Source organism: Magnolia sinica, chromosome 3 (assembly GCF_029962835.1).
Source record: "Magnolia sinica isolate HGM2019 chromosome 3, MsV1, whole genome shotgun sequence".
In the NCBI taxonomy this organism is placed as follows: domain Eukaryota; kingdom Viridiplantae; phylum Streptophyta; class Magnoliopsida; order Magnoliales; family Magnoliaceae; genus Magnolia; species Magnolia sinica.
In genome coordinates, this window is record NC_080575.1 from 43,839,676 (window position 1) to 44,128,033 (window position 288,358).

The 288,358-nt window shown below is 40.0% G+C and overlaps 3 protein-coding genes across 11 annotated transcripts; all 3 read right to left on the reverse strand.

The window, feature by feature from the left end:
- Positions 1–3,259: 3,259 nt before the first annotated feature.
- On the reverse strand, positions 3,260–3,691 carry LOC131238872 (secreted RxLR effector protein 161-like). The gene has a single exon (XM_058236463.1). The coding sequence runs from the start codon at positions 3,689–3,691 to the stop codon at positions 3,260–3,262; it is 432 nt and encodes a 143-aa protein (XP_058092446.1).
- Positions 3,692–12,285: 8,594 nt separating this feature from the next.
- On the reverse strand, positions 12,286–189,599 carry LOC131239862 (ABC transporter B family member 26, chloroplastic). Of its 9 annotated transcripts, none has more exons than XR_009168458.1 (20): positions 188,945–189,599; positions 178,736–178,863; positions 162,166–162,208; positions 161,978–162,022; positions 161,709–161,831; positions 161,517–161,620; positions 127,020–127,074; positions 126,854–126,924; positions 110,023–110,125; positions 105,980–106,190; positions 50,241–50,314; positions 26,019–26,075; positions 25,873–25,947; positions 19,498–19,572; positions 19,134–19,415; positions 18,956–19,020; positions 18,778–18,838; positions 17,457–17,566; positions 16,629–16,806; positions 12,286–12,562 (listed from the first exon to the last, which is right to left on the reverse strand). XR_009168458.1 is itself a non-coding variant. In XM_058237757.1 (19 exons), the coding sequence occupies exons 1-18, from the start codon at positions 189,413–189,415 to the stop codon at positions 17,483–17,485; spliced, it is 2,127 nt and encodes a 708-aa protein (XP_058093740.1). In that variant the 5' UTR covers positions 189,416–189,599; the 3' UTR covers positions 12,286–12,562; positions 17,457–17,482. The 9 variants fall into 9 exon arrangements, 7 of the variants coding, with proteins under 7 accessions (XP_058093740.1, XP_058093741.1, XP_058093738.1 ...); XR_009168457.1 differs by lacking the exon at positions 12,286–12,562 and adding an exon at positions 15,708–15,909; XM_058237757.1 differs by lacking the exon at positions 16,629–16,806.
- LOC131239863 (uncharacterized) lies at positions 156,369–158,745 on the reverse strand. Its single transcript, XM_058237763.1, has 2 exons — positions 157,246–158,745; positions 156,369–157,168 (listed from the first exon to the last, which is right to left on the reverse strand). Exons 1-2 carry the CDS (start codon positions 157,670–157,672, stop codon positions 157,119–157,121), a joined length of 477 nt encoding a protein of 158 aa, XP_058093746.1. The 5' UTR covers positions 157,673–158,745; the 3' UTR covers positions 156,369–157,118.
- Positions 189,600–288,358: the final 98,759 nt, after the last annotated feature.

Genomic DNA, 288,358 nt, shown 5'->3' on the forward strand with positions numbered 1-288,358 from the left:
GAACCTAATCAAGTTTGTTGATAGCAAACTCTTAGCCTCAATCCTACACGAGGATAGATACTAAACTGTGAACTCTTAACAATGACACTTATTTGGAGGATTGAGTCCTTTTTTGTAACTCGTCTTGGGTTGCTTGATCTTTGCGCTCTTGTGCTTGAATCAGCTTCCCGGTCCATCCCCGATTGCGTAGCTTGGATTTTCCTGTTGGTTCAGCTTCACGATCATGAACCTTGCATAAGATATATCTATAAAGGTGACCATGGTAATGAGAGTTGGTTTAATCTCCTATCTAGGATAATGAGTGGATTTCCCAAGGGATTCAACCTATGGATGCTTTAGAGTATAAAAAAGACAAGATTTTCCTATTAGTTTGGTCTTTGTACTCTAGAGAAGGTACGAGTTCAAGTTCTTCATTAATAGGAGCTTTGAATACTCATAGAAGTGAAAGATCACAATAAAGAGAGCATGAAGCTTGTATGGATAGAGTTTAGGTAGGTTAAGATAAGCTTGGGATACACTAAAGACTCTAAGATGCCTTAATCCACTATTTTTGTAAGTTTCTATGAGCTGCTTTTATAGAAAAAGAGTTCCAACGGATAGAAAATGGCTAGTTTACGGTGTTACCGAAGCTAACTTCGGTATCACCGAACTTGCTTCGGTGGTACCGAACTAAATCCTCAAGTTACTAAAAGAAAAAGATCCCTTTTGGTGACACTAAACTTTGTTCGTCGGTGGTAGTCGGTGTTACCGAAATATCCAGTTAGTGGTATCGAAATACCTGTAAAATGTTGCTGGACTGTTTTGAGCACTTACGCTGGCACATTTTCCTACCAAATGTGTATAGATTTTCCTATTTGTCCATTTAATCATTCATCAACTTGGGACTTGCTAAAGCCAATACTAAAGGATAGAAAATAAGAACTCGGAATTGGCTTGAATAGATGACCTAAATAGGTTTTACAAGGGAAAAAGTAATTTCTGCAGAAAACAAACATTATTTTGGTGGGTAGGTTTCTTCTCCCCTTTTTGTCAGTTATTGGCAAAGGATTTACTAAGAAATAATCCAATAACATAGAGATGATAATCGAGAGGGTAAAAGAATAGAACAGATAAACCAAATAATGATATAAGCATAAAAACCATCATCCAAACAATGAAATATATCATCATAAGCAGTCAAATCATATGTTAGATAGAAAAGATAACCATAAAAGGAATATCTAATATGAGCAGAATAGATATCATAATAAATTCATCAAAATGACTATATACAGCCTAAATGAGCAACAACATATCAAGCTGTAAGGGTTAAGTGCGAAACATGCCATGAAGATATCCATTTATACAAACTAGTCTTTATTACACAAACACGAAGTCAGGAAATCAAGGAGGACTGGGCTCCAGAGCTTCTGCGCAATCATCCTGGCGACATGACAGATGGGCTGCAATGCATTGTACTGTTCTTCAGATAGAATGAACTATTCTTTCCAGTCGGGACTGGCGTTCGATGAGCTTCTTCTACTGCTCTCTGAGATGGGTGAGAGTGGCATCTAATGAGGCCAAGGAGGTAGGATGTGCAGCTGCAACATCTTCTGGAGGCACATGAACTTCTTTTAGAGCTTCTTCCTTGCCAGCGTGAGTACTCGTTCCTTGTCCAGATGTAAGTTGCATCCGGATAAGGCTAATAGCTGTGAATCGGGGGGCTTTATGGATTACAGCCAGCTCTCCCTTTATGCCAAATAGATTTGCTGACTGACATATCAGCCTACTGAATGGTATCGCACTAGAATTGGACTCAAAGGCGGACACGAGTTGATCATAGATCATGGTAGGGAGACACATTGGCTCACCCGTTCCGAGTTTGTATAACATTTCAACCATAAATGGGGGAAGCTCAGTGGTGTTACCTCCTTGAGGATATACATTTGCAAGAAATATAACATGGAGGATGTAGTAATCATGAGACATTTTAGTTGCTTGGAGGGCATTTCCCTTGTGACACTCTACATTTCGATTGTTGTAAAGAAACTCGGTCCAAACTATTCATTTTTCCCCAGCAGTCATATCTAGTTCCGATGCTTGGTCATTGCAAAGAGAGATTTTGATGAGAGAGGCTATCCTGACAGGAGTAACATGGTAGGTTCTCCCTCGATAGTTAACATCAAAAGCCAGGGAGTCATGGTCATCCGGTTGTGTACAATGAGACATGAAGGCCTTGACTAGGTTGACATCAACGTCCCATCCAAAAGACAAATCGGGTCCCACCCACGGTTGTGAAGGATATCGTAGACATTGTAAGCTTTAAGGCATGAAATGTAGATATTCCATTCACAAATAATCTTTCTAGCAACAAATCGGGCCGTGATGGGACTTGGTGGAGGAGAGGGTTCTTCGAAAGGTCAAGTATTTTGATGAATACTTTGACCTCTCTTTAAAGCACATTGCTTTATTCTCGGTGTAGAGGTCTACCCCGATCATGCTTCTTTTTAGTATGACCTTCTCTTGAAAGTGTATAATCTTGGTCATCCATTGAAGAGAAGGGAAGACCAAAAAGTGGAAGACAACTACTAAGAAATGTGAGGAATGAAAAGAAGTACCTAGGAAATACCGTTGAAACGGTCAAGTTCGGTAGCGAATCCTCTAGCTGATGTCCAGGGAGAGTAAGGGAAAAGTTAGGGCAAAAATGAACTGTTTAGAGTCTGATCGTTATAAGCAGCCCCGCTCAATTTCGGTACCACCAATAGTTAGTTCGGTGTTACCAAAGGTCCCTCAGAAAGCATTTCTCGATAAATTCTAAAAGATGTACATGTATATACTTCTCATTTGAATTTGGACATTTAAAAGACATCAAAATGGATAACATATATGTCCAAAATGTGAATATAACTTCAAGGATCAAAATTCAATATACATATATGTTCAAATTTTTTTTGAGGCAATAATTCCTCAGATCTGACAGTTAATGCAAATGGGCTACTTGGTTATGTTTATATTGCACGTATCCCAACATATTTTTTGAGATTTCCAAATCTGGCATATAGTGGTTTTGTTAATATATCGGTGAGTTGTTGCTTGGTAGGCACATGTTCTAGTACAATGATGTTCTCTTCGACAAGTTCATGAATGAAGTGATGTCGGATGTCTATGTGCTTTGTGCAACAATGTTATACTAGATTTTTCGAAATATTGATGGCACTTATATTGTCCCAAAATAGTGTCATTGTAGATTGTGTAATACCATAATCTAGCAACATTTGCTTCATCCATAGAAGCTGTTCTCAACAACTACTTCTGTAATGTATTTGGCTTTAGCAGTGGATAGTGAGATCGAATTTTGCTTTTTGCTATGCCATGATACAAGACAATTACTGATATAAAAACAACCTTCACTGGTTGACTTGCGATCATCAATGTTCCCAGCCCCTAAATACCCAACAATAATGGTAGATGTGTCAAAGGGGTACCATAAGCCGTAGTCAGTAGTCCCGGCCACAAACCGTATAATCCTTTTCACCACGGATAGATGTGATTCTTTAAGATCGGCCTGAAATCTAGCGCATGCACCAACACTAAATGAGATGTCTGGCCGACTCACAGTTAAGTAAAGTAAGCTGCCAATCATATTGTGATACAAGTACTGATCTACACTCTTCCCATTGATATCTTTAGAAAGTTTAAGAGTGGTGCCCATGGGAGTATTATGAGTGTGGCTAGAGTCAAGTCCAAATCTCTTTATTAGATCTTTTACATACTTGGACTGACATATGAATATTCCAGTAGCTATTTTTTTCACTTGTAATCCCAAAAAGAATTCAGCTCACCAACCATGCTCATCTTAAATTCAGATTTCATCAATTTAGTGAATTCATGAGTTGCATCTTCGCAAGTGGATCCAAAAACAATATCATCCACATAAATCTGGGCAATGAGCAAGATAATCCTAGTCTTTTGCGTAAATAGTGTCTTATTAACACTCCCCCTATAAAAATTATGGCCGAGCGAAAATTGCATTAAGCGCTCATACCATGCTCAGGGTGCTTACTTCAGACCATAAAGCGCTTTACTCAATTTGCCTACGTGTTGAGGGTAGTTAGGATCCAGAAATCCTTTTGGTTGTTCTACGTACACTTCTTCCTTAAGTACACCATTGAGAAAGGTGCTCTTAACATCCATTTGGAATACTTTGAATTTTAATGCACATGTAATAGACAAGAGAATTCGTATGGACTCGAGGTAAGCTACAGAAGCAAACGTCTCATCAAAATCGATGCCCTCAATTTGTGAGTAGCCTTGTGCCACGAGTCTAGCCTTGTTCCTTACTATATTACTAGATTCATTGGATTTGTTCTTGAAAACCCATTTGGTTCCGATGATATTTGTATCATGTGGCCTGGGAACTAGATGCCACACCTCATTCCTTTCAAATTATTGGAGCTCTTCTTGCATTCCTTTCAAATGCTGACATTCTTAGGCTCGATTTCCAAGGTGAAGCACAGATGACTAACAATGCCCTCAAGTCGGCGTCGAGTTTTCACACCATCATTAAGATTTTCGATGATTTGATTGATGGGATGATCCTTAATGAAAGGTAGATTGTTCGATGGTTGAGGTTTAGGAGATGAGGTGGATTCGTTATCTTTGAGGACTATTTTCATCATGTGGTTGGTCATCAACAACCACATTGACGGATTCTTGAATGGCTAGTGTCCTCAAATTGTATACTATATAAGCACGACTGTTAGTAGAATATCCTAGAAAAATACATTCATTGCTTTTAGAGTCAAACTTGCCTAGTTGTTCTCTGTCTTTAAGAATATAGCATTTACTACCAAAGATATGAAAATATTTTACACTAGGCTGTTTTCCACTCCATAGTTCATATGGAGTCTTATTCAATCCTGCTCTAAGATATACCTTATTAATTATATAGCAGGCGGTATTGACAGCTTCGGCCCAGAAACTTTTAGCCATGTTTTTACTATTGAGCATAACTTAGCCCATTTCCTGCAATACCCGATTTTTTCTTTCCACCACTCCATTCTGTTGAGGTGTTTTTGGAACTGAGAATTCATGTATGATTCCATATTTGTCACAATACATTTCAAATTGATCATTCTCAAACTCCCTACCATGATCACTCCTAATATGACTTATACAATATCCCTTTTCATTTTGAAGTCGTTTTGCCATCTTCTAGAATTCATCAAAAGCATCGGATTTTTCTCGAAGAAAAGCTATCCAAGTAAATTTGGTATAATCATCCACTACTACAAAAAAATATCTTTTTTTCCCATGACTCTCAACTTTGGTAGGTCCCACTAGATCCATGTGCAATAGGTCAAGTGGTTTAGAAGTTGCTACAGTGGTTGTCTTTTTGTGTCCAACCTTTATCTGTTTGCCTTTAAGACAATCACCACACACAATCTTCTCCTTCTTTCTGATCTTAGGGAGACCTCTCACCAAATTTCTTGAGCTTAACGTCGCTAAATTTTGGTAGTGGACATGCCCAAGTCTTTGATGCCACAGCTTGGATTCATTGTTTAAGGCCATGTGGCACTTTGTGGATGGGGCACTTTCTCCACTGCTCTCAATTACATAGCAGTTGTCACTTGTGCAAAGACCTTTCATAACAAGTTTACCTATACGATCTGAGATATTGCACACATTTTTAGAGAAGTTACAGAATGTTCTTTGTCAAAAATTTGAGAAATGCTTAGGAGATTGTGTTTCAGTCCCTTTACGCAAAGAACATCTTTAATCTTGGGCAAGCCAGGCCTAACTATTGTCCCTCGTCTAACAATCTTGGCTGAGCTCCCATCACCAAAAGTGACTGACCCACCATCAAATTCTACATACTCACAAAAATGGGTCCAATCACCTGTCATATGTCTAGAGCATCCACTATCAACATACCACTTAAAACTACTGCCTGCCTTAAGTGCAGTGTGAATTACAAGGCAGTTGTTCTTGTTCTTTACAACCCACTTGGTGACAGTTTTCTTGAGAGATGTCACTTTATCTTCATTTTGGAGTTGTTTGGATTTTTCAAGCATTTGTACCAGATTTCCTTGTTTCATCAATTCCCTGATTTTTCGATTCAGATAATCCACTTAATTTATCAACTCCACCATCCTTTCGGTCATTTTGGGTGGAGTAGGGTATTTTCTACCTTCATTTGATGTATGTTTTGAAGGGCTTTTAGTTTTTTGAACTAATTTTCCTGCTGGTTTAGATTTTCCTATATAGTTCAGCCTGGAAGTGAAGTGAGACCTACTGGATACAAGACACTCAAACTTGTAGTGTCCCAAGTCTTCACAGGAGTGACAAATTGAAGTGTTTTTTGTGTTGCTACCAGATGCAATAGTTTCCTTAATCATAGGTGGTGTAAAGATAGGGCTTGACTTTCTAGATTCATAGCCTAACCCTCTTTTGTCTTTATGACTTCTTCCCATCCCTAGTAGTTTATCCAATTTTTGACTACTTTGTGAAAATATGTAACTAAGTTCAACAGACCGTTTTGACTTTTCTAAATCAAATCTTTGTTTGTGGTTTTCATTTTTGAGTCCTTTATTTTCTGATTTTAAGAGTTTAATCTGTTTATTTAGTTTTTGATTTTTAGACTCAAGTGATATTGAAGTTCTTTCAAGCTCATCATTTTCAATATGATATTGCTGAAGATCATTTATCATTTGTGTATTTATTTCTAATGTTTCATCTAGATCTTTTTGTAATCATTTATTTTTATTTTCTGAAATGGCAAGTTTTCTAAGAATACTAACGCTATATATGTAGAGTTGATCATAGGCATCATGTGTACTCTCTTTTTCTTCTTCATCTTTTTCCTCATTGATTTGATGTTTAATTATTTCTTCAGTATCCATAACTTCTAATTTTGTCAAGATCTCCCTTTAGGTTGTTAAACCCTTTAAGAGGAACCTTGCTCTTATACCAATTGAAATTGCGGTTTATACTGCTGATACTGAAGAATGAATATGAGACAAGGTCCCGGCAATTGATTATGCCAATTAAAAACTTTTATTTTCTACCTTAAATGATTTACAAATAAACTCAGCAAGGTAATGTAACTCTAACAACTTCCAAGCCAGTTAGAGGGTTCAATCACATAGGCAGCTTAAGATATATCAATAATGCAACTAGCCTATATCATAGTGTACTTATGTGTGAAAAGTGCTTCCTATCAATCAATAACATTCATCTAATCATGTATAATAATTTAAACATTCAAGCATATATAAGCATGATTAAACATATGCGCAAATAACAATTTCAAACATAAGCATATATAGTGGTTCGGTTATGTGCCTACTCCACTCCTGGTATCCACACTCAATCCTAGAGTGCACCGGATTTCACTATTAATGGTTTTAAAATAGGTTCACCAATAACCTTTACAGTCCTACACTAAGGACTTCAATTTATGCTCTTTATAAGAGCAAAGTTCCTACACTAAGAACCCACGTTTAGGCCCACCGACCAAGGTCCCACAGTAGGCACATCCGTTTAGGCCCACTGACCAAGGTCCCACACAATGAACCTACGTTTAGGCACATCGGCCAAGGTCCCACATAAGGAACCTAAGTTTAGGCACACCGGCCGAGGTCCCACACTAGGAACCTAATTGAGTTTGTTGATAGCAAATTCTTAGGCTCAATCCTACATGAGGATAGATACTAAACTGTGAACTCTTAATAATGACACTTACTTGTCGGATTGAGTCCTTTTTTGTAGCTTGTCTTGGGTGGCTTGATCTTTGCGCTCTCATGCTTAAATCAGCTTCCCAGTGCTCTCCCGATCATGTAACTTGAATTTTCTTGTTGGTTTAGTTTCACGATAAAAAACCTTACATAAGATATACCTATAAAGGTGACCAAGGTAGTGAGAGTTGGTTGAATCTCCTCTATAGGATAATGAGTAGATTTCCTAAGGGATTCAACCTATGGATGCTCTAGAGTATAAAAAAGATAAAGAATTTTTCTATTGGTTTGATCTTTGTACTCTAGAGAAGGCACGAGTTCATGTTCTTTATTAATAGGAGCTTTGAATGCTTATAGAAGTGAAAGATCAAAATGAAGAAAGCATGAAACTCGTATGGATAGATTCTAGGTAGGCTAGGATAAGTTTGAGATACACTAGTGACTCTAAGATGCCTTAATCCACTATATTTGCAAGTTTTTACAAGCTGTTTTTATAGAGAAAGAGTTCCAATGGATAAAAAATGACTAGTTTATAGTGCTACAGAAGCTAACTTCGGTATCACCGAACTTGATTTAGTGGTACCGAATTAAATCCTCAAGTTGCTGAAAGAAAAAGATCCCTTTCGGTGACACCGAACTTTGTTCGTCGGGGGCAGTCGGTGTTATCGAAATGTCCAGTTGGTGGTACCAAAATACCCTTAAAATGTTGCTGGACTGTTTTGAGCGCTTTCAGTAACATCAAAGGTATCTTCGGTAATATTGAAAGTCCTATTCGGTGGCACCTTTTCCTACCGAATGTGGACAAAATTTTCTATTTATCCATTTAATCATTCATCAACTTGGGACTTATTAAAGCCAAGACCAAAGGATAAAAAATATAAACTTGAAATTGGCTTTGAATAGATGACCTAAGTAGGTTTTCCTATTTGGGTTGGGATCATCTATATGCAAGGTTAAGATCATAGAAGTGGTTCTTTGTCTTCAATGTGGCTTTGGTGCTTCTGATCCAGTTGCGTCGCCGGTCTTCATTTGCCAAGAACTAATCCGACTACTTGACACAACTAGTCACATGATTGACAAACAAGTGTGTAAAGGTGGGTGCACTTGCAGACGCCCTATAGCAAGATCAGATAGATCTTTTCAAAAGGGCTTAAGAAAATCTTTAAAAATTGCAATAAAATCCCCAAGGAGTGTAGCTCCTCATGCGGGATAGTTTTCAAAACAATTTTTTTTTTCAAAAAATAGTGCTCGGTATGCAAAGCACTAGGAGGTCTCCTATCCTTCTTAGAGGCGTCCAGCGCAAACAGTAAAATAAGATTCGACCTCTTTCGGTTTCCCCCAGGAGTTATTGAATCCATATGTGATACAAGTATGATCGGCTTGGATCTCGATATCAGGACGGTCGTACAAAACAATGAAGTCAAGTGATGACGAGCTCGATACAGATCTGGTCAAAGTAATCATTTTAAAAGTGGAGAAAATCAGTTGTAACCAACATATCAAAATTAGAAAACTGCATAGAAAAAAAGTCACCCGCACATACCTAGTCCGCAATGCTTGAAAAGTATGATTAAGTCCAAGTCGGTGTAGTGAGTTCCCCATAAGGTCGCAGAACGTGCAGGGCAGCTAACTGCTTTGATGATCAAATGGAACAAGTACTCCTATGGTGATTGTGTAGCAAAGGAACACCAAAGATCCAAATAGTACAGGAATTCTCGTAAAGACGCAAAGCGCTGGGGCCCTACTTTTTAGATTTACCCTCCGATGTGATTACCAATCCGATGTGAAAAGGTTGTGATTCGTGGCCTGTAATGTTGCAGAAAGCGTAAGCACAATCACAATGTTTTCCTCAAATCCTCGTGATATGTGCAAGTTATCTCCTTTCCAAATGGTAGACTAACTATGATACTATGACAGGCGACAGATCTAAACTACAATCTTTTCTGACTAAAGGGTGGGGTATCCATTCACTTTGGCATTCGTTTGCACACAACCTTTGCCAAAGAGGAGCATCTGTAGACACCCCACTTATGCTAACAATTTGATAAGGCATGGATGATCCTTAAGAATTGAACTTGAACCCCACACCCTACCTAAAACCGCAACCATTTCCCAAAACCTGATTCAAACCCAAGCCAAACCTGAGCCATCCCATTAGTTGAAACCATAACTTAACTCAGGCCATCACCCAAGCATGCCCAAAATCTACCCATCTTTCGAGCTATCTTCAAGCCATTTTCAAACCATAATTGAGCTCTAATAGAGCCATTTTCGAGCAAAAAATCCAAAACGGACTTTGGGCCACACCCAGGGTCCAAGTAGAGCCCACCAGCTGAATTTCGGGAACAGTTGTGAAGGGGCGGTAATCGGATTACTGTCAGCGATAATCTGATTACCGCCCCACCTCGATAGATGTGCCCCCAAAATTCATAGCTGGTGCTCTCCTCCAAAGTCAACTATCTTGATTTGTTTGACCTAAAAATTCACCCTATTATTTACCATTCTATCAAGCTTATGAACTTATAAGGAAGCACCATGTGGCATTACCCTTTCCTCCACCAACCCTAAGCTGCCACATCATCATTTACCCTTCAAAGTTCCTAGAATTACATCATCATTTCTCCTCATTTCACACCAACAACAATCACCAATAATTACCAACCAACAAAGAGAAGGAGAGTGAGAGAAGGAGAAAGAGTAAGCAAGTGAGAGTGAGGAGTGCTTGAATAATCAACCTCCAATCCTTCTAGCCTCCTCAGCCATCACTTAGCCTCCAGCATCAACCATTTCCATCCATGGTGCACCTAAACATCCAAACTTTCTCAAGTGAAAGCCAAGGATCATGCATTCATCATTAGTATTCAAATCACATCATTACCTTCCTTCTCAACCCTCCTGCTCCTCTAGGTTGCCATTAAATGTATGCTTCGTGACTTACTGGAACTCTGGATCCTTTCACATCAGAAACTAATGGTAGCCTACTCCTCTTCAAAGAGTATTTTAGCATCATCACATCTATCCTTAAATTCCTTTAGACATTATCTGAACGTATGCTCTGTGGCTTGTCGGAATTTTGGACCTTTCCACATCAGAAATTCAAGTCTGCCTAATCCTATTTTAATCTCATTATCTTATCCCTTAAGACCATCATACCACACGAAGTAGAGACCGTACACCCATACGGGCAGAGAGGGTGCCTAACACCTTTCCTCTTCATAACTGAGGTCCCTTACTTAGAATCTCAGGTCACAAATTAGGAGTCAACTTAAAGCAAGGGAGTCTTCGGATTCTCTAGCCTTACATATTCTGCAGGTTCTAGTTGACAGCGGGATTTTGAGTTAAATGGTTAGTGATGACTCCAAGTCTACTACATCATCAATCCAAATCAACCCACACAACCCTAAAACAAACATAAATCAGCATGGGCGTCGATTTCCAGCGTTCACAAGTGCTCGGCCGTCTTTGGTCGATTGTTCGGTTGCCCCTGCTTGCCTGTCTGACCAACCTTGCTCACTTGTTCAGCGGACCCTGCCCTGCTCGATCGCCCTGCAGCCCTGCTCGCATGTCCAGCAAACCCTGCTCACCTCACCCCTTGCAGCCTTGCTCGCTTGTCCGCCGGACCCACCTGACTAAGCGACTACCCTCTTTCCAGCCTAAACCTTACAACGTCCGACTGCACAACCCTCTTTCAGGTACTCTCCTCCAGTTGTTGTGATCTAGTGGCCCACCAGGCCACTATATATATATATATAAATATATATTTATATATGTATATTATACAAAATATATAATAAATTTGTACAAATTTAGATATATTAATATTATGAACACATAATTATGCTTGTACAACATTTAAATGCTTGCATACCAAGTGCCATACTCTAGCATATTGATATTATTAAATAACTTAACATTATACTAAATATATTGATGGATGGATGTATGGGATGGTTGGGTAAAGTAGATAAATGGATAGATGTATCATATATGGATGATTTGTTTGAGTGGTTGGATGATTGAATAGATGTAATTGTTAGTTTGTTAAACTGATTTTATTTGTTAGATTGTTTTAAATTTGTTAGATTGTTAATTTTTTAAATAGTTAGATTGTTAATTTGTTAAATTGTTAAGTTTTTTATTTTATTTTATTTGTTATTGTTAGATTGTTATTTATAAAAATGGTTTTGTTGTATTTTTTGAAATAAATTGTAAGGAATAAGGATAGATAAACACACACACACACACACACACACACAGACATATATATATATATATATATATATATATATATATATATATATATATATATATATATATATATATATATATAATGTGTTCCTGAAGACAGAAATTCTCAAATTGTTCCATTTTTGAACAGTTTAAAGTTATATTGTAATGTCTTCATTTATTCCAATTTAAAAGTATATGCTTGTTTTGGTTTCGTCTCTCCTTTTTCTATCTGGATATATTTCCAGCAATTATTTCCGTCGTCAAATGTTCACACTTTGTGTTGATGCTTGACATGAGAATCAAATACAGGAAGAATATATTCTCGAGAGATAAGGGGAGATGCTACTGAAATTTTGATATGGCATTTAAATTGAAAAATGAAGGCATTACAATCTATCCAACTTTGAATGAGTGACTGATTTAGACAATTAGGTAAGTATGCCCGTTTAGGTATAGGTAAGCATTACATCCTGCAATTCTATAGAGCAGTGTAGTGAAGATTTTAACATATCAAGAACTTTGTTTTATAGATGGCTAGTGAAGAGGAAGCCCCAAATACCCTTGTGTGGGTGCATCAGCCATATCTCCTCTTCTCGTAGAGGGAGACACTTCTTCAACTGTAGGCAAATGAAAGAAAAAAATCAGCAGTGTGAAATGACTTTGAAGAAGTCACGGTTAATGGTGTGTTGAAGATCAAGTGTATTCATTGCAAGTCACTATACAGTAAGAATTCAAGGGGATCAACAACATATTTAAAGAAACATAAGCAAAACTGTTTTAAGAGACCAAGACTCCTACTTCCAGGTCAACAGTTGCTGTCATTTACAAAGTCAGAAGGGGACGACTCCCAAAGCGTAATTGAAATTGCAGTAGAATTGCTACTGTTGAAGTATGGAAATTTTTTTAACTGTCCTAGAGGGGAGTGAATAGGAAGGACTTTTCAATAATATTTACTTGTTTAAAACATACAATGCCTTAAATTAGTTTATTAATTAAGCTAAGTAGGGCAAAGTAGCTTTAAGGCTTCCAAGCCAATAAAAGGCCTATTCACATAGCTACACATGATTTGTATGTAAAGCAACTAGCCTATAGAGATAGTGTATGTGAGTGTGTGGGATGTGATTCCCATCCATGCTAGGACATTCATTTCATCATGTGTCATAAACAATCATTTAAGAAACATACGCATGACTAGATCAATGCTCAAATAACAATCCCAAACACAATCATATATAGTGGTTCGGCTATATACCTACTCCACTCCCGGTTGACGCACTCCACCCTAGAGTGTACCAGATTTAACTATTAATGATTTTAAATCAGGTTAACCATAAACCTTTATAACCTACACAAAGTTAACTAAGGAGCCAATACAAGACAACCTTAGATGCCTACGCAAGGCAAGAAGTCCTATACAAGGACACAACTAGGAGCCTACTCAAGGCAATGAGTCCTACAGAAGGACAACACGTCCTACACAAGGACACGAGACCTACACAAGGAGAACACAACGTATTCTCCCGTTGGAGGCCTATGGAAGGTCTTAGTGAATTTGTTAACTTAAACTCTAAATCTTAATCCTACATAAGGAAAGGGCTTCAGACTCAACGGACTTTGTATACTTATAAATAAGTGAGTGATCCCCATTTTAGTATATGTTGATGAAGATCTTCCTATTGATGAAGAGTCTTCAGCTCCCTTGAACCGTAACCATCCGTTTGATGCTTCAATCAATGATCCAGAGTTGTTGGTTTAGGGTTTGGTCTGATCTTCTCTAATAAGTGATTTTTCTTTAGAGTTTAGAGAAGATTCCCATGAGCTAAGCATTCAAGAGTTCCAGTACAAAGATTTACCATTAAAAAGTGCTACTGGAAACTCAATAAATGCCCGAGTTCATAACTCAATCCAAGCAATGAGGATGTCAATAAATGCTTGTGCTATGGATTGAATGATGAACTCTTATGGAAAAGAAGGCTTGAGGATAAGGGTATTAACTACTATAATAACTCCCTTGAGCCCTCTTTAATTCTAGCTACTTTCCTAAGAACCAACCCAAAAGTATATATAAAGTTGAATCCCAACGGTCAAAAAATGGGCAAAAATCTGACGTTATTAATGCCATCGAAATTCAAATTTCGATGTTATCGAACCTTCTCCGATTGTATCGACTACTTGCACCAAGATATTCAGTTAGATGTAGGACAAATTGTCTCTGATCTCATTGATCAACCTTCGATGCTATCAATGTGCACTTCGATAGCATCGGAGGATGTTTCGATGCCATCGGGATCCCTTTGGAAAATATACTTTGGTTGCTGGACAGATTTGTCCCCTTTTCGATGCCATCGATCAAAACTTTGATGTTATCGAAAATTGAATTTCGTTAGTGAATTTTTGAAAAAAACCTTCTTACGTAGGTATTAATTTGAATCTATGCTCATATGCTGGATTCAGTTTGAGTATCAAGCAAAATTCTCCATCTAGAGAGACGTTCTGCAGTTGTTCTTTACTGCCAACTATAAGAATTTCTTTTTTGTTTTATTTATACTAAAGAGGAAAAAAAATCCTTTCATACGGACAACATAAGTGTAACCCATTTTTAAAGGACAAACTCCACTATCTAATAATCAACTGATCAACGTTGTGCAAGTGGCTAAATAGGTGACCAATTTTATTCAATCTTGATCATATATGGTCGATTTCCAATATATCTACCTATCTTAGCGCTTTGGATTAATTGTTTGGTTTGAATCAAGCTGTACAATCAATTTTGGCATGCTTGCACTAATCATGTGACTGAGATTGGAATAACAGCAACAGTTACTACAATAGCAGATCTATTTATTTGGTTCAGTGATCCAAATCTTTCACAATGGGTGGGCCTCAGCACAATAGAAAAAGAAGAGAAAATTCCAGATTTAAGGATTCTTGCTCTTGAGTGGTGGCAGAAAAGAAAGGGGTAAGAAAGATAATACAGAGCGGGTTCAGGTTCAATGGAAAAATCCAACGGCCTGCTCTTCTCCACTACCGCTAACCTCTAATCGCTGAGACTGAAGTAAGAGTAATGTAATACACTCCTCGCAGGCTTTGCCGAGTATAACTTGCGTCCATTCCAAATACTAATACTCTAATGCTGCTGCTACTAATAATAATCACTTTTAAAGCACCAAACAGATGATCGTATTACTAAGTGAAGCACATAAAGGGGTAATGTGGGCTTGGAGCACACTCAACTGTGAATGAATCTGTCTGGCCCTGAAGCAGACCGCATGCCATGAGAAAATCCAGCTCGCACTCCTCATTTGCAACTTATCATTATTATTATTATTACTTTTATCCCTTCCTCGTCTGTGCGTGTGTATAATAATGCTTTAGCTATGATTATTTGTTGCAGAAATTAAAGGGTGATTGGCATGAAGGGACCTAAAAGGTAAGTCAGCAGCCATGACCCAGTGACACAGGTGGATCCAAGGCACTCGCAAAGCAGGACTACTGAGAACATGCCCTGAGCTTAGCTGAAAACCATGCAGGTCCACTCATCATGTGGGCAATACATGAAAGTGGAAAAAGGATGGTTAGGAAGAGGAGTAATGGCCTTTTATATCCAACATACACTCATGCTCTCTTTTGATAAGTGGGCCATAATTTTTGTTTCAAGGGATGTTATGCAAGCAGAGCAATGAATTGCCTGAGTCATCTCAGCACTCTGTTCTGTTCTCTGATGGGCTTTCCACTGTAAAAATAATGACAAAAGAGACTACATATTCAAAATGAATTTAATTATATTCATATGTACAAATGATAATAATAATACATCAAATCTGGAGCATAGTAAGTAGATTCTGCACATTTGGAACGAGCATCAAACCATGATGCAAGAAGATGTAGTCTTGAGGCTGCCACCATGAAACAAAAAGCGCAGAGACAGTTTTGCTTGCCATCTGATGTTGATACCGTCCTTATTCTATGTATAAAATTGAAACAAGAACACGATTAGTTTAACTCCACTCAACGTCATTTTCAAGACACCAACCAAAATGGCGATTGGTTATTGACTTGTAAATAAATGAAAAACAAAATTTTAGGAGCAGTGATCCCTTTCGACTGACTATACTTGTCTCAAACATTTCAACAAATAAGATGATGCAAAATTTGGGGTGCCATTGGCAAGAGAGATGGTGTGGCCCAGTTAAAAGTGGGTCACGAGAGCTCCACATGTGGGCATGCCTGTATTTAAATGCAGTCTTTGCCCAATCAGATTAATTAGTGGGCCCTAACAGTCTAAACAGCAACTTCTCCATGACTAGTAAGTAAACAACCCATGCATCAGCCATGGAGGGTCGGGCCTCGAGGTTGGATGACCTTTCCATCCAATTGTCTACCCAATGAAGGCTGTAAGTAGGAGGTGGTGGAGAAAGGCCCGAGATAATGACAAAGACACTGGAGAGATTTCTAAAACTTGGACACCCATTCCCCTTCATTTATCTTCATGTGTGAATGGCATTCGACTTTTTACTCTGTGTCCACGATCAAAGATTTAGTGGCAGAGCTTTGCTTGGTGCAGCTTCTCTTTTGGTATATCCAAGTCAATTAATGAAGTCAATGCCATGAAATGAGGATGTAGAGAGGGAGGGATGGGGAGCGAGAGAAGGGGAGGGAGAGAGGGTGGGAGAGAGAGAGTACCTCCAAATAGAATGGTATGTAATATGGATCTAGGGCCCATTCTTCATTCTCATATTTGTAGAGAAAACCTGATTTTAAAAAAATGAAACTCTTTTGTAAATTTCATTGTAAATTGGGCATGTTCATCACTTGAAACTGCTTCAATTACACTCAAGAGGGCTAGACCGCGAAGAAAGATCTGCAATAGTAGTGAAAATGAAACCTGTCAGATGTGTCCTTGCTGGTGCTGCCATGAAGAACCGGACTCTATATCAACTAGACATGAACAATACATTCCTTCACAGATGAAGAATAGAAAGAAGATGAAGAATATAGACATGGATTTCATAGATAAGGAGAAAGCATAGGATAAAATGCCTGGGGAGATTATGCCACAGTTGTTGAAAAAGAGATCCTGAAAGAGACTAATGAGTTCCCTGTAATGACAGACCATCAAGAGTTTGCATTAAGATTTTACAAATTTGCAACCACTATAAATTAACCAACCCCAAAGCACTAGTACTAAGAAAAATATTCTTCAGGGTATGCTGTTTATTGATGCGGGTTGGTCGTCATGATTGGTGGGGGGCAGGGAGGCTAAATTGGAGATTTGGTCCATTTGGAAGAGGGTTCTAGCGTCTTCAAGTGAGGCATGCTGCAAAATAGTTAAAATATCAGAGAGAGAGAGAGAGGGAGAGAGATCTTCAAGTCATTCAGCACTCAAACTACCCAATCCATTCTTTGTTTGCTCCCATCATGCAAAATGGCCCCCCACACATTTTGATATTACAAAACTAAGAATCAAATGAGTGTTTCTAATACAAAATGGAATAAAAAAATGCCCCTCACCAGTTTGACCTATCAATCCACTCAATTCAAGATAACAATCCATCTGTTTGTCTTTTTGTCAATTGTGCATACAGACCATCCTTGCTTAGAAGCTCCTTGTGATCGCCCATCTGTTTTTGGTGCATAGAAATTATTATCATTGTCAGATTTCTTTTTGAGAAGATTATCATTCACATTCTCAAGATAAAAATATGATCGTTGGACCCAACTACCTGAACTTCCTCTATAAATGTCAAGAATCAATAACTCAACCAGATATGCATACATATCTACTGGAAAATATCCCTAGGTGAGTTTGCATACACTAGTGAATTGAATTCAATTACTCATCTAATAAGGGCATGTTTGGATACATGAAATCCATGTGGAAATGGAAATTGTTTTCCACTGACATGACAGATGGGTTGTTTGTATATGTGGATTCCACACAGTAATCATTACTCTTATACACAATTATCTGGCACAAGAAACGTAACTGTTTTTCAATGAATTTGAGGGCTACACTTGCAATTCAAACAGACTCAATTTTTAGAAGCATACTTTCCATGCTATGGAAATATAAATGGGAATCATTACATTATCCATGGAATCTAAAAGGAATCCACATATCCAAACACTTGGTGACATGGAAATAAACTAAATTGTAGCTCCTTAGCTCTCATATTGATAGATTGAGCTCCAAATAGCGATTAGATTACTTTCAATTTGGAACAGAGAAAAACTTAACTGCAATCCGAGGATTATGTTTCATTAGTTCTAATGATTTCCTTTTGATTAAACTGACTGCTCACAATTCAATCCACTTGTGCATCCAAATGGATCCAAATGATTATAACAAACCCAAATTTCAAAAGATATACAACAACAATTCCTTAAAATGACAGAATCACTTATTTATGAAATTCAGATTGACCAAAATAAAAGATCGATAACATTTTCTAGAACTGAAGGGGGATGTCCATTGTGGTCATTTTGAATTCTACAGGTTTCGATAATTCCTTTTTTGAGTGACAGTGCTCCCAAAATGCTTGCAGGTCAATTTTGTACACACAATAGTCGTCAACATGTCTTCTTTAAGAACCACAACTTACTGAATTGCCGGTTTATTAATTCATGTCTGAGCAATTTTGCTAATAATTTACAGAAGAGAATGATAAATGAGGCTCAAAAGAGTGCACTGCTCAATATATGTGCATTCAGGAATGCTTGTCTCCTACTCTTATGAAAGTTGTGGATGGGAATTCTTCTGTGAGTATAGGCATAGATCTGCATGCAAGCGTAAATGAAGAGCATGCTATTATCTGTGCAACATCTGACCTACCTGAACAATTCTACCACTGTCCATTACAACAATTCTGTCAGCAGCTTGTATTGTGGATAGCCTGCAACAATGGTTCATGCAGTGAGACTCTGACACTTAGGTAATTAAAAATAAATAAAGGAGATGTTGTACACTTAAGTAATTAAAAATAAATAAAGGCGATGGTGTAAGAAATCACCTATGTGCAATGACTATTACAGTCCTCTTTTCCTTAGACCCATGCCTAACTGAATGAAGAACTTGCTGTACAGAGGCAGTAAAGCATCAGATGCAATGTTTGGACTAGCCATTGCTCATTCCAAAAGAAGAAGAAGAAGAAGTGTTCATGTGTTGATAACAGTTTCTAGTGAAATTACCTTCACATAATGTTCGCTATCGGCATCTAGTGCACTGGTGGCTTCATCAAAAATCAAAATAGCAGGGTCCCTAAGAATAGCTCTGGCAATGGCAATACGCTGCTTTTGTCCCCCGCTAAGCAGGTCATTGTCAACCAATGTTTCATAACCATTGGGAAGAGATAAAATAAAATCATGAGCATATGCCTGCTTAGCAGCCCATTCCACATCTTCTTGACTGATTTCCCTGGTGCATCCATATCTTATATTTGAGCTAACATCCATCCGGAAAAGACGAGGTTCCTGCTCAAAATTGGAAAAGGCACCAAAATTCATCAATTATTATTCACCTAACATCATGTTAGGATATAGTTTACAAGATAACCTGTCCCACGAATCCGATATTCTCTCTCAGCCACTTAATGTCCAACTCTTCAAGAGGGGAACCATCAATAAAGATCTGCACTGAAACACATTTTTATGTAAGGTCCAACTACAAAACATGGTAGATTACCATAAGCAGATCCATTTATCAGGCATGGCTTATACTATGATTACAAGGTATTGAGTAAGCTCCCATGCAGAACAACAAATATTATTTGCATTCTCACCGAAAAAGAAAAGGGTTGAGGTAGGCACAGTAGGAACTTATCTCATTTTTTATACATCCCTTCCCCTATGGTAGATGCAGTGTGTTTTGTTGTTCTATTTGGTATCTTGTGAAAAACGATGCTCTGCTTTGACCCTCATGATCAGGAACACTTAAATTCAAAATTGTGGTGCACCACATAAGAAGCATTGGTCAAATCTTGTGCAGAATTTATAGATACCCACAGTGATGATGCTACGCTAATCCAAATGATCCATATGAATGATAACAGTTTGAAACAAAATAATGAAAGCTGAGGCTGGGAATAGAAAAATTTACTGGGAGAAGCATTGACCACACTATCAACACCTACCATGTTGAACTGAAGCCCAGTAATATGGGTTTACAAGATCAATTTATTGTTCTAGAGAGAATCAAAGAAATGGAAAAAAGCTGATTTGCTGACATGGAACGGGCAAAAACGTTTGTAGGTATTTCTGAAATGTTTAATGGAGTAAGCAATTTTCCAAAATCATCACTACATCGATTGCTTCGCCTCCTCTATTGCTTATGATATTGGAATATCACTGATTGACTCCCCATTGGTCAGTTTTGCACTCATTGCCAGATACTATCATGGATGATGGATAATTTCTTTGCTTATAGAGTTTTCTTTTAAATAAAATATTATGCTTACATATTTACATTCATGCTTGACTTTTTAACTTTTCTGGACATGTTTCTTTTGATGTGCATTGGAGTAAATTGAAGGGTAACAAAATGGGAAAAGATGGCTGCAATTGAAGAAATAGAGTTTGTAATTGTCTTGCCTCTCCGAGTTACCGAACAAAACAATGTAAATATGTGGGCAGTCCATTAATTAGACTGCTGACAAGTGATCGTTTTTGTAAATCTTTTGGTTTCCTTCAGTAAAATGATACAGGTGTCTTTTCAGTGTATGCATGAATCCTTTTTGTCAAGCTATAACATGAGGATTTTGTTTGACTTGTTCTTGTTGAATTTTTTCTCCAATAATCCTTGAGAGGTTGCATTTGGGTGGGCTTGTTGGCTAGGACAAGGTTCATATGGTAAACTATCTCAGAAGTAGACATGGTAATCATGAATGAATCTATCCTGTGCTTGAGAAAGAGAGAAACTGTGCACTACTTGTTTATACATTGCGCCATTGAAATGGAGATATGGTGTTAAGATCTTTGTGTGATTGACATTAAAGATGATTAACACTTCCTCGAATCTTGGAATTGGTGGTCACATGGTAAAAGGAGGCCAGACTTGTGGAAGTTGTCCATGCTGGAGGAATTATAGGCGATCTAGATGGAATGGAGGAATAGGACATTTACTACTAAGGCTGAGACCTCAGAAGTGGATTTCCATAGAATATGGAGCAAGGTGGTCACATGGGCCATTTGTTTAATGGACTTTTATGGGTGTTGTAAAGAAGACTTTTGAGGTAATGTGGAGTGTAGAGTGTACACTTCTAGACAAGAGACGATTACTCATCATCCTATCCTTGAGATGCAATTTGGACTGTGTTGTTCTCCTTTCCACTTTTAAGTGGTATGTTTGATTCCCAAGTGATCTCCACTTCATCTCGCAAGGGTCATCCTAGATCTTGCTCTTGATGATTGTAGAAGTCGAAAAGTATAATGGTTGCACCAAGGAATCCATCTTTGGTGCTGGTGTCAATCTTAGAACCCATCTCAAGCCAACATCATTATCTATGTGTTCTAGCAAACCCATCTTATCCATCAGGATGCAACCGATGATCATCCTTTGCCTCTCTTCTGGTGCTCCTCTCCCATGCCATCTGCTCACAGTAGCATTGTCACTCGCTGCTCAGAGCCCCTTCTCTGAGCACATCGCCAAACCTGATTCCATCCCTAGAACCCATCCACAATCATCTTCATGACCAAAGAGTATTTCCCTGCACAGGTTATCACCTGCTAGACCCGATGACCCCTATGCTGAAACCCATCACCTTCCTCCTCTCCTGATCCAAAGATGTCCCCTGCATGCATCTTTTGCTCGACTCTAACCACCACCATCATCATCATTCATCTCCAATAGCCCCTTCACAGCTGCACCCACCATTTCCGCCCGGATCAACTATTTTCGCAAGATCGCCAATCAGCCCCATCCATAACCCATCATTGACCAAACCTGATTCACTATAACTGATGACCATTGTTCAAAGTATCCCTGATATTATTAATAATATACTTGATATTATCCATATCTCTAGCTCGGAGATACCGATAACACTGGTAGTATAAATTTCAGGTATCAACAATATATGACCAAGTATTGCCAATGTATTGCCAATATTTTCGACTGTGTAAATTCCAGGAGTCCCTTGTATTGATAATATATCGATATTGCCAATGTAAAGCCAATATTTTCGACTGTGCAAATTCCAAGTGCCGCTTGTATTGCCAATGTATTGGCGATATTTTGATAATACTACCAATTTATTGCCCATGTATTGATATCGCCAAAAATTTGTTCAGTAAAAAAATATTTCCATTTCAATTTTTTTTTATTTTATGGATGCATGGTTGTATGATGAAATGCATGTTTGTATGTGTATATGTATGCATGAATGGATGGATGGATGGATGAATCATGGATGGATGTATGCATGCATGCATGGATGGTTGGCCGGTTGTTTGGATGGATGGATGGATCATGCATGTGTGTTTGTATGTATGTATGTATGTGCATGCATGGATGGATGGTTGAATGGATGGATACATCCATTTTCCCCATGTTTCACCAATGTTTCCTTGAGTCAACGATACATACTTTTAAACCCCATTAAAAGAAAACTTATTATTTGATTCCTAAATATGCAAATATGTGTCCTTTTCACTATTATTTGATTCTTAAATATGCAAATGTGTGTATTTTATCATCTCCTGAAGTATCATTAAAAAATTCCACCATTTTCCCCATGTTTCTGTACTGTTTCCCTGAGATAGCGTTCCATAGGTTTAGACCCCCATTAAAGAGAAACTTATTATGTATGTGTCTTCTTTGCAATTATGTGATTCCTAAATATGCAAATATATGTATTTTAGCATCTCCTGAGGTTTTATTGAGAAATTCCACCATTTCCACCCATTTCCCCAATGTTTCCCTTAGTCAGCGGTACATTTCAAGGTATTAACGATAATAGTAGTCATATCAATACATGTTTCCATATCCCTAGCCAGTGATACATGTAATGATACCGATACTATGAACACTGCCGATGACAACCACCGTTATTTCCGGCAGCCTGATCTCTCTAACCCGGCACATTCTCCAGCCAGAACTTGTCATCATCTGCCACATTGAAAAACACCTACAAACCCATCTCTATGCTGTGTAAAAACCCATATGCAGTGTCACCACACAGAACTCGATCCTCCGGATCCATCACTTGCTGCAGTTGGATATAAACCCGAATCCTGCATTTGTCCAATCATTGAAATCCATATAGTTCCTAGATTTGCACTCTCTTCTAGCACCAGTTCCTGAAACCAAGTCTCTGCTGCTTCCTTCATTGCTGAAATCCATCTCTAATAGGCAAGAAGAAGAGGCATGAGTGCCCTTTTAAGTTACCTTTTCACTCTCTACTCCTTGTGTACACATAACTCTATGCACTTTCAGCGTGTTTTTAGGCGGTATATGAAGCATTCTCTGTCACGGACCTCTTAATAGCAATGTCATTTGATGTAGTCTACAATATCAACTTTGTGATTGCTGGATCAACAGCCTTCGCTAGTCATCTTATTAGTACATACTCTCGGTGCATCTGCTTTGATGATGCATCTTTTCTTTGTTATGTTGTACCCTTTGTACCAAACTCGTTCTCCAATGCACTTTTTTGGGACCAATGCCATCACTTGTTTGTTATCCACAAATTCAAGAGCCATTGGAGGAACAATGGTTGAAATCTTAGCCACCAGAAGAGCAATGGTGGAAAGTGCCATAGATTGTTCGCTAGTCATTGGAAGTGTCAATGGGTAACATCTTAGAAGTTGTTGGAAGTCTATGCTCGCCTCATGCTACTTGTCGTTGATAAGATTTTGTCGCACTTCGCCCATTGAAGTTTTCTTTTGCACTTTTACTTTTGAATAAGTAAACTTCTTGCCTTACAAACTCAATTTGTTCTTTCAACCACCTTGAGTTTGAGAGGGGAGTGTTAGAGTAGATAAGCACAATCTTGGATATTTTGTATCTTGTAGACATGCATCCAAATCCACATATATTATGTATATATATGGTCCATAATAAAATACACAATACAATTTCCACAATGTAGTATCTTGTGGAATAATAGACTCGATTCATTCAAATTGTTACATTGAATTGTTGTATTCTTCACTACAAGAACCTTCCACCATGTTGTCACTATTGATGAGAATTTGCACTTCCAACATGCACTTTTGCTCCTACCATGAACTAGCAGTGCCTCCAACATGCACTACCTCTTCTACTTCAAACTTGCACTTACAACTCATGCACCCACTTATACTTCCTAGACTTTTATAATTGGTAACATATTGATACTAAATGCTTCCCCATTCTTGAAACTGAACTCTCTCTAGTTCCCCTCACATTTTGTGCAACTAAGGCTAAGTTACTAAATTTGTTCAGAGTGTATTGAATTAATAATATCAAAGTCGAGCACACTTCCCAATAGTCAAAGCTGGTACTTGTAGAGAGACATTTTTTAAGCAGTAATGAGAACTAACATTTCATTTCTTTATTTAACATATCATGTTTAACTCTGTATTCATGTGCATAACTATATTGGACTCCACTTATCATTAATAAAAAGAGTATTTGTCCAGCAAGACAAGTACAAGTTTATGCCCTAATCTTTCCTCGTCTCTTCTTCTCTTTTTCCTTCCTCTCCTTTTTCAACATGAAGCCTCCAATCCCTTCTGTTCGTCGTATTCAACTTGCTATCAAGCACACCCGAAGGCATGGATTGAAGATGTATTTCATGGGGGCCACTGCTAACATCATCAGGTTGTACGAATGATGTTAATCTTGCATAGCTGGTGGTCTCCTTGAAGGGGAAAACATAACATCTTCTAATAAATCCTGAATTTTAGAAGAATTATGAGTTTTTAAGATTTTCTTTATTGCCTTTGATACTGTTTTTCAAGATTCAAGGAATTTTTTGAAGAAAAAATTGGGCATAGATTGACAGCTTGAGGGGATTGTAGAGACATGGTCATGTATTCACGTGGAGTACCATTTCATTTGCTTATTTCACGTATCATGTTCAATTGTGAAATCATGCAGACTACCATATTGGACACCACTCATGAATATTATTAATAAATGGAGGATTAGGCATGTAAGAGTAATACAAGTTTATGCACTAATCCTTCTTCTCTTCTTCTATTTTTCCTTACACTCCTTTTTCTATCTACACTTGGCCTCTCAATCCCTTGTGTTCCTCCTATTCAACTGCAATTCTCCCCATAGTCTAGGTCGTCATTACATGTCTTCTTAGGTTTGACTTAAACGGTAAATTTCCAAATTTGAAACTGAATTTACTCAATTATTCACAATTTGGATTCACTAAATTCGTGAAGTGGGAATTCTTTTCGTAGTGATTTGCAAATGAACAAGATTTATTATGTTCAAAGCACATAGACAAGTCCAATGAACTCAGAAATGATGATTTTGTGAGAGGTCATTGTGTGTGTTGGAAATAGAATTCCAAAATAAATAAGAATAAAAATCTAGAAGCAAATGGCGTGAGATAATATGGTGAAATCTTCTGATAAAGCCACGGTCCCATCAGCGATGGCCTACCATACAGGTTACTTTGAAATGCACGAAACCATTAGAAGGCCATACCGATTATTCCCCTACAAACTCATGGCATGTGCTTCACAAATTCATGTAAATGACTACCTTTTTAGTGTGGGAAAAGCTTTCACCAAAAATTCTTAAAGTATTACAAGAAACTTCCTTCAATAAATTACCATTCACATATCTTTAGATTGTACGGGACAATTTTGCTTCAGATTTCAACAAATTTGCTTTATGATGGAGCTTAATTCTATCATTTATTTCCTTTGATGTCTGCATTTTCATTACAGTGGCAAATAGCTAGAGTCATTCACCAGGCTAGATGAAGCTTACCTGACCAGATGTTGGTTCATACAGACGAAGAAGAAGATGAACTAGTGTGCTTTTCCCACTGCCATTACTGCCAACCTACGAACAAGAAAATGTGTTCATTCTTCAAAATCATAGCTGTTAAAAAGTAGTATAGAAAGTTTGCTTACAATGGCAACAACTTCCTTCGGATGCAAAGATATGTTTAAATGTTGTAGAACAGGTACCTGTTTAAATGTCATAGGATGGTCAACACGATGATCGTGATCTCAAAAATGATGTATTAGTATAAATGTATAATCCAACAAAAATAGTACGAAAACTACTCGAAATAACATCATCAGTCTTCGGAATTATATAGTTCAAACAAACAATTGAAGCAACATAAGAGAGGTTTAAGAATGGATTAAGAGATGTCTTTTGTGTTTGAGAGATTAAGAGGTCAATATTTAATTTTTTGAAAGGAAAATGATCAACATAAGAACTGTGACAATCAGAGTTTATGGTGCTTACAAGGTCCGACAATTTTTCAGAAGTTTAAAATGGATTACATCAAATAAGGTAGCTTTAGTCACTTTCTATGAAATGAATGTGAGGTTTTCCATAATTCAAGAGTACATTCTACCATTGGCTCCTTGCCACATCATTTTTCCTTGGAAACAAGAAATATGGTAGAGAGAAAAGAAGATGAGATCCTTTTAATGCATACCCCATTCTCCACAAATACAGTAGGACAAGGAGATCCAGGAGACGAATGACCGGCCTCATCAATAGGGATACCAATAATTTAGCACATTCTATAGCAAAATTAAGAGCTCATAGGGAAGAGCTCCTGTCGGGAAGTATTCACACTCTTCACGATCATTATTATTTCTCCTTTTCTAGATTACTATCCCCTTACTGCTCTGTACAAACTGTGAATGGGTCTACCTACATCCAGTGAGTTAAATTATCAATAGTTTCAACCAATATTTGGCCGATATTATCGGTGTTGCATGGGTCGATATGATAATACAGGAGTTATTGAATTCCCTTGTATCTCACAAAATATAGCAAAGTATCATCGATATATCTACAAATTGTGATATTTTGCTAAAATCACTTTACAGTTTATAGAAGTCCCACATAGCTGAACATGCAATATGTATCAATGACATGAGCCTCTTAGAAATAAAATAAAAAATAAAAAATAAAAATCGCATAGAAACCCCACAAAACACCATATTTTTCTGATTTTTTTTTTTTGGCAATAAGTTTCTAAGTGGATTTAGACAACGCCTTTCGAGTTCTTTTAAGAGAAGAAAATTTGGGCAGAGAAATCCAAATAGGAGAGCGGAAAATGGCTGAAACACATTCAGTGAGATTTGTTTAATTTCAAGTGTTTCTACTTGTTTCTTTTGTTTAGTTCTAATAAAATTAAGTTAGTAATCCATGATGTTTTTGCATGAACACCGTGGAATTTTTGCTCCATTTTTTTTTTTTGCGGAAAATCCGAAAATCTTCCATTTTTGCCCATTTAAATTGCAAGTAGTGTCAAAAATCATATGACACTACTTGTAGGCCAATCTATAGACTGACGGTAGTTTCTTGATATATATATATATATAGATATATATATATAGATATATATATATATATATATATATATATATATATATATAATGAAAAACAAATATAAGAATGCCAATAAGTGCTCAGATATGCCCTATCAACTTGCAATAAATGCTTGCCACCGCGAAGTGCAGCAAAAGTGGGTCCTTCACTTTAGTGAACTTTTGAGGATGGGCTTTCGGGAGCTAAGAGTACGTTGCTACTATCCAGGAGGGCATTCATGTGCGTTGGAAGAAGAGTTTCTGTAAGGCAGAGGTGTAAGTGATCCTGGTGTGCCCTGACACCATTTATCATCAGCAAACAATATGAAGGCTTGTTCACTTACCGAGAATAGAACCTTCAATAGGAATGATTGACAAAAAAAGATTCGTAAGGCTAAGTTGAAATAACATGGACAAGTTATGGTGATAGTGACATTGTGGTAATGGTGATGGTGAATGTAGTTATTTATAACAATAATGTACATTTCATATGTAAATTTCCATATCAATTTGTGTATGGTAGTGTCTTGAACAAACTTAGCCGTTTATACCTTGTACACATCCTACTGTGATTGTCTCCCCCTCGAGTGATGGAATAAATCAAAATAAAGCCAAGAATATAGGACCAGTAAGGTCTTGGGAGGCCCTCATCATTGTGGCCCATGGACCTCACAAAAGTGGGTCGCATCTTGAGGTTTTTAGCACTTTCTCATCAATGTTACAGCAACAGAAGCTCTGGTGGACTATAAATTAAATGCACCTACTGGAAGGGATTTCTCCCGCATTTCTTCACCGATTTGGATGATCTCGGACTTTATTGTGTAGTACTTCAAAAGACCTATGCAATGTAGACTGTAGTGATGACATCCCAATCAGAGCTGTAGATTTCAAATGGTGGGCCCCACAATCAAAACTATTAAACTGCATAATTCTGAATCTGCATTAGGGAAATTCTTCCCCAATTTGCATCAAATATGAGAATCAGTTGGTCCTAATTCTTGTACCATCGTGTAGTCTATCAAATTATCTTTCCAATGATATATAGATCTTGAGATTTGGCCTACTGAACATGGAGAACTGTGGTCTGCAATGATAAAAGGACCTGCTTAAATCAACAATCCCTATTTTTACAGTTCTTGGATAACTTCTTCAATTAGCTCAAGTTTCTCTGCAATCACTGGGATAAGAGCTCTAATTAAAACTCTCTAAGCATGGTTTAGGAAGGGCTTCAAGAGAAAAGCACTCACTTAAACCTATAAAATGGAGAGAAATTGCACATTCACCTGTGAAATGGTGAAATTTCCACAATGCCTTCTTCCATTAACTTCCAAGAAGATTCTCCTCTTTAATAAACCTTATCTTAATCCTAGCCAATTACAATCCTTACCTTCGATCCTAGGATTGAGAATTTTCTAGCAAATTTTTAACATACCCTTTCAATTACCCCCAAATTTCTATCATTTTGCAGGAATGCAATTGCCCAAGTCTATAAATAGGGGAGAATTCTACAATGTCCAGGCCAATCAATCAAATCTCATGTGCTGGGAGCCTGGGACTCCCATATTCAAGAAAGAAAAAGAGGGAAAAGAGTGAAAAAAAAAAAAAGGAAAAAAGAAGAGAAAGTTGCAGAGAAAATGGTGAATTGGAGAGAAGACCAAGAGGATTAAAGTAGGAAATTGTTTTAGCACAAGATTCTGCTTCGAACAAGCTAATCCCTCCTGAGGAAGCTGATGATTTGAAGCTAGGAACAAGGATCAAAGGCCCACCTATGATAGAGAATGCTTCTTCTTTCTTTTTTGATTTTCCTCTCTACATTTGTATTATTCTCCAGTTCACCTAATATTAGTTTGCATGCTATGAAAATGTTGTAATTCTCTCTTACAATCTATCTCAAGAGACTGAACCTTCAGGTGAAGGAAGGTGCCTAACCCCTTCTTCCTCCATAACTGGATCCCTTACCTTAGTTTAGTGGATTGGAGTCACTTTAAGATTGTTCTTGTGTAGTTCTAGCTCTCTACATAATACGCGCCTAAGAGCTAGTGGTGATTCCCTTTGCACTGCAACATTCGAGTGCTTTGAGCTGATCGCAACCGATAGCGCCACAGTCACAGTACCAGAGCAATTTGAATGATCCTACACAGCATATCACATATGATCCTACTTTAGAGAATGTAGCATAATGCAAACTCATTCTCATACCACATAGTGTGGCAGACAATGTGTTGAGTAACCTTGGTTTGGCCTAACCTAATCTTTAGGATATCGTAAATCTCAAATAAAAAATCTCTAATTCCAGAAGAAAAAGAGAAGAAACCGTGGCATTTAAAAAAAAATCAAGACAAGATTTGCAGTCCATTCGAACAATATGAAACAAAAGAAATAACCAAAATAACCTCAAGTGTGAGGTGCCTAAATGTCATTATAATAATAAAAAAAGAAAATTAGACATACATATTAAAAAATTACCCTTTTGTATCCACTACAAACCTAACACATGGACAAACAACACAGACAAAAGAAAGGTTACATACAATGGACAGATTTGAATTTGGATGTGCTTATATATAATAAATAGTTAAAATAGGAAACATTTTTTGTACTTGTATGCTTATCATCATTAATAACTGATGGAGGATGTTTGGTTGGGCAAAAAAGCATTGAAGTTTTTCAAGGCAAGCAAGAATTTCAATGGAGGCAAACGCAGTGGTGGTCTGATGTTTTTCATTTTCAAGCAATGAAGTGCTTTGGGCCCCTTCTTTTTGTAGGAATTTGTTAGATGAAGAGATGGAAGATTTGGTCAGGCTCTTGGAGCTGTTGTGCAATGTGAAGCCAACAGAGGGAGATAGGGACAAGATGGTGTGAACCAAAGAAAAGTTTGGGCGATTCTTTGTGAAGTCTTTGTATAGAGCACTCAATGGGTTTTCATTGGGGACTCAGCTTAGTCCTATAGCTTTGGTGTGGAGGTATGTAGCCCCTCCAAAGGTTGCAGCTTTGGCATGACTTGTGGGAAGGAAGTGCTTACGGTTGACAGTCTTTGCAAGAGAAGAATGGTACTTCCAAATGTTTGTGTAACGTGCATGCATAATGAGGAGACCGTTGATCATCTCTACATTTATTGCCCTTTTCCCAAAGGAATTTGGGATAGCTCCCTCAGTCTGTTTGGGGTGTCATGGGTTATGTTAGGTTCAATAGAGAGTTTTATATGGGCTTGGCATGAGGGAGGTGTGGGAAAGGTTGGCAAGGCAATTTAGAAATTGGCTATGTAAGATCCGTACCCTTGTGAGACCGACCATGTGCTTGGTTTCCGGTGCTGACATGCCATTGACGGACCAGATCGGCGAGCTTTGATCATGACCCTGTTTTAGTACCACAATGACTCGAGACTCGTACCCCAGCGACTGCGCGGGCGCCCTGTTTCGATACCTGTTTTGAGAGTTACATGTGTGCGTAAATCGAGGCAATCGCACATTTCAATGCGAGTAAACATGGAGAGTGGGGCTCACTTGCAAGGAATCTAGAGAGAATCTCTTAAAGATATATATATATATATATATATATATATTATAATACCTAAACTACCTACACACCCTTACCCATACCCTCACAACTACCCTGTGCCTAATGACCAAGAAGCCTCTACCAAAGTACCCTACACCCCTTGAAATTGCGGTAGAACCGCTGGTATTGAAGTATGAAGTATGACTAATTGTCTTCGAGGGGGGTGAATAGGACTTTTTCAAAATTTGTTATCTATTAACAACAACATATGCTTAACTTTTACAAACAGAGAAGTAAGGCAAAGTAACTCTATGGCTTCCAAGCCAGTAGAGGGTCCAATTCACATAGGCTTATGCAAAATATGTATGTAAAATTAAAGCCTATAAGGACAGTGTATATTGTGTGTGAGATGTGGCTTCTATCAATACTTATACATAAACTAAATCATGCATCAATATGAATATTTGATAAACGTAAGCATAATTAGGTAAATGTAATCAAAACAATCCCAAACACAATCATGTATAGTAGTTCGGCTACTTGCCTACTCCACTCCCGGTGGACGAACTCTCTCCTAGAATGTACTAGATTTCACTATCCAATGGTTTTAAATTAGGTTAACCATGAACCTTCACAACCTACACAAGGTTAAACTAGGACACCTACATAGATGCCTACACAAGGCGACACGTCCTACCTAAAGACTTAATGTTGGAAGCCTACACAAGGCAACCCAAGCCTACACAAGGCACAACCTACGTAAGGCTATACGTCCTATGCAAGGACATAACGTATTCTCCCGTCGGAGGCCTACAACTAGGCCATGGCGAGTTTGACACTCAAACTCTGAATCCCAGTCCTACACAAGGAAAGAGCTTCAGACACTTTAGACTCTAAGTACTAACAAAGTAAGTTGGTGAGTCCCGTTTTCGCAGTGTGAAGATCTTCGACAATGACGAAGAAACTTCAGGTCCCTTGAACCGCAACCTGCTGATGATGCTTTCATGAAGTCTCCGAGGTTATGAGGTTTAGGGATTTTGATATTCTCTATTTAAATGACGAGATTTAAATCAATAGAGAAGGTTCCCATGAGCTAGGCATTCAGAAGTTTCAAAGATAGTATGATTAGTTAGAAACTTCATGAATGTTAGAGTTCATAATTCAATCCAAGCATATGTGATATGAGTTGATGCTCAAGCAAGGGATTAAATGATGAACTCTAATGGGAAGGAGAAAGTGAGTAAGAGGGTAGATAGATCTTGGATTCTAGCTCATTTTATCAAGAGCAACACTTGTGTATTTATAGAGTAAAATCCCAACAGTAAAAAAACAAGCAGAATTTTGAAATCGTTGATGCCATCGAAGGGTTTTTGATGTTATCGAAATTTGAATTTTGATGCCATTGAAGTACCTTCAATTACATCGACTCTCTACTTAATATATTCATTTGAGAGTAGAATAGATTCTGACTATTTTTTTAACTGAGTATCTTTTGATTATATCGACGTGCACTTCGATTCATCGATGGACACTCGATTCCATCGAGATTTTCTTTTTAAAATACACAAAGGTTGTTGGACAGTTTTGTCTCATGTTCGATCCTATCGAGGATCCCTTCGATCTATCAAAGTTTGAATTTCGATGATATCGAATGGTCTTCGATGAACTCGAATAAAATAGTTTTTCTTTGAAAAACTAGCTGGACAAAACTGAGTAAGTTTCGATTTTATCGAATAGACTTCGATTTTATCGATAACTTACTCTCGATAACATTAAGGAGGCTTCGATGTCATCGAGGAGCACTTAGAGTATTTTCTGTTTCTTTGGAAGAAATTCAGGGTCCAAGTAACCGAGGGCCATTCAATGTTATTGAAGAATGGACTTCGATGATATCGAATAGCAGTCGATGCTATTGAGATCTACAACATATATTTCATTTTATTGCTAGACAAAATGGGTGATTGTTCGATGCTATCGAGTGATCTTCGATGGATCGAAGACTCCCTCGATTGCAGTTCGATGCACTCGACTAGGACTTGTGATTTTCTAGGTTTTGTTTCTTTCTTCCTTTTATACTCTTGGTGCTATATATACCAACTCTACCAGAGGATGTTTTAATTCATTTTAAGGGTAAGTTGGGATTATGTGGGGTCATATACCTGCTAAGGTTTGTTGTTGGATGATGAGGCTATGGTTGACAGGTTTGATCTTGAACATGGCCTTCATCTTTTGTTGAGGCTTGGTCTTGATATCTTCTTCTAAGAGTTCACTTGAACTGATTGACTCAACACTCACGTATATTGACAAACAAGGGCACTTTCACCCCCTACCCATACCCAAAATACTACTACTCACATCCCTCTCTCCTCATTAGTCAACACAACCCATCCCCCTCTCCCCTCAATGGCATGAGAGCCCATGCCCTTTCCCATGCTAAGCCACTGCCCTCTCTCTCTTCCCCTCTCCCCATTTTACCCTCCCTTCTTTTCTCTCTTCCCTCTCTATCATATTTTCTCTACAACAAAACCCCTCACACATCCTCATTCCCCTAGCAAGAACGATAGAAGAAAGAAAAGATTAGAGAAAGATTTAAGAAGATTAGAGAGAGAGAAATGAAGAAAGATTAGAGTAAGAGCGAGAGATTAGGGAGATTGTTTGAGAGAAAAGAGAGAGATTGAGAGAGAATTAGGGAGATTAAGAGCTTAGGGAGAAGTAGGGGATCTAGGTGGATCGTCGATCCAACCCGATCCAGTCGTTCAACCTTGGTGTGAGTGCAAGGTTGGAGAGACCCATCGTGGCGGGGGCCCATCCGATTGCCAGATCCCCTCTCTTCCTTTCCCTTTCCTTTTCTTGCTTTGTGGATTTTTATTGGGCCCACAAGTTGGCCACGCTATGAGACAGGTGCACGCTGTCACAACGTGGACCACTATGCATGGCCTACCGTGATGTTTATTTGCAATCCAACATGTTGATAAGTTCTCACGGATCTAGATGGAGGAAAAATGCAAATTTCAGCTTGATTTGAAGTTCCCCAAGCTCACCTTGAGTTGGCCGACATGATGGACTGAATGGATCTCTCATTTGGACTCCACCTTTTGGGAAAAGAAAAAGAAAAAAAAAAAACTATGGGTAATAGCTGTTGCTGTTGATGGAACAACGTCCAACGACCTGTTCCGTTAGCAGCAAGCGTTGCCCTCTACATGGGTAAGGAGGTGGCCCACCTCGTGGGACCCACCATGATGTATATTTTTTAAACCATGACATCCATCTAGTTTGCCATAAAATTTTATGGCTAGGCCCAAAATTGAGACAGATCCAGATCTCAGGTGGATCACAACACAGGAAACAGTAGGGACATAAACGTCCACTGTTAAAACCTTCCCGTGGCCCACCATGGGGTTTATTTCCCATCCAATCCTCTCCTAAGGTCACATGTGACCTAGATCTTGGGGAAACACAAATATCAGCTTGATACAAAACAGTCTAGGGTCGACACGAGTGGACCACATTGTAGGGCAACGTGCCTATGCACGCTGTCTAGCAAGGGCCCACTCTGTGGGACTCATCTTGTTGTATATGTTTAATTTACACCGTCCATCTATTTTGCCATATCATTATAGGGCTAGGGCCAAAAGATGAGACAGACCTAGATCTCAGGTGGACCACACCACAATAAGCAATGGGAACAATGATGTCCACCGTTAAAACCTTCTTAGGGCCCTACCTGGATTTTTTTTTTTTTTTCATCTAATCTCTTCAGAGGGCCACATGTGCCCTAGCTAAGGAAAAACACAAGTATCAGTTTGATTCAAAACTTCTGGAGCCGTTGGGGGTCCACACTGCAGACAATGTGCATGCGCACGCTGTCCAGTAGGAGGCCCACCTTGTGGGTCCCACCATGATGTATTTATTCTATCCACATCGTTCATCTACTTTCGTAAATCATTCTAGGCCATGGGGCCAAAAATGAGGCTGATCTGAAACTCAGATGGGCCGCACCCAAGCAATTAGTGGGTATTGAGTGCCTACCATTGAAACCTCCTTGGGCCCACTGAATATTTATTTTCCAACCAACCAGGGGATGTGGGACCCGTTGTGGAGTCCCACCATGACGTCCAAGTTTTTCCTCGGTGGCCCACCCAACCAGAATGGGCCACGGGCTTAGTGGGCCGAACTGAAAATGAAGCAAATCCAAGCTCAAGTGAGCTGCCCCATTTGGGCAGCTATGTAATAGGACTACCACAATGTTTGTTTGGCATCCAACCGGCATGTAGGGCCCACTGTGGGGTCCCACCTAGATGTATTTGTTTTATCCACGCTGGCCATCCATCTTGGCAACATTTGATTTGTGTGGGGTCTGGTCTTGGGTGGGCACCACCAAGAAAATAATGGTGATTGAATGTTTACCATAAAAAACTTCCTAAGGCTTACCACGTTGTTTATTTGCCATCCGACCCATCTGTGGGCTGTTGTGAACCCCACCACGTTTGTATGTGTATATCCGGGTCGTCCCTAATGGGGGCCACTATATCGTGTGTGCCTTAGCTACTCTATCCAACGAATGGGCCCGCCGTGGTGCACACCTTGATGCATGTATTACATTCATGCTGCCCATCTGTTTTTACCAGCTCACTTTAGAGCATGGACCCAAGTGAGGCAGATCCTTGGCCCACGTGGACCCCAAGCTAGACAGTGGGGCCTACCCATGCTGTCCAACGTGTGGGCCCCACTTTAGGGCACTCGTTATGGCCTCTCTATATATATCGGGACATTTAAGGCCGATTATCACATGATATGTTTGACAACATGCTAATGTACTGATCTTGATAGGTCGACATTGATAATATGCTTAGTGTAATAGATACCATGCCCATTCATATGATCATACACATCATCTGTATGCCTGTTATGGATGATGATTGATCATAGCATACGCCTTTCGGCTTGAGATACTTAAGGGACCCATATGAGATAGTGTCACCCCGAATGATCATGTGGTACAAACAAGTTTGGTGCCTGACTTGGATAATGTGATTCATGAATTGTGCATTATGTATGTCATGTTGTATCTACTGCCTAGCAACACCAGGGAAGTAAGTCCTGCACAGTGTTCGAGTTGTCGGTATCGCTATAAGTTTCGCTGGCCAGAGATAAAGATATAATATCGTTATCGCCGATAACCGAAAATGCAGGGAAAAATGGAGAAAATAGTGGAATTTTTCAGAGAAACTTCAGGACAAGCCTGAATACACATATTTACATATTTAGGAATAAAAAAAATTGCAAAAAGAATGCATTAAATAATAAGTTTCCATTTAATGGGGGCCAAAAGGCATGCGTTGTCGTAAGAAATCACTCAAATAGTAACCAAAATGAGTTTATATAATACAAATGCAAGCTTACAACAATTAAGACATGCAAAAGTAAATAAATTTAAAAAAATACATATTTTTGGCCATATTTCATTCCCACATAGAGTGACGAGGTGGCTCATAATCATTGTCCAGATCCCCCGGCAGTTGAGAGTAGTACTGTTGCCCAACATGTTGGCAGTACTGTTCCCAGGTCATCCTCTGCCCGTACTAATTAAGGAACTCTCTTATATACCTCTGATAGTCATCCTCCCCAAACTGTACGAGTACGCTTAGACGTGGGTATTGCGTGACATACATTGATGGCATTTACATATTCAGGAATGAACAAAATTGCAAAAAGAATGCATTAAATAATAAGTTTCCATTTAATGGGGGCCAAAAGGCATGTGTTGTCGTAAGAAATCACTCAAATAGTAACCAAAATGAGTTTATATAATACAAATGCAAACTTACAACAATTAAGACATGCAAAAGTAAATGAATTAAAAAAATACACATTTCTAGCCATATTTCATCCCCACATAGAGTGATGAGGTGGCTCGTAATCATTATCTGGATCCCGTGGCAGTTGAGAGTAGTACTGCTGCCCAACATGTTGGCAGTACTGTTCCCAGGTCATCCTCTGCTCGTACCAATTGAGGAACTCTCTTATGTACCTCTGATAGTCATCCTCCTCAAACCGTACGAGTACGCATAGACGTGGGTATTGCGTGACATACATCGATGGCATTTGCTGAGCAGGGTGCTGAGGGAACAGATCAAGTCCAACCCCGACTCCTTGATAGTATTGCTGCCAGTCAAACGGGTACCCTGAATATTCTTCTATCAAAGGGTTATGACTCGAAGAACTATCTTTCGGCTGCCTGTACCCATGGGTAGATGAGCATGACTAAATGTCAGAGTTGTCATGGCCATACCCGTGATATCCCCCATGAGCATAAGGTGGGACAGAGGTGGAGCTCCCCTGATTTGAACTTATGTCCATAGATGACAAGCTGCGTGTGAGAGCATCAGCTGCGGCGCGTCCGACTTTCTTCTTCGAAGGACGCTCGAACATATATTTGGGCTCTGATGCTCTCACCTTGGATGGTGGACGAGATCCATGGTCCTCGTTATGAGTGGCATGGTCAAAGCTCTGCTCAATGAACTGGCCAACGGATCGTTGGCTCTGAGCCGTTGTGTACCCCCCACCACTGCCACCCCCACCCCCACTAGTATCACCTATATTAGTGTCGATGCCTCTGTTCCCTCCCTCATCACCGTCGTCATCGTCATTGTCGTCCCCAGGACCAGTGTCGAGTGGGGGTTGAGTCTTATCATCATCATCACTCACTACGACTTGATGATGGAGAGGGGGCCGTGAAAGTGCTTCCTCATCCTCATTGGAATGTGCCGAACTCTTCACCAAAAGATCAAAAGAGTCTGTATCTACCTTCTGTTGGCTCACTACTTGATCGACATTGATACCCAGAGACGCTGCTCCCTCGGCTACCTGTGGAGCAGGGCCTCCCTCCGCATCATCTAAATCCGCTGATTTGACCCACTCATAAAGTGGGTCATCATTATCATCACCTATCTGTGCCATGGTACCTATAGACAACAGGTCCAGCGGGTCCAGATTTTCCTCCATGTCTCGGTCTACCAATAATTGCCTCTCTTAACTTCATATTGTAGTGGCAGTAAACGAGCTTCTGTAACTTCTCATATGCCAGCCTGTTCCTCTTACTGGTGTGTATGAATGACCATCTGCTCCAATTCCTCTTACACGGTGAAGAGGATACAGTCTGTGCGAGAACTCGAACTGCCAATAACTGCAGCGCAGGCGTGTCGACTCCGTACATCGCCTACCACTCACCTATATATCCATGAGGAGCTTATTTTAGTTTGAAGTTTAAACGAAAAATGCAATTACCTAATTATGTTACCATACTCACACGGCATCATCGTTTCAGTCGATGCTTTTGCTAGTGCGGATGAGAACATACCACTAGCATCCCTAAACCGCAACAACTGTAAACACAGATTCACGGGTCATTATTTTTAATCATCCATATTTCTAGAGGCTATAAGGAAGAAAGTTTATTGCATTACCTGGTTACCGAAATCTGCTTGCGCCATCGATTTTGGGAACAATCGTTCGAACACCTCGTGGACGGCTATCGTCAAATCATTATTCTCATGAGCTTACGTTTATAATGAAATTTGGGATTCAAGTAGTATGCTGAAACCCAAATATTAGTTACTCAGTTGTATTAACATGCAAATAGAAGTGATGCTTAAAGTGCAAGTGCAAGTGATAAAAAAGATAAGTAAACACAACATACTTACCAGCTTGGTGGAGTGGATGCTCGAGAGTCCCGGTCCATTGATGATCGATGATATTGATCACCCACTGATACGAATTGGGGATTGTAGTCATTATCCCCTCTCTCATAATTCTCATAAGCTCATACATTGACCCCATCGAAGGCCATATCTCATTATCTACGGCTCGTAGGAGTTGCAGATCGGATGCAGGAAGGAAACGACATTGTGAACTTTATCCCAGAAGGAATCGGAAAGCACTATCGTTGAAATGTTCTTTGCACCCTCAGTCTTTCTCTAATTCCACTCGAAGTATCTCTTAGATCTGAACAAATTTCTGAGACCCACGCAGTGCCTGTATAAGCTGTTGAGTGCAATGAAGTTCGTGGCAAATCGTGTCGTGCCTGGTCTAACGATGTCCCCTCCACAACACTCACGCATTGCAGCCAACAACCATGAGTGATTGTATATAAAGTTTGTCACCCTCCTCGCATCCTGGACGGTCCTGACAGAATCCCTCTGGCCTATGTCCTCGAGCATTAAATCAATGCAGTGTGTCGCACATGGGGTCTAATAGAGATTGTACTTCCTCATCAATTTCTTCTCCGCCTTAAAGAACGTACTGCCATTGTCTGTCACAACTTGGACAACATTCTGGGACCTAACATCTCTAATCACTCCTTCTAGGAGATCATATATGTATTCGTGATATTTTATTTTGGCTGATGCATCAATGGATTTGAGGAAAATGGGTTGTCCTCTACAGTACACCATGAAATTGATAATGTTTCACGCCGTATTGTTTCCAATTCTGCTTGAGTCCCGTCCACCGATTACACATGATTGTCACCCCGTACTGTTTCCAATTCTGCTTGACTCCATGTACCCAAGCTTGCATCTCCTCATGCTCCCAATCGAGGTAGATGCCAAGAATCACCTGTGGCGTGGGAGGCTTCACGCCGGGCTTGACACGTTGCACCTCCTCGATCATATTTTTAACGTGAGGACTGGCTGCTGTATTTGCTGGTACATGGCTCGAGATGAAGCACTTAGATATAACGCCCCCCACTTTCTGCCTGAGCCCCTTGCTCCACATATTTTTTAATCTCTTTTGATTAACGCCTACAATAGGTGCATCTGTGACATGAGCGCTTTGCGTGCATTATAGGCCATGCCCGCTGCCTCCCTCATATTGTCTGCTGCTCCCACCAGCTTCATGTCGGGACGTCCCAAACGACGGCCTACTCTCATCAAACCATTTTTTTTTGCTCTCCCTCCCACTCTAAAGCCCGAGACTCACGAATCACTTGTCTAAAGTCTCTCCTTTCTTGAGCCGTAACACAGTCATCGGGATACGCGATCCCCTCATCGTCGTTGTCATCATCTTGCTCGTCGATAGCACCTAGGCCCCGTCCAGTGCCTCGTAGCTCCTCCCTCAAATCCCTCTCCCAATCCTTCTGCTGCAACTTGTGTGACTTTGCTTCAGTCAACACTCTGCTTATCTCCTCTCTCACTAGCCTTGTTACACTTGGGCAGTCTTTCACATTCTTGTATCCCCTTGCCAAATGTTCCTTTAGCCTAGACACTCCCCCACTCCATATCACTTGGCCACAATAGTTGCATATGGCTCCATATTTATTCCCCTCCATTGGTCGTCTATGTTTCCACCCAATGTCCCTCGCTCCTCCTTTTCTCGATATGCTCCCTAGTAGTATACAAATTTGCAATAATCGACAAAAAAAAAAAAAGGTGCATCGACTCGTATTTAGTGTAATAAGCCCAAATCATTTCAAGGGCTAAGATGTTAGATCAAATCAAAATTTCATATAAGTTATAATTGAGGAAAGAGTCTGCAAATTGCTTACTGAGTAAACTTTATGGGGCCTATTGTGATTTATGTACTTTATCCACTCCTTCCATCATTTTAACATATAATTTAATGGCATATTGTAAAAAACGAAGCATATCCAAACCTTAAGGACCTGTTTGATTTTCCAATCACCTAGTAAATGCACTGCAAATAGGTAATAACACTTAAATGAGAACATCTGTCAAATAAATGTGGGGCTAGTGCGATGTATGTGGGTTATCCATGCCGTCCATCCATTTTCAGCTCATTTTAATGGCTGAACCGAAATTTGAAGCATGTCCAAAGATCAAGTGGACCACACCACAGGAAACCGTGGTAATAATGATTTCCACCGTTGAAACCTTGGTAGGGCCCATAGTGATGTTTATTTGTCATCCAACCCCTTCATATGATCACAAAGACATGGATCATGGATGAAGGAAAACACAAATAACAGATTGATCTAGAACTTCCATGGCCCCCATGGAATTTTAGACAGTATAATTTCAATTCACACTGTTTCCTGTGGTGAGGTCCACTTGAGATTTGGATATACTTAGTTTTTGGGCTAAAGCCCTCAAATTATTTGTTAAAATAGATAGACGGAGTGGATAAAATATGTAAATCACGGTGGACCCCACATAATTCACTCAGTATGCAATTCGCGTCCTCACACGACATACATTCACGGTGGTGGGCCCAACAGAGTTTGCTCGGTAGCATACTGGCGTGGATAAACCACATACATGCATATGGTTTATAACATCATTCCTACTGATATAACACATGCATCCATACCGTTAAAACATTTGTAGGGCCCACCTTAATGTTTAATTTCCATCCAATTTGTTCATAAGGTCACACAGACCTAGATTAAGAGAAAAAAGATATAATACTGATCCAAAATTTATGTGAACCCCAAAAGGGTTTTGGATCAAGACTTACGACGAGCTCACCAAGTGGAAGGACGGTTTGGATATAACTCATACCTCATGATGGGACCCACAAAACATGGTGACGTCAACACACTGATGTGTGGTACACCAGCCAATCCGCTTCTAGTGAGTCCGGGATCTCACCATATCCCCTACGACGTGCGGATTAAGGTGGAGGATCCGATGGCCACTGAGAGGCCACCGTGATGTATGAAATTTATCCACATCGTCCATTCATTTCTTCATATTATTTTAGAACATTATCTAAAAAATATATAAGATCTAAATCTCAAATGGGCCACATGGTGGTAATTAAATTACTACCATTGAAAAATTCTTAGGTACCACAGAAGTTTTAGATCAAGATCTTTTTTTCACTGCATCCAGGTGTATATGACCATATCGAGGGGTTGGATGTAAAATAAACAATACAGTGGGCCCTAGGAAGGTTTCAATGGTGGGCGTCCTTAGCATTGTTGCTTCCTATGGTGTGGTCCACTTGAGCCTTTGATATGCTTTATTTTTGGTCTAGTACTCTAGAATGATATGAAAAGATGGATGGACGGTGTGTACAAGATTCATACATCACAGTGGTCCCTCAGTGGCCCTTGGATCGTCCCCCTATACCGAGCTCCGAACAAGATGGGTAGTACCTAATCCATGCCCATCCGCTACGGAAACGGATTGGCTACTCCCCCTGCCATCGACCAATGGTTGGTGGTCGGTGCTCTATGGGCCCCACCACGATGTATGTGTTTCATCCATGCCGTCCATCTACTTTTATAGATAATTTTATGGTATGAGAAAAAAAATGAGATATATCCCAATCTCAATTGGACCACATTATAGGAAACAGTGTTGAATGAACTTCGACCATTAAAAACTTTTTGGGGCCATAAAAGTTTTGGATCAAGCTGATCTTTGTTTTTTCCCTTCAACTGGGTCTGTATCACCTAATTAATAGATTGGATGTCAAATAAACAATACAGTGGGCCTTAGGAGGATTTAAATGGTGGATATCCAATCACTATTATTTTCCTGTGGTGTGGTCCACCTGAGATTTGTATCCCTCTCGATTTTGGGATAAAGCCCTACAATGATTTGTAAAAATGGATGAACGGAATGGATAAAATACATACATCATGGTGGGGCCCACAGAGCACCGACCACCGGCCACAAGGTTGGTGGCAGGGGGAGTAGCCAATCTGTTTCCATCCGCTACACTCCAGCGGATTGCGCAGTGAGTAAACTCTGTGAGGTCCACCTTGATTTATGTATCTGATCCGTTCCTTCCATCAATTTTACCAGACAATTTTAGGGCTTGACCTTAAAAATGAAATATATAGAATGTTCAAATGGACCACATTGCAGGAAACAGTTGAATTGAACGTTTACTGTTGAAAAATTCTTGGGGGCCACAGAAGTTTTGGATTAAGCTTATATTTGTATTTTCCCTTCATCCATGTCTGTATGATCTTATGAACAAGTTGGATGACAAATAAACATCACTGTGGGGCCTAGAAAGGTTTCAACGGTTGAAATCTTTGGATATGCTTCAATTTTGGGCTCAACCCCTTAAATTAGATGGAAAAATAAATGGACGGCGTAGATAGACCAAATACATTCAAGGTGGGCCCAACTGAGTTTAGTCAGTACGATAAGAGCGTACTGAGTAACTCAGTGCGAAATCCGATTTCCCACAAAAACCAAAAAAAAGGGCAGTGCGAGAGGGATTTTTGCTCAAGGGGAAAAATTTAAAAAAACCCTAAAGAGGGGTTTTGTGGGAGATGGTGAGATAAGAGGGGTTTTGCAGGAGATTTGAAATCCCTAAATCATCCCAAATCAAGAGTAAATCTTGCTTAAATCTCTGAATTTTCGCCGAAATTGTGATATGGAGCTTTCAATTGAAACCGAAGAGAGAGATGGTGAGATTTTTCTTACCTTTGGCGTACGCGTACCAGCTCTGTCGATCGAGAAGCTCCCGTTCTGACTTCCGATTAACCAAGTATGAAAATCACTTTGAAATTTTTTTCTCCCAATTTTTACGTATTCACGCAATTTCAGCCCCGATATTCCGATTTTTCTTCTGATTTATTCACGCAATTTCAGCCCTAATATTTATCAGAGGTAAGAGGTAGTTAGCTACAGTTTTCTCATGATAGGTTATGTGGTTGGTGGCTACAGTCGATATTCCGATAATATTGCCCGTATTTCAATAATATCTCCCGATATTTCGTCGATAATCTAGTACGAAGTGAAATATTCTAATAATATTGCCCATATCAAAAAAATCATCGATATTTTGCAGACAACTGGCAAAGAAACAAAAAAAGGGGTTTTCGGTGTCGCAGCGCTGGCGGCGACACCGATATTATTGACTTTTCACCGATAACTTAAACACTGGTCCTACAACCTTGTTATGGCTGGTAGATGAATTTATAGACACTGAAAATCTATTGAGGTTATAGGGGGTCACAAGTGTCCTTCGGTGAAAGTCCCCAAACCCTATGGTACCAATAGGATGGGGATATGACCTTTCCAACCTGGGTGAAGAGGGCTATATGCTAGGTTGAGTCTGGCCAACTTGTGAAATGGGTTCTTTATCGGCAAGCTGGGTGAGTTTTGGCTTACCACTAACGAGGCGGATGGCGAGGTCTCTTCCACTCGCTTTGTCATGCACAGGATGGGCGGTAGCCAGCGACGGAGTGTACTAGACCCTAGTGATGTTCCAGATGGGAACTGTTCTGATATGTGGATTAGTTAAGGATTGGCATGTTTGTGCTGCATTTTCAACATATGACACTCGGCCATGTAGGCCTTGTATTGGATAGCCTTGATATAGCTGATAGCATTCATGGACTTGGCAGCTTAGCCCTATATGATTTTCTGCTTACTCTGATATTAATATACTTGTCATATATATTGCGCGCGCACACACACACACGCACTCTATTGAGCTTTATAGGAACCTTATGTGCGTTTGTTTATGCTGCAGGTTATGCCAGAGCGTATCAGCAGTGTTGAGGCTAGAGCACAAGCTTGATCTTTTGGACTTTGTTATATCTTGTATTTCCATTTCCAACATTGTACTCAAACACGTTATACAATAGATATGTGAGGATGTTTTTGGTTTTGGTACACTTGTTGTTATGCTCTTTTACAAAACAAAATAAAAAAACAAAAAAAAAAAAACCCTGAAGATCTTCCTTCTGGGGTCCTTGGATCAGAACTTGGCATACGGGAGTTAGGAGCCGAAATTAGGATATTAAGGAGGTTGTCACTGCTAGAGCTCGAGAATTCTGTGAGCCCGTTCATTGAATTTGGGACATGATAGGCTATGCAAGCTGAAATGTGATTCTAATGGAGGGTGTTGTTGATCTAGAAAAAAGAAAGAAAGAATGGAAGCAGAGGAGAGAGGGAAAAACGTGAGAAAGAGTAGAGAGCCTTAGAAGCTCCACATGACCCCCGCACTCCCCCTTTATTTTTTCATTAGGGCTTTCACATAGGAGTTGAAATTACAAGAATACCCTTATAGAAAGAAACACAAAGAAATACACTCCTAAAGACTCAAAGACTCATGTACAGTCAACCCAAATACATAAAAGACTGAACCCCAACAGGATGACCACGCGTATGGACATATCACATGTGTCCACATGTGTGATCACGTCACACGTGTGATGATTCTAACACTCCCCCTCAAGCTGGAGCATATATATAATAAATGGCTGGCTTGATAAAAAACTTGTATAAATGAGCTTGACTTAAAGCTGTTGTGAACATGTCAACAACTTGATCTTTAGATTTGATGAATAGTGTGTATATTTCCTTGTTTGCGACTCTCTCTAATAAAGTGGCAATCCACTTCAATATGCTTGGTCCTTTCATGATAAATTGGATTATTGATTATATGTGACGCAGTTTGAATATCACAATATAGATTCATGGGAGTATTACCTACAAAACCTAACTCACACATCAATGTCTTCAGCCACATGAGTTCACACGTGGTATGGGCCATGACCCTATACTCTACTTCTGCACTAGAATGGGTAACGACTTGTTACTTCTTGCTTCTCTAGGTAACACGATTACCTCCTACAAAGGTACAATAATCTGTGGTGGATCACCTATCTAAAGGAGATCCAACTCAGTCTGCATTAGAGAATCCTTCCACTCTAAGATGTCAATTTCGCTTGAAAAGAATTCCACGTCCTGGGGTGCCTTTCAATTATTTAAGTATGTGGACCACAACTTCCATATCAGATACACGATGGGCTTCCATTAACTGACTAACTAAACTGACTGGATAAGTAATATCCAATCGTGTAATAGTTAAATAGATCAACTTACCAACCACCTGGTGATATCTGCCTAGATCATCAAATAGGTCTCCTTCATCTGTACTTAGAGTTTGCATCCATGAGAGTTGTAACTGGCTTAGCCCCTAGTAAACTTGTCTCTTCTAACAAGTCCATAACATATTTCCTTTGCGACAAATTAATTCCCAACTTTGATCGAGCTACCTTAATACCTAAAAAGTATCAAAGATAGCCTAAATCCTTTGTACAAAAGTGTTGTTGCAAGAACTTCTTTAACTTAGATATGCCTTTACCATCATTTCCAGTAATGATGATGTTGCCTACATAAACAACAAGAACCAGATTGCTAGTCTCACTCTACCGAACAAATATTGAGTGATTAGCATAATTGTGTTTCATCCCAAACTGCATTATCACTTTACTAAATTTGTCAAACCACACACGTGGAGGCTGCTTTAACCCATAAATCAATTTTCTTAGCCGACGTACTTTATTAGACTTCCCTTGAGCAATAAAGTCAAATGGTTGCTCCATGTACACTTCTTCAAGTAAATCACCATGAATAAACGCGTGTTCTTTACATCCGGTTGATATAGGGGCCAATCCAAATTTGCATCAATAGAGATCACAACACGAATTGAATGAAGCTTGGCCACTGGGGAAAAGGTTTCAGAGTAGTCAACTCCAAAAGTTTGAGTATATCCTTTCACCAACAAACGGGCCTTTAAATGATCCAAGATGCCATCAGCCTAGTACTTCACAGTGTATACCCATTTGCATCCTATTGCAAGTTTTCCTACAAGCAACTTAGCCAAAGTCCAAGTTTGATTTTGATGAAGTGTAGTCATTTCTTCTTCCAAATCTCTTTTCCACCCATCAGAACATAGAGTCTCTTGAAACGATCAAGGACAACAAGGACAAAGCAAACTGCCAAAATGAAGGTAATAGACCATTCAAGGAAACAAAATTGGAAATAGGATGCAGAGTATAAGAACGTATATCCTTTTGAACAACAATAGGTTGTTCAACTTCATTCAGTAGGTCTGGAGGAGGCCCATTACTAGGCGGATCTTCAGACAGTGGTAGAACTAGCGGAGCGCACATTACTAGGCACTTTAGTACTTCTCTTGGAACGTCTAGAGTAGACCTGCAATGGTGGAGGATTTGAATGTGATTCCGTCACTTTCTATTCATGTAAATCTGTGTCTATCACTATAGGAAGGGTGGTAGAGTTTTTGGAATATTGCAAAGTCTTCCCATCATTTAAGAAATATATAGCTTAAAAAAAGGTGACATCCATTGACATGTATCATCTACGGGTGATAGGATTATAGCATTTCTAGCCATGTTGAGTATTTGAGTACCCTAGATATATACACTTTACAGCTTTGGGTTCAAACTTATTGGAGACATGATCAAATTGATGTACAAAACATATGCATCTAAAAATTTAAGAGGAAGAGAAAAGGAAGGACACTGAAGATACAAGACAGACAAAGGAGTTCGACCTCCTAAAACTGATGAGGGCGTCTGATTTATAAGATAATATGCAGCTAAAACAACATCACTTCAAAAACTCTTTGGAACCTTCATGTTTAATAATAATGCCCTAGCTACTTCAAGCAAATGACGATTTTTATGCTCAACAACTGCATTTTGTTGTGGTGTGTGTGCACAAGACGTTTGATGAATGATGCCATGAGATAAGAGATACGAGTGAAAAAGATTTGATCTGTACTCCTTAGCATTATCTGATCTCAAAACACATACTTTAACATCAAATTGAGTTTGGATTTGAGCATGAAATTCTTTAAAACACATAAACACCTCAGAATGATCTTTCATCAAATATAACAATGTCATTCTAGAGCAATCATCCACAAAAATGACAATATTTAAAGTCAGATAAGCCACAAATATGAACGGGTCCCCAAACATCTGAATGTATTAAATAAAATGGTTTATCACTAACTTTATCCTCATGGGAAAGAAATGACACTCCGTGATGCTTGCTTAACTCAGAAGCTTCACATTCTGACTTAGACACATAGGACAGACGGGACAAGACTCTTCAAATTAGCCAAGGATGGGTGCCCAAGCCTGGAATGCCATTGATGTGGAGAGATGTTAGCTTGCAATGTAGCTCAAGCTTCATTCGTTTCACTCTTGAGATAGTAGAGCCCATTAGATTCATGACCTCCAACCATCTTCCTCGTCTTTAGATCTTGAAACTCATAATAAGAGAAAAATTTTTGACAGAGCAATTTAGGACTTTGGTTAGTTTACTTACAAATAAATAGGCTCAATGAGAACTTTGGAATATACAAAACTAATGACAAGGAAAGATCTGAGGTAGGACATATAGTGCCTTCACCAAATACACTAGTTGAAGTGCCATCGGCAAGGTGACAGATGAAATGGATGAATACTAAACTAATTGGACAACAAACTATGCTTACCGATCATATGATTGGAAGCACATAAATCAATAATCTATGAAGTACACTCAGAAAATGTAAGACAAGATGTACCTGACTGAGCAAGGGTAGCAGTGGAGGAAGATGCATGAGTGGAATGATTTTTCAGAAGATGGTGTAATCCTCCTTGGACATAGTGATTGTGTCGCCTAAAGTACTCGGCTCAGTAGGAGCGACAGGAGTGGATACATAACCTTCTAAATTATCTTCCGGATAGTTGACTTGATTAGCCCAGGCAGACTTCCTATGTAGATCCTAGCATGAATCATGATTGTTGAGGCGACAATGGGTGCAATAATGATTATCGCGACCATGACCACTAATGCAACCACAACCACGACCACAGCCACCTCCAAATCTATCGCCTCGACCACGACCACCTTGACTTCCCCCATCACCTCTGCCCACTGTAGAGATAAAAGTTGACCGATCTGATGAAATGGAACTCTGAGTAGATATGCCAGTCATCCTCTGAACTCTAGCAAATGCTTCTGTCACTGAGGGAATTTCATTAACTCCAACAATCTAGGACCTCACAGGCTCGAACTCAGGTCTAAGGCCAAAGAGAAATTTAGCAACACGAAATTCCTCCATTTGCCTAAACATAACCTCAAAATCTATTGACAATGGTTGATATACATTCAACTCTTCCCACATGCCGCACAAGACATAATAATATTCTCTCATACTTTTATCTCCCTACTGGAATGTAGATATATTCTATAGGAGTTCATAAATATGGATTAAATTTTCCTCACCAAAATACATCTCTTTCAAGGTGTCAAGGAAAATTACAATGGCACTAATATATAGTTGCATACTATTTCACAATAATGCCATAATTTGGGCATCATCTGCCACCCAATCATCATAGTTTGTGGCAGTGATATTAGATTTGGGTGATGTCAAATATTTAACTTCTCTTTCCAGTCAGAAAAACTTTTACATGTGGCCCACTATAGATAGCTCTTGCCATTCAATTTCGTTAATGTTATTTGGCGAGGCACCAAATCCGATGAAGATAAAATACTGCTGTTGGGATCATTTTTAGAATCCATCTAAATAATAACAAAAATTTTTCTTGAACACAAATCCTCCAACAAACTTACTAAATACCTAATTCCGACCTTCAACTTGTCTCAATCAACACAATAGAGGAGGGGCTTCATGAACTTTTGAAATTTTGGCCTTCAAATTTGATTTCATGCTTCAAAAAACTGAACGTAAATTGCATACTGGATGAGCGATGACCCATCTTGTTCTATCACACAAGTATAATGCAAAACGGGGGCCTTACATATCTTCGTTAAACACGATTTCACCACCCATCGCATGGGGGTACAACAACTGGAACAAATTAGGTTAGATCAGCCCCAAACACGTTAGGGTTTCCTACTAGAGAATGAAAAGAAAATAAATAAAAAAGGAGGTAAGATAAAGAAGAGAGATTAGAAGCAAAACCAGATCAACGTGTCTTTGATACCATGTTGTTGATCTAGAAGAAAGAATGGAAGATGGAGAGGAGAGGGAAAAACGTGAGGGAAAGTAGAGAGCCTTAGAAGCTCCAAACACCCCCCTCTTTTCTTTTATTACTAGGGCTTTCACTTAGGAGTTGAAATTACTAGGATACCTTTATAGAAAGAAACACAAAGAAACACACTACTAAAGACTTGGAGACTCATGTACACTCAACCCAAATACATAAAGATTGAACCCCAACAGGATGACCACACGTGTGGACACGTGTGACCATTCTAATAGGGGGAGAGGAATAATTGTTATTTTAGGAACCGATGTAGGTATGTAGTGGTGAGAGTTCTTTGTTTCCTCGTTCATGGTATGATTTGTAAATGTCTTGTGCTTGTCGCTATAAACCTTAATTAAAAGTATATTTGTGTTCTTTGCATATGTGATTTGGCTTATTCTCATTCTTATGGAAGTAAACCTTCAGAAGAATATAAGATTCTACACAATTAATGAGAAAAATTTTAAAATAATCAACTTAGCCATCAATGTTTGTTCAAGGATTATAAAAAATACCGTTATCCTAGAAGGATAATGAAAAGAGACATTCACAAACTCAATATGCCCAATCACCGTCTGCAACTTGAGTCCTGCAATACAATGTCTATGATATAAGCAATCAACTAAAACATAGAAATGTGTAAACTAGAGAATGGAAAAAACTTTGAGGAAAAACTAGAGCAAAGTCACGTGCTATTAAGATCAATGCAAATTCTTTGACATAATACTCTGATTCGTCCATTTCCAAAAATAAAGCTATCTTAATGTTGCCAAGCAATGTGCACACAACACGACTTGAATATATATAGGTTTGCTAGGAATGTGTAACATTCACCCTCAAACAGTGATTCTTTACAACAGGCACGTGTGCATGCGACATCTGAAAAGGTGGTAGCACCAAGCAGATGGACAGTCTGATCATCATTGTCTTGTCTCAGTTGTTTGGGGTCAGTGTAGCAAATCATGTTTCACCGATCATTCCAATGCAGGGCCCTATCCCTTGGTAACTGAACAAGCCATCATATCCCTTCTTACAAGAAGAATACATCTCCTGCATACAGTGTGGAGCCTCATTAATAAATGTCTCTGCATGTGGCCTTGAGCCTTATTTATAAGCCAGCAGCTTTATTGGATTTAAATTCATCATAATATGTCTCCTTTGTATTGCTTGGAGCCTTATTTATAAGCTTTTTAGACAGTTTCCTTTTTTTACCCAAACACTTTGCTGGTTACAAGGAATCTAAATTTCCAAAAACAAATAAACTATTTGGAGAGTCTTAACTCTTGACTTTAATAAAAACATCATGCAACTGGAAATGCGGCTCTATGCACAACATATGGTTGAATAAATACAGCTGTATAGCTCTGTATATGCATTTTATACACCAAATGCATGGTGTATTTTCGGATATTTGCTGCACGTCACTCCACAAGCACGATATTCTTAGCATGAAGCTGATTTTTGGGAAGATATTCCACACATGGTCAAATGGAGCCAACTTTGGGGTCAACTCCTGTACACACAAGTGAGATGGGGTTTATTTGTATCAACATCCCCACCTTGGAAGAACTCGTATAATTCCGGGCTGATGTGTTTAAAGTCATCTGCTGGAAAGACAATCAACATGGTAGGAGAACGTTCAAGGCCAATGATGCTAACAGGAAAAGAAAAAATAAAATAAAATCTAGTAATGAGAGAAGAGGAGGATTAAAGCCTATTTTTAACAAACAACAAGAAGGAAATATTGTTTCAACATTTTCAAAGAAGGTTGGATGGTCGGGTAAGGAAGGAATATACTGAAAATTTCCACTTGTCCTCTCATAGTGATATCATCAAGCACAGTTTAACATCAGTTGATAGATCTTCCCATTTCCCATGTCAAAAGATCTTTATTGTTGCAAGTACTGTAGATGCTCATGCTGCTAACTAAGAATCTGAGAACTTCGAAAAAATATCTGAAGATCCATTAGATGAGGTGTTGAAGAGGACATCACAAACTAAGATGATAAACAACGCAATAAGGCTATGAAGAAATCGGTGACTGAAGGGAGAAGGCCAAGTGTCCTATTTATGGGAAGGTGATGGTGCAAGACTCTTACATTCATTGGCAAAGCCCCACCAAAATTTTACAAAGAGTGAGGCAAGAAATCTATATAAAAAACCTTAACTTGGTCAAATTGTGAGCGATGTTATGTCTTTAAACAATGATAGATTAGTAATAGCTAGCTACTATTAAATGGGAGGGACTACAATAGTTTAACAGAATATATATATTTTTTGAAACGATGATAATATTATAGGTAAAGGCCGAAGCTAGAATTTACAAATGTACAAGAGCCATGATATTATAACTCCCCCGAAATAACTGGAAAGGACTCTATCATCTTAGAAGATGAAGCCCATTCTATTACAAGAGATTTTGCCCTATTGAAGACCTAGGGAGGTGCCTGCCGCCATTATTCAAACAACAAGTGTTCCTTTCTTGTCATATGGTCCAAATGCCCGCAAGTAAGCATGGCCGCCATTTTTTTTTTTCCCCCATATTGTTTACCCCCCTCCGGGCCAAATCAGGAAGAAACTGTTGACAAAGGCTGGCGCTACCCAATCAACTCCAAAGCATAAGAGGAATTGGTTCCATAAGCTCTTTGCAAAAGGGCATTGCAGAAAGAGATGATCCACCAATTCCTCATTTCGTATGCACAACAAGCACACATTTAGTAGAACGAGACCCCGCTTGCGCATGTTATCTATCGTAAGGACCTTCTTCCTCCCCACTATCCAAACAAGCACCGTTACCTTTGGGGGGGCACCATACCTCCATATGAATGATGTCGCACAATCCTCATCTCCGCAGTTGGCCCCGCTTATGGACATGTAGAACGATCTAACTGAGAACCTATCAGAATTGTCTTTGAACCGTCTCATCGAATCTGCCTACGAAGCGAACGGAGTTATCTTTGGCAACAATTGGAGCAGAGAAATGAGTTCCATAAACTCTTCATCTTCTAAATACCACCTACAAGGAGCCTAGACAATATTCTCCCTAACCGGTGAGAATCACCTATCTAACCACAAGCCCTCTTCAACTGCTATCGCCACAACAAGCGAGAATCACTGCTTCTAAATACTGCCTAAAAGGAGGAGCCCAGACGATATTCTTCCCAACTAGTGAGAATCACCTATCTAACCACAAGCCCTCTTTGACTGCTATCGCCTACAAGGAGGAGCCCAGATGATATTCTCCCCAACTAGTGAGAATCACCTATCTAACCACAAGCCCTCTTCGACTGCTACCAATGAGAATCCATAAACTCTTCATCTTCTAAATACCACCTACAAGGAGGAGCCTAGACGATATTCTACCCAACCAGTGAGAATCACCTATCAACCACAAGCCCTCTTCGACTGCTATCGCCTCAAATCTAGGGAAAATATCTTTTAATTTTTTATTCCCACCCACCTGTCTTCCCAAAACCTAATGTTCTTCCCATTCCCCAACAAGAAACCAACCCCTTCCCAAACTCTATGACTTAGTGAAGCTATCGATTTCCAAACGTGTGAAGCCCTATATAAAGAAGACGACCCAGTCCACCAATCGGTGTCTTTAGTCCCATATTTCTTTAAGACCACTTCTCTACATTGAGATCCCTCCTCTACCCTAAATCTCCAGACCCACTTACCTAACAAAGCCAGATCAAGGTATTTTCTAACGGTAATAGTGGTCATAACGGCCACCACCTTTACCTTTACGATACAGGGTGTAATGGCCATTACGAGGGTCGTAATGGCAGTTATGGTCTATTTTCTTATTGAAAAAAATAAAATAAAATCCAAAAAACCAGTATGGGCCTAGTAACGGACCATTACGGGGGGCGTAACAAGCTGTCATGGTCATTTTTTCCGTAACAGCCGTTACGACCTTTACGACCCGGTAACGTGAAACGGTTTCCACCATTACCTTTACGTAACGGCCTTTATGACACCCCATGTGCTAGATTCATATCCTCCAATTTCCTAATGCTCACCCCACCCTTGTCTCGAGGTTCACACACCTCTTCCCACTTCATAAGATGAAATTTCTGATTCTCGTTTGATCCTTTCCACAAGAAGTCCCTCCTTAGCATATCCAACTTTAGCAGAACTGCTTTGGGATAATGTGAAGAAGAGATGAGAATATTGAGAGAGAAGGAGGAGGAGAGTTTGGGAGAGATGATATGTGTTAGGCTTGCATGCCCTAACACATAATATTTTATTATGAAAAAGCATATAGTACACTGCAGGGGAATAGGGAAGTGTGCACATGCACTTACACTAAAAGGACACACTATAAATATAATACACTAGCATTCTCTATACTCCCCCTCAAGTTGGAGCATAGATGTTGATCATGCCCAACTTGTCACGAACACGATGAAGAGCATCTCGACTCAAGGATTTTGTAAGAACATCAGCAAGTTGATCCCCAGATCGAACAAAAGGAGTGACAATTTCCTTAGAAGCAACTTTCTCCCAAATAAAGTGACAGTCAACCTCAATATGCTTGGTTCGCTCGTGGAAAACTGGGTTACGAGCAATATGGATAGCCGCTTGATTGTCACAGTGAAGAGGAATAGGATCCGAAGGAGGATAGCCAAGTTCTTCAAGAATGTTGCAAAGCCACACGAGTTCACATGTCGCATGAGCCATAGCACAATATTTTGCTTCAACCGAGGACCGGGCAATAACTGGCTGCTTTTTGCTCTTCCATGTTATAAGATTGCCGCCTAGGAAGGTACAAAAGCCTGATGTAGAGCAGCGATCAAAAGTACTTCTTGCACAATCAACATCGGAATAGCCAGAAAGATGAAGATGACCATGCAACTGAAAGCGGAGGCCAAGACTCAGGGGTAATTTTAAATACCGAAGTATGTGGTAGACAGCCGTGAGATGAGAAGTACAGGGAGCTTGCATGAATTGGCTAACAACCCCCACTGCAAATGAGAGATCTGGGCGAGTAATAGTCAGGTAAATAAGCCGGCCTACAAGTCGTCGATACATCTCGGGATCAGTAAGGAGAGGACCATCATTTGGTCGAAGCTTCTGTGAAGTATCCATGGGAGTGGTAGCAGGCTTGCACCCTAACATGCCGGTCTCCATGAGAAGATCGAGCGCATATTTTCGTTGTGACAAGACCAATTTGGATGATGAGCGAGCAACTTCAATTCCGAGGAAGTAACGAAGAGGACCAAGATCCTTGATTTCAAACTTGGTCTTCAAAAAATCTTTGACCTCCCTCATTCCAGCAAAATCACTACCAGACAAAACAATATCATCCACATAGACAATGAGAACCATGATGCCCGTCGATCGACGACATATAAAGAGAGAATGATCAGCATGACTACGAACAAAGCCAAACTCCAAGAGAGCCTGACTAAATTTTTCGAACCATGCACGTGGAGATTGTTTGAGTCCATAAAGAGCCTTCTTCAACCGACATACAAGTGCAGGGTTGTGAGAAGCAACAAAGCCAGGAGGTTGATGCATGTAAACTTCCTCTGCAAGATCCCCATGGAGAAATGCATTCTTAACATCAAGTTGAAACAAGGGCCATGATAAATTAACGGCCAAGGAGAGCACAATGCGAATTGAATTTAGCTTAGCCACCGGAGAGAATGTCTCGAAGTAATCCACACCATGAGCCTGTGTGTAACTTTTAGCAACAAGACGGGCTTTATAGCGATCAATTGAGCCATCTGGAAGAAACTTGATTGTATAAACCCATCGACAGCCAACAGGCTTATGGCCTACAGGAAGTGGCACAAGATCCCAAGTATGATTCTTCTCAAGAGCAGACATTTCTTCCATCATCGCCTTTGTCCAATTAGGACTCTGAAGAGCATGTGAGAGAGATCTAGGAATAGTCTGTGATGAAAGGGAAGCTGCAAACGACTGAAAAGACGGTGAAAGATGATCATATGAAACGAAATTACTAATGGGGTGTTGAGTACAAGATCGTGACCCTTTGCGCAAGGCAATGGGAAGATCTAAACTCGAGTTAGGAGAGTCACCTGAACCAACATCCAAGGTAAGCGGAAGGGTAGATGGCTGAGCTTGTGAAGATTTATCTCGACGCTGATACACCCGCAGAGGCTTAGGCTCAACCATATCACCAACAGGATGCTGAATAGAGGGGAGAGGAGTTTTCCCATGATCATTAGTGGAAAGAGGATAACAGTTATACTCCCCCTGACGCGCAAGAGGATCACAGAGGGATCTGCCTGGAGAGGAGAAAAAAGAAAGATCCTCAAAGAAGGTGACATCGGCAGAGACATATTTCTTGCGAGTCAATGGGTCAAAGCATTTATAACCTTTCTGACTCCGAGTATACCCTATAAAGACACATTTAATCGCCCTGGGACTATGTTTATCATTACTCCCATCCAAAATTTGAACAAAGCATGTACAACCAAAAACTTTAGGTGGTAGAGGGAATGGGTTATCATGAGGATACAAAATAGTAAATGAAGATTTATAAGACAGAATACGTGAGGGTATACGATTAATAAGAAAAGTAGCAGTTAAAAGAGCATCACCCCAAAAATGTTTGGGTAGATGCATACCAAGTAGAAGGGTGCGAGCAACGTCAAGAAGATGACGATTCTTTCGTTCTGCAATACCATTTTGTTGAGGAGTGCGAGCACATGACGTCCTAGATAAAATACCACGTTCCTGCAAGAAGGACAGAAAGGCAGTAGACATGTATTCTCCCCCATTATCAGAATGGAGGGATTTGATGGAACAATGAAATTGAGTGCACACTTCATGATAAAACACTTTAAATGCATCAAATACTTCACTTTTAGATTTCAAAAGATAAATCCAAGTCATGCGGGAATAATCATCAATAAAGGTAACAAAATATCTAAATCCAAAAGTCGAGGTAACCGGAGCTGGTCCCCAAACATCCGAGTGAACCAGAAGAAAAGGTTGAGATTTCCTCCCAGAAGAGCTAGGAGGAAACGTAGCACGATGATGTTTAGACAATTCACAAATATCACAACATAATGGTTTAGTGACAGGTAAGGAGGGAAATAAAAGTCTCAATCTAGCAATGGATAGGTGGCCTAAGCGGCAATGCCACCGAGTCATGGACTCTTGATCTAGAGAAAGGGTACTAGAAGCGGCAACAGGTGTATCATCGAGAAGATAAACGCCTCCTCGCTCATGCCCCCACCAATCACTCTCTTCGTCTGTAGGTCCTGAAACAAACAATAAGAAGGAAAGAAGGTGATGGAACAATTGAGTGATTTAGTAAGAGAGCTAACAGACAAAAAGTTTAATGGAAAACGAGGCATATGCAATACGGAGGACAAAGACAAGGAAGAAGAGAGAGGGATGGAACCAATCCCAGAGATGGGAGATTGGGTTCCATCTGCGACTGTGACATACTGAGTGGGAGAAGAAGAAGAAGAATAAGAAGAAAAGAATTGCAACTTACCAGTCATATGGGAGAAAGCTCCAGAGTCAATGACCCAGGAGGTAGGAGAGGATGACGCAAGAAGGGCGGTACCTGACTGGGCCGAAGCTGCGTGAGAAGGCTCAAGAATATCCCGAATGTGAAGCCGCATAAGGGCATCATATGCCGCCCGAGAAATAATAAGAGACTCCCCTGAAGTAGACTGCTCAGCTGTCGGGGTGGAAGACTGTGTCTCAGAAGCAACAGTGGAAGCAACAGAAGCAGCGGCATACGTAGGACGACCATGTAGCTGCCAGCAATAAGTGTGATTAGTTCCACCGCAATGTGAACAAATGCGGGAACCATCACGTCCACGTCCACCATGACCACGAAGACTACGGCCGCCGCGACTGCGATCTAGATCGCGGCCTCTACCACGACCACCAAAACCAGAAATGCGCCCTGAGCTCAAGGATGGTACCCTAAGACCAAGGGAGTACTGATCGCCAACAAGATGTGCCGAACGCTCGGGTGGCACAAATGAATGAGAAGGAAGAGTAGAGATCATAGCACGCTGACACATGGCATAGACTGTCGTCAATGGGGGAAGAGGATCCTGCATAACAACCTAATCGCGAACGTGAAGATAATCAGAACTCAACCCAGCGAGGAACTGCATGATACGAGTATCATCCCGTTGCTTATGAGCATGATCATGATCCTCTTTACATTTGGAAGGAAGAGGCTGATACATATCCAACTCATCCCACATACCCCGAAGCATCGAATAGTAGTCTTTTAAGGATCTGGAGTTTTGTTGAAACCGACCAATTTCTTGAATAAGCTGGAATACTCGTGAAAAATTCTGAGATTCCGAGAACATATCATGAAGCGTATCCCAAATGCCTTTAGCCGAGGATAAAAACATCACTGAGTGGCTAATCGAGGAATCCATGCTATTCAACAACCATGCAATAACTTGATAATTCTCCTTTGTCCAAGACTTGTAGGTAACATCTGTAGAGCTTGGGGAATCATCCAAAATATACGACAACTTGTCACGGGCTCCTAAAAATACTTTTACAGATTGTGCCCATTGAAGATAGTTGTCACCATTCAACTTAATGGAGGTATTCTGCGAGGGGTTAGATTCAAGAGACCCTATGCCAAGAGATGAGGGCCCTTTGCCAACCATAATAGAGTCCAAGAGAAATAAACCTATGCCAAGAGACCCCCTATGCCAAGAAAGATTGATTCAAACAACTCTATCTCACTCAATCCTTCAACATAACAAGAGATAAACCTCAAACAAATGTCAATCATCCAAAATACCATGAAACGCAGTCAAATAGGGCCTGACCGAGTGAAAAACGGCCCAGCCGCACGCCCATTTGAGGTTAAAGACCTCTCAAACATTGATCTTAAGTAAAAAATCCACCATGGATGGCTTGGGAGGAAGATTTCGGTCCATCTTGAGCAAAGAAACCGAAGAAAAGCTTACCGATTTGAGGTAGATCGAAGAAAAACGGAATCTGGAATCGATTTTCGAATTTCTCTATTTCGCCCAAAATACCATGAAATGAGGTCCAATAAATTCTGAAAAAATCATGACAAATCTTCTAAAATCAAGATCTATCAAACCCCTAAACTTTTAGCTCAAACAGAGCCCATGCGTCCGTACAACGCTGACGTCAGCAAGGTGACGTGTCGCCTCTCAACCTGTTGGATGCGGAATGCCTTGAACTTGCTCTGATACCAAGTAGAAAAAGATTTGATGAGGATAATGTGAAGAAGAGATGAGAATATTGAGAGAGAAGGAGGAGGAGAGTTTGGGAGAGATGATATGTGTTAGGCTTGCATGCCCTAACACATAATATTTTATTATGAAAAAGCATATAGTACACTGCAGGAGAATAGGGAAGTGTGCACATGCACTTACACTAAAAGGACACACTATAAATATAATACACTAGCATTCTCTATAGAAGTCCCTCCTTAGCATATCCAACTTTAGCAAAACTGCTTTGGGACACTTGAACAAAGACATGAAGTACACTGGAAGATTTGTCATAACCACCTTAATCATGGTAATTCTTCCCAACGAGAGTCGTCGATTCTTCCACTGTGATAACTTCGATTTGAACCTTTCAATAATTGTATCCCAAAGTTGCTTCATTGGTTTACCTGCATAGCAGAAGACCAAGGTATGAGTTTGGAAAAGCCCATTCCATACATCCCATCGCTTGGGGAAAGGGCTTTAACTCGTCTTTAGAAATCCCTACTCCCATAATCTCGCTTTTGTTAATATTAACTTTGAGGCCAGAAACCACCTCAAAACTAATAATGATTGAGCGAAGGTTTTCCACATGTGCAGGATTTGCCTAGCAAAATAACAGTGTCATCTGCATACAATAAATGTGTAACCTGAAATTCGACTTATCTATAGGAAAACCTTTTATCAATCCAAGTTGTGCTCCTCCTAACATTTGACCCAAAGCGTCCATAACCACCACAAAAAAAGGTATGGAGAGCGAGGATCCCCATGTCGCAATCCTCTAGAAGATGAGAGGAAGCCATTTGGAGATCCATTTACCAAAATTGAAAATTTTGCTGAGCACTTAGATCAATCCAGACCATCCAAATTCTGGTCCATCTTGTGAATTTGTGATGTTTGAATAAATGAAAAATAAGGTCACACATAGAGATGTCTGAAGGCAAAGAGACATAGACATTTTGCATGGAAATATGTGGTTGATCCAAATTCACTATCAAGAACTCATACAAATTATGCATTTTGTAAATTTTATCATAATTTTCTATTATTTTGATTAAAAAATAGTAAGTATCATGAAGCTCACACTATATGCTTATGCTACACGCTGCACGCTATAGAGGGCCAAACGCTACGCTATACACTAGTTAAAACATTGATTATCATGCCTTCTATTCCCCACCATTGTCCATCCTTCGTGATGGACGCCATCTACCAATACCGCTTTTCCTCTTTTTCCTCGGGCATGTTGGGATTGCAAATTTCAAATATTGAATTCCTTCACAACATGAAGAGGATATAGGTGGGAAATTTGAAGCTAAACAGTCACCTCAGATCTATGGCTTGAAAAGAAACCCCATAGCAAGCTTTTAGCGAGACTTGCTAATGCATGGTCAACGGAAAGTGTGGAAATCAAAACGGCAATTCATGCAATACGCACAAGAGAAATATTAAATGATTTGATTTCACCCAACAATCCTCAAAAATAAAGAAGCCCTAGCGATGGAGACATCAGAGGACCTACTCGGGTGTACTAAAGATGGAGACAACTACCCACATCAACGCAACTTTCTTTGTGGATAGGAGACGAGTTCCAGATGGGGCTTGCTGGGCCATTTTGAAGACCCCACATGCATTGGACGTGCATCAGGAAGACCTGAATTTGAGATGATGCATGCGGGCTGCTTGGGAGATCATTTTATTTATATGATTTCTATTTCGTGTCAATCCAACCATTGGATCTTGTCGATCAGGCCATCGGGCCACCAAATCTTTCAGATCTGAACCCCTTGGAATCTAAACTTGCTTTCCTTTTTTTTTAAAAAAAATAAAAAATAAAAATTATAGGATTTATTTCATGGTTAAGATTGATAATAAATACTTTAGTTTTCTTATTTTGGATGATGGACCACTTCACTTAAGTGAGTGGCATAGTTGTAATTATACTGAATTTTTAATTTTGAATTTTTAATAATAAAAGAACAAGGGGTGGAGACCCAACCCTATTGGATTTTGTGATTAAAAAAGAAACAAGAGAGAAAAGCTCTTGCTTTCTTCTTCCATCTTTATGCGATTTGAAGATGCTTCCAAACGATTTGGAAGGGAGATTGGTGCAGGGCTAATCTTCATCAACGGACGTGCGAGGTCTTCATCTATCCCCAAACCATCTTCTCTCTTCTCCTCCATCAAGGTATTTTCTTTGAATCCTCCGATTCTCCCATCCTAAGCTTTCATCTTTTCGTAAATCCATCTTTCCTTTGCCTATCCACAACCCCAAATCCTAACCGACCTAACCCGTCCATCCCACGCCGCAAGTGTGACCATACGACCACACGTGTGAATCCTTCGGGTTGGCTGTATGGCCACACCTTGCCCCTATTGATTTTCCATTGCCTTATATCAGAACCCCTTTCTTCCATCCACGAAGCCCTAACCCTAAATTTAGAAATCCCTAACTTTATTAGATTTTCCAAAATTCTCAATTCCCATGAATCCTGATTCTTTAAATTTCAGATTTTCCCATTCCTAACCCTAATCATAGAACCTACAAACCTATCCTTCTATCGAGCCTAATTTTAATTGATTTATGTGATTTCTTAGCATACGGGCATACGATTTAGGTTAAATCAGATTTTATTTCCTATTATTTACTCTTAGTTATTTGGTGGATTATCATCTTTTGTTAATTGAATTACTTTATGGACTTTCATAATCTCCATGTTGCATGTTAGCATTAAATCATGTGTCTTGCATCAAATTTGGTATCAGAGCATAGGTTTAGCATAGGATTTTTGTGTTGCATCTAGGGTTAGTAGAGTATGCATTGCATATAGGATCATATTGCTGAATTTTGTTGGAGCACCTTATTGCTGAATTTTTAGTTCGCGTCCCCACTTATACCATTGCTGAAATTTCAGCATAGTAATTTTAGGTTGCCATATTGCTGAATTTTCAGATTGTAATTTTCGAATTACACCCGTGCTGAATTTTCTGTTTGGCACCCTCGGATTACTATCTTGTTGAATTTTCAACATAAGATTTGAGGATAGCAACTTGCTAAATTTTTTGGTTAGTGTGTCTAGCGTGATCTCTAGGTTAGTACTATCATTATCATCTCCGGTGTTCGAGTTGTCGGTATCGCTGCAAGTTTCATTGGCTGGAGATAATGATATAATATCGTTATCGGCGATAATATCGCCAATAACTGGAAAAAGGGGGAAACATGGAGAAAATGGTGGAATTTTTCAATGAAACTTCAGGACATGCCAAAATACACATATTTACATATTTAGGAATGAAAAAATTGCAAAAAGAAAGCATTAAATAATAAGTTTCCATTTAATGGGGGCCAAAAGACATGCATTGTCGTAAGAAATCACTCAAATAGTAACCAAAATGAGTTTATATAATACAAATGCAAGCTTACAACAATTAACACATGCAAAAATAAATGAATTAAAAAAAATACACATTTCTGGCCATATTTCATGCCCACATAGAGTGACGATGTGGCTCGTAAGCATTGTCCGGATCCCGTGGCAGTTGAGAGTAGTACTGTTGCTCAACATGTTGGCAGTACTGTTCCCAGGTCATCCTCTGCTTGTACCAATTGAGGAACTCTCTTATGTACCTCTAATAGTCATCCTCCCCAAACTATACGAGTATGCCTAGACGTGGGTATTGCGTGACATACATCGACGGCATTTGCTGAGCAGGGTGGTAATGGAATAGATCAAGTCCAACCCCGACTCCTTGATAGTATTGCTACCAGTTAAACGGGTACCTCGAATATCCTCCTGTCAAAGGGTTATGATTCGAAGAACTATCGTCCGGCTGCATGTACCCATGGGTAGATGAGCGTGACTAAATGTCAGAGCTGTCATGGCCATACCCGTGATATCCCCCATGAGCATAAGGTGGGACAGAGGTGGAGCTCCCCTGATTTGAACTTATGTCCATAGATGACAAGCTGCGTGTGAGAGCATCAGCCGCAGCGCGTCCGGCTTTTGCAAATGAGCTTTTTCAACTTCTCATATGCCAGCATGTTCCTCTTGCTGGTGTCTATGAGTGACCATGTGCTCCAATTCCTCTCACATGGTGAAGAGGACACAGTTTGTGCGAGAACACGAACTGCCAATAACTGCAGTGCGCGCGTGTCGACTCTGTACATCGCCCACCACTCACCTATATATCCATGACGAGCTTGTTTTAGTTTAAAGTTTAAACGAAAAATGCAATTACCTAATTATGTTACCATACTCACACGGCATCATCGTTTCAGTCGATGCTTTTGCTACTGCGGATGAGAACGTACGCCTAGCATCCCTAAACCACAACAACTATAAATATGGATTCACAGTTCATTGTTTTTAATCACACATATTTCTAGAGGCTATAAGGAAGAAAATTTATTGCATTACCTGGTTACCGAAATCTGCTTGCACTGTCGATGTTGGGAACAATCGTTCAAACACCTCATGGACGGCCATCGTCAAATCATTATTGTAACACCCCAGATTTTTGTCAACTTGGAGATAGACATCCTTAGGCAATGGGTCGATCATAACATCTTATTAATTTCTCAAAACTCAATCTCAAAGTCTAAAATCACTTTTTTACCCATTTCCTTCAAAATCTCACATTTCACCACCTTATTCTTCAAAATTTTCCTAGTACTTTCATATTAGACATGAATCCTAAAGTTTAAGTGAGGAAGAACAATACTTAAACTAAAACTTACTATAAATAGTAAATAAATAAATAAAATGGGCTTTTGATCATTAACCTTTTGGAATCTCATGAAATAAATAGCTTATTTGGATAGATCAGCTTCTCCTACCCTAAAATCATAAATTGCACGTCGTGTAACTCATTCCGGATTGAAAAATACACCCATTTCAAATATCGGGTGGTGAAACCACCACCAGACAAGGCAGCGTGCGGGCGGTGCCCCTGCCGGCCTGTTTTCTGTCGTTTTCTGCAGTTTTTTTTGTCCAACTTCGAAAAGTCATATCTCCCTCGTTATAACTCCGATTTAGGTGATTCAAAAGCCAAATTGAAGCCTGATAAGTCTAGTTTCATATAAAAATAAGTGAAAAACATAATAAAAATTTTAATATAGTTAAACATAGGTCGTTGTGACAACTGTCCGAAAATTATTAGTTTGGACAGCTACTGCTTCTAGAATTTTTAGAATTTTTCTACGACACGAAATCTAATGAAATTTGGTAGAGATGAACTAGACTTGATGCCGAAATACTAGAAAAATAATTAAAATAATATACTAATTAAAAGTACCAGAAATGGGTGTAGAACTACCCTAGGACCATATTCTGTCATTATTAGGGCATAATTTAGTTAAGTACTAAACTGAATACTCAGTAGAATTAGCTTGAACCACTTTAAATACGAACCGCAGGACTCAAAACGAGTAGAACCGCTAACGCTATGTTACCTAAAAACTTAGGATCCATCTCTAAACCCAGTTGCTCTCAGGAGCACCTTGAAACTATCGGACCCGGACCGCGCGTCGAAAGTTCGATTGCTCAAAAACTATACGGTTATGACCGCAGTACTGGACTTGACAACCATCTCGGAAATCAAGTCCTAATAGTACCCAGAAACACACAACTTGAGCCTGGAGAGAAGTGTGTGAGAAACGCGAATATCTTTAGGAAATGAATTGAAACTTAAGTGAAATGAGTCGGTTCGCTTGCAGGCTAAATTTAAAGTTTCAGACCGTCAGAATCTGACCCAATTACTCCCTCGGATCTGGGAAAATTTCCAACACAGGTCAGTGTACTTGTGACCCTGATCGAGTACCAGTGACCGTTGAACTGAAACTGGTCCGCCACGGCCGATCTACTGATCCGATCGGGCCGAGATCTTAACCTGACCTAGATCCATGGTCAGAGAGCTTAAGTCCGACCGCATGCAGAAAATGGGACTCCAGAACAGCTCCGTTGGACCGAAACAGACCCCTTTTGGCCGCACCCTATGTATACCATGGCCCTGGGGCCATTCCCATCAGTTTTGGGCCTATATAAGGGCCTTAAACCCTCTCTCTCTCTCATTCCATACGAATTTGCAACCCTAGGAGAGAAGAAAAGAAAGAGAAGGAAAGAGAGAGTGTGTGAGAGAGAGTTGGGGTTTTCTCCTGGGATTCGATCCCTGTTACTCCACATGCTTAGCTACCACTTCCGCATCTCTATTTCGGCGATTCCGATTCCGAAATTGGGTAAGAAATCCTAACCCTAATATGTTTTAGGGTTTCAAATAGAGTAAAGGATGAGATAGCTAACCTATTTCATGTTATAGGTTGCCGTTGTGTCGTAGACGAAGAAGCAGTGTTCGAACTGAGTTCGTCACGAGTCTATCGGCGAAAGGTGCGGACTATAAATGTTTAGGTTATGGTTTCCAAGGCTTTCAATGTCAGTTAATGATTTATGACTGACTTTAATGATACCACATGCTTAGATGCGATGTTTCCCGCACTTTACACATATATATGAACTATGTCGAATATAGTGAAATCCATGTGTTTGTTGATATGTTTATATGAATATGGATTTATGATTCGTGCTTGCCATGATTATTGATTGTAAATGCATGATCGTTGTATACGTGACATCTCCTTGTGAAAGGATTTGCTATAACATATGTTTTAACTAAGTCATTACATGTATGTAATGTGTGTAGTCTTAGTGTTTGATAAAATGCCTCAATGAGGAAATACTTGTTGAAATGCATGTAATGAGGGTGTTGAGATAGGATTCTTAATTCCCGTAACCATGGTTATAGTTTTTATGTATCCTATACACTACTATGTGTTGTATGGTTGAAATGCCTATGTACGTTATTATGCACACTATGTGTTCGTTGAAATGCTCAAATGAGACTTATATTTAAGTTGGTTGCTACATGCTGTTTTGGACTAGCACATACGTATTCCTATTGTATTTGAAGTATGTTTGGGACTATGGTATAGTCCAGGCAATCGGTAACAAGTCCTGGTTTGGTGGTCGAGGTCGTTTCGCCACTCAGGACGTGTTCGATGAATCCAAGTCGTACCTCGGCTGTCGAGAGTGGGTAGGCCACACGGAGTGCTTACACACTTCATGTCGATCATCTCGATGTACGCTCGTACTAGTCAAGCTCGTCAAGTAACCCGATTGACCCGATGTATGTTCGCCATGTATGGACGCTACTGCTTGAACCTAAGGTACCAACTCACCAGTAGAAACCCCGTTAACCTTGGTACCTCGATCCGCTAAGACTCATGAGTCGGACATGGTGGTATGGGACACCGTGGTCGTGCTGTCGACTTACGCTGGGGTGATGAGCTTCCTCGTAGTGACCAGTGAGCAACCCAAACTCGTGAGCCAAATACGGTGGCATGGGACACTGTATTCGAGCTGTCGGCCTACACTGATCAGGTGACGAGCCCTTTGTAGTGACCTCGAGCACACTTGAGACTGTGTTGAGGCAACGAGCCTTTCCGTAGCAACTAGAGTATAAACTAGGCATACACTGATCAGGTGACGAGCCCTTTGTAGTGACTTAGAATCGCAACATCGTATGAGATTTACTAGGACTGGCGACCCTAGAATGGATCATTGTTTGGGAATTGATACGAGGGAGGTACCTTAGCTTCCCAATCCTGTTGTATGAATAAACCTAAGTAAGAACCTGGCTAATCACGTGCATGCACCGCATTACGTGTGCCTTTGGCATAGTAGGTCAATCACTGAGGAAGGGTTGCATGCCGCGATCGTGAGATGAAGTCGCTGAGGGAGCGCAGGCGAGGGCCTGCATCATTATTGCATATCATTCTTGCATTAATAAGAGTACTTAGGACCTGATTGTTGTATTGCGTTATTATTACTGCTTGACTGAATTGATAACATGTTAACCTTTGCTTTATTGTTCCACTGAGTTGATCACTCACTCCCACGTTACGGGACAGTGTTTTAAACACCAACCAGACCCTGTTTTAGTTTCAGATGATGGCGATGTTTGCGTAGCGGAGCCGGACTTTTATGATGATGAGGAGGGTTTCTCCTATATGCAGCTATCAGGCGGGTCTATGTAGATCATGTTCTGATCGACGGGGTTACAGGGATGCTGATTAGATGCCATTATACTTGTTATTTTGCACCTTTGGAACACCCATGTATCTTCATTTTGTTCATTTTTGGAGTATACATGTATATATTTAACCTGGAATCATGTTCACACTCTGGAGACTTACAACATTTTATATATTTATCAGAGTCTTCCGCTTGCGAAAGTTAACTCTCTGGAGTATGATATGCTGTTTTGGTATAATCTCACTCACGTTTAATGCACTAATATGAACAACATTCAATCATCATTATCTATGTTGTATAAGTGATGCGTTGGAACTCATGAGCTGAGCTTCTGCTCGACCCCCGATTTTCAGGGCGTTACAATTATTCTCATGGAGCCGACGTTTATAATGAAATTTGGGATTCAGGTAGTATGCTGAAACCCAAATAATAGTTATACGGTTGTATTAACATGCAAATAGAAGTGATGCTTAAAGTGCAAGTGCAAGTGATAAAAAAGTTAGGTAAACATAACAAACTTATCAGCTTGGTGGAGTGGATGCTCGAGAGTCCTGGTCCATCGATGATCGATGATATTGATCACCCACTGATACGAACTGGGGATTGCAGTCATTATCCCCTTTCTTATAATTCTCATAAGCTCATACATTGACCCCATCGAAGGCCACATCTCATTATCTACGGCTCGTAGGACCTTGTAGATCGGATGCAGGAAGGAAACGACGTTGTGAACTTTATCCTAGAAAGAATCGGAAAGCTCTATCTTCGAAACATTCTTTGCACCCTCAGTCTTCCTCTGATTCCACTCGAAGAATCTCTCAGATCTGAACAAATTTTTGAGACCCACAATCATCAGGATATGCGATCCCCTCCTCATCATCAACTTGTTCGTTGATGGCACTTAGGCACCATCCAGTGCCTCGCGGATCCTCCCGCAGATCCCTCTCCCAATCCTTTTGCTACAGCTTGTGCGACTTCGCTTCAGCCAACACTCTTCTCATCACCTCTCACACTGGTTTTGTCTCACTTGGACAGTCTTTCACATTCTTGTATCCCCCTGCCAAATATTCCTTTAGCCTAGACACTCCACCACTTCGTATTACTTGGCCACAATAGTTACATATAGCTCCATATTTATTCCCCTCCACTGGTCGTCCATGTTTCCACCTGATGTCCCTTGCTCCTCCTTTTCCCGATCCAGACGACATTTTGCTCTCTAGTAGTATACAAATTTGCAATAATTGACAAAAAAAGAGTATTGCCTCGTATTTAGTGTAATAGGCCCAAATGATTTCAAGGGCTAAGATATTAGATCAAATCAAAATTTCATATAAGTTACAATTGAGGAAAGAGTTTGCAGATTGCATACTGAGTAAACTTTGATTTATGTACTTTATCTACTCCGTCCATCATTTTAACATATAATTTAATGGCATATTGTAAAAAAGGAAGCATATCCAAAACTTAAGGGCCTGTTTGATTTTCCAATCACCTAGTAAATGTACTGCAAATAGGTAATAACACTAAAATGAGAACATCCGTCAAATAAACGTGAGGCCAGTGTGATGTATGTTCCCTATCCCTATCGTACATCCACTGAACCGAAATTTGAAGCATGTCCAAAGCTCAAGTGGACCACACCACAGGAAACAGTGGTAATAATGATTTCCACCATTGAAACCTTGGTAGGGCTCACAATGATGTTTATATGTCATCCAACCCGTTCATAAGATCACAAAGGCACGGATGAAGGAAAAACACAAATAACAAATTGATCTAGAATTTCTGTGGCCCCCATAGAATTTTAGACAGTATAATTTCAATTCACATTGTTTCCCGTGGGGTTTGGATATACTTAGTTTTTGGGCTAAAGCCCTCAAATTATCTGCTAAAATGGATGGATGGAGTGGATAAAATATGTAAATCACGGTGGACCCCACATAATTTACTCAATACACAATTGGAAGCGGATTGGCTGGTGTACCTCACACCAGTTATATAGCTGCTGTACTGATGTCAGCAAGTTCTGTGGGTCAGATCATAAGTTGTGTTATATCCAAACCGTCCATCCATTTGGCGAGCTCGTCTTAAGGCATGAGACGAAAAGTAAGACGGATCTAACTATCAAGTGGACCACACTGAAAAAACCAATGGGGGATTGAACGTCTACCATTGAAACCATTTTTGGGGTCACAGAAGTTTTGGATAAATATGAAATTTGTTTTTCCTCTTTATTCTGGTATTTTTGACCTTATGAACAGGTTGGATGTAAAATAAATGTTATGGTGGGCCCTACAAATTGTTTAACGATGAAAATTATTATCTCTGCTGCTATTTATGGGATGGTCCAGATAAACTTTGGATATGATTCATTTTCTGGATAATGCTCTAAAATGAACTCTAATAATAGATGAACGGTGTAGATATAATAAATACATCACTGTGGGTCCCATGTAACTTTGATTTCCTTCGAACCATTCATACAACTCGGAGCTCGAGGAGCGTCAGTGCTCGTCTTCGCACAACACATACCTACAGCAGCTATGTTGCTGGTGTGAGGTACACCAGCCAATCCGCTTCCTACGCAATTCGCGTCCTCACACGACACGTACGTACCCGCTTCCATAGGGACGCAGGTTAGCTATGACAGGTTGAGTAGCGAGACTTGCTACTGGAGTGACGTCAAGCGGTTCTGTGGGCCCCACCATGGTTTATGTTTTGTATCCACACCATCCAACCATTTTAATATATCATTTTAGTGCATGAGGTAAATAATGAGTCGGATCCAATTCTCTAATGGACCACACCACATGAAAACAGTACTGTTTATTGGACATCCAATCTGTTGATTAGGTCATACAGACCTAAATGAGAGGAAAAATCAAAGATTATCTTGATCCAAAACTTTTATGGCCCCAAAAAGTTTTTAATGGTCTACGTTCATTCAACACTGTTTCCTGTAATGTGGTCCACTTGAGATTGGGATATACCTCGTTTTTGGTCTCATACCCTAAAATGGTCTATAAAAATAGATGGACGGTGAGGATACAACACATACATCATGGTGGGGCCTACAGAACTTGGTGACGTCACCTCGGTAGCGAGTCACACTACTCAACCTGTCAGTAGCTAATCCGCGTCCAGACGGGGAGTTCTTTCATCCACTGGGATGCTGTGGGGCCCACCATGATGTTTATAAAAAAATCCACCCCGTCCATCCGTTTTTTAGATCATTTTAGGACATCAGACAAAAAATCATTCCGATCCAAAACTCAGAGTAGCTGCACGAGAGGAAATAGTGGAGATTTAGTGACCACCGTTTAAACATTTGTCTGGCCACAAAAGTTTAGTATAAAGCTATCGTTTTGTGTTTTCACTTCATCCCAGTCAAAATGAACTTATAAATAGTTTGGGTGGCATATAACATCAAGATGGTGCCTAGGGAGGTTTCAACGGTGGAAAAATCTCTCCAGTTTTCATTCTCGTATGGCCACATTGAGTTTTGGATCCACCTGATTTTTGGTCTCATCCCCTAAAATGATCTGAAAAAATGGATGAACGAGGTGGATTTTTAATCAACATCATGGTGGGCCCTATGTAGCAATAACTTCATGCGAAAGGCTTAATCGAGAATTCCAGATTGCGTACTGAGTTAGTCAGTAAGCCTCAGTACGCTCTTATCGTACTGAGTAGACTCATTTGGGCCCACCTTGAATGTATGTGATCTATGCACGCCGTCCATCTGTTTTTCCATCTAATTTAAGGGGTTGACCCCAAAATTGATGCATATGCAAAGATTAAGTAGATCATACCACTGTAAACAGTGGGGATAATGATTTCCACCGTTGAAACCTTTCTAGGCTCCACAGTGATGTTTATTTTTCATCCAACCTGTTCATAAGATCATACAAACATGGATGAAGGGAAAACACAAATATAAGCTTGATCCAAAACTTCTGTGGCCCTCCAAGTATTTTTCAATGGTAGACATTCAATTTAACTGTTTCTGGTGGTGTGGTCCATTTGGACATTGGATATGCCTCATTTTTTGGCTCAAGGCCTAAAATTATCTGTTAAAATGTATGGACAGAGTGGATAACATAAATAAATCACGATGGACTTCACAGAGTTTACACAGTTTCACTAAGCGTACGAGTTACTCATTACGCAATCCGGTACCTTAGACGGATTGGATACTCCTTGCGACTAGCCAATGGCCAGTGGTCGGTGCTCCGTGGACCTCAAACATGATGTATGTGCATCATCCATGCCGTCTAATTCATTTTAAAAATAATTTTATGGTAATAACCCAAAATTGAAGTGGATCAAAATCTCAAGTGGACCACATAGCGTTGATTGAACTCTCACAATTAAAAACTTCCTGGGGCTACAACAATTTTGGATAAAAAAGATATTTGTTTTTTGCCTTCATCCACGTCCGTATGACCTAATCTACAGGTTAGATGTCAAATAAACATTACAGTGGGCCTAAGAGATTTTTACTGGTAGGCGTTCAATCATTACTGTTTTCCCATGGTGTGGTCCACCTGAGATTCTAATCAATCTCATTTACGGGAAAAGACATTAAAATGACATGTAAAAATTAATGGATGGTGTTGATAAAACACATAGATCACATAGCACTTACGACCAACCACCTGGTAGCGTCACCAGTGAAACAGCGTCACGCTACCATATAAATCTTCCGGGAAGGTTTTTCATATTAAAAAAAAAAAAAAAAAAAAAAAAACTAAAATCTCGTCGAAGAGAAATTGCCACGGAAGAAAGGGGGTTTTTGAAGGAGGGTTGTTGCCAAAGAAAGGGGGATTTTCTTACCTGTAAATCTGAACGGAATGTCTATAACGTTAGAAGACTGGCATTGTTGATCGAGGCGTTCTTCCGAACTTTGACTTCCGATCAACAAGTAGGAGATCTTCCCAATTCCGATATTTTTTCCGATTTTTTGAAATAGAGATTTTCTTACCTATTTATTGGATTTATGGGTTGTTGGCTATAGTTTTCCCGTGATAGGTATCGTGGTTGGTAGTTATAGTGCGATAATATCGATATTGTCGGTGATAATCCAAGATTTTCGCTGATATCTCCGATATTTCACCGATAATCCGAAGAGGAACGAAAAAATGGGGTTTTAGTGTCGCTGGACTAGCGACATCGATATTATCGGCGATAATATCGACATTTCGTCGACAACTCGAACATTAGTCATCACATTGTCCTAGGATTTAGGGTTTCCTTTAGAGTGTCTTTGTGTATGCCCGCTCATTCAAGACGTGGTTTTGGCCTACATTCCGCTATGAATCTAGAACAGATTGCCGAGGCCCTTAACGCTATCAACAATCGTCTGACGGATATTGAAGCGCACAATAAGACCACTGCGATTCAATTGACCGTGACCAATGCGCATATTAATCAGCTTGAAGCCTCCCTTCAGGCGAACCTCGACACTGGGGAAGATGTCTAATCACAAGTTGAGGATCAAATTGAAGGAGTTGAGACTGTACCACTTGCAATTATTAGCCGCGCCTTACGCCAAATTATAGAAGGTGATGATTGGCGCATGAATTCAATTTTCCACACTTACGTTAAGTGTGGTGGCAAAAACTGCAAGATGATCATTGATAGTGGCAGTTGCATCAATGCGGTATCTGCTCGCACCGTGGACCACTTAGGTATGCTAGTCGTTCCTCACCCTCAGCCTTATTGATCTCATAGGTTGATGCATCTTCGATTCCGGTTTCTCGGAGTTTTCCTATTCCCATCCAGTTTGGTTCTTATATGGACACGTTGTGGTGTGATGTTTTGCTTATAAATATAGGCCACATCATTTTGGGCAAGCCTTGGTTGTATGACAAAGACGCAACACTATTCGGTCACTCGAATACGTGTTCGTTTCTATATGGAGGCAAAGGGATTGTCTTGAAGCCTCTCCCACCTAAGAGCACCTCGAAAAAGGAGGAGCACGTCAAGAAACGTGGTCCTGAAGGTGTGACGAAACTCCAGCTTGAGTCTCTTCCTACAGTTAACGCCAAAGAGTTTAAAAGAGAGACTAAAACTGATTTGACGTTGTATGCACACATGGCAAGTGAGGTCACACCTAAGGTAGTGTAGAGTTACCATATGAGGTGAGTCCGGTACTAGAGGAGTCCAGTGTTGTTATTCCACAGGTCATACCAGATGAGCTTACACCCGTGCTGGACATTCACGCATTGACTCTACCAAACCCTCATCACGTTCAAATGAGTAGTGGGGAGGAAGTGGATTCAGAAAGACAAGTAAATGAGCCTAGGACCCCTATAGATTGCATACCTATGTCTATGTTCCATAGGCCTTTAGAGTCTGCACATGCATATACACAACATATGCATGACTTGCATGTGGAGATAAGAAAAAGAATCAATATAAGTAATGAAACATACAAAATGATTGCTGACTCACAACATAGGTTTAAAGAGTTTGTTATGGGTGATGAAGTCATGATTAAAATACATCCAAAAAGGTTTCCCTAGATAATCATAAAAAGATTACAAGCCCGTAACGTTGGACCATATAAAATCTTGAAAAGACTGGATTCAAAAGCTTACTTGATAAATCTTCTACCTAACATGGGTATTAGTTCCACATTTAATGTGGAAGATCTTGTACCATTTCATGGACCTTCCCCTAACCCTCACATGAACTTTGATGATGATGTCCCCGACTTGTCCCAAAACCCATGGCCATTACCTAACCCCTCTTCTCGACCTTTACCATCCGTACCATCCATACCCGTGAGATGAGAGGAGATAGAGGATGTCTAAGATGAAGAAGCGGTTTCCACACGGCATGGCAGTTAGCTGGAGTACCTTGTCAAGTGGAAGGGCAGACCAAAATCAAACAGTACGTGGATCACAAAGGCAAAGCTTCAGCGACAAAACCCGGATCTCCTCGAGCATCACTGCAACTTTAATTCGCCAGAGGTGAAATCTCCTCAATTGAGGGGAATTGATGGAGACATTAGAGGACCTACTCGGTTGTACCAGAGACGGAGACGACCACCCACATCAGCACAACTTTCTTTGTAGATGGGAGACGAGTTCCAGATAGAGCCCGCTGAGCCATTTTGAAGACCCCGCATGCATTGGACGTGCATCAGGAAGACCTTACTTTGGGATAACACATGTGGGCTGCTTAGGAGATCATTTTAGTCATAGGATTTCTATTTTGTGTCAATCCAACCATTGGATCTTGTCGATCAGACCATTGAGCCAACAGATCTTTTAGATCTGGACCCCTTGGACTCTGATCTTGCTTTCTTTATGTTTTTTGTTATTTTTAAGATTTGTTTGATGGTTGAGATTCATAATAAATGTTTTAGTTTTCTTATTTTGGATGATGCGCCATTTCCCTTAAGCGAGTGTAGTTGTAATTATGCTGAATTTTTAATTCTGAATTTTTAATAATAAAAGCACAAGAGGGTGAAGATCCAACCCCATTGGATTTTGTGATTAAAAAGAAAAAAAATGATGCAGGGACATGTGATGACCTAATCCTAGATGCATGTATAATTAGGTTAAAGAATGTTCAAATAAATACACCAATTAACTAACTGTTTTTAGTTAAAGGGATTAGGTAAACTTCAAAACAAAGATAAGGTCATTCCGTCAGGATCATGCCCCTTAGCATAAAATCGCGTACACCGTAAAAAGGGAGGACCTAGAGATATGAGAATATCCCAGATCTAGCATAAGTCAATCCATAGTCAAGTTTGGATCTGATTCTACTGACTAACCATCCCTCTTTTCCGTTCAAACTAGAAAGGGGATGTCCAGAGAAGAGCAAAATGGGTGAAAAATGAAGGGCTTGAGATGAAGAAAGTACAGGTCCTTTTGTCGTCAAAAGAAAAGGAGGATTCTTACCTTTTCCTACACCTCGAAGATCTAAAAAGAAGGAGACCTGAAATCGGGGTGGAATCCTCAACTCCCAAGGGCCAATCCTGAAACTCTAATCTCTTGAATAAAGAGGAAGAAAAGAGACAAATTTCTATTCATTCAATAATAATGAAAATAAGGTTTCTCACAACATATATATAAACTATGGAAAAAGTAAGTGAACTAAAGCCCCTGAAAATAAGAAAAAAAAAAAGTAAAGAAAGTGCAATAAAGCCCCTGAAATAAGAAAAGAACAAAAACGCCTAAAATTAAAACACCCGTGTGGTAGGGTGTGAAATCCAACCCATGGATCTATGGTCAGAGTGTAGTCATGCCGCTCCTGCACTTGTAGCGCGCCAGAAAATGGGTCCGATGGACCCAATGTCCATCCACATCAACTCCTCCACTCCGGTACTCTGTCGACGATGCCTCCTCCTCTGGTACACTCTAAATGGTGCACCACAAATGTCCGCATCAGAAAAGCTCTTGCTTTCTTCTGCCATCTTCATGTGATTTGGAAGGGAGATTGGTGCAAGGCTAATCTTCATCAACGGAGCTACGAGGTTTCCATCTATCCCCATACCATTCTCTCTTCTCCTCCATCAATGTATTTTCTTTGAATCCTTCGATTCTCCCATCCTAACCTTTCATCCTTTCATAAATCCATCTTTCCTTTACCTATCCACAACCCCAAACCCTAACTGACCTAACTCGTCCATCCCACGCCACACGTGTGACCATACGACCACACGTGTGAATCTTTCGGGTTGGCCGTACAGCCACATCTTGGCCCTTTTGATTTTCCACCATCCTTATATCAAAACCCCTTTTTCCATCCCCGAAGCCCTAATCCTAAATTTAGAAATCCCTAACTTTCTTAGATTTTTTCCAAAAAAAAAAACCCTGATTCCAAAATTCTCAATTCCCATGAATCCTAATTCTTTAAATTTCAAAATTTTCCCTTCCTAACCCTAATCATAGAACCTACAAATCTATCCCTTGGGTGTGGAACATGCCTATGCTAAATTGGAAGTTTTATGCTTCCACCGAGCCTAGTTTTAATTGATTTATGTGATTTTTTAGCATGCATGCATGTGATTTAGGTTAAATCAGATTTTATTTACTCTTAATTACTTGGTGGATTATCATCTTTTGTTAATTGAATTACTTTACTCTTTCATAATCCACGTTGGATGCTAGCATTAAATCATGTGTCCTGCATCACCTAGATGCACAAAAGCATTATTTCACCTGATGCTATGCTTGAATTTCCCCATTGGTGATTGGGATGCTCTCGACCATTTAGAGGCTTGAAGTCGAGTGTGTTCTTCCTAACCAGGAGGGATTGATATAAACCAAAGTGGCCGACACCCTCTTTGCTAGATCCATAGATAGTTAGCTCATCACATCTTCTGGGAGGCTAATATTGCAGCTTGCAACAAATGTTTTGTCTAAATTCACTTCGTATAAGTACCAGGAATGGTTGGATTGTTCTCTAGCAATTGTTGCAAAATGTTGTTGTATAAAATTCTGGTTGTGTAATTTTTCCTGCTGCTTAATGAAAGACCTTACCAACTACGAGAAAAGGGGTCCAATTATATGGAGTGATAGACAGGTAGAAAGTTGAAAACCTTGAAACATATGAAAATGGTAAAAATGAGCAATGAAATTAGTCATTAAAGTTAAATATAAAACACATGACAAATTGTATAATAGGTTAAATACCAAAGAGGGGGAAATGGACATCTAGAGACTAGAAAAAGCAAGGGAAAGAAGAGGTAGAAGCATAAACCCTGTTAAGTGCAAGAGAGGTCGACATGGACATCTAGAGACTAGAAAAAAAGTAAGGGAAAGAAGAGGTAGAAGCATGAACCATGTTAAGTGCATTATGTATGAGGATCAGAGGATCTTAGAAAGTGAGACTAGGGAGGGATGGAGAATCTTCTGAAGTTGAATGAAGATGCGGGCACAGGTATAGAACTAGGATGGGCATTAGACCTTTGGGAGCACAGGTGTATTATAGCAATGTTCAAGTAAGGGATGTAAAGATAGCCTTAGCAAGGATGAGGGAAAAAAAGGCTATAGGGCAGATAACATACCTATACAGGTGTGGAAGATACTGGATGAAGCAGGATTAATTTGGGTAACTAGTCTTCAAAAAAAACTTTGCAGACAGAATATTAGAAGAGTGGAGGAGAAGCAGTGTGATACTAAGTTAAAAGAAGAAAGGAGATGAACAAAGTTGCACCAACTCTCTCAAGAGAGACTTATAAGTCACACTAAGAAGTTCTGGAAGATGGTGGTGAAACAAAGATTACAACAGAAAACAAGGATATTAGTAAAAGCAGTTTAACTTTATGCCAGCGAAGATTGTGATTAAAGCTATTTTGGTAAGTAATTGAAGAACTTTGATAAGAGAGAATCTAAACATGATTTTTATAGATGGAGAAATAATATATTGGTACCTAGGGGGTTATGTGGTGGGTGACGAGGAGGAAACGAGTCCTAGGAAGATATATTGACATCATCAAAGACATGCACGAAGGTGTCATTACAAGAGTAAGAATGACTTGTGGGGAGACTAATGAGTTCCCAGTAGCAATGGCACTTCATTAAGGATCGGCATTAAGCCCTTACCTTCTGCACTTGTCATAGATGTGTTAACTGCTTGTGTTTAGGATGAGGTCCAGCTGGGTGGATCAAGTGGAGATGTGCCCATGGCATTTTATGTGATTGTTGCATAGCGATCAAACTAAAGGGAGATTTTATAAGAGAATGTTGGGCAACAAGGACCAACATGTTCAAAGGATGTGTGTGGCTGAAATGAGGATGTTGTGATAGATGAGTAGCAAGACAAGGACAAAATTAGAAATGAATTCAGTGGTGCGAACTTATGATGAGGACAGGGACAACTAAATGCTGATGGATTGGGCTGATATACTTACTAAGGAGTTCTGGGACGGATTAGAGTGTGGAAATGGGGCCAAATCTCTTCCACAATGGGCCAGATCCATAGATCCATCAATGAACCACACATAGTAGCACCCTTGGTAAACTTTCGGATCCACAAAGGGGTTTTTTGATAGCATTCACCTTAAGAATTTTATATTATTTTGGGATGAATTATGGTTTAGTTTTGTTTTGTTTTTTTCTCACTTAAGTAGATAGGGGTAATTTAATACTCCTTTAAGTTAAGATCGTAGGACAGAGATCGTAATGCTAGCCCATATTTTATCTTGATGTGCAGGTTAAATTAGCGCTACGGCTTCTCTTTTGCTTTCTTCATATAAAAACTCCATAAAGAACAATAGTCCTTGGCTCATGAGAAGTTTCTTCTCTCTACAAGCTTTGTGCGCCAAACACCTGTCTAGGGTTTGTGCACATGCAAGTTTTGACCAGCGGGCATGTGATCTAGGGCATTAAACTAGGTGAGAGCTTTGGTTATTCATTGATTTTTGCATTGATTTTCCTTCATTGAATTTTGCATTGATTTTCCTTCCTTTCAAGTGGAAAATCTCTACTCTTGGGTTCAGCATGTTTTGAGGCGTGATTTGGTGCTAGGATTTGACATAATTGAGTGCAGTTGACGAATCTCATTCGTTAGCTACACTTAGGAGCAGCCGTAATAGGCAATAAGATGAGGGAAAGTAGATGAATGATTTGGACATGTGCAATGTATCAGCAATTATGCCATTTTACAATATTATAAAACCGATAGGATCTTGACTTGATGCATCAATAGAAAACCAAAGTTGTTAGCAATTATGCGGTTTTACAATAATATAAAACTAATAGGATCTTGACTTGATGCATTTAATGAAAACCAAACAGTTGTACAAATTAGATGGTGTACCTTGCACCATTGAATTAGACGTTGAAGAAGCTTGATGTTGATGAGCCATTGCTTGGATACTCTCAACTTTTTAGATCTTCTTTGCACGACACCTTTAATCTTGTACAACAACTAAGATCAACTAGCTGTGATCTTGTCTCTCCTCAACTCACTATAATGCGTGAATGGAGATGGGAGAACAATTGTAATATTGAGTTGGAGAGAGGGACCAAGAGCCCTGAACATATAGATGATTTGGTTCGAACCTATCAAAAGAACCAATTAATTACGTGACTATTCATCTCCGCCAATTAATTAGAATATTCAATGGTACTATGGAATTCCAAGAGTTTTTAGACCAAAAAAATAAAGAAGAAGAAGAAGAAGAAGAAAAAAATCTTCTAGAATGGTTAAAACCACTTTTATAAAATGTGAAAAGACACCCCATCAGAATACAAAAAGACATCCTCGAAATATGAGTCATCTTCGGAATGCGAAAGGTGTGGAATGTGAGATGTATCTCTGGAATACGAAGAGTGTGGTCATGTGGGACCTCTCTCTCTCTCTCTCTCTCTCTCTCTCTCTCTCTATATATATATATATATATATATATATATATTCCAACATTCTCCCACTTGGCCTATATAGCCACAACATGAGAACTTTTCCCTTGATCTGAATTTTAAAGTTTTTGAAAACATTGATTTTGCAAAACAGACTTCTCTTTGATTCAGTCATTGAAAAATGACACTTCTTGTGGCGCCACACTAGAAAATAATTTATCCATTGAACTTTTCTAATCGGACATTAGACCTTGATTAAATCAATTTACTAATGTGAATCATGGCGGTTGTTGGGGGAAAAATAAAACGACTTATGGAATGGACCAACTCTACCAACCAACTCTACCAATGGGCTAAACCACTTACGAGGCGTCTACTAGCGTCTATTGGTAGAGAAAGACCAACTACAGAGTAGGTCGATGCAACTGTAAGTCCAAGATACAACCGTAAGTCCACTCAAATGGTCGACCTATTGAATAGGTCAGCTATAGGTCGACCTAAACCATAGGTCGGCTACAGGTCAACCCGACCATAGGTCGAACATAGCTCGGCCATAGGTTGACATAACCTCTGATGACGTAAGTGTTGATTTGTTGAAAGGTTCAGCATTATCTACTTCTACTGTATCTGGCGCCTCTACTGCCCGACCTTTTCCCAAACTAACAGTCCGGGAATCCCTCCAACGGCCTGAAGATCTCGGATCTCTCCCAAGATCTCCGAGAGATAAAATCAGATCCCGAGGATCTCGGACAACCATAATCTCAGGAAGATCCCTGGCGGATCTGGAAACCTTTGCGGGAAGATCTCCAACATATCAGGAATCCTAAATGAGAAAGACTCCCTACGGTGTGATCTTCCCTCTCATATAGATAGGGGTGCTTCTACCAATGTGAGGTATGCATACATATCCTTATACTCACCCATATACACAACTGGTGACTCTTTTCCTTAAGATCATCTCCTACAAAGACCCAAGGTTCTGACTTAGGCATCGGAGGGTCCCCTGTACTAGCCAGGGTCTCCTTTGTCTCTTACTTTCTTCTATGCAGGTCCCAGAGGGTTAACCAAGGAGGGTCTATCGGAAAACTGCATCAACAACGGTCATATATCATTTGGCGACATACCCCCTTCCATGTATTACAACACTAGCAACTCCATCTAACCAGGTGCTTAATGAGGAGACTAATAGGCTAAGTGTAAGGCCTGTTAAGCATAATGGTCCAATGATTATATCTTACCTATATCCATCTTAAATGTATATACGCAAGGATAAGTAAGAATGCATAATGAAAATATGATGACATTTAAATAATGTCTATTACATGATTTACATCAAGTTAATGACCAAGGTACATCACATCCTAACTAGGCCCATATTAGCTACATAGCCTTTATAGGTATTTGGCAGTAAATGTTTTGGTCATTAGATCTGCAATCATCTGGTTTGTCCTTATATGTAGAATAGACATGAGACGATTTTGAACATTTTCTTTGACAAAATTGTATTTAACTCTAATATACTTTGCTCAACTAGAATGCTTGTCATTTTTGGAGTAACATACTGCTGCAGCATTATCGCAATAAATTTTCAGTGACTTCAAAATGGTGTCAACACCCCGAAGCCCTGAGATGAAGTTCTGCAACCATATTGCTTACGTAGTGGCGTCAAAGCACACCACAAACTCCGCCTCCATCGTAGAAGTAGAGACACAACTCTACTTAGCACTTTTCCACGAAATGGCCTCGTTAGCAAACAGAAAGACATAACTAGATGTCGACTTTTTCTATGAATGCATCCGGCATAATCAGAGTCAAAATATCTAATCACTTCTAACTAATCGGATCCTCTATATGTGCGCATGTAGTCCTTGGTTACCTGCAGGCGGTGAATGACTTTTTTTAACAACTTTTCAGTGATCCAATCCAGGGTCACTTTGATATCTACCCAACATTCCAACAACAAAGTTGATATCAGGCCGAGTGCAAGTTTGCGCATATATAAGGCTCCCCACCACCGAAGCATAGGGTTTGTCTTTCATCTGTGCTCTCTCTGCATCATTCTTTGGGCATGGTCCTGGCTTAATTTGTTTCCTTTAACAATAGGTGCATCACCAGCCTTACAGTTCTTCATATTGTATCTTTCGATAATCTTACCAATGTAAACTCTCTGAGATAGTCCAAGCGGTGGGCACAATCTCAAGATATCTCAATGCTGATCATGAAAGTGGTTGCACTCATATCTTTCATTTCGAAATTCTCAGAGAGAATCTTTAGTTTCACGCAACATGCCTAGATCATTACTAGCAAGCAAAATATCATCCACACATAGGACCAAAAAGATGAACTTACTCCCACTGACCTTCAGATAAAATCACTGATCTGCAATGTTTCTTTAAATCCAAATGCAACAATTATGAGGTTAAACTTGTGATACCACTATTTTGAAAGCTTGTTTAAGTCCATATATGGATTTATTTAATTTGCATACTAGTTGTTCATTACATTGTTCAAGAAAGCCCTCTAGCTGGTTCATGTAGACTTTCTTATCTAAGTTCTCATTTAAGAATGTCGTTTTCACATCTATCTGATGTAGCTCGAGATCATAATGAGCTACCATTGCCAAAATGATCCTTAGTGAATCCTTTTTAGATACAGGAGAGAAAGACTCATGGTAATCGATGTCTTCTCTCTGAGTAAATCCCTTTGTAACTAATCTGGCTTTTTATCATTCGACCTTACCCTTTGAGTCGCGCTTGCTTTATAGACCCATTTACAACCAATTGCCTTAAAACCCGTGGACAATTGAACGAGATCCCAAACTTCATTGTCGTTCATGGATTTCAACTCATCTTTTATTGCATCATGCCACTTATCATAATCCTTATTATTCATGGCCTGTGAAAACGTTAGTGGATCATTCGTGACTCATATATCAAAATCTAATTCATAGAGGTAAATAATATAATCATTCGGAATTGTAGATCTCCTCACTTTATGAGATCTTCTTTGTACTTCCAATTGAGGCATTTCATCTACTGGTTCTATGGCGACATTTTCTTCAAGGAGTTGTTCATCTTCGAGTTGTTATTTCTCGTTGTTATGGACAATGTCCTGTGGAACAACAGTATTGTCATAAGGTATGAGTAATGGGATTGATATCCATTTTTCTTCTAATACCACATTGCATGGTTTATTACTCCCACTATCATCACCATTTTCCAAGAATCTAGTTGTTCGAGTCTCAACGATCGTAGTGTTGTGGTTGGGACAATAAAACTTGTAGCCCTTCTATCTCTCGCAATATCCGATGAAAAAAGCAACTCACAGTTTTGAGATCAAGTTTCTTTTCTTGTAGATTGAACAATTTAGCATCTGCAGGACAACCCTAGATATATAAGTGTCTCAAACTAGGTTTCCTTCCTATCCATAACTTGAAAGGAGTTTTAGGGACAACCTTACTTGTAACCCGGTTTAAGATATACACTGTTGTCTTTAAGGCTTCACTCCACATGGATTCAGGCAATGAGGAATTACTAACAATACTACGCACCATATCCATAAGTGTCCGATTACGCTTCTCAGCAACACCATTTTGTTGAGGTGTACTCGGTGTCTTATAATGGGGAACTATTTCTTTTGATTTGAGGAGACTGGCAAATGGACCTTCACTTTGGCCCAAGTCAGTGTGTCTACCATAGTATTCACCACCTCTATCTGACCTCACAACCTTAATGTTTTTATCTAGTTGATTTGTCACTTAGGCCAAGGATTTATTGAAAGTGTTCATAGCCTCTGACTATTCCTTTAGTAAATAGACATAACTGTATCATGAGTAGTCGTCAATAAAGGTGATGAAGTACGTTTCTCTAGTAATACAATGTGAAAATTGTCCACAAATATCAGTATAAATCATTTCTAGGAGTTCTTTACCACGTGTGATACCTTTCTTGTTAATTTTAGGTTGCTTTCCTTCTATACAATTTACATATATACCGAAGTCCGTGAAGTCAAGAGTGGCCAACACCCCTTCCCTCACTATCCTCATAATTTTGTCTTTAGATATGTGAACCAAATGTTGGTGCCCTCGAGGAATTATCATTAGGTAGGCCACATTTCGATCCAATAGTCACATGCAGAGTACAAAAATTGCTCAAATATGGAATTCAAGTTTATTCAATAAAGACCACCACTCAAATATACAGTATCAACTAAAACATAATCTTTATACAAACTAAGATGATTGTTTGCAAAATGAAAGGTAAAGCCTTCTTTGTCTAATATACATAAGGAAATAATCTAAATATAGATAGTACGAATAAATTATTTTCCAGGTCCAATTCAAAGCCAGTTTTCAAAATGAGTCTGTAGGTGTCGCGTGCTCGTACTTCAAATTCCAACCAGTTACCCATGTAAACTTTCTTCTCTCCATCATTTAGATTCTGACTTGAAAGGAATCCCTGCATTGAGTTTGAAACGTGGACAGATGCACTTGAGTCAATCCACCAACTATTTAAAAGAACTTCGAACAAAATTGGTTTGAAAGCATACGAAGTTTAGATTATTACCTCTTTATTCGAACAAATTTTTTTGCTTTTGACAATCTTTCTGGAGGTGTCCCTTCTTCTTACAGAAGAAACATCTCACTTTGTCACGTCGTTGTTGTCCTTGCCAGCATCAAGTGCAGGTTAGTCTTCTTCTTTTGTGGACCCCTCTTGCCTTATCTAAATTTTCCTCTTTAAATTTTATTCTCGTGTCACTATTTGGACGACGTGACCTCCCTCCTAAGTCGTGATACCTCTTGCACACACATGCTTTGTAGTTTATTATGATTCCATTTAACTTTATTGGTTTATAATGGATCTTAAATGGTCCGAATTGTTGAGGAAGCGAGCTTAGAATAAACTATACAAGGAAAAGCACGTTAACTTTCATATCCAAGGGTTCAAGCGGCTCTATTATGTGCATCATTTCAAGAATGTGCTCTTGCACTCCACTCACCCCATCATACTTCATAATTGTTAGCTTTGCCATCAGAGTTGCAGCTAACGATTTAGCCGTCAACACAACGTTTTTCCACAGATGCAAGATATTCTTTTGCTTCATGGACAATGGTATGGATCCATGGATATGTTTAGTGATCGACATCTTTATGTACATCAGACTCAATTAGTTTGATCGCTCTCACTTTTCATATAAAATTTTAGCTTTAGTAGAACTCTCATTTTTAGGTTGAGTTGGCTCATCAATACGGAAGGCCAAGTCCAAATCCATAGAGCCCAATGCAAACAATATTTGCTCATGCCAATCTAAGTAATTAGGTCCAGTTAACATAGGAACATTATAAGGAATTGTAGTTGAGGTGAGACCTGCTGAAAAGATTAAATGCTCACTAATTACTTAAAATGGCTGAGATTCACGCTAATTTAATAATTCAAAGTAATTCTAAAAGGCATTTGTAGACTTACTCGAGAGAGAGACCCTTTGTATCATTATAATCCCTCCTTTGGGTCGAAACAACTTGCTATTGGTCCACTCAGTGGATGAGTAACATCACCCATAGAGCTAACTAATCGATCATGCCACAATTGAGAAAGGTTTATACCTTTGGATATTCCAACCCAAACTCAATCAGGATGCTTGTTCTTGTTACCCTAGTCCGATTTTACAATTACTTAAAGATGATCATACCTTTTGATGCAGGACAATTAACCACTTACTCTAAAAGCTCGAACTGTTAGAGCATGGTGAATTAATCCCTTTATCTCATAGCCCAGGCCCCACATCTCATGGGTTAGGACCTCGACCGAACCCCCCTCATGGGCTGCAAATCACATGGGTACCGCACCGCCTCACACAAGCCGCCCACCCCGAGTGTGTCCACGCATCCCACAAGCTACCCCACTCTAGCCCGGTGTGAAATGTGCATTAATCACCCCCGGTGAGGAGTTTCGAATACAAGACCTCCCCCACGGGCCCCGCCTACCCTGAGTTTGCCCCTGCATCCCACATGCGACCCCACTCGAGCCTGGTATGAAAATGCCCCTGCATTACCTTTGGGCATCGATCCATGATATCCAAATAGCAAAATCGTGATTGCGATGCTGTTATTCTTGAAATTCTATTATGATTCCAAAGATCAATAATTCAGATTGGATATTCATAGATCTTTCTAGTGGGTCACTTTGGTGACTACCAAACTATTCTAAGTTATGGATTTCTAATTGGAATTAATAGCAGCTACACAAATGGCCTAAGAGAAACCTAAGTGATTGTTTGATCATTGTGCCATTAGTGGCCCACACAGTTCGTTTTGGCCAAATTTCAATAATTTGAGCAAACTACTACATTTTAGCTCGTGGACCAAAACATATATGATGGGCCTAAGATGGTGACAATCATAATTCAAATAAGACACTTCTACATGAATAAGGCAAAAAATATAATTCCATGTGAGAACATGATGACTATCATATACATGTATATGCATATCAAAAATGCAAAATTAAGTCATTGAATGTGAGTCCATCAAATCTAATTGACTGGTGAACCATCGCATATGAGCCCAACAAATATAATGTGTTTTCGATTGGTGAATCTAACGGCATGATTCTACCAATAAACCACACAATTGCGTTTAACTTGAAAATGGGCTATCTATTATTATGGTTCAACAAAATATGCACTTAATTCAACAATAAACTTGATATGCCTATAGACAATCATATGTTGGGATACAATTAAATGATCACATGGAAATATCACAAAATGGTTTGTCAAATACACAAGTTAGAACATATGCTTTGATACCACATGTTAGCATTTATGCAGTTTTTCAATAATATAAAACCGATAGGATCATGACTTGATGCATTCAACGAAAACCAAAGTTGTTAGCAACTATGCGGTTTTACAATAATTTAAAACCAATAGGATCTTGACTTGATGCATTCAACAAAAACCAAACAGTTGCACAAATTAGATGGTGTACCTTGCACCATTGAATTAGAGAATGAAGAATCTTGACGTTGATGAGCCATTGCTTGGATACTTTAAACGTTCTAGATCTTCTTTGCACGACACCTCTAATCTTGTACAACAACTAAGATCAACTAGCTCTGATATGCTCTCCTCAACTCACTATAATGCATGAATGGAGATGGGAGAACAATTGCAATGTTGAGTTGGAGAGAGGGACCAAGAGCCCTAAATTTATAGATGATTTGGTTCCAACCATCAAAAGAACCAATTAATTATGTGACTCTCAGTCTCATCTAATAAATTAGAATATTAAATGGTACTACTGAATTCCAAGAGTTTTTAGACCAAAAAAATAATCTTCTAGAATGAGAAAAGTTACTTCTATAAAATGTGAAAAGATACCCATTGGAATACAAAAAGACATCCTCGAAATATGAGTCAATGCGAAAGGTGTGGAATATGAGATGTATCTCTGGAATACGAAGATTGTGGTCATGTAAGCCACACACACACACTCTCTCTCTCTCTCTCTCTCTCTGTTTGTGTGTGTGTGTGTGTGTGTATTCCAACCAAGGTATGCCAAAACGGTTACGTATCGGCCGTTACGGCCGATACGTAACGGTAACGGTGGGAACCGTTACGCGTTTCGGGGTCGTATCGGCCGATACCCGATTTTGTACCCGTATCGGCCGATACGGGCCCGTTACGGGGTGTAACGGCCGTAACGGGCCGTTACGGGCCCGTAACAGTAACTTTTTTTTTTTTCATTTTAAGCTCTGTTTTTGCTATTTTTTTGAAACCTCTTGCTTCCAAACTGTTTCTCACTCCTTCTACTACTAATTTCGACCAACATTGGCTAGATATTTGAGATAAAAACACGTTATATTACAGATTTTTTTGAATCAAAGCTCGGTGGGCCATTTTTCAGAAATTCGTCAAAAATAGGTATTTATACTTTTTTTAATATGTTTCGCTGTTTTAATCATGTTATATGATGTGTTAATCATAGTAGAACATGTCAATGTGCATTTTACAGATTTGGAGTGCCATTTAATAATTTTTTTATATTTTTTTCTATTTACGCATGAATTTTGGCCCCTTTTTTTAAAATTCGAAAAATCAATTTTTAATGGTTGTTTTGCTGTTTTAATCATGCCATTTGATGTGTTAATCATAGTAGACCATGTTAATGTGCATTTTACAGATTTGGGGTGCCATTTTATATTTTTTTAATATTTTTTTCTATTTACGCATTTATTTTGGCCCTTTTTCTAAAAATTCGAAAAATCATTTTTTAATGATTCTTTTGCTGTTTTAATGATGTCATATGATGTGTTAATCATAGTAGAACATGTTGATGTGCATTTTACAGATTTGGGGTGCCATTTTATATATTTTTTATATTTTTTTCTATTTACGCATTTATTTTGGCCCTTTTTTTGAAAATTCGAAAAATCATTTTTTAATGATTCTTTTGCTGTTTTAATGATGCCATATGATGTGTCAATCATAGTAGAACATGTTAATGTGCATTTTACATATTTGGGGTGCCATTTTATTTTTTTTTATATATTTTTTTCTATTTACGCATTTATTTTGGCCCTTTTTTTGAAAATTCGAAAAATCATTTTTTAATGATTCTTTTGCTGTTTTAATGATGCCATATGATGTGTTAATCATAGTAGAACATGTTAATGTGCATTTTACATATTTGGGGTGCCATTTTATATTTTTTTTATATTTTTTTCTATTTACGCATTTGTTTCGGCCATTTTTTTGAAAATTCGAAAAATCATTTTTTAATGATTCTTTTGCTGTTTTAATGATGCCATATGATGTGTTAATCATAGTAGAACATGTTAATTTGCATTTTACATATTTGGGGTGCCATTTTATATTTTTTTAATATATTTTTTTCTATTTACGCATGAATTTTGGCCCTCAAAAATAATTGCAAACACCTAAATGTAAGATATTTTCATATTACATTCATTCTAATATATCTATCATTGATAGTAGATAGTTAGAAAATTAAATATATGAATTTTGTAGTCAAATTCAGGTTATCTGGTTCATAAATTCATCAGACAGTCCGATACAACTTCTCACCAAAGAGTGGACCGTTACACCACCATAAACATGTTCCAATTTATAAATGAATGCATATTTGGAATGCTTAGAATATTCTGGATTTAATCCATATTTTTTCATATTTTTTTGGCAAAAAAAAAAATTTGCGCCGTTACGGGCCGTTACGCCCCCGTATCCGTATCGGTTTTGGAGGTCACCGTTACGCCAACCGATACCGATACGGGACACCTTGATTCCAACACAATGGAGACTATGATTGCACTGATTAGGAGTGAATTGGTTTGAGTTGAAGGCTCTAAAAGGGTAGGGGAATACCTAAAAGGATGTTCGGTAAGGTAGTGAGAAAAGATTTAATGACCTATGGTTCAAGGATATGGACCTTGATAGAGCACAGTGGCAAAATAGGATTCATGTGGCCAACCCCAATTAGTTGGGATAGAGCTTAGATGATAGTGATGATGATGATGATGTCTAGGAAGAGGTTTATTTATGCATGCTTTGGTATTAATCAGCAACACTAGGGAGGAAGAGAATGCTAAGTGGAATGATCGAGTCTAGAGGCTTAAAAAATTAGTAGATAAGGGAGTATTTGCAATGCAATTTTAGTATTAAGAACACTTGTAGAGTCAATGTCTTAGTTAACATTGATAGTCAAGAGAATCCTTGATGTGATATGTTTTGTTACCTCGGCGCTTTAGTTAGAAGGAGAGATGCATGAGGTTGTTTACAATGGAATTAGAACTAAGTGGATGAAGTGGAGAGGTGCCTTTGGGTTTTGTGAGCTCACCACATTGTAATGAGACGTAAATCTCATAGGGAAATGGAGAAAAAAATGAAGAGAGGATGCTAGAATGAAGAAGATTCTTATTTTCTCATTCATATCTCAAGAAGGATACAACTTATAGAGAGAGGATATTCTAATATTAGAAAACAAGGTAAGGCCCAATTAATACGTAATAAGAATGAATCTAAATAAAATATATTAAATAAAACTGAGGAGTGCAGAACAAAGATGCCCTAAATCTGTCTTGTACTCCACAAGAATATGCACAAGGTTAACTCCAATACTCCGCCTCAAGCTAGTGTGTAGACATCGATCATGTCTAGCTTACTTGCACTACAAGCGAGTTGATCCTTGGGGAGAGATTTGGTAAACACATCTACTAACTGCTCTTTACAAAGGACATACGGAGTGATCGTTTCCTTTATAGCAATTTTTGTGTGTTTAGTTCAGTCATGGAAGCCAAAGTGTGTGGAGATATGGTAATGTGACTTGGCCGTCGCACTCAATATCCATACGATCCTAAATAGAGAATCCTAATTCTATTAGCAAATTCTTTAGCCAGAGTAGCTCACTTGTAGAATGGGCCCTTGCTCGGTATTCTTCTACATTGGATTAAGCCACGACACCTAATTTTTACTCGTTCAGGTGATAAGATTCCCACTGACAAAAGTACAGTATCTAGAAGTAGACTGTCTATTGTCTCGATTTTTTGCCCAAACTGCATCAAAATAAATTGTGATCCACTAGTGTCCTTGGTTTGAGTAAAGATCGCATGCTTAGTGGTCCTTTGATGTATGGAATGATACATTTAACTGCCTCTAAGGTGGGTTGAGTGAGGGGCATGCATCAATAGGCTTGCAACTCCAATAACATGTCCATCATCTAGACGGTTAATCATTAGGTAAATCAATTTCCCAACAATCTTTTGAAACATTCAAGGATCAGGAAAAGGTTCACCATCATCCAACTGGATCTTACAGTTGGGATCAATACGTGTATTACTAGGTTAACAACCAAGATCATCCATCTCCTGAAGAAGATGAAGAGCATAATTACGATGGGAAAGAACTATTCCCTTTTTTAACTGAGCAAGTTTGATACCAAGAAAAGACTTCAATGGACTAAGATCTTTGATGTCAAGACATTGACGCAAATGATCTTTTAAGGCTTTCATGCCATGCTGGTCATTCCCTATGATCACAGTATCATTTATGTAGGCTATTAAAACTGTTGTTTTTTCGCCACGATGTTTAACACAAATGGAATGAACAAAATTACACTGAGGAAATACAAATTTAGGAAGAACATACTGAATTTCTCAAACCAGGCTCTCAGCACTTATTTCAACCAGTAAATAGCTTTTTCTAAGTGACAACCGAGGTGAGTCTCCCCATTTCGAGAAAAGCCCGGAGGAGGATGCATATAAACTTCTTCGAGGAGATCACCGTGGAGAAAAGCATATGGTACATCGAGTTGTTAGAGGGACCAATTTACATTTTCAGCAAGGGAAATGAGGACCCAAATAGAGTAGACCTTTACAACCAGAGCAAAAGTCTGCAAATAGTCAAACTCCATAGGCCAGAGTGTAGCCTTTAGCAACCCACTTGGCTTTGTGGCGAGCAATATCTCCATCAGGATGATGTTTGATGGAAAGCACCCATTTGCAGCCAATGGGATAATTTTATCCAGGCAATACAGTCATCTCCCACATCTGATTTTTCTCCAAGGCTGTCATTTCTTCTTCCATGGCTAGTCCCCACAATGGATGTTTAAGAGCTATGCCAACCCTTGTGGGAATAGGAACAGAGGTGAGAGATACAAGAAAGAATCTTTAAGATGGAAAGGAATAGGAAAAACCAAACTATCAATCTTTTCTGGATTGTGAACAATGGCGAGAATTTCTTCAAGAAAAGTCCATAGTTACATACCTCTTTTTGGTTATTGGGTCCACACATTTATATCCTTTTTTAGAGTGAGCATATCCCACAAACATGCATTTGATGGAGGTTGAAATTGATTAAGTATCCATTTATGGAAAGTCTGAAAAGGATGAAATGTTTTACTTTTATGTTGCATGAGAAATACGTGAGACATTCTGGGATGCATCATTAATAAAATATCAAAGTAATGGAATTATGAACAATCCAAGATAGAAGCCATCGATACATCTGAATGAATAGATGAAAAAGGGTAGTGCGACGTTTATTCTCACTACTAGGAAAAGTACTCCTATGATGCTTCGAGAATTCACTAGTATTACGTGACAATGGACTACAACCAACAGAAGTGGGTAAAGGCATATTTAGAACTTGAATTAAAGGGTGAATGAAGCGATAATGCCATCTATGGAGTTCTTTATTCATCTTCAGAAAATCACTAACTTGAGAGCTGGTATAAGAGTTGAAGAGATATCAACCTTGCTCTTCATGTCCACCACCAATCACTTTCTTTGTTTGCAGGAACTGAAAATTACGATTCAGAAAAAAGGTCATGGAACATTTCAAGGTTTTGGTAAGGGAACTAAAAGATAACAAGTTTTTAGTAAGCTTTTGAATAAGAAGGATAGAGGGCAAGGTGGTGCGAAGATAAGGAATGGCACATTTCCCTCATCCATGTGTAGACTAGGTGGAGGAAAAGAGTTTGGGCGTAACAGACGTGATTGGTGACACCTGAGTCAATCACCCAGGGACTACTAGTAGAAGTAGCATGGAGGGTAGAAGACTGGGTACATGTCTGCACAAGGTTGGAGGACTTTGATGCAAAATCACCCTGGAGATTAGCCATCTTATGGTGCATGGAATCATATTCAGTCTGAGGGATTTGACCAATATAATTAGAGGGATTGCAGTCATTAGTAAAATTGAAAATGGATGGTTCCCTTGTTTTGATAGACGCAAAATGAGCCCTTCATTTAGTCATTGAAGGTGGCTTACCATGAAGCTTCCAATAAGTATCAACAAAATGATTCCTCTGCTTGGCACGGGTATGAAAGCATTCCCCTTTACCATGACAAATACCAAGCCCCCCAATGTTATTGCTAAAATTCTTATCTTGACACAAGGGCCCTTCGGAGATAAGTGCTTATTTTTCCATGGCAGAAACTGGTGTTTCCATCACTCTCCTTAGTCACTTGTCTCTGAGGAGAAGGGTGTACATGCTTGTTAGTCACTTGTCTCTGAGGAGAAGGGTGTACACGCTTGTTAGTTGTCTCTGAGGAGAAGGGTGTACACACTTGTTAGTCGCTTGTCTCTGAGGAGAAGGGTGTACACGCTTGTTAGTCGCTTGTCTCTGAGGAGAAGGGTGTACACGTTGTTAAGGCTGAATAGAGTTTGATTCTCAGGGATTTGAGCACGAATGAGTCCAGAATATGATTCAATCCTGCTAATAACTCTTTATCTTTCGTGTTTCTATTGTTTTATTTTATTTTTCCTGTGCTTCAGCATCTTTCAAACAAAAGAACTTGACATCCTTAGAATGTCTGAATTCTTACCAAATACTTTGAAGTTGTGTAATGTTTTGGGACTGATTTCTTCCCCTGGCGAAGAGAAGCTATCTTTTGATGTGCCTGGTATGGCAATGTTATTCTGATCCAAATATAATTCATATACTGTGTACCAGACTTCTTTAGTGGAGGAACGCAAATACAACCACCTGCCAATGTCTTCACTTAGAATTCAACAGCCATGACAAGACAAGTAAACTATTGGCTTGCCAATCTTAATATTTAGGATCTTCCTTAGATGCTTCAACCAGTGTTTGAAATATTTGTATCGCGTTACATATGCGTCCTTGGGATACAGATACGTATCAGTTATCGCACAGGATATATTGTCTGTCTCGGGTAATTTATCGCACTTTTCGGGAAACGTGGGAAACATTGGGAAAATGGTTGAATTTTTCATTGAAACTTCAGAGATTGTTAAAAAAGATCCTGATACACACTTCTAAATCATAACATCTCAAAAAAGAAGTCTACATAATAGGTTTCCTTTGTGTAGGGTCCTAAGTTATGCGTTGTCTAACTGAACTAATGCAACTATACGCAAATTGAATGCATAACATTTAGAGCGTATGTGATGATCATTTCATCAAACACTCCTGAACTAATGCAACTATATTCAAATTGATATTTTAATCATTTTTAATTAAAATGATTTTTATTTTCAGAAAATTGACAAGGACTTGACAAATCAGTAGACCAGCCCTCATACATGCTTGATTTCATGTTTGGAGTGTAACATTGCAAGCAATTTGAGAGAAATTGGGGAAATTTTGATTTTCCCAAATATTTTCCAAATCAAACTAATTTTCCCAAATATTTTCCAAATCAAACTGCCTACACTTAAATTTCGAAATTAGAATATATGATAATCATTTCACCAAATTCTCCTAAATATTTCAAAATTAGTCTCAATTGATAGCTAGTTGAAGGAAAATTTTGAAAAAAAATAAAATGGAGAACACGAAGAACCATTGGATATCGAAATCAAAGCTCCAACTCCATGATTTTTCATGCAAAACATGAACCAATGGATTTATAACCATTTGATATTGATTTAACATAATTTCAAAAAAAGGGATCGGAAATTGAAAATGCTCACTGGATCGAACATGTGGCACTACTTGTGTGTTTCGTATCGCACAGGTGGAATACAAGACTTATCGTGGGATATATCAGCCGATATTGTCGATATTTAAAACATTGGCTTTAACTAAAGTCCCATCAATATATCCAAGTTTTTGCTTGCCTCCAATACACACTTTCACTGCCCGTGACCATTGCAGGAAAATTGTTTACGGTCAGCTTGGTATTCGTAATTTGTAGAGTTGGATTTTCAGAATGATACATCTCAGACGCCCATTCAGATATCCCAGATGTAAAATCAGAAGAAGACGTAGTCATCATGACAAAAATTACAAGAACAAACGATCTAGTTGTAATAATGTAGACGAGACAAACCTAGACGCAACACTATCAATACCAGTAATAGAGTGCAGGAAAAAACTAAATTCCAATCAATGTAGGCGTTCAAGCATGAATAAGAGGAAGAAAAAAAAAAAGGGATGATGAAACTCAAAAAGGGACCCAAAGATCAGATCTAGATTTGATCATACCTTCAAGAACAACCAGGTAGACAGATCTATTCCAGACAACAAACTAAACAGTATGTACAGATAAAAAGCAGCAGAAAAAGACGAATACACAGTCCAAGGTTGCTTGGTGGGAAATGAACGGTTGAACCAAGACCCAAAGAAACCAAATCCTTTCAAAGATCAGCAATCATGGATGGATTCCATGCAAAAAAAAAAGAAAAAGAGAGAGACCAAAGTAGTAGCGTTGAAGGTCAAAACCCCAAGGGATCTGACAGATCAAGATCAATCATGGACAGTTTTCTGGAAATAGAAGAAAATTGCAAAATTGAACTTCAAAGCACGAAAAAAGTCCAAAAATGTGTATAAATAACAATAAATTCCACTCAATTCAAATCTGCCCTTGATCTTCACCTTTAATCACTAGAAGTGGGACCCACTTGATGTAGGTGATCATATAGTCTTCAAGAGCAAACAGTTTAAAACTTGTAGATTTAGGATTGAACTCTCGCTTGGATACCATGTAGTAAATGTAAATATGATAGAAATGGCGGGAAAAACCAAGAGAGGATGCTAGAATGAAGAAGATTCTTATTTTCCCATTGATTTGTCAAGAAGGATACAACTTTTTTTTGTCTTTTGCTTACACACGCACACACACCCTCACACACTCACACCATAGTGGAATTTCACCACCTATGGATACTCGAACCCTTGACCGGGTGTTGAAACTCCCGAGAGTCTACCACTGGAGGATATTCTAACTTTAGAAAATACAGGGTAAGACCTAATTAATACCTGATAAGAATGAAGTTCAATACAATACATTACAGGAATGGTACATTGAGGAGTACTGATGAGGACATCTGAGCACCATACCAAAGAAGGGTTGAGCCAGTCTCCTTATGGCTAGATGAGCATTACATGGGGCCCACTTGGCTCAATTCACATTCCTAGCCACATTGAAGACCCCGTGTGCATGTTCGTGCATCTTTGAAGACCCCACACTAGCTAAATGCACATGGGTTGCATATAGGAGCTTGATTGAAACATTGGACCATTGGATTAGGTGGGCACAATGATTGGACAGTTGGATCATCATCATCCGGCATCTTGATCATGGACTCCCATGGGCCACGAAATAGTTTAGTTGTTTAGATTGTTTACATTCTTTGTTATTTTTGGTATCCATATATCTTATATTTTTGTTGAGATAAGGGAGTTAGGAACAACTTTTAATTTATAAAGCATCTTTATGTTGAGAATCTTATCTGAGAGCGCCTTTTTATAAAAGGTCTTTTCTGAGACTATAAAAGAGAAATGGGGCGTGAGGAGCCTTAATGCCATTATTTTGAAGAAGAAGAAAAAAAAAAAGACGCTTTGTGTTTTCTCTTCTTCGTGTGATTTGGAGCTTGCATGTTGTCCGATTCCATTCGCCATTCAACGGAAGTGCGAGGCTTACATCTATCATCTTCTTTCTCCTTCCTTTTTGTACAAAAAGTGGTATTTTCCCAAAAACTTCATCTTTGTTCTTCCCTTCCTATTCAAAACCATCCAAATTATCTTTTTCTTCAACTTTTTATCATCCAACTTCAACCCCAACCGAAATCAACCAATGAGGACCCCAAAACCCTATCCAATGACCCACACGTGTGACCGTACGACCACATGTGTAGGCCCATAGGCTGATCGTACGAACAACCCCTCAATCCATTGATTTCCCCTTGCTTCCCCTACTAAAACCATTTGATTCACCATCCCTAACTCTACCTATAAACCCTAACCCTAGATTCTCTAATTCTCTAATTTCCCCAAATTCCCAAACCCTAAATCTCTAATTTCCTTAATTTATCCCAAATCCATAACTTCCCTCCATCCAAAACCTTAATTTCCCTCTACCAATACCTAAATCCATCAATCCCTTTAACCAATTCACCCAATTTAGCCCTAATTTCATATTTTTCCCAAATTCTAAAAAACCTTAATTCCAAAATCCTCAATTCCCATGAACCCTAATTTTATTAATTTCAGATTTGCACATTCCTCACCCTAATCATAAAACCTACAGGTCAGTCCCTTGAGCGTGGAAGTGCCTATGCTAAATTGGAGGTTCTACTATCCTTCCATTGGGCTTAGTTTTAATTGATTTATGTGGTTTCTTAGCATGCGGGCATGTAATTTAGTTTAAATCAGATTTTATTGCCAATTATGTACTCTTAATTATGTGGTGGATTAGCATCTTTTGTTAATTGAATTACTTCATGAACTCTTTCATAATCTCCATGTTGCATGCTAGTATTGAATCACGTGTCCTGCATCAAATTCGGTATCAGACATAGGTTTAGCATAGGATTTTTGTGTTGCACTTAGGTTAGAGTCACATCTAGGGTAGAAGTACATCTAAGGTTATTAGAACATACATTGCATATAGAATATAGGATCATATTGCAGATTTTTGTTTCTAGTTTGGAGTGTCCCATTGCTGAATTTTCAGCTAGCGTTTTCCACTTATACCATTGCTAATTTTTCAGTTCGAAAATTTTAGATTACACTCTTGCTGAATTTTCAGCTTGGTAATCTCAGATTGCCATTCTGCTGAATTTTCTAGTATTTCAGGTTAATAGCTTGCTGAATTTTCAGATTCGTGTCTCTAGTGTGTCCAATTTGATCTCTAGGTTGGTTTTGTCTGTCATAACATTACCCTAGGATCTAGGTTTTCCCCTAGGAGTTACCTTGTCTATACCCACTCATTCTGGACGTGGTTTTGGCCTACATCCCACTATGAATCTAAAACAAATTGTCGAGGCCCTTAACGCAATCAACAATCGTCTAACAGCTATTGAAGCACACAATAAGACCATCGTGACTGAATTGACCGTGACCAATGCATGCACGTGTCAATTAGCTTGAAGTCTCTCTTCAGGCGAACCACAACACTGGGGAAGATGTCCAATCACAAGTCGAGGATCAAATTGAAGGAGTTGAGACTGTGCTACTTGCAATTGTTAGCTGCGCCTTAAGCCAGATTGTAGAAAGTGATGATTGGTGCAGGAACTCAATTTTCCTCACTTATGCCAAGTGTGGTGGCAAAAACTGCAATGTGCATCAATGTGGTATTTGCCAGCACCGTGAGCTATTTAGGTATGCCAGTCGTTCCTCACCCTCAGCCCTATCGAGTCCCATGGGTTGATGCGTCTTCGATTTCGGTTTCTTAGTGGTCTCATTCCCATCCAATTTGACTCATATATAGACATGTTGTGGTGTGATGTTTTGCCTATGAACATAGGCCATATCATTTTGGGTGGGCCTTGGTTATATGATAGGGACGCAACACTATTCAGTCATTCCAATACGTGTTCGTTTCTGTATTAAGGCAAAAGAATTGTCTTGAAGCCTCTCCCGCCCGAAAGCACCCCGGAAAAGAAGAAGAACGTCAAGAAACGTGGTCCTAAAGATGCGACGAAACTCCAGCTTAATTCTCTTTCTATAATTAATGCCAAAGGGTATGAAAGGGAGACAAACTGATTTGACGTTGTATGCCCACATGGCAAGTGAGGTCACACCTAAGGTTATTATGGACATGCCACCTAAGGTGACACCCGAGGGTAGTGTAGAGTTACCACCTGAGGTGAGTCCAGTATTGGAGGAGTCAAGTGTTGATATCATATCAGATGACCTTACACCCGTGTGGGACATTCACGCATTGACTCTATGATGCACTAAAAGCTCAAACTGTTAGAGCATGACAAATCAATCATTTTATCTCATAGCCCAGGCCCCACATCCCATGGGTTAGGACCTCGGACAAACCCCCCTCGTGAGTCCTAGATCACATGGGTACCGCCTCACACGAGCCACCCACCTCACATGAGCGGCTTATCCCGAATGTGCCCCTGCATCCCACAGGCCGCCCCACTCGAGCCCAATGTGAAAATGCTCATGCATTAATCAGCCCCGGTGAGGAGTCTCAAACACGAGACCTCCCGCTTTGATACCACTTTCATGCAGAACAATTAACTACTTGCTCTAAAAGCTCGAGCTATTAGAGCATGGCGAATCAATCCTTTTATCTTCATAGCCCAGGCCCCACATCCCATGGGTTAGGACCTTGGTCGACCCCCCATGGTGGGCCCCACATCACATGGGTACCGCCTCACACGAGCCACCCACTTCACACGGGTGGGGCCCATCTCACACGAGCCGCCCACCCCGAGTGTGCCCTTACATCCCATAGGCCACCCCACTCAAGCCTGGTATGAAAATGCACCTGCACTACTCTACCAAACCTTTGTCACGATCAAATGAGTCCCGAGGAGGAAGTGGATCTAGAAAGGTAAGTAGATGACCCTAGGACCCCAATAGATTGTTTACCCATGTCAGTGTTCTATAGGCCTTCAGAGTCTACACATGCATCTACATGACATATGCATGACTTGCATGTGGAGATTAAAAAAAAAATCAATATAAGTAATGAAACATACAAAATGATTACTGACCCACACCATAGGTTTAAAAAGTTTGTTGTGGGTGATGAAGTCACGATTAAAATATGCCCAAAAAGGTTTCCACAGAGAACCATAAAAAAATTACGAGCCCATAGTGTTGGACCATATAAAATCTTGAAAAGACTAGGTCTGAATGCTTACTTGATAGATCTTCCACCTAGCATGGGTATCAGTTCCACATTTAATGTGGAAGATCTCATGCCGTTTCATGGATCTTCCCCTAACCCTCACATGAACTTTGATGAAGATGCCCATGATCTATCCCATAACCCATGGCCATTACTTGACCCATTTTCTCAACATTTACCACCCGTACCATCCATACCTACGAGAAGAAAAGAGATAGATGATATCGTACACAAAGAAGCGGTTTTCACACGACATGGATGTTACCAGGAGTACCTTGTCAAGTCGAAGGGCAGACCAAAGTCAGACAATACGTGGATCACAGAGGCAGAGCTTCAATGACGAGACCCCGGATCTCCTTGAACATCACCATAATTTTGTTTCACCAAAGACAAAATCTCCTCAACCGAGGGGAATTAATGAGGACATCTGAGCACCAGACTGGAGGAGGGTTGAGCTAGTCTCCTTATAGGTAGATAAGTATTACGTGGGGCCCAATTCACATTCATATCCACATTGAAGACCCCACGTGCATGTCCGTGCATCTTTGAAGACCCCACATTGGTAAGATGCACGTGGGTTGCATATAAGAGCTTGATGGACATATTGGACCATTGTATCGGGTGGGAATGATGATTGGACCGTTGGATCATCATCATCGAACATCTTAATCGTGGACCCCCAGGGGCCACAAAATCTTATATTGCATTGAGATTAGGGAGTTAGGAACAACTTTTAATTTATTAAACATCTTTATGTTGAGAATCTTATTGAAGAGCGCCTTTTTGTAAAAGGTCTTTTCTAAGACTATAAAGGAGAAAGGGGGTAAGAGGAGACCTAATGCCATTATTTTGAAGAACAAAAAAAACGCTTTGTGTTTTCTCTTCTTCATGCGATTTGGAGCTTGTGCGCGGTGCGATTGCATTTCCCATTCAACGGAGGTGCGAGGCTTCCATCTATCTTCTCTCTCTTCCTTTCTATACAAAAAGTGGTATTTTCCCAAAAACTTCAACTCTGTTCTTCCCTTCCTATCCAAAACTATCCAAATCATCTTTTTCTTCAATTTTTCATCATCCAACTTCAACTCCAACCGAAATCAACCACTAAGGACCCCAAAACCCTATCCAATGACCCACACGTGTGACCGTACATCCACGTGTGCGAGCCCCTAGGCTGACCGTACGAACCCCCTCAATCCCTTGATTTCCCCTTGCTTGCCCTATTAAAACCCTTTGATTCCCCATCCCTAACTCTACCTATAAACCCTAATCTTAACCTTAGATTCTCTAATTCTTCAATTTCCCCAAATTCCAAAACCTAAATCTCTAATTTCTTTAATTGATCCAAAATCCCTAACTTCCCTTCATCCAAAACCTTAATTCTCCTCTACCAATACCTAAATCCATCAATCCCCTTAACCAATTCACCCAATTTAGCCCTAATTTCATATTTTCCCAAAATTCTATGAAACCTTAATTCCAAAATCCCCAATTCTCATGAACCCTAATTTTCTAAATTTCAGATTTTCTCATTCCTAACTCTAATCATATAACCTACAGGTCGATCCCTTGAGCGTGAAACGCGCCTATGCTAAATTGGAAGTTCTATCCTTCCATCGGGCCTAGTTTTAACTGATTTATGTGATTTCTTAGCATGCGAGCATGTGATTTATGATAAATCATATTTTATTTCCTATTATTTACTCTTAATTACATGGTGGGTTAGCATCTTTTGTTAATTAAATTACTTTATGAACTCTTTCATAATCGGCACGTTGCATGCTAGCATTGAATCGTGAATCCCGCATCAAGTACAAGAAAAGGGATGCCCCAAATCTGGATGGTACTTCCTACGAGTATGCACAAGGTGAACTCCTTAAACACACATGGCTATGAAACTAAAGCTTTTATAGACATTTATTCGATGGGTTCTACTATATGGGACAGTACTAGATGGTTAAAAGGCAGCATAGGAGTATGTCGAGGGTTGCAAAGATGAGGATGTAAGAGATTCATGAAATGTCCACGAAGGATAAAATTGAGAATGAGGTCTTCCAAGGTAGCATAGTAGTCCTAAATCTAATAAGAGAAAAATAATAGAGAGCATATTGAGATGGTTTGGTCATGTGTAACAAAGACCAGAGATAACTTTAGCAGGGAGGGGGACAATGATTAGGGTTGAAGATCCTAAAAAAGGATGAAGGGAAGGCCTAACAGGAAATTGAGGTGGTGAGTTTGGTGACAAGGGATGTCAAGGCTTGCTTAGTTACCAAAGATAGGGCATAAGATGGTATTGATTAGTGAAATAGGATCCATAAGCTAACCCAAAATAATTGGGGCAAGGCTATGATGATGAAGAACACCAATGTGGCAACTACACACAAGGAGTCTTTAAAGCACAAAGCGACAAAGCACACTAAGTAGAAATACAATATCAGAAAATAGAAGCAAAGAAGATCTCATATACTAAGAAACATGTAGGCTCTTCACGAGGGCTCTATCACAAAGAGTTTCCAGCGAGAAGTTGAAGAAATGGGGCTCATTTTATAGTGGACTGACTTTAGGGCAACTAGAGATTTTGGACATGCATCCAATATATACATTATTTACTTCTCAAAGATACATAAGCAGTGAAGCCAAAGGCAAAATTGGCCATGCTATTAGTAGCCAGGGGAAATTTCAATTGCTAAAATTATGAATTATTAAAGAATGTGGGAGCATTTTAAACGAAAAGGCATTTAGATAATTTGCGGTGGAAGCCATCCTGCTTTACTCGGGCATGGTATACTAGCTATACACAGGCACTAAAAAATTGCACATGTGGCAAGTCACAAATTCAAACTAGATGGTACAAATCAAGGGCCTTGACTTAGATGGCCTTTAAGCTAAAAAGTACATTTAGTTGATTTCTTAAATAGCTTGTTGGTAAAGATACATTTAATGCATGTTCAAAATGAAAACCGTCAATGATCTAAATTCAACAAAACTTATTATCAATTATAGGTTAGGAATGATAAATCAATATGAACTTTGGAAGATGGTCAATCTAAACTGGGTCCCGTGATGGACAGTTCAATTGAGTTAATGCATGCCATGTGTACAATTTCAAAGTGCCTGAGTATCAACCATCACAATCAACCATAGGATCAAATAATTACTTCTCAACCCCTCATTCCCTCATCTACTAGTTCTATTAAATATGATTTTTTATTTTTTTTCAATGATTGATGGCAATATGTGTGTGATTATGCATGAAGGGATTACTTTGTCATTTAGATGAGGATTTTTCTCACATGGAAACTATGCACCCACAAGAAATCTCAATACATATTTCGAATCTATAGAGTTTGGATATAATACTCAAAGAGAACTAATTACCCGGACCTACATAGCCTGAAATTACCTTGACAGAATGGGTTGGGACGGCTATCCTTATCTTGGTGTATCGTGTGCAAAGACAATTGATGGTAGCATGATTCCTCTTGATCAAGGGAAGGAGGATTTCCCATTCCACATAGCAATATTAAGTTCACAATGGATGGAATCACATCATTGGTCACTATGGAGATCACTTTAAATCATGGTATCCAAAAACGGTTTTGTAACTACCATAACAACCATTACATAACGGTAATGGTGGGTCTTGTTACGCGTTATGGGGCTGTAATAGACATTATCGAAAAATTGGCCTCTAACGGCCCATTACAGGGTCGAAATAGTTTTTTTTTTTTTTTTTTTTTTTTAATTGGTTGTAACAGTTGTATCGTAACAGTGTTGACGGTGGCTGTTATGATCACCGCTACCATTATTGAATACCTTGCTTTGAATACCTTGATGGTGTAAGAAGGATCGTGCAATATTTAAATTAGACCTTGAAGATCTCATGTAATCTTAACCATTGAATCACGTGCTTTAATTCACCAGCTAGTAATGCCAATTGAGTGGTAAAGACCCAGGTGTTTTGGGTGCATGGTTTTGATGATCAGGACCCATTTGCATTCTATCATGGGATCGGCACCTTTGAAACAGTGTGAGTATCATAAGATCAACGCCTTAGATCTATCAAACAAGAAAATTTTGTACAAACCATCATCATTGTTTTCATGAAAAGTGTTCTGATGGGGACATCAGAGGACCTACTTGGGTGTACCAAAGACGAAGACAACCACCCACATCAATGCAACTTTCTTTTTGGATGGGAGATAGGTTCCAAATGGGGCCCGCCGGGCCATTTTGAAGACCCAACATGCATTAGACGTGCATTAGGAAGACCTCACTTTGGGATGATACATGTGAGTTGCTTAGGAGACCATTTAAATCATAGGATTTTTATTTTGTGTCGATCCGAAAGTTGGATCTTGTCAATCAGGCCCTCGGGCCGCCAGATCTTTTAGATTTGGGCCCTTGGACTATGATCTTGCTCCCTTTTTTATTTTTTGTTACTTTTAGGATTTATTTGATGATTGAGATTGATAATAAGTGTTTTAGTTTTCTTATTTTGGATAATGGGTCATTTCACTTAAGTGAGTTGTATAGTTGTAATTATTCCGAATTTTTCATTATAAAAAGCATAGGGGGGGTGGAGGTCCAACCCTAGTGGAGATTTGAGACAAAAAAAGAAGAAGAGAGAAGCTCTCTTATGTGAATGAATTTTCCTCTTTGTTTTCTAGGATTCTTTTTAGAAACCCTCCCTTCCAATTGAATTGTGGAATGGTAGAGGCTTGTTTAGTGGTAGATTCCCCAAGGTGCATCATTCCTCTCTCTTCTTCAAAAAGGTATTCTTCTTCTCTTGTCTTCCTCCTTTCCCTTCTATCACAACCTTCTAAACCCATCAAAACCCTACCCAATCATCCCTCTCTTTCTTCTCCTTTACCTAGCCACGTGTGGGCCCCCATTTGGGGTTTTCCCTCTTTGATTTTCCTCCAAAACTCCCTAATCCCTAGATCCTTTAAATCCCTAAGAAAACCCCAATCCTAAATCTTCATCCATGAATCCAAAACCCTATTGAAAATCTGAATTTTTGTGAAACTTTCCCCGAATCAGAATTTTGATTGCATCTTTGTCCATCCAAGTGGTTGTTTCACTACCTAAGCTACATTGGAAGTCCCTACTTCCAAATGGGCCACTCTTAAATTACTTTATATTTTCGTGAACCGCATATGTGATAACTTAGGACCTTCATATTATAAGTCTGAATTTTTGAATCTATTATGTGGTTATGTTTGATTTTATATGTTGATTGTTGAAATTAATGTGTTAATTGCTCTCTCATCTTGCATCCTAGGGTAGTTTCCATCGTCCTACATCACGTTTCCAAAAGTGTATTGTCAATTCTTTTTCATCATCATCTTAGCCTTTCTACCAGCAAGTTGGGTTTCTTTTGAAAAGGTGGATTGTCATAAGTATCATGATATGATTGGCTTGCCACAGGCCATTAGAACCAGCCATGGCAAAGGGTCACATTGAATCAACTAAGAATCAACCTATCCTCACACATTACTTAAGCTCAATTATTACACGCACATCCTAATGGTCAAGCAACCAAAGTTGGGTCACATGGGGGAATTTTTAGGAAAATCACCTGCAAATATTAAAGGTCATGATTGAGAGTTGGATGGACCAAATAGCAGGGAACCCCATCATAAGTTCACATGCCAATATGGTGAAGCCCCCACTGCACCTTAGCAACAGTGCAACAAGGTACACACAAAGAGAATCTATGTCTAGAGCATGTGGTACTAGACATGTCTGCTGAAAACGAAGCACCCATGAAAGGTCATGCTCAAGTAGTTTCTTGCAGGAGAAAAAAAAAAAAAAGAGCACGGAACTCGCTGATACATCTATTCCGAACACTACTGACATACCAACAAAGTGATGCCCAACACTGTCCTTTAGCCTAACTATTGTGCATTATCTGAAATGGGAAAATAGGAAACAGTCAAGGTGTTTGGAAAACAGTTTCTTATGATGTTTTTCTCTACTAAGAGGTGATGGTTAACATCTAATGAACTCTTCTTAAGTTGGATAGCTAGGATTCTTCCGGATTTGGAAGATACTTACAGTAGAGGGACTATTTTCTAATGCCAAAAGCAATTTTGAATCAGCATCATCATCATCTTTGCCTTCATCCAGCAACTCATGGGCAGATTTTAAAAGGTAGTAGCAGAAGTTTTACAATCAAAAGCCCACTATATATCAACCTTCTTTTATCTGCACTTGTGGAAATTGACAATGATAGAGGCTCACTCCCCCAAATACCAACCCCCAGCCGACTGTGACAAGCAAACCCCATTGGCAAGGAAGTCAAGTAAGGTCATGGACTGGTAGTTGTCAAGCAATACCGCTGAGCATAAGTCAAACACACTGAGGGGGGTTGTGCACATGTATGTGCTCAAGTAGCTGACTACACAAAATAGAAACAAGCCCATTGATTCATGTTTGTTTTGGATACTTGGGTGGAACTGTGGAAGTACCAAAAGGGGTATGTAGGGTTATATGAATCATGCTCACTTTCCATGGTTACTTTGGTCATTATGGCCAAAGCTGTCCTATATAGACAGTAACAATTCCAACCTAACTGAATTCCGTCTCCTTGTGAGAAAAAAAAAAAACCTCAAAAACCAGAAAGGTTGTTTTCTCCTTTTAGGCCCACAAGGGAGAGGCGTAGAGCAGAAGAGAGTTGGAGTAGGAAGTGAGGATAATGTTACAAAATATACATGCAATCATTATATCAACATACGCATCAATAGTGATAATCAACAACTATATACTAGTGTTGGTACTACACGACATTACTTGTAAAAGAAAATTGTTAGACAACATCCACCTATTGTTTTCAGAGAATACCATAAAGAACATACTTGTGACGTAATCTAACCACATTATAATCCCTTGCTGAAACATTTAAGTCATAATATGATCAAGGCAAATACAAGTTCAATGTTGCAGACCAACACATCCATTAAAACAAGATTTTATTATTATTATTTTTTTTTTTTAAAGGAAACTAGATTGATTATCCAAAACTTTCCATTCAAGAAATTTCAAAGAGTGCTTGCCTTGTAATAAGAATTGTTTGCTAGGAAGGAGATCCATTAATTGAAAAACCTTTTCACTTGCTCCAATGGATTGCATTAAGGATGACCAATTATCACCCACAAACCATGTCGAATAAATCAACCATTCAGAGTACAATATGAACTTTGTAAGCTTCTCGACTGTTATATGACCACCCATAATAAATATTCCTCCTACCAGCACTGCAATAACCTGTGAAATTAATTTGCCGCAGTCATCATCATCATGGTCAATGGAAAAAAAAAAAAACATTATTTTATAAAATATGAATGGAGAAATCATGTAAAAAAAACATGTAAAGCATGAAGTATACATTTTAGCCAGTGGTTTGAATCTAAATAAGAACTCAGGATAAAAACTGTTGCGACGTTTAACGTCCATCCAAGAGCCATTTTTTTAAAAGAGTCAAGAGAGACATTTGTTATTGGTATTGTAGTTGAAATTTTTAGGTAAATTGAAGGCAGTTACCATGAAATGGGGTCAATTGTGTAGGAGCATGCATCAATGCATGGTATGCCATTATCCAGGTCAACTTCTCCAAGTATCCATTTTGTTCCTGAGATGTCGTCTCTTCGATAAAAGAGTTTTGAGGGATACTTTGGAGTTGAGAATCTCACATGCCCAAGCATGTAGCAGGTCAAATATTGTGCATATTCTAGCAGCATTTAGCATTTTAGGTTGTGGTATAAGTTGGCACCTTGGCAGTGACCATGACCCTGAGCAGATTGTTATCCAAAATAGATTATCATGGTGATGATGATTGTGCCTTTCTCAGTCCATTAATGGGATATAGTGTTAACATGACATCAAGGCGATGCAGCTAGAAATGCTAGCTACTGATTGTACAGGTTATCATTATGCTGAAGGTTGGCACCCAGTGTGGCAATTTTATCTTCACTTATGCATCGAGGGTCAGGATGAGCCCCATGTATGACAGATTTGATATTAAATGAAATCTGGGTGCATGAGTCCCATCGGATCGTGTTGTCAGTAAGTCATATTTACTGATTGCTGGAACTAAAGTTTTGTATAAAACTCTCCATACCTGAAATAATCATGCAACTGTATAAAACATCCAAACAGCTGGTAGAAGTAGAGATCCAGAGGAGTTGGATTCCCTAGTAAACTAAAAATTGTCAATATCTATCAATGAAAGATCCTTACAAGACTTCATATATGTTATGGTCCAGTTCACATACAGGACTGCATAAAGTTAATGGGATTTAGAATCTTTATGCAAACCGTAAGGTTTAGAGGGAACTTCTTTTTTTTTTTTTTTTCACATGCACACACACCCCACACACACACTCACCATAAGGTTTAGAGCAAACTTGTGAAAATCCTATAGCCCCAAAAGTCATCATTTGGTTATACAAAAAGATCATATGCATGGTATTTTGACAGTTGTGACTGATTTGGACTCTTTCTTAGCTGTTCTCTAGAGAAATTAGGGAAGGGGTCGCTACTTTGATTCAAAAGGTAACCAACGGTTCCCGACTTTCTCCGGTTTCCACAACCGTAACCATTTGTCACTTCGATATGTATGTGTGTAACTATGGTTTGGAAGGCAAGGGAGCCTTCTCACAAGTGATAATATAAAGATTGTTGGGGTTCCAATAGGATTCATATTGAATAGGATCTAGGATAAGTGTTTTTCAAATTCTCAAGTGAAATTGAAATAAAAAGAGGTTCTCCTATTCTGATTGAAGGGATGGGTCCTTGCCAACTTCAAAACCCAAAAATTTTAGATAGGAGAAAAGAGGGGCATGGTACTCATCATTCTTCATTCGAAACTAAACAAATATCAGGTCGAGGACTGAAACAAGGAACCTTATTCAGATGGTGATTGGTTGTTAATACGTATGTGTTTATCATTGGCTGTAGGTAGAGTTGTAACTATGTCAGAGAGACTTATGGCACACTTAACTGATGCAGCTATTCCAAGCTCATCTGAGAAACATGGACAGTAGAAGGTGGATCCCTCCAGATAAAGGTGTTGTCAAGTCAAATTTTGACATTGATGGTTGGCTTGGAAACCCTAAGAGAGCTTTCAAGCTCATTACTGAAAGTAGCTTATATGGAAATCATATTCAAATGAGGCCGAAGCCTTGGCATGTCATGAGATCTATAAAGCTTGTGATTCTAGTGTCTTAAACAATGAAGGGGACTCAACTAATACTTTTAACTAGAAAACGAAAAAAGCCTTCCTATGGAGTTTACTGAGACTACAGATTGAATTAATTGTCCATAGCTTGTGTAAGAAACTAGATCCTGGAAGCAGTGTCTGTAGTATCAATATTGTTACATGAATTGCTGGCTGGGGATATGGAAACATGTGTTGATATCACCAATATTATTGCTGATACTTGGAAATGCATCCTGATTGAAAGAAACATTGGGGAAACACGGGGGAAATGATAAAATTTATAAATTAAACTTTAGGAGATGCTAAAATACACATATTTGCATATTTAGGAATAAAATAAAATAAACACACACACACACACACACATTCCCGTTAGTGGGGGCCTAAAAGCATGTAACACTAATTGACTCGAGGACACCTTAAGAAAATGGTGGAATTTTTCAATGATATTTCATGAGAAGCTAAAATGCAAATATTTACATATTTAAGAATCAAATAATAACAAAAAAGACGCATATTAGCATATTTAGGAATCAATAATAAGTTTCCCTTTAATGGAGGCCTAAAAGCATTTATTGTTGACTCAGGGAAACATTGATGGAATAATAGGGAAAATGGTGGATCCATCCAACCATCCATTCATCCATGCACATACATGCATACAAACACACATATATGGCCCATCCATCTATCCATCCAACCATTCATGCATGCATACATACAATGACACATACGAACATAGACACATGCATGATCCATCCATCCATACATGCATGCATACACACATACATGCATATATACATACATCCAAGCACCCGACCATCCATCCACACATGCATGCATGCATCCATCCATCTGTAATCCATCCATCTATCCATGCATGCAAATATATACACACATACAAACATGCATTATATCATACAACCATGCACCCATAAAAAAAATTAAAATGGATTTTTTTTAATCAACAGATTTTTGGCAATATTGATAAATGGACGATATTGTTGAAATACCGCAGATAAGTTGGGGATACAAGCAACATCTGGAATTTACACAGTTAAAAACATTAGCCATACGTTGGCAATGCTTAGCAATATATTGCTGATACCTAAAATTTCTGATACTACCAGTGTTAGCGATATCACCAAGCTAGTAAAACCAATAATATCGGCGATATTATCACTAATATCGCCAATGCGTAGAACAATGCCTGGAAGGTGGCCACAAGAGATTAACTAAACAAATATTCATGGTATGATCCACCTCCAATGCTAGTTATTAAGCATCTAAGCTACATACGCCTGGTTCCATACAGTCCCTTTCCTGAGTGTAGAGACAGAAGGGAAGAAAAGGTTTGTATGTCCATCAGTCTTATCTCCAAACCAATCTTTTATTGTGCATCATTAGCCAATGAATGATGCGGGAAATGAAGCTCATCTACCATGCCCCACAGCATAGGAATGAACTCATATGCTTGATGCAGCAACACAGACCGGAGTCCACTACAACAGTTGACAGCAGAAGAAGAATTTATGAAATTCAACTGTAATAATAGATAATTAAACACTTCAAAAAAAAAAAAGAAAAAAAAAAAAGAAAAAAAGAAGATAATTCAAGAAAATCTCAAGTAGAACATCAGCAAAACAGCTGTTATTTCTTCCCCATGCAACATAAAGAATATTTCTAAAATCAACCATGTATGAAAATGCAAGTCCAAACTCATTTTATGCCAAACAACAAAGTTGATTTTTTTAAGCTTACTGTAAAATTCTACACAAATTTTAGCCTGACCAACAAATAAATCAATTATAGAGTAAACAATACTATTAGAAGCCATGTAAGCCTTAACTTTTTTAATTTTAAAAATTAGAGAGTTACCTGGGTAGCATGATAAAGGGTATTGAAGCTTAGGGTCCAAAATCCATAAGCCATGCTTTGACGCAAGCTTATATCAGCTAATTTCTTCAACCATTGCATGTATCTGTCCAGTGCAGCAGAATGAATCATACAGGTTTACACACACACATATAATATAAGCATGTTTGTGTATGTATCTATGTGCGTATATGCAAAGTGTGTGTTTAGGGAAATGCTAATGTCTCCATATTCATAGGAATGTTCGCAACATCCTCAAAGCTTTAAAATAATGTGGGTCAGATAATCGTCGATCTAAACAGCATCCATTCCATGACCTACTGGACAGCCATGCCACCATGGTGCAAAATTCACACTGATCAGATGACATAAAATAGGTCCAACCAAACACACAGAGACGCATACAGGCACACACATACAGTGAGTGCACGCACATGAGATGACATAAAATACCCTGACTCACACAGTGCGAAGGCACACATGAACACATGTAGAGGGGTGCGCATACATACAAAGAGGCACACATGTACACACACGAGCACAGAAAGGCACACGAACATATGCACAGAAGACCGTGCATGCACATGCGCACACAAGAAGAGGTGCAAATGCACAGAGACAGGCATAAAAACATTTGTATGTATACATATGCACACACATCAAAAGAGACAAATACAAACAAACATCTGTATACACGTACATGGGGATTGATAGTGTAGTGTTGATAGTACCTAAAGCTATGGTAGTGTCGACCTGTGGGAAACATTGTGATGCGAGCATAATATCCAATCCATCCATTAGACAAACCCGGTTCTATTTGGCTAGGGGCCAAAAAATCAGTTCAATCCATGACTCAGGTGTGCTAGGGGCCCCCATAAGTGTTGGAATGGCCTGATTTTTGACATGTGCCTTTTATCCTAGAGGGATGCATCACAGGAATGGATAGGATTTCATGTACACAGCTCAGTGGGACCCAAACAAAATCAACGGTGTGCATCCCCCTCTCAGTTGTTCAATGTGGTGTGGACCACCTGAATCATGAATAAAACGAACTCTTCGGCTCCAGGCCCAACATGGGAGGGCACATCTTATGGTCTTAGTGGATGACATGCACAGGGGCCCACACAAACTGAAACTAATGTAACTTACGGCAACATCGTGCGTGCATGCACGTGTGTGACGTGTTCACATACAACATTGTATGTCAAGTTTCACATATAATATTTTTATTTTCCTATGATGTGTCATTTCAATTAAACATCCAAGAAGGAAAGAGGTGGGTCATACCATGAAGCTCACTTGGAGTGAAAACTTATACATATTTACCCACAAAAATGTGCACGTAAACAAACATACATGCATGAATACATTACGCAGTCCGTTTTAGGGATTGGCAACTTCCCCATTCAGTGACTTTGGCATTGGATGTTCCCAAAATGGGTATTATCGGGTCGGGTGAATTAGATAATAGACATCTGTTGGCAGTCCAGCCTTCCTTCTCCTTTCGGGGCCCATCTGAAAGAGAATCCAATACCTCTTAGTAATGAATATCGAATAGGAAGAACCGGCCCCCATGGATATCTTTGCTTCAGAATAAAATAATTAGAATTAAGCTTGGTCAACTGGAATGTGTATTGTCCATATAGGCGATCATCCAAATAAGAAGATCCATTGACCTAAGACAAAGAGTGTCTATCTATTTTTTTGTTATTTGGTTAAACCAATGATGCATTATTGGAGCGATAGCAACAACCATTCTTGGGGCATGCATCTTTTAATTTTCCAATGGATTCACATGTTTCATCAATTGAAATTGTATACATATTATACATCTATGTATATGTATATACAGTGTTCATAGTATCAATATAAATACATGAATCATTGGTTGGGGATAATATGGAAACATGTATCAATATCGCCAATATTATTGTTGATACCCGAAAATGTATCAGTAAATGAGGAAAACATTGGGGAAACACGAGGAAACAATGGAATTTCTCAATGAAACTTTAAGAGACGCTAAAATACATATATGTGCATATTTAGGAATCAAATAATTGCAAAAGAGACATACATAATAAGTTTCTCTTTAATGGGGTCTAAAAGCATCTAATGCTGACTCAAGAAACATGGGGAAAATGGTGGAATTTTTCAATAATATTTCAGAAGAGGCTAAAACACACATATTTGTATATTTAAGAATCAAATAATGTTTTTTTAAAAAAATGTATATTTTCATATTTAGGAATCAAATAATAAGCTTTCCTTTAATGGGGCCTAAATACATGTATCGTTGACTCAGGGAAACATTGGTGAAACATGTAGAAATAGAGGATCCATCCATCCACATACATACATAAAAACACACATGCATGACCCATCCATGTATGTGCGCGCGCGCGCACACACACACATCCATCCATCCTTGCATACACATATACAACCATCCATGATCCATCCATCCATCCATGCATGCATGCATATACACACATACGAACACGCATTTCATCATACAACCATGCACCCATTAAAGAAAATTTGAAATGGAAATTTACCTTTAATAAACAGATTTGTGGTGATATTGATACATTGTCGATACTATTGATATATCGCTAGTAATTGGCGATACATGCGACATTTAGATTTTACACAATAAAAAAATTGGTGAAATGTTGATGATATTGATACATTGGCAATACAAGAGACACTTAGAATTTACACAGTTAAAAACATCGGCGATACATTGGTGACATCAATACATTGGTGAAACTTAGCGATATATCACTGATACCTGGAATTTCTAATACTACTAGTGTTATTGGTATCGCTAAGCTGGGGATATGGATAATATTGGGGATACTACGAACAATGTATATATATGAGAAATTATCAACCCAGACACTTGGACAATTCAATTGATTGATTGAGATTGTCTATGTTGTAATTCCGAGCCCACAACAAACCCGAAACAATGCTAGATATTAGAAATTCAGATCTAATACCACTATCAATCCTGCGCTTTGCAGAAGCACGTTCAACAAAGATATAACAATCGAAATAAAAAAACAACTAATCAAGCAATTACAAATAGATGATTTTACGTGCAAAACTCTTGCAGGAAAAAACCATGGCACAAAGCAACAGAGATCTACACTATAATCGAAACCTAGAGTTACACCACTCACCATCTTCAATTATAGAAGCAACCCGATCTCCCTTTGCAATGCACACTGTAGGACAAACCCTAGCCCTTGAGAAAAATCCCTTCCCAAGCCCTTACAAGTGTAGAAAACCCTCTCAACCTGCAAAACCCTTGCCCTATGAGAGAAAGCATTCGTTCCATCAAGCCACAATCGAATCAGGACTTAAATACCCTAACTTTCACAAAACCGTGTAAGTGAAACAACGTTCGTCGATCAAACTACACTATTGGTCGGATCGACAAACATCTTCAGTCGAACTGACTCTGGCCAACAGAACCTACTATATTCCTAAGAAAACCCGCACTCTGTCAGTCAGACCCAAACAGTGCTCGAACTTGTCTGTGGTCACTGGCTTCGTCAACATGTCAGCGGCATTTTCATCATTGTGAATCCTCTAAAACAGAATCTCTCCTTTAGCAATGAGTTCCCATATCTTGTGGAACCTCACGTAGATGTGTTTGGTTGTCGCATGATACACTTGATTCAATGCTAGATGGATAATACTCTATCTCAATGCAACCGAATCATCTCCTGCTTCAACCCGAGCTCTCCAATCAAACCCTTCAACCATAATGCCTCATTTGATGCCTCCGTCGCAGCCATATATTCCGCCTCTGTTGTAGACAACACTATCATAGATTATAACATATATCTCCAACATATCATTCCACCTGCCAACGTGAAAACATATCCTGTAGTAGACCTCCTATTGTTTAGATCTCCTGCATAATCTGCATCCACTTAGCCTACAACTCTACTTAAAGCTTCATGTCCCCCGAACATGATCCCAATGTCGATTGTGCCCCTGAGATACCTGAGATTGCATTCCAATGTTGTTTTTCTAAATTTGTCATATATTTGTTGGCCACACTAACTGCTTGTGAGATATCTGGCCTCGTGCAAACCATCGCATACATGAGACTCCCCACTATACTCATGTACGGTACCCGTGACATATCTGAAATCTCCTCTTTTATGCTTGGACATGATTTGCCTGACAACTTAAAGTGACCTTCTAGAGACATGCTAACTAGCTTAATACCTTCCATGTGGAAACTCTCTAGTGCCTTCTGCACATCCCCTCTGAGACAGCCACAGCTTCCCAGACTCTGTCTCTGTGAATCTCCATACCTAGAATCCTCTTCGCAGCGCCCAATCCTTCATATCAAACTCATTCCCTAACAGAGACTCAAGCAAGAGTATCTCCTTCTTGACCCTTGCAACAATTAGCATGTCATTGACATACAACATCAGTAGAATGTAGGATCCATTCTCAAGCACCCTATAATATACGCAACAATCATACTCACGTTTGATATAGCCAATCTCCACCATGCAGGAATCGAACCACTTATACAACTGCCTTGGAGACTGCTTCAGCCCATACAATGACTTCTTCAGTCTACACACGTGATCTTCCTTACCAAGCTCGAATCATTCTGGTTGCTTCATGTAAATAACTTCCTCTAAGTTCCCATGAAGGAATGTCGTCTTAACATCAAGTTGATTCAATTCTAAATTGGATTCCACTACCATAGCCAGTAGCACCCTGATTGATGTATGTTTTATAACCAAAGAAAAAACTTCATTATAATCTACTCCTTCCCTCTTTGAGTACCTTTTAGAAGTCATGCCTTGAACTTTTCGCCCTCTTTTCTATTAGAGCTTCCTTCTCTTCGAACACCCACTTGCACCTAATGGCCCTCTGACCTTTTGAAAGTTCTACCAATTTCAATGTCTGATTCCTGTGTAGAGATTCCATCTTCTCTGCCATGGCCGACATCTACTTGTCACCATCCTTTCTAGACTGAACTTCTTGAAAGGTAGAGGGATCTCCACTTCCTATGAACAATGCGAAAGAAACCATATCCTTGAACCCATATTGAATCAGAGCTCTAATGGTTTCTCTCCCTATTCCTAGCTATATTCTCCTAGGTAACCTACTTATTGTTTTGGTCAGTTTCTTGGTCTTACCGAATTCACTTTCAGTACCTGCCTCAACTAGCTCCACCTGCACCGACAATCTCTCTACCTCACCATGTATTTCCAACTTCTCTACAGCGTCCTTGTTAGCCTTCAAAATAGATGCATCATCAATGATGACATCTCTGCTAATGACCACCTTTAGGGAAATTGTATCCCAAAGTTTGTAGCGATAAAGATGCACTTTCTAGATTTCGGACCCAACTTCTTCCTTTGTCCACTCTGCATGTGGACATATGTTGGACACTCAAAGATCCTCAACCCTGAGTAATCAACATCCTTGCCTCTCCAAACGTCATTTACAATTTTGAAGGGCGATGCTATAGATGGTGACCGATTTAAAATATAGCATGCCATGTTAACCACTTCTGCTCAGAAGCTTGTAGGCAGCCCCGCATGCAACCGCATATGATGCGGACATCACGCGAACACGCATACGCACGCCGCCCCCCCTACGCACGTATGCAAGGAGGAGGGCACCACCGTCGATCTGGCTCGATGACGACATTTAGGGAGGGCCTCCTAGTTAGAAGACTGAGTTTTGGTTCATTGAAGTGGGCCCGATAGTCAAGTAAAGCCCATCATGGGTTCTCATGATCGTGGCCCACTAGTCCAATTAATATCATATTCTAGGTTTTGTTTATTACTGTTATTTAGAATATCATGGACGGTTTAGATTATTTTAATTAGTTATTATTTTTAATTACTTCATCGCCAAGTAATAGGTTGCGCACATGGCGCGAGTTTTGGAGTATAGGGTTTTCTTATAAATAGGCACCCCTTGTAGTTCTTTTTCTCATTGAAGATTAATAAAAATTCCTGCATTTTTCTACTCCTTTGAGTTCCTTGAGTTGTAGAAATCCAATTGGGTGCGAAGCCCTCCCTTCATCGAAGGGCTAACTACCGTGGTGCAAAGCCACATTTATCCCAATCCGCCCCTATCTCCTATCACCCATTCTTCTCACCTTCTACAACCATCCTCACTTCGAATCCGTCAGCTTTTGCAACAGTTCTTCTCCCTATAGCCGATTTTCAGAATCTAGCCCTGCAGGAGGGCTGAAACTTCGACGGAGCACCACGCACAGACCGCGCATCCGATCGACATGAAACTCGAGGGTTTTGAAGCCCTCCTCTAGCCGACCAGAGCCAAGGAGGCGTTTTTCGCATTCGAGGCCCCCTCGCACGTGCGTCAGGCCTGGCCCGCTGTCCACGTGCGTTGACCGTCGCCAGGTTCAGAATTTCCGCCTATTTTATCTCTCTCATACCTATTTTCCATAACCCTAACCCTAAATTGTATTATTTTTAATTTACTTGCCCCTTTTCTAATCCTAGGGTTCTCTGAATTGAAACTGGTGAATCTCTTGGATTAAGGACCGATTACTGTGCATGTGTGGATTAGTTTTAACTCCCTTTGAGTATTGTTTGGCTTATAATTTCTATTGATCCAGCTCAAACATGTGTAGACTCGCACAGATTCCCCTTGCCTGAATATTTGAACTTTTGTGTGGGATGTGAAAATTTTATGTGAATGTTTCTGAATTACTTTGATCCAAGGCCTGAGATCTTGCATATCATAGTTAATTTTCATGTCCTACATCAAATTTGGTATTAGCACCTAGGGTTCTTATAGGGGAATGCATTACATGTTTAGGGTTAGGTTATTTAAATCCATCATGCATCCAGTTTCATCATATATAGCGGTTTAGAAGTCCGTAGTTCCTGATATTAGTTGCAGAAATTTCTATTATCAGGAAGTTAGCAATTCACATTGCCGTAACTTTCTATTATCCCCTTATTATGACAACTATATTGTTGTATTTTGGTAGCATTGTCTACTTTTCCTCATATAGAGTCTCATAGGATCATTTAGTCTCATTTAGTTGCATATAGTCGTAGTAGAAGATCCTTAGGTGGAGTTAGCAGTTGTATGCCCACACGTACGGGTAGTGGTTTTGGCTTGCACACTACACTAAACATGGAGCAACTACAAGAATCAGTGCACAAGTTAACCCAGCAGGTTGAGTTGGATAACTGCTTGGAACAACGTATGTACCAATGCCTTGAGCAATTTAATGTGCGCATTACCCAACTGGAGACTTCCCTCGGGGCAAACCCCACCATTGGGGAAGATGCCCATTCTCAGGCAGGTGGTCTGGACGTTAGACCAAGGAATGGAGGTGGCCAAGGAATTGGTCATGGGCGTACACCCGTGCCCCCACCCCGTGAGGGACATCATGATCAATCATGATCAATATAACCCAGATGTGCAACTCTTCAATAGAGTTAGAGTAGATGCCCCTGCATTTGATAGTCATTTGGACCCTAAAGCCTTTTTAGATTGGTTGGCGGATATGGACCACTAATTTGAGTAGTACAACATGTTGGAAGCTCGTCGAATCCAATTCACCAAGATGAAGCATGTGGGCCAAGCACAAAGAGGTTTTGGGCAACGGTAGAGCGTAAGAAAGAAAGAGCGAGGGAGCTCCCAATAGTCCATTAGGGAGAAATGAAGAAAACGCTTAAGGAGAAGTACCTCCCTTTCTCTTATCGCCTATGGTTGATTGAAGAATGACAATCTCTTCGACAAAGTTCCATAAGTGTTGCTGAATATATTGAGAAGTTCGAAGAGTACTTGACCCATTGCGAGGTTGATGAGGACCTCGTACTCACCCTTGCTCGTTTTAAAACAGGCATTCGTCCTGACACTAGGAGAGACTTGCTCGCCAAAGACAGACACTATTGAACAGTTGTATCAAGTAGTCTTAGACATCGAGCAATACCTTAAGGCATCTATGGGAAGGCGGTTTAACTTTCGTGATCCTAGTGCTAAGGCCAACCCCTCTAGGGCTAAACCTAACACTGGGTACCAAAACAAACCTTCCAACAGTTTTCAACCCAGGCCCAAGGATGATAAGGGTAAAGAAATTGCCGGGTCTAGCTCACATGGAAGTGGGGCAACTAGGTATTTTAGGTGTCAGGGGTTTGATCACTTTGCCCATCAGTAGAGCATGTGACAGGGCACCAAAGTATTTCTTATTGATGGACAAGTAGTAGTGCCCCCAAAGAGTGACAGTGAAGAGGAAGAATATGAGCCCGTAGAAACTCTTAGTGATGAGGAAGAGGGAGCACAAGAGTCTGCGACCTTCGCAATTGTGCGTTGCGCTTTGGCTCAAGCCAAAAACACCGATGACTGGTGCCGCAACATGATCTTCTATACTTATGCAAAATGTGGAGAAAAGAGTTGTAAGATGATCGTAGATAGTGGTAATTGTGCCAACGTGGCATCGACTAGCACTCTGAACCATTTGGGCTTGAAGCTTGAAGCCCATCCTCAACCCTATAGTGTCCTGGGTTGATGAAACTTTCATTCCAATTTCGCACCGTTGTCTTGTTCCTATTCAGTTTCGATCTTATAAAGACACTCTAGTGTGATGTTGTTCCCATGGATGTTGGCTATATCATTCTGGGTAGATCGTGGCTCTATGACAAGGATGTTACAATATTTGGTCGTTCGAATGTGTGTACATTCTGGTTCGAGGGCAAGAAAGTCAAGCTAAATCCACTACCACCCAAGAATATGATTGGAAAGGAGTCCACCAAACAGAGTGGTGCGAGCGGTTCAAAAGAATTGAAGGAGTTGAAGTCCAAAACACTCCATATTCTAAATGCCAAGGACTTTGAGCGAGAAATGGAAGCGGATTCGATGGTATACGCCCTTGTGGCTAGGGAGAGTGTACCAGAGGCTAGCGTAGAGTTATCCATTGAGGCCGTTCAGGTAGTGCATGAGTTTCGTGATGTCTTTCCTGATGATCTACCGAATGAGCTTCCCCCTACGAGGGATATACAACATGCCATTGATTTAATCCCTGGGGCGACTCTACCAAACCTTCCGCATTACAGAATAATGAACCCAAAGGAGCACGCTGAGTTGAAGAGGCAAATTGACGAACTCCTAGAGAAGGGTTTCATTCGGGAGAGCATGAGCATGTGTGTCGTGCCCGTCCTTTTTACACCTAAAAAGGATGACATGTGTGTTGATAGTTGGGCTATCAACAAAATCACAATCAAGTATTAGTTTCTCATATTGCGTCTTGATGACACATTGGATATGATGGTCAATGCTACTATCTTCTCAAAGATTGACCTCAAAAGTGGTTATCACCAAATCCGTGTACGCCCTGGTTATGAGTGGAAGACAGCCTTCAAGACGAAGGATGGGCTATACGAGTGGCTAGTTATGCCTTGTGGGTTAACTAAGGCCCCAAGCACCTTCATGCATGTGATGACCCAAGTGTTGAGGCCCTTCATGGGGAAGTTCCTGGTTGTATACTTCGATGATATTTTGATTTATAGCATGACCAAGGAACAACACCTCAACCATTTGAGGCAAGTTTATAGGATCCTTAGAGCCAAGAAATTGTACGCCAACCTAAAGAAGTGTGCGCTTTTGTCTAGTAGTGTTATCTTCTTAAGCTTTATTGTGTCAGCTGAGGGTGTATCGGTGGATCCCGAGAAGGTCAAGGCCATAGTCAATTGGCCCGAACCCCACAATATTCATGAGGTGTGCAGCTTTCACGGCTTAGCCACCTTCTATGGGCAGTTCATTCGAGGTTTCAGTTCCATTATGGCTCCCATCACGGATTGCATAAAAAAAAAGGAGAGTTTCAACGGACAAAGGCAGCCTCGAAGGCCTTCAAGGAGATAAAAGTTAAGATAACCAAAGCTTCAGTCATACGAATTCCAGATTTTTCAAACGTTTTTGAAGTCGCATGTGGCGCATTAGGAGTTGGCATAGGAGTACTTAGTCAGGAAGGGCGCTTTGTCGCCTTTTTTAGTGAGAAACTAAATGAGGCGAAGCAAAAATATTCCACCTATGACAGAGCTCTATGCAGTAGTGCAATCACTGCGCCGTTGGCGTTATTACCTATTGCCGTAAGAATTCATCTTATTCTCAAATCATGAGGCCTTGAGATATCTAAACTCTCAGAAGAAATTAAACCCTAGGCACACCAAGGGGGTTTAATTCCTTCAAGAGTATAGTTTTGTGCTTAAGAACAAGGCCGGTGTAGAGAATAAGCCTGCCGAAGCGTTGAGTCATCAAGTCACGTTACTCAATTCCATGAGTGTCGAAGTCACGGGCCTCGAGCGCAACAAGAAGATTATTCTTAGTGTCCAAATTTTGGAGTTGTGTACGCGTCGTTGTTAAAGAGTCCATCAAGTGCTAGCAGTGAGTACTTATTTTAGACGGGTATTTGTTTAGGAGTGACCGCTTGTGCATACCACACACCTCCCTCTGTAATTTTCTTGTCTGAGAGTTACATTCAGGAGGGGCCGCGAGTCATTTCGGTTAAGAAAAGACCATTGCCTTAGTGGAGGATAGGTTTCATTGGCCAAGCCTCAAGTGGCCAAAATTATAGGGCAGTATGTCATACTTGTCAACTAGCAAAGCAAAAGAAACAAAATATAGGATTATACACACCTTTGCTAGTTCTATTCATCCCTTAGCAGGACATCAGTATAGATTTCGTGCTTGAAGTCCCCAAGACTATTCGGAAACACGATTCCATATTTGTTGTCGTGGACCGTTTTTCTAAAATGGTCCACTTCATTCCTTGTTTTAAGACCTCAGACGCATCTCATGTTGACAAGCTATTCTTTAGTGAGGTCGTCAAACTGCATGGGCTACCAAAAACCATAGTTTGATTCATGAGTTACTTTTGGAAGACACTATGGCACATGATGAATACTAGGCTCTAATTTTCGTCTGCCTACCACCCTCAAACCAATGGTCAGACTGAGGTGGTTAATAGGAGCCTAGAGAGTTTGCTCAGATGTTTAGTACGGGAGCACACCAGGACATGGGATATCGTACTACCTATAGCCGAGTTTACATTCAATATTTCTGTCAATAGGTCCACAAGTCTAAGTCCTTTTGAAGTCGTTACTAGTTATAAGCCTAGGAAGCCTATTGATCTTGTCCCTATGTCACTGTTCAATAGGTCATCAGAGTCTGCAGAGTACTTTACGCATCACATTCATTCATTGCATCAAGAAATCAAGCGAAAAATCATTACTAGTAATGAACATTACAAATTTTCTGCAAACCAGCATAAACGTTTCAAGGAATTCAATATTAGAGACTCTGTGATGGTCTACATTAGGCCCGAACGGTATCCTCAGGGGGCCAATCATAAATTACACGCACGTAGCGCTGGACCCTTCAAAATTATAAAACGAAATGGCCTCAATGAGTATGAGGTAGTTCTTCCACCTTCCATGGGAATTAGTTCCACATTCAATGTGGATAATCTAGTTACTTTTTAGGGGACCGCTGATACTTTATCCGGCCCTTCGGCCACCCATCCTAATTCCCCAGATTTGTCCTTTGATCCATGGCCTCTTCTCGACCTTTCTTCTTAGCCTCTGCCTCTCATACCTAACCTTCCCACACCCAAAGAGGAAATAGTGGATATTCTGGACCATCAAATAGTATCAACGTCGGACAACGGGTTTTAGAAGTACCTGGTTAAATGGAAGTCACGCTCAGGGTCAGACAACACGTGGCTCACTAAGGAGGAGCTTCAGAGACTTGATCCTAACATCCTAGAGCAAGGTCAAGAGTTTTGTTTCATCAGTGATGAAATCTTCGCAGTCGGGGAGAGTTGATGGGGACATCACGCGCACACGCACACGCACAGGCGCATCGCCCCCCTACGCACGTACGCAAGGAGGGCACCACCGTCGATCTGGCTCGATGACGATGTCCAGGGAAGGCCTCCTAGTTAGAAGACTGAGTTTTGGTTCGTTGGAGTGGGCTTGATGGTCAAGTAAAGCCCATCATGAGTTCTCATGATCGTAGCCCACTAGTCCAATTAATCTCATATTTTAGGTTTTGCTTATTATTGTTATTTAAAATATCATGAACAGTCTAGATTATTTTGATTAGTTATTATTTTTTATTACTTCATTGCCAAGTAATAGGTTGTACACATGGCACGAGTTTTGGGGTATAGGGTTTTCTTTTAAATAGGCACCCCTTGTAGTTCTTTTTCTCATTAAAGATAAATAAAAATTCCTACGTTTTCCTACTCTGAGTTCTTGAGTTGTGGAAATCCAATTGGGTGTGAAGCCCTTCCCTTTATCGAAGTACTAACTACCGTGGTGCGAAACCACATCTATCCTGATCTGCCCATCTCCTATCACCTATTCTTCTCACCTTCTACAACCATCCTTGCTTCGAATCCGTCAGCTTTTGCAGCAGTTCTTCTCCCTATAGCTGATTTCCAGAATCTGGCCCTGCAGGAGGGCTGAAACTTTGGTAGAGCACCACGCACAGACCGCGCATCCGATCGGCACGAAACTTGAAGGTTTTGAAGCCCTCCTCTGGCCGACCAGAGCTAAGGAGGCATTTTCTGCATTCGAGGCCCCCTCGCACGTGCGGCCTGGCCCCTGCACACGTGCGTCAGGCCTATCCCGCTGTCCACGCATGTGGACTGTCGTCAGGTTCAGAATTTTCGCCTATTTTATCTCTCATACCTATTTTCCATAACCCTAACCCTAGATTGCATTATTTTTAAATTGTTTGCCCCTTTTCTAATCCTAGGGTTCTCTGAATTGAAACTGGTGAATCTCTTGGATTAAGGACTGATGAGTTTTACCTCCCTTTGAGTATCGTTTGGCTTATAATTTCTATTGATCCAGCCCTAACATGTGTAGGCTTGGACCTGCACAGATTCCCCTTGCTTGAATGTTTGAACTTATGTGTGGGATGTGGAAATTTTATGTGAATGTTTCTGAATTAGTTTGATCAAAGGCTTGAGATCTTGCATATCATAGTTAATTTTCATGTCTTGCATCAGCATACTTCTCACTTTCTCCAATAAAATTCTATTCATCCTCTCCGCCACTCCATTCTGCTATGGGGTCCTTGGAGTTGAGAAGTACCTTATGATGCCCCGTCCCTTACAGAATTGCATGCATTCCGCCTCTCTGTACTCTGTACCATTATTTGACCTGACACACTTAACATGTCTCATAGTTTGTTTTTCTACTTCCGCCTTTCAATACTTGAACTCGGTGAACACCTCAGGCTTGTGCTGTAAGAAGTAGACCCAAACTTTCATCGAGTAATCATCTATGAAGTTCACAAAGAATTGTGCTCCTCCCTTTAATGGTACTATCACTGGCCCCCAAACATTAGAATGTATGTAATCGATCACCCCGCTACTAGTATGTGTAGTAGTCTTAAACTTTACCCTGCACTATTTCTCATAGATGCAATGCTCGTAGAAATCCACTTTGCACACCTTAACTCCCTTCAACGGCTTCTGTTTATTGAGTTCATCATGCCCCTCTTGCTCATATGCCCTAGCCGCATATGCCACAGATTAGTATCATCTGTGCCGAATTCTGTGGGTGAGGTGGTAGCAGGCTCACATATAACCGTGCTCCCAACCAACTTGTACAGATTCATCATCTTATGTCCCTTTATTAACATGATTGCACCTGTGGTGACCTTGATAACATTGCCAGATGTGCTAAATGTGCACTCGTTCGTATCTAGAATGCCCAAGGATATCAAGTTCTTCATATTCGAGACATGCCTGACATCACCTAGAATCCGTACGACTCCATCAAACATCCTTATCTTGATGGTCCTTATTTTGATGGCCTTGCATACAGCGTCATTCCCCATCAGAACTCCCGCCATCATTCGACTTGTTGGTATCGAACCAAGTCATATTAGGGCACATATGATACGAACATTCGGAATTGAGTATCCATGTATCTGAAAGATGACTCATACCTGAGGAAGCCGAGAGGTCTCCTTTTGAGCTCTCTTGCGGTACGCTAGCCGATTTGCATGTGTTCTTTTATTCTTGCTTTCTAGGTCATCCTTCCATTTTTAACAGTTTGTCTTGAAGTGTCCCTTCATGCCATAGTAGAAGCATATGTCCTTAGCCTTTGATTTTGATCTAGATTTCTTCCTCCGGTTAGACCAAGATCGCTCCATGGATCTCCCACGTCCTTGACCCCCTTTTGCAACTAACCCCTCCGCTTGAGAATCCTCATCACCTGATTGCTTCCTCAACTCGTTAGACACGAGAGTTGTGGTGACTTCATCTTCAGAGTACTCTTTCCATATAACAAAGTAGTAACGAGATGGTCGAATGATGTGGGAGGCGATACTAAAAGTAGTAATGCTTTATCTCCATCCTTGATCGTCTCTCTGAGCCTTAACAACTCGCTACATATCTTCGTAAATGATTTCATATGCTCCAGAAGACTGGATCCTTCCTTCATCTGTAGCCCGTAAAGTTGTTTCTTCATAAACAATTTGTTGGTGAGGGACTTCGCCATGTATAGATCCTCTAGTTTCCTCCACATCCAGGGTTGATTCCTCTTCCGGAACATTGTATATGACTTCATCCGATAGACACAGACGGATGACGCTCATAGCCTTCTCTCTGAGTTCACTCCAGTCATCTTTCGACATCTTCCCTATTTTAGTCTCCAACAACGCCTTGCTAAACCCTCGTGAAATTAGAATATCCTTAACCTTTCAATGCCAAAAGTTGAAATTGTTCTTCCCATCAAATTTCTATATATCAAACTTCAATCCTTGCATCTTCGTTGAATTCCCAAACATCCCTAAACCTCTCTTTGATACCACTTTGTTGTAACTGAGCCCACAACAAACCCAGATCAACCCTATAAATTAGAAATTCAGATCTAATACCATTGTCAATCCTGCACTTTGTGAAATCGTATTCAATGAAGATAGAACAATCGAAATAGAAAACAACCAATCAAGCAATCACGAACACGCGATTTTACATGGAAAACCCTTGTGGAAAAAAACCACGGCACAAAGCAACCTTGATCTACACTATAACCGAAACCTTGATTTACACTACTCACCTTATCTGATTATAGAAGCAACCCAATCTTCACTTGCAATGCACACCCTAGGAAAAACCCTAGCCCTTTCGAAAAATCCATTCCCAAGCCTTTACAAGTATAGAAAACCCTCTCAACTTGCAAAACCCTTGCTCTATGAGAAAAAAAACACTCGTTCCATCAAGCCCTAATCGAATCAGAACGTAAATACCCCGACTTTTGCAAGACCGCATAAGTGAAACGATGTCTGTCAACTTAAATACCCGGACTTCCACAAAACCACATAAGTGAAACGACATCTATCAATCGGATCGACAGACATCTTCAGTCAAACCATCACCAGCCGACAAAACCTGCTCTATTCCCGAGAAAACCTGCACTGTTGGTCGAACCGACATACCTTCAGTTGGACCGATAGAGCCCTGCTGCATCTCCCAAACTATGTAGAATCCAAGGCATCTGCACACCAGTCTACAATGTAATGTTTTGAATAGCACCCATAGCGTAGCAGTAGCACCTGTAGTGTAGCATAGCGTAGCTATGACGCTATGTAGTGTTAGTAAATATCGTAAATCCCTATAACGTACGCTACAAGGGCGACAGCGTATGTAGTGTCATAGCGTACCTATAGCGTATTTAGCATAAACTACGCCTTTTTTTAATAAATGATAATTATATTTTGTATTTTGTACTTAATACTCTCAACCTGTGGAATTTTAATTTCTTGTGATTTGTGGTTTCAATTAGACATTATTAATCATAGTTTGCTTAAAAAGTTGTTGATGTGATAATAATTTGATTTGGTCTATGTACATGAATTGGCTTTTGATAAATTATGCTTAATAACTTGTTTGAACATGCTTATACTTGAAAAAATGAATCATCTTTTAGCCTCTTTTTTTTTTTTTACTATTTATCATATTTTTCCTATTTTTTAATTTTTAAAAAATAAAAAATAAAATAGAAGTATCATGTAGCTTACAATACATGATACAGAGGGTTGAACGTTACGCAACATGCTTCCGCTATTTAAAACATTGATCCAAATTTCCTAGGTTACTTCGGAAAAATTGCACAGATCAAATGATTCAATCCATCTATTTTCCAACCTATTGATCGGATGGTTACGACTTCTTATTAAAAGTAATTATAGAATAAAAAACAATCCATGATGGGTCGAACAAAAAAGATGGCTTAAATTGTTGATTGGATCTCGTTTTATGTAAGCCGTCTCAATCATCTATTATACCAAGTAAAAACCATCTCATTCGTCTATCTAACCATTAATTATTGGAAAGGGAAAAGCATCCAATCAATGTGATTTTCGCATGATCGTACATGCATGTGCTCTCTTCCTTCCTTTCTAACTCAACAAAACTTGATAAATTTTGAAATATTAAATGTTATTGAGTCTTGGTTTCAAGACTACCCCCTCACTCCCAAACTCCACAAAACTCAATAGATTTCCAAATATTAAATGTTACCAAATCTTGGTTTTCCAGACTCCCTCCCTCCTAACTCCCAAACTGAAGAAAACTTTTATAAATTTTCAAATATTCAATGATACTTAATCTTGGTTTTCAAGACCAGAAGAAACTCAACTCAACTGACTTTTAAGTAGAATTTTAAACTTTTTAAACACTACTAGCCACAAACAAACTTTGTGCATGTGTCGGTGCTTGTGCACGTGTTTGAGAAAGAAGAAATATAGATTATCTAGAAGAGGCTAAATTAGCACTTATTGCCTTCCACATTCTTGCTTCTCTGTTCCATAAACTCGAACCGTCCTCATCAAGGAAAACGCCTCTTGAGCAACCTAAATTTAAGGAAAGAAGAGATACCCGATGATGTAGCAAGCACTCAAGTACTTTCATAGGTAAAATTATAGTATAAACAGAAATCTATTGTTACTTCATTGGCACAAGCAGTGAATTCTTGTGTTAACTTCGCTGCTCTCTTCTGGTACCTATCCAATGAAAAGGGTTCAAATTAGCATTTTCAATGAATCCATAATTAATTCAAAGAGGGACAAGAAAACTGCACCAAAAATAATACAAGTCATATTTACAAACACTGAGGAATTTTATATATTATAGGTTCCTAAACATAGGCAAGGTGGTCTGATCAGAAGAAGCATTTAAAATATGCACACATACAAACAAGAAGAATGTTATACTATAGTTTCCCGAAGCATGAAAGCAGAAACAAATTCAGGTGTGGGAAGGAACCCTTTCTTTTGAGAAGTTAGCAAAATATGAATTGCTAGGAACTGAGAACAGGAATGTTTGTGCATACTGCAATTCAAAGCAGGAGCAACACCTAGTTACAAGGATCGTGCAACTAAAGTTACATCTAAAGACCACCATGATTTGTATATTGTTGTGTTAGATTGTAATAGGGGCATTCCCATAGTTTTACATGTTCGTTGCAGTAAATTACGGTGTAGAACAAAGGGACAAAATGGATTTTATCCTTAGTAATTGTATGCAATCCAATTGATACCTGGGAGGAGGTTTGCTAATACCAAACACACACGCAGCTCAACCTTTGTACAGCTATGCATGTATAAACTACATTCCACATGTGTGGAACACTAGAGCATCCATCATATAGTGACTAAAATAATATGGGCAGCTAAGGGAGTCTTTTTAGCCATCATTTGTTTCATGCAATGTGGTGCGCCAAATGAATGGTCTACATGGTGGGGCCACCTGATAGGTGGTTGGGATGTTCCACATTTGTGCCATGGGGAAGCATGGACGGGAGCTTTGCCATACATGTATGTGGGGTTAGAAAATTTATCCTAGGAATAGTTCAATTCATTATTCCCTCTACTCTCTGAGCTCCGCATGATAGAAAGCCAATATAAACTAGGTTGAACATTCTGGGATTTCACTTTGAATGTTCTTTATTACAGCAAGTTGTGTGTGATCTAAGGGTTAAATGTGGCGGTATATACAAACGGATTTAGATATATATATATATATATATATATATATATATATATAGCCGAATGCTCAGTTGCGCACCAATTTGAACGAAACTCATGCGAACTTTTTTGGGAACTCATCATACGTGATGTGACTCCAAAATCTGAACAGTCTACATGAAGCAACACCTCATTAAACCCCCTGGGCTCAATTTTTACTTTGATCCAAAACTTTGGTGGGCCATGAAAAATGAAAACAGCTTCCTCCCTTGATTTGCATTTCGCTTTTCAATGGCCCACCAGAATTTTAGATCAAGGTGAAAATTTGCCCCTTGGGGTTTCATGGGATTCCACATCACATGGACCGTTCAAATTAGACTTCCATGACATGTTGGCAAAGGTGCGCACATGCGTAGGTGAGCATGACTCTCTCTCTCTCTCTCTCTCTCTCTCTCTCTCTCTCTCTCTCTCTCTATATATATATATATATATATATATAAAGAAGTTTTTAGACTGTTTGATAAAAGTCTAATCAGGGTGCTTATTTATTTAGAATGTAGCAAATAAGTTCCAATTTTATAAGTCGGGGAGGATTTACTTTTTGAAATGGAGCTTATTTGGCTTAAGCGGGTAAACATTTTGGACAAGTTTGTCCTTAAACTTTCCAGGTAATTCCCATCTTACTTTCTTCTCTTCTCTTTACAATCTCTTCGAGGTAGGCCCACATGATGAATGACCCATATTGAAGGTGGGCCCCACATGATGAATGGTCCACATAATGCACAGTCACATCAAAGGTGAACCCCACATGATGGATGGGCTACATCAAAGTGTGGCCCCACATGATGGACAATCCACATCAAGCAGGCCCTACCTAATGGATGGTCCACGTCAAAGGTGGGACCCACATGATGGATGGTGGACATTGAATGTGGGACCACGTGATGGAAGGTTGACATTAAAGGTGGGCCCACATGAAGAATGACCCATATTGAAGGTTGGGCCCCACATGATGGACGGACCACAGCAAAGGTGGCACCCATACGATGGATGGTGGACATCAAAGGTGGGTCCCACATGATGGACTATCCACATCAAGTGAACCCCATAAGATAGATGATCCACAACAAAGGTGCGCCCCTCATGATGAACGATTCATATTGAACATGGGGCCCCACATCAAGGTGGGCCCACGTAATGAAAGGTTCACATCAAAGGTGGGCCCCACATGATAGATGACCCGCATCAAAGTGTGGCCCAACATGACGGAACAAGCACATCAAGTGGGTCCCATTTGATGGGTAGTCCACACCAAAGGTGGGACCAACATGATGGATGATGGTCAATGAAGGTGGGCCCACATAATGGTCGGTTGACATCAAAGGTGGGCTCACACGATGAACGACCCATATTGAAGGTGGGGCCCAAATAATGAATGGTCCACATCAAGTTGGGCCCACATAATGGATGGAGTGGGCTTCACATGATGGATGGCCCACATCAAAGCGTGGCCCCTCATAATGGATGGTCCACATCAAGTGGGTCCCACCTAATGGACGGTCTACATCCAAGGTCTCACATAATGGATGACCCATATCCAAAGTGGGCCACGATGATGATCCACATAGAAGGTGTGCCCCACACGATGAATGGTGGCTATCAAAAGTAGGCCCCACGTGATGGACAATCCACTTCAAAGGTAGGGCCCACACTATGGACACATCAAATATGGACTCCAAGTGATGGGTGATGGGTAGTGGGCATTGAGGGGTCCCACATAAAAAACCATTAGCATTGATGGTGGATACCACATGATGGATGACCTACATCAAGGTGGACCCCTAATGATGAACGGTCCACATCCAAAACGAGCCTTGTATGATGGACGGCCCATTTAGAAGGTTTGGCTCGCACAATGGATGGTCCACATCAAAGGTGGGCTCCATATGATGGTTGATCCACATCTAATGTACAACATAATGAATGGCCCAAATGTCTTAAAATATGAAGATTGTAGCCATTCATTATTTTGTCATGTGGGGCATGGTTCATCTATAGTGAGATCCACCAAAACAACTATTTAGATTGCTTTTATAATAGAGTTGTAATCGTTAAAAATGACGTCAACTACCCTTTAAAAAGATCTTATTTGAAGGTTTTACGAAACGTGCTTATTTAAAATAAGAGCTTCTTTTTTTTACTTGAAAAAGTGATTTTACCAAACGAGCTGATTTAAAACAAGAGCTAGAATAAAAAGAGCTTATTGGAGTATCTCTTATTGAATTAGAGCAGAGATGCCAAACGAACCCTTATATACCAATTTGAGAAGTTCTTTAAAATGCTACAAGCATAATATTCCTGAAAATTCAATCTTAGGGGTCATTTGATAAAACTTATTTTCACCACTTATCGCTGAAAATTGATATTTTCAGTAATTTTCACTACTTCAAATCGTTTGGCCAAATCCAACTTATTTAGTGCTAAAATTAATTGTCACTGAAAGTACGGGTCCTTTTTTCAGCTCCCCTTCCTTCACTAAATGTTGAAGGGTGAATGTTGAAAGTGGTGGTGCATTAAAGTTTCTTTTCATTTTTTTATTTTTTTTACTAAAATTATTTCAAATTTACAATTCAGCACTTGTAAGTTTTTAGCACTTGAATTAATTTTCAGCGCTTGTTTTTAGCACTTGTTTTTCAGTTTTTAGCACTTACCCTCAGGCAGAGGAACCAACTCCCATGTATTGTTTTTCTTAACGGTCTACATTTCTTCCATCATAAGACAATCTCCAGTCAAGACTACTCACAGCTTCCTTTAGATTATGTGGAATAAATGAGGAAGATAAGGAAGCTGCAAAAGATGTGAAGGAAGGTGTGTTGATGGGGTGTTTAATGCATGAACGAGAAGGTTTATGCAAGGCAATAAGTAGATCATCAGGAGAGGGAAAGATGGTACCTGAAACACTAGTAGATGCACATGGAATGATGGTAGGCAGATCAATGGAGGAATTCTTCTAACGATGATACACCATAGAGGTTTGGAGGAGTCGCAAGAAGTGGGAACATCATCAAGACAAGGGACTGGAGGAGTTATAAAGTAATCTATCAAAAGCTCCTCCTGACTAGTAAGAGGAGTGTTTAATGAACATCCTTCATAGAGAAGTAAGAGATCTTCAAAGAAGGTGACCTCAGCTTTTACATATCTATTATAGGTCATAGAGTTATAACATTTATATCATTTCTAAGATTGAGAGTAACCTAAGAAGATATACTTAATAGTTTGAGGACTCAACTTACTGTTATTACCATCAAGAATATGAACATAACAAGTGCACCCAAAGACCATAAGGGGTAAGGATAAAGGTTTAACATGGATGCAAGATTTCAAATGAGGTCTTATTTAACAATATTCTAAATGGTATATGATTAATAAGGAAAATAGCAATGAATAAAGCATCACCCTAAAAGCATTTAGGAATGCTCATACTAAGAAGAGGAGCACGAGTGACCTCAAGAAGATGATTCTCTCGTTGCCACACTGTTTTGTTGAGGGGTTCGTGGACATAAAGTCCATGATATGATACCATGGTCCTTGAAAAACGACAAGAAAGCTTTCGATATACATTCATCGTTGTTTTCAGAACGTAAAATTTTAGTAGGACATTAAAATTGAGTGATAACTTTAATATAAAAAGCCTTAAACATATCCAACACTTTGTGCTCAAATTTCATAAGATAAACCCATGTCATCCTCGAACAATCATCAATAAAAGAGATAGTATTTATATCCTGAAATAGAGTTCACAGAAGCAAGACCCCAGACATCAGAATGGACTAACTCAAATGGTCTAGAGGGGGAGGGCTCCACACAATCGTATTTCCCATGATAGAGAAACATCTTGAAACTGAAATATGTCGATCAGGGGCTAGAAGCTCCAATCTAGGAAAGACCTCTTGGAGGGCCTGTTCGCCACACCAAATGTCCATCCAGAAGCTAATACGAGCTCCATTCCCAAGAGCGAACACGACCCTATTTCGAACTAGATGCTTCGATGTCGCTATTCCTTTCCATATGCTCAAAGCGCGATAAAGCGAGGACCGCCTAACAAACCAACCACCGACGATCATTCCATATTTGCTAGCCACAAATTCCCTCCACAACCTTCCTGATTCAATGCCAAATCTCCGATGCCATCTTACGAGAAGAGCAAGATTCATTGCGCCCAAGATAGTTATTAACATTCAACTTAATTGTTGTAATCAGTAAAGTGTGGGATTCCAAAGTCCCCACAATGGATCCAGAAGAAAGTTTTTCTTCCATATTGGTACTCAATTTCAAGAAACCTTACACACAATAGCTTTCTCAAACAAAAAGAGGACTTAAGCTAGCACAAAACTTCAGTTCACACACCACATTTAAATATTGCTCAAGGAAGACAACAATAACAAATCCCTAGCATTACACATCATAAAATCCCCAGATAAATGCACCGGGGACCTTCATAAGTCGGAAGAATATACATTACGACTCTAGTGTATGGTGAGAGATGACAGGGGCCTAAAACAACATAATCATACCACAAAAATCACCAAAGGTACATCAAAATCCCAAAATCAAAGTGAAACAAGAACGAGGATGGTCTAATAAGGTAAAAACAATTTACCCTATGCAGAAATTTCTTATAAACAACCTTTGGTTTGAGAGAAATCTTTTTTTTTTTTTTAAGTGATTTAAGGTTTTTTTGTCAAATGAGAAAGATAGCTCAAAAATACCTCAAATTGATCCAAAAATCTTGCAAAAATCATGATAATTCTTCTAAAATCAAGCTACATCAAACCATATTTTTCCTGATCCAAAAATTATCTGTACAAAAGTATGACCCTAACGTCAGCAGTACGATTGCTGATGTAAATAGCGTCATGTGGCTACGATCAAGAAAGGGAAACGGTGCTCTGATACCAAGTCAAAAATGAAGAGGTCGAGAGAGGAAATACAAAGAAAGGAAGAAGAGGAACAAGAAAAGATGATGATGATGATGAAGATGATGATGATGAAGAAGAAGAAGAAGAAGAAGAAGAAGAGAGAGAGAGAGAGAGAGAGAGAGAGAGAGAGAGAGAGAGAGTAATGTACAGCTATATACATGAGGAAAATCTAGGAAACTAGAACACCTGTTTCGACAAGAAATGAAAGTGTTTTGTTTGGGGGATTATCATTCAATAATAATGGAGAAAATAGAAGAACATTCATCATCATATATTTTATTGATTCTGGAATTCCTTTACATCCTCATGTGTCACTTGATTCCATTACAAAGCGTGTGAAAACAAAATATTATCGAATGTGGAAACAATTGAAATAATAATTTCAGCAGCATTTCGGCTTGCGATATGTTCTACTCGATAGGAGAAGTGTTCTGCGGATTTAAGAATCATTTGAAGATTGTTCTTCTCTTCCTTGACTTGTCTCGGAATGACAGTCTTGAAGGAAATGGAGAATCTCTTTCCACATATATTCAATCTCTTCGAATATGCGAATAATCCTCGAAAAGTGATTGTGTGCACAACACTATGTTGTTGCGCGTCACCCGCTCAACAAGATTCTTCCCTGCTCCTGCTCCTTCATTCCAGGGATACCTTAAGCGTTTCAAGTGGAATCCCGGATTTTCTTCAGAATCCTCTGGAGCTCCGAACTTGCGAATGAATCAATTGAGGGTAGAGGGGTATTTATAGGCATTCACACGTGTTGAGCCTCAATCTACATACAACATGGCCCACTGCGCGCCAACAAAACACTTGTTGCACGCCACGCGATGGATCACATGTTGATTCCATGTTGCGTGCGCGCAACGCTTCTCTTATGCTAATTTATTCCTTTTTCTTCTCTTTTCCTTTCCTGCTTGAATCTTCATACTTTCATAACTCCTTTACTTTTTTTTTATGCTCCAACAGATGCCCCCTTGATCCTCTGTTAGTTCGACATCAGAACAAATATAGGATCAAAACCCTTTAACCTTAATTGTCGACACGTTGCACGGACCCACACGTCTATTATGTAATCGGGTCCCGCGAAATGATCATTTGGGTCCCGCGCAACGATTATTCGAGTCCCGATCCCGGGTCCAACTCTGCCTATAAATACTGGTCGTTTGGACCAATCATTCATTCTCTTCATTCCTCTCGAAGCTTTCTGCGTGCAACCTAATCTTTGCGCACAACATAGACCGTGTGCAACGTAATCTCTGCACGCAACACAGACCGCGTGCAACATAATTTCTACGCGCAAAAAAGATAGCGCGCAACACAGTTTTCGCACAACATAGCCTGCACGCAACGCATCCTGCTTTGCGCAGATTCTTCTAAGTGTTACTGCCAAATTTCCTTTGAAACTTATCATGGCCAAAACTAAGAAGACTTATCGTCTCGTCGATGAAAACGTATCCTCTCCTCATTAGTCCACATCAACACCTCAATAGTCTGCACATCCCACTCATGATTTACTCTCAAGTGAAGATCGCCCTAGAAAGAAGATAAAAGTCACAGAGAGGCAGCCATCTTTCTTCCAAGAACATGTTCTCCTAGTTTCTGATTTTTCAGACCACATAGACGCTTTGGCAACTCCCATTCGTAATGCGATAATAATGGGAGACATTGAAAGGCCTCTGAAACATGGTCGTGAGATTGATTGGGAAGAATGGTTGAAGTCAGCAACAAATATACATACAGATAGTTAATGGCCACCTATTAAAGAAGACACCGCACCTCCCTCTCTTTCAAAGAAGAAGCGCCCAAAGTGCAAAGGGCAAGAACTTCAAGAAAAGATAAAAGAACACAACAAGAAGTGTCTTCAAAACTCTTAAGACGGTGAAAGGTTCAAGCAAGATGTAATTAAGTTCAATAGCCCTTTCACGGATCAGATGATCATCATTCCCTTAAACATTCACCGCCACAAATCTATCTTACGAAGCGAGCCCACTGATCAAATGATTCAAAACAGGCTCATGTTTACTGCGAACTGGGCAAAGAAGGAACCAAGAATTCTTTAAGCCATTTTGTCAGGGAGAGGATCGAGACAAAAGATAGGAGATATTCATCCTATACAATTCCTTGCACCATATTATAATCCGCATACTTTGTATCCAACACACTTCTACGAGACATTACAACAATGTTTCCGCGATCGCAACTCCTTATGGGACAATGAAGAATTTCGCACTAGCGGTTTTCTATCTTCCCGCGTCTTTTATTCCGATTGGGCAAAGGCGATTCTGAAAGAACACACTGCAACTTTGATTGAAATCAACCTTTATAACACTATCGAGGTTACTTCTGAATATTTCTGTAAAGATACAATGATATTAAAGGGCTTTTTGAACTATTGGTGCCCAACCAGCATCTCTTTTCACTTGCCAATAGGCGAGGTCAGTATAACTCTATGGGATCTGCACATAATGGCAGGTCTTCCGATAACCGGCTGATTCTTCGATGAGTTCGTACCAACCAACGAAGATTTCTCGTGCTTTTCATCTATCTCAGAAACCACTGCAGAATTGTTCAAGAAGATGGCCAAATTCCCTAATATTCACAAAATATCCCATCTACAATGGCTTGCCCATTTCACTAGGGGACTTCGGTAAATCTTGTCTAAACTTTATTTCATTACTTTCTCATCATATCTGTATAATATCTCTTTGATGAACTTTATTGCATTCACTATACTTTTGCAGCTTTCAGAATAGCCAATCTCAGGACATGGCGAACTTGCGCCAAAGGATAAGGGGTCATCTTGGATACAGCCAGTGTTCGAAATATCGGTATCGCGCAACGTATCGCAACCTTGGGATACAGATACGTATCGGTTATCACACGGGATATATCATTTGTATCGCATAATTTATCGCACTTTTTTGGAAACATAGGGAAACATCAGTGTTTCAAATAGTGCCTGTAGCGTAGCGGTAGCGTACGCTACATAGCGTAGCATGGCCGTAGCGCTACATAGCGTTCCAAATAGCGTAAATCCCCTGTAGCGTACGCTACAGGGGTCGTAGCGTACGCTACAGCTACGTAGCGCGTAGCGTCCGTAGCGTAAGCTACAATGTATATTTTTACTATTTTATTTATTTTTTATTTTTTTTCACATTTTCTTTGTTTTTAATGTTGAGGAATGTGACACTTATATTATACTTGATACTTTTAACCTATGGGATTTTTATTTCTTTTCAATTAGACATTATAAATTAAAGTGGTTTGCTTAGAAAGTTGTTGATGTGATAATTATTTGATTTGGCTTATATATGTGGATTGGCTTTTGATAAACGATAACTAATAACGTTTTTGAACATGCTTAGAATTGATAAAATGAATCATCTTTCAGGCATTTTTATAATTTTTTTCTTTTTTTTTCCACTATTTATTATATTTAACCTACTTTTAAATTAAAAAAATAGAAGTATCGTGTAGCTTACGCTACACGCTACGTATTTACGCTACACGCTATAGAGGGCTGAGCGCTACGCATCACGCTACCGCTATTTAAAACACTGGGAAACATTAGCAAAATGGTTGAATTTTTTTATGAAACTTCAGGGATTATTTATTAAAAACCTTAATACACACTTTTAAATCATAAAATATCGAAAAAGAAGTGCACATAATACATTTCCTTTGTATAAGGTACTAAGTTATGCGTTATCTATTTAAGCTAAGGTAAATATATTTAAATATGATGCATACTATTTATAAATGTATAAAGATATGTATGAAAATGAGTCATATCCAAACCTCAATTGAAACTCATTTTAACATATCATTTTAGGGCATGGCTCGAAAAATAAGGTAGATCCAAATCTGAGGTGGACCACACCACACAAAATAGTGGTCATTGAATGATCACCATTAAACTTTTTTGGGGCTATAAATTTTTTGGATAAAGCTAATATTTATGTTTTCCCATCCAGGTTTGTCAAACCTCATGAATAGATTGGATGGCAAATAAACATTACGGTGGGCCCTAAAAAGCTTCAATGGTGGACATCATTGCCACCACATTTTCTTGTGGTGTGGTACACTTATCTTACATCTGTCTCCTTTTTGGGCTCATGCCTTAAAATTACTTATGAAAATGGATGGAGGGTGTGGATTGGCTGGTGTACCACACATCAGCGAGGTATGGGTATGTGTCGTGTGAAGATGGGACACGGATTTCCTACTAAATCCTTTCACAGGAGTGGGGCACACTGTGATGTTTGTGAGAAATCTACTCCATCCATCAGTTTTGTGAGCTTATTTTAAGACTTGAGGCAACAATTGAGCAAGAGCCAAGACTCAAGTGGGCCTCACTAAAGATAAAGGTGGGTAGGGAAATTCCTACCGTTGAAACCTTCCTGGGTCGACAGTGATGTTTACATTCCATCCATACCGTTCATAACGTCATTACTACTGGGATGAATTGAAAACCCAAATATTAGGCTGATTCAAAACTTGTGGCCCCACAAATATTTCAACTGTGGACCTTCAATCCTCACGTTTTCAGCCCACTTGAGTCTTGGATCTGGCTCATTTTTCAGCCCTATGTCTTAAAATGTCCTCAAAAAATGGATGGACAGAGTGGATTTCTCACAAACATCGCGGTGGACCCCATCTAAGTTTCCAGCGCATGAACTTCATGCGAAGCCAAGACGAGCGCGGACGATCGTCCACCTCGAGTTGTACAAACAGTTCAAAGGAGATCAGAGTTACATAGGCCCCACCATAATGTATTTATTATATCCACACCGTTCATCCATTTGGAGAGATCATTTTAGATCATGAGCCCAAAAATGAGTCGCATCCAAACCTCAATTGGACCACACCACAAATAGCAGCGAGGACAATGATTCTCACCGTTATAACATTCGTAGGGTCCACCATAACATTTGTTTTCCATCCAATCTGTTCATGAGGTCACAAAGACCTTGATGAAGAGGAAAAACAAATATCATACGATCCAAAACTTTTGTGACCCCCAAAAGTGTTTCAATGGTAAACGTTCAATATCCTGCTGCTTTTTCCAATGTGGTCCACTTGATCTTTGGATCTGTCTTATTTTTTGGCTTAACCCTTACAACGAGCTCTCCAAATGGACGAATGGTTTGGATATAACATATACCTCATGATGGGACCCACAGAACTTGGTGACATCAACACACCATCCAGGTCGGCGGTGTGCAGTACACCAGCCTATCCGCATCCCATAATAAGGGCTTAGAGCCCTTTTTTTTCGAAGGAGAGAAAAATCTCTACCAAATCTATCATTTGGCAAAGGGTTTTTTTTCCGGATTTCGCCGAGAATTTCTTTGGATTTCGGCGAAAATTTTTCTTGATTTCGCGATTTCTCTGAATTTCAACGGATTTCACCCAAATCAGAGATTTTGTTGCTACGATTCGAATGGCCCTTCAAATACAGCTTCCGATTAGGGCGATCTCCTCTACAAGTACCGAAATCTACTTCTTGAAAGTTTTTTTTTTCCGAATAATGAGTCTGTTTGTCGATTTCCGACAATAATGGAGGAGGAAATCGTGCGATATCGCACGATGTATCGGCGATATCGACAATATATAGCGCGATATCAACGATATACCATGCGATATCTGGATTTTGGGATGTTTTGTATCTTCTAGGGGTTATCGGACGGGTTTCGTCTCGGTGGGGGCCTATAACGATAATATCAGCCGATAGTATCGATATTTCGAACATTGGATACAGCACCCATGGCGAGCTTGCAGCTTTCTTGGCATATTGGCTCAATTTGGTTGTTCTCTCGAGCTCGAAGTGGGCAGATGCGGTCCAGTCAACATTATTTGTGGCCGCTGGAGCTATAGCAGAAGGCTGAAAATATTCTCTGGCTCCACCAGTCCTTTACTCTCTTTACAAAGCCTTTGGGGATGTAGCAACCCATAGTAAAAGTCCAACAGTCGGGGCATCTTCTGCATATGCACCCTGGCATTACTTCTCCAGGTGGTTGAGCATATACTTCCCATGGACATTCAATGACCCAGAGAAAGCATATGTCAGCCCATCACATCTTCCTCTTTGGCACTACCAAAAAAGGGCAATGGTTAAGAAGACCTACGACTGGGTAGTCAGCAAGATATCAACAACAGAAGACATCGATTTCTTCTAGTTCTCTTTTTTGCAATATGCCGAGGATGTGGAGATGGTAGACAACGATTCTCTTTCTTCAGGCAAACGGGCATTTTATATCTCCATCAAATCAAGCAGTCTCCCGTTGAGGGAAGGAACCGAGTTTTGGCGAGAGCTTTACTGTCCGAGCAGATTTGCTCGTCAGTTCGGCTATGATCAGACAATACCTAAAGATTGTGGCACTATAACACGTAAAATGAGAAGTTTTGGTGTTGGTCCCTACAATTGGGCATTAAGCATCAACTCCCGCTTCATAATACCTAGCTACAATCATTCAGTTCGCTCGTCATATAGTTGGATGAGATGGTGGGCACATCAATTTCATTTGGTCCATCATTGTCATTCTATAGATCATCCAGTATGGATCCCTCCTCCAAAGCTAAGGAGTCGTAAACCCGAATAAGGAATTGGGTACGTGGTGGAGAGAGATCATGCCCTGGCCCCAGGCCAACTTTGCTTGAAGATCTCACTGGAAGGGCCGATTAGCGTGACGAAGCCGGCGAATACCCTAGAAGGTTGGATTGCTCACGGAGTCCTTTTGGATTTTGTGAAATCATCCTGGAGGCATCCTGTAGAAGCCGCTGCTAATGTTCCTACAGAAGTTCCTCTAGCTGCTACTCTTTATACTCCTACTCGGGAGACGAGAAAATGTAGAAAGTGGAACCATTCCACCAACTACATCACCTGCTCTTCAATCGGCTCATCAGAGCTTCACCCCTCCGATGACCCAATCTCAGACACGATCTCAAACTCCTCCAGCTCAGCAAAATCAAGAGGTTATTCCTTCAATTCCAACGACCACAGAAGAACAAGGAACGACTAGCAGAGCAAGCCCTTCGAAGAAAGGCAAACATGTAATCGTTGAAGAATCAGAGTCAGAAACCTCCTCATCAAAGGAAGAGGAAGAAACATCGTCTTCTAGCAATGATTCTTCTACTAAAAGTGATAAAGAAGAAGGCGAAATAGATATTAGTGAAGAGGAGAACATCACTACTGAAGACATCGCGATTAATAAAGAGCCGCGGCCAAACGTTTCTATTCCTCCAGTGATCCCGGCGGAGCATGAAGAGGAGCCTTTGGACTATGGGGAGTATGGCTACTCGCCGGGTGAGAATATATGTATATCATTTAGTTCTAATTATTCACCTCTCCCTTGTGAAATATTTTTCGCTCCAATGGCCAATGCTTCATCTACTTCAAGTGTTCCTACTACTGCTATAGAAGCAAGCCAAGACCCAGTAGATGTTCCTTCTGCTGAAGTAAGGTCCAGTCGAGTGGCTAAGACATCTCTGGCTCACTTGACTCGCTTAAGCACCGTGGCACGTGAAATAATCTTTCCAACGGAGCCAATCGACGTGACAACTCCTATCACCGTTGATTCCAGAACTGAAGCAAGGACGCCGTCTTTTGTGGTTATGCCGATAACTGTCCCCAGTCCTGCATCCTTTCCCACAGGGATAAGGTCTCCGACAATGCTCACTTCCGTTACTTCTATACCGGCCGCAGGTATATCTCTTTCTCAAAACTTTTATATCGGCATGGAATACTTAGACTCGGTCTTTTTATATCTTCATTTTTCTTTCTCTGTGTAGTTAATCCATCTTCGAGTGGCTCTGCAAGCATGAATTCAGTCACTACTATCTTAGATATTCTATCATTGGACAAGATTCCTACCTACGCGTTGGTGTTGATAAAGGCGCTCTATCAGCGGCCGCTTGCATGTTCAAGGATCCAGAACAGTGATCTGCTCTGGATACTGCCTTGGGAGCACTGGATAACGCTTCAAGAATGGCTAAAATCAATCTTTCTCCTTTGTACAATTCTATCTCATTTCTGTGCTTCACTCCGTCAACTAGACAGTTCGAAACATAGCCATTGCTCCAGAGATATTGGACTGTGAGAGAGAATTGTTGTCACTCAAAGACAAGACATCGAAGGTAAAAACCATGATTTCAGGCTATAATAGAGAGCGTGATTCTCTTCAGGAGCGATTGAGGACTTTGAAGCAGTCTTCAATGACTATTAATGAACAAATAGCCAGGCTCAAGGAGCAAATACTCAACCTTGAGGCTCAAAAACAAGAGCAAGAATTAGAAGTGAGCAATATTGAAGCCGCAATTGAGGAGAATAGCCAGATAACGAATCTTGAAGAATCGAAACTTTCGAAGAACGAAGCAATTATAACCTCTTTGGAGCAGAAATTAGTCAATATTCCTGATCAAGCTACACTTATCATTGATACTGAATTAGATAGCATGGCTACCCAACTGCAGTTCAAGCAGGATTTGCAAAGATATATGGCAGTGAAATCGGTAGGTTTTATGCACAGGGTTGGCCTGCAGTAACTCTCTATAGTTCACGGGGCTCATAAGGCTACCCGTCTAATCTAAGGCTGCCAGTCCATCAATGAGGGCATAGCTCGTCTAAAGGTCAACCCTTCCCCATGAGTTTCTATTGAAATCAAGCCAAGAACATGGGGAGTCTTACGCATGGTTGGCCTATCTATGAACAAGCCAAAGAGCGGACGCTGCGGCCCACTTTTTCTTCACCTGCAAGATCTGACCCATTCATGAGGGCATTTTCTCTCACATTCCCTCATGACACTGCCAAAAGCTAAATAGACGGCATTGGTCTTATGCGTGGTTGGCCTTCGTGGACTTTGAGTCGCTGGCTCTCTTCGTTGCCCGAATGGGTCTAAGCATGTGATTGCCTTGGCAGGCTTTTTAGGGCCACTGGCTTTTCATTGCTACCGCATGATATTTGGCGAATTGCCGATATGATAGGCCTTACGCATGGTTGGCGTTCATGGGCGTTCACCGCTGTCGTAAATGATAAGTAGTCATCATTGATAATATAGGACTTATGCATGTTTGGCCTTCATGGGTGCTCACCACTTGTGTAAATGATAAGTCGTCATCGCTGATAATATAGGACTTACACGTGGTTGGCCTTCACGGGTGCTCACCACTACCGTAAATGATAAATCGCCATCACATGGTTGGGGCCTTCATGGGTGCTCACCACTGCCGTAAATGATAAATTGCCATCACTGATAATATAGGATTTACGCGTGGTTGGCCTTCATGGGTGCTCACCGCTACCGTAAATGATAAATCACCATCGGTGATAATATAGGACTTACGCATGGTTGGCCTTCACGGGTTCTCACCACTGCCGTAAATGATAAATCGCCATCGCTGATAATATAGTCTATCTGATGCGGTTGGCGATGATTGATACTCAGCGACGTAATCGATGCGGCGGTAATGTCAATATGCTGACAGAAGATGATAAAGTTGTTTGTTGTTTCAGCGATTTTCAATAATAACAATAGTTTTGGCAATGATGTCCTTTTGCTAAAGTAATAGTATTAGTTTTATCGATGATAACATTAGCCAAATTTCCTATGCATCGCCAATTTGTAAGAGGATCTGTAAGCTGCTTCCCGATGTTACTGCCCGCTCGCACTAGCTAATCAGGCGGGGTGACTGCGACTTCTAGAGCATGGATTGGTCTCGTCTTGGGCCCCTCAACATGTGGAAACTACAACAATTCTCCTCTCCCCTCCCGCCAACCAAGGTCAGTGACATGATTGGGCCTACCGGCTGGTCTTCCCTGTCCCAAGCGAGGCTTCTCCTTCCTCGGGTGGTGATCGACCATATTTCTAACGAAGAAATATGCACGTCTGATGCAGCAGACAAATGCATATGGACAGACTCCATCTCAGGCGAGCTCACTGCTGCTCTAGCGTGGCAATGTACCAGAACTCGGGGGGGAGGGGAAGGCGTGGTCCAGGTGGGTATGGCATGCGAAGCTCCCCCCCAAACTCTCCTTGCTAACCTGGAAGATCGTCCAAAATGCGATCCCAGTGGACACCAGAGTTCAGAGCAAAGGCGTCTGCAAAGCCTCAATGTGCACCTATTGTGCTCCAATTGTCAGGCCCCAAATCAAATCTATGTACCATGTTTTCTCCTCAGGAGCCATGGCTTAATAGGTCTGGTCTCACTTTGGTACCCTATTCAATATTCAGAGCCTTACAACCTCTTTAGCATTCAGTAGGGCCGGCTCTTAGTGGGCTACCCCTACTTCTAGGGGTTGAATTTCTATCATGAGGGGACTCATGCCAGCCTTCATCTTTTAGGAACTATGGAAAGCCAGGAATGCGGCCCATTTTGAAGGGTCGTTGATTCGCACCGCTAGGGTCATATTTAACATCTCCCACTGGGTCCACCAAATTGGCCCCATTTTCCCGTTGCCCAAGGCCCCTAAACTATCCACGAGGATTACTCTCAAAGCCTTAGGGATTGACGGCCCTACGTCCATCCCGTCCGGGATCAAAATCGTCAAATGGGTTACGACCTCTCCATGGCTGGATTAAAATCAACATAGATGGATCAGCTTTAGGCAACCCGGGCCCTTCAGGAGGGGGTGGAGTTGGGAGGGACTCCACTGGAAACTTTCTCTTTGCCTTCTCCGTTGCTTATGGTTTCGGCTCCAATACAAGGGCTGAGATCAAAGCAATTTTGGATGGGCTCTATGAGTGTGTCCGGTGCAGCTTCACTAAGGTGGAGGTGGCAAGTGATTCTAAATCTGTGGTCTCAGCTCTCTCTAAGCAAGCTCTACTCGCGTGGTCCATGTGGTATTGGAAGCTTAGAATCCGGGATATCATGCGCAATATGGAAGTTTGCCTTGCCCACACCTTCAGGGAGGCCAACTCGGTTGCGGATGGCCTGGCCCGTTTATGGAGCGATGGGCAACAAAACCGGATTTTACATTCCGTGGTAGATCTCCCCCCCTCGATTCGTGGGTTGTTGTTCCTTGACAGAGTGGGCCTTGACAACCGGCGGGAAGCCTAACTCCTTTTCAGCTTTCTTCTTAGCTTTTACGATAGGTGGGCCTGCTTCATTTGTCAGTGGGCCTGCCCAAATTAGCCTGCTGTATAGTTTTTCTTCTTGAAATGGAAAGTCTTTTTTTTTTTTTTTTAAAGAAGCAAATTTGCAAGACTAAAAAAGAAAAAAAAAAAAACATCAGCGATGATGTTGTCTAGCCCGATTGACGGTGATAACATCGCTTTAACGATAATCGACAATAATAACAATTTAGTGATGATGATAACACTTTCTTGTCGGAGTCATTGACAATAATATCAACAGTACTTATGTAATATTACTTCATAGTAGACAACATCTTACTTCGTGGTAGATAATATCGTGGTGATTGTTAGTGCTTTATAACAATACTTCTGTGATCAACAATGATTGATAACGACGCTGATCAGTGATAATTGACAATAATGGCGATAGTCGACGAATGATAATGGCGATAACTAGTGACATTTTCATAATTGACGATATTTTGTGATATATGTATAAGGCCGATATGCTTTTAATATTTTGGTAGTTTGCCCTTTGACCATTAGTGTTTATGTCATCGTCGTCATTATTGAAGATCCTTTTGATTGTCGCTTTATCATCAATTATTGACCACAAAGGCTTTTGTAAAGCTTTAGAGCTTTTGAAGTAATAGCATATCTGTGAATATGTTCTTTTATTCAGAATAACATCCCAAAGACTACATATGCTTCATGGAAAGCTTTTTGCAGTCGTGAAATTATATTTGTCCTGACCCCTTTTGATTGGGATAGATTTCCCTTGTAATCTTTGGCAATCAAAATTCTTGTTTTGCCTTACGAGGAATCTTCATCATATTGTATCATCCGTTTCTTTTCCTTTCATCATAAAGGGATGCCCCCAGCCCGCAAGATTTTTCCCATATTCTTTTGTTTACGCCAATCGGGACTTGAATACCATTACCGTTCCCTAATCCCATGTGTTCGTCGCAATTAAATCCCATATTTCTCATGATTCTTTTGCTAGCAATGCTATATCTTTTCAAATCTTCCGGTATGATTTCATCATCTGTCATTACTTCATTTGTTCTTTCCCTTGTTTCTTCTCTTAATGGAGTATAGAACTCGATTGGTTCGGTATTGTTCAGATTTGGCAGTACATAGAATCTTTTTGGCATAATGGGGAACGGCTTATTCCTTTCAGCCCGCAGTACCGGCACCATGAAATTTGATTGCAACGTCCTTAAATGCTCTGGCAGTAGCAGTGTTAGAGGTTGACCAGGTTGCCTTAAATGTTTAGGCACGAAGTAGAACCTTTTGTCCATCTTTTCATTTAACCTCATTTTCAAAACTTCTCTTTCTATTGCAGGTATGTCATCGCTTTTCATCATCATACTCTTTTTGCTTTCCTCTTAACTCTCCTCTGTCGCAAACTCATTATAACAGCTCACATCCGTAAAGAAGATTTTGCTTGTGTATGGTTTTGTATTAGCTTCTACCTTATTTTGAAGCCCATCCTTACAGTATTTGAAGCATTGATGTAGAATAGATGGTACAATACCGTACTGATGTACCCATGGTCTTCCCAAAAGGAGATTGTACATTGTCAAAGAGTCAATCACTTGACACACGACATCTGTAGTTAGATTTTCCATCTCCATTGTTAGTGTAATATTTCCTAAGGCACGCTGACCGTCTTGATTGAAACCCTGAATCATCATTCCACTAGGGCGCAAATGTGAACAACGATACCCTAGTTTGCTGAGCATGTTCAGTGGCAATAGATTCACCGCAAAGCTATTATCTAACATTATTCGCTTGATCTGTTTCTCGTGAATATGACCAATGACGATCAATGGCTTGTTGTGTTCTTTACCACTTGTCAAATCATCCTCAGAGAAAGTGATGACAAGTTACCTCTGTTATATAACATTTATCAGCCTACAGAGGATGATTTTCTTTTTCTTTTTCTTTTTCTGCATCTTCCATTTCAACAAGCAAAGCTTTTCCAATACCATCATTTGATAAGGCTTGGATTAACGTTTGATGGAAGTCTTTTGACAGTTGCAATGCATCATATATACTTAACCGCGCGAGGATGCCTTTTAAATGACTCACGATGTCATAGGTTACTCTTTTCGTTGACAATGCTTCTTTTTCCAAGGGCCCTCCCATTTCATTCTTTTCATGATTCCACGACGTCTTTGGAATCTTCTTTTGCATCGTTCTACGCTCGTCTTCGGGGCGGACTTGCTATCTCTTTTCCAAACCGCAATGTGACCACTGCTGCTCTGTGCATAGTGATTGGTGGCGCTCTAGTCAATTCTCAGGGGGTTTGACGACGATTACATTATAGTCCCCACTCTGTTTATTATATTGTTGATTCTTATGCTCAATTCTCCCATATCCTTTTTTTCTTATATGAGGCCCGAACGGATGTCATGTTCGCAGTTGCTTTTCCATTTCTTACTTTTCCTTTTTCCATCACAATTTCACGCTTGTCTATCATCCTTTGTAATATATTTTTCAACGTGAAGCAATTTTTTGTAGGATGACTCAAGAAACAATGACAGTGGTAGTAATTCCTTTCCTTTATCAACTTGGCCTCTTCTGGGCATTTGGATTGGGGTAATTTGATTGTTCCAGTAGTTAGCAATTGTTTCATCATTGGTAGAACATCCTCTTTTTCGAACACATACCCTTCATGAAAATTGTATGGTCTGGGCCGCTTATCATTTGCCTGACCTCGATAACCATCTGTGACTTCTCTTCTTTCTGTCCTTCGTCGACTATGGGGGTCTTCTTTTCTCTTTTCTTGGTCAACCACATTAGCTATTCGTCGACCTGAACCTTGTCATACCGTCTCATTTCAAAAAGCCAGCATCTTCTTGGTCATTATCTCTAGCATATGGGCTTTTGTAACAAGATCATGGAAAGTCTGTATATCGCCGCTTGCCAATCCGAACGCAATTCCCGTCTCCATCAAATTCAGACACATCTTAACTTGTTCGCTCTTCAGGCAATTGTCTGCACGATGCTCCCAGAGTCTTCCATCTGTCAATGAATTTCTCTACCAGTTCATTTTCCCTCTACCGTACGGAAGCTAATTCTGTGATACTGACATCTAGGTCGGACGAGAAAAAGTTTGCCATGAAAGTATCCTACATTTGATCACAAGTTCATATAAATTCAGGTGCCAAATTGGAATACCATCGAACAATCGTAGGCAATATTGTGGTACCGTCAAAAAGGCCCCCATGGTAGTGATGAAATGCATTAGATGTTCTTCTGGTGAGCCATCTCCGTTGAACTTTTGAAAATCTGGATATTTGAAATTTCAAGGAACGACACATCTTCAATTTCCCTAAGGTACGGCATTTTATATCGGAATCTCTCGAGATGTTCTCTGTCTCTTTCAATCCTAATAGCTTCTGCCACCGCTTGTCGTATTTCAACTTGCGTTACGGTTCGCGCTACAGGGGCTGACCCGTGTGATCCTACCCTAGGTGGTTGTGAACCTTCTGGGTGTTGCTCTTGACTGTTAACTGTAGTCGTGACAGGAGGAGCTACAACTTGGGCTACATCATGTGCCAAAGTAGCTAGCGCTTCTTTGAGGTTTCTGCATTCTTCCATTATAATCATCTATGCACGGGCCATCTCAACCAAGCGTTCATCTATAGGCGGCATTCGATTCTGATTGGTGCCTGCCATGTAAACTGCAGCTTCCTTGTTGACTGATTGTGTCGTTGGAATAGAAGATGGATACGTCGTCGTAGGAGAATGCAGAGAAAAGGAATTCTGATTTGATCCCTTAACACTTTCGCATGATTCTGATGACTTTGGTGTGACAGTTCACAGCGAAATTGTTTGTGATGGCATGAACGTGGCAAGCCTTGGAGGAAAGGATTCATTATCTATAGGGGATTTCCCTTTCTCTTTTCTGGTCTGTCGAACAACTACTGTAGAAAGAGTCGGAAAATCTTGCGAAGTGAAGGAGTTGGCGGATTGTCCTGGATATAATGAAGGTGGGGCGAGTGCAGGATTTCGCTTTGCGGCATTATGCGTGATTGTTCCTTAATCATCTGCAATGGGACTGGGCTAGTAGTTGCGGGAGATCGAGCCCTTGACCTTCTTGGCAATACCACAGCCCACTCATCTTTATCATCTTGGTGTACAAGTGATACAAATATTACTTCATCTGTAGCTTTAGTCAAGGTCGGTCGGATTACTTGATTCGAAGGTTCGGACAACGTACGCTTATTATAAGCATAGTCGATGACGAAGCATGTGGCTGTGAAGTAGAAGACTATTTGATTCGAAGTAAAAGCCATTGCAATCGAAGCTTCAAAGATTCAGAATTCCTGTTGAAAGAGGTTTAGTTATATATCAGTACCGTGAATTTTGATAATTGTACATTTGATCTTGGAGATGAAGGGGAGGATGTTCCCATTGAGAGTTGCCATTTTGGCATTGCTATTGTTGGGGGAAATTTTGACAAGTTGATAAGTCGGCTTATGGAATGGACCAACTCTACTTAACCAGCACGGGCCCAGTAAAACCCAAGCCTAATAAGGCGTCTACGTCCGTAAACAAGCCAACCTTCGAAGAGGTTGAGGCAACTGTAAGGACACTTAAAGAACACGACTACAAGCCCATTCGAATATGCTGTGTTCTGACCTAATAGTACAATTAAATATCGATCATATGTTGGTCATAGGTCAGATAAAGGTCGACCATGGATCGACCCCAGATCGGTTACTATCCGGCCATAGCTCAGTCATAGATTGGCCATTAGACAGCCATTGATCGGCCAACGTTCGGTTACAGGTCGGTGATGTCCCATGACAAGGTCAAGGACCATTAGCGCCCAGCTGAAGGGAACACAGATCCTTCGACTCAACCATTGGTCGAAGATGGTGAATGCTGATCTGTTAAGAAGATCGGTGTCGCTTATTCTCGAGTCGTCACCCACCTATGGGAGCCAACCTAAATCCGAGCTACAGATTCGAGGAATCTCCTAACATCCCAAAGATCTGGGGATAAGATCCGATCCCGATAACTTCGGAAGCCGGTAATCTCACAAAGATCTCGAATCCGAATGGATCTCCAAGATATTAGGGAAGAGTCCTCGTGTAATTGTACTCCCCTCCCTATATATAGAGGTGTCTCCAACCATCCAAGGTACACTCATTCTTACCCTAGTACTCAACTAGTGTCTCTTTTCTGGAGACCCTACCCTACAAAAAAGACCCCGGTCCTGACTTAGGCATCGGAAGTCCTCTGCACTAGCCAGGGTCTCCTTTGTTTCTCTTTTGCACCGGTGCAAGTTTAGGAGGGTCAACCGCGGAGGGTCTACCGGAAAACCGCTTCAACAGTTTAGCACCGTCTGAGGGAAACAACATTCTAAGCCGTTTCCAGCTATACTAGCAACATCCGCGATGGCCAGGGGAAAGAAGAAAGCTCAATCCCCACTAGTGGCAATTCCAATCGCAACCCTACCTATGACTAGTCACGCCCCGGAACCGATCGAGCAGCCAAAGCAGCCCAAGCCGCAAGAGAGCCAACAGGTTCCTCCTCTGGTTCAAGTAGACGCAGTCAGCGGACTCGTGCAAAGAACGATCGACTGAATAACCTCGAAAGAGAGGTTGGGGATATATGATTAGTTTGGGCCGCATGAGGCAATTGTTGGAACAAATTCAACCTCAACATGCATCGAGGGCCGACGGCCCTTCCCGGCCTTCCTGCACACATGCTGCCCCTCAGCCGAGCCAGCAGTATGCTCTATCTCAACCTATCCCATCTCACATGTCCGAGACCGTGCCTTTGCCCGCCTCCGACTTACGTCATGAGATAGATCGAAGGAGGTGCAGCAGTGCTCCAGTCAAGGCCACTGCCAAGAGTGGGGAACCATGGAGAGCTGAGTTAAAGAGCCCACAAGATCAAATCGGAGGTATGTAGCAAACGTACCGCGCTAACGCGGCAATGCCCGCGACAGAGGAGACCAAATCCCCATTCATCGTCAACATCATGCAAGCACGATTACCAGACAGGTTTCGACTGCCTCAGATCACACCCTTCACAGGGAATACCGACCCGTCTGAGCACATGGAATCTTTCCGGATCTACATGGAACTCCATGATGCTTCTGATGCAGTCATGTGCCGAGCCTTCTCCTTGACTCTAGCCGACGCTGCTCGGCTATGGTTTAAACAGTTAAAGTCAAGGTCCATTAGTTCATTCTCTGAGCTCAGCCAAGCCTTCGTCACGAACTTCATCGGAGGGAAGAAGAGACTCAAGGCGCCAGCCCATCTTCATGTAATCTAGAAAGAAGGCGAGCTTCTGAAGGACTACATTAAGCGCTTCAATTTGGATGCATTATAGGTTTGAAAACACGCGGATGAGGTCGCCCTAAACGCCATTATGAGCGGGCTAAGAGATGAACCGTTCCTCTTCTCTCTGGATAAGAATCCCCCTGCCACACTAGCTGAGTTTCTGAACCGATCGCAAAAGTATGCTAATGCCGAGGAGTCCCAGATCTTATGGGACGCCGCCCAAAGCAAAAATCCCCCAGCTAAGGAGCAAGAGAAGGTAGAGCAAGGCTCGACCAATACGAACAACAAGAGAGGACGACCGATCTCGAAACAACCGAAAGTGGAACAAACGGCCCAACAGTAAGTCTAAAACTTACGTTCCTCTCAACAAGACGTTGGAGCAGGTCCTGATGGAAATCAAGGACAAATGTTTGCTCCACTGGCCGAACAAATTGAAATCCAATCCTGATAGGAGAAGCAAAAAACAAATACTGCTTCTTCCACCGGAATCATGGTCACAATACGAGCGACCGCTTCAACCTCAAGCAAGAAATCGAAGCGTTCATTCGTGACAGCCACCTTGGAGAATACGTCAGCAACAGGGGAGATCGGATCATAGCCACTGAGGAACAGCCAATTAACAATCAGCCAACAGGAGAAATCCGCACAATCTTTGGAGGCCGCGGAGGTGGGGGTGACTTGAACAATGCACGAAAGATACATGCAAGAAGCATTAGTCGCCCTGAAGAGGAAGTTCTGCTCCTCGGCCGACCTTCGAAAGAGAGAGGTGGAAAAATACAGTATGACCTTCACTGAGGAAGATGCCTGAGGTATCCATCTCCCCCACGACGATGCACTGGTGATCGCTAACCGAAAAGTATTTCGGATCCTTGTCGACACAGGATCATCAGCCGATGTGCTCTTTACCTAAGCCTTCGACAAAATGAGAGTTGGTCGATCTCTACTTCGACTTGTCAAAACTCCATTACTTGGTTTTTCAGGCGGACAGGTCGTGCTGAAAGAGTCGTCCAGCTCCCCCTCTCGACTGAGGATAGACAGAATCAAACCACCATGATGGTCAACTTCCTTATGGTCGACCAACCATCTATCTACAACCCCATCCTTGGACAACCATCTCTAAACCTCCTGCGAGCAATGGTATCAACTTACTACTTAGCTATGAAATCTCAACCGAGTAAGGTGTCAGGACTGTTAAAGGTTATTAACATGACGCTTAACAATGCTACGCGATGGCACTGAAGGCCCCGCGTTAAGCAATGACCATTAAATCCCTGGATCCGCGCGAAGAGTCTCAAGAGAGAGGTCGACCCATGGAGGACCTCATTCCAATCCCACTGGATGAGTCCAACCCATCTAGGACTGTCCAAATTGGGTCTTCTTTGACATCACCGATGAGTGATAAGATGATAGCCCTCCTCCGATGCTATGTCGACGTTTTCGCGTGGTCCCACGAAGACATGCCTGGAATCGATCCCGCCTTCATCACCCATCAACTAAACATCGATCCATCCTCCCAACCAATTCGACAGAAGCAACGTGCTCTCCGCCCAGAGGGGTATGCCGTGATTGAAGAAGAGGTCGGCAAACTCCTCAAAGCCGGTGTCATTGAAAAAGTCTACTACCCAGACTGGGTGGCCAATATCGTACTGATCAAGAAAGCTAACAGGAAGTGGCGGGTCTGTGTGGACTACACAGACCTGAACAAAGCCTGCCCTAAAGATAGCTTCCCCCTTCCCAGAATCGATTAGTTGGTCAACAGTACAGTGGGACATGAATTACTTAGTTTTATGGATGCATATTCAGAATACAATCAGATTGTAATGCACTCTAACGATAAATCTAAGACTACCTTTGTCACTGACAAAGGTCTTTATTGTTACCGTATGATGCCATCCAGTTTGAAAAACGCAGGAGCGACCTATCAACCGTTGATCAACAAGATGTTCGCCCGCCAAATAGGGCAGACTATGGAGGTCTATATTGACAACACGCTCGTCGAGAGTATCATAGCTACAGACCATGTAGCCAACTTAGATGAAATGTTCCTCATCCTTCGCAAATACTAAATGAAATTAAATCCGAGCAAGTGCGCTTTTGGCCTTAGCTTGGGGAAATTCCTCGGTTTTTTGGTCAACCAACGAGGGATCGAGGCAAATCCAGAAAAAATTAAGGCCCTCCTCGACATGCAGTCACCAAAGATGATTAAAGACATACAGAGGCTCACTGGAAGAATAGCAGCCCTTAACCACTTTGTGTCCTGAGCTATGGATAAGTGTCTCCCCTTATTTAAACAATTAAAAGGGAGACATATAGTAGATTGGACTGAAGATTGTGAGGCAGCCTTCCAACAGCTCAAGCAATACCAAGGATCACCACCCTTGCTCTCTAAACCCGAGCTAGGAGAAACTCTATTGCTATACTTGGTCATATCCAATGCAGCAGTTAGCTCGGCGTTGATTAGAGAGCATGAGGGAAAGCAGTTCCCAGTCTATTACATCAGCAAAGATCTAGTCCCTGCAGAGACGAGATATCCCAAGTTGGAAAAGTTGGCTCTGGCTTTGGTTATCTCTTCCCGACGCCTGTGGCCATATTTCCAAGCTCACAGAATCATTGTTTTAACCGACCAACCACTACGTCAAGTCCTCCAAAAACCCGAAGCTTCGGGTCGGCTAACTAAGTGGGCAATTGAATTAAGTGAGTTCGTGATGGGGACATCCCGTGCACACGCGCACGCACGCCGAGCCCCCTACGCACATACCCCAGAAGGAGGGCCCCACCATCGATTTGGATCGATGACAACATCCAGGGAGGGCCTCCTAGTTAGAAGACGAAGTTTTGCTTCAAGAGAGTGGACTCAATAGCCAAGAAAAGCCCATCATGGGATCTCATGATCGTGGCTCACTAGTCAGATTAAGTTCATACTTTAGGTTTTGCTTATTTATATTATTTAGAACATCATGAACGCTTTATATTTCTTTGATTGATTTTTATTTTAGTTTACTTCATCGCCAAGTAATAGGTTGCGCACATGGCGCAAGTTTTGGGGTATAGGGTTTTCCCTATAAATGGGCACCCCTTGTACTTCTTTTGATCCATTAAAGATTAATAAAGAAATCTGCGTTTTCCTACTCTTTGAGTTGTGAAGCCTAATTGGGTACGAGGCCCTCCCTTCATTGAAGGGTTAACTACTGTGGTGCGAAGCCACATCTATCCCGATTCGCCTCCATCCATCGCCATCTCTACTACCCATCTTCTACCATCCCTTGTTCTCATCTCACCTCATCATCTACACTTCAAATCAATCATCTATTGCAGCAATTCTCCTCCCCACAGCAGAATTTCAGAATCTAGCCCTACAGGAGGGCTGAAACTTCAGCGGAGCACCATGCACAAACCGTACATCAAATCAAGCTGAGATTTGGGGGTTTTGGAGTCCATCCCTGGCCAACCAGGGCCAAGGTGGCCTTTTTTTGAATAGTGGGCTCCACACACGTGCGGCCAGGATCACACGCACATGCGTCTGGGCCATTGTTGTTGTCCATACCTGCGGTACCTCTCTAGTTCATCTCTCTCCTCACCTTCACTCTACTTTCACCCAAAATCCCTAAACCTAACCCTAAATTACTCAAATCTCCAATTTTATGCCCCTTTTATTACCCTAGGGTTCCCCGAATTGGAATTTCTGAATCCCTTGGATTAGGGACTGATTACTACACATGTGTGGATGATTATTTCTTATCTTTGAGTATCGTTTGGTTCATAAGTTTTATTGATCCAGCCCCATCATGTGTAGGCCTGGACCTGCATAGATTCCCCTTAATTGAATGTTTGGACTTTCATGTGGGATATGGAATTTGTGTAATTGTTTTAAGCCTGAAATCTCGCACAACATATTTAATTTTTATATCCTGCATCAGTTTGACAACAAATACCAGCCACGAGCCACAATCAAAGGACAGGTAGTGGCCAACTTCATTGTCGAGTTAACTTATTCTCATGAGCAAGATCAGACCAAGGACCGATCGACAACTGACCTACCCAGGCCAAAACTCGCTCCAGACATCATCGAACCGTCTGATTCCCAAGCTGTTCCCGACCCACCTAAGTGGATGCTCAATGTTGATGGCTCATCCAATTCTAGGGCAAGCAGGGCTGGGATAGTCCTAGAGACTCCTGACCATACGTGCATGCAGTATGGCTTAAGATTTGGATTTCAAGCATCCAACAATACGGAATACGAGGCCTTGCTCGTTGGACTCAAATTAGCAACAAACATGAGGGCTCAACATCTCGAAGTCTTCAACGACTCACAGTTGGTCGTCAACCAAATAGGTTGCCTATCAAGCTAAGAAAGAACGCATGAAAGCCTACCTTCAAAGAGCCAAAGAACTGATCGGAAACTTTTAGAAATGCAACATCGCCCTAATTCCATGGGCCAAGAATTCACAAGCGGACATGTTAGCAAAGCTCGCTACAGCAGACGATGATGAAATCCCGAGATCCATCCCGATCAAATTTCTGGCCGAGCCAAGCATCAATGAAGTCGAGCTCACAGTCGTACTACTGGTTAGCTCGGGTTAACCTGGATGGACCCGATCATCAAGTACCTCGAGAACGGCGATCTACTCGAGGATCGAACGGAAGCACAGCAAATGAAGATCAAAGCTGCCCGATATACTATACTCAATAGTATACTTTACAAGAAAGGATTTTACCTTCCTTACCTGAGGTGCATCCGACCAGAAGAAGCAGAGTACATCCCAAGGGAAATCCACGAAGGAATCTGTGGAAACCACTCTTGAGGGCGAGCGTTAGCACACAAAGTCATTCGACCGAGTTACTATTGGCCGACCATCCAGCAAGATGCACGAAAGCTCGTCCAGAGATGTGACAAGTATCAGAGATTCGCAAGTGTACCTCGGCAACCGCCTGAAGAGCTCACCCCTATGACCGGGCCATGACCGTTTGCTCAGTGTGGGGGATCGATATCATCTGTCCGCTCCCCATGGGTAAAGGTCAAACCAAGTTTGTCGTCATGGCTATCGATTATTTCACCAAGTGGGCAGAAGCAGAACCGTTAGCAAAGATAACTGAGCAAAGGATCACAGACTTTGTTTGGAAGAATATCTTATGCAGGTTCGGGATTCCTCAGACCATCATCTCCGATAACGAAAAACAAGCAGCATCAGGAGGTGTAAGAACCTCGAAATTCGCAACGTCTACTCATCGCCACGACATCCGCAGGTGAATGGACAGGTCGAGGCAGTTAACAAGATTATCAAGCATCATCTCCGTACCAAGTTCGAGAACGCTAAAGGAGCGTGGGCTGAAGAATTCCCAAAAGTCCTCTGGGCATATCGAACTACTGCCCGAACAGCTACCAAGGAGACCCCTTTCTCTTTAGCATATGGAGCAAAGGCAGTCACTCCCTTAGAGATCGGACTACATACAGCCCGGACAGACTCATTCGACGAACAAGCCAATACAGAGCTTATGGCCCTCAATCACGACCTCCTCAAGGAACAAAGGGAACAAGCTCGGACTCGGGCCATCGTTTGCCAACAGTAGGTATCACGCTTCTATAACGCACGGGTCAAGGTCAAAAGGTTTCGAGTCGGAGATTTAGTTCTTCGGAAGAGGTTCCATAATACCAAGGAGATAGGGTCAAGAACCTTAGGTCCGAACTGGGTAGGACCCTATGTGATATCAAGCACAAGCCGACCTGGTTCGTATCGACTAGAGGATCTGACTGGCCAACTGCTCCCGCACCCATTAAACGCCGAGCATTTGAAGATCTATTACCCCTAAATTAGGTCGATACGACACTCATTATGTATTATTTGACTTTGAGTTATAATAAAGCTTCAGCGCGTTATCCGATCAATTTCCAACTAAGATTTGACCAATAAGTGATCTTGATTCGATCAACAACCGAACTATGTTCGAGCTAACTGGCTTTAGACAGGTTTTAGTAATTCCCTAAGCAATATCCGACTGATGCCCGAGTTACAACTTAAGCTCAATCCGACCTACTCATATGAAGTAAAAGACAATCTACTCAGCTCAAAAATTCAGAATTCAAGAAAAAGAAGTATTTTCATTAATAAGGCCCATAGGGTATGATTACATCAGTAATATCCCAGAAAAATACATGTACATTGATCCACAAATGACTGGAGTGCTTGAAGCTAAAAAAGGCATAGGCAAGCAGCACTTGAAGTGCTAGAGAAGAATGAAGGAAATACTTCTTTGCAAACGAAGTCGAGCCTCAAGCCTCAGAAGGTTGCTCGGAAGTCGCCTTAGGAGTCGCTTCGTCACCCAACCCATCGGAACTCGACTCTAGCTCGTCAAAAGCAGAGAGATCAAGCTCTGGGAAGGTCTCCTTCATCGCCCTCACGCACTCAGCGTAACCTTGGCGAAAGAGGTTATCCCTCTCATCCAGGAACGCCTAAGACGATTCGAACTCCTGTACAGCTTCCTTCCGAGCTAGGGCGATCACAGCCTTGGTCTCCTTCTTCATCTTCTCCAGCTTCACCTCGATCTCGAGGAGCCAAGCATGGCACTCATCATGCCAACCCTTGGCCTCCTCCAGCCGCACAACTACCTCAGCCTTCTCAGCGAAAGACGCTTAAAGAGCCGTCTTCGCGATCCTTAGCTCAGCTTCAACAATCGAAGCCCGAGCCTCCAACTAGGCTGCCTTTTTCTCGACCTCCTCCGCCCGATCATGCATCCGAGTAAACTCGGCGCACGCCTTCAATACACATGGGGCGAACTACAGAGAAAAGAAAAAAAAGGTGAAGACGAGCAACCAGAAATAGAAGACAAATCAACTTCGGATGATGTACTTACTCCAAGAAGGCTCGTCGACACATGAGCAACAGTCGTTTCCGTGGGAGAGTCGAACAAGCTGACGTACTCCTCCTCGACCGTATGTTGGTCTGCCCAGGTGAGGATCTCCTCCATGGTCTGGCAGAGGCTCCCTCGCCTCACTTCGGCCTTCCCCCCTGCCCGAAGCTCGAGCCTCGACAGGAAGCTCAGAAGCCCCTTGAACCTCGGCGGGGGCGATGTTTTCTGGAACGACTGTTCCCACTGCTCCAGAGGAGGTCTCCACCTCCATGCCCTCTCCCTCGACCTCTAGGACGACCGGGTAAGGGTCGACCTTCCCCTTGGCCTTAGAGGAGGCCTTTTGTTTCTTCTTCTTCGGCGCCACCGATTCACCTCGAGGGGGTGCATGAATCTTGGAAGGAGGACGGAAGAAGGGCCGAGCTTCAAGCATCTCTGTGTCAACGCATAAGAACAATATGTCAGAAAAGTTCTTGAGCAAATTCTAAGTTGTGGAGCTCGGCTGAAGATCTTACCTAAGTTCCTTACCAGTGACTGTTGAGTCCAAGCCCGAATTAAGGAGTAGCTCGGGCTAGAGAAGTACTCTCCAAGACCTCTTATCCCCTTTAATCGCCCGCAAATCCCTGATCTGGGCAAGCGACCCGCTGCTAAGCAACGGAGGATGCTTGGGAATAGCTACAACAGAGAAAACACATGTTAGATGGCAATGAAAACCGATCAACTAAAGGACGAAAGACTACTACAGCAAAAATACTGACCTGGGTCGGAGAAAGCTTGGGGGACCAGGGGCTGAGTCGATTTTGGATCGGCCGTCTCCCAACGCCTAGAGGGCCAGAACCATTTGTCCCTCCAATTTTTATTGGAGGTCGGAGGGTTGGTTATAATGGCCTCACCAGTGCTCCACCAAGCATAGTACCAGTTGGGCTGAAGCTTGTTCGGCTTTAACTGGTATAGGTGGAGGAACTCGTCTACAGAGAGCTCAGGCTGGCTAGCTTGGCCCATAGGACCGCATAGCCGATCAAGGCCCTCCACCCGTTCGGGATCATCTGTCCCAGGGCAAAGCCTAGGTGAGCTAGCAAACGCCTAACTACTCCCTATAGAGGAAGCCGCAAGCCGCACTGAAGCGCAACCTTGAAGATCGCGACGGCCCCCTCTGCAAGTCGGTCTGGAAGCTCGTCCGACGAAGGATGCAGGAGAACTACAGACTCGGGGACGTGATATCTAAGCCTGATCCGAGCTAACTCCTCAGTCAGGGTCGGGGGCACCGGCCCCCTCGGACCCTCATCATCAGGCTCTTCCAGATCCACCTCACTAGAAGGGTCACGCCCCACAACCACCGGCTCCTTTGCCGGAGATATACTTGGCGCCCTAGGCATGGGCGCTGGCCTCTGCGCTGGGGACAGATTCAACGCCCTAGCCATGGGCGCCGGCCTCTGTGCTGGAGACCTCTCCAATACCTTCAACGACGACGACCGGAAGTCGGCGTCCGCCATCATCACCAGCGGCGACGATAGGTTTGACATTACCCTAAGGCGACTGCTCACCCCACTATTGCCGCCAGCGGCCCCCTCCCGCAAGCTCAATAAGCTTGACATGATGGTTTTTACAAGTAAAACTACTCGGAAATGGAAAAACAAGAGGGGGAGATGGAGCTCACCGGGAAGAGAGCGAGCAAGTCTCCGGCTTGATTGGAGAAGAAAACGGACACCGGAAATCGTCCAGAAAAGAAGAGGAAGACGAAGAGAGGAAGAAGCGGAAATGCAAAAGGGGCCCCAAGGGTTAGAGCTTCCCTTCTATAGTCGTGCCACATGGCAATCATTAAAGACGCCCATCAATACGCGCCCGTATGATGACCCCTCGACTACCCCAACTTGACAAGTGGCGTGACCCCATGCACTGCTCAACCCTGATATCGAGAACGATGCCATGCATCGCGATCTCGTTGGTCCATCGTCGAAAAGACGGCATGGCGCCCCACGCGACCTCGAGCAACGAAATGGCACGTCATGATTACGAACTAACATACTTCGACTACCGTGCTGGCCACCATACCTGGCATTTATGACAATACAACTCAACCTAGTCCACGCATAACACGACCTAACTACGGCTAGCTTACTTTCTAAACCTCCGTAAATCGGCTCGAAAAGTAAGGGGGGCTCACTGTTGGGGGAAAAATTGACAAGTCGATAAGTCGGCTTAAGGAATGGACCAACTCTACTTAACCAGCACGGGCCTAGTAAAACTCGAGCCTGATAAGGCGTCTACGACCATAAACAGGCTGACCTTCAAGGAGGTCTGAGGCAATTGTAAGGACACTCAAAGAACACGACTACGAGCCCATTCAAATATTCCGTGTTCTGACCTAATAGGTCGATTACAGATCAATCATAGGTTGGTCATAGGTCGGATATAGGTCAACCATGGATCGACCCCAAATTGGTTACTATGTGGCCATAGCTCAGGTCATAGATCGGCCATTGGACGGCCATAGATCGGCCAACCTTCAGTTACAGGTCGACAACGTCCCATGACAAGGTCAAGGACCATTAGTGCCCAGCTGAAGGGAATACGGATCCTCCGACTCAACCATTGGTCGAAGATGGTGAATGTTGATCTGTTAAGAAGATCGGTGTCGCTTATTCCCGAGTCGTCACCCGCCTATGGGAGCCGACCTAAATCCGAGCTACAGATTCGAGGAATCTCCTAACATCCCAGAGATCTCTCCCCAGATCTTCGGGGGATAAGATCAGATCCCGATAACTTTGGAAGCTGGTAATCTCGCAAAGATCCCGGATCCGAATGGATCTCCAAGATATCAAGGAAGAGTCCCCATGTAATTGTACTCCCCTCCCTATATATAGAGGTGTCTCCAACCATCCAAGGTACGCTCATTCTTACCCTAGCACTTGACTGGTGTCTCTTTTCTGGAGACCCTACCCTACAAAAAAGACCTCATTCTTGACTTAGGCATCGGAGAGTCCCTTGCACTAGCCAGGGTCTCCTTCGTTTCTCTTTTGCACCTATGGAGGTTAAGGAGGGTCAATCGCGGAGGGTATGCTGGAAAACTGCATCAACAGCTATGACGCCAAATAGTGATAAAAGTTCTCCGGATAATTTCTACGTTAATATTGAATGTTTATCCCCAGTGGAGTTGCCATTTTGTAAGTTAATATTTTGTTTCTTGTCGAAACAAAATATTATCAAATGTGGAAACAATTGAAATAATAATTTCAGCAGCATTTTAGCTTGCAATATGTTCTTCTCAATAGGAGACGTGTAGCGCGGATTTAAGAATCATTTTCTCAGAATGACAGTCTTAGAGGAAATGGAGAATCACTTTCCACATATATTCAATCTCTTCGAATATGCGAATAATCCTCGGAAAGTGACTGTGCGAGCAACACTATTGTTGCGCGCCACCTGCTCAACAAGATTCTTCCCTGCTCCTGCTCCTTCAATCCAAGGATACCTGAAGCATTTCAAGTGGAATCCTAGATTTTCTTCAAAATCCTCTAGAGCTCCGAACTTATGAATGAATCAAATGAGGGTAGAGGGGTATTTATAAGCATTCGCATGTGTGGAGCCTCGATCTACATATTGCATGGCCCACTGCGCGCAACAGAACACTTGTTGCGCACCGCGCAATGGATCACATGTTGATTCCATGTTGCGTGCACGCAACACTTTTCTACTGATTTATTACTTTTTCTTCTCTTTTCCTTCCTGCTTGAATCTTCATACTTTCATAACTCCTTTACTATTTTTTATGCTCCAACAACACCCCATCATTATATACGCACATACTTCATTTCCTATCCCAAGCACGTACCACTACTCGATTCATTGTTAGTATTTCTTATCCCTTTAGTTTTTTTTCTATTGAAAAGATCAAAATTTCACCACTTACCCAAAACACCAAGGCCATTTCAAGCCCCTCCTTTGTGTAGAATGAAAAGCTCTAGATAGACCACAAACATTGTAAATCAAGCAGCACAGTATGAAAATAAACAAAGAAAAAGGATTAATAATAATAAAATTGTAGTAAAGGAAAGAGACAGCACTAACAATTTCCAGGCACGGAATACACTAGTCACTAAGGAACTAGTGAGAGCATTTTAAAACTGATCTAATCTAGTAGGAGTGAAAGGCTAATCATCTAAACAACCAGAATGAACAATAAATAAATCAGTCATTGTACTAACAGATTTGACAAGATAGCATTACTATCAGGTAGTGGGAAGCATCTCAAATCAGCAAGAGGTCCAAAATCTTACTGGCCATAAAAGAACATGACTGTGGACAAGGCAGAGCATATCAACACTGTAGATAGTGCAAGTGGCCAGGATAACGTAAACAAATATATTAATGCACCTGTTCCCTGAAAAGAACTACTGAGAGAGTGAATTACATCCCCAAGTGCTTGCAGCTTCAGACAAGAAAACAAAAATATCTGATATGAAATGCACCTGAAGGGCATTGCGTGATATCAAATTAAGATCATTTCCAATAACACGAGATACTTGCTGACAATCTGCTCCAAGCCTACTTGTCAGATCACCAACCGTTTCTGTATCGAAAAAGGATATATCCTGCATAAGATATGATAACAAAAGAATGGCGTTCTAGTGAGGACAAAAGCAGACTACATGAAAGAAATCTAGAAATAGCTGCATGACAGATGAACAATTCCAAACAATACATATTAGAAAACTAATTTGCACTTGCATGCATAAACCTGTAATAAGAGTGCTGAATATAACTTTTCCCGCATACGCATAACCTGCAGAATGTCATAGGATGTATCTCAATTGCAAAAGGCATTCTAATGTGCCGAGTCCAAATAATAACTGAACGAGGAACTCCAAATGAGGGAGGTGGCCAAGGAAAGAAAAGAGTGAAGATCAACCATCATTTGGGTCTCACCAGGATCATGTTTGCAATGCCAAAACAGCAACCCCGTAAGCCACTGAATGTCAAATAAACAAAGTCTGCAGTTAGTGCCTTAATGGACCACTCACAATTTCTATTCTACTGGTAGTCATATTGAGCAGAAGACAGTAGTGAATAGGGAGCTACGGTTGTAACTGATATTTATGAGGTTGCTTCATGATTACTACATTATCTACGTACAAAAATATACTAATAGAGGAAAAGTTTCCTCTAAGTTAAAGTAGGCAAGATAATTGAGCTTTTAAATTTTCTTCAAACACTATAATAAGGTATCAAGGTATCATAATCCAGGCCATGCGATTCAGAATGGAAAATAGGGGGTTTGGTGATTTAGGTAACATTTGGACGACTTCATTTTTTCCTTTGAAGTACTAAATATGGTCTCATTCTTCCCTTAAGATCTGAATCATTTTGCTTCAGATCAGTCACTTCCGCTTGCAGAACAATTTTGTTCTCAAATCCGAAGAATCGGGTATTTCATTGTCATTTCATTCAGATCCAAACCATTTTATTTTATTATTGTTATCACAACAAGGGCCATATTGAGACCAGAGTCTTTCGTTTCATTTCCAGTTGTCAACAATTTCTTGGCAAAATATCATGTGTTGTCAATATTCTAAGATTTCGATGGATGTTTGGATGGAATGTTGGATGGATAGAAGGGATTGATGGGATGGTTGGACTGATTTCTTGCATTAGCACATGCTTTTAAGCCTCCATTAAATAGACACTTATTATGTACGCATTCTTTTTGCAATTTTTTTTATTCCCAAATATGCAAATATGTGGATTTTAGCATCTCCTGAAGTTTCACTAAAAAATTCCACCGTTTGCCGCATGTTTCCTGAATTTTCGATTATCAATGATATTATTAGCGATATCAATATTGTTTCCATATCTCCGGCCAATGAAACTTGTAGCAATATTGATACTTCAAACATTGCATACAAACGGTGTACGAAATATCGGTATCGCGTTACGTATTGCACCCTTGGGATACGGATACGTATCAGTTATCACATGGGATATATTGGTTGTATCGCGTAATGTATTGCTGTTGTTGGAACCATGGGGAAACATTGGGAAACTGGTCGAATTTTTCAATGAAACTTCAGTGATTGTTAAAAAAGACATCAATACACACTTATAAATCAAAACATTACCAAAAATAAGTGCACATAATAGGTTTTCTTTGTTTGGGGTCATGATCTATTTTGTCATACTGAATTGATGCAAGTATATTCAAAGTCTATTCATATAATTTATAAATGTAAGAAGATGTGTAGAAACACAGGCAATACATTCAAAAGCAAAAGAAGAATCACTAGATCAAGTTACATATATGCTTGATTTTACATTTGGACACAAAGATTGCAAGAAATTGTGAAATTTTGATTTTTTATTTTATTTTTCGCAACTCGGCAGATCTCCTCCAAATCTCAAAATCAAAGCTGCTAATCCATGATTTTTTATGCAAAACATGAAAAATCATCGATTTGTAACAATTTGGCACTATTTTAACATAATTTATAGAAGAACAAGGAAAAAAAGGATCAAAAATCGAAAATGCTCACCGGATCGAACATGTGGGATATATCCCACTACTAGTGCATTTCGTATCACACAGGTGGGATACAAGATATATCGCAGGGATACATTGGCCGATATCGTTGATACTTAAAACACTGCATATAAATAAACACACACACACACACATATACAAATATAGGTATGTAATATGTAAATAAATAAATAAACGTGTATATACATATATATGTACACACACACATGTATGTATCTGTGTAATACAATAGGGCATGGGAACTCCCCTATATTAGAGTTGTGTGGAGCCCATATTAGAGTTGTACATGAGTCAAACGGAGTCGAGCTTGGCACAGCTTGGCTCGGCTCGGTTCTCGAGCCTGACTATCCAGCTCGGCCCGGTTGGGTCAACAGCTCGGGTCGAGTTAGAGTTTGTGCTTTCGAGCCGAGTTTGAGTTTGTGCTTTCGAGCCGAGTTCGAGTTTATGCTTTCGAGCCGAGTTCGAGTTTGATCTGTTGAGTCGTGTTTGAATTCAAGTTCAATGTTGAACATAAAACCAAATGCATAAAATTTAATCCATCCTAATTTACATTGTTCACAACATTAACTTTATATCCTCCATAGGAGTGCCTTCCTAGCATATAACTATAGTCTCTTATATGATCTGAACTAGATCCATCACTTTCGTCATTCGATCCATCCGAGCTGTTATCTAATTTTTCATATATATATATATATATATATATATATATATATATATATATATATATATATATATATATATATATTAATTCACCTCTTTTGAATCAGAAGATGAAGAAAGGTTTCCTTCATGCTCTTGTATAGTTCAAACTAGATTTTTCAAACTTTCTTTGTAAGAAGATTTATACGTAGTACTCAATGCCTTATAAAATTCACCGAGACAAGCGAGAAACTTGGATTTGTTACCCTTCTTTTTGCTCGTGCTCGATCTTGCTTCAGCATCATGTTGTCTTGGAGGACATCGTTGTCGTTGATATCTAGAAGCCTCTTCGATTTTAAGGAAGTAGATTGGCCCACCCATTCGATTTTAAGGTGCCCCATGTTCAGAGCTCACAATCTACGTGGAGCCAATGTACACTCCCCCATTTCCTTAACGTTATATGCACTCCATCACTGATTGATGGTTAAGATCATCCCACAAGTATGATATGTAGGCCATAACCTGGCCCATTGAATGAATTGTTTGGCTTATGTGGAATGAAGTCTGGGGCCACTAGAATACATCCCATTGCATCTAATACACTCGTGTGGGAGCTGATCATATCTACACATTATAATGTGATCACATGTGCAGGATCTAAGCTTTCCTTGAAGTGATCTACACCAAATGAGGCAGGTCCATTGTTTCTTATGGCGTGGTCCACTTGAGCTTTGGATCTACCTCATTTTTGGGCTCCTGCCCTAAAACTGGTTCGCATAGTGGATGGACGATATGGATAGAGAACATACATCACACTGGCCCCACATTTATTTGACAGATGTCCTCATCTTAGTGTTATTACCTATTTACAGTGCATTTACTTGGTGATTGGAAAATCAAACTGGCCCTTAAGGTTTGGACATGCTTCGTTTTTACAATAAGCCATTAAATTATATGTTAAAATGGATGGACGGATTAGATAAGTACATAAACCACAATAGGCCCCACAGAGTTTACTCAGTACGCAATGTACAGACTCTTTCCTCAATTGTAACTTATATGAAATTTTGATTTGATCTAACATCTTAGCCCTTCAACTGATTTGGGCTTATTACACTTAATACAAGCCGATGCTCTTTTTTTGTCGATTATTGCAAATTTGTATGCTACTAGTGAGCAAAATGTCATCTGGATCGGGAAAAGGAGCAAGAGGCATTGGGTGGAAACATGGACGGCTAGTGGAGGGGAATAAATATGGAGCCATATGCAACTACCGTAGCCAAGTGATACGGAGTGGGGAAGTGCCTAGGCTGAAGGAACATTTGGCAAGGGGATACAAGAATGTGAAAGACTGCCCAAGTGTAACAAAGCCGGTGAGAGGGGAGATGGGAAGAGTGTTGGCTGAAGCGAAGTCACACAAGCTGCAGCAGAAGGATTGGGAGAAGGATCTAAGGGAGGAGCTACGAGGCACTAGACGAGGCCTAGGTGCTATCGACGAGCAAGATGACGACGACGAGGAGATCGCATATCCCGATGACTGTGTTACAGCTCGAGATAGGAGGGAGTTCAGACAAGTGATTCGTGAGTCTCTGGCATCAGAATGGGAGGGGGAGCAAAAAAGACAGTTTGATGAGAGTATGTCGTCGTTTGGGACGTCCCAACATGAGGCTAGTGGGAGCAATAGACGGTTTAAGGAAGGCAGCATGGGTGGTAGTGGTTCTGGCAGGCATGGCCTACAACGCACACAAAGCGCTCGTGTCACAGATGCACTCATTGCAAGTGTTAATCAAAAGAGATTAAAAAATATGTGGAACAAGGAGCTCAGGAAGAAAGTGGGAGGCTATATCTAAGTGGTTCATCTCAAGCCATGTACCAGCAAATGCAGCAGCCAATTCTCACTTCAAAAAATAATTGAGAAGGTGCAACGTGCCAGGCCCGGCGTGAAGCCTCCGACGCCACAGGAGATTCTTGGCGTCTATCTCGATCAGGAGTACGAGGAGATGTAGGCTTGGGTACGTGGACTCAAGCCGAACATGAAGCAGTACGAGGTGACGATCATATGTGATGGGTGGACAAGACCCACGAAATTGTCCATTATCAATTTCATGGTGTACTATAGAGTCGGCCCATTTTCCTCAAATCCATTAATGCATCAGCCAACATAAAATATCACAAATACATATATGACCTCCTAAAAGAAGTGATTAAAGATGTTGAGTCCCAAAATGTTGTCCAAGTTGTGATGGACGATGGCAGTGCGTTCGTTAAGATGGGGAAGAAATTAATGAGGTACAATCTCTATTGGACCCCGTGTGCAGCACACTGCATTGATTTAATGCTAGAGGGGATAGGCCAGAGGGATTCTGTTAGGAGGACCATCTAAGATGCGAGGGAAGTGACAAACTTTATATACAATCACTCATGGTTGTTGGCTGTAATGCGTGAATGTTGTGGAGCGAACATCGTTAGACCAGGCGCAACACGGTTCATCATGAACTTCATTGCACTTGACAGCTTCTACAGGCACCACGAGGGTCTCAGGAATTTATTCAGATCTGAGAGATACTTAAAGTGGAATCAGAGGAAGACTGAGGATGCAAAGAATGTTTCGAAGATGGTGCTTTTCGATTCTTTCTGAGATAGAGTTCACACCGTCGTTTCTATCATGCATCCGATCTACAAGGTCCTACGAGCTGTAGATAATGAGATGTAGCCTTCGATGAGGTCAATGTATGAGCTTATGAGAATTATGAGCGAGGGGATAAAGACTGCAATTCTCAGTTCGTATCAGTGGGTGATCAATATCATCGATGAACAATGGACCAGGACCCTCGAGCATCCACTCCACCAAGTTGGTAAGTTTGTTACGTTTACCTATATTTTTTATCACTTGCACTTTAAGCATCACTTCTGTTTACATGTTAATGCAACTAAGTAACTAATATTTGGGTTTCAGCATACTACCTGAATCCCAAATTCCATCATAAATACCGACTCTATAAGAATAATGATTTGACGATAGCAATCCACGAGGTATTCGAACGATTGTTCCCAGAATCGATAGCATAAGAAGAATTCGGTAACCAGGTAATGCAATTTAAGCAGATTTCGCCAATGGTAATTGATAAAATAAATTCTCCCTTGTAGCCTCTAGAAATATGGATTATTAAAAATAATGACCTGTGAATTCGTATTTACAGTTGTTGTGGTTTAGGGATGCTAGGGGTACATTCTCATCCGCACTAGCAAAAGCATCGACAAAAACGATGTTGTTGTGTGAATATAGTAACATAATTAGGTAATTGCATTTTTCGTTTAAACTTCAAACTAAAACAAGCTCCTGATAGATATATATAGGTGAGTGGTGGGCGATGTACGGAGTCGACACGCCCTTACTGTAGTTATTGGCAGTTCGTATTCTCGCACAAACTGTATCCTCTTCACCGTGCGAGAGGAATTGGAGCACATGGTCACTCATACACACTAGCAAAAGGAACAGGCTGGCATATCAGAAGTTGCAGAAGCTCATTTACTACCACTACAATATGAAGTTAAGAGAGAGGCAGTTGTGGGTAGACCGAGACATGGAGGAAAATCTGGACCCACTCGACCTATTGTCTATAGGTACCATGGCACAGATAGGTGACGATGATGACCCACTTTATGAGTGAATCAAATCAACTGATTTAGATGATACGGAGGGAGGCCCTGCTCCACAGGTAGTCGAGGGAGCAACGTCTCTTGGGATCGTTATTGATCAGGTAGTAAACCAACAAAGGGCGGATACAGACTCCTTTGATTCTTTGGTGAGGAATTCGGCACATTCCGATGAGGGTAGGGAAACATCTTTACGACCCCCTCCCCATCATCAAGTCGTAGTGAGTGATGATGATGAGACTCAACCCCCACTCGACACTGATCATGGGGACAACGACAATGATGACGATAACGGTGATGAGGGCGAGGACGAAGGCACCGACACTAGTATAGGTGGTACTAGTGGGGGTGAGGATGGCGGTGGTAGGGGATACACGACGGATCAGCCAACAATCCGTTGGCCAGTTCACTGAGGAATAGAGTTATGACCATGCCACTCAGGACGAGGACTATGGATCTCGTCCACCATCCAGGGTGAGAGCATCAGAGCCCACATATATGTTCGAGCGTCATTTGAAGAAGAAAGTCAGACCCGCTTGATGCTCTCCCACACAGCTTGTCATCTATGGACATAAATTCAGATCAGGGGAACTCCAACTCCGTCCCAACTTATGCTCATGGCCATGACAACTCTGACATTCAATCACACACATCTACCCATGGGTACAAGCAGCCGAAAGATAGTTCTTAGAGTCATGATCCTTTGACAGGAGGATATTTGGGGTACCTGTATGATTGGCAATAATACTATCAAGGAGTCAGGGTTGAACTTGATCTGTTCCCTCAGCACCCTACTCAGCAAATGCCGTCGATGTATGTCACGAAATACCCACGTCTAGGCGTAAATTTAGATCAGGGGAGCTCCATCTCCGTCCCACCTTAAGCTCATGGCCATGACAGCTCTAACATTCAGTCACACACATCTACCCATGGGTACAAGCAACCCAAAGATAGTTCTTCAAGTCATACTCCTTTGACAGGAGGATTTTCAGGGTACCCGTATGATTGGCAACAATACTATCAAGGAGTCAGGGTTGAACTTGATCTGTTCCCTCAGCACCCTACTCAACAAATGCTATCGATGTATGTCACGCAATACCCACGTCTAGGCGTACTCATACAGTTCGGGGAGGACGACTATCAGAGATACATAAGAGAGTTCCTCAATTAGTATGAGCAGAGGATGACCTGGGAAGAGTACTGCCAACATGTTGGGCAATAGTACCACTCTCAACTGCCACGGGATCCAGACAATGATTACGAGCCACCTCGTCACTCTATGTGCAGATGAAATATGGCCATAAATGTGTATTTTATTTAATTCACTTACTTTTACATGTCTTAATTATTGTAAGCTTGCATTTGTATTATATAAACAAATTTTGGTTACTATTTGAGTGATTTCTTACAACAATGCATGCCTTTTGGCCCCTATTTAATAAAAATTATTATTTAATGAATTCTTATTACAATTTTTTTCATTCCTGAATATGTAAATATGTGTATTTAGGCATGTCCTGAAGTTTCATTGAAAAATTCCACCATTTTCTCCATATTTCCCCATTTTTCCCTGCATTTCCGGTTATCGGCGATAACATTATCATATCTTTATCTCCGGCCAGCGAAACTTATAGTGATACCGACAACTTAAACACTGGTAACATTACGCCACTTTCAAGTTTCAACAGACTAGTTCGTAATTTATAATCACCTTCATCTAACATTAACAATATAACAAATTAAAAACAATCTAACAAATTAACAAATTAAAAACAATCACACATTCTAGCAAGTTAACAATCTAACAATCTAGCAACTTAACAATCTAAGAAATTAAAAACAATTTAACAGATAAAAAACAACCTTACAATCTAACAAATTAACAAATTAAAAATAATCTAACAATCTAAAAAATTAAAAACAACCTAAGTTTACATGATCAAAATATATAGTATATAATTATATATATTATAATTATAATGTGTGTGTGTGTGTGTATTATATAATTTAGATTATACAATCATCCCATACATCCATCCCCCCATCCATCCATCCATCCATCCATCTATCCAACCATCCAACCATGCATCCATTTAACCATCCATCCATTTAATTTAGATTGTATAATATATAATTATATATATAAATATATAATATACTTTAAAATTATTTAGGGGTTTAAGTGTATATACTATAACATATATTTATATATATTATAAAATAATATATAATGTACTCTCTCTCTCTCTCTCTCTCTCTCTCTCTCTCTCTCTCTCTCTCTCTCTATATATATATATATATATATATGTATATTACATAATTTAGATTATACAATCATCCCATACATCCATCCCCCCATCCATCCATCCATCCATCCAACCATCTAACCATGCATCCATTTAACCATCCATCCATTTAATTTAGATTGTATAATATATAATTATATATATAAATATATAATATACTTTAAAATTATTTAGGAGTTTGAGAGTATATACTATAATATATATTTATATATATTATAAAATAATATATAATGTATTATATATTATTATATATTATATATAAATATATATTAACATATATATAATATAATTATGGGTTGCCCATAATTAATATATATATTAATAGGGTTGCTATGCCCATTATATATAAGTACATATTAATAATTTAATATATATATATATATAAAACCCGAATAGGTTGCCAGTTATGGACAGTGGTTGGCCGGGCAAGGGGAGGGGGAAAATAGAGAGAGAGAGAGAGAGAGAGAGAGAGAGAGAGAGGAGGAGGAGGAGGAGAGAGAGAGTGTGTGTGAAAGAGTACATAGGACTCGGCTCAAATTTTTTCGAGCTCCCAAAAATTAGCTCGACTAGGCCCGAACCCAATTTCAATCCGAGTCAAGCTTTATCGAACCGAGTCAAGTGAATTAATCAAGCTGAATTGGTTCAAGGATAGCTCTAGTCATCATGATGTGTGGGTGACATCCAATCCTTCCATCAGTTGTCCCGCTCACCTCCAAATGTTAGGCCCAAAGCCCAAAAATCAACCTGATCTACAACTCGAGTATGCCACGCCATGAACAGTGGGAGGTAATTGATGCAGGGACACCTGCTGCAAAAACTTCATGATTTTCTTTTCCTTTTTTTTTTTTTTTTTTTGGCATTCCATGTTGTTTATATGCCATCCAATATTAAAGTAATCATCATCATCCCATCAAGATGATGGGACAAGTACTCAACATGATCCAAGACTTAGGTACGCCATTACATGTGAATTTAGAGGTTCAAGGTGTGATTATGCATTATTTCCTGATATATGGCTCACCTAGGTTTTGAATTTGCTTAAGCTTGGAGTTGTACAGCAAGTTAATGACAATAATGGGGGCATTGTTCCGAGTATCAGCAATATTATCAATAATATTGTAGATATTATCGGTATTGCCCCCTCAGCGATGCCAATAACACTGAAAACTAAGATTTTCATGTATTGGCAACATCTCGCTAATATATCGCCATGTATTGTTATTGTATCCATCGATGTTTTAAATATCGTTATCGCGTAATGTATCACACCCTTGGGATACGGATACATATCGTTTATCACATGGGATATATCGGTCGTATCGCATAATGTATCGTTGTTGTTGGGAAACATGGAAAAATTACGAAATTGGTTGAATTTTCAATGAAACTTCAGGGATTGTTGAAAAAGACATCAATACACACTTAGAAATCAAAACATTACAAAAAAAAAAAGTGCACATAATAGGGGTTTCCTTTGTATGGGGTCCTAATATATGTGCTTTCCAATTGAACTGATGCAAGTATATTCAAAGTCTATTCATATAATTTATAAACATAAGAAGACATGTATGGAAACACAGGCAATATATTCAAAAGCAAAAGAAGAATCATTAGATCAAGTTACATACATGTTTAATTTTGTGTTTGGATACAAATATTGCAACTGATTTGCGAGAAAATGATAAGCTTCGATTTTTCTCAATTTTCCACAACTTGACCCATCTCCCCCAAATCTCAAAATCGAAGTTCCAAATCCATGATTTTTCATGAAAAACATGAAGAATCATATATTTGTAACCATTTGACATTGGTTTAACATGATTTACAGCAAAAACATGGATCGAAAATCGAAAATGCCCACTAGATCGAATAGGTGAGATATATCAACACTACCTGTGCGTTTCGTATCGTACAGGGGATACAAGATATATCATGGGATATATCGGCTGACATCATCGATATTTAAAACACTGATACATGGTGGGATGGTTGGTTGGAAGCATGGATGGATGGATTATGCATGTGTGTGTGTGTGTGTGCATGCATGGATGGATGGATCATGGATGTGTGTGTGTATGCATGCATGGAAAGATGGGTGGTTGGATGGTTGGTTGTGTGGATGGATGGATCATGGATGTATGTAGGCATGTATGCATGCATGGATGGATGGTGGGATGGTTGGCTGGTTAAATGGGTGGATGGATGATGTATGTGTGTATGTGTATATGTGTGTATGCATGGATGGATATTGCATGTGTGTATATATGTATGTCATTGCGTGTGTGTATGCACGGATGGATCATGCATGTGTGTATATATGTATGTATGCATGCATGCATGGATCAAAAGATGGATGGATGGTTCGATGGATGGATGGATCATCATGCATGTGTGCATGTATGTATGGATGGATGGTTGGGTGGATGGTTAGACATGTATGTATGTATGTATGGATGGATGAATGGTTGGATGGTCAGACATGTATGTATGTATGCATGGATGGATGGTTAGATGGATAATGCATCTGTGAATGGATGTATGTGTGCATGTTTTTTTGCATGCATGGATGTATGACTTATTCTTTGATTTAAAGAGATTTAAGTGATTATTGTGTTCCTAATGGATTTTATTATTAGTTAAATTTGTATGCAGATGGCCGCCATCAAGAAGTGAAATGTTGTCGAGAAGAAGAGAGTTGTTGTTTAGAGTATCCCGGATATTATCAATAATATCACCGATATTATTTGTATCTCTAGCTCGACGATACCGATAACACTGGTAGTATCAGAAATTCTAGGTATCGTTGATATATCACCAAGTATTGCCAATATTTTCAGCTATGTAAATTCCAAGTGCTACTTGTATTGCCAATATTTTTGACTGTGTAAATTCCAGGTGTCGCTTGTATTGCCAATGTAATAGCGATCTTTCGATAATATTGCCAACGTATCGATATTGCCAAATATCTATTCATTAAAAAATATATATATTTCAATTTTTTTTTTTAAAGTGCATGGTTGTATGATGAAATGCATGTTTGTATATGTGTATATGTATGCATGCATGGCCAGATAGATGAATCATGGATGGATGGATGTGTGTGTGTGTGTGTGTGTCTGTGTGTGTGTGTGTGTATATACACATGCATGGATGGATGGATGGATCATGCATGTGTGTTTGTATGATGCATGGATGGATGGTTGGATGGATCCACCATTTTCCCCAATGTTTCCCCAAGTCAACGATACATGCTTTTAGGCCCCATTAAAGTTAAACTTATTATTTGATTCCTAAATTTGCAAATATTCATCTTTTTTGCTATTATTGTATTCTTAAATATAAAAATGTGTATTTTAGCATCTCCTGAAGTATCATTGAAAAACTCCATTTTTTCCCATGTTTCTCTAATGTTCCCTTGAGTCAGTGTTACATGTTTTTTTTTAGAGATTGTGTTACATGCTTTTAGACCCCCATTAAAGAGAAACTTATTACGTGTCTTTTTTGCAATTATTTGATTCCTAGAAATGCAAATACGTGTATTTTAGCATCTCCTGAAGTTTCATTGAGAAATTCCACCGTTTCATCGTGTTTCCCCAATGTTTCCCTCAATGAGTGATACATTTCCGGATATTAGAGATAATATCAGCAATTCGATACATGTTTCTGCATCCCTAGCTAGCGATACATGTAAGATGCCTATACTAAAAACACTGAGATTAGTAAGGGACATCAGGTGAAAATATGGACACCCAATGGAGATTAATAGATTTGGAACAATTTATCAACACGTTGAGCGGGGGGGGAGGGATAGGGAACAGAGGAGACGACTTGAGGAGATTAGGCCGTCGTTTAGAGCCTCTAGATGGGAAGTTGGTGGGAGTAGTAGAGGAGGTGAGGTGAGGGAGGCAATAGGGGTGGTGGTGGTTCAGGCGGGCCTAGCTTGCAGCGTGTCCAAAGCACCATTGTTACAAATGCACCCCATCACGAGTGAAAAGCAAAAAAGACTCACAGACATATGAAGAAAGGGGGGACTAAAGGAGAAAATGGGGGAGCGTCATACTAGGTGGTTTATTTCAAGCCGCATACCAACAAATGCGCTTGTCGGCCCTCACTTTCACAATATGGTCGACACCATGTAGCGTGTCAGACAAGACATCAAGCCTCCAACGCCAAAGGTCTACCTTTGTCGCAAGTACAAGGAGATGTAGGCTTGGGTAGATGAACTCAAGCCGAACTGGGAGACATAAGTGACAATCATGTGCGATGGGTGGACAGGACTCACAGAGTTGTCCATTATCAACTTTATCATGTATTGTAATGGGTAGCCCATTTTCCTTACATTTGTGAATGCATCCACCCACAATGGATCACTCCTGTATATATAGCCTTTTGAAGGGAGTGATTAGAGAGGTGCGCTTGAAGAATATAGTGCAAGTTGTGATGGACAATGGCAGTGCGTTCGTCAAGGCGAGGAAGAAGTTGATGAAGAAATATAATATGTATTGGACCCCATGCATCGCTCACTGCACTACCTAGTAGTTGATGCACAAGTCAATAGGCTAGAGAGAGACCGTTAGGAACACCATTAAATCAGCAAGGACGGTGACGTTCATATATAGCACTCACGATTAGTGATCGCGATACATAAGGAGCGTCAGGGGGATATTGTCTAACAAGATGCAATACATTTCTCCATGAACTTTATCACACTCGATAACCTGTACGATCACAGAGTGGGACTGAGGAGATTGTTTAAATCTAAGAGATTTCTAGTTGAACCAAAGACCCTTAGTGCATAGAAGGTTGTAGGGACGATACATGGTGATTCCTTCTAAGACAAGGTTCATAATATCATTGGCATCCTGCAACCGATTTATATGGGTCATCAACGCCGCAAATAATGAGACATGGCATTCGATGGGGTTCATGTATGAGCTTGCGCGATTGATGAGAGAGAAGATACAGACTGCATCTTTCCATTCACATTTATGGGTTCTCAACATCAGCTATGACAAATGAACCGAGACCCTTAAGCATCCACTCCACCAAGCTAGTAAGTTACGTTTTAACTTTATTTATTTATTACTTGCACTATAAGTATTATTTTTTTATATGTCAATACAATTGATTAAATATTATTTGGGTTTCAACATACTACCTGAACCCCAAGTTTCATTGCAAATATTGGTTGTAGGAAGATAACGACGGCCGTCCACCAGATCTATGCAAAGCTATTTCGTAACTCAAAGGAAAAAGGAGATTTTGGAAAACAGGTAATGATAAATTGAGTCATATACTTTCTTAGTTTCTACATATACGAATAATTAATAATGGTGATTTGCGAATCTATCTTTAACAGTTGTTACACTTTAGAGAGTATGTTCTTGGTCGCAACTATGGAGGAATCAAAGGAAACAATGATGCCATGTAAGAATATTTAATAATTCAAGTAATTAATAGTATGGCTTGTGATTGAGCAATTGCATTCCCCATTTGCACTAATACATTGTTCTGATGAATTGGCAAGCAAGTGTAAGAGATGTTCAAAGGCGACGCTCTCGCATTGCAATTACTATCTCTCCATATTCTTGCCCAAACTGTCCCCTCTTATTCATGCGAGAGGAATTGGAGCACTCTGTCACTCATACACACCAATAAGAAGAACAAGCTACAATATAAAAAGCTATAGAAGCTCATATACTGTCACTATAATATGAAGCTGAAAGAGATGCAGCCATGGGGGTTCCATAACGGTAACGGTGACCGTAACGGCCACCACCATTACCTTTACGATATGGGGCATAACAGTTGTTACGGCCCCGTAACAGCCTTTACGGTCTCTCCTATTTATTTATTTATTTATTGGGAAAAAAAAAGGGAAAAATCTATATCTATCCAGTAAAAGTATGAAAAACCTGTATCTGTCCCGTAATAGACCATTACGGGGCTATTATGGCCTTTATAGGGGACATAACGTGCTATTAACGGCAATTACGGGTCATTTTTTTCTATAACGGATGTTATGGCCGTTACGACCCCGTAACGTGTAACGGTTGCCACTGTTACCTTTACGTAACGGCCTTTATGGCAGCCATGGGCAGAGCGAGACATAGAGGCACATTAGGACCCGTTGGACCTACTCTCAATTAGTGCACAGACGCATCTCAGTGATGATGCGAGGACCCATTTAATGAGTGGATCAAGTCAACAAATTTAGATGATGCTGAGGGAGACCCTGCTCTAATGGTAGCCGAGGGAGCAACATCTCTTAGTATTGACGTCCATTGGATTGTGAGTGAACAAAGGACTTAGGATGACTCATTCGATGCATTGATGAGGATTCTGGTACGTCCTGATGAGCGTTTCTAGGCACCATCACATCCTACTTTGAGACGTTGAATCATTTTGAGTGATGACAAGACTTTCACCTTCTAGCAAAGGCAACGAGGTTGGCAAGGATGATGATGGGGCTGATGATAGTGGTGATGGAGCTGATGGAGGCCAGTCCAGGGGGATGGGGGTGGCAATGACAGTTGTACCAATGGAGGTGGTAGACAAGGGTGGAGGAAGCGATGGTGCAGGTTACACGACAAGTCAAAGCCAGCGATTTGTTAGCCAGTTTAATGAGGAGGCCTGCTTTTACCATGCCACTAAAGACGAAAACCATATATTTTTGTTCATCAACCTTGCGGATAGTAGCAGCGCCTAGTCAGCATTTCCAATGTCAGAAGGGTGGGAAGAAGAAGGTCACACGCGCCAAGGATGAGTCTCTTGCACGCTGCTTGTCAACCATGAATATCAATTCACAGAAGGGAGCTCCACTTCTGTCCCACCTTATGCGCATGGTAGATATAACGGTTATGGATATGACAACCATGACATTCAATCACAGTTGTCCAGCTGCGGATGTGCACAGCCGACGGAGAGTAGCTACAATTACGGGTAAAAAGGGGGATATTCAAGGTACCCGTTGTATAATCGGGCTTAGTGCTATCCTCGAGTTGGGGTTAGAATTGGTTTGTTCCCTCAGGACCCTACTTAGTCGCAATCGATTACCATCATATTGTACCCACATCCGAGCATACTCGTACAGTTTATGGAGGATGAGTGTTAGAGATACATGAGAGAGTACATCCACTGGTATGAGCAAATGATGACCTAGCTACAGTACTACCAATATGTTGAGTGACAGTATTATGGTAGACTGAGTAGGGACGTAGATAATGACTTCGAGCCTCCTCGTAACTCCATGTGGGTATGAGGATGGCCAGATGGGTATGTTTTTTAGTTCCATTGCGATCTATTTGGATTATCAATTACCATGATAAGGTAATGGAGAAGTGTAATGATTATGAATTCATTTACATGTCTCTTAACAACATCTACATTGGATCGTTGATTCCCTTGTTTGGTATCAGCGGTAAATCGTAGTGATGGCATTTTTCCATTGCTTTAATGTCAAATCATTACATCCAGACACTAATGTTGCTATTTTGATTTAAGATTCCCACGGTAATGCCACAACAAAGTGAAATGATTATAAATTCATTTGATTGATGATTCCGATGTTTGGTTTGGTGGTGGTAAAATTGTAATGATGACATTTTTCCTTTACATTACCATGATAATTGGTAATCCAAATAGGGTCTTAGTTTTTAAATGTCATAGTTATTGTTTGCTACTTGCATTTGTATTATATGAACACATTTTAGTTACAATTGCACTGATTTTCTATAACAACACATGCTTTTAAGCCCTCAGTAAATAACAGCTTGTCATGTAGGTGTCTTTTTTTTTTTTTCTTTGCAATTTTTTTATTCCTAAATATGCAAATGTGTATTTTAGCATCTCTTGAAGTCGTTGAAAAAATCCACCGTTTTCCCCATATTTCCACAATATTTCCCTCAGTTAGCAATAGATTTCCGGGTATCGGTGATATCGATACATGTTTCTATATCCCAAGCTAGTGATACATGTAACAATACCGATGCTACGACCAATGAATGGGGATATTCGATATAAAGAATGGATGGGAGACACGCGTCACAATGGACCTTAAAGAAGGTTGCATGTATGGGAAGTTCCCAAACTTTGGTTTCTTCAATCACCTACGTAAGAATTAAATCTTCTTAGAAATTGCAAAGCATGGACAAGTTCTTAAGGCTCTTTAGTAGTAACCATGCATGCTTTTTATGAGATAAACAACCTAAATATAAAATCATGACAATTGCTATTTGTGGATTTTGATTCATACAAAAATTATGAGTTCGAAATTAAAGTTGAGGTATTTCAAATTTTCAATTATCGTATTCAGAATTTATGGTAGAGAGGAAGTTTGATCATACAAGATCTTAACCTGCATATTCCAGAAGCGCAACACAACAAAACCAAGATCCTCGTATTTCTTTGGAATATCAATGTTTCCGCACTTTGTGCAGAAAAAATAGAGGCTGCCAAGAAATGAGGTATTGAGATCTCTGAAAGCTGCAATACATAAACATAATTTAAAGAGAAGAGTGAGAAATAATAAGAAAATGTCATGGTCATACATCACTATCTACCAATTTAAACCAAGTGAGCAAGCATGTGATTTATAAAATAGTTTGAGTCTAAATCAATCAATAGGAACACTATATCTTCATGTTTCCAACTATTAAATGCAATGGACTCAGAGTGAGACATTTAAAATTCTTTTTTGGTTTTAGCAAACACTTTCCACCCAAGTACTTGTGATTACAAAGCAATACAAGAGGACTAAAGATAGTAGGTTTGCCATAAGATTTCTGTATCTCTACTATACATACAAGATTGACAAGGGAAAAAAAAATACACGCAATTGATTATTTCAACAAATTTAAGTTATTAAGCCATTGAAAGGGAATGATGATGTACATAAACCTATTGACAAGAAACCTTCGTGTTTCAAAGCCTGGCAAGGGACTAGAAACAATGAAAATCTTGAATGATATAGAAATGCCAAGAAAGTAGTTATGTGAGGCTAAACTTAAGGCTTCTAAGGATCTTTACAATAGATCGGGGATGAGAAGGTGATACAATAGACTGGGGATGAGAAGGTGAGAAAGATGGACCTAACTCAGTTTATATACATTAAAAGCGATGACCAGAGGGTACTAATTAAGGACAATGAGATCAATGAAAGGAGGAGAAGCTATCATCAAGACTTGTTAAGTGACAATCACTCTGCAAGCATAAGGATAGGAGGAACAACAAAGTCAAATGACGTCAGAGTCCACAAATACTTCCGCAACATTTTAGGATATTTGAATTGAAAGAAGCTTTGAGAAAGATAAAAATAGGAAAGACCCCTGGACCAAATGGTATACCAATAAAGGTTTGGAAGTGCAAGGGAGATGGTGAGTTATTTTGGTTGACAAAGTTTTTCAACAAGATCATAAGATTGAAGAAAATTCCATAAGAAAAGGGGAAAAGTATCGTGGTACCTATTTACAAGAATAAAGGAGAAATACAGATTTGTACTAACTATCATGGGATTAAACTTATGAGTCATACTATGAAACATTGGGAAAGAACGATTGAGCAAAAACTAAGGCGAGATGAATGTATCAGAAAATTAGTTTGATTTCATGTCAGGGAGGTCTACCACTAAAGATTAGATGAATGTATCAGCATGGAGCATGTACCTTTTCAAATTGGTTTTGGACAACTTAATGAGATATTTGCAGGAAGAGACCCTATGGTGTATGTTGTTCACAGATACATAGTTTTGATTGAAAAGATGAGGGAGGGCAAGAACAGAAAACCAGGGTTATTGATCTAAAGGATTTAAAATTAGCCCGAATAAACAAAGTACATGAAATGCAATTTTAGTAACAATAAGAGTGGGCACGAGGAATTAGTTAAGATTGTTGACCAAGAAGTTTCCCAAAATGACCACTTTCAGTATCTTGGGTCGATAATTCATGAGAGTGGGGAGATTGGAAAGGATGTGGCCCATGGAATTCATGCAGGGTGGAAGAAATGGAGATGTGCCTCTGGAGTTTTATGTGATCATTGTGTACCACTTAAACTAAAAGGGAAATCTTATAAGTTGACTATTGGCTATAAGAATAACCATGCTTATGAGACAAAATGTTCGGCAGTGAAGGAACAACATATTCAACGGATGAGTGTAGCCAAAATGAGGATGTTGAGATAGATAAGTGGCAACAGAAGGAAGGATAGCATTAGAATTAAATGCATTCGAAGGAATTTAGGAGTAGCACCAATAGGTAATAAGATGAGGTAAGCCGATAATCATAAGCTAAGTCCTCCATCACAATGTTGAATGAAACTATCCATGAAATAGTGCCGACTATGGAATGTTTGAGAACATTTAAAAGTTCTTTGCCACGGAGGACCACCCCGCTGGCCAAGCATATCCATTTGTAGCATGCAATTCGCGCCCAGATGGTTTGGTCATGTGCAATGGAGACCAAGAACTGTGCTAGTTAGGAGTGAGTTGGTACAAGTTGAGGATCTAAAATGGCAAGAGGAAAGCCCATAAGGATGTGGATGGAGGTAGTAAGAAAAGATTTGACGATGTATGATGTAACTGAAATTATGGCCCTTGATAGAGAAAAATGATAGAAAAGGATTCATGCAGCCAACCCCAATTAGCTGGTATAAGGCTTAGACAAGGATGATGATGATGAAAGGGAATTTAGGTAATTCAAAGAAAGCTGTATTGTGGTCTTCCCTCCACCCAAAGAGACCTTTTTACAATTCTCCTTTTCTCCCATGGCTTGCAAATCATTTCATCTCTCCATGTGCATTGCAAGTGCCAGTTTTGCTAGCAGATGTGTACAACAACTCTCTGCACTAGATTTGTTGTGAACATGTAATAACTAACTGAACAATTGTTGCTGTCACATTGTCGATGCTCTAACAGATTCATATCATGATATGCTGTAACCGATTGCATGTTTAACATTACGCATTATGTGGATATTTTAGACACAAGTGACGAACAATTCAATTTCATCAGATCAAAGAATGAGACTTGGAAAACAGACTCGCATTCCTTGTATTTGAATGACTCATATGACATATAAATTACAAATAAACTCAAGTATCCTACGTATGCTATTAAGAGTGGACCACCCAGACCCACTCTCTCCCATATCGCAAAGAACTTTCAAAGATCACTCTATCTCATATCAATATGGTGTTTATCCTCAACTGACATTGAGTAGAACTAACTCCACTAGCTAACAACACAAGCATTTTGGTCTATAGCAACATGCCAAAGGGCGACACTTCCATGAGCAAGTTTTTCATGAATGAAATGGCGACTGAACAAATACATGTTCTTTTCATTTGTGAAAAACTTTATCAATCTAAGCCTTGATTAGCTCTAACATTTTCTTTAAACAAAGGCGTCGAGCACTCAAAATGAAATCCCTCATCACCAAGAAGAGCTTGCATACAAACTAATTTGTTACATACAGTAGGCATAGCACAATAAATGAATTTTATATAGTTGGAAAATGTATCATGTTTCTTAACCCTTCCAAGAAAGTAGAGTTGAGAAACACATAGGAAATGGGAACTGATTAAGAAACACACAAGAAACATGTACTGATATACTTATATCATCATAACCATGCCAATCACAATCAATGTACACAACCAACTGACACGTATTTAAAAATAATAATAATAATAAATTTAAAATAATAAATAATAAATAATAATAAAAAAACGGTGATGGCAGATATGTATTTTCCATTACTAAGGCAGATATATATTTGCCATTACTAAAAATTGGCATATTCAAGAAGATGTCACCAATGTAAAGCCAAAACCAGTGATGGCAAGAACGTTAAAAGTGAAAAAATATTTGCCGATTTTCCATTTCCAGGGCAGAAGAAATCATGGAGATGAACATGGTAGAAATTTTTTACACCGGCAATCAAGAGAGGTTTCGATGTTTATCCTGGAAGTTCCTCTTCTTATACATACATGGGGAAGCCAAGAAGAGTGCTTTAGAGATGAGGATACTCGAAAAAAGTTGGCATTACATGGAGAACAAGGTTCGAAGAAGGGAAAAATCTACAGCTGCTAATGACAAATCACCATTTAAAAGAAAGAACACAGGTGTTGTCCACAATTGTAACAAAGAAGCCATCTCCACAAAATAGGCCAAATTCTCCTGCAAAGTTCATTTAAAATCAGAAGTGTTGACGTAAGCTCATACTTCACTTTCAAATTCTCTTCGCTTGCAACTTTCCAGCCTCATAACTTCATCTCCGACAACTTGTTGAATTTTCTTTTTTTCTTCGGAGAGTAGAAATATTCATTTATTAATATTTCTTGATATTTATTTTTTTTTAAAGAAATATTTATTAAGAAAGGCTTTAAAAAAAAAAAAAAAAGAGTACAAAGAGGGAGAGAGTCTATAACAACAAAGCAATGGAGATCAGATCCATTTTTTGGCTAAATCATCTGCTACAAAGCTAACGTCCCTACAAGCATGAGAAAAAGCAACTGTGGGGGTTTCCTGTAATTCTCTGATTTCTTTCACTCATCTCACAAGGCAACCATTGGTAAGCATCTAGCATTTGCCAAATTGCCTTCAATGAAGATAGAGGGGCTTGAATCCGAGTAAGTTCCATAAGGCCCTGTTTAAAACCCTGACTTCCGCTTCATTGGAGTCAGCAATCCCAATAGGCCAGGCAAAAACATCACGCACATCACCCTGATCATCCCTAATGATGCTACCTATCCTTGTTGGACCAAGCACCCTAGAACTCCCATCAAAATTCAGTTTCCACATACCGCTTGGCAGAAGATACCAAGTGTGACAAAGGGCATGTAGATTCCCCCCTCCTCCCCCCATGATCTCAGCCCAACATCTCCTCGTATCAAGGTATTCAATAACGGTAACAGTGGCCATTACAGCCAACGCCATTACTGTTACAATATGGGCTGCCTGTTACAGACTTTTGTAAATAATAAATGATATTATTATTATTAGGAACTCTCAAGTCCAACCAGTTGGACTATACCTCAGGTCCAACTGGCTTGGATGCCATCCATTTGGGGCTAGATCTTGTAGCATATAATTTTCAAATAAATAGAATATAGAAGATTTATTTAATGACTTTGAAAATAACGTGATTTATGAATTATTGTTTGTTAATTGTGAAAGGTTCAAGAGAATCTTGCCATGATGTTTAAGAAGGAAATCCCATTACTCACGTTCAGATCGAAATATCAAAAGCTCAAGTGACAGCAAATTGTTAGGTTCTAAAAGCCGTATTGTTAGGTTCCCTCCACAATGATAACCAAATCGCAAGAAGAGCCAATTGCCTAAGAATAAACACCTTCCCAATTTGATGCAAAATTTCCAAGCATGAAGGAGATCGCCTAGCATCAGCCACACCACATCAAACAAGCCCAAAATATATTGCCACACTCCTTAAGAGTAGCTACAATCTAATGTGAATCAGGAGGTTCTTAAAAAATCCCCCTCTTTCCAACATGAGCATCCGTTGACGATAGTTCTTTATCTACTTTCCAGTTGATCTAGGGTGAGAATCTTGTTGAGGCTAGACACCCACAAAATGAAAAAACCATACCAGGACACCCAAGTTTCCAAATCGTCTCTATTAATAACTTCTATAATATTACCCAACAAGCTTCCTGTAAAAGGATGGCATTGAGAACATTCCAAGAGCTTCATATTTCCAAATTCTTGTCTCTGCCACCTGATGAAAGGAACAATGCTTTGAGCAACATAAGCTCAAACTCTTCATTAGAAAGATTTCTTCTAAACAGGATGTTCCAAACGACCTACCATCCCTCAAGAAACAATGACCCACTATAATATCTTTTTCCATAATCAAACCAATAAAGGTTATGATTTATGAAAGAGGTAGGAAAGAGGTTGGTCAGAGCACAAGTATCCTCCCAAGAAAAAAAAAAAATTAGAGCTGTCACCTGCACCATATCAAATACCTTCCTTGAAAGCAGTTCATCTCTTTTGGATTGCTCTCCAGCCCAAGAAATGATTGAGACACCCTAAGCAGTGGTTCCAACCATTATTGCTTGTTCTATATTTCACACTTATGACCTTCATACACAAAATACCATCCTCCAACGAAGCCTGCCATAGCCATTTCCTGAGAAGAGCATTGTTCAAAGTTCTTAGTCTTCTAATTCCCAACCCCACGAATTCTTTAGGTTTACACACCTCTTCCCATTTCACCAAGTGGAATTTCCTTTTGTCTTCTTTCCCTCGCCAAAGAAATCCCCTTTGAATTTTCTCTAGCCTTTTCACCATGGTAGCTGGACATTAAAATTGAGACATATAATACACGGTCATAGACTTATAATTGATAGAGTCGCCTTGATGAGAATAATTCTTCCTGCAAATGATAAATATTTGCATTTCCAAGCCAACCCAATCTTTTATCCAATCTCTCAATAATTGGATCCCACAATTTTTTTATTGGCCGAAGCAGACCTAGGTAAGTCAACCAAAGTGGAGCCGTGTAGAGTATGGATGATTGAATGGTTACCGGCTAACATTGATAAGGAGAAGAAGAAAAGGAGATGAACTGGAGAGATGGGAAACAATACTTGGACGGGTAATTCTGGCGTGACTTTGCTTTGATTCCAACTAGTGCAGGAACTTTGGCTATGATACCAAACAATGCAGTCCAATTCATCAAACTTTCAGCCGTAGTGAGTGCGTAATGGAAATGTCAACTAAAATCAATGTGCGGATAGATAGATTTTGAAATCCTGCTAGTGGCTCAGCGATGGATTGATGAAAATCCAGATTACAAGTGTTTATGAGAGGCTTAACAAGATCAAGGGTAAAACTTTAGCAAACAAACCTTCAACCATTCTTTAAGAAATCAAAATCAATCTATTATTCATAAAATAACTTAAAAACAAAAAGTTGCTGCATGACTATAGACTATTTGAAACCCTAAGATAATCCTAAGTATCTCATCATCATCATCATCAAAGCCTTATCCCAACTACTATGGGTTGGCAAATATAATCCTAAGCATTTATTACCTTAAATCCTAACCATATACTTCAATAAAATATAGCCCTTAATATCATCACAACCATACATGACATAGTCAGCAAAATGCCATCATCATCGTCATCATCTAAGCCTTATCCCAATTAATTGAATCATGTTCCGCCATACCACTCTATTAAGGGCCAGACTTTCAATCAGACAGTAGGTCATAAAGTCTTCTCCTACTACCTCCATCCACATCCTTTAGGGCCTTCCCCTTGCCCTTAGCCTTCAACTTGTACCAACTCACTCCTAACCAGTGCAGTGCTTGGTCGCTGTTGCACATGGCCAAACCATCCCAATCAGCTTTCCCTCATCTTATTACCTATTGGTGCTCCTATTAAGTTTCCATGAATGCATTCATCCCTAAATCTATCCTTCCTTGTCTTACCACTCATCCATCTCAACATCCTCATTTCAGCTACACTCATCACATGAACATGTTTTTCCTTAACTAGCCAACATTTTGTTCCCATAAAGCGTGTCTGGTCTCATAGCTATCCTATAAAATTTCCCTTTCAGATTCAGTGGTAGACAAGCATCATGTAGAACTCCGAGGCACATCTCCATGTCTTCCTCCTAGCTTGAATTCTATGGCATCATCCTTCTCAATGTCTCCACCCCCATGAATTATGACCCAAGGGTATCAAAAGTGGTCATTTTGGGAATCTTCTTGGTCATCACTCTTAACTAATTCCTCATTTTCACTACTATTGTTACTAAGATTGCACCCCATTTACTCTGTTTTCTTTTTCTTTTTCTTTTCTTTTGGAAGGATCCATATGCTTTGTTTTACTCAAACTAATTTTAAATCCTTTCAATTCTAAAGCATCCCTCCATAAATCCAACTTTGTGTTTACACTCTCCCTCATCTTGTCAATCAAAAGTATGTCATTTGCAAACAACATACACCATGGGATTTATTATTATAGGCATTAACTCATCCATAACGAATGTGAAAAGGAACGGGCTCAATGCCAAGTGCCAACCCCTAGTGCAAGCCTACGGAACTCACTTGTCTCTCCATTAGTGGTTCTCACATTTGTTACCGCTCCCTCATTCATTTGGTAACACCAAAAAAAAGTAAAGTGCTCGAGTTTAATTCGGTCTCGATCATTAAAAAGACAATCAAAATTCAATCAAAAAAATGAGAATTCCAAAAATACGGAGAATGAAGAGTTCAAGTTTAATGCAGTTCCAATTCAATAAAATGGATTTTAAAAATTTAAAAAAAAAAAAAAAAAAAAAACAGCTACATATGAATGTGTGTATTATATTTATATAAGATTTTTTAAAATGCATTAAAATGGTTAAATTTTATAAATGCATAAGCAATTATGTATATCAATAAGGCTTCAAAATTTAAGGACAAGGTCTCCTTCATTGTGGGTGAGGGAGGGTGTGTTCGCTTTTGGGATGATGTTTGGCATGGGGGATCAGCACTCCAAAAGGATTTTTCCAAGTTAGCTCGCCTCTTGTTGGAGAAGAACATCTCAGTAGCCTGTGGTTATGCAATGTGTGGTGGAGCAATGGTTTGGACCCCTCCGTGCTAGAGGGATCTTTAGGATGAGGAAGTGTGGGAGTTCATTGGTCTCCTAGATCAGCTGTAGGATTTCTCTCCATCTCCGAGGATGAGAGACGAGATGGCATGTTCACAAGTTGGGACGACTCTCAATTCACTCTGTCTATAGTTTCCTTACAAAGCCACAAGCTAGGGAGCAGGTCTACACATAGTATTGCTGGCATATGGAGCCCCTCCTAGGGTAACGCCATTTGTGTGATTGGTGGGGAGGAAGAGGGTTCTCGCGATTGACTATTTTCAAAGAAGGGCCCTGATTTTCTCAAATGTGTGTGATGTGTTTGAATGATGCAGAACGATAGATCGTCTTTTTATTCATTGTGGCCCATAAGGTGTGGGAATCATTTTTCACCCTCATCAATACATCCTAGGTAATGTCAAAGTTGATTGTTGACTTCCTTTTGGCTTGTCATGGTGGAGGGGGTGAGGTGGAAGGCAAGGTGGTTTGGAGGCTAGTTCTCATGGTGGCCATTGGGCAATTTGGGGGGAATGAAACAACCATTGCTTTTAAAATTGGAGTGGTTTTGTGGCAGATTTGGTGAGGAAGATCAAGGTGACGGGAGTGGAGTGGGCTTCCATAAGCCAAGATGTTTGTGATCTGGTTTCTTTGTTTGGTTTTGTAATTCTTTTCCTGCCTTAGCTTTCGCTTGGTGGGCGTCTTAATAAAATTGCATAACCGGCCCCCCTTCGCTCTGTGTGTGTGTGTGTATTGGGTTAATATTATTTTTTGGTACCTCTCTTAAATCCTTCCTTCTAAAGTATTCCCCATATAAATTGATCCGTCTCTACTGAAATCTTCCACCATTTGCTCACTTGTATCAATGATGGCGACCCAATTTCTATTTTTAAAACACCCCCAATTTTTTAAAAATAAAACATGTTTCAATAAATAAAATAAAATTAAAAAAAAAAAGTGGTTAATTCGGCTTGTCCAAAAGAACAAGTTTTTGGCATATCTTTTGAAAAATACAGAATTTTAAACATTTAATCAATTATACAAATCTTTTTTTTGGAAAAAAAAATACGGAGTTTAAAAAATGGAGTTTTGCTAACAAAGTAACATGACCATGGCAAATTGACTATAATCTCTTAATCGCTACTGGACATGCATGTCTTGGGCTCACTGGAAAGCTAATTCAAAAGGCTTTCAACTCTTTTTAAAAAAAAAAATTCAAAAGGCTTTCAAACAGAACCAAATTATTGTTGTTCCTATGTACTTTGCTACCCCAAAAGTAGGCAAGATATGTGATGAAGATACTACGGCTAAGGAAGACTGGATTTCTATCCAGATTTATAAAAATAAATAAATAAATAAATAACCTAGGAGAAAATCTCTCTTAAGGAAACTATGCTGATTTCAGAGCCACCCACCTCAAGGACTCTTCCTTCTGGGCCCATTATGGTGGCCCACTCTTCAGTCTTCACGCTATCACGATCAAGAACGTTCCTCTAGGGTAAAGATGATAACTCAGACGCGATCCCTAAAAAATCTAGACCTTTGAGGATCACAATCACAGGCGGCTCGACAGTTAATGATGGAGATAATTTTGATCAGATGCAGCCTGACAAAGCGCGATTGCTTATTAATATTAAACTGTTCAAAGTGCTGGACCTACTGTAAATAGATTATCATTCCAAAATCAGATTGCTAAAAAAACCCTGATCTCAGAATGTGTAGACACTCTTGTTTTAGTGAATTCGTGACCACGGGCTATTTTTCATTTCAACCATCCATTAAAATAAGTATGGAAGTGCCATAGATTTGTTTTAAGATCCATCAAAAGCAAGCATCACCATTAAGACACTTTTTAAGCGGAATTTTTCTAATTTTATGTTTCCTTCTTCTCTGTATGAACAAAGTGTCGGCCAGTGCCAGGGAATCAAAGTTAATTTCTTTGTTGCTTTTTGGAAGAGGGAAGCCATACCGCTGCAAGAATAAGGGAAATGAAGCCAGCAAAGATGACCCATCGATCATTCGCAACCAGCTGCCACATCCGATGCAACGCGAATGGCACAGTCACCGCCATCTTCTTCTCTGCACCTTCCTCTTCCCCTGGAGCATGGTCGGGGAACCTCCACCAGCGTCCACCAGGCATGAATGAGAGAAAGAGAACGATCCATGTACGGAGCCTCTCCACAAACTCGGTACCAGTTCTGTGACCGTCTGCATTTGGAATAGGAGAGGAGGAGGCGATACGTGTGCAGTGGAGAGGAATGTAAGAGGACCGTCTGCATTTCTGATGGAGATGGAGCTGGAGCTGGAGCTGGAGCTTGAGGTGATGGTGATGGTGAGGACGTTGATGACACGGAGAACAAACAGAAAGCGGATGGGGAAAGGAGGAGAGAAAGGAGAAGGAGGGGCTAAGGGTGAGGCACGCCATATCTATCCTTCCCATCTGTTATCGTTAGTATTATAACTCTTCCTGCTCCCACTGAAGCTACTGTAGCGACGACGACCGAGAGATTGTACAGCGTGCGGGCCCTTCCGTGCTTTCCGTTTCAATCTGCCTGGCCCGCGGTACTGATCCAAGGCGATGATATGATGGGACCCAATATGGATATCCCACCTTTCATTGGATTTAAAATCAGATACTTTTGGCTGGGAGTCACAAAAGGAGCTCTCCTCTGGAATTCAAATCCCTCTGGTTCGTAGCCACCAAAGGCACGAAAACCAAATCCCATCCAATTGCATGCTGCCAAACAACCTATTATAACAATGACTAGATTTATAGCCTACACTGCTGATGTATAGGTGAGGCAGCGGCACATGGCACGTATGTATGAAACTAAATGGACACTAAATTAATAATGAATTGGTGAAATAGCCCTACCCTAATGAACTGGAGAGCATATGTAATATAAATTAAAATCTCATTCAAATAAGATACATCAAAAGTCTTTTCTCTTTCTTTTTTTTTAAATCATAACAAAATTATTTAATTCTATTTCACATTATTTCAATTACCATAAATTTGAATGTCATAGTTTTCTCTTTTACTTTTTCTCCATCAATACCATCAAACATAAGCTTTCAAATACATTCATATAGATTTCAATAAATTTTCATACAGGATGTCAAATACAATTGACAATTATAATTCGCCTGAAGTTTGCCCTTAAGTTCCCAACTTTGATCCATGGTATGATTTGGCATCATAAACGAGACTTAATATATGTCTTTGTTTTTTTTATATATTTACAAAGTATGACATGTCCAATGCATGCAAAGAGAGAGGAAGTGGATCACTTGAGGTGAAAGAAAAGGTTCTAACAAGCAAGGTCTATGTCGATACTTAGGTTACTTGAACTTGTGCACACATGACATAAATTAGCTCAATTAAACCATCATCATGTGACAATTTAGGTTACTTGAACTTGTGCACACATGACATAAATTAACTCAGTTAAACCACCCTCATGTGACAATTTTTAAGAATGGTCATCATCTAAAATTAAAATGAACTTAATGACTGTAACAACTAGTTAATAAGCATTTGCTTCTTCAATATTTACCATTGATTGTTTACATTTTGACGATCCTTTAAATATTCAACAATTAGCAAGTTAGGGAAAAACAATGTAATTTTGGTTTCAAGGGCAATTTAAATCATTATTGACATTTGTTCAATTTTATTTATGGCATATGAAGACTTTTTCTAGTGTTTTCACATCGATCATTCATACTTACTAAAGGATTAGAGTTTCGTTGTTTTAAAAAGCAAGATAAGACCTATTGTGGGGAAAATCGAGTTGTTTCCTCACACGAAAAGAATGGCCATCTAATTACGAGAGAAGTGCCTCCCGGGCTAGGGTAACCAAACGTCCAGGCAAAGACACCATCAACGGGCCTCTAAGCTGAGCTGTCAGAGCACAGGGCTCGAAGACAAAATGAGCAGTTACCCTAATGCAAAGATGAGGCCCCAAGCTAAGTTGTCCGAGGAAAGAACTCGATGGGTCAAGGATCATCTAACCAGGAGCATCCACAACACAGTGAGGGACCTATAAGGTAAGGAACTAGAGATCCGAGCTCCCCTGTATGCCGAGATGACCCAATCAACCATGGCCAAGATGGTCAAGTAACCCGGAGTTTATTACGCTCCAAATCCGAAAAAGGAGGGCCCAACGTGATCTCAGCCGAAGACTACGCAAACCAAGGCGAGCTCGATGAGATTTTCAGGAACGGTTTCCCATCTAAACAGGGACTCTCCAACATATCCCATTAAGACACGATAGTTTTAGAACCGTCCAAGGAGGACTCTAAACACTTCCAACCTAAAATGAAGGGAGACCAAAACTCCAGCCTTCAATCAGAATCGATTATCCTAACTTAAGCATTAAAAGGTCCATAGCCAATCACTAGCAAACCCCATTGTCCACATCTCCCTTGTCCTTGCAAGTCTATTGGTGGGCGTGCCTCCACGATCAATTGCACTGTTGGCCAAAAATCTGCGTGACAACATATTGGCACCATCTGTGGGAACCAACAGTAAAGCCAAGTTCTCACCGTATCCAACTCAAACCGCCACTAGTCCTTCCCCCGATGGCAAAAAGAAAGGGAAAGGCTCCAGCTATAACTGAATCCACCCATCAGGTTTCGTTCGCGCGAGGATCAAGCCTCGCAGTCACTACCTCAGTCCCAATTGCCCTTACAAGCGGTGGTGCAAAAGTCTCGAAACCAAGGTAACCAACTCATCTCCCTCAAGAACCAAGTGGGAGCCTTGACCAAAAACATAGACTGTATCATGATGCTGTTAGAAAGACAGCAAGCATCCCTCGACCAACCAACAGGAAGAGGCAGAGGCGTCAACTGAGCATTCTTGCTCGATGTAGTGGCACCCCCGAGCCATACCAGGGGCAAGCCCGAGATGGGGGAAGCCTCATTGTCCCAATGCCGACCCCAGTGACTAGCGAGTTCGCTAAGTCAGACTTGCGCATACCTTGGACCAGAGGTGACAAGCTCGGGGGAAGGCCCCAGAAATTACTGTGGAAAGAAAAGTCCCTTTAAGGGCAGAAACTAGAGAGCTCCGTGACCAACTCGGTAATATCTAACAGGCTTACCGAGCAAAGGCCCCATCGTTTGTAAATGCCTTCCACGAGCAGACTAAGCCGCAACATCATGCAAACCCAGTTGTTGCTTGGTTTTCGAATGCTCCAGATATTGCCTTACTCGGGTTTAGGCAACCCGGCCAAACACCTAGAATCGTTCAGAGTATGGATAGAGCTTCACGATGTTTCTGAACAAGTGAGGTGTAGGGCATTCTCCCTAAAACTCAATGGGGCAGCTCAAAAGTGGTATAGGAACCTGAAGCCGAAATCCATTAGTTCATTTGCCCATCTTAGTAGGGCCTTTGCCACCCGATTCATCAGGGGCAAGGATATAAGGAAGCCGACAACTCATCTCCTTATGGTAACCCAAATGGAGGATGAGCCACTGAAAAGACTATATCGTCTGGTTCAATGTCGAGGCCGTCTAGGTAAACGACTTTACCGACCGCGGTAGCCCTCATGCTAATGATAGTCGGACTGAGGTGAGGAAAGTTCCTCTTTTCGCTCTGCAAGAACCCCCCAACGACCTTTCGTTGACCTCCTGAACCGAGCTCAGAAATATACTAACGATGAGGAATTGTTTAGTGCCCACAAGGACGCCAGTGGTGAAAGTAGCTCGATGAAAGACAAGAAGAGAAAGGAGACTAAGGATGGACCCAATGCGAACCCTAAAAGAAAAAGAGAGGGTGACCATGGTGGTGCTAGCTGAGATCCTCAAGTTCTAAATTATCGGTTTCGTCAGTACACTCCATTAAACACCATGCTAGAATAGGTGCTCATGGAGATCAAGGAGAAGAAAATCCTGGAGTAGTCGAACAAGATGAGGGCCGAGCCAGAGAAAAGGGATAGGATGAAATATTGTCACTTCTATCATGACCATGGCCATAACACAATCAACTGCTTTGATCTCAAGGAGGAGATTGAGTCTCTCATTCAAAGAAGATACTTACGTGAATTCATTGCTAAGTGCAAAGGAAGACCGACTAGCTCCCCAATGAGAGCAGCGTGAGGAGTGCAATGACAACGAGCAGGTCGGTGAAATCTGCACTATCTTCACCAGACCCATCGGAGGTGGTGACTTGAACCGAGCATGCGAGCTTATGTGTAACGCCCTGAAAATCGGGGGTCGAGTAAAAGTCCAACTCCCGAGTTCCAACGCATCACCTATGCAACATATATAATGATGATTAAATGTTGTCTGTATTATTGCATAAAACATAAATAAGATTAAGTCAAATCAGCAAAATATAATCCAGGGACGGTTGTAATACGCAAGCGGAAGACTAACTCAAATATATATAACTTTATAAATCAGTATAGGTCCCTAAAGAATGTATGCATTGTCAGGTCAATAATTACATGTATTATTTTAAAATACAAAATGTCAAAAAATATAATAGTCCACTACAAGTATAACCCTGAAGCCCCGCCGATCAGAGCGGTTTATATAAACCGGCCAGAATACTGCATATATGAGAAAGCATCATCATCGTCTGCGAAGCCCGTCTCTGCCTCATCAGTCGGGTCTCCATCTGCAACTAAGATAGAGTTTGGTTGGTGTTTAAAAAATTGTCCCGTAACGTGGGAGTGAGTGATCAACTTAGTGGAACAATAACACAAAGATTAACATGTTTCTCAATTCAGTCAAGCAGTAATGATAAAGCAATACAATCAAACATCCCTAAGTACTCTGATTAATACAAGAATGGTATGCATAAATGATGCATGCCCTCGCCTGCACTCCCTCTGCGATCTTCAGCTAATGGTCGCGTATGCTAGTCACTTCCTCATGCTCTCTACTCAATGCCAAACGGCACATGCAGTGCGGTGCATGAGCGTGATTACCAAGTTCTTATTAGTCCTTTTCATACGGCAAGATTGGGAAGCTAAGATACCTCTCTTATATCAATTCCCAAACAATGATCCATTCTAGGGTCGTCGGTCCTAGTAAATCTCATACGATGTTACGGTTTTAGGTCGCTATAAAGAGCTCGTCACCTTATTAGTGTAGGCCTAGTTTGTACCCTTGTTGCTACGGAAAGACTCGTCGCCTCTACGCAGTTTGAGAGTACGCTCGAGGTCACTACAAAGGGCTTGTCACCTTATCAGTGTAGGCCGAAAACTCGAATACAGTGTCCCATACCACTGTATTCGGCTCACGAGGCTGTGTTGCTCACTGGACACTACGGGGAGGCTTGTCACCCTAGCGTAGGCCGACAGCTCGACCACGATGTCTCATACTACTATGTCCGGCTCATGAGTTTTAGCGGATCGAGGTACGAAGGTTAAAGGGGTTTTCACTGATGAGTTTGGTACACTAGATTCAAGCAGTAGCATCCATACATGGTGAACATACATCGGGTCAATCGGGTTACTTGACGAGCTCGACCGGTACGAGCACACATCGAATTGATCGACATGAAGTGCACTAGCACTCCGTGTGGCCTAATCATTGTCGACAACTGAAGTACGGCTCGGACTCATCGAACACGTCTTATGGGGCGAAAACAACCTCAGCCACCAAATCAGGGTCTGTTACCGATTGCCTGGACTAAGTCATAGTCCCATTCACACTCAGTTGCAGTTTATATATCACATATGATATACATAGCAGCGTTACACAATAGTTCAACCATTTCAAGCATTTAAGCATTTCATGAAACACATAGTACACATGTTATCTTACCTAGGCATTACTTCCATAAATCACATAGTAGGAAGATAGGTTACATAAAGGAAACTATAGTTATAGAGAAGGGGATTGAGAATCCTATCTCAACACTCTCATTTCAAACATTTAAACAAGCATTTTCTCATACAGGCATTTTATTAAACACTTACACTACACATATCACATACATAGATTAATTTACTTAAAACGTATATTATAGTGAATCCTTTCACATAGGAGTTGCAACACATACAACGATCATGTATTACCAAACATCCATCATAACAAGTACTAATCATAATTCTATATTCATTCAGACCTTTCAACAGACACTTAGTTTACACACTTCAACATACATGACGTATGTTGGTTATAACAGGTGTTAGGGCAAACCCTTTCACCATGGAGTTGTCACATATACAACAACCATATATCCACGATAAATAATCATGGCAAGCGCAAATCCAAATTCCATACTCATTTGATCATATCAACAAACACAAGAATACACTATATTCAACATAGTTCGTGTATATGTGTAAAGTGCAGGAAACATCGTGTCTAAGCATGTGATAGCAATTCAAGTCAGTCATAAATCATTAACTGACATTGAAAGCCTTGAAAACCATAACCTAAACATCTATAGTCCACACCTTACGCTGATAAACGTGTAACGGATTCATTTTAGACACTTAGCCTTTGTCAACGGCGGATTGTCAACCTACAGTATGAAATAAGTTAGTTATTCCATTATTTACAATGTTTGAAACCTTATAACGGGTTAGAGTTAGGTTTTCTTACCTAAGAACAGAATTGGAATCGCTGGAATAGCGATGTAGAAGCGGTAGTTAAACCCGAGGAGCAATGGGATAGAATCCCAGGAGGAATCTCCAACTCACTTTCTCACTTTCTCTCTCTTTCCTTTCCTTTTCCTCTACTCTCTTTCTTAGGGTTTTAAAATTTGTATGGAATATGAGAGAGAGAGTTTAAGGCCCTTACATAGGCCTAGAACTGATGGGAATGGGGCCAAGGTATACTTAGGTTATATCCAAAGGGCGTATGTTTCAGCCCAACAGAGCACTTTTAGTGGCTCTTCTTCTGCGTGCTGTCGGACTTAAGCTCCCTGACATTGGATCTAGGTCAGGCTAAATTTTCAGTCCAATCGGATTTACAGATCGACCGGGGCGGACCAGTTTCAAGTTAACGGTCACCGGCGCTCGATCAGGGCCACAAGAACATTATCATGTATGAGACATTTCCCTTGATCTGAGGGTGTATTCGGGTCAGATTCTGATGGTCTGAATCCTTATATTTGACCCACAAGCAACATGACTCAGATTACTTAAATTCGAATTTCATTTCTAAAGACATTCACGTTTCTCACACACTTTGCTTCGGGCTCAAGTTGTGTATTTCTAGACGCAATTTAGACTTGATTCCCGAGGGAGTTCTCAAGTCCAGTAATGTGGTCATACTTGTATAGTTTTGCGGTTATCGGACTTTCGACATGCGGTCCAGGTTCGATACGGAGTTTCGGTGTGCTCCCGAGAGCAACCGGATTTAGGGATGGATTCTAGATTTCAGGGTAATGTAGCGTCAATGATACTGCACGGTTTGGGTCTTGCAGATCATATTTAAAGTGATTAATGCTAATTTCATAGATAAACTAGTTTAGCACTAGTTAATTCCCGCCTAATTTCTAACGGATTTGGTTATATGTGATTTCTGCCTGAGGTGGTACTCGAGTCTTTGTACGGATTTTTCTGAGATGTTACATCATGTTAGAAGCGCAAGGCTCATCGACGAAGTCCATCAAGTAAACCTCATCGGCTGTCCTGAGAAAGAACCTAGGGTAGACTCATGCAAGATCACCTTCATAGAAGAGGATGCTAATGGAATCCAGCACCCCCACAATGATGCACTTGTGGTCACCATGACCGTAGCCAACCACAAGGTGTACTGGATGTTGGTTGACGTGAGCAACTCGATAGATACCTATTCACAACCACTTTCGACAAAATGGGGATAGGGAGGTTGAGGTTACTACCCATGCGAACCCCTTTACTTGGCTTCGTGGGAGAAAGTGTGACCTCGAAAGGAAGCATCCTTCTACTAGTGACAACAGGATAGGACTCCAACCAGGTCACCACCATTGTAGATTTCCTCGTGGTGGACTACCCCTTAGTGTATAACATGGTTTTAGGCAAACCATCCTTAAATGTCATGCAGGCCATAGTCTTCACCGATCACCTCGCCATGATGTTTTCGACCGAGCATGGGGTCAGCAGAGTCCAGGGCGACCAACACGAGGCCCAACAAATGTTATTCGGCAGCTCTATAAGGTAGAGCACAACAACAATAGACGATGTAGGTCACTTTCCTTGATCCCAAGGAAGAAGTTGCTCTAATAGTTTAGATCGGATCCTTGCTCAAACCCTAGCTCCAAGTAGAAATAACAGACCTCCTGAGAGAACACGCTGATGTGTTCTCATGGTTTCACCAAGACATGCTCGGGATAGACTCGAGAGCCGCAGTCCATCGACTGAACGTGGACCTCGACCACAACCCCGTTCGACAAAAAAGATGAGCATTTGATGCAGAAAGATACATTGCAATCAATGAAGTGGTCGACAAGCTCCTTCAAGTAGGCTTTTATTGAGAAAGTACACTACCCTGATTGGCTGGGAAATATAGTACTAGTAAAAAAGGCCAACGGAAAATGGTGAGTCTAAGTGGACTACACCACCGAATAAAGCATGTCCAAAAGATGATTTTCTGCTACTATGAATCTACCAACCAGTGGATGCCACTGGTGGGTACGCACTCCTCAGTTTCATAGATGTGTACTCAGGGTACAACCAGATCAACATGTACGAGCATGATAAGTAAAAGATGGCCTTGATAGCAGACAGATGATTGTACTACTACTAGGTTATGCCGTTCGGGTTGAAGAATGTTAGAGCAACATATCAGATGTAAGGCCCGTATCCTAATCCATACCATTCCTTAGACTTCTGCGATCCTCCCCGTCAAATTTCGGCAACCCGCAACCTGTAGTTAGCATTTGCGAGTGACCCTAAGTCGCATCCCAAAGATCTGAGTCGACTCGACCCAAGACTTGTACCATTGTGATCACGTTGTTGTCGCGGTTCCACCGCCGTGACTTGTGCACCTATGCGATACCCAGGCTATGAGATGGGGGCCTGCGCATATCTCGAGGAAACGCCGCGCATTGTAAATTTCGAGGGAATCTTTATCATCTATCACATCAATCAATCAAGTACAAGTCAAGTACAACTCATCACTCTACCTATCCCTCTCTTACACAAGCCATCCCCAAAGTCAACTCTCTCTCACTCCACCCATCCCTTTCTTACACACACCCATCTCTTTCTTACACACAACCCATCCCTCTTCATCCCATCACATCTCTTCTCCCTCTCATTCTCTCTACCATTTCCAAGCAACCAAGGGAGGGGACGTCCAAGCGTATCCTAAGGAGAGCAAAGTGTGGCCCTCTTTCTACCACCAAACCTCTTATCCTTGCCCTTCAATCTTCATCATCCCCCATCAAAGTAGAAGCCAAGGAGCTTAGCATTCCAAGGAGCCAAGGAGGAGATCCAATGGTGGGTAATCTTGGGATTTTCACCCTTAATTTCTATTTGAGGGCCCACTTGTGGTGGGACCCATTTGATGTATATTTGTATCTTATAAAGGGAGCTCATAGTGGCGGAGCTCCCTTCACCACTCGATTCTCTCTCTCCCTCTCTCTCTTTCTTTCATGATTGATGGCCCACTTGATAAGTGTATGAGATTTCTCCACACTATCCAAATGGTGAACCACATGGCTGTCCAAATAGTGAGACCCGCCCACCTTGCTACCCACCGTCCAGCAGCCTTGCTGCCTGAATTTTTGGGCCGGCCTGGTTGAGGAAAAACCTCAAATATCAGCCTGATCTAGGGCCATGTGGCCCACCATATGGACTCCACTATGATGTATGTGATGTATATCCACCCCGACCATCATCTGGCCACCCAACAATGGGCCAAATGGGCTGTGACAGGCCAGGATGGGTGTTGTCCTGACCGTCCAGCAGGTCTGGACGCAGGAAATACAAATATCAGCCTGCTTTAAAGCAGTGGGCCACGTACACATGGACCCCACCTGATGCATGCGTTCCATCCATGCTATCCACCGTCCAACAAGGGACGGTGGAGTCTACCTCGATATATGTGTTTCATACCCACACTGTCCACACGTGGGACCACTTGATGTAAGTGTTTTATCCACCGTCCACATGTGTGGACCCACCATGATTTATGTATTGTATCTACACCGTCCAGCAGCAGACACGGCTGGAGAGGCAAGACACAAATATTAGCTGATCCAGAACTTTGGTGGGCCACCACATGGACCCACCTTAATGATGTATATCCTCACTATCCAGATCCTAGACGGTGGGGCCCCTTGTGATATATGTGTTTTATCCCTGCCATCCAAACGTGGGGGTGGTGGGGCCTACTGTGTTGTATGTGTCTGTCCACGCTGTCCACACATGGACAGTGGGACCCACATGAAGTAGGTGTTGTATTCACACCGTCCGTCCGTTCTGTTGGACATGGACCCCATCCACATGGCCCACCTTGGTGTATTTGGTGTACCAACACTGTCCAGCAAGGACGTGGGGCCTACCTTGATGGTATGTGTTGTATCCGCACCTCTAGTCCTTGGACGGTGGGACCCATATGCTGTAAGTTCTTTATCTACCCCGTCCGTCCATGGACCCCACATGATGTATGTGTTTTATCCAAGCTGTTCGTCCATGGACTAGACCCCACCTTGATGGATGTGTATTTCCACTAGGCCGTCCATGGGTTGGACGTCCAGCAGGCCCACCGTGATGTGTGTGTTGCATACACACTGTCCATTTGATGAGGCCTAATGTGATGTATATGAGGCCCATGAGGTGAGGCCTAATGTGATGTATATGTGGCCCTTGTGTGAGGCTCAATGTGATGTATGAGAGGCCCATGTGATGAGGCCTACTATGATGTACATGAGGCCCATGTGATGAGGGCCAATGTGATGTGATAAGGCCCATGGGATGTGGCCCAATGAGATGTATGAGAGGCCCATGTGATGAGGCCCAATGTGATGTATATTAGGCCCTTATGTGTCACGCCCCAAACTCGAAAACCGGGCTCACAAAATTTTCGATCGCCAAATCCGGCGCCGATAGCCTCCGTAGTACCCCATTCTCGGCTCCTGGTGCCCATTCACCAGGTTCCGATCCTGGGATCCTACTAGAAGGATTTCTAAATCACAAGTCTGTTTCATAATCAACATAACCAAGATCATTACCACAGAAAATAACCACAGGAACGACATTACAAAATTCACTAAGAATAAAAACTTTTACAATGTAAGGCGCATAAGGAAGATACAATGACTAATAATCAGAACTCCAAAAGAAAGCTCCACTGCACACTCCTACTCAGCTCGGATGCGTCCTATCGACACCTACATGCATCTATCGTGCATAAGCTTATAAAAAGCTTAGGGGTGGTGTAAGTATATGCGTAATATAAGTGTGATCAGGGTGCAATATCAAGTAATACAGATTCATACTGGTAAGTCTATAAGCACCATATAACGTAGAATCATAACAACTTATATGTCGTATACCAGGGGTGCAATGCAATATGCAATGCAAAGGGATAACGATGTTGGAGGTGTAGTCGGGATGATAGTACGTCGTGTCGTAAGCTGTGGGGTTCATTATAAGGGACTTCTATCCAAACCAGTCCCATACTTAAATTTGGATAACCAGACTTAATGTGGTAAACTCCTGATCTCAAGTTGGTCGTGCATCCCAACCGAAATCTTGGCCATTGCGAAGGTACGCATAATGATTTGGTTGCGCACCACCAGCCCAAGTGGATAGTGGATGAATGAATGAATAAGTCAAATGCTGAGTATGCAAACCCTTGCGCAGTAGCCTGCCAGCACAGTAGCCTGCCAACCACTGGTAGCTCGCCCAGGTCATTAGACCCCACCCACATCAGCGTTCACTCACGTATGCCCGCCCACATGTGCAACAGTGACGGGGTGTCATAATACCAGTACCGAACATCTCTGGGATCATCACCAGGATTTAGTACAATGCTGTCAGTCATACCAAGGTTATGCGATGCAAAGCATGAATGTTATCGACCATACCAAGGCTATGATGCGATGTAGGGCCTATATAGCCAAATGCCATATGCAATATGTAATGTGATCATGTCAGTCCTTATATTAAGTCCACATATCAATACAGTTCCTCTCTGAAAAATCATCGGAGTCAAATACACCACCTGCTGACTACCGCTCTCTAAGCCACACAGCCTAGCTAGCGTAAGAGACCTCACTACCCACCTATGGACAGCCAATACCAACAAGGCATGACGGTAGTGAACCCATTTACGAGTTGGTTAGACTCAGCCTAGCCATTACCCCCTCACTCAGGCGGGTAAGGCCACACCCCCTCCCAACCGACCACGATACAGTAGGAGACGCAACCTAATGGTAATGGCACCGACGCTCATGTTTTCCACTCGATCTCGACGTTGGAGCATCTCCTGGTACCATGAAGGTTCTGAAACTTTCACCCAAGGACATCCTACGTGTCCACAGTGCTCAAACTAATATTTTCGGTGTCCAAATCTGGCCATCCACGATGTGCCTATGGAGGCTACGACCCTGATGATGTTAGGGCGAATAATAACCGTGCCATGCAAATGCGAGATGCATGAATCATACTAATCAACCATGCATCAGTCCTGCACGTACAACACGCTCATGTGGGACATTCTGGCCTATCAGGGAGTCCCATAAATAATCAGCCCAATGGCACCTGCTATGCTCAATCACTCCTCATAACAAGCATGCGGATGATGTGTATGGGCATGGATCATGAAGTGTACCAAGCATGAATATAATCACATACATCATGGTGGGCCTGTATAAGGCAGCTCATGGCCCGTAATAATGAATGGGTGGTGTGCACATAATCACACACATATGGTGGGCCTCACGCGTCACAATTGGGCCCACCCATAAAATGGGCCTCACGCATATAATGGGTCTCACATAGGGTCTCATACATCATAAGGGGCCTAATCACACGGGCCTCATACAACCAAGATGAGCCTCATATAATCACAATGGGCCTCATGCAATCCCAATAGGCCTCATACAATCACAATGGGCCTTATATAATCACAACGGGCCTTATACAATCCCACAATGGTCCTCATACAATCACGATGGGCCTCATACACAATGGGCCTCAGGTAATCATAATGGACCTCACATGGTCACAATGGGCCTCATATAATTACAGTGAGGCTCATATAGTCGTAATGGGCCTCCTATCATTACAATGGGCCTTATACAATCACATAATGGTCCTCATACAATCATGATGGGCCTCATATAATCACAATGGGCCGCATATAATCATAACGCTATACTAACTCATACATAGTGCGTATACTAACTTAGTCGTAGTCAATAATCAGCCTATATATGGCGGGGTCCATAGAAGGACAGTAGATCTAATCCGTAACATGAGGATCGGTCCTCAACAGTGGATATACCAAATTTGATATCACAGATCCTTGCATCTACAGCAAGCGGTGATGTTGTACTCTCCTCATAACCAGGATGGGCCTATACGGCCTAATCATATCAAGAATGGGCCTAAGTAGCCTGCTCATACCAAGAATGTGTCTACGGACAAGGGGTGAGCTTCCTCGCCCGCTCTATCTCATAGTAAACCGGGCTTCCTAAGGGCCTAATAAGCGCAATGTGGGCTCTACAAGGCATGGTGGAAGCACAATCCATAATGGGGGCCCAACAGTTTGGGTTAACCCACTAAAGTTAGTTGGGAATGGGCCTAATAATTATGGGGGCCTAATGATTTGGGAGATCTCATGAAGGTGAGATGAATCATTCTAATAACGGTGCGGGCCCAATTGCTTGGGTTAGCCCACTAAGAGAAGATGGGGATGGGCTTAATCAATGGATCATAGGGAGAATTACAATGTGGACATTTAACCATCATTACTCCCAAGGCATGACCCATTTTGAACCTATCTTATAATGGGGTCCATGATCTTTTATCAACTACGAAGATGGATGGGCATCATAGTCATCATCACATACATCATGATGGACTCACATATCCCGATTGGGCCATATAGGTACAAAGCAATGGGCCATACATCACAATAGGCCTCACACAAGGGCCTCACATACTCCACATTAGGCCTTATACAAGGGCCACACATACTCCATATTGGGCCTCATCTCATGGGTCTCATCTACATCACAATGGGTCTCATCATATGGGCCTTATCACATGGTCTTTACATACATCACAATAGTCTCATCATATGGGCCCCACATACATCACATTGGGCCACATCCCATGGTACTTGCATTCATCTCATTGGGCCACATCCCATGAGCTTCATATACATCATGTTGGGCTTACAATTAGCCCACAAGGTCTAAGTAAACAATACTATGGGCCTAAAGGGTATGAATGGACCCAAACAAGGTCTAAGGTGGACATTCGACCACCAGTAGATGAGAATGGACCTAACAAATAGGCCTAAGGTGGACATTCAACCACCAATGGGCCTAGAGGGGTCCACAATGGGGACATTTAACTACCATTGTCCCCAAGAGGGTGGCCTAACAAGAAAACTAGCCAAATCAAGGCCTAAGGCCCAAATATCACCATGTAAATAAAATGGGCAGCCATACATACATATCACAACACATGATGGGTCCCAAGAAAATGGCCTATAGCCTACATATATTATCATGGACCTAATGAGGGCATATCATGGCCCAAGTACATATCATTATAGGCCAAATGGAGCATTTATGGCCCAACCCTCATATGCCATTGGATCCATGGATTAAATGGATCAAATGGGCAGTCCATAAGCCCAAGGATATAAGGCCAAGGCCTAAATTATTTATGTGGGCCTCACAACATCAGCCCATGACTTGGCAAGGCCTAACCAACAAGTTATAAAGTGGGCCTTGCAAGTCATCCCATACCAAGGGTTTAAGAGTGGGCATTCAAGTTTCATTTGCTCAAGTTGGGCTCATAGATAGCTCATTGGGCCCATAATATGATAAGGTCGCCCCTGCATAATACTGGGCTCAATTGGAGGATCTCTAGCCCATCTAGGCCTATAGGACCATAAAAATTTGGATTATAGTTGGTCCACAACATACCACTTAGAATGGGCCTTACAAAGCATTAATTAAGCCCAAAAATATGTCTCAAAAATAGACTGATTATGTGTGTACTTCAACACTCCATTTGGTGGGCCACACATCCCTCAAAACATCCCAACATGAATCATACAACTTCTAGTATATTGTTAGACTTTCAGCCCACCCAGCTTCCTAAGCTTGCTGAGATCTAACAGGTGGGATTTATAGAAGAAAATAAATCTAGTGGTGGTTCTTAATAGTCATAGTGGGCCCCAACAGATGGAGAGCATGGATACATCACTCAAAAGAAGGTGGGCTTGCTGCTGGACTGTAAGTCCAGCGGCACCATCATACAGGCTGGATGTCTAGGAGGGCCTGGGCGTCCCAAGGGCCTGAACGGCCTATAATAAAATACATCAAGGTGGCTCCATGAGTGGGCGTCCCTCCAGGGAGTGGTCCACACATTAGTGGGCCACCCCAGGGGAGGATGGCCTGGATAAAACACATTCATCAAGTGGGCCTCAAGGTGGGACGGTCGGCCACCCCTTGGGCGTTCCAAGGGTGGGACAGCTGGCCCCTTCTAAGGTCCAGGTGGGCCCCACTTTGGGACATCCCTCCAGGGACTGGTACCCTACTAAGTGGGCCACACCTCAATGGTGGATGGATGGGCAAAACATGTACATAGGTGGGCCACACCCCAAAATATGATCAGATATATGGCCCACAAGCACTTGGGGTTGTCCTTTATAAGTTGGGCCACAAATTGGGGGAACGTGAAGGCCACAACCACATAAAGGCCTAGGTAAACATGCATGGACAACAAGGTAAAAGAAAATACAACAGAAAATTAAAGTAGTGTTGTCCCTGTTTTGAGCACCCCAAAAGGGTGGGCCCACGTTCTTCAAAAATTGGGGAAAAATATTTTTAACCTCCCCATATATGTGTACTATAGGGTAGGGTCCACAAAAGTAGCCCACCATTACAAAAACTATTTTATATTTATAGATTTCTAAACTGTAATGTTGCTGGACAATCCAAAAAATCTGGATTGTCCACCCCACTTGGGTCACTCCTTTGGGACCTCAATCATGGTCAGATGGAGGTAAATCTTAGGGTACATCTAGGTGGGGTCCACACCTTCAATAAAAGTATATCAAATGGGTAGAAATAGTTCCCCAATCAGTCCAAAAATTTGACCCAAAACCAACCAAAAACTGTTCAGAAACTTTCTAAACAGCAACATGCACGTGAAATAAAATGAGCATAGGAACCAAAATAAGTGGAAATCTGTAAGTGCTATCGTTGAAAGCCCCTTTATGTTGTCAAATTTGTGGTGCCAAAAACACTGCTTGTACTTTATGAAATTGCATAAATGTAAATGTTCGAGACACAGTATGGATGAAGCATGTATGGATGAAGCGAGTCTCAGTGTATGGATGTTGACTACATTAGTGAAGCACAATGCTCAACTCAAGATATGTCAAGCCACGACATTGTCTTGCAAGATCGACTTTAAAAGACAAGACATGTTTACAAGTCAAGACTCGAGAATGTTCAATTGAATTTACAAGTTATAAGTCAAGATTCAAGATTGCGTAATTGAAGCGTTTAAAGAAAAGTTACATTAAGATTTCAAGCTTCACTTTCTTTAAAGGTTACATATCTTAAGGGTTCAATGTCCTTACTTCACTATTAAGGTATGTTTGACATTAGGTTGACCTTTAGAGTAGGTCATTTCGGATATATAATGCAAATGTTTTATATTTGGGAATCTGGTCTACTCTAAGACTAGTCCTGGATCTTTCTCGACTAGTCCTATCACTGCTTCGACCTGTCTAAGATTTTTCTGGACCAGTCGTAAGTTTGTTGCAAAAATTAGAAATTTTTTGTTAAGCTTCGACTAGTCCTGGGGTCTGTTCGACCAGTCGTATGAACAGTGTCGATTGTTCCTTCGACCAGTCGTGAACCTACGACTCAAACTACAGTGATGTATTTTGCTTAGCTTCGACTAGGCGTGATCAACCTAAGACCAGTCGAAAGTGTCCTTCGACCAGTCGTGAAACTGCCTTATCTTATCGCGCTCAAATTTTCAAATATCCGTTAGTTCTAAGACCAGTCGTAGCAATCTCTGGACCAGTCGAAGATGTAATTTGCTCATCTATAACTAGAGCACGAATCTCTGAATATTGAGGACATCTGAAGTAATTGTAATCCAGTCTTCTGAGAGATAAGTCTATGCTCCATTTTAAGCTAAGTGTGCATATTTAATATTCTCTTTCTTTAGCTTTTTAAATTGATTTTGTTTCTTGTATTCCAATCTGATCTGAAAAGAGGAAGTGTTATTTTCCTTTTAATGGAATCAAAATCAATTAAAGCTAGCCCATTTTGGTTTAATTTAAAATCTATTAGAACCTAGAACCATTATAAAGTGAGTATTGGACATTGAACTTTGACATTCGAACATCTACTCCGACTTGGTTCTTCCGGGCTGCTACAAAGGAGAAATCCAGGTATTTTACATTATTGTAATTTACATTCTGGTTTTGGTTTCTTTTGAGATTAAGCCAAAAAAATCTCATTGTATTTGGTTATCTGAGGAGAGCCAGAAAACTCAGAAAGTGTGGATTTTTGGATTGTGTAAGCCCAAGTTAAAAAGACGCAATTGTGAAGGTTTTAGGTGAACCTGTGAAACTTATTTTGATAGTGAACGCTAATATCTCCTGTGTGAGGATATTAGGAGTGGAGTAGCATTCTGTGGCTGTTGTTTAACAGTTGGTGAACACATAGGCGAACCACTATAACTCCTTGTGTATTGTAGTTTGAATGTTTACTTAATTTCCTATCTTTTATCATTCAAATTGTGGAATGTATGTGTGGATGTGAATGTTGTAATATTTACATTTCAAGCACAGTGGGGAATGTTGTAATAATTTATATTTAAATTCTTGTAAATTTTTAATTCTTTGTTATTTATTTATTTCTCTTTAGTTTGAGTTTTTGATACAAAAAACATTTTAGAAATAAGGTTGTCCTGCCATAAACCCTTGGTTTTTATGGTGTAAGGTTGTCCTTAGAACTGCATTTGTTTCAATCTTTCAATACTTGATTATTGAAGCTACTTTTTCATTTTAAGCATTGTGAATTGATTTATTTTATTTGGTTATTATTTTTTCGCTATTATAGTCTAAATTTAGCATAGTCCTATTCACCCCCCCCCCCCCCCCTAGGAAATATTGTTTGGCCTTTTTAAGTGGTATCAAAGCTTAATAGCTCGTTTTTAATTCTTTATTCTTGGATTCATTTCCTGAGCTAACGATCTAAGCTATATATATATATATAAGATGTCAAATTTTGATAGCCTTTTAGTCAATAGACCTCCACCATTTGATGGCTCCAACTATGCTTATTGGAAAGCCAGGATGAGGATTTTCCTCAAATTAATGGATGAGAGTGTGTGGCAAGCCACAGTGACTGAATGGAACCCACCTACCACTGAAGTGACTGGGATCGATGGTTCAAAATCAATGAGAGTAACACCGTATTTCTCATGGACTACTCTTCAGAAAAATGAGAGTAGTGCCAATGCAGAAGCACTAAATGCAATTACTTGCGCTGTAACGACCTTGAAAATTTTTGTGCTAATCTTTCCTTAAGTAGTTGTTTTTGGGGTAATTAGCGCTGTACTCGATTGCTTGTGAAATTTGCATCAATCACTTTAAATTGTATCTGCATGGCTCTAAACTTGTAGATTCGTTAGCGCTACGTTACTATGAAACCTGGGATCCATCGCTAAATTCAGTTGTTCTGGAGAATTTTTGGAAGATCTGGATCGGACCTGGACCGCGCGTCGAAAGTCCGATGGCGATAATCTTAGGCTATTGCGGTCACCGAGTTGGGCTTGACCATCACCTTAAAAATCAAGTCCATGTGATGTTCTGGGTCGATTTGTTTGAGCTCGGAGTGAAGAGTGTGAGAACGGTTGGAATTTAATAAGTTTTTATGAAATCTGAGTCGTGTCGCTTGCACGACGATTTTAAGCTATCTGACCATTGGATTCTGACCCAATTTCACCCTCTGATCAGGAAAGGTGGCCCAGGCATATCCTAGTGCTTGTGGACCTGATCGAGATCCCGTGAGCATTGATTTGAGTGTGGTCCGCCACGGCTGATCTGAAGAGCCGGTCGGTATGAAAACTCAGCTTGACCTAGATCCATGGTCAAGGAGCTTAAGTCCGACCTTTCGTGGTTATAGGCTCACCAGAAGTGCTTCGTTGGATCGAGAGAGACATGCTTTGGTTATAACCTAAGTATACCTTATCCCTAGGGTTATTTTCATCAATTTGAGGCCTATTTATAGTCCTTAAACCCTAGCTCTCTTTTCCATACGAATTTCTCTAACCCTAGCTTGGAAAGAGAGTGGAAAAGAGAGAGAAAGTGAGAGAGATAAGTTGGTAAATCATCTTGGATTCTTCCTTGTTCTTCTTCATCTTTGAACCTTCACTTTGAATCGTTCTTCTGACGGTTCTGAGTTCATTTTGGGGTAAGTTAATCTAACCCTAACCTGTGTTAGAGCTTAGATTAGTCTTGGCGTTGTTGTATCTCATTTCTATCCTTGTTTTAGGGTATTCTATCGCCGTTGACGAAGACAACTCGTCTAAATCAGTTCAGTGTTCTTTCCTTGTTTAAGGTGCAGACTTTAAGTGTATAGGTTATGGTTTTTAAGGCTTTCAATCCCAGTTAATGATTTATTCTTGTTATGGATGAGATTTCGCATGCCAAATGTTGTGTTTACGTTGCTTTCCTGATATGCCTGCGTTATATTGAGATTTGTGTATTCTATGTGTATTTATAAAGTACCGTATACGTATAAAATATGCACTTGTGTTTGCCATGATTATTTGTCATGTATGTATGCTAGATGCATGTATGACAACTCCTTGGTAAAAGGAATTGTCAAAGTGCATGTATTTCAACATACGTTATGTATGTTGTTCCATGTATGCTAAGTGTTTGTAGAAATGCATGAATGATCTAAAGTGTAACTTATTACACTAGTTGCGGGCGTTGAGAAATGATTCTCAATACTCCTATTGATGCGCATGATTTCCTTTATGCAAGTTACATTCCATGTTATTTAAATTCAAGCATTTCATATGCTTACATTTATGTTAAGTTGATATTCTTCAGATGCGTATGTACTATGATTTAAGTTGTTGTTCCATTACTGTTTTACATTCAATATGAACACCTATAGTAGTGTAATGTGTTTGGGACTATGCCTTAGTCTAGAAAATCGGTAATTGACCCTATGTTCGTGGCTGAGATTGCTTTCGCCACATAGGACGTATTAGACGAACCCGAGTCGTATTAGAGTTGTCGGCAGTGGTTTGGCCACGCGGAGTATTTGCGCACTCTATGTTGTTCAATTCAACGTGCGCTCGTGCTAGTCGAGTTCGTCAAGTAACCCGATTGTCCGATGTGTGTTCACCATGTATGGACGTTACTGCTTGAATCTAGGGTACCGAACTTACCAGTGAAATCCTATTAACTATGGTACTTGATCCGCTAAGACTCATGAGCCGGACATGGTGTATGGGACTCCGTGGTCGAGCTGTCAGCCTACGCTGGGGTGACGATCCTCCCCGTAGTGACCAGTGAGCAACTAAACTCGTGAGCCGATTATGGTGGTATGGGACACTATATTCGTGCTGTCGGCCTACATTGATTGGTGACGAGCCCTTTGTAGTGACCTCGAGCATACCTGGATACCGCAAGGAGGTGACGAGCCGAACTGTGGTAGTAAGGGCATAAAAGGCGTGCATTGATTGGTGATGAGCCCTTTGCTACGACCTCAAACATATGATCGTATGAGATGTCTAGGATTGATGACCCTAGTATGGATCACTGTTTGGATGGTGATATGAGGAAGGTATCTTAGCTTCCCAATCCTGCTGTGTGAAATGGTGAAAAGGCCAAGCTATATGTCCTAGAGGGGGGGTGAATAGGACAATGCCAAATAAAAACTTATAACAGCGGAATAATAAAGAAAATGATAGCCAAATTAAATAATAATGCAGGAAAGAAAAACAACCTCAAAATTCAGATCTTGAGAGGTTGATACAAACGTTATTCTAAGGACAACCTTACACCAAAAACAGAGTTTATGGTAGGACAACCTTATTTCTAGAAAGGTCTTTGTATCAAGTCTCAAATCGAAGAGGAATACAAAAACAAATATGAACTGAATTGAAATAACTTGTAATTAAAGATGTATTGTTCTAGGGACAGCCATACACCATAAAAATGGCAGGGCAACCTTGCTGGAACAACTTTCAAAATGAAATTGAAAAACAAGCTTATAAAGGAATAGCAGAAAGTAAATTCTAAGCTATTACAACATTCTCACAAAGCTTGAAATAATTACAACATTCACCACCATACATACATCCCACAAAAAGAATAAAAACAATTAAAAGAATAAATCAATCAACCACAACTCAAAGGATTTATAGTGGTTCGCCTTTGTGTTCACCAACTGTTATCCAACAGCCCACACAAAAAGCTACTCCACTCCTAATATCCTCACACAGGGATATTAGCGTTCACTAAAAATAGGTTTTCCCGGTTCACCCAAAACCCTTACAATTGTGTCTTTGTATGTGGGCTTACACAATTAAAAACCCCCCACTTCTGAGTTTTCCTTGCTTTCCTCAGATAACCAATATAACAAGATTTTTCTGCAAATCTTGAAAGAAACCAAAATAATAGAAAGGAATTTACAATATGTAAAATACCTGAAAATCTCCTTCGTTGTAGCAGCCGGTAGAACCAAATCAAAGTAGATGATTGAATGTCCAAGTTCAATGTCCAGGTACTCGATTACAATGGTTCTAGATCTAATTGATTTTAAATTAAACCAAATAGGGCTTGCCTTAATTGATTTTGATTCCAAAGAAAGGGAATAACAATTCCTCTTTTCAAATCGGATTGGATAACCGAAACAAAATCAATTAAAATAAAGCTAAGGAAAGAAGATATTAAATAAGCACACTTAGCTTAAATGGAGCACAAAATTATCTCTCGGAAGTTCGACGAAGATTGGCTTGAATACTATAATTAAATCGATGATTTCTTCCGAGATTCGTGCTCTATTTATAGGTGAGAAGATCAGTTCTTGACTTGTCTAGAGTGCTCTACGACTAGTCGAAGCTCTAACAGATATTTGAAAAATCCGGCGGGATTTGCTTTGACCGTTCTACGATAGTCGTAGCCCTCCTACGATCGGTCGTAGGTCACCTACGATCGGTCGTAGGTTTCCTTCGGCCAGTCGTAGGACACGAAAACCTTGGACTTCGAGTCGTAGATTATACGATCGTCGAAGATGCGAAACACTGTTCTACGATCGGTCGATGCATTCGTGACTAGTCGAAGGCTATGATTTTATCCGGAATTTGTAACAAACTTACGATCGATCCAGGATTTTCTTAGACTGGTCGAAGCATGTCTAGGACTAGTCGAAGCAGACCTAAGACTGGTCGAAGAACAGACCAATCACATGAAAAATAACATTCGACTTATGTATCCGAAATGACCTACTTCTAAGGTCATCCTATGGTCAAACAAACCTCAATCATGAAGTATGGACATTGAAACAAGAGACCATGAAGAATGAGCCTTGAAGTCTTGATGTAGACTAAACCTTGAAGTAGCTCAATCATGAAAGTGGCTTGAGTTTCAGCTTGAGTCTTGAGTTCAGCTTGAGTCTTGCCTTGTACTTTCTTGAGTTTCAGCTTGAGTCTTGAGTTCAGCTTGAGTCTTGCCTTGTACTTGAGAGCTTTGCTTGATTATGAATGTTGATCCTTGAGAGAGCTTCACTTATGCAAGTTATGTATAACAGAGTATAATAGTGATTTTGGCACTACAAATTTGACAACAAACAGGGATATAAACTATAGCACTTACAATCTCCCCCTTTGTCAAATTAGTGACAAAACACATAACCAAACAAAAGTAAAACAACTGGTTAATACATGCAAATCAATAAGCAACATTTAACATTCAACCAGTCTCAGCTCAGCTTCATTCAACAAGATCACATATACTCCCCCTAACTCCCCCTGGGTAACATAACCACTGCTACTCCCCTCACAATCACATTAAGAACAAACCATTCTCCCCCTTTTTGTCACAATATGACAAAGGAGAACTAAAGAAAGGAAGTCATGAGAGGAAATATGAGGAAGAAATAGAGTATAGCAAAAGAGTCATAGAGATACTCAAGATAGCATCACAGATATCCAGCATAAATATTACATTAAGAACAAACATCCAGCATAGAATCCAACTCAAACTCAAGCAAACAAGAGCAAAGAAATAAAGTTATTACAACCCAAAAGTCTCATAGAAACTAGTCAGAATTAGAACTTGAAGATGGAGCAGGAATAGAAGGATCAAGTTGGTGCATGCCTTTGTTCAAGCGCCTTAGGTATTTGCGCATGTATTTGAATTGCAAATCATGAGCAACAGACATGTTCTCCAACTTAACATTAATATTCTCAACTTTATCTTCTAATGCACTCGGATGTGCATCAAATGAAGATAAAATCGGATCATTTGCTGAGTCAGAATCCGGTTCCTCAAAAATATCATCCATATTAATATCAACACCAGCCTTCTTCAGGACCACCACCACCACCACCACCTTGATCGGAAGCAGATCCAACTTCATCTTATTAATATTTGTATTGTTGAAGATCGATGATGGATAGGTGCTTCATCAACAGGCATATCGACTAACATATGAGTAGCCAATACGGTCATAAAGTATGCAAATGGAATGTCACTATGACCAGGATGGAGTCGGAACTGAAGAAAAATGACAGATTAAGGAAGGCAAACAAATCGAGTACCATTTGAGATAGCATGGATAACACGAACCATAAATGAAGTTAAATCGATTTATTACCCGATCGAGGATACAGATTAGACACAAAGATTCTGTGAAGAATTTCGTATTTGGGTAACAAATACCTTGCGGGAGCGCATTCCCTTTTGAGTCCATTGAACATCCATATTACACAAGTCTCTAGTGAGCATGCGTTTTTCAGCCATTGAGGGTTTATCAGTTAAGTTATGAATTGGAATACCCTCATCATTCACAGGAATTTCCATAAGGGCTGAAATTAAATGACGATCAACGTCAAATGGCCCTTCTCTAGTAGAAATTTGAAAAGTTAAATTATCTTGTGAAAATGCACTAATACATGAAAACATGGATTGGGCAATGGACCGGTATGCAGGCCCACCCCAATGCAATAAGTTAGTCCAACCTACAGCTTCAAGCATAGGAAGGATGTCAAATGGAGCAATATGATTGACATCAACAGGATGTTCAACGATAACCTTACGAGATCTAATGTCCTTAACAAATGATGGATCATCATTGGGAACAAGAAGATGACGTTTAGATATAGGGGTAGATCTGGAGGAAGAAGAAGGACCACGTGAAGTAGTTTTCTTACCTCTAGAAGCCATTTGCAACAAGGATTTAAAGGAATAAAGAAGTTGCAAAGGATTGAGAAGAGGGTTTGCTCAAAACAGATTTTTCAAAATCTCAACCCCAAATCTCAATGATTTTCAAGATAGAAAGCTTCAAGAGAGAAAAGGAAGCAATCTTGACACAAATATGCAAAAAAACGGATTTGGAACACTAACCTTGAAGAACTTGAAGGACGGGTTCGACGAGTCGAAGTTCGGCTCCAAGGAGAAGAAAGAAGAAATGAGGAAGAAAGAGAAAAATTTCCAATTTCAAGTGAAACCCGTGCTCCACGACTGGTCGTGGGTATCTACGACCGGTCGTAGTACGACTGGTCGTGTATACTCACGACTGGTCGTACAAACCCAAAAATTCAATATCTTGCAATTTACACAAAAATTGAAATTTAATCTAGCAAAAATATACAATAATATACAAGAAGGCATAAATTATCAATTTAAAATGCACATGCCAAGATCAAATTTCATCTTTTTGAACCTGCTTTTATCAAGAGGTTTTGTGAAAATGTCAGCTCGTTGAACTTCGTAGGAATATATTCTAGAGATATAACTTTTTCTTCTACTAATTCCCTTATATAATGAAATCTAATGTCAATATGCTTAGTACGAGAATGCTGTTATAAGTTTTGAAATATTTATCGCACTGGAATTATCACAATGTAATAACATAGAATCTGTTTAATTCCATAATCACTTAGCATTCGTTGCATCCAAACAAGTTGTGTACATGCAGCTGCGATATATCAGCTTCAGCTGTTGAAAGTAATATAGAATTTTGTTTCTTACTAAACCAGAAACTAGACAATTTCCAATAAAAAAACAACCACCACGGTTGATTTTCTATCATCTAGATTACCAATCCAGTACCCAACTAATTGAACATTGGTTTCATGAGGATACCAGAGACCGAGATTTACAATATTGCGACATATCTAATAATTCGCTTGACAAAAATCAAGTGAGATTCTTTTGGATCCGATTGATATCTTGCGCAAATACCAACACTTAGAGAAATATCAGGTCTACTAGTAGAGTTAGATATAACAAACTACCAATCATACTCCGATAAAGTTTTGAGTCAACATTTTTACCATTAGAGTCTTTTGATAGTTTCGTGGTAGTACTCATAGGAGTATCGAAATTCTTACCATTCTCAAATCCAAATCTCTTGATTAGATTCAAGGCATACTTAGATTGAGAAATGAATATTCCTTGATTGTTGCTTTACTTGCAATCCAAGGAAATAAGTCAATTCCCCAACCATGCTCATTTCAAACTGTGATTTCATCAAATCTGCAAACTCAGTAGTCAAGTCAGTATAAGTTGATCCATAAATGATATCATCAACATAAATCTGTACCATTAAGATATGATCATTTTGTTTTTTAACAAACAGAGTTTTATCAACAGATCCCATTTGAAAATTATGAGTTAAAAGAAATTTCGTTAGTTTCTCATACCATGCCCTAGGTGCTTGTTTTAATCCATAAAGTGCCTTTTAAGCCGATACACATAATCAGTATTTTTGGAATCTTCAAATCCCATTGGCTATTCAACATAGACTTCTTCATGTAAATCGCCATTTAGAAAAGCACTTTTTACATCCATCTGATAGATCTTTATCTTTTTAAAACATGCAATGGATATAAATAGTCTGATAGATTCAAGACGTGCTACTGGTGCAAAGGTTTCATCGAAATCAATCCCTTCAATTTGAGTATAACCTTGTACCACCAGTCTAGCCTTATTTCTAATTATATTTCCACATTCATCAGACTTATTTTTGAAAATCCATTTTGTTCCAATGATGTGTTTATCTTTAGGTCTTGGTACGAGATACCAAACATCATTTCTTATGAATTGGTTGAGTTCATCTTGCATCGCAACAATCCAGTTCTCATCAGTGAACGCTTCTTTTACGTTAGATGGTTCAATTTGGGATGTAAAACATACATAATTACATATATCCTCAAGTTGTCTACGGGTGCGAACACCGGTGAGAGGGTTTCCAAGAATTTGTGTGGTTGGATGATCTTTAACAGTCCTCAACTCAGAATCAGTTTGATTTGATGAAGTATCGGGTTTATCAATGATTAGTACTTCATCATTATCTGAATTAGAAGTTGGTGTGTTTAAATGATCATCAATGACAACATTGATGGATTCTTGAATCACACCAGTCCTTTTGTTCAGGACCCTATAAGCTCGACTGTTTAAAGAGTATCCTAGAAAAATACCTTCATCACTCTTCGTATCGAACTTTCCCAAATTTTCACGATCACGTAAAATATAGCACTTCCTGCCAAAAACTCGAAAGTATTTAACAGTAGGCTTTTTATTGAACCACAATTCGTAAGCCGTCTTATTATTATCTTTTTTGTGTAGACTCGGTTAATAATATAGCAAGTGTGTTGACTGCTTTGACCCAAAGATTTTTAGAGAGCTTCATGCTATTCAACATGACATTAGCCATTTCTTGAAGCACCCTATTCTTCCTTTCTACAATTCCATTTTGTTGTGGAGTTTTGGGAGCAGAGAATTCATGTAATATTCCTTGGTCGGTCTCGTCTGTATGGACCATGTAAATTCAGATCCATGATCACTACGAATTTTATTGATTTGAGAAGATTTTTCAGTTTGAATCCTTTTGAGAACTTTTCTTACTTCTTCAAGGGTTTGATTTATCCCTTAAGAAGACTACCCAAGTGAATCTGGTAAAGTCATCAACTATTACTAGGATATACTTTTTCCCACCATGACTTTCTGTTCTGGTAGGTCCTATCGGATCCATGTGGAGAAGTTCGAGTGGTCTTGATGTGGTATTTGAATTCACCTTTTTGTGTGAGTTCTTTGTTTGTTTGCCTATCGGGCACTCACCACATATTTTATCTAATTTCTGAAGTTTGGGTAAACCTCTTACAAGTTCTCGTTTGCTCAATCGATATAAATTTCGATAATGTACATGTCCAAGACGTTTGTGCCATAAATCGGTCTCGTCTGTATGGACCATGTAACATGTTTGATTAGATGAGCTGGATTCACTAATAATATAGCAATTTTCGGACGTTCTACGTCCAGTTAATATTACAGAACCCTTATTGTTTAATATCTCACGCTTTGATTAGAAAACCGAACATTATGGTTATTATCACATATTTGTGATATACTAAGCAAGTTGTGCTTTAGGCCTTCAACATATAAAACATTTTTAAACACCGGAAGATTAAAAAGTTGAACCGTACCTTGGCCTAAAATCTTGCAGATTGCTTCCATCACCAAATGTGACTGAACCATCAGACAAATCTATCAGATCGGTGAATAAGGCTTTGTCACCTGACATAAGCATGGAGCATCCACTGTCTAGGTACCACTTTGAATGACTTGTTGCTTTGAAAGCGGTGTGAGCAACCAAGCAGGTGACTTTAGGAACCCATTTCATAATTGTTTTGGGTTTAGGAACATAGTTGGTCTTCTTTTGTGTATACTTGTAGGAATGACCTATAGAGTTAGATTTTAATAGCTCCTTGAGTAAATCAACTATCTTTTCAGCTAGTGGATTTCGATTCGGATTAAAGTGACATGGCCGTTTCTAGGTTTTTGAAAAGTTTTTGAATTTTTAGAAAAATCTTGATAAGTACTTTTCCTTTTGAGTTTGAGGACTCTCCTTTAACAAACATAGGAGGAGTATACTTTTGTTTAGGAGGTTGATTTTTATCATAGCCCAACCCGGATCGATCGCCACATTTTCTTGATCCGGATAACAATTTTTCTAACTTTGGATCACCTTGGGCATATTTCCATGTGTCCTTTAAATTCAGAAGAGAGGAAACTTCAGTTTTAAGTTTCTCAATTTCAGATTTTAAATCAACAATTTGAGAGTTTTTAAATTCCAAATCGCATTTTGATTTTTCAAAATTATCTGAAATTTGTGATTTTTTTAAGACAAGCGATTCAAAACAATTTTTGAGTTTAGAAAACTTTTCTTTTTGAAGTTTAAGTTTGACAATTTTACAACTTTCCTTATATAGGGCATTGTAAGCATCTTGAAGATCATCTTCATTTTCACATTCACTATTCAGATTTTCTTCACTTGTAGAGTCATTATCTGAAAATGTGAATTTGGCTAGAGTCATAAGAGCTTTAATCTCATTGCCCGACTCAGTTTCAGAATCTTCTGATTCAGAAGAACCTTCAGAATCAGATGATTCATCCCATGTAGCCAACATACCCTTCTTCTTGGGTTTGTCCCTTTTAGGACATCTATTTGCTAAGTGCCCATATTCTAGACAGTTGTAACATTGACTATCTTTCAAAGATTTTCGAGATTTGGGTCTAAACTTCTTTTGTCATTTGATTTTTGAAAATCAACCCTTTTCTTGCTTTTGAAAATCTTATAAAATTTTTAGCTAAAAGAGCCATATCATTTCTGATATCATCTTTTGAATTACATTGAGCAGATTTTAGTGCGAGAGATTGACCGTTAGGAGCTTTCAAGTTTAACTCGTAGGTTTGTAGAGCACCAACTAGTTCTTCAACCCTCATATTATCCGTATCACGAAGTTCCTGGATTGCGGTTACTTTAGAATTGAACCGTTCAGGAAGTGAGCGTAATATTTTTGCACATACTTTACTTTCCGGGATTTTATCGCCAAGACCCCACATTGAGTTTACAATGTCATTCAATCTAGTGTAAAAGTCCATAAACATCTCATTTTCCTCCATATGAATTTCTTCAAATCTGGTTGTGAGGAGTTGGACTTTAGATTTTTGACAATTGTAGTACCCTCGTGTGTCATTTCTAATATATCCCAAGCTTGCTTTGCGGTATCACAAGAAATGATTCTTTTGAACTCATCCGGTGATAGTGCGCAAGTAATTGCATTTAGTGCTTTAGCATTTGCACTACTCTCACTTTTCTCGAAGGGTGGTCCATTGGTAATATGGTGTGGTTTTCATAGACTTTGAACCATCAACCCCAAGAACTTCCATGATAGGAGGATTCCATTCACCACCGTGGCTTGCCACACATTTTCATCCATTGATTTGAGGAAGATCCTCATTCGGCTTTCCAATAAGCATAGTTGGAGCCATCAAAGGGTGGAGGCCTAGTGATCGAAAGGCTATCAAAATTTGACATCGAATAGCTTAAATCGTTAGCTCAGAATTAAATCCAAGAATTAAAAGGAGCTATTAGGCTCGATACCACTTGAAAAGGCCAAGCTATATGTCCTAGAGGGGGTGAATAGGACAATGCCAAATAAAAACTTATAACAGCGGAATAATAAAGAAAATGATGCCAAATTAAATAATAATGCAAGAAAGAAAAACAACCTCAAAATTCAGATCTTGAGAGGTTGATACAAACGTTATTCTAAGGACAACCTTACACCAAAACAGAGTTTATGGTAGACAACCTTATTTCTAGAAAGGTCTTTGTATCAAGTCTCAAATCGAAGAGGAATACAAAAACAAATATGAACTGAATTGAAATAACTTGTAATTAAAGATGTATTGTTCTAGGGACAGCCATACACCATAAAAATGGCAGGGCAACCTTCTGGAACAACTTTCAAAATAAAATTGAAAAACAAGCTTATAAAGGAATAGCAGAAAGTAAATTCTAAGCTATTACAACATTCTCACAAAGCTTGAAATAATTACAACATTCACCACCATACATACATCCCACAAAAAGAATAAAAACAATTAAAAGAATAAATCAATCAACCACAACTCAAAGGATTTATAGTGGTTCGCCTGTGTGTTCACCAACTGTTATCCAACAGCCACACAAAAGCTACTCCACTCCTAATATCCTCACACAAGGGATATTAGCGTTCACTAAAGATAGGTTTTCCCAGGTTCACCCAAAACCCTTACAATTGTGTCTTTGTATGTGGGCTTACACAATTAAAAAACCCCACTTCTGAGTTTTCCTGGCTTTCCTCAGATAACCAAAATAACAAGATTTTTCTGGCAAATCTTGAAAGAAACCAAAATAATAGAAAGGAATTTACAATATGTAAAATACCTGAATATCTTCTTTGTTGTAGCAGCCCGGTAGAACCAAATCAAAGTAGATGATTGAATGTCCAAGTTCAATGTCCAGTACTCGATTACAATGGTTCTAGATCTAATTGATTTTAAATTAAACCAAACAGGGCTTGCCTTAATTGATTTTGATTCCAAAGAAAGGGAATAACAATTCCTCTTTTCAAATCGGATTGGATAACCGAAACAAAATCAATTAAAATAAAGCTAAGGAAAGAAGATATTAAATAAGCACACTTAGCTTAAATGGAGCACAAAATTATCTCTCAGAAGTTCGACGAAGATTGGCTTGAATACTATAATTAAATCGATGATTTCTTCTGAGATTCGTGCTCTATTTATAGGTGAGAAGATCAGGTATTCGACTGGTCTAGAGTGCTCTACGACTAGTCGAAGCTCTAACAGATATTTGAAAAATCCGGCGGGATTTGCTTTGACCGTTCTACGATGGTCGTAGCCCTCCTACGATTGTCGTAGGCACCTACGAATGGTCGTAGGTTTCCTTCGAGTCGTAGGACACGAAAACCTTTGGACTTGAGTCGTAGATTATACGATCGGTCGAAGATGCGTAAACACTGCTTCTACGATCGGTCGAGCATTCAGGACTAGTCGAAGGCTAGCAGATTTTATCCTAATTTGTAACAAACTTACGAGTGAGGATTTTCTTAGACTGGTCGAAGCAAGTCTAGGACTAGTCGAAGCAGACCTAAGACTGGTCGAAGAACAGACCAATCACATGTAAAATAACATTCGGCTTATGTATCCGAAATGACCTACTTCTAAGGTCATTCTATGGTCAAACAAACCTCAATCATGAAGTATGGACATTGAAACAAGAGACCATGAAGAATGAGCCTTGAAGTCTTGATGTAGACTAAACCTTGAAGTAGCTCAATCATGAAAGTGGCTTGAGTTTCAGCTTGAGTCTTGAGTTCAGCTTGAGTCTTGCCTTGTACTTGAGAGCTTTGCTTGATTATGAATGTTGATCCTTGAGAGAGCTTCACTTATGCAAGTTATGTATAACAGAGTATAATAGTGATTTTGGCACTACAAATTTGACAACAAACAGGGATATAAACTATAGCACTTACAAATGGACTAATAACAACTTGGTAATCATATCTATGCACCGCATTTGCATGTGCTTTGTAGATGTGGCGCACTTTGAGGCGATGTCATGCGTAATGTAAGATGAAGACGCTGAGGGTGTATGCGTGAGGGCACGCATCATATTGCATACATCCTTGCATTAACAAGAGTACTTGAGATTTATTTAATTGTTCTGCTTTATCATTACTGTTTGATTGAACTGATAACATGTTAACCAGTGCCTTATTGTTCCACTGAGTTGATCACTCACTCCCACGTTTCTGGGGCGGTGTTAAACACCCACCAGACTCTATCTTAGGTTCTGATGTTGCAGATGTGGATGCGACTTCTGAGGCAGAGCGGGAGATGGATGATGACGAGGCTGCCTTCTAATATATGCAGTTTTCAGACAGGTTCTAGTGAGCCTTGGTCTGATGCGTGGGATTATGGGATTATTTTATTGGGAACTTAAATGATGTAACTTGATACATATAATTTTGTTAAATAACACTTTCATACGATCTGGCTCGTATATGTACTTCGGGGATTTACACTTGTACACATATTTTTCTATAAGTCTTCCGCTTGCTTTATTCACTTATCCCTGAATCATATCTGTGCTTTGGCTTAATCTATTCCATGTTTTATGCACCAATACAGTCAACATACATCCATCATTAAATATGTTGCATAAGTGATGTTTTAGAACTCGGGAGCTGAGTTATGCTCGACCCCCGAATTTCAGGGCGTTTCATGCGCACTATCACCGGATTAGTTCAAAAGAATTATATCCTGTGATACTGCAAAGCAAGCTTGGGATATTTTAGAAATGACACATGAGGGTACTTCAATTGTCAAGAAATTTAAAGTCCAACTCCTCACAACCAAATTTGAAGAAATTCATATAGAGGAAAATGAAATGTTTTTGGACTTTTATACAAGATTAAATGACAATGTAAACTCTATGTGGGGTCTTGGTGATAAAATCTTAGAAAGTAAAGTATGTGCAAAGATACTACGCTCACTTCCTGAACAGTTCAACTCTAAGGTAACCGCGATCCAGGAACTTTGTGATACGGACAATATGAGGGTAGAAGAACTAATTGGGTCTTTACAAACTTATGAATTAAATTTTAAAGCTCCTAAAGGCAAATCTATCGCTCTTAAATCTTCTAAATATATTACTTGAGAAAAAATTCTGATTTAGAAAATTCTGAAGATAATACGACGCTTTTAGTAAAAAAGTTTTACAAGATCTTCAAAAGTAAAAAGAGAGTTGATTTTCAAAAATCAAATGATAAGAAATGACTTAAATCTAAATCAAAAACTTGGAAATCTTTGAAAGATAGTCAATGTTACAACTGCCAAGATTATGGGCATTTAGCAAACAAATATCCTAAGAAGGAAAAACCCAAAAAGAAGGGAATGTTGGCTACCTAGGATGAATCGTTTGATTCTGAAGCCTCTTCTGAATTAGAAGATTCTGAAACCGAGTCGGGCAATGAAGTTAAAGCTTTTATGACTCTAGCCAAGTTCACTTTTTCAGATCATGATGATTTAACTAGTGAAGAAAATCTGAATAGTGAACATGAAAATGAAGAAGATCTTCAAGATGCTTATAATGCCCTATACAAGGAGAGTTGTAAAATTGTCGTAAAACTAAAATTTTAAAAAGAAAAGTTTTTAAAACTTAAAGAAAATTTTGAGTCTCTTATTTTAGAAAAATCCCATATTTCAAACTATTTTGAAAAGACTAAATACGATTTAGAATTCAAACCCTCCCTGATTAATAATCTGAAATCTGAAAATGAGAAACTTAAAAATGAAGTATCTTCTCTTCTAAGTTTGAAGGATACATGGAGGTATGCTCAATGTGATCCAAAGTTAGAAAAACTTCTATCCAGATCTAGAAAATGTGGTGACAGATCCAGGTTGGGCTATGATAAGAATATACCTTCTAAACAGAAGAATACTCCTCCCAAGTTTGTAAGAGGAGAAACCTCAAACTCAAAAGGAAAAAGTACTAATCAAAGTTTTTCTAAAAATGTTAAATCTTTTCAAAAATCTAAAAGCAACTATGTCAACTATAAAAATTAGAACTGAAATCCTCTAGCTGAAAAGATAGTTGATTTGCTTAAGGAGCTCTTAAAATCTAACTCAGTGGGTCATTACAAATACAAGAAGACCAACTATACTTCTAAACCCAAAACAATTATGAAATGGGTTCCTAAGGTTACTTGCTTGGTTGCCCACACCGCTTTCAAAGCTACAAGTCATTCGAAGTGGTACCTTGGTAGTGGATGCTCCAGGCATATGACAGGCGACAAGGCTTTATTCACCGATCTTAAAGATATGACTGATGGATCAGTCACATTTGGTGATGGTCGCAAGATTATTGGTCAAGGTACGGTTCAACTCTATAACCTCCCCTTATTTAAAAATGTTTTATATGTTGAGGGACTAAAACACAACCTGTTAAGCATATCTCAAATATGTGATAACAATCATAGTGTGAAATTTTCTAATAAAGGTTGTGAAATTTTAAACAAAAAGGGTTCTGTAATATTAATTGGTCGCAGGACTTTTGAAAACTGCTATATTGTAAGCGATGGTAGCTCATCTAAACAATTGTGTTACATGGTCCATACTGATGAGACTGAATTATGGCATAAATGCCTTGGACATGTAAACTACTGTAATTTTTTCAGATTGAGCAAGAGAGAACAAACAAGAGGTCTACCAAAATTACAAAAAGTAGATAAAATATGTGGTGAATGCAAGTATGACAAGCAAACAAGGAGCTCTCATAAAAAAGTGAACTCCAATACCACATCAAGACCACTCGAGCTTCTCCATATGGACCTTATAGGACCTACCAGGACGGAGAGTCGAGGAGGTAAAAAATATATACTGGTAATCATGGATGATTTTACTAGATTCACTTAGGTAGCTTTCTTAAGGGATAAATCAGAAACCCTTGATGAAGTAAAAAAGATTCTCAAACGGATTCAAATAGAAAAAGGCTCTCAAGTCTGTAAGATCCGTAGTGATCATGGATCTGAGTTCGAGAATAGCAGTTTTGAGAAATTCTGTAACGATCAGGGAATATCGCATGAATTCTCTGCACCCAAAACACCACAACAAAATAGAATTATGGAAAGGAAAAATAGAGTGCTTCAAGAAATGGGAAACATAATGTTGAATAGTATGAAGCTCCCTAGAAATCTTTGGGCTAAAGCCGTAAATATTGCATGCTATATTATCAACCGAGTGTATACATGTAAGTCTGATAATAAAACTGCTTATAAACTTTGGTTTGATAAGAAGCCTACTGTCAAATACTTTCGAGTTTTTGGCAGCAAATGCTATATTTTACGTGATCGTGAAAATCTGGGAAAGTTTGATATAAAGAGTGATGAAGGAATCTTCTTAGGATACTCTTTAAACAGTCGGGCACATCGTGTTCTGAACAACAGGACTGGTGTGATTCAAGAGTCCATCAATGTAGTCATTGATGATCACTTGAATACACCTGCCTCAAGTTCAGATAATGATGAAGTTCTTTTGATTGACAAATCAGATACTTCATCAAATCAAGTTAATTCTAAACTAAGGACTGTCAAAGATCATCCAACCAATCAGATACTTGGAAACCCTCTCACTGGTGTGCGCACTTGTAGAAAATTAGAAGACATATGTAACTACATGTGTTTTACATCCCAGATTGAACCGGTAAATGTAAACGAAGCGCTTTCTGATGAAAACTGGATGGTAGCTATGTAGGAAGAACTTAATCAATTTGTTCGAAATGATATCTGGTATCTTGTTCCTAGACCTCAAGATAAACATATTATTGGAACAAAGTGGATTTTCAAAAATAAGTCTGACGAACTTGGTAATATTATTCGAAACAAGGCAAGACTAGTTGTTCAAGGGTACACTCAAATAAAAGGCATTGATTACGATGAAACCTTTGCCCCAGTTGCTTGCCTTGAATCAATCAGACTTTTCATATCCATTGCATGCTTTAAAAAATTTAAAATTTATCAAATGGATGTAAAGAGTGCCTTTTTGAATGACGATTTTCATGAAGAAGTATATGTTGAACAACCTACAGGGTTTGAAAACCCTAAGCTTACTAATCATGTATACCATCTTAAAAAGGCTCTATATGGTCTAAAACAAGCTCCCAGGGCATGGTATGAAACATTGACCAAGTTTTTACTAAGTCATAATTTTCAAATGGGTAATGTCGATAAGACGCTCTTTGTTAAGAAACATAATGATGATATCTTAATGGTTCAAATCTATGTTGATGATATTATTTATGGATCAACATGTACTAACATAACTGTTGAGTTTGCAGATTTAATGAAATCTAAATTTGAAATCAGCATGGTTGGGGAATTAAATTATTTCCTAGGGTTGCAAGTAAAACAACAATCTAATGGTATTTTTATTTCTCAAACCAAGTATGCCTTGAACCTGATTAAAAGGTTCGGATTTGAGAATGGTAAGAATTTTGATACTTCTATGAGTACAACTTTGAAACTTTCAAAAGATTCTGCAGGTAAAAATGTGGATCCGAAATTATATCGGAGTATGATTAGTAGTTTACTATATTTAACTGCTAGTAGACCTGATATCACTCTAAGTGTTGGTATTTGCGCTAGATATCAGTTTGATCCTAAAGAATCGCACTTGATTGTTGTCAAGCGAATTATGAGATATGTCGCAAGTAGTGTTAATCTCGGTCTCTGGTATCCACTTAACACTAGTGTTCAATTAGCTGGGTACTCGGATGCTGACTGGACTGGTAATCTTGATGATAGAAAATCAACTAGTGGTGGTTGCTTTTATATCAAAAATTGTTTAGTTTCTTGGTTTAGCAAGAAACAAAGTTCTATATCACTTTCAACTGCTGAAGCTGAATATATCGCAGCTGGTAATGCATGTACGCAGCTTGTTTGGATGAAACATATGCTAAGTGATTATGGAATTAATCAGGATTCTATGTTATTATATTATGTAATTCCAGTGCCATAAATATTTCAAAAAATCCAATTCAGCATTCTCGTACCAAGCACATTGACATTAGATTTCATTATATTCATGAATTAGTAGAAGAAAAGGTTATACCTTTGGAATATATCCCTACTGAGAATCACCGTGCTGACAATTTTCACTAAACCGCTAGACAAAAGTAGGTCTAACAAATTGAAATTTGATCTTGGTATGTGCATTTTAAAATGATTATTTATGCCTATTTGTATCATATTATATATATTTCGTTTAGATTTCAAATTTTGTAAAATATACTGGAAATCAGATTTTTGGTGGTACTCGACCAGTCGAGGATTTCCTTGACTTGTCATGACAAGACCGGTCGAAAAAAGCCCACGACCGGTCGTAAATCGCGCTGTTTGACTTAAATTGGGGAAATTTTCATTTCTTCCTTATTTCAACTTCCTTCTCCAACAAGCCGACACCCGACCAGTTGAACCCACCTTCCAAATCCGTCGAGGTTAGTATTCCATTTGCTTATTTCTTGTGGATTTGTGCCAAGTTTACTTCTATCTCTTACTTAAAGTTGTCTATTTCTAGTTTTGTTGAAATTTGGAGTTTTTCTTCACCCAAATCTGATTTGAGAAAATCTATTTCTCAATCCATTGCAACACTTTGTTTCCTCCATATCTTTATTGCATATGGCATCTAGAGGTAGAAAGACAACATCCCGTGGTCCATCTTTTTCCAAATCTACTCCTATTACCAAGAATCATCTTTGGTTCTACGAAGAAGATCCATCTTATGTACGGGGCATTAGATTGAGGAATGTTATTGTAGAACGTCCTGTTTCTGTGGATCATGTTGCACCGTATGATATCCTTCCTATTCTTCAAACTGTAGGTTGGGATTACTTATTGCATTTGGGTGGGCCAGCATACCGGTCCATTGCCCAGTCTATGTTCGCTTGCATAAGTGAGTTTTCATTGGAAAATTTAACTTTTAAAATAGCCACAAGAGAAGGACCATTTGAACGTTGATCGTCATTTGATTTCAGCTCTTATGAAAATTCCTGTGAATTATGAGGGCATTCCCATCCATATCTTATCTGAAAAACCCGCAGAAACTGAAAAATGTATGCTCACTAAAGCCTTATGCAATTTGGACGTACATTGGACGCATAAGAGGAATGCGCTCCCCTCAAAGTTTTTGTTCCCCAAAATACAGAGTTCTTCACAAAATCTTTGTGTCTAACTTGTATCCTCGATCAGGTAATAAATCTAAATTGACGTCCTTCATGGCTCATGTTCTTCATTCTGTTACCAGAGGTGTTCATGTTTGTTTACCATCCTTGATTTGTCACTCCATTATTCAGTTTCGACTCCATCCAGGTCACAGCGACATCCCTTTTGCTTATTTGATGACTGTGTTGGTTACACATATGTTGGTCGACATGCCTATTGGAGAGGCCCTGATCCATCATCTGATATTTAACAATTCTAACCTTAATAAGATGAAGCTGGATTTGCTTCTTGGCCAAGGTGATGGTAATGGTGGTGCTGAAGCTGGAAATAAGGAGGATGCTGGTGATCTTCCTCATGATGATATTAACATGGATGATATTTTTGAAGAACTTGAATTTGATTCTGCTAATGATCCAGATTATGAGCCTTCTGAGTTTGATGCGCGTTTACATACATTGGAGGAGAAGGTTGAGAATATACGTGTTTTTAATGTCACGCAGTTCAAATATATGCGCGAATATCTTAGGCATTTGAATAAGGGCATGCATCAACTTGATCCTTCCATCTCTGCTCCTTCATCTGGCTCAAATTAGTTCTTTTTATTCTACTGGACTATAATACATTATTACTCTTCTGCTCTATCTATTTGTGAGATTGTCATTGCTTTAGACTTATCTCTATTTATGGATTATTTTTTTTACTCTCTTTCATTTTAACTCCTCTGCCATTTGATCATTGCTTCTTTTGTCCTATTGTGACAAAAAGGGGGAGAATGGATGTCTAATGGACGTCTATGGTATTGGATTTATATGATGTATGTTACTCAGGGGGAGTATGTGCAGGTATGTGCAGAGGTGGAGTATATATTGAATTAATTATGAATCTGGGCCAGTTAATAATAACTGGTGCATAACTCTTTAACCATATATTCTGCTTTATGTAATATATCTTGAAAGTGTGTTTTGTCACTAATTTGACAAAGGGGGAGATTGTAAGTGCTATGGTTGAAAGCCCCTTTATGCTGTCAAATTTGTGGTGCCAAAAACACTGCTTGTACTTTGTGAAATTGCATAAATGTAAATGTTCGAGACACAGTATGGATGAAGCATGTATGGATGAAGTAAGTCTCAGTGTATGGATGTTGACTACATTAGTGAAGCATAATGCTCAACTCAAGATATGTCAAGCACGACATTGTCTCGCAAGATCGACTTCGAAAGACAAGACATGTTTACAAGTCAAGACTCGAGAATATTCAACTGAATTTACAAGTTACAAGTCAAGATTCAAGATTGTATAATTAAAGCTTTTAAGGAAAAACTACATCAAGATTTCAAGCTTCACTTTCTTTAAAGGTTACATATCTTAAGAGTTCAATGTCCTTACTTCATTATTAAGGTATGTTTGACCTTAGGTTGACCTTTAGAGTAGGTCATTTTGGATACATAATGCAAATGTTTTATATTTGAGAATCTAGTCTGCTCTAAGACTAGTCCTGGATCTTTCTCGACTAGTCTTAGCACTGCTTCGACCTGTCTAAGATTTTCCTGGACTAGTCGTAAGTTTGTTGTAAAAATTCAGAATTTTTTGTTAAGCTTCGACCAGTCCTGGAGTTTGTTTGACCAGTTGTATGAACATTGTCGACTGTTTCTTTGACCAGTCGTGAACCTACGACTCAAACTACAGTGATGTATTTTGCTTGGCTTCGACTAGTTGTGATCAACCTAAGACCAGTCGAAGGTGTCCTTCGACCAGTCGTAGACTACCTACGACCAGTCGTGAAACTGCCTTATCTTATCGCGCTCAAATTTTTAAATATCCGTTGGTTCTAAGACCAGTCGTAGCAATCTCTAGACCAGTCGAAGATGCGATTTGCTCACATATAAATAGAGCACGAATCTCTGAATATTGAGGACATTTAAAGTAATTATAATTCGGCCTGCTGAGAGATAAGTCTGTTAATATTCTCTTTCTTTAGCTTTTTAAATTGATTTTGTTTCTTGTATTCCAATTTGATCTGAAAAGAGGAAGTGTTATTTTCCTTTTTCTGGAATCAAAATCAATTAAAGCTAGCCCATTTTGGTTTAATTTAAAATCTATTATAACCTAGAACCATTATAAAGTGAGTATTGGACATTGAACTTTGACATTCGAACCTCAACTCCGACTTGGTTCTTCCGGGCTGCTACAAAGGAGAAATCCAAGTATTTTACATTATTGTAATTTATATTATGTTTTTGGTTTCTTTTGAGATTAAGTCAAAAAAATCTCATTGTGTTTGGTTATCTGAGGAGAGCCAGAAAACTCAGAAAGTGTGGATTTTTAGATTGTGTAAGCCCAAGTTAAAAAGATAAAAATGTGAAGGTTTTAGGTGAACCTGTGAAACCTATTTTGATAGTGAATGCTAATATCCCCTATGTGAGGATATTAGGAGTGGAGTAGCATTCTGTGTGGCTGTTGTTTAACAATTGGTGAACACACAGGCGAATCACTATAACTCCTTGTGTATTGTAGTTTGAATGTTTGCTTAATTTCCTATCTTTTATCATTCAAGTTGTGGAATGTATGTGTGGATGTGAATGTTGTAATATTTACATTTCAAGCACAGTGGGGAATGTTGAAATAATTTAGATTTAAATTCTTACAAATTTTCAATTCTTTGCTATTTATTTATTCCTCTTTAGTTTGAGTTTTTCATACAAAGAACGTTCTAGAAATAAGGTTGTCCTGCCATAAACCCTTGGTTTTTATGGTGTAAGGTTGTCCTTAGAACTGCATTTGTTTTAATCTCTCAATACTTAATTATTGAGGCTGCTTTTCATTTTAAGCATTGTGAATTGATTTATTTTATTTGGTTATCATTTTTCCGCTGTTATAGTCTAAATTTGGCATTATCCCATTCACCCCCCCTCTAGGACATATAGCTTGGCCTTTTCAAAATCACCCCATGGAATCTGAGTAGTGGTCTACCTCAGTGGGCCCCACAAACATCCAGACCTATTCCTCACATAAAAATTCATCGCATATGCCCCTAAAAGGGCAAATAAGTCATCACCATCCATAGAGTGGACTGCCATGGGCATCCACTCTCCTTGGATGATCTAGATATTTCCAGGCCATATGGTGGGCCACACTCCTCAGAAAAATAAGAGATTATTAAGAGAATAAAGAGAATTGGCCACAAGGGAAGGGGCTCCACCACATTGAGGCCCTTCCCTTCATCACAAACTACACACATATCATTATATTGATGGAATGACAAGATCTACCCATGCATGCAAACTTCTAATGAAAATCCAATGGTGGAGATGCCATCTCCACCAAGGATCAAGGGTCTAGATGACCTAAGAATCCTTCTAACTAAGAAAAGAATCCATGGTGAGGTCCATGGAGAATGACCCCACCCATGGGTTATGCATGCACAAAAGGATAGGCCAATGGCCACATCCAAGAAGACATGGGGCCTCCACCATCATTTGGTGGGCCCCACATGCTTCAAACATGAGGTAAAGAAGAGAAATAAGAAGAAGGAATGCAAATCCTAAGATTTTAAGTACATGCACACCTACCTACAAGGTCTTCAAGCAAACACCTCCAAGATAGTCTTCAAGCTCCAAGGAAAGAGGTTTAATGGTCAAGATGCTCGAGTAAGGGCTAGATTATGGGGTAGAAGGGAGGATGAAGGGCTGAAAGATGGGTGGAGGGTGGGACGTCCAAGAGCTTGGAGAGGGAGAGGCAGAGATGAGGAGAGAGGGAAATGAGGTGGATTGCTATCAACTAGGGGTTTTTACTTAAACTAATGATGACATTGCTAGAAAAGAGAGGGCATGATGGCCTCTCTCTCTCTCTAAAGAAGAGGAAAGTTAGAATTTTTCAGATTTGGAAAGAGTAAAGGTGGCTAATGCATGAGATAGAGAAAAAGAAGCTCTCTTGGTAAGAGAAATAATCATGACTTGCTAGCTAGGGGGGTCTAACAACCTAGCATAGGCTAGCTACTCTAATGATGGCCTATGGTGATGAAATCAATGTCTAGGGATTTGTGAAAATCCTAGGTGGGCCCCACAATCATGATTTATGGCCTAAATCGTGCACGGCCCGCAACTCATGATCTACAACTTGGATTGCCGCACGATACGCGACGTTGGAACCGCGGCGACGATGCGGTCGCTATGGCACTAGTTTCGGGTCGATCTGGGTCGGATATATATGATGGAACTCATGAGTCATCGCAAATGAATTCCGTAGGTCACGGGTCACTGGAATTCGACCGGTAGGACCGCGGGACCCAATGGAGCGAAATGGAAACTAAGGTTAAGGGTCTCACATTATGTGAGGACCATTGCGATGAATGGCCCATTGTGGTACATATGAGGCCTATGTGATGAGGCCCAATTGTGATGTGTGTGATTCCACTATGATGTATGTGATCATATTTATGATGATCATCCATTCGTAGCAAGTATTAGGACCATGAACCCCATTTTAAGATGGATTCTAATGGGTTACACCATGGGAGTAATGGTGGTTAAATGTCCACATTGTAAACGGTGGTTAAATGTCCCCGTTGTACATCTCCCTAGGGCCCGTTGTTATGCCCATGACCATCTTACCTTATTGGGCTATCCCAAATTATTGGGTCCCCGTTGGTTCTAATATGACCCATCTATTCATATTGGGCTAACCCTAAAATATTGGGCCCCCATTGATGCTAGCCCACTTTGTGCTTGTTGGGCCCCATTGGAAGCCCAGCCGGCTATGATAGGGTGGGTAAGGAAGCCCACTTATTGTGTGATTCACCTCTTGCTGCAGGTGGGTGAATATGTGGTATCAGATTTAGTATATCCGCTTTTGAGGACTAATCTTGATATTATATCTGCTAATCATGCTAGTGTTAGTGGGGCATACTGAGTATAAGCTAGCATAACATCATGTTACATGCCCATGCGCATCATTTGTATGCTTGTTATGAGGAGTGACTGATCATAGCATATGCGATTGTACGGATTATTTATGGGACTCCCTGATAAACAGGGTTGCCCAACATGAGCGCGAAGTACGCGCAAGATTGATGTATGATTGGATTATGTGATTCATGCACCTTGCAATGTATGATTCGATTGTTGTACGCTCTAGGGTTGTAGCTTCCATAGGTATAACGTGGATGGCAAGATTGAATACCAAAAATACTCTTTAAGCACAGGGGCACCATAGATATGCCAGGGTGAAAGTCCCTAAACCCTTATGGTACCATGGAGGATTCTCCATTGTTTAGACCGAGTGGATGCATGAGTGCATGAGGGCCGAATACTAGTTGGTCGCGTCTCCCACTGTGTCATGGTCGGTCGGAAGGGGGTGTGGCCTTACCCGCCCGTGTGAGGGGGCAATGACTAGGCTGAGTTTGACCCAGCTTGAGGAATGGGTCCGCTATCGACGAGCTGAGCCCGATATTAGCAAGTGGATAGTGAGGTCTCTTCCACTTACCTAGTTACGCGCTTAGAAGGGGCGGCAAGCTGGTGTTGAGTGTACTGGACCCCAGTGATATTCCAGGGATGAGCTATATTGTTATGTAGATTTAGATGAGGACTGGCATGCTGGCATCGCATCTCGCATATGACATTTGGCTACGTAGGCCTTGTATCGCATGGCCTTGGTATGGCTGTTAGCATTCATGCCTTGCATCTCATGGCCTTGGTATGGCTGATAGCATTCATGTCTTGCATCGCATAGCCTTGGTACGACTGATAGCATTCATAAACTTATCAATATGTTTTCGCATTTCTCTGATATTGCATACTTGGCACTTACCTTGCGTACACACTTACACCACCCTCTAAGCTTTATATAAGCTTATGCATGATCGTTGCGTGCAGGTGATACTAGGACGCTACAACAACATTGAGATTGGAGCATGCTGCTATCTTCTGGAGCTTTTGATATTAATATTATATTTTCATTATGCATTGTACTTAAAGTTTTTTTAATTATAGTGGATATGTGGTGATGTTTTTGGTTGTTGTTGTTGTGGGTTATGCTTCTTACGAGATAAATGTACGTTGGAAATCCTCCTTGTAAGATCCTAGGATCGATACTTGGTATATGGGTGCCAGGAGCTGAAATGAGGTACTACGGAGGCTGTCGGTGACAGATTTGGCGATCAAAAATTTTGTGAGCCCGATTTTCGAGTCCGGGGGGTGTGTAGACACCTCATCCAGGCTAACATCTTGAAAAGGCAAGGACAATTTGGGCCATGATCAACAACCGAAACCCGAAACCCTGATCCAAGCCTGACCCGAACCCGAAACCCTGATCCAAACCCTCCCCGAACCCAAAACCCTAATCCAAACCTTACTCGAACCCAAAACCCTAATCCAAACCCTACTCGAACTTAAAACCCTAATCCAAACCCTACCTGAACCCGAAACCTTGATCCAAACCATACCCAAACCCGAAACCCTAATCTTAGCCAAACCCGAACTCAAAACCCTATTCCAAACCCTTAGAACCTCCCAAACCCAGCCCAAAGTCCCAAATCTACGACATATTCGAGCCAAGTCAGCCTAGAAATATACCCAGCCGAGTCAAAAACCTGAAAAAAGGACCACTGGAAGAACCAGCGCGCCACATGAGGACCACATATTTAGGCCCGGCCCGAGCCTAGCCTAGGCAGTAGTTTGACTACCCTCGGCGGTACTCCGATTACATCCGCTCACCGAACGTATGTATCTTCTGAGCAACAGCTGGTATAGTGTCTGAAAGTCAACTTTCTCCAGGAATTACCCCCCTATCCAATCCTATTTACCATTTTACCAAGCCCAAGAGCCAATAAGAGCGCACCATGTGGCGTTTCTCTCTCCTCAACCAATCACCACTTGCCACCTCAGCTTTTACCCCTCCTAAACCTCGCAATTACCACAATGCCATTGGAGAAGGCTATAAATAGCCCTCTCCTCCTCTCATTTTCAACAACAACAACACATTAGCCATCCCCACATCCAAGAGAGTGAGAGAAAGAGGGAGAGGAAGAGAGGGATGGAGCTCCCAAGCCCCCAATATTTGATCCTTTAGCCACCCCCTAACCCTTCTTCTTGACTCTTCTGGCCTAGCCCATGTTGGTCATGATTCAATCCATGTTCTAGCCTATCCAAGTCTAAAGTTAAAGGTCCACTCATCTCATACACCATCATGACATTTACTCCCTTCTTAACACCCCTGCTCCTCTAGATTTCTAGCGAACATATGATCTGTGACTTGCTGTACATCGGATCTTGTCACATTAGAAATTCCTAGTAGTCTAGTTCAATTTTCTTTATTTCTTTGCATAAACATCATCACATTTGCCTTCTAGACACGCCGTTGGACGTATGCTCTGTGGCTTGTTGAAACTTCGGATCTTGTCATATCAGAAATCTGTGCGTGTATCTAGTCTCATCCCGACCATAGCATCCATCTTCCCTTGAGAGTATTCTATCACACGAAGTAGAGACCATACATTTGTACAGATAGAGAGGGTTACTAACACCTTCTCTCTCTGTAACCGAGGTCCCTTACTTGGAATTTCGGATCACAGACCAAGAGTCAACCTAAGGTAGGAAAGTCTTCGGATTTCTCCAACCTTACATATTCCACGGTTATAGCTGATCGCAGGATTCTAAGATTTATCAGCTAGTGGCGACTCCAACATCCACAAATCAGCCTAGTCACCCCCACCATCAAAACCAAACATACAAATTAGCGTGGGCGCCGATTTTCAGTGTTCACAGAATGATGACTCCACTGGGGATTGCTAGCTTTTTCACTAGCTGAGACCCAACTCGAAAGTTTATGATACTTTACTCTTAATGGACATTCACCATTGCATTTTACAAAAAAAATTCTTTGGCTCACACTTGCTTAGTCATTGATCCTAACTATGGCCACTCTGTAAGTGCTATGGTCTCATGCTCCTTTGATTGTCAAATTTTGTTGTGCCAAAACCTTTATCTGTCTCTTGTGTTTGTATGTTGATATATATATGATCAAGACATTTCATCACAATGGTTCAAGACATGTACGGTGCTCTGCTTCAAGAAATGTAAAGTCATGTATTTTAAGCATCAATGTTCAGAGCTACATCGATAAGAAGGGTACATTTCAAGACTTAAGTACATTTCAAGACTCAAGTATAATTCAAGATGAAGTTTAAGTTCAAGCTTTCAAAGATCTCAAGATCAAGCTACATCAAGATAGAGATCTCAAGCTTCATAAGGTTCAAAGGTCAACCTAGATCTGAAAGGATGAAGTTCAATGTTCATACTTCATGTCCCAGGTATGATAGACCTTAGATTGACCTTAGGGTATGTCATTTTGTATACATAATTCAAAATGAATCTATTCATATGAATTGGTCTGTTCTAAGACTAGTCCTGGACCTTGTTCGACTAGTCCTAGCACTGGTTCGACTAGTCTAAGAAATTCCACGACCAGTCTTAAGTTGTTGAAGATTTTTAAAATTTTTTGGTTACTCTACGACCAGTCCTGGAGACTGTTCGACTGGTCGTAGGGAGGTCACGACTCGACCTTCGACCAGTCCTAGAACTATGACTCAAACTCTAACAACCAAGCCTGGTTGTCTATGACTAGTCCTAGGTCAGCTACGACCGATCTTAAGTGGTCCACGACCAGTCGTAGAACAATTTTTAAGATCGCGCTCAAAAATTTCAAAATGTCGTTGGTTCTACGACTAGTCGAAGGGTCCTTAAGACTAGTCGTAGACGTGATCCTTTCATCTATAAATTGAACATGAATTTTAGAGTTTTTCATCGATTAATTTCAAGAAAATTCAAGCCTTCACTCTGAGATAAGTTTGTTCATTTTAAGCTACGCTGTGCATATTTAATATTCTTTTTGTTCGCTTTTCTTATTTTATTTTATTCCTATATTCCAATCTTATTTGAAAAGAGGAATTGCTATATTCCTTCTTCTTGGAATCAAAATCAAATAGAGCTACGCCCATTTGATTTAATTTAAAATCAATTAGAACTTAGAACCATTGTAAAGTGAGTATTGGACATTGAATGTTGATTCGAACATCTACTCCGATTGGTTCTATCGGGCTACTACAAAAAGGAGAAATCCAGGTACTTTACGTTTATGTAAAATTTCTATTCTTTTTATTTTTGTTTGAGATTCGCCAGAAAAATCTCATTGTGTGGTTATCTGAGGAGAGCCAGAAAACTCAGACAGTGTGAGTTTTTAGATTGTGTAAGCCTATGTTAAAAAGACACAATTGTGAAGGTTTTAGGTGAACCTGTGAAACCTATTTTGTTAGTGAACGCTAATATCCCCTGTGTGAGGATATTAGGAGTGGAGTAGCATTTTGTGTGGCTATTGTTGAACAGTTGGTGTACACACAGGCGAACCACTATAATTCTTTGTCTTGTGGTTTGAATGCTTGCTTAAGTTTTATATCTTTTATCATTCAGATTTGTGGAATGTATGTGTGGATGTGAATGTTGTATAATTTACATTTCAAGCACAGTGGGAATGTTGTAATAATTTAGATTTAAATTCTTGAAATTTATTTCAATTCCTTACTATTTATTTATTCCTCTCCGGTTTGAGTTTTTGATATAAAGGACGTTCTAGAAATAATGTTGTCCTGCCATAAATCCTTGGTTTTTATGGTGTAAGGTTGTCCGTAGAACTGAATTCATATCAACCTCTCAATTCTTGTTTATTGAGGTTGCTTTTATTTTAGCATTGTGAATTGATTTATTTTATTTGGTTATCATATTCGTTTATTCCGCTGTTAAAGTTTTATTTTGGCATCGTCCTATTCACCCCCCCTCTAGGACGTATAGCTAGGCCATTTCAAGTGATATCAAAGCCTAATAGCTCGTTTTTAAATTCTTTATTTTTAGATTCATTTCCTATGCTAATGATCTAAGCTATATTTAATATGTCAAATTTTGATAGCCTTTCAGTCACTAGGCCTCCACCATTTGATGGCTCCAATTATGCCTATTGGACAGTGAGGATGAGGATTTTCCTCAAATCAATGGATGAGAGCGTGTGGTAAGCCACAGTGACTGAATGGACCCCTCCTACCATGGAAGTAACTGGTGTCGATGGTTCAAAATCAATAAAAAGCTCACCTTATTTCTCTTAGACCACACTTCAGAAAAGTGAGAGTAGTGCCAATGTAAAAGCACTAAATGCGATCACTTATGCACTATCACCGGATGAATTCAAAAGAATTATATCCTACGATACTGTAAAGCAAGCTTGGGATATATTAGAAATGACACACGAGGGTACATCAATTGTAAAAAAATCTAAAGTCCAACTCCTCACAACCAAATTTGAAGAAATTCATATGGGGGAAAATGAAATGTTTATGGACTTTTATACAAGATTAAATGAAATTGTAAACTCTATGTGGGGTCTTGGCGACAAAATCCCAGAAAGTAAAGTATGTGCAAATATACTACGCTCACTTCCTGAACGGTTCAACTCTAAGGTAACTGCGATCCAGGAACTTCGTGATACGGACAATATGAGGGTAGAAGAACTAGTTAGTTCTTTACAAACCTATGAGTTAAACTTTAAAGCTCCTAAAGGTAAATCTATCGCTCTTAAATCTTCTAAATATATTTCTCAAGAAAACTCTTATTCTAAAGATGATATGGCTCTTTTAGCGAAAAAGTTTTACAAGATTTTCAAGAGTAAAAAGAGGGTTGATTTTCAAAAATCAAATGATAAGAAAAGATTAAAACCTAAATCTAAAACTTGGAAGTCTTTGAAAGATAGTCAATGTTACAACTGGCAAGAATATGGGCATTTAGCAAACAAATGTCCTAAAAAGGACAAACCCAAAAAGAAGGGTATGTTGGCTACTTGGGATGAATCATCTGATTCTGAAACCGAGTCGGGCAGTGATGTTAAAGCCCTTATGACTCTAGCCAAATTCACTTTTTCAGATCATGATGATTCAACTAGCAAAGAAAATCTGAATAGTGATTATGAAAATGAAGATGATCTTCAAGATGCTTACAATGCCTTATACAAGGAAAGTTGTAAAATTGTTGTCAAACTTAAACTTCAAAAAGAAAAGTTTCTAAAACTTAAAGAATGTTTTGAATCTCTTATTTTAGAAAAATCTCAAATTTCAGATTGTTTTGAAAAATCAAAATGTGATTTAGAATTTAAAACCTCCCTAATTGAAAATCTGAAATCTGGAAATGGAAAACTTAAAAATGAAGTATTTTCTCTTCTGAGTTTAAAGGATACATGGAGGTATGCCCAAGGAGATCCAAAGTTAGAAAAACTTTTATTTGGATCTAGAGAATGTGGCGACAGATCCAGGTTGGGCTACAATAAAAATGTTCCTCCTAAACAAAGTATACACTTAAGTTTGTGAAAGGAGAGTCCTCTAACTCAAAAGGGAAAAATACTAGTCAAGGTTTTTCTAAAAATACAAAAGCTTTTCAAAAACCTAAAAGCAGTTATGTCAACTTCAAAAATCAGAACAGAAACCCACTAGCTGAAAAAATAGTTAATTTGCTTAAGGAGCTCTTAAAATCTAACTCAGTGGGTCATTCTTACAATTACAAATACAAGAAGAACAACTATACTCCTAAACTCAAAACAGTTATGAAATGGGTTCCTAAGGTTGCTTGCTTGGTTGCCCACACCGCTTTCAAAGCAACAAGTCATTCGAAGTGGTACCTTGATAGCGGGTGCTCCAGGCATATGATAGGCGACAAGGCTTTATTCACCGACCTTAAAGATATGACTGATGGATCAGTCACATTTGGTAATGATAACAACTGCAAAATTATTGGCCAAGGTATGGTTCAACTCTATAATCTTCCCTTATTTAAGAATGTTTTATATGTTGAGGGGCTGAAACACAATCTGTTAAGCATATCCCAAATATGCGATAACAACCTTAGTGTGAAATTTTCCAATTAAGGTCGTGAAATCATAAATAAAATGGATTCTGTAATATTAACTGGTCGCAGAACTTCTGAAAATTGCTATATTGTAAGCGATGGTAGCTCATCTAATCAACAATGCTACATGGTCCATACCGATGAGACAAAATTATGGCATAAACGCCTTGGACATGTACACTACCGAAATTTATATAGATTGAGCAAAGGAGAACTAATGAGAGGTCTACCTAAATTACAAAAAGTAGACAAAATATGTGGTGAATGCCAGTATGGTAAGCAAACAAGGAGCTCTCACAAAAAGGTGAACTCTAATGCCACATTAAGACCACTCGAGCTACTCCACATGGATCTTATAGGACCTACAAGGACGGAGAGTCGAGGTGGCAAAAAATACATCCTGGTAATTGTGGATGATTTTACCAGATTCACTTGGGTTACGTTTTTAAGAGATAAATCAGAAACCCTTGATGAAGTGAAAAAGATCATCAAATGGATCCAGACTAAAAAAAGTTCTCAAGTCTGTAAGATCCGTAGTGATCATGGATCTGAGTTCGAGAATAACAATTTTGAAAAGTTCTGTAGCGATCAGGGAATATCGCATGAATTCTCTGCGCCCAAAACACCACAACAAAATGGAATTGTAGAGAGGAAAAATAGAGTGCTTCAAGAAATGGGAAACGTAATGTTAAATAGTATGAAGCTCCCTAGAAATCTTTAGGCTGAAGCAGTGAATACCGCTTGCTATATTATTAATCGAGTTTATACTTGTAAATCTAATAATAAAATAGCTTACGAACTTTGGTTTGATAAGAAGCCTACTGTCAAATACTTTTGAGTTTTTGGCAGCAAGTGCTATATTTTACGTGACCGTAAAAATTTGGGAAAGTTTGACACTAAGAGTGATGAAGGGTTCTTTTTAGGATACTCTTTAAATATTCGTGCATATCGTGTACTGAAAAATAGGACCGGTGTGATTCAAGAGTCCATTAATGTGGTCATTGATGATCAATTGAATACACTTGCCCCAAGTTTAGATAATGATGATGTTCTTTTAATTGACAAACTAGATACTTCATCAAATCAAGAAAACTATGAACTGAGGACTGTCAAAGATCATCCAACCACTCAAATTCTTAGAAACCCTCTCATTGGTGTGCGCACTCATAGACAATTAGAAGACATATGTAATTACGTGTGCTTTACTTCCCAGATAGAACTGGTGAATGTAAAAGAAGCTCTTTCTGACGAAAATTGGATAGTTGTCATGCAGGAAGAGCTTAATCAATTTGTTCGTAATGATGTCTGGTATCTCGTTCCTAGACCTAAAGATAAACACATTATTGGAACAAAATAGATTTTTAAAAATAAGTCTGATGAACTTGAAAATATAATTCGAAACAAGGCAAGACTGGTTGTACAAGGGTACACTCAAATTGAAGGCATCGATTATGATGAAACCTTTACCCCTGTTGCTCACCTTAAATCAATCAGACTTTTTATATCCATCGCATAGTATAGAAAATTTAAGATTTATCAAATGGATGTAAAGAGTACTTTTTTGAATGGCGATTTACATGAAGAGGTATATGTTGAATAACCTACAGGGTTTGAAGACCCCAAGTTTACTGATCATGTATACCATCTTAAAAAGGCTCTCTATGGTCTAAAACAAGCTCCAAGAGCATGGTATGAGAAATTGACTAAGTTTTTACTCAGTCATAATTTTCAAATGGGCAGGGTCGATAAGACGCTTTTTGTTAAGAAAAATAATAATGATGTTTTAATGGTTCAGATCTATATTGATAATATTATTTATGGATCAATTTATACTAACATGACTATTGAGTTTGCAGATTTAATGAAATCTAAGTTCGAGATGAGCATGGTTGGGGAATTACAGTATTTCCTAGGGTTACAAGTAAAACAACAACCTGATGGAATTTTTATTTCTCAAACTAAGTATACTTTGAACTTGATTAAAAGGTTCAGATTTGAGAATAGTAAGAATTTTGATACCCCCATGAGTACATCTTTAAGACTCTCAAAAGACTCTAGAGGTAAAGATATAGATCCTAAATTGTATCGTAGCATGATTGGCAGTTTGCTTTATTTAACTGCTAGTAGACTTGATATAGCTTTCAGTGTTGGTATTTGTGCTAGATATCAGTCTAATCCTAAAGAATCTCATTTAACTGCTGTTAAGAGGATTATTAGATATGTTGCAAGTTTTGTGCATTTGGGTCTTTGGTATCCATATGATACTAGTGTCCAGTTGGCTAGGTACTTAGATGCTGATTGGGCTGGTAATATTGATGATAGAAAATCAACCGGTTGTGGTTGTTTTTATATTGAAAATTGCTTGGTTTCTTGGTTTAGCAAGAAGTAAAGTTCTATATCGCTCTCAACTGCTGAGGCTGAATACATTGCAGATGGAAATACATGTACTCAGCTTGTTTGGATGAAACGTATGTTAAGCAATTATGGAATTACATAGGACTCAATGGTTTTATATTGCAATAATTCCAGTGCAATAAATATTTCTAAAAACCCAATCCGGTATTCACGTACCAAGCACATTGACATTAGGTATCATTACATTCGTGAATTAGTGGAAGAAAAAATAATATCTTTGGAATATATTCCTTCTGAGACTCAACTTGTGGATATTTTCACTAAACCGCTTAACAAAAGTAGGTTTAATAAATTAAAGTTTGATCTTGGTATGTGCAATTTAAATTGAATATTCTTGCATTATTATATCATATTATATAAATGTTTATTTATCTTTTTGGTTGAATTTTAAAATTAGTTGTAAAATGTAATTGTTGCCCGGTACTCGACCAGTCGTGAGTATACATGATCAGTCTTGGTACGACCGGTCGTGTATATCCACGACCAGTCGTGGAACTCGTGAAATCTCTTTAAATTGGGAAAAAACTTCTTCTTCTTCATTTCCATTTCACTCTCCAACGAGCCTAAGCCCGACCGATCGAATCCACCATCATTTTCCTTCAAGGTTAGTAGTTCTTTTGCATTTTTCTTGTAGAATCTTGCTTATTGTATCTCATTTTTCACTCTTGTGCACTTTATTTGGTCTTTCAGTGCAAGATTGGGGTTCTTCTTTTCAAAAATCTGATCTATCAAAACCCATTCCATATTTTTTGAATCTAGTTGTTTTCTTGTATCTGGTATTGCTAATGGATCTTAGAGGGAAAAAGAAATCTTCCCGTGGTCCATCTTCTTCTAAATCAACTCCTATCACACAACGCCATCTTCGGTCTCTCGAAAATGATCCATCCGATGTACGAGATTTGCGTATGCGCAATGTCATCGTTGAATATCCAATTGATCTTAACCACATTACTCAATTTGGTATCCTGCCTCTACTCCAATCTGTAGGCTGGGATAACATCTTACATTGGGGTGGGCCTGCATACCAGTTTATTGCTCAATCCATGTTAGCATGCATCTCTGATTTTTCATATGAGAATTTAACGTTTAAAATTGATACTAGAGAAGGTCTATTTGAAGTAGATCGACATTTAATAGCTGGTCTCATGGAAATCCCTGTTAATGATGAGGGTATTCCCATTTATACATTATCTGAAAAACCCTCTGAATCAGAAAAACAGATGCTCACTAGAGATTTATGCAATATGGAAGTGCAATGGACCCATAAAGGAAATACGCTCCCCTTAAGGTATTTGTTAACCGGATACAGGGTTTTTCATAGAATCTTTATCTCAAATCTGTATCCGCGGTCTGGCAACAAAATAGAACTAACTGCCTTTATGGTTCGTATTTTGCATTGTGTCATTACTGCTGTAAAGATCTGTCTACCTTCTTTAATTTTTCATTCCATCATTCAGTTTCGAATCCATCCTGGTCATAATGATCTTCCATTTACCTATCTTATGACTGTTTTAGCTACTCACATGCTCGTGGCTATGCCTGTTGGAGAGGCCTCTATTCATCATCTTATTTTTAACAATACAAATATTAACATGATGAAATTGGGATTGGCTCCTGGCGAAGTGGATGTTGGTGGTAGTGGTACTGAAGCTGGGAATGAAGCGGAAGATGCTGGCAATCTTCCTGATGATGTTGATATGAATGATATTTTCGATGAACTTGATTCAGATTCTAGAAATGATCCTGACTATGAGTCATCTGAGTTTGATGCTCGTCTTCGTGCTCTAGAGGAGAAGGTAGAGAATATGAATATTGCCCATCATCTTCAGTTTAAATATATGCACAAGTATCTTAGGCGCTTGAACAAGGGGATGCATAAACTTAATCCTACCATTCTTGCTCCATCTTCAGGATCTGATTGAATGATTTTATTTCTTGGTCTGTTTTAACTTTCATACTTATATTGGATTGTGCACTTTAGTTGGTTTGCTGACTTTTTAGTTAAACTGGTAAATGGATTGTGAACTTTTACTTGCTTATATATTGTCAATTAAATCCATCTGTTACTCTATCTTTTAATCTTTTACATTGTTTCTTCCTTTGTCATTTTGTGACAAAAGGAGGGAGAAGGCTTTTGGAAGCTCTTTTGGAAGCTTTTTGTTTGATTGCTTATGGATATGAGTGGTACTATAATATGTGTAGCAATCATTATATTTTTCATATGTGTGTTGCTACTAAGGGGGAGTTAGTATAGATGAATGTTGTGTGCTTGCTAGTTTATGACAACTGGTGCATGATTCTTTATTATGCATGTGGTGCTTCTCTTATTTTTATATGAGTGTGTTTTGTCACAAATTTGACAAAGGGTGAGATTGTAAGTGCTATGGTCTCATGCTCCATTGAATGTCAAATTTTATTGTGCCAAAACCTCTATATGTGTCTTGTGTTTGTATGTTGATATGTATATGATCAAGACACTGCATCACAATGGCTCAAGACATGTACGGTGCTCTGTTTCAAGAAATGCAAAGTCATGTACTTTAAGCATCAATGTTCAGAGCTACATCGATAAGAAGAGTACATTTCAAGACTTAAGTACATTTCAAGACTTAAGTACAATTCAAGACTCAAGTACATTTCAGGACTTAAGTACATTTCAAAACTCAAGTACAATTCAAGATGAAGTTTAAGTTCAAGCTTTCGAAGATTTCAAGATCAAGCTACATCAAGATAGAGATCTCAAGCTTCATAAGGTTCAAAGGTCAACCTACATCTAAAAGGATGAAGTTCAATGTTCATACTTCATATCCCAGGTATGATAGACCTTAGATTGACTTTAGGGTAGGTCATTTTGTATACATAATTCAAAATGAATCTATTTATATGAATTGGTTTGTTCTAAGACTAGTCCTGGACCTTGTTCGACTAGTCCTAGCACTGGTTCGACCAGTCCAAGAAATTCCACGACCAGTCCTAAGTTGTTGAAGATTTTTAAAATTTTTTGGTTACTCTACGACCAGTCCTGGAGACTGTTCGATCGGTCGTAGGGAGGTCACGACTCGACAATCGACTAATCCTAGAACTACGACTCAAACTCCAACAACCAAGCCTGGTTGTCTATGACCAGTCCTGGGTCAGCTACGACCAGTTGTAGGTGGTCCACGACCAGTCGTAGACTCCCTAAGACTAGTCGTAGAACAGTTTTTAAGATCGCGCTCAAAAATTTCAAAATACCGTTGGTTCTACGACCAGTTGAAGGGTCCCTAAGACTAGTCGTGACGTGATCTTTTCATCTATAAATTGAACACGAATTTCAGAGTTTTTCATCGATTAATTTCAAGAAAATTCAAGCCTCCACTCTGAGATAAGTTTGTTCATTTTAAGCTACGTTGTGCATATTTAATATTCTTTTTGTTAGCTTTTCTTATTTTATTTTATTCCTATATTCCAATCTTATTTGAAAAGAGGAATTGCTGTATTCAGAATCAAAATCAAATAGAGCTACGCCCATTTGATTTAATTTAAAATCAATTAGAACTTAGAACCATTGTAAAGTGAGTATTGAACATTGAACGTTGATTCGAACATCTACTCTGATTGGTTCTACCGGGCTACTACAAAAAGGAGAAATCCAGGTATTTTACATTTATGTAAAATTTCTATTCTTTTGGTTTTTATTTGAGATTTGCCAGAAAAATCTCATTGTGTGGTTATCTGAGGAGTGCCAGAAAACTCAGACAGTGTGGGTTTTTGGATTATGTAAGCCCAAGTTAAAAAGACACAATTGTGAAGGTTTTAGGTGAACTTGTGAAACCTATTTTTTTAGTGAACGCTAATATCCCCTGTGTGAGGATATTAGGAGTGGAGTAGCATTTTGTGTGGCTATTGTTGAACAGTTGGTGTACACACAGGCGAACCACTATAATTCTTTGTCTTGTGGTTTGAATGCTTGCTTAAGTTTTATATCTTTTATCATTCAGATTTGTGGAATGTATGTATGGATGTGAATGTTGTAAAATTTACATTTCAAGCGCAGTGGGAATGTTGTAATAATTTAGATTTAAATTCCTGAAATTTATTTCAATTCCTTGCTATTTATTTATTCCTCTCCGATTTGAGTTTTTGATACAAAGGACGTTCTAGAAATAAGGTTGTCCTGCCATAAACCCTCGATTTTTATGGTGTAAGGTTGTCCTTAGAACTGAATTCGTATTAACCTCTCAATTCTTGTTTATTGAGGTTGCTTTTATTTTAGCATCGTGAATTGATTTATTTTATTTGGTTATCATATTCATTTATTTCGCTATTAAAGTTTTATTTTGGCATCATCCTATTCACCCCCTCCCCCCCTCTAAGACGTATAGCTAGGCCATTTCAATCCCATGCAGCCATGACCTCTCAAGCTACTCATGAAGAAGAGCCGGCAGCTTAGCCAGCTCCTGAAACATCATCACCCACACCTACACCAAAACTCGCATCGTTACCTCTAGCAGCTCCAACAGACCCACTAGTGAACACAACCATGTAAGAGGTGGCCCAAAGTCTCCGGGCAATGCAAGAGCTATTGCTTCGCCTGGTACCGAGTGCCACACCGAATACATAGGCAACCCAGCCTAGTGTACAAAATAGCTCAATCCCTCAAACTCCTTTTGCTTTTTCCCTCATTCCTCCGGTAAACCCTGTCCTCCCTCTCTCAGAGGAGTTAACACAAGATCAACAACAACCAGCAAACGGGAGCAACCCTCCCACACATCATTACTTAACACATTACAACAATCTGGTTACAACATCCGTTCCCCCCAACGGGAACCATAGACAAGAATTGGCTGATGCCCATGAAGGGGGTTAGTTTCGAGTTCAACTCACTCCCCCTAACGGGAGCAACATTCCAAAATTGGCAGATACCCCAAGCGGGAGCCATTTCCGTACATCACACCCTCCTCCGAAAGGGAGCGGTGTTCAATTTCAATTACCTTCGGCCACCGGGAGTCCATCTTCTTTTTAACAACCCCCCATTCTGGCAAACCAAAGGATCGAGGAAGTTGATCCTTACGAGGAAGAGGCTGCACAAGCCCTTTAGCAAGGGGTAAGATGTGGGCAGCATAACAAAGTAGAGATTGAGGAATTGCAGGAATAACTACAAATGGTGTAGAACTAATTGTAGAGGCAACAAGTGGGTGGATCATCCATCCACCAAGTTCAGGGACCAATGTGATTTTTCAGATGCTCAGGTACCTCTAAACTTTGAGGTGCCCAAATTTAAGAGGTATGATGGTAGTGGGTGTCCCACAGCAAACTTGAAAGCTTTTTGTGGGGAATTCAATGCGATAGCAGGGAATGATGGAGCCTTGATATGACTCTTCCAGAAATCCCTCAAAGGTGATGCTTTGGATTGGTACACCTCACTGGACAGCCATCAAATCAGAACCTGGAAAAGACTCTCCTAGGCATTCATTGACAGATTTTCATATAACCTGAACATGGCTCCGAGAAGGTCAGACTTGACTGCCCTGAGATAGAAAAGCGACGGGTCCTTATCAGCATACGTAGGGCGATGGCAGGCCATGGCAGCCCGAATGAGAAACGCCATCGATGATGAAGAGCAGATATCCATGATTGTCCACTCTGCAAACCCAAGCATTTTTGGATATCTGATCTCAGACCCATATGTGAATTTCTCCCACCTCAACCGAGCTGGAGAACAAGTGGAAGCCGGGATCAAAGCCAGAACTATTTCTCTATGGCCACACCAGGCCCCCTCAATTAAAAAATAAAGTCAAGGGAAAGCCTGTTGGATGTGGGAATGGTACTGCTCCCACGCAACGCGCCACAGAGGTTAACAATATCGTCACCAACGCTCAAGGCAACTAGTACGCCCGCAACAGGAGTCACAACAAAATAGGCAGTACCAGCCACCAAACCAACAATACCAGCCACAACAAGACCAACAGGGATATCAAGCGCAGTCGCCTCAGCAACAACAGTAACAGCCTCGGGGAAATGTGCAAGGTCCATACAAGCAGGCAATGCTAGGCAGGAAGTTCACCCCTCTAGCGTAAACATACAGTCAAGTCTTGACAATGCTGATGCAAAGGCAACTCTTGACACCACTTCAGCCTCAGCTTCCGCCAAATCCCCAGCCACAAGGATACAATGAAAACCAGTGTTGCGCATATCATCAGGCTCCCGGTCATCTAACGGACCGCTGTTTCACCCTAAAACATGCGGTTCAAGTCTTGATCGAGAGCTAGAAGATCACGATCGCCCCGTAGGCTGGTAATGCCAATCAGGCCAACATTCTCCAGAATCCCCTGCCATCGCATCCCACAGGACCCAACACGTCTGACACCTCTATCATTAACAACATCGAAGGAGAGCATCCCACATACTCTTTCCCACATCACTCCATACAAGCAATCATGCCTGATACAACAAATCGGACATGGGGATACCGACAAGCGCCTCCACGTAGACCATAAATATACCTCAAAGTAGCACCAATAGCCTCACCTCTCATTCTCGAAGCTGCATCAACCACACCGCTTCTCGTACACGAAGCGACACTGACAGCACAACTTCTCACCCTCCAAAGAGCATCAACAACATCCAGGTCGCAATCTCAACCTTTCATCCTCCAAGGGGCACATCCAACGCCACCCCTGGCATAACCAAATAGGTCAGGTCCTGAACCTATCATCCTTCCGATCGGTCTCCCCGATCTCGCCTCGCTGACCCTGCAAGGGGCACCCCCTGTCCAATCTTCAAGTCTCCTCTTGCCTCACCAATTGGCACATGCCCAGAGGATCCCTCCTTTACAAAGTACACATCAAAAGGAGGAAGAAAATCCCACTGTTAAACCCTATGAGGATTCAGTCACATCCCAGGGAAAGTCCTCGAGTCTGCCACAGATAGATCCCACCACTCAACCTCAAGAACTGGTGATATATCTAGAAGGAAGGATGGTTCCCTCCTATAACCCAAAGGCAGTCCCATGGTATTATCCTGAATGTGCCGAAGTGGGCAACAATGAAAGGTATTTTAGAAGAGATAATCAGAACCCGAAAGAAATCCGGGGAACTATAGCAAGAACAACCCACAAAGCTAACGCCGCTTATGACATTGCAACTCAGCTCAAGTCCATTCTTGCATAGATTTCCATCTGCGAACTCTTGTGTATATCTAGATTACATCGAGAGATTTTGCAAAGACCCTGAATGATGCACACATCTCTCTTGACGTACCTCCTGAGATAGTGACAAGCATGATCGGACAACTCGCACCGCGAGCCATTACTTTCTCTGATGATGAGTTGCCACCTGAAGGTTGCAAACATGGACGCTCACTAAACATAGTCATCCATTATAAGAATTTCAAATTCTTACTTGTACTCATTGACAACAGATTCAGCCTTAACGTTTGCCTTTGAGGACTGCTGAGCGTTTAGGGATAGAACCGTCTTATTTCAGGCCCAATACCATGAGTGTCAGAGCCTTCAATAACTTTCGAAGGCAAGTGGAGGCGGAAATAGACATTGAGTTACAAATCGGACCAGACATGACTCTTGTCACATTTCAGGTCATTGACATTCCTGCGTCATTTAACCTTCTGTTGGGACGGCCATGGCTCCATGCTGTTGGAGCCATCGCATCCACCCTCCATCAAGGGGTTAAATTCCCTTCAGGAAATCTGATCATCTTAGTACTGGCCGAGCCGGAAACCATCCTACTGGTGGCAGTCAATACCCCAGAAACTGACATTCTAGTGATTGACGTCCAGCATACAGAGGGTGACATATCATATCACAGGTTCGAGTTTAAAATTGTGAACTCCATTGCCAACCCTCACCCGCTTGCAGTCAAATATGTCATCCCTCCTGCTGAACGTCTAATCCTAAACTACAGTACCGAGTTCCATGAGAAGGGTATGGTAGTAAAACCAGCCTATGCCAACATATAAAGACAGGGACTGGGGTATCAATGGACACCGAAAGATTAGGCCGCAAGGTCTAAGAAGAGGCAACCATTCAAGTGCACACCCATTAAGTTTGTTAAGGTCGGAACGGTTTGTGGTGACACGATGATCTCTCTTGAGGACCACCTCCAGTAGCTCAAATTAACAGAACATTCCAACCAAGAATCCATTTGGCCACCAATACAGCGGGATAAGATCCTTAGAGCATCAAAGGCACACTCAATGCCAAGGGCAGAACTCCCGGACCCATCACATGGGACTAGGGGCATGGAAGCAGGGCCACCCACAGAGCACCCAGGACCAGGGGTGCCCATTATACAGGACACAGGCAAGAACAGGGAGGCACCCATCCCCATCAACAGTCAAGGGAAACACCCCCCACCAACGAACCATCAGTACAAGGGGCAGAAGCAGCCCATCCACTGGATCGAGAAAGGGAAGTGGCCTTCCCTTGATTGGACAAACATCCGGGTCCCACCGTAATGTGGATCCGAGGAACTCGAGGAGCTCCAACTTTTGAGCGAGGAGATCGAATCAGACTCTGACTCTGAGCATAGCCCAGCAGACATCATGGTCATCAGGATGGATGACCCACAAGTACAAATAAAGTAGAGCAACAAGATCAAAAGGAGAAAAGAACCAGGCTGGACAGCTACCCCCTTAATGATCGAGTCGGCCGGTGAATCACCCATGGTTGCCGGTCCCAAAAAAATGTCAATGTAAATAGTAGTTGGTACCCCGAATCAGGACAGGATCAATCATGATTTGCAACACCGTCCTGTTCGGGACCCCTTGGCAATACAAAAAAATCAGAAAACCTTCAAAACATAAAAACATCACATATTCCAAAAAGCACAAAAACATCAAATACTTCTCAAAATCACAAAACATCAAAAAATCTACAAAACACAAAAACAACAGAAAAACTCTCAAAAATCACTATGCCAAACACTTCACATGCAGCGCACGAATTTGAGGTCGACTCATATGATTTCGATCTATAGCTGGACATTGAGCTCATGGGTTTAGATGAGGCCCAGGATGAGGGAAATGATGATACAGCTGAAAAGGCCGAGCTATATGTCCTAAGGGGGGGGGGGGGGGTGAATAGGACTATGCCAAATTAAAAAAATAACAGCAAAATTTAAATAAATTAAATACAAATAGCAATAGACAATCCCACAATGCTGAATTTAAAGACAACCTCAAATGAACGAGTATTGAGAGGTTGATACAAACGTTGTTTTAAGGACAACCTTGCACCATAAAAACCAAGGGTTTATGGCAGGACAACCTTACTAGAACAGTTTATGTATCAAAAACTCAAATTGACATAGAGGAATAAAGAAATGAATAGCAAGGAAGGAAATCTAAGCTATTACAACATTCTGACACATCCACATAAGGATTACAACATTCTCCACAAATGAAAATAGGGAAATTATAACCATTCACAAAAAGAAATAAACATTCAAACTACAAGACTAAAAATTATAGCGGTTCGCTTGTGTGTACACCGACTGTTTAGAAAAAAGCCACACAACTACTCCACTCCTAATATCCTCACACAGTGGATATTAGCGTTCACTATAAAAATGGTTTTTCCAGGTTCACCTAAAACCCTCACAATTGTGTCTTTCAAGTGGGCTTACACAATTCAAAAACCCCACACTCTGAGTTTTCTGGATCACCTCAGGCAAACCAAAACAGAGATTTTTCTGACACAATCTCAAAAACCAAAATAGAAATTTACAATAATGTAAAATACTTGGATATTCTTTTTCTGATGCCCCCTGGAAGAACCAAATCGGAGTAGAATTTCAACGTATAAGTTCAATGTCCAAACTCACTTATGAAATGGTTCTAGGTTCTAAATTGATTTTAAATTAAATCAAGTTGGGCTAGCTCTATTTGATTTTGATTCCAAGAAAAGGGCAATTCTCAATCCCTTCTTCAAATATGATTGGAATAAAGAATACAAAATCAAATATAATAAAACTAAATTAAGAGAATATTAAATGAACACAATATAGCTTAAAAAGAACACTAACTTATCTCTCAGAGTGGCATATTGATTTATCTTGAATTGAATGAAAAACTTTGAAATTCGTGCTTTATTTATAAGTAAAGAAAACACGTTCACGAGTGGTCCTATGGACACTACGACTGGTCGTAGGACCAACTGATTTTTAAAATTTTGAGCGCGATAAGATAAAACCGTTCCACGACTGGTCGTAAGCCCTTCACGACCGGTCGAGGGACCTCCACGACTGGTCGTGTGGAACCTGAAATAGTCATTAGACTTTAAGTCATGGGCGCAGGACTGGTCGAGCACGAATTGTGCACTGTTCACACGACCGGTCGAGCAACCTCTAGGACTGGTCGAGACTTAACAAAAAAATTCTGAAAATTTGCAACAAACTTAGGACTGGTTGAGGAATTTCTTGGACGGGTCGAGCCAATGCCAAGACTAGTCGAACAGAGTCCAAGTCTAGTTGAGAAACAATCTATTCACTTATAAAATGATCTAATTGAATTATGTATGCAAAATGACCTACCCTAAGGTCAATCTAAGGTCATTCATACCTTGTCAGTGAAGTATGAACATTGAGAACTTCTTTTCCTTCAGTTGATAGTCGTTCTTTGAAGTTCATGAAGCTTAATGTCTTGTCATGTAGAGAACCTTGAACTTGAGACTTCTGAAGCTTGAAATTGACATTCATTAAAACTTGAGCTTGAGTTTAGCTTTGCCTTGAGACGAAGGTTTGACACTTCGTACTTTAAAACTTGAAGGAGTGACCTATCATCACTTGATGTATATTGAAGCTTGAAACTGAAGAACTTGACTTGCATTATCTCTTGAGGTAAAGAATTTTACACTTGTACATGAGATGCACAGACCTAGATATGTAGAGGTGCTAGACAAGATAAGAAATCCAATAGGTTTTGGCACTACAAAAGTTGACAACCAAAAGAGCTAGAAAACATCGCACTTACAATCTCCCCCTCTGTCAAATTTGTGACAAAACACACTTCATTAAAAATAGGATAAGCATTATATCCTCAATAAAGAATCATGCACCATACATGCAGAATAAAGAAATATGCATCGGTTATAAAGCATTTCCTTTAACTTTTCCCCTTACTTACTCCTCTCCCTTTCTTAAAAAAGGCTATCCACAATCCATCCACAGTCCACATGCTGACCATATATTACAATCACAATATATTAAGCATGACAAAATTCTCCCCCTTTTTGTCACAATATGATAAAGGAAGAAACTGATGCATGGAACAGAATGTAGATAAATAAAGAAGAATAAGATGAGTAACGAGGAATAATGGATCAAAAAGAGATAAGATATTATAGTTATAAGCAAGTAAAGTTCAAGCATCATTAATCAACATCATCTAAGTTCAACCAAATTTAATCTTACAAATCAAAGAAAGTGAAGTATCAAAAGAGTTATTACAAACCAAGATTAGAAAACACTAATCAGAACCTGAAGAGGGAGCAGGAATAGTTGGATCAATTTGATGTAAACCCTTATTAATGCACCTCATATATTTACACATATAAGCAAATTGCGAATCCTAGGTTACACAAATCTAAGCCACCTGTTCCTCAAGAGAATGTAACCTCTCAGCAAAATCAGAAGGCTGATAATCAGGGCCAGCCTCGGAATCTGATTCGAGCTCATCAAAGATATCGTCCATGTTTATGTCATCAGGAGGTAAATCGCCTTTTTCTTCATTTACTGCTTCAGCTCCACCACCACCCACATTGACTTGACCATTAGCCAATCTCAAATTCATCTTGTTTATATTTGAGTTGATGAAAATAAGGTGTTGAATAGGAGCCTCTCCAACATGCATAGTCACTAACATATGGGTGACCAATACAGTCATAAGATATGCAAAAGGGATTCACTGTGTCTAGGATGGAGACGGAATTGTATGATGGAATGACAGATTAAAGAAGGAAGGCAGACATTGGTACCAGAAATGATAGAATGTAGAATCTGAACCATGAAAGAGGTGAGTTTGGTTTTGTTACCAGAACGTGGATAAAGATTTAAAATAAAAATCCTGTGAAGGACCCTGTATCTGGGTAACAAGTACTTTGAAGCAAGCGCATTCCCATTTTGACTCCATTGCGCATCTATATTACATAATGCTCTAGTAAGCATACGTTTTTATGATTCAGATGGTTTAGCTACTAGAGTGCTAATTAAAATACCTTCATCATTGACAGGTATGTCCATTAGGCCAGAAATCAGATGTCGGTCTACTTTAAATGGACCTTCTCTAGTTTCTATAATAAAAGTTAAATTTTCAGTTGAGAAATCAGAAATACATGCAAACATAGCTTGCGCAATAGACCGGTATGCCGGCCCACCCCAATATAGAATGCTATCCCATCCTATAGATTGGAGAAGAGGAAGGAGATCAAAAGGAGCAAGATGTTTAACATGAATAGGTCGCTCAACAATAGCATTGCGCAACCTTAAATCCCATACATATGAAGAATCATCTTCGGGTGACCGAAGGTGACGCCTTGTTCTTGGTGATGATCTAGATGTTGAAGGACCACAAGAGTTTTTCTTTTTGCCTCTAGTATCCATTTGCAACTAGGAATACAAGGAATCAAGAAGTTATAAAAGATGTAGAGTGGGTTTTCTCAAAATCAGATTTTGGAGAAGAAAACCCCAAAACCTCAATGAAACAAGAAATAAATCACTCCAAGTATGAAAATGAAGTGATATGAACTTGAATTTACAAGAAAAATGGAATTAACACACTAACCTTGAAGATCTAGAAAGGTGGGTACGACTAGTCGAGCTTAAACTTGTTGGAGAAGAAGCAAAAATGAAGAGGAAAAAGGTTTTTCCCCCAAATTAAAGTACCAGACGCGCTACACGACTGGTCGAGTACATGTTCAACCGATCGTGCCATGACTGCTTGAGTATGTACTCGACTGGTCGTGCACAGCCAAAAATGTGCATTTTTCACATAATTTTAAAATTTAAACAATTAATATAACAAATATACACACTATGATACATACATGCATGAATAATCAATTTAAATTGCACATACCAAGATCAAATTTTAATTTAGAAAACCTGCTTTTATCGAGCAATTTTGTGAATATGTCAGCAAGTTGAGTCTCGGTCAGAATGTATTCCAAAGAAATTGTTTTTTCTTCCACTAATTCACGAATGTAACGATATCTAATGTCAATGTGCTTGGTTCGTGACTGTTGGATTGGATTTTTTGATATATTAATTACACTGGAATTATCACTATATAAAACCATAGAATCCTGTGCAATTCCGTAATCACTTAACATTCTTTTCATCCATATAAGTTGAGTACATGCATTACCAGCTGCAATGTATTCAGCTTTAGCAGTTGAGAGCGATATGGAACTATGTTTCTTACTTTGCCAAGAAACTAAATAGTTCCCAAAATAGAAACAACCACCACTGGTTGATTTCCTATCATCAACATTACCAACTCAATCAGCATCAGTGTAACCAACTAATTGAACACTAGTATCATGTGGATATCAAAGACCCAGATTAGCTGTACTTGCGACATTTCGCATAATCCGCTTAACAGCAGTTAAATGTGACTCTTTAGGGTTTGATTGATATCTAGCGCAAATTCCTATGCTAAATCAATATCAGGTCAGCTTGCAGTTAAATACAATAAACTACCTATCATACTGCGATATAATTTAAGATCCACTTTCTTACCTGTAGAGTCCTTTGAGAGTTTTAGAGTCGTACTCATAGGAGTATCAAAAATTTTTCCATTCTCAAATATAAACTTTTTAACTAAGTTCAGAGCATATTTGGTTTGAGAAATGAGGAAACCATCAGTTTGTTGTTTAACTTGCAACCCTAGGAAATAATTCAGTTCCCCAACCATGCTTATTTTGAACTTAGATTTCACAAGATCTGCAAACTCAGCAGTCATGTTAGCACAGGTAGATCCATAAATAATATTATCAACATAAATCTGTACTATCAAAATGTGATCATTATGTTTCTTTACAAATAAAGTTTTATCAACACTTCCCATTATAAAGTTATGACTTAGTAAAAACTTAGTCAATTTTTCATACCATGCCTTGGGAGGCGATAGACATGATCAATATTCTTAGGGTCTTCAAAACCCGTTGGTTGTTCAAATACACTTCTTCATGCAAATCGTCATTTAAAAAAGCACTCTTTACATCCATTTGATAAATTTTAAACTTTCTAAAGTAAGCAATGGATATAAATAGTCTAATTGATTCAAGATGAGCTACTGGGGCAAAGGTTTCATCATAATCGATGCCTTCAATTTGAGTGTACCCTTGTACAACCAGTCTAGCCTTGTTTCAAATTATATTACCAAGTTCATCAAACTTATTTTTGAAAATTCACTTAGTTCTGATAATATGGTTATCTTTTGGTCTAGGAACTAAGTACCAAACATCATTTCTAACAAATTGATTAAGCTCTTCTTACATCGCAACTATCCAGTTTTCGTCAGTAAGAGCTTCTTTTACATTAGCCGGTTTTATCTGGGATGTAAAACATACGTAGTTGTACACATGTTCTAGTAGTCTATGAGTGCGCACACCAGTGAGAGGGTTTTTAAGAATTTGATTAGTTGGATGGTCTTTAATAGTTCTCAGTTCAGAGTTGTTTTGACTTGATGAAGAATCCAGTTTATCAATTAGAAGTACTTCATCATTATCCAAACTTGAGACATGTGTATTCAAGTGATCATCAATGACCACATTAATAAACTCTTGAATAACACCGGTCTTCTTATTAAGAACCAGATATGCTCGACTATTTAAAGCATACCTTAAAAATATCCCTTTATCACTTTTGGTGTCAAACTTACCTAGAATTTCTCGGTCACGTAAAATGTAACACTTACTGCCAAAAACTCGAAAGTATTTGACAGTAGGCTTCTTATCAAACCACATTTCATAAGCCATTTTACCGTTTGATTTTCTTGTATAAACACGGTTAATTATATAACATGCAGTATTTACGGCTTTGGCCCAAAAATTTTTAGGGAGCTTCATACTGTTTAACATTACATTTGCCATTTCTTGAAGCAATCTATTTTTTCTTTCCACTATACCATTTTGTTGTGGTATTTTGGGCGCAGAGAATTCATGTATTATTCCTTAATCACTGCAAAACTTCTCAAAACCATTATTCTCAAATTTTGATCCATGATCGCTACGGATCTTACAGACTTGAGTTCTTTTTCAGTTTAGATACGTCTAAGTACCCTTTTAACTTCATTGAGAGTTTCTGATTTGTCTCTTAAGAAGACTACTCACGTAGATCTGGTAAAGTCATCAACGATTACCAGAATATATTTTTTGCCACTTCGACTCTCCGTTCTAGTTGGTCCAATAAGATTCATATAGAGGAGTTCGAGCGGTTTAGATGTGGCATTGGAGTCCACTTTTTTATGAGAACTCCTAGTTTGCTTGCCAATCTGGCATTCGCCACATATTTTATCTATTTTCTGTATTTTAGGTAAGCCTCTTACTAACTTTATTTTGCTCAATTTATATAAGTTGCAGTAATGTACATGTCCAAGGTGTTTATGCCATAATTCGGTCTCATCGGTATGGACCATGTAACACGATAAATTAGATGAGCTAGAATCACTTACAATATAACAGTTTTTAGAAGTTCTGCGACCAGTTAGTATTATAGAACCTTTTTCATTTAAAATTTTACACCCTAGGTTAGAAAATTTTTCGCTATGATTTTTATCGCATATTTGAGAAATGCTTAATAAGTTATGTTTTAAACCTTTTACATATAAAACATTCTCAAATAAAGGGAGGTTAGAAAGTTGAACCGTACCTCAGTTAATAATCCTGTAGTTGCTACCATCACCAAATGTGACTGAACCATCAGTCATGTCTTTAAGATTGGTGAACAGACCTTTGTCACCAGTCATGTGCCTGGAGCATCGACTATCCAGGTACCACTTTGAATGGCTTGAAGCTTTGAAAGTCATGTTGGCAACCAAGCAAGTAACCTTAGGAACCCATTTCATTACAGTTTTGGGTTTAGAAGTATAGCTGGTCTTCTTATGATTATAGTTTTTATAAGACCGACCCACTAAGTTAGATTTTAAGAGCTCCTTAAGTAAATCAACAATTTTCTCAGCTAAAGGATTATGATTCTGATTTTTATAGTTGATATGGTTGCTTTTAGGTTTTAAGGATTGAAAAGTTTTAGCATTTTTGCAATAATTTTGATTTGAACTTTTCCCTTTTGAGTTTGAAGACTCTCCTTTCACAAACTTAGGAGGAGTATTCTTATGTTTGGGAGGAATATTTTTATCGTAGCCCAAACCGGATCGATCGCCACATTTTCTGAATCCGGATAATAGTTTTTCTAACTTATGATCTCCTTGGGCATACCTCCATGTATCCTTTAAACTCAAAAGTGAAGAAACTTCAACTTTTAGTTTTTCATTTTCAGATTTTAGATTTTCAATAAGGGAGGTTTTGAAATCTAAATCACATTTAGTTTTTTTAAAATAATCTAAAATGTGGGATTTTTCTAAAACAAGAGTATTAAAATTTTCTTTAAGTTTTGAAAACTTTTCTTTCTAAAGTTTTAGTTTTACCGCAATTTTACAACTTTCCCTGTATTGGGCATTATAAGCATTTTGAAGATCTTCTTCATTTTCATGATCACTATTCAGATTTTCTTCACTAGTTGAATTATCATGATCTGAAAAAGTGAACTTGGCTAGAGTCATAAGGGCTTTGACTTCATTACCCGACTCGGTTTCAGAATCTTTTGATTCAGAAGAGGCTTTAATGCCAGAAGATTCATCCCAAGTAGCCAACATACCTTTCTTTTTAGGTTTATCCTTTTTAGGACACTTATTTGCTAAATGCCCATATTCATGGTAGTTATAACATTGACTATCTTTTAAAGATCTCCAAGTTTTAGATTTAGATCTTTTCTTATTATTTGATTTTTGAAAATCAATCCTCTTTTTACTTTTGAAAATCTTATAAAACTTTTTAGCTAAAAGGGCCATATCATCTTCAGAATTTTCTAAATCAAAATTACTATTTTCTTGAGAAATACATTTAGAAGATTTAAGGGTGATGGATTTACCTTTAGGAGCTTTAAAGTTTAACTCAATGGTTTGTAAAGAACTAACTAATTCTTCTACCCTCATATTATTCGTATCATGAAGTTCCTGGATCGTAGTCACCTTTGAATTGAACCGTTCCGGTAGTGAATGTAGTATCTTTGCATAGACTTTACTTTCTGGGATTTTATCACCGAGACCCCACATAGAGTTAACAATGTCATTTAATCTAGTATTAAAGTCTATGAATATTTCACTTTCCTCCATACGTATTTCCTCAAATTTGGTTGTGAGGATTTGGACTTTAGATTTCTTGACAATTGTTGTTCCCTCGTGTGTCATTTCTAAAATATCTCAGGCTTACTTTGCAGTATTATAGGATATAATTTTTTTGAATTCATCCGATGATAGTGCGCAAGTTATGGCATTTAAAGCCTTTGCATTGGCACTACTTTCATTTTTCTGAAGAGTGGTCCGAGTAAAATAAGGAATGACTTTCATTGATTTGGATCCATCGATGCTAGTTACTTCAATGGTAGGAGGGGTCCATTCAATCACTGTGGCTTGCCACATGCTCTCATCCATGGATTTTAAGAAAATCCTCATTCTGGCTTTCCATTAGGCATAATTGGAGCCACCAAATGGTGGAGGCCTAGTGTCTGAAAGACTATCAAAATTTGACATCTTAAATAGATCGATTAGCTCAGGAAATAAATCTAAATAGAATAATTAAAAACGAGCTATTAAGCTTTGATACCACCTGAAAAGGCCGAGCTATATGTCCTAGAGAGGGGGGGGGGGGGGGTGGGTGAATAGGACTATGCCAAATTAAAAAAATAACAGCGAAATTTAAATAAATTAAATGCAGATAGCAATAGACAATCCCACAATGCTAAATTTAAAGACAACCTCAAATGAACTAGTATTGAAAGGTTGATAAAAACGTTGTTCTAAGGATAACCTTGCACCATAAAAACCAAGGGTTTATGGCAAGACAACCTTACTAGAACAGTTTGTGTATCAAAAACTCAAACCGATATAGAGGAATAAAGAAATGAATAGCAAGGAAGGAAATCTAAGCTATTACAACATTCCCACACATCCACATAAGGATTACAACATTCTCCACAAATGAAAATAGGAAAATTCTAACCATTCACAAAAAGAAATAAACATTCAAACCACAAGACCGGAAATTATAATGGTTTGCTTGTGTGTACACCAACTGTTTAGAAAAACAGCCACACAACTACTCCACTCCTAATATCCTCACACAGTATATATTAGTGTTTACTATGAAAATAGGTTTTTCCAGGTTCACCTCAAAACCCTCACAATTGTGTCTTTCAAGTGGGCTTACACAATTCAAAAACGCCCACACTCTGAGTTTTCTGGATCACCTCAAACAAACCAAAATAGAGATTTTTCTGGCATAATCTCAAAAGCCAGAATAGAAATTAACAATAATGTAAAATATCTGGATATTCTTTTTTTGATGCCGCCTGGAAGAACCAAATCGGAGTAGAATTTCAACGTAAAAGTTTAATGTCCAAACTCACTTATAAAATGGTTCTAAGTTCTAAATTGATTTTAAATTAAATCAAGTTAGGCTAGCTCTATTTGATTTTGATTCCAAGAAAAGGGCAATTCTCAATCTCTTCTTCAAATATGATTGGAATAAAGAATACAAAATCAAATATAATAAAGCTAAATTAAGAGAATATTAAATGAGCACAATATAGCTTAAAAAGAACACTAACTTATCTCTCAGAGTAGCGTATTGATTTATCTTGAATTGAATGAAAAACTCTGAAATTCGTGCTTTCTTTATAGGTAAAGAAAACATGTTCACGACTGGTCATGTGGACACTATGACTAGTCGTAGGACCAACTGATTTTTAAAATTTTGAGCGCGATAAGATAAAGCCGTTCCATGACTGGTCGTAAGCCCTGCACGACCGGTCGAGGGACCTCCATGACTGGTCATGACCTGTCCACGGCTGGTCATGTGGAACCTGAAATAGTCGTTGGACTTTGAGTCATGGGCGCAAGAATAGTCGAGCACGAATCGTGCACTGTTCACACGACCGGTCGAGCAGTCTCCAGGACTGGTGAGGCTTAACAAAAAAATTTTAAAAATTTTCAACAAACTTAGGACTAGTTGAGGAATTTCTTGGACTGGTCGAGCTAGTGCCAGGAATAGTCGAGAAATAGTCTATTCACTTATAAAATGATCTAATTGAATTATGAATGCAAAATGACCTACCCTAAGGTCAATCTAAGGTCATTCATACCTTGTTAGTGAAGTATGAACATTGAGAACTTCTTTTCCTTTAGTTGATAGTCATTCTTTGAAGTTCATGAAGCTTGATGTCTTGTCATGTAGAGAACCTTAAACTTGAGACTTCTGAAGCTTGAAATTGACATTCATTGAAGCTTGACCTTGAGTTGAGCTTTGCCTTTAGATGAAGCTTTGACACTTCGTACTTTAAAACTTGGAGTGACCTATCATCACTTGATGTATATTGAAGCTTGAAACCGAAGAACTTGACTTGCACTATCACTTGAGGTAAAGACTTTTACAGTTGTACATGAGATGCACAGACCTGGATATGTAGAGGTGCTGGACAAGACAAGAAATGCAATAGGTTTTGGCACTACAAAAGTTGACAACCAAAGGTGGTAGAAAACATCGCACTTACAACAGCTCTCGAACTCGAGGATTCTCTCGAAAGGTTCGAAATGAAGGCCAACGTTGTGGCAGACGACTTCGAAATTGTGAACTTGGGATCAACGGAACTCTCCAGAGAAGTGCGCATCGGTAGATCACTGTCTTTGGAATACAAGCAAAGGATGATGGAATTCCTGAGACTGAGGTTGTCCAACTTTTCTTTCTCTTACGAGGACATGCCAGGGCTCGATGAAGACTTCGTAGTACACCACTTGCCTACAAAGCCAGACATGAAGCCTATTAAGCAGAAGCTACGAAGAATGAAACTAAAATGGGCCCTGAAGGTTTATGATGAAGTCATCAAGCAATATAACGCGGGGTTCCTAGTAGTCTCTAACTATCCACAATGACTCACAAATATCGTACCAGTTCCAAAGAAGGATGACAAAGTCAAGATGTGCATCAACTTCAGGGACCTCAACAAAGCGAGTCCTAAAGACGATTTCTCTCTGCCTCACATCAACACACTAGTAGATAATATTGCTGGACACAAGATCTTCTCCTTGGACAGCTTCTCAGGCTACAATCAGATCAAGATGGCCATCGAAGACTGAGAGAAGACCTCTTTCATCACATCGTGGGAACTTTCTGCTACCGGGTTATGCCTTTCGGGTTGAAGAATGCGGGAGCCACTTATCAGCGAACCATGACTGTCTTGTTTCACGACATGATAAACAAGGAAATGGAAGTCTATGTGGACGATATGATCGTCAAATCTCACACAATTAATGGACATTTTAAAGACCTCAAGAAGCTTTTTGACAGGTTGGACAAGTTCAAGCTCCGCTTCAACCTGCAAAAGTGTTTCTTCGGCGCAACCGGAGGCAAGCTGTTAGGCTTCATCGTCAACGAAAATGGCATACACGTGGATGGGACCAAGACCAAGGCAATCATCGAAATGCCACCGCCCAATACTGAAAAAGAGATTCGGGATTTCCTCGGAAGGATCTAGTATATCAGCCGATTCATCGCACAACTCATACCAATATGTGAGCCCATATTCAAGCTTCTACGCAAGAATTCGCCAAAGGAATGGAACGATGACTGTCAAATGGCCTTCGATAAAATCAAGAAGTACCTGCTAAATCAAGAAGTATCCTCCAATGCTCATGCCACCTACCCCAGGTAGGCTACTATTGTTGTATATCTCTGTCGCAGTAGAAGTAATCAGATGCATCCTCGGCCAACACGACGACATAGGAAGAAAGGAGCAAGTGATCTACTATCTAAGCCGACGGTTTACAAGCTACGAAGCCAAGTACTACAGCTTAGAGAAAACGTGCCTCACCCTAGTTTGGGCAACACAACAGCTACGACAGTACATGATCGCTCACCCAATCCTACTGTTTGCTCACATGGACCCGTTGAAGTACTTATTTGAAAAACTAGCGCTAACAGGCAGGATCGCAAAATGGCAACTACTGCTTTCCGAGTTCGACATCACCTATGTCACATAGAAGGCAATCAAGGGGCAAGCACTGGCCAACCACTTAATAGCACATTCTCTGCCTGATTACCAATCACTGAAGACCTTCTTTCCTGACGAGGACATCCTTTTGATTGAGAAAAAAAAAGAAAGAAAGGCAGGAGAGTGGACACTCTTCTTCGACAGAGCCACAAACTCAAAATGGAGTGGATAGCCGCCCTACTCTACTCTCCTGATGATGTCCCAATTCCCATATCCAGGCGATTGACATTCCAATGCACCAACAACGTAGCTGAATATGAAGCATGTATTGCTGGTCTGAGAGAAGCAATCATCCTTAACGTGAAGAAGTTGCGAGTCTTCGGGGATTCACAACTCCTCATCAATTAGACTAATGGTGATTGGAAGACCAAGGATGAAAAGTTAATCCTCTATCACGTCTATCTGGAGGACCTAACCAAGGAATTCGAAGAGATCACGTTCTCTTACATGCCCCGAGCTAAGAACCAGTTTGCAGACGCTGTGGCCACCCTCACCTCAATGCTGGAGATCCTAAAAGGAGTTGCTGAATAGAGGCTCACTGTCGAGCTCCAGGAGGAACCCGCGTTCTGCCTACAGATAAACGAAGCTGAAACTTCCTCGAATGATCAGCCATGGTACACAGCGTTAAGGAATATCTCGAGCCTCGGAAGTACCCAGAAGGAGCGACATCAATCGATCGTCGCACTATCTAGCGGCTAGCAGCGTAGTTCACAATCACCGGGGGCATCCTCTACTAGAGATCCTTCAACCAAGTCCTTCTCCGCTGCATGGATGAAACAGAAGCATCACAGATCATGTTAGAAATCCATGAAGGACTATGCGGCCCACACATGAACGGACATATGATGTCAAAGAAGATTTTACGGCTCAGATACTATTGACTAACAATGGAGACAATTGCTGCAAACACATCAGGAAATGCTTCAAATGTCAGGAACATGCGAACCAGATCCATGCGCCTACTTCTAACTCTACAACTTGACAACGCCATGGCCCTTCTCTATACGGGGACTTGACATCATCGGCAAAGTTAACCCTAAAGCTTTAAACGGGCATGAATACATCCTGGGGGCAGTAGATTACTTCACCAAGTGGATAGGGGTAGCATCCTACACCACTATCGTAGCATCTCACGTAGTCAAGTTTATGAAGAACAATATCATCAGCTAATATGGGATCCCTCAGGCCATATTACAGACAATGAAACTCCGTTCGTCAATAAAAGGATGGGCGACTTCCTCCACAAGTTCAAGATCCAACGTCATCAGTCAAGTCCCTACCGCCCTCAGATGAATGGTGGGGTCGAAGCTGCAAACATGACTATCATCCACATACTGGGGAAAATGGTAAAGACATATCGCGACTGGTCGGAAATGCTCCCATATACACTCTAGGCTTATTGGACGTTTGTACGGTCAGTTACAGGCGCAACTCCATATGAACTTGTATACGGAATGAAAGCAGTACTACCAGTTAAAATCGAAATCCCATCACTCCGAGTATTGTTGGAGAGCGAGGTCGAGGAAGGCGTGTGGTAGTAAGCAAGATACGATTAACTGCATCAGGCAGATGAGAAGCCCATGCGTGCGCCGAGTCACTCACAGTGCTACCAAAGAAGGATCGCACGGGCCTACAACAAGAGGGTCCGAAAAAGAAGTTTCAAAGTCGGCAACATGGTCATGAAGCGTATCTTACCACGCACTTGCCAGATCCCAGAGGAAAGTTCAAACCCTCGTGGGATGGACCGCTGATCATTCGGGAAGTACTCCCAGGAGGTGCTTTTTGGCTCGCCAGTCTGAGAGGAGAAGATCTTCCTAAGCCCATCAACATCGACAACATGAAAATCTATCACGGGTAACTATACCTAACCTTGTTAATGAGTACAATCGCAAAGCTATACCCATCACCCCTCTCACAAAAACAAACAAAAATCTCCATCACTTCCCCTAACCAAAAAGAAATACCATCACTCCTCCCACCAAAAGAGATCCATCTTTCCTCCCGCCAAGTACAAAAACAACAAAAAGAAGTGTACCCGTCATTTCTCCCATCAAAGAAGAGGCCAGTACCCACAAAAAAACAAACAAAAAAAGAGAAAAAAGAGAAAAAAAAAGAGGAAAAAGACAAAATATCAAAAGGAAGACTAAGAAGGGGAAGAAAATAAGACCATCCCATATCCCTAAATGATCCAACCAAAAACATCTTACGATTGTGATCAAAGACAAGGATAAGAGGGTAACCAGTTGGCTGGCTATAAAGGAAGTCTCTCCGTCTCTTGCGGTACTCAAAAAAAAAAGAGGAGGAAAACATGCCTAAGCACAAGGGGCGAGTTGAAAACCCGAAAGGGCAGCTCGAGTAAACACAGCGGGCATGTAGCGGACTTGGTGAAAACCTGAAAAGCCGCTAAGGGTAAAAACAGCACAGCTGCCAAGGGGCAGGCAAGATCAAAACTCGGGACATAGTGAAAATCTGAAAGGACACTACAGGTAAAAATGACGGGAAGAGCCGAACATAGCGAAAACCTAAAAGGCCACTACGGGCAAAAATGGCTGACAAATAAAAATGAAAAAATAAAAAAAATAAAAAGTGCAGGTACAGAAGAGGCCAAGGCAACAAGTACAATGAAGGGATACGAGGAAAGGACCAACCACGGATCAATGTTCTATCAAACTCCGCTCAAATCCAATGGACACGATCCTGGACACTCTCTCAGGGAACCAAGATCCGAAGTGCACAATCCAGACTACTGCACATAACGTGGGCTGAGCCTAATATTCTTATCCCAATCATTCAAAGCACAAATTCAAACATGAGCTAGCACTCACAAGTTTGGGCACACAAAAAATCTTTTTCTTTTCAAAAAGTCTTTTACATCATTTGTTTTCCTACTTGTAAAAATAACAAGAAAACAACATATATATATCCATCTATACAGGACAAGCAACTGGTCAAAATTAGGGATTCTAGGTAAGCTTTTATCTGTCATATATCAACAATCTCTGTCTAAGCTGCTCTACCGCCATGCGCAGGTTGAAGACCTCATCCCTCTCCAAGCGATGTGCAGCAAGCATACTCTCATCATATCATCTCCCCACCAACAATCGGCGGGCCATATCCTCACAGGAATGACGAAGGACGACAATCTTAGATATGAGATGGCCATGTGTCGCTAGTAGAAATGACGGATCAAGGAACGGTCGCTCCTCGAATGCCTCCAATGAATCATCGACACATGAGGAGGACGAAGCATTATCGCCAACCATGTCTCAATCATTAGACTCATCCATCAAGTGCCAACCAGGGACCTGACGATAAAGCAAATGCTCTGCCACACATCGCTGGTATGGTACTGTCGCTAAGGGTGGAGCCCAAGACTTGAACTCCAAAGCTGTCGCATCCAAAGAACCCTACAAAGAAATCCAGACTCGTCGATACAGAGCGATCAAGCTGGAAGGAAGAGGAGCATGTCTGAATCCAGAAAAGGTGAAGTCAGGAACGTCCTGCCAAAAGCCAAACTACCAGAGAAAATGAGTAGGGTGATAGGAGCAGTACCCTTGAAGGCCTAGCAACAACATAGGAAGCCGCGCTACAGATCAAAAGAGTACGGCAAAGCCATGGAGCTTCCCAGCTAACCTCCTATCCCCGGAGCTGAGAAAGTATATGACGGTACAATGACTCAGTGGCCTCAACATCGGAAGGAAGACCGTCAAGCAACAGAGACAACACATCGTCACGGCGGGACTCAGGCCACACAAGCGAATGAGTCATATGGAGGTGCTCCCACAGCCATACCTGGGTAGAGGTATGAGTCAAGTTCAAAGGCACAAACAAGCATCAGAGTAAAAGAAAAGCAAAAATGAAAGATACCTGTAGGAAGGAACAACAACCCTAGAGGATACGAGTGTGACCAAGAGAGCAATCGGTCAAACTCAGAAAGAGCTCTGCTAGCACCATAGAAACGATGCCCCAACGGAATAGAATGCGGTTGAATACATCTAGTAAAACCTCCAGCGATGACTGCCGCCAGCCTGAGAAAAGCAGCTCAGCCAAGACACAGAATATCAATGCATTCAAGCACTGAAGCTAGCAATCCGATCCAGGGCTTCCTCAGGTGGTAGAACAACGATCGTACAGGAGCTCAAGCGAAAGCTCACCGGCCCTACCCTCTACAGTGGGAAAAGCAGCTGGAAACCCAAACCAAGGAATCAGATCAGCTGGACGAACCGGCTCGGATGAAGGAACATAAGGCTCCCGAGCAAGAGGAAGACCAGACAGGTGCACAAACTCCTCCAAAGATGGGCCCAACTCCAAATCATTGAAGGAAAATAAGTTCAATACTGGAACCTAATCATACGAAGCCGCACTTAATAGTCGTCAATCTAAGCGAACTCGGTAAAGAAGTGAAGAAACTCTTGGAAACCCAAGGAGCCCAGCTCAAAGATCTCAAACTCGGTCAAGCTCTTAATCCAGATGTGTAACCACTCAGAACAGGTGTCACGTGGCTGCAATCGGCAAGTCCGAACAGGCACACCCTATATAATTTGGAACCCCGGGTCAACTGGAGAATCATCCGAGATGGGCATCCCCTCGTTCAACAGATCTATCTCATGGTGATGGAAGAAACCAGACTCACCCATCGCGTCTCGCAAAGCGTCAAAAAGCTGCAACAGGTGGGCCCGAGCCGCTAATGACTGCCACATCAGGAGCAGTCTGGAAAGCACATGCCCCAGGAGCTGCAACGCCTAAAGTATCCCAGTAGCTGACTGGACCAGTACCCTGATCCCCAATAACAGTCGCCTATCCCATCGCTACCTCAAAGTCCGCACTGAATATCTGACCTAGGCCATCCACAAGGAGTCCATCACCTGCCAAATCTAAACTGTTCGAACCACCAAGGTGGGGCCCACCACCCATCTGGACCCGATCCATCCCATCAACACCATCCACTCCCATCAACATGGCATCTCCGACACTCAAAAGCGACCCACCAAGGTCCGGACCATCCACCACCCCTCCAATACCATCCGCTCCCTCCGATGGTCCCACAATCCCAACTCCTGATGGCCCACTAAGCATGGAAGCATCAAATCCATCCACACCAACAAACTGATCAAGCTCATCCATCCCATCCAATCCAACCTCATACCCTCCATTAATGGTGGTAGGAATCATGCCATAAATAGCATTAACCTCTCCATCACCAACCTCCATCAACTCATCCATAAAAGAGCCTCAATTTCCATAAATTCCAAAACCCCCACCCATCTCCCCCTCATTCATGGACCCACCAACATCATGACCAGCCATAAAAGGCAAGAAAGAGGAAAAGACAGAGGAGAAGGAGACAAAAGGAGAAAAGACAAAGGAAAGAAGAAGGGGACAAAATAGATGGATTCAGAGGTCAGGGCGGAGAGAGAATGTCTAAAAAGGTGCTAGAGAATGTACAAAGAAGAAGAGGACTTGCTGGAAGAAAAGATGGATGAAGGCAGTAATCGAATTACCGCTGGAGGTACTTGGAGTACCGTTGTAGGTATTGACACCCATGTATCACTGCTGCACCTGATAAGATGGGAGAACAGGCAAAAAGTTAGCGGGCGGTAGTCGGACTACTGCCAGCTGTAGTTCAACTACCGCCCTGGCCCACAATCGCACGAAATCTAATGTGAGGTCCAATTTCGAAACTCTGGAGCCAAATTCATCTCCGAAAAAACTGTTTGGGCCAACAACAACAATGCTTCAAAGTCCAAGGGCAGAGAAGACATGCAAGAAAGTTTATAAATACATATATATATATACATATATATATATATATATATATATATCTGAGAAAGGATTGTACAAAACAAGCATACAAATCACATGATACAACAGAAACTAGTCATCCTCGTCGAGTATATATTCATCTCTACCCTTTCGACGGACATGCGGACCCAGAAGACCTCCATCGGCAAAATGTGCACCATCACCGGGAGCATAAGCAGGCTACAGTATGGGACCGATACCATACTGTTCGCACCAGGAGTTGTACTTCCTCGCTGGGTCGACAAAGCCACTAGCATCAAAGCCCTCCAAAGTAGTAGCCAGCTCTCGCTCAGGCACCGCTCTCCAGTCAGATGGACCAGATGGGGGACTGAACGGAACAAGCGAGCTCCCATCCAACTACCAAAAGAGCCTCTCACCGAGGTACCACTTCGTCACTCAAGGGTCCTCCAGGATACGACACTGTCTCGAAGCTTGGAAAGCCTCCTGGGCAGCAGGAGCAAGGGCCGCGTTCGATCGAAGGTATGGCCGAGTATGAAACTGCAAAAATAAAGGGCGCACATAAATCAAACAATACAGGGCAAAACAACAAAGGGTAACACAAGACAGGGTAGTTATTTACATCATCAGGGACCTGGGCATCTATGTTTGACCTCCAAGCAAGATCAAAAAACATGCACGTGCGGCTGTGGTTATCCTTGTACCATAGCATCATGTGAGAAAAAGGAGGCGAATGATCGATCAGAGTGGGCGCCAAGTGAGGGAAATGGTAAAAAAAGCACACCTACATGCGATCACAGTCAGAAGTCGATCCCAATCATCCTAAAATAGAAAAACATGAAGGAGCATATTCAAAGGATACCTCAATGACCGGATAAAAGCCAGTCAGAGACCTGCTAATGCAGTGGCTAGCCTTGTCCAGTCCTTCATATAGATGGGCGAGGAGAGCCGCATTCCAATTGTATGGTGTGGGGAAGGTGATATCTACCACCAGTGTCAACAGATGAGAACTCACCAGCTCATTCCCGTCATAGAAGATCATCGCCCCCATAGTGTACAGTATCAGGGCATGGGCCTTCACGATGGTTGCGGCCTCAGTCTCAGGGATACGCCGGGCAAAGTTCGACGACAGCCAAAGCAACCTGAACCGATGGCCGAAAAAATTCGAAACATCCGGCATCATCCCCAGCAGACTCATTTAATCATCCTCAGAAGGTATTGGGAGGTCATCCTCAAAAGGGATAGATCCCCTGTCATACCTAAGGCCCAGCTACATATAGATATCATATGGGGTGATCCCCCACTCTCCGAAGGGCAGATGAAAGGTATGAGTCCCAGTGTGCCACCGCTCCGTCAAAGCCGATAGGAGGGACATGTTCGTCTTGCTTAGACGAACCTGGAACAAACTGGAAAATGGAGTGCACTCCAACACATCAAAAAATAGAGGCTGAGGGTCATGGAACCAGCCTAGCTAGTGGGACCTAACTCCTTGACCCCTCAGGATCGCAGGGGCACCACCCTCACGAACCACATTAGATAAATGGCAACCCTCATGAGGCACGAAACAAGGATCGGCTAACTGATGGGAAGAACCAGCGTCACTCCTACCACGATGAGGCATGTTGCACAAGAGAAACCCACAGGTAAGCACCTCCTTACTGTCAAGCTTAAAAGACAAAAGCCCTAAGAATTGAAAAAAAGCCCAACTTAAGGTTCAAGTCAAAATTCAAAGCTTAAAGTTAAAGCCCAAGTCAAATAGTCAACAGTCAAGGGTCCAAGTCAATGGTTAAGATTCTTAAGGCCCATTCTAAAGGCCCATGCCCATTCCAAAGGCCCATTTTCCAAAACCCATTCCAAAGGCCCATGTTCCAAAGCCCATTCTAAAGGCCCATTTTCCAAAGCCCATCTCTAAAGGTCTATTTTCCAAAGCCCATCTTCGAAGCCCTATTTCAAGGCCCGTCTTTCAAAAGCCCAAGCCATTTCTCAAGGCCCATTGCCCATCGAGTCCATGAAATCACATCCAAGGACCACATCTCCAAATCAAGGTCCACCTTAACTTGGCCAAATCAGGATCATGATTTAGGGCCCACTCAAGGAAAGTCATTCATACATCAAAGCAAATAAATCAAATAGGATGTACCATAAATGGCGGCCCGCCATCAAGATCTATACCATCAAAGTGCTCAACTGGGCCCTAAATCATCCATCTTATGGTCCAGATTAAAAAAAAATAAAAACCAAATAAAAGAGTGGGGCTCCCTTTCTTATCACACCTCACTCTAACAAAAAAATATAAAAATAATAAACAAACAAAAATAGAAAAATCCAGCCAACTCTTTGGCTCAAAACAAAAAAAAAAAATCCAACAAGATCCAACGGTTGAGATCTGGCCAAAATGGTCTTGATCATGGCATCCCTAAGCCCAAAAAGGGGATCCAAGGCTACAAATGGCTCCATCAAGTGTTTCACAAGGAAAATCTAGCCAAACTCCAAGCAAAACACAAGCAAAGATTCAAGATCATCCACTTGGAATTGAAAGAAAAAGAAGGACAATGGAAAATCACAAAGATCAAAGGTAGGAAAACACTTCAAGGAGCTACAATGGTGTCCTTGGATGTTCTTGAAAGGAGAGAAATAGGAAAGAGAGCCACACCGTTCGGACCAGTGCACAGCCCGAACCACCGGACAAAGGCCCGGACCAGCGGTAATCGGACTGCCGCCGGCGGCAGTCCAACTGATGCCCCGACTAAATTTTACATGGGTCAATGAGCTTGTCCCTTATGCGATGATGGGATGCTCGAATCTTCCTTTAATCCATTGGGTAATACCTCAAGAAAAGATAAAAAAGCAAAAAAGTAAAAATTTCATGATTCCATCTCAAAATCTCGTGAGAAATTCAATATCTCATGAGAAAATGAGAATCTTGATAAAGTGCACCAGGAAATTGCTGGAAAATACCAAAAAAAAGAGAAAAGGGAAAAAATGCAAATAAATTGTACTCAATACCCCATTATTAGTGGAGGTCATCTGACTATTTGATCTGCACCATACAATAAAAACCGGACGATCACAACCACCAGTGAGATCGAACGGATCTTTCAAAAATCCAAAAATATTTCAAACCGTTAGCCCCATTAATTTATTAGTGGAGGCCATTTGTTAATTTATTGCAAATAAAAACCGAACGACGACGCACACCTGTGAGATCGAACGGATATTTTTCAAATAATAATAATAATAATAATATATTTTCAAGTAAAATCTCCAAGGAGTCTAGTTCCAAAGACATTAGTTTTCAAAATAAAAAATTTTCAAAAATCGCACACGGCGCGTAATACACTAAGGAATCTTCCATATTCTCCAGTTGCAGTCAGTGCAAACTGCTAAATAAGATTCGATCTCTTCCGGTTTCCCTGGAGGATGATCGAATCCGTACATGATACATGTACGATTGGCCCGATCTCTATATCTGGACAGTCGTACAAGTGCTAGTAGAAATGAGTGGATCCATCTCTAGGGAAGAATAATCAAACTCAAAGTGACAACAATCCATTATAACCAAAGTATCAGAATCAGAAGATTGCATGACAAAAGATTACCTGCACATACCTACTCCGGGAGGTTTGTAAAATTTAATCGAGTCTAAGTTGGCGTAGTGAGTTCACCGTAAGGACACACCAACGCGCAGGGTAGCTAACCACTTTGACGATAAAAAAGAACGAATACTCCCAAGGTCATTGTGTAGCAAAGGAATGACAGACCAAACAGTACGGGAATCCTTGTAAAGCCGCACTAACGCGCAGAGGCCCTACTTTTCAGACTTTTCCTCCAATGCTATTAACAATATGATGTGAAAGGGTTGTGATTGATGACCTCTAATGCCGCACCAATGCGCAGGGACAATCACAATGTTTTTTTCAACCCTAATGATATGTGCAAGTCACCTCTTTTCCAAACAATCAACTGACAATAATACAATGACATGCAATAGATTCGAATCACTATCCTTTCTGACCAGAAGGGTGGGGTGTCCACTCATTTTGGCCTTTGGTTGCTCGCAACCTCAGCTAAAGAGGGGCATTTGTAGACACCCCACCTAGGCTAACATCTTGAAAAGGGCCATGATCAACAACCTAAATCCGAAACCCTACCTAAACCCGAAACCCTGATCCAAACCCTACCCGAACCCGAAACCCTAATCCATACCCTACCCAAACCCGAAACCCCTATCCAAACCTTACCCGAACCTAAAACCCTAATCCAAACCCTACCCGAACCCGAAACCCTAATCCAAACCCTACTCGAACCCGAAACCCTGATCCAAACCATACCCAATCTTGAAACCCTAATCCTAACCATATCCGAACTCAAAACCCTAATCCAAACCCTTAGAACCTCCCAAACCCAGCCCAAAGTCCCAAATCTAGGACCTATTCGAGCCAAGTTAGCCTAGAAATACACCTGGCCGAGTCAAAAACTTGAAAAAAGGACCACCGGACGAACCAGTGTGCCACACAAGGACCGCACGTTTGGGCCCAGCCCGAGCCAGGCCCAACGGTAGTTTGACTACTGTCGGCGGTACTCCGATTACCTCCGCTCGCCGAACATGTGTATCCTCCGAGCAATAACTAGCACAACATCTGAAAGTCAACTTTCTCTAGGAATTACCCCCCTATCTGATCCTATTTACCATTTTACCAAGCCCAAGAGCCAATGAGAGCGCACCATGTGGCGTTTCTCTCTCCTTAACCAATCACCACTTGCACCTCAGCTTTTACCCCTCCTAAACCTCGCAATTACCACAATGCCATTGGAGAAGGCTATAAATAGCCCTCTCCTCCTCTCATTTTCAACAACAACAACAACACATTAGCCATCCCCACATCCAAGAGAGTGAGAGAAAGAGGGAGAAGAAGAGACGGAAAGAGCTCCTAAGCCCTCAAGATTTGATCCTTTATCCACCCCCTAGCTTTTCTTCTTGACTCTTCTAGCCTAGCCCATGTTGGTCATGATTCAATCCATGTTCTAGCCTATCTAAGTCTAAAGCCAAAGATCCACTCATCTCATACACCATCATGACATTTACTCCCTTCTTAACCCCCCTGCTCCTCTAAACTTCTAGCGAACGTATGCTTTGTGACTTGCTGTACATCGGATTTTGTCACATCAGAAATTTCTAGTAGTCTAGTTCGATTTTCTTTATCTCTTTGCATAAGCATCATCACATCCACCTTCTAGACACGTCGTTGGATGTATGCCCCGTGGCTTGCCGAAACTTCGGATCTTGTCACATTAGAAATCTGTGCATGTATCTAGTCCCATCTCGACCATAGCATCCATCTTCCCTTGAGAGTATTTTATCGCACGAAGTAGAGACCATACATTTGTACATACAGAGAGGGTGCCAAACACCTTCCCTCTCTGTAACCGAGGTTCCTTACTCGGAATCCCGAATCATAGACTAGGAGTCAACCTAAGGTAAGAAAGTCTTCGGATTTCTCTAACCTTATGTATTTCGCGGTTTTAGCCGACCGCGGGATTCTAAGATTCATCGGTTAGTGGCAACTCCAACATCCACAAATTAGCCTAGTCACCCCCACCATCAAAACCAAACATACAAATTAGCGTGGGCACCGATTTTCAGTGTCCACAGCGTGACATCAGAGGTTGGTAAACATAATGTTCGCCAAGCAGATCGGAAAAACTATAGAAGTCTGTGTCGATGACGTGCTCATCAAAAGCACAAAGGCCGGGAACCACATGGACCTGAGAGAGATGTTTGACATCCTTAGGAGATTGCGAATGAAAATCAACCCAAGCAAAATGCACCTTTGAAAAGGCCAAGCTATATGTCCTAGAGGGGGGGGGGGGGTGAATAGGACAATGCCAAATAAAAACTTATAACAGCGGAATAATAAAGAAAATGATAGCCAAATTAAATAATAATGCAGGAAAGAAAAACAACCTCAAAATTCAGATCTTGAGAGGTTGATACAAACGTTATTCTAAGGACAACCTTACACCAAAAACAGAGTTTATGGTAGGACAACCTTATTTCTAGAAAGGTCTTTGTATCAAGTCTCAAATCGAAGAGGAATACAAAAACAAATATGAACTGAATTGAAATAACTTGTAATTAAAGATGTATTGTTCTAGGGACAGCCATACACCATAAAAATGGCAGGGCAACCTGCTGGAACAACTTTCAAATGAAATTGAAAAACAAGCTTATAAAGGAATAGCGAAAGTAAATTCTAAGCTATTACAACATTCTCACAAAGCTTGAAATAATTACAACATTCACCACCATACATACATCCCACAAAAAGAATAAAAACAATTAAAAGAATAAATCAATCAACCACAACTCAAAGGATTTATAGTGGTTCGCCTGTGTGTTCACCAACTGTTATCCAATAGCCACACAAAAAGCTACTCCACTCCTAATATCCTCACACAGAGGATATTAGCGTTTACTAACGAATAGGTTTTCCCAGTTCACCCAAAACCCTTACAATTGTGTCTTTGTATGTGGGCTTACACAATTAAAAACCCCCACTTCTGAGTTTTCCTGGCTTTCCTCAGATAACCAATATAACAAGATTTTTTTGGCAAATCTTGAAAGAAACCAAAATAATAGAAAGGAATTTACAATATGTAAAATACCTGAATATCTTCTTCGTTGTAGCAGCCCGGTAGAACCAAATCAAAGTAGATGATTGAATGTCCAAGTTCAATGTCCAGTACTCGATTACAATGGTTCTAGATCTAATTGATTTTAAATTAAACCAAATAGGGCTTGCCTTAATTGATTTTGATTCCAAAGAAAGGGAATAACAATTCCTCTTTTCAAATCAGATTGGAATAGCAGAAACAAAATCAATTAAAATAAAGCTAAGGAAAGAAGATATTAAATAATCACACTTAGCTTAGATGGAGCACAAAATTATCTCTCAGAAGTTCGACGAAGATTGGCTTGAATACTATAATTAAATCGATGATTTCTTGAGATTCGTGCACTATTTATAGGTGAGAAGATCGGTTCTTCGACTCGTCTAGAGTGCTCTTCGACTAGTCGAAGCCATAACAGATATTTGAAAGATTAGGCGGGATAAGCGCAGACCGTTCTACGACTGGTCGTAGCCCTCCTACGACTGGTCGTAGGTTTCCTTCGACTGGTCGTAGGTCCTGCAAAGGTTCGCTGGACTTCGAGTCGTAGATTCTACGACTGGTCGAAGATCAGTCGACACTGTTCCTACGACTGGTCGAAGTCTCCAGGACTAGTCGAAGGCTAACAGATTTTATCCGAATTTGTAACAAACTTACGATCGATCCAGGATTTTCTTAGACTGGTCGAAGCAAGTCTAGGACTAGTCGAAGCAGACCTAAGACTGGTCGAAGAACAGACCAATCACATGTAAAATAACATTCGACTTATGTATCCGAAATGACCTACTTCTAAGGTCATCCTATGGTCAAACAAACCTCAATCATGAAGTATGGACATTGAAACAAGAGACCATGAAGAATGAGCCTTGAAGTCTTGATGTAGACTAAACTTTGAAGTAGCTCAATCATGAAAGTGGCTTGAGTTTCAGCTTGAGTCTTGAGTTCAGCTTGACTTTCAACTTGAGTCTTGAGTTCAGCTTGAGTCTTGCCTTGTACTTTCTTTTTCTTTTCAGCTTGAGTCTTGTGAGCAGTTCTTGCATTCAAGAGTCTTGTCTTGTGATCAGTTCTTTCATTCAAGATCTTGAGTCTTGTACTTGAGAGCTTTGCTTGATGTGAGCTTAGTTTGTTCATCAAGTCATGAATGTTGATCCTTGAGAGAGCTTCACTTAAGCAGGTTATATAAAACATAACAGAGATTTTGGCACCACAAATTTGACAACAAACAGGGATATAAACTATAGCACTTACAATCTCCCCCTTTGTCAAATTAGTGACAAAACACATAACCAAACAAAAGTAAAACAACTGGTTAATACATGCAAATCAATAATCAATATTTAACATTCAACCAGTTTCAACATTCAACAAGATCAAACATATATTCTTCTTGATACCCCACTCCCCCTGAGTAACACTCCCCCTGAGTAACATAACATAACCAATGCTACTCCTCTCACAATCACATTAACAATAAACCATTCTCCCCCTTTTTGTCACAAGATGACAAAGGAGAACTAAATAAAGGAATGAGAGTAAACATGAGGAGGAAATAGAGTATAGCAAAAGAGTCATAGAGATACTCAAGATAGCATCACAGATATCCAGCATAAATTTTACATGAAAAACAAATATCCAGCATAGAATCCAACTCAAACTCAATCAAACAAGAGCAAAGTAATAAAGTTATTACATACCAAAAGTCTCATAGAAACTAGTCAGAATTAGAACTTGAAGATGGAGTAAGAATAGAAGGATCAAGTTGGTGCATGCCTTTGTTCAAGCGCCTTAGGTATTTGCGCATGTATTTGAATTGCAAATCATGAGCAACAGACATGTTCTCCAACTTAACATTAATATTCTCAACTTTATCTTCTAATGCACTCAGACGTGCATCAACATCAGATGGTACAAAATCTGGATCATTAGCAGAGTCAGAATCCAGTTCCTCAAAAATATCATCCATATTAATATCAACACCAGCTTCTTCAGGACCACCACCACCTCCACCACCTTGTTCAGGAAGCAGATCCAACTTCATCTTATTAATATTTGTATTGTTGAAGATCAGATGATGGATAGATGCTTCATCAACAGGCATATCGACTAACATATGAGTAGCCAATACAGTCATAAAGTATGCAAATGGAATGTCACTATGACCAGGATGGAGGCGAAATCGAAGAATGAAATGACAGATTAAGGATGGCAAACAAATCAGTACCATTTGAGATAGCATAGATACCATTTGAAGTGAAACCCGTGCTCCACGATCGTCGTGGGTATCTACGACGTCGTAGTACGACCGTCGTGTATACTCACGACTGGTCGTACAAACCCCAAAAAATTCAATATCTTGCAATTTACACAAAAATTGAAATTTAATCTAGCAAATATATACAATAATATACAAGAAGGCATAAATTATCAATTTAAAATGCACATGCCAAGATCAAATTTTATCTTTTTGAACCTGCTTTTATCAAGAGGTTTTGTGAAAATATCGGCACGTTATCTTCAGTAGGAATATATTATAGAGATCTAACTTTTCTTCTACTAATTCCCTTATATAATGAAATCTAATGTCAATATGCTTAGTACGAGAATGCTGAATAGGATTTTTTGAAATATTTATCGCACTGGAATTATCACAGTGTAATAACATAGAATTCTGTTTAATTCCATAGTCACTTAGCATTCGTTGCATCCAAACAAGCTGTGTACATGCATTACCAGCTGCAATATACTCAGTTTTGAAAGTGATATAGAATTTTGTTTCTTACTAAACCAGGAAACTAGACAATTTCCAATAAAAAAACAACCACCACCGGTTGATTTTCTATCATCTAGATTACCAGCCCAGTCAGCATCCGAGTACCCAGCTAATTTCATGAGGATACCAGAGACCGAGATTTACAGTACTTGCGACATATCTAATAATTCGCTTGACAACAATCAAGTGAGATTCTTTTGGATCAGATTGATATCTTGCGCAAATACCAACACTTAGAGAAATATCAGGTCTACTAGCAGTTAGATATAACAAACTACCAATCATACTCCGATAAAGTTTTGAGTCAACATTTTTACCATTCGAGTCTTTTGATAGTTTCAGGGTAGTACTCATAGGAGTATCGAAATTCTTGCCATTCTCAAATCCAAATCTCTTAATTAGATTCAAGGCATACTTAGATTGAGAAATGAATATTCCTTCAGATTGTTGCTTTACTTGCAATCCAAGGAAATAAGTCAATTCCCCAACCATGCTCATTTCAAACTGTGATTTCATCAAATCTGCAAACTCAGTAGTCAAGTCAGTACAAGTTGATCCATAAATGATATCATCAACATAAATCTGTACCATTAGGATATGATCATTATGTTTCTTAACAAACAGAGTTTTATCAACAGATCCCATTTGAAAATTATGAGTTAAAAGAAATTTTGTTAGTTTCTCATACCATGCCCTAGGTGCTTGTTTTAATCCATAAAGTGCCTTTTTAAGCCGATATACATGATCAATATTTTTGGAATCTTCAAATCCCATTGGCTGTTCAACATAGACTTCTTCATGTAAATCGCCATTTAGAAAAGCACTTTTCACATCCATCTGATAGATCTTTATATTTCTAAAACATGCAATGGATATAAATAGTCTGATAGATTCAAGACGTGCTACTGGCGCAAAGGTTTCATCGAAATCAATCCCTTCAATTTGAGTATAACCTTGTACCACCAGTCTAGCCTTGTTTCTAATTATATTTCCACATTCGTCAGACTTATTTTTGAAAATCCATTTTGTTCCGATGATGTGTTTATTTTTAGGTCTTGGTACGAGATACCAAACATCATTTCTTATGAATTGGTTGAGTTCATCTTGCATCGCAACAATCCAGTTCTCATCAGTAAGCGCTTCTTTTACGTTAGATGGTTCAATTTGGGATGTAAAACATACATAATTACATATATCCTCAAGTTGTCTACGGGTGCGAACACCAGTGAGAGGGTTTCCAAGAATTTGTGTGGTTGGATGATCTTTAACAGTCCTCAACTCAGAATCAGTTTGATTTGATGAAGTATCAGGTTTATCAATGATTAGTACTTCATCATTATCTGAATTAGAAGTTGGTGTGTTTAAATGATCATCAATGACAACATTAATGGATTCTTGAATCACACCAGTCCTTTTGTTCAGGACCCTATAAGCTCGACTGTTTAAAGAGTATCCTAGAAAAATACCTTCATCACTCTTCGTATCGAATTTTCCCAAATTTTCACGATCACGTAAAATATAGCACTTCGACTGATCGAGGTATTTAACAGTAGGCTTTTTATTGAACCACAATTCGTAAGCCGTCTTATTATTATCTTTTTTTTGTGTAGACTCGGTTAATAATATAGCAAGCTGTGTTGACTGCTTCAGCCCAAAGATTTTTAGAGAGCTTCATGCTATTCAACATGACATTAGCCATTTCTTGAAGCACCCTATTCTTCCTTTCTACAATTCCATTTTGTTGTGGAGTTTTGGGAGCAGAGAATTCATGTAATATTCCTTGGTGAGAACTTCTCAAAATTGCTATTCTCAAATTCGGATCCATGATCACTACGAATTTTTCTGATTTAGAAGATTTTTCGGTTTGAATCCTTTTGAGAACTTTTCTTACTTCTTCAAGGGTTTGATTTATCCCTTAAGAAGACTACCCAAGTGAATCGTAAAGTCATCAACTATTACCAAGATGTACTTTTTCCCACCTCGACTTTCCTTCCTGGTAATACGATCCATGTGGAGAAGTTCGAGTGGTCTTGATGTGGTATTTAAATTCACCTTTTTGTATGAGTTCTTTGTTTGTTTGCCTATCTGGCACTCACCACATATTTTATCTAATTTCTGAAGTTTGGGTAAACCTCTTACAAGTTCTCGTTTGCTCAATCGATATAAATTTCGATAATGTACATGTCCAAGACGTTTGTGCCATAAATCAGTCTCGTCTGTATGGACCATGTAACATGTTTGAATAGATGAGCTGGATTCACTAATAATATAGCAATTTTCAGACGTTCTACGTCCAGTTAATATTACAGAACCCTTATTGTTTAGTATTTCACAGCTTTGATTAGAAAACCAAACATTATGATTATTATCACATATTTGTGATATACTAAGCAAGTTGTGCTTTAGGCCTTCAACATATAAAACATTTTTAAACACCGGAAGATTAAAAAGTTAAACCGTATCTTGGCCTATAATCTTGTAGTTGCTACCATCACCAAATGTGACTGAACCATCAGTCATATCTTTCAGATCGGTGAATAAGGCTTTGTCACCTGTCATATGCCTGGAGCATCCGCTGTCTAGGTACCACTTTGAATGACTTGTTGCTTTGAAAGCAGTGTGAGCAACCAAGCAGGTAACTTTAGGAACCCATTTCATAACTGTTTTGGGTTTAGGAACATAGTTGGTCTTCTTTTGTGTATACTTGTAGGAATGACCTATAGAGTTAGATTTTAATAGCTCCTTGAGTAAATCAACTATCTTTTCAGCTAGTGGATTTCGATTCTGATTAAAGTTGACATGGGTGTTTCTCGGTTTTTGAAAAGTTTTTGAATTTTTAGAAAAATCTTGATAAGTACTTTTCCCTTTTGAGTTTGAGGACTCTCCTTTAACAAACATAGGAGGAGTATACTTTTGTTTAGGAGGTTGATTTTTATCATAGCCCAACCCGGATCGATCGCCACATTTTCTTGATCCGGATAACAATTTTTCTAACTTTGGATCACCTTGGGCATATTTCCATGTGTCCTTTAAACTCAGAAGAGAGGAAACTTCAGTTTTAAGTTTCTCAATTTCAGATTTTAAATCAACAATTTGAGAGTTTTTAAATTCCAAATCGCATTTTGATTTTTCAAAATTATCTGAAATTTGTGATTTTTCTAAGACAAGCGATTCAAAACAATTTTTGAGTTTAGAAAACTTTTCTTTTTGAAGTTTAAGTTTGACAGCAATTTTACAACTTTCCTTATATAGGGCATTGTAAGCATCTTGAAGATCATCTTCATTTTCACATTCACTATTCAGATTTTCTTCACTTGTAGAGTCATTATCTGAAAATGTGAATTTGGATAGAGTCATAAGAGCTTTGACCTCATTGCCCGACTCGGTTTCAGAATCTTCTGATTCAGAAGAACCTTCAGAATCAGATGATTCATCCCATGTAGCCAACATACCCTTTTTCCTGGGTTTGTCCCTTTTAGGACATCTATTTGCTAAGTGCCCATATTCTAGACAGTTGTAACATTGACTATCTTTCAAAGATTTTCGAGATTTGGGTCTAAACTTCTTTTTGTCATTTGATTTTTGAAAATCAACTCTTTTCTTGCTTTTGAAAATTTTGTAAAATTTTTAGCTAAAAGAGCCATATCATCTTCTGAATCAGATTTTCTTTTGAACTACATTTAGAAGATTTTAGAGCGATAGATTTACCTTTAGGAGCTTTAAAGTTTAACTCGTAGGTTTGTAGAGAACCAACTAGTTCTTCAACCCTCATATTATCCGTATCACGAAGTTCCTGGATTGCGGTTACTTTAGAATTGAACCGTTCAGGAAGTGAGCGTAATATTTTTGCACATACTTTACTTTCTGGGATTTTATCGCCAAGACCCCACATTGAGTTTACAATGTCATTCAATCTAGTGTAAAAGTCCATAAACATCTCATTTTCCTCCATATGAATTTCTTCAAATCTGGTTGTGAGGAGTTGGACTTTAGATTTTTTGACAATTGTAGTACCCTCGTGTGTCATTTCTAATATATCCCAAGCTTGCTTTGCAGTATCATAAGAGATGATTCTTTTGAACTCATCCGGTGATAGTGCGCAAGTAATTGCATTTAGTGCTTTAGCATTTGCACTACTCTCACTTTTTTCAAGGGTGGTCCATTGGTAATATGGTGTGGTTTTCATAGACTTTGAACCATCAACCCCAGTAACTTCCATGATAGGAGGATTCCATTCAGTCACTGTGGCTTGCCACACATTTTCATCCATTGATTTGAGGAAGATCCTCATTCTGGCTTTCCAATAAGCATAGTTGGAGCCATCAAAGGGTGGAGGCCTAGTGACTGAAAGGCTATCAAAATTTGACATCTTAAATAGCTTAAATCGTTAGCTCAGGAATTAAATCCAAAAAAAACGAGCTATTAGGCTTTGATACCACTTGAAAAGGCCAAGCTATATGTCCTAGAGGGGGGGTGAATAGGACAATGCCAAATAAAAACTTATAACAGCGGAATAATAAAGAAAATGATAGCCAAATTAAATAATAATGCAGGAAAGAAAAACAACCTCAAAATTCAGATCTTGAGAGGTTGATACAAACGTTATTCTAAGGACAACCTTACACCAAAAACAGAGTTTATGGTAGGACAACCTTATTTCTAGAAAGGTCTTTGTATCAAGTCTCAAATCGAAGAGGAATACAAAAACAAATATGAACTGAATTGAAATAACTTTGTAATTAAAGATGTATTGTTCTAGGGACAGCCATACACCATAAAAATGGCAGGGCAACCTTACCTTGTTGGAACAACTTTCAAATGAAATTGAAAAACAAGCTTATAAAGGAATAGCAGAAAGTAAATTCTAAGCTATTACAACATTCTCACAAAGCTTGAAATAATTACAACATTCACCACCATACATACATCCCACAAAAAGAATAAAAACAATTAAAAGAATAAATCAATCAACCACAACTCAAAGGATTTATAGTGGTTCGCCTGTGTGTTCACCAACTGTTATCCAACAGCCACACAAAAAGCTACTCCACTCCTAATATCCTCACACAGGGGATATTAGCGTTTACTAACGAATAGGTTTTCCCAGTTCACCCAAAACCCTTACAATTGTGTCTTTGTATGTGGGCTTACACAATTAAAAACCCCCACTTCTGACTGAGTTTTCTGGCTTTCCTCGGATAACCAATATAACAAGATTTTTCCGCAAATCTTGAAAGAAACCAAAATAATAGAAAGGAATTTACAATATGTAAAATACGAATATCTTCTTCGTTGTAGCACCGGTAGAACCAAATCAAAGTAGATGATTGAATGTCCAAGTTCAATGTCCAAGACTCGATTACAATGGTTCTAGATCTAATTGATTTTAAATTAAACCAAATAGGGCTTGCCTTAATTGATTTTGATTCCAAAGAAAGGGAATAACAATTCCTCTTTTCAAATCGGATTATAATAGAAACAAAATCAATTAAAATAAAGCTAAGGAAAGAAGATATTAAATAAGCACACTTAGCTTAGATGGAGCACAAAATTATCTCTCAGAAGTTCGACGAAGATTGGCTTGAATACTATAATTAAATCGATGATTTCTTCTGAGATTCGTGCACTATTTATAGGTGAGAAGATCGGGTCTTCGACTGGTCTAGAGTGCTCTTCGACTAGTCGAAGCCATAACAGATATTTGAAAGATTAGGCGGGATAAGCGCAGACCGTTCTACGACTGGTCGTAGGTTTCCTTCGACTGGTCGTAGGTCACCTACGACTGGTCGTAGGTTTCCTTCGATCGGTCGAAGAACCAGGTTCGGTGGACTTCGAGTCGTAGATTCTACGATCGGTCGAAGATGCAAAAAATGGCCCAGTGCCTAACAGATTCCAGGACTAGTCGAAGGCTAACAGATTTTATCCGAAATTTGTAACAAACTTACGACTGGTCGAGGATTTTCTTAGACTGGTCGAAGCAAGTCTAGGACTAGTCGAAGCAGACCTAAGACTGGTCGAAGAACAGACCAATCACATGTAAAATAACATTCGACTTATGTATCCGAAATGACCTACTTCTAAGGTCATCCTATGGTCAAACAAACCTCAATCATGAAGTATGGACATTGAAACAAGAGACCATGAAGAATGAGCCTTGAAGTCTTGATGTAGACTAAACCTTGAAGTAGCTCAATCATGAAAGTGGCTTGAGTTTCAGCTTGAGTCTTGAGTTCAACTTGACTTTCAACTTGAGTCTTGAGTTCAGCTTGAGTCTTGCCTTGTACTTTCTTTTTCTTTTCAGCTTGAGTCTTGTGAGCAGTTCTTGCATTCAAGAGTCTTGTCTTGTGATCAGTTCTTTCATTCAAGATCTTGAGTCTTGTACTTGAGAGCTTTGCTTGATGTGAGCTTAGTTTGTTCATCAAGTCATGAATGTTGATCCTTGAGAGAGCTTCACTTAAGCAGGTTATATAAAACATAACAGAGATTTTGGCACCACAAATTTGACAACAAACAGGGATATAAACTATAGCACTTACAACCTTTGGTGTCAACTCGAGCAAGTTTTAGGGTTTCATGGTCCACTAGAAAGGGATTAAGGCAAACCCCGATAAAACCCGACCTCTCACATAAATGAGTTCCACCCAAGTCGAATAAGGAGATTCAACGCCTCATAGACAGAATGGTGGCGCCGAATAGATTTGTCTCCTGAGCCACAGATAAGTGTTTGCCCTTCTTTAAACAGCTGAGAGGGATCAGAAGTCGACCTGGATGGAAGAGTACGAGCAGGCATTCTAGCAGCACAAGGCTTACTTGGGGTCTCCACCTGTATTCTCAAAGCTTATGTAAGGAGAAGAGCTACTATCATACCTAGTCGTCTCACCAATAGCTGTTGGCTCAACTCTATTCAAGGAGTACAGGTGTGCCCAGTGACATGTTTATTACGTAAGTAGAGCAATGATCGATGCCGAGATGCCCTATCTTGAGATAGAGAAGCTAACCTTGCCCTAGTCATGTCATCCCAACGACTCATGCCCTACTTCTAGGCCCATACCATCGTCGTCCCAAGCAATCAACCCCTCCGTTAAGCATCGCAGAAACCCAAAGCTTTGGGTCAACTTACCAAGTGGGCGATCAAGCTCAATGAGTTCGACATCAAGTATCGACCTCGAATAACCATTAAAGGTTAGGTCATCACCAACTTTATAACAGAATTCACCTACCATACGGACCTTCCACCCATAGAGGAAGGGAACAAGTAGAGCGTGGTACCACTAACATAGACCCTTTACGTAAACGAGTCCTCGAATGCATAGGGGAGTGGGGGGAGGCTGATCCTGACCTTACCCCACCAGGTCAAGATTGAGTATGTGCTACAATTCGACTAACAAGCTTCCAACAATGAGGCTGAATACAAAGCTCGCCTAGCATGCCTATAATTAGCCAAGGCAATGAAAGCCAAAAAGCTAAAAAATCACAACAACTCGTAGTTAGTGGTCAACCAAGCGACCACTAAATACCGAGCCAAAGGTGAAAAGATGATCGCCTATTTGAGTAGGTTAGCCTTGGCCATCGATAACGACCTCGCCAGGACCGTCTCAATCGAATTCTTACCTGAGCTAAGCATTAGTCAGCTAATCGAACTAAGGGTTAACAACCCCAAGCATAGGGTTGCGATGAAGTAATAACTCAGTAAGAGCGATGTCGATTGTTCACAACCCCAAGTGTAGGGTTGCGATGTAGTAATAACTTGGTAAGACCGAGGTCGAATCCACATGGACTAAACTTGCACGTATTTTGAAAATAACTAGAACTAAAACTAAAAAAAGATCTAAATTGAAATCTGAATAATTGATAGTAATGGTGAATAATGTTTATTAAAACTTATGAATTTAAAGGTGGGAACAAGGGTGCCAAGGATCTACTTGTAGCTATCAAGTTGCTACCTTACTTGATTCAAGGAACACAATCGGAATTGGAGTCTTATCATATCCAATTGGAAGATAAGCAATTTAAATCAAATTTAAACTTTTCATCGACCTAATTCTCAATGAAGGATAATTGTGATGATTGGAAGGGATTCCATCACCCTACCATGCCTAGGAGACGATGGTGAACAATGGGATTTACTAATCTCACTATCTCAAAATGGGAAAAGAAGATATCCAAAGCTATCACAGCATCTATTGTAATTTAAGTCACAATAAATCATAGAAAACCGAAAATATTTCCTTAATATCAAACTATAAATCAATGAAGTTCAATAAGAACAAAAATCAAAGCAAAATAAACATCCAAACACGCTACAAGCTTCACCTCTTAGCTATAGCTAAGAGGTTTAACCAACCATAGATATGATTGAAACCAAATCTCTTAAACAAAGCATGGAAAATAAACTAGGTAAGAAGAAAAACTCTTTGACGGCTACTCTACCTTGTGTATGCTCATTGAAACCTTTCCAAACCCTAAAAGATAATTTGGAGCATCCTAGGGAGTCCTATTTATAGTTATGAAACTCCAACTTTTGCACCGAGTTGGAAAAATCTAGAAACCATCTCAAATTTATGCACTCTGCGCAGTTTCTCAAAATAAACTCAGAGTTTAAACCGCCTCAAATTTATGCACTCTACGCTATTTCCCAAAACAGACTTGGAGTTTTAGAATATTTTTTTCAGGACAATTTTAAGAATATGTTTGTTTTCAGGACAATTTCAGGATTCTTTTTCTTCACTTCAAATCTTTAGTTTTCTTGGATCTTTGCCATGTGAATTCTTCATTAATGACTTCTAAATCTTTAAATCTTCATTTAGTAATCTTTTAAGCATAAATCTTCCTTTTGGCATCAATTTCACCTTAAGCTCTCAAAATCATCTCACACATAAAAACATGCATAATTAAATCGATTAAGCACTATCATGTTTATGAAACCAAGGTATAAATAGGGAGAAATATGTAATATTTCACACTCAACATCGATCTATAGGGACTTTAGTGAGAATACACTACAAACCAATTTAAGGATAACTGTTGGTCTAGATTTTTAATCCAGTGAAGTAGAAGGGTTTTAACAAATCAATAAAAAAGGCCAAGGATCGAGGAATCCCCAATCACTGGAATATGAACTTAATTCGTCTTCTTAAGTTAATAACTCAACTAGAACTAGAATCCAATCCATTATAATTGGAAGATAAAATAGTAATATCGATCATAAACATCCAAAATAGATTAGAATAACGATAAGCTTAACCTCTCATGAAGATCTAGCTAGTCACATCACAGGGAATTGAAAGCATCCAATGAACCCGAAGGCAACAATAGATCGTTTAACTTTATAGATTGATTCGTTCTCCAATCTAAGAATTCAATCACTTCTAATCACAATTCAACATAAAATAAACAAAAACCTTCATTGAAAATGAATCTAAATATCAAATATCCATTAAAATGTTCTTCCCTTAGCCTTAGCCAAGGAATTGGCCAGATACGACTAACATCTCAATCAAAAATAAAAAGGAAAATGACAAAACAAATTGGAACCGAAGTTTGAGAAAGAAGCATGGTTTCGAAGAAGCTCCAACACTCCTTAATCTCTCTCCTAAGCCCTAGAATATATTTAGGGTTATGCAAAAGACATAGAACTTTAACTTTCCTAGCCAACTAGAAAATTTTAAAACTGACTTAAATTATGTGAATTCGCACATTGTCAACCTATCGCATCGACCGGTTGAAACTGTCTAGTAATTAACTTTGAAATTCCTCTCCATTTCGACATGTCGACCACATCTATCGATCGATCAAAATTAGCAAAAGGTATCTAGTGAATTTTCTCCTAAATCCGAATTCCACTCGATTGGTCGAATGATGCCATCGATCGGTCAAAAATCTCAAAATTTGTTGAGAGAATTTCTGCGATATTTTTGCACTGCTCGATTCATATCCTTGACATGTCGACCATCCTCAACAAGTCGAACCTGTTGTTTAATCGGTCAAATCTTTATAGTTTTCTTCTGTTCCTCTGCAACTTGATTTCTCATTGTTGTTCACTTTGTTTCCTTTGATCCTTGACACTTTAAATCTTCATTATCAATATTCAAATATCCAATCCTTCATCATCAATTCCTTTGATCTTTAATTCCTCCTCTTGAAGCATATATTCATCCTTTGTCTTCGAAGTACCTCACTTGCAGAAGATGTATATAATTAGATCAATTAAGCCTTTAAATACACAAGAAACAGTGTAATTGAGAGGATAAATATACATTATTTAGGCCTTATCATCAGCCCTGAAAAGGAGAGTTTAAACAGTCCTATAGGGGGGGTGAATATGAATATGCCAAATAATCAAATAAAGTGCAGAAATAGTAAATAAATCAAAGGTCTCGATTGCACTAGTATTGAAACATTTATTCAAACTGATTCGTAGGACAACCTTCACCCAAACAAGTTTAGGTAGGACAACCTTATTTCATGAAACTTATAAAAATCAAGATTCCAAACCAAGCAAGAGTAAATAAAAGCTAAACTATTACAAGCATT

Excerpts from the sequence above, each read along its gene's own strand:
- LOC131239862 (XM_058237757.1), bottom strand. The coding sequence starts at position 189,415 with ATGGGAAGGATAGATATGGCGTGCCTCACCCTTAGCCCCTCCTTCTCC. Across the intron at positions 161,832-161,977 it reads ATTCAGCACTCTTATTACAG|GATATATCCTTTTTCGATAC; the intron begins GTTTATGCATGC and ends TATCTTATGCAG. Across the intron at positions 17,567-18,777 it reads ACAGTGGTAGAATTGTTCAG|ATGGGCGATCACAAGGAGCT; the intron begins GTAGGTCAGATG and ends CACCAAAAACAG.
- LOC131238872 (XM_058236463.1), bottom strand. The coding sequence starts at position 3,691 with ATGGGCACCACTCTTAAACTTTCTAAAGATATCAATGGGAAGAGTGTA.
- LOC131239863 (XM_058237763.1), bottom strand. The coding sequence starts at position 157,672 with ATGCTTGAAGCTCGGCCCTTCTTCCGTCCTCCTTCCAAGATTCATGCA. Across the intron at positions 157,169-157,245 it reads TGTCGACGAGCCTTCTTGGA|TTCGCCCCATGTGTATTGAA; the intron begins GTAAGTACATCA and ends TTTTCTCTGTAG.